Genomic DNA, 231,278 nt, shown 5'->3' on the forward strand with positions numbered 1-231,278 from the left:
GGCTCCGCGCCCCGACGGCGCCCGCACCGCGCACCCGCACCGGGAGGAGCGAGCAGCTCCTTCCCCGGAGATCCCTCCTCCCGTCCCCCCTCGGGTCCTAAAATGGTGGGTCGGCCGCCCTGCCTCCCCTTTCCTTCCCCCCTTGTCCCCCCCATCCTCCGCCCCGCGCTCCCCCGAGCCCGCCCGTCGCCCCCGCCCCGGCCCCGCGGGGCAGCCGCCCCTCCGTCCGTGCGCCCCGGCCCGGGCTCCGCGGGGATCCGGCGCCAGGCCCGCGCCTATCCCGGGAACACCGATCCCGGGAACACAGCAACCCCTCTCCCGGGAATACGGCAACGCCTCCCCCCCCCCTCCCCAGCTTTACCTGCGCCGGGCTCGCATCGCGGGGCCGGGGCCAGCGCTGCCCCCCTCGGCCGCCGCCCGCCCTCCCGCCGCCCTGCGCGGGGCCGCAGGTGTGTCATGAGCGCCGAGCGGGCCCAGGTGAGCCGGGCACACCTACAGGAAGGCAGGCGGGCCGCCCTGATTGGCGAGCGGGGCCGCGGCCGCGCTCCGACGGCACCGCGGCGGGGCAGGGCTGGGCCGGCCGGGCCGGGCAGGGCGGCCGAGGGGCCGCCGCGGGACACGGCGCGTCCTGTCCCCGCTCCTGTCCCCGCTCCTGCGCCCCGCCGGGAAAAGCCGCCCCCGACGCGTCCGAGCGCAAGGTATTTTCCTTCCTTTTTTTTTTTTTTTTTTTTTTAATTGAATAATATGAATGTGGGTGAAGGGCCTGGAGGGGAAGCCGTACGGGCGGCTGAGGGCACTTGGTGTGTTCAGCCCGGAGGAGAGAGCACTGTCCCTGAGGACAGACCTCACAGCATCTGCAGCTTCCTCACGAGGGGCCGTGGAGGGGCAGGCACTGACCTCTGCTCTGTGAGCAGGGACAGGACCCGAGGGAATGGCTGGAGCTGTATCAGGGGAGGGTTAGGATGGATATTCGGAAAAGTTTTTTCCCCCAGAGGGTGGCTGGGCACTGAACAGGCTCCCCAGGGCAGTGGGCACAGCACCAAGGCTGACAGAGCTCAAGGAGCGTTTGGACAATGCTCTCAGGCACATGGTGTGACTCTTGGGGATGGTCCTGTGCAGGGCTAAGAGCTGGACTCGGTGCTCCTTCCAACTCAGAATATTCTGTAATAACTGCATCCTCCCCCTGAGTTTGGGCAAGGGGAGAAAGCTTGGTTGCTTTGCCTCCAGGGTGCACCTGACCCACTTGATCCCGACTCAAGAAACAGAGGGGCTTTTTATTTTTTAAGTTTCCTTCATTAGCTGAGTCTCTTGTTTTCCCTCTCCTTAGCTGTACACGCGTGAAGACCTTGTGTTTCTTCCCAGCAGGCAGCCGGGGTTTTAAGGAAAAGTGCCAGGTTGTCCCAGACTTTACAGGATTACAGGATCCCAGGATTACATCTGAGATCGTCAGATAAATGTAAATGAATGAAACATCTCAATTTAGAAGACATTGAGTGGGACGTGGGTAAAAAAACACTGTAGGCTGCATTAAAAAGCTGAATCTGCAGCTCAAATTCTTGGGTATTCTCTCCTAGGTACACTGGTAAATATCTTGAGCAGCCCTGCCTGCATCAAAGCTTTGTTTGGCTGTGCTCAGCTGTGGACTGAAAGGAGACAGCACATCGGTTCCCAGTAAAGGTAATTCTGTCCCTGTCTGCGAGTTTGACTGTAGTGACAGGGGTTCACAGCCTGTAGGGAGATTTCCCCCACAGAGTAGAGTGGAACAGAGCCTGGCAGGGAAAAGGCACAAATAAAGGGAAAGAAGAAGAGAGGAGGACAACTAGATACAAGACAGTATGTGTTTGGGATGTCTGGGAGTAACAGGAAAAAGGGAAGCCCTAACACAGCTGATTATTGTGATCATGGAAAAAAAAGGGCAAATTCAGAAGTTTTGGGGTTGCTGGGAGTTTTCATTTTATGGCAAAATAAACAGAGTAGGTTGCTTTGTTCTTCACTGCCCTAGTTTTACTAATTGCAGTACAGATGCCTGGATTTACTTAAAGGGGTACAGGATTTATATAAGGATGCACTTTCCTTCAGCATAGATCTTTGCTGATCAAGAATGCAAGGTGTGCAAAGAATTATGCTCAACAGGTGACTGAGGATGGCTTTACCTGTATTTTCTGTCTCTTCAAATTGATATCCAGAGTCATCTCTTTGATAAGTCTCTCCTTTTTTTTTTCCCTAATCATTTCCTGAGGCTTGCACAGGTGTGTGTCCTCCAGGATGTGCTCTGAAGAGTTCAGCAAAAGAGAGGAGGGAGCTTGGCCTGACCCTGGACATTGTACTTGTGCTGCTGCCTTCTGATTCCATAACTCCTCTGTGTGGATGACTTTTTCCAGCAGAGTGGATCAGCTTCTGCCATTGAGATTCCTATTCCACATCACTGTGTTTACAGTCAACAGTGAGGAAAGGGATACTTCAAATTCCCAAAGGTCACAAAATACTGGGAAATCAACTCTGGATCATGTCTCTCTTAGGTTGGTGCTCAAACTTCTGGGACAATACATAAATAGGTGATGCTTCTTCCTACTGCATTTTAGAAGTTCCTAGCAGCTGGCAGTAGGCAGGAATTCCTCATCCTGACTGGAAAACAGCACCTCTGTCATTCAGAAAAGGGCAGCTCATTGTCTAAGAAGGGCTTAATCTTTACACCTGTCCTTGCACCTCCAGCATCTGCAGAGGCAATTTTCTGCTTGCTTTTGTGAATCGTATCCTGAGATACCTTGCTTTCTCTGGCCATTGCAAAGAGAGTTTGAGTGCCTGACTTTTCTTCATGCCTTACTTGGGTTGAAAAGTGCCTGAAGTTAAAATGTGGAGCTCTCAGTATCACTACGTGTATCCTTCTGTGGGCCAAGCTCTCATTCCCTAACTTCGTGGGAACTGGACTCCTAAATTCTGTGGGGGCCTGTGCAAAATTGCAGTGCCATTGAAGTGCTTCTGCCAGTGACAATGAAGAACAGGTGGGCTCCAGAATCCCTGAGGCTGGCTGGCACTTCTGGAGACCATCTAGCCCACCCCCTGGCTCAGAACAGAGTCAGCTGGAGCTGCTCAGCGCTGTGTCCAGTTGGGGTTTTAATATCTTGAGAGTCCACAGTCTCTCTGGGCAATCTGGCCCAGTTTAACGATCCTCGTGGTAAAAGAAACGGTTTTCTTATGTTTAAAACATCTGCATATCTGGAACCCTGCACAGGGTAAGCAGGTGAGGTCCTATTCCATGCTGGGACTATCCCCCCTTTAAGAAGGTGAGCTACAGTGAGTCAATGTTTTTTGGCCAGGGGATCCCTGGGGGTCCTCCCCTGGCAAGGTGAGAGCCAGCATTAGTGGGAGGTGGGACAGAGAGCAGCACAGAGGTGTCCCAGGTGGATTGGGCTGCACCGTGTCCTATCTCAGCCCACTGAACTCTGGGCTGCACCACCTGAGTACCTGGGATGCCCCTTTCCCTGCAAGGAAAGCCTCCTGCTGCAAAGAGGCCCAGCAGCAACAGGAGCAGGGCCCTGTACCTTGATGTGCTCCTGCTTCCTGCAGTGCCTTGTGCTATCAGCAGGCTGAGAGGCAGCTTGGACACTGCCCTCCCACTCAGACATCCTCCTCGTAAACATCCTGTCCCGCTGAAGCCCGGTGCTGTCACGTCCTCACTGCTCCACAGCAGACATTGTTCTGGGTTTCATTCTCCTACATGCAAAGCACACAGTTGTGCGTGTAGAAAGCCAGGCAGACAGCAGGACAGAACCTGGCAGTAACTCTTGGTTAAGCTGCTGACATGCCAGAAGTACTGCAGAGGAAGGGAGTTCTCTAAGGGTCTTAAAATTAACTAAAATCATCTGCTCGAGCCCTCCTTGGAAAACCAATTCCCTCTCCTAGGCATGTTTAGCAGCTATACCTTACTCCAAGCAGGTGCAAACCTGTGTGTATGACAAGAAGAACCTTTGTAATCATGGAAAGTAGCAGAACAGTGGACTGGAAGCTGAGCTGGAGTAAGTTTACACAAGCGGCAAGTAAAACACCCATCCCCAGTGAGTCAGGTCCGGCTGTTTCCTTCATTTCCTCCAAGGCTTGCTGGGAACATCCAGCGGTAACGGCCCTTCGTCTCCTTTCCTGCCCCTTGTTTACAGCTCTCCCTCGGGAGGGAGCAGAGTCCCAGCATCCAGCACTGCATTTTCACTGCAGCACACAGGGAAGTGCGGACTCCCCCAGGCCTCAGCTCAGCTTCGGTACCACAGTGCACTTGTTGCATTTGTAGGTGCCAGTGCCAGCACCTCCTCGAGCGACAGCAGCTGCTCGACCAAAAGAGGAAAAAAGGTCACATTTCCACAGTTTGCTCATGGGTTTTTTTTTTGTTTTTATCTTGAATACAGCCTTACGATTGATGGGGGTTCTCTGTTCTCCAAAGCCATTGCTTTGGATTCAGTCCGGTAGGGCAGAAGGGATACACTGGAATATTACGCTGTTGGAGTGTGCAGACCATCTCTCGGGGATATGGCTTTGAGCTTCCCTGGTTCAGATGAAGGTGTATCTCATGCTCTGATTTCCCCACATGACAGCAGCTGGGGAGGAGCAGTATTTTTAGCTTTTGTTTCTTGGTTTACTTACAGGAAGTCCCTCATTTGTGGAAGTGAGCTTGGGCCGGACTTAGTCTGGGAATCTGCTTCCGTGCCAGCTATAGGTGCAGTTTTAAGGGTGAATTCCTGCTGTTGTCTGGCAGAGCCCTCACTTATCCCACGTGTGCAAGAAACTGTGGACTTCACATAGACAAGTACTGATTTCTGGAATCTTCCCTGAAATTTGTTCAAGGATATGTCCAAGTGCCTGTGACAGAAAGGCTTAGGAAAATGCAGAACTGGGAAAAGTCCTTCAGGTGATATGACCAGAGATGCCTTCCTTTGTAAAACTGGTTATAAACCCACATAATCTGAGTTAATAATAGTAGCACTGAGGCAAAACCCATATTGTCAAAGAGCAAGTACATCCCAAGAGAAGCAGGCACAGACTGAAAAGGGTTCTCAAGTGCCTTCTCCCCTGGGAATCCCAAATAGCCTGCAGCCAACAAGTGACCTAGATACAACCTACAGAACAAAACCAGGAACAAAATAATCCTCTAAAATTATATATCTTTATAATCCTTATTCAACTTCATTTTTTTCATACAAAAAGGATTAAGGACTCCTTGTACAAATGGAAACACCTGCATAGTGTTTCCTGCTCATCAGTAATATTTGGCAACTTAGCAATTGAATTTTCAGTGAAATAGGAGCAAGCTTTTACATTTTTACAAAGACTTTCCTCAGCCAAATTTGCAGAAATTACATTTGATATACCTAATGCAGTTTAACACCACCCTCCTTCCTTCCTGTTGAATATATGGCTTTTTAAGCCCTATTCCCACGTGATTAATATAGAGAGATCTACATTGAAGTGTCCCTGCAGGTAAATAACACGAGTTTGAGATAGAGGGGGTTTTTTCCCCAAAACACAAAGCTTGAACTAGTACAGGGAAAAGATGGTTTATGACCAAGAACATAAATAAGGACATTTTTTGTAGTTTACATTGAATGCCAGCAATAGGTGTCTTTTACTGAGTAAAACTATTGCAGTGATTTCTGGCCTGTTGTCCACAAACATCAGGAGACCTAGGAAATACAAGGTAATATCTGTAAACAAGGATCCAAAAAATAAATACAGGTTAGAAAACTCAGTGCTTCGTACTATTAAGATGTACTCATTCCCCTAGTTGGAGAAGGAGAAAGACAGGAAAGCTTTTAAAGGGCTTTGCCGCTACTTCATCATAAAAAGGTTTAATTCCTGGTAATCCAGACTCAGAACATTGATCTTACTATCCAGAAGTACCACAAACAAATTTTGAGAAACCTTAATGCAAACTGGTTATGCAAACATTTCCAAGCAGCTGTTCTTGCACAGCAATCCACATAGGCAATTCCAAGCTCAGTTACAATTTTAAGGAAATCTTTGGGATTATCCTTTTTCCCCTGTGAGTTGATCCATGCAAAGGATACCCCAGTTGCTTGTTCCTGGCAGGTGTCTCTCACAGACTGAAATCCTCTTGCAGCTCCCAGGGAAGCTTTAGGAGGCAGCTCTTGGTTTCCTGTTGGCGCTTTCAATTGCTGTGTTTTGTGGCTCTGAATACTGCAACAAAGCTATTTTTTCCCCCAGTCCCTCTGTGGTCTCCTATACACGTGGCCTTCAAAGGTCTCTGAGAACAGCTGAGAGCTTTGTGGGCTGCAGCGCTGGGGAGCAGCAGCTTCCTGAGGATATTGCAGTCTGGTCCAGGCAGTGAGGCTGCTGTGGTGTCTCCAGCTGTCTGGGATCCAGTTCTTCAGATCCCTGTCTTGAATATTGCCTCCCCTGCACAGGAGACTAATTTGTTAACAGCTTTGCTCCTCTGTGCTCCTCTCCTGGGGCTCCATCCAGAGCTCAGGCTGTAATTCATAACCTCAGTTCTTTAAAGCTGTCATTTCCTCTCTTTATTCCTGCAATATTCCTGATCCTACAGGCATTTAAGAACCAGGTTCTCCTTGCAGATTGGTGGGGTGGATGGCCTGTGAATTTGGCCTCTTGGGATGGAGGAAGTTGGTGGAGATGAGCACACAGATAAAGGGGAATTTGCCAGTCTTGTGTCCAGCTGTCTTTCCTGCACAGTGGCTACAGAGGGACAGGGAGCTGTGCAGAAGATAATTGCTTGAATAAGATGCAGCTAAATCCTTGTGCAAACCTGAAGCAGAGCCCTAATGCTATGTCTAGGTGCAGTAAATTGTTTCCCAGCCCACTCCATACACACCTCTCCCTTTCACATCCACATGCAGGTAATTGCTGGATTTGAGTCTGGCAGACTTGCTGCTTGACTTTACCTGTAGCTCACTGACTGATGTTTCCCTTCCTTAGGAGTGAGAAAAGGCTTAAATAGAGAGGATCTATGATCCTTTTTCTTCTTTTCCTCTTTGAGAAGTCCAGGAAAAGGCTACCAAGATTCGTAAAATACTTACACTCCATTTGCTAAGGCAAGAACTTAAGCAGAGTCTTCCTCTGAACTTTTCTGGCATATATGGGTGTTCATGGCAATAACTTAACTTATGGGGGTGTATGACACTCACAGCCCTGTGTAGAAAGGATGCTGATAACAAATCAATTCACTACCAGAACAACCAGCACACTTCATTCTGCCTTTCTGTTCTGTTTAGGCTCAGGTAGGCCAGTTACCCTGTGGTCATTTCTTCAGGGTTTCTGCTCAGCTGTGAGCCCTAGAAGTAAATCATTGTAAGGAAAAGGTGGAATACAGACAAAATCACGTCACTGCAGATGTGATTTATTTAGATCTTACTCAAGTCCAGAGCTGCTGAAATGGTTAGGACCTCTGCAAAACTGAGCATGGAGAGCAAAAACAAAAGCAGCGTGCTGCCTTCCAGGGGCTTGCCAAATATTCCTCTGGTTCCAACAGAAAGGGAGGTGCCTGTGTGCAGGTTTTTGCCCATGCAGGCAGCTGCAGCACGTCAGTGTGAGCAGCACAGGTGAGAGGATGACACTCAGCTTTCCCCTGTGCTCACAACAGCAGCACTGCCTCTGCCCCAACCCCATCCAGTCATCCCATCTCTGCCCACTGGGAAACCACTGTGCTAGGAAGCTGCCTCTTCCTAGATGAGATCCTCATAGGATAATGTCCGTCCAAGTGGTGTTGCTTGTGGTGTAGGTCAGTAGTGATGACTCAGACCAGCCCTCTTGTTGGTTAGACACAAAATCCAGTCCACAAACAGATTAATTTGTCCCATTCACCAATAAAGAGGGTTCCATTAATTAAAAAATTGCACACAAAAGTTCCTAGTTTGTATTAAGATCCTCTTGAAAGGCTGTGAAATCAAGCACTTAAAAGCACAGAAGTCCCAAATTCTCCCTGTGACCTGGATGTAGCATTTGGGGTTTCGTTTTGGCTTTTATTGGTAGATAAAATTGCACATAACAGTGTAACTTTTAATGAGATAAGCACAGTAATTTCTCATCAGCTTAGTTTTTGCAGAGGAGCATAAACAGCTGAAATGTGCCTCCCTCCACATTCAGCATCTTTGCATGAGTCCTTGAGGTGGAGGTCTCCAAGCCTGGATGTGTAATAGTGCAGTGCCCCCTCATGGGAAGCTGTTCCAGATGCTGTTTCCTGCATCCAGGTGGGAGGACATGAACACAAACACCCTCCTGTTTGTTGTACATGCTCCTGTATGTTGGTGAGTTCAGTACAGCATCACACCAGCAGGTTTAAAGAACAACTTGGCTTTCCCTCTCAGTTTTTGTGAGGCTCAGGCAGGCAATTGCACTGGATTACTGTTAAGGCTTTTTGTGAGAGTGCTCAAGAAAGATCTACCATTCTATTGTAGTTTCAGCTTTTTCAAAATAAAATATCAGTGATTTTAGCCACAGGAGGAAATGAAAGCCCCTTGTTCAGCTCAAGGCACACAAGTGAGGCTGGCACACATAACAGGGAGGTGTGTGGGGCTGCAGACTGGCTGCTCACTCCATGTCTGTGCATGGTGGAGATCAGGTTTAGCCCAAAGAAACCACCCATAGTCTTTTCCTGGACAGAGAGGGGTTGTCAGGCACTGGAAGGAAATCCTACTGCCTGGAATACTCTCCCCTGTAGTGCAGATTATTTCTCCTATTTATGACGGCTACAGGAGAAACCCATCTCCTCTAGGCTTTGCCTGATCTCTCTTCATCCCCTACCCTGCAGAAGGTTGGTGGCCCTTGATCTCCTACCCCATCCTGACATCCTCAACATCCGGTACTAACCACACATCACTGAACCCTCAACCTGCTCCAGAAACTTGCAGGAGGTCCATGTTGTGGTTCTCCAAAACACCTGCAAGGTGCTGGTCCAGCATAACAACTCAGCAGGGTCTTCCTGGAGAGCATAGCCATGGTCACAGGCATCTTCTGTGGGACCAAGCCCTTCCTTTAACCAAACTTTCATGTAGTTTCTGATCCCTTGCTAGGCCTTGAAAATGCCTGTTCTCTACTGGACCATGGTAACACAAGACCAAACCCCAGCCAGGCCACCCATGGCAGCTTTTCTGAAGGCCCTAAACTTAACATGGATCCTGTAATGGCTGACAAATTTAATACCAGAAAAATGAGCACAGGTTCCTGAAGTCACCTCTGTGATGTTGGCTTATTTTACACCAAGAGGGGATTCCCTATGCCACTCACTCCACTCAGCTATGGAAAAAGAAACCTTTCTCATATGATGGATTGCAAAGATGGATGTGAGCTTGGAGAGAAACACACCCATGCACTTGGCCTGGGGAAGTATTGTTTGTTTGGAGCTCTGATGCCATTGTTGGAAGGGCAGACTGAAGCAGGATTGTTTCGTTTCAGCAAAAACACAAAGGCTTTTGTCCTCAGCACACAGAAAGGGCCTTTTTTGTGATTCATGCTGTGAGATATTTTTAGTTTTCTTTGCATTTAGTTAAGAAAGGCACAAGAATAATACTGCAAATAAAAGCAGAATGACCCTATAAAAAGAGTGGGTTTTCTACCTTAGAAAAAAACTCACTGCATTGCATGGGATGCTCAGCTTGTAGACTGGCTGAGGTAGGGACCACATCCTTGTCCTGTGCTCAGTGTGCTTTTGTCACAGAGAGATGACTCTTCTGACACCTCCTGGGACAGGTGAGTTGCAGCCCTCCCCAAAAAACTGAGAGAATAAAGAAACAAAGACCAAAAAGTTTAAAGGTTAGCTTGTCACAACTGCAGTTCAGTGGATATGAGATCTAGATATTTGATGTTCCATTTCTTGGACCTCCTTCTTGTTGGTGATTCTCAAAAAACCGACATGATCTCCCCAGGCCCATAGTACTTTTGTTATCTAAATGCTAAACTTTTTATTCTTATCATCTATGCCTTTAATGGTCTGTGTGATATGCATGGGTGCTTTTTACTTTATTTTTGAAAAGGATAGATGGATCTTTGCTTTCTAAAGGCTGAGGGATAGCATGGCAGTCCATCTACTGAGAGATGTCTGGTTAACTTCTCAAGCTTCTAGTGCAGGGGGTTTCATAACCTCCCACATAATCTATTCCAGTACTGGCTTATTCAGAGAACATTTTTGCAACATCCAGCCTTTTTCTTTTCTCCTGTCTTCTTTCCTTTCGTGGAAATTAAGTTGATTAGATCCTACTGTTGTCCTTCCTGCAGTGTAATCGCTGCCTCTCTTCACAAAAACCTCTCATGTGCTGCAACTGCACTATCATGTCCTGCCCTATTTCCAGCCTCCTGTAGACTCAACAAACCCACTTCCCCCACTTCTTCCCAGAGATTGTTTTCCAAACCTCTTATCCCTGCAGATGTTCTCCCGTGCCCCGTGCTCCTGCCTGGACCAGGTTTACTGTTCCCTGCCTGGTTTCAGTGGTGGTTTCTTGCTTCTCTCTGGCCACGTGCTGGTGCCGCCCAGCCTGGGCACCCCCTTCCCCATTCCCAGTGGCTTCCCACGGTGGGCCAGGATTCCTGCTGGGGCTGAGCAGGGATGCTGCGTGGGCGCAGGGGGGGAACCTCAGAACCAGGTGCTGGGAGCAGGATGCCAGGCCCCCAGGCCCTGTCGAGCACAGGAACCAGCATGTGCAGTTCACTCCTCGCACCTCCCAGCCCTGCCAGGAAACCAGTGTCCTTGCCTTGTGGGGTTTGTCCTGAATTCCCAGGTTCAGGAAAGTCACCAGCTCTCTCCTCAGGTGCTCTTGGATCATAAAATCACAGAATGGTTTGGGTCTGAAGGGACCTTAAAGATCATCCAGTTCCAACCCCCTGCCATGGGCAGGAATACTTCCCACTAGACCGGGTTGCTCAGAGCCCCACCCAACCTGGCCTTGGATACTGCCAGGGATGGGGCAGCCTCAGCTTCTCTGGGCAATCTGTGCCAAGGCCTCACCATCCTCACAGGAAAGAATTTCTTCCCAATATCCAATCTAAACCTCCTCTCTGTCAGTTTAAATCCATTACCCTTTGTCCTGTCACTCCAGGCCCTCGGAAATAGCCTCTCTCCATCTTTCATGTATGACCCCTCTAATATTGAATGGCCACAAAAGGTCTCCCTGGAGACTTCTCTTCTTCAGGCTGAACAACCCCAACTCTCTCAGCCTTTCCTCATAGGAGAAGACAATTTCTGATTCATTTCTGGCAATCTGTTTTGGAGATTCTCTTAGGAGGCAGAGGTCCCCATCTTCTAAGGGATGTGAGCATTTCAGAATCTCCTAGAGAGGAAGGGCTACCAAAAAACCAGATCCTTCATTTTAGGAGCACCAGCTTCCAGGCTCAGCTGGAGTGAACCAGCCCCACATTTGGCTCTTGACAGTCCTTGTATCAGCTGTTTCAGTGGACAGCAGTGGAAGTCCTGGTCACATGCAGTGTTACAGAATCAAATCCTTACAGTCTAAAGACCCCAGACAGTATATAGAGAGCTCATTATTACCAGTATTCCAATTAATACTTTATTATAAAATTGACACATTCTGCAGTTGTTTATTTTACTTTCTTCCCAACACCCCTTTCCCCGTAAATCATCCTTTTGTCCTTCCCATGTTCCCAACAGATTCAGTGACCCAAAACCAAGTATTTTGACCTTCTGCCTGGACAAGATATTACATAAACTGCCAAACAACATGGATAAGGGCAGTCTCTCCCTGCTGATCCTCCCATGGGGATGCCAGTGAGAGCTCTCTGCTGTACCTGGCCACTGATCCCTGCCTATAGGAGCCTGCACATCTCCGATTCCTCTAAGAGCTTGTTAAATTTGATTGAAATGAGCCAGTTGGTTACTCTGTGACAAATGGGGGGCTGACAGTGGGATAAAAAAGCCTAATTTCCTCAAGCAACTAGAGAAAAAAAAAACCTTTATGAGCCTGTCAAAAGTAGATCATGAAATAATTCCCCAAATCTTAAAATACATATTTTTTAAAAATCAAATAGAGTATCTAAACTGTCTTCTGATTTCGAAACTTCTGGGGAGAAGTGGACACTCTTAGGTGGTGAATCATCCAACCTATTTTAGTGTCGACCTTAGGAGTAGGTGAATCATGCTCTAGAAATGCTTCTTCAATATTTGAATAAGAGGCTCTTCTTATTTTGTTTGATGGCTTATTCTCAGTTTGTTATTACTTAAAATATTTTTAAATTATTTTTGGTTTTAATACAGAGTTAATCTTCGCTCAAGATGAGGATGGGCTGATAATACACCTTTCTCTGAAAGCTGTGGTTTCAAAAATTCAGCAGTTTCACTCCTGTGATTTTGCAGTTTGTCTTCTGGAAGGGATGTGTGGAATAGAAACAATGAAGAAGTAAGACCAAAGAAGACAGAAGCCCAGAGGCAAAAAAGGTGAGCAAGTCAGAATCTGAAACAACACAGTCAGGAAACACACATGATGTGGTTTCTGTAAAAAGCTTGTTTGTTCAGTTAGATGGAAAGGGAATTTGTATATGCATGGCTGCAGTTTTACTAGCTGCATGTAAAAAAATGGCAGATTAATTTATTGGATACACTATCCAATATCATATTGTTATAATAGATACTATAGGATATCAGGATATACTGTTACAGGTTTTATATGTGTGTGTCTGTGTGTGTTTGTACTGTTGTAGACTCCCAACCTGCGTGCAGAGGAGCTTGACAGAGAAGAGGCTGTGCATGGACAGTGGTAAGGGGTGGGATAAACAATTTTTTTCTTCCATCCAACAATCCAGCTTTTAAAAGTTGCATCTTTAACCCTTCAGTATAGCCGAGAAACACTTGCAGATGGCAGCTGGCTCCAGGGATGATCCCCTAATGTAAGGATCTCTGTCTACAAAAGTTGAGGATGATTTTTTTCAGTTGTCTGAGTTTTCCCTGGAGACCCTTTCTGTACCAGGGCAGCACGTGCAGCTGCTCTATTTTGAAACAAGTATGCAAGAGTGCTGTGCCATTGCTCCTGCAATATGTGCCAGGAGTTTGGTGTTGCTTTCTCTGTCTTCCTGCTTTTTCTTGCTTCTTGCTGATTCCATCAGCGTAGGATCATGGAAGGAGCAATGTGGGAAGTGGTTTAACTTGGCAGGACATAGACCTGAGCAATAATTCATGTCCCTGTGTGGTTGTCTCCCAGCCCTAGGCCAGGTTTAGAGGTTCTTCATCACAGACATTTTATCCTCTCTGTTCTATTTGCTTTTCCCTCCCATTGAGCCTTTGTTAAGAGCAACTACTGAGCTGCATTCAGTGTCCTTTTTTATATGTGTTCTTATGAAAGCTGTATTTTAAACCCTATGTTGTATAAAATATGTCTATAGACTTGACTTATGAAAAGGGTGATAGACTAAGGCATAAAACTAATTTAATTGGGCAGAAGACAGAACTTCATTTAAAATAAATGAACACACTGTTATTACCCAAGTAAGCAGCACCCAAGCTATTCATGGAATGGCATTTGCCTTTAATAAATATTTTCCACAATACATGCAAGTTATTCATGGAATGGAATTCATTTTTAATAAAAGTTTATGTAATGCTGACCACTTGGGACTCCTAGGAATTAAAGATTTAATAAGAACATGGTCTGTCATCTTATTTTTCTTGATTTTTGACCTCAGAGCTATAAAAGTGGTTGTAATGTGAGGTTTTTTTCAGTTCCAGACCCCTTGAACATTTCCATTACATGTAGGCCCTACTAATAAGTCTTTGTTTTTCTTTGTGATCTCTCATACATCCCTCAGTACTTGTTTGAATGCCCTCCCAAAAAAATCAGTGGCTTGTAGGTTGAAAGTTTGGGGTATATTTGTGATGACTTCTATTATGGGGGGGTGGGGTGCTATTTTAAAACAAAATATAATTGCGGGTGCTTTCATTATTGCAGGTACTGATGACAAATCCCCTTTGGTCCCTTTGGCTGTTCAGCCATTAATCTTTGGGAAAAGTGAGTGGCAGGAGCCTTTGCTGGAAGTGGCTGTGGGGCACAGCAAGCCTTGGCCAGGAGGAGCAGAAGATATTTTGCCGACTGAGTCATGGTATTAAATGTGCTTTTTACAGTGAAATTCATTGTAAGAGTGAAGCAGGTCATTGGTATTTAATCTGAACCAGAGTTGTGCAACTTCAAGTGACTCTGCAGGAGATGGGTTCCCATGATAGGTTCCTCATCCAGGGCTATGAAGCTCTTCCAGGCAAAACATGTCCTTGTGGTTACGCCTTTTCTTTCATTTCTTCTTGCTTACGTAGAAAACCTGTATGTGTAACAATTTGAAAGGCTTTTAAAATTTCTTAAATAAAATTATTCATTGATAAGTAAGTGCCTCAATGGAAATACACGTATTTTATTTTAATACATACTATGTAATTAGAAAACCATGTAATAATCTATTCTTTGAAAAAGAAAGGAGAATTCTGAACTAAGTTTCATGGTGGCTGATTTTGCAGTAGTATTGTGTGCAATATTTTTGGTTTATGCTGCAGGGCAGGGGTGACAACTCTTTCTATTTTTAATTTTGTGTCTTAATGATACAGATAATTCACAGTAGTTTCTTTTGTATTTTTCTCAGTTGGCTGTGCCTGGTGCAGTCAAACCATGAAATATGTATATTATTGTGGGATGAGACACTTACAGCATGAAATGGATCATCAGTATTTAAACTCTACCTCTAAGTTTGATAAAAAAACTTCTTAGATCAGGTGTTTAGGTGTTAATAATAATAATAATGACACAAATAATAATAATAAAGACACAAAGCTGAACTTTCATTTCACTCTTTCTACTATCAACTTTACAATGGATTTAAAATATTTGTTCTAAAGTGTTTCTTGCTTTCAGAAAAAGGCTATATGCAGTTTTTTTGCAAAGGAAAATGTGAGATTTACAGCTGAAATGGAAGTTTATATGCAAAGGCATTTTTTCCCCTGTTTTATTTATGTATTAGTTGGTTTAGGTAGCACTGATTTATCTAAATCTTGTACAATATTTATTAGTGAATGTTAACTACTCAACAATCCTAGGAGTGGAAGTAGTGGGAGAGGAATGGAGCCTCGGTTCTTCAGCTCAGAATATAATAGTATAAAGAGTTCACATTGGATCTCATTTAAATTAAATAGCTTATTTTCCTACAGAACTTCTAGCCAGTTTTCTTCCCTTTCTATTTAATTTTTCAGGGTTTATTTTGGAGGTTTTTTAACTGCTTGTCATTCCTGGATGCAATTCTGAGATACAAAAAGGCAGTATTTGCACAGCTTTTTGATTTCTTGGGACAAACCCTAAATATAGAAGGGGTGGCTTTGTCCACAGTTTCAGCTGCTGCAGTCGTCATTGTCATAAAGGCAGGAAAACAGACCCAAGTGCACCATGGAAGGTAAGATGGTTTGTGGTTGGACTTGATGATCTTAAAGGTCTTTTCCACCCTAACAGATTCTGTGATTCTATGGCTGGGTGGCTTTGTTTTCATTCTTGGCTTGGTTTTTCATTGCACCCTTCCAGTCCCTGAAGGGAGCCTACAAGAAGGATGGAGAGAGTGTATTTGAAAGGGCCTGGAGTGACAGGACAAGGGGCAATGGCTTCAAACTGACAGAGAGCAGGTTTAGATTGGGTATCAGGATGAAATTCTTCCCTGTGAGGGTGGTGAGGCCCTGGCACAGGTTGCCCAGAGAAGCTGTGGCTGCCCCATCCCTGGAAGTGTTCAAGGCCAGGTTGGATGGGGCTCTGAGCAACCTGGGCTAGTGGGAAGTATTCCTGCCCATGGCAGGGGGTTGGAACTGGATGATCTTTAAGGTCCCTTCCAATCCAAACCATTTTATGATTCCCTGTGAGAGCTTAGGTCACATGTAATTCCACAACACTCATGAAAAGCAAGAGAATGACTGTACGTAGTCTTTAGAAGCCACAAAATACCTGCGTGAGTCAAAAAACCCTGCCCAAGGAAGGGAAAACTCTTCACTCACAAGTAATTTCTAAATGACTTTACACAAATGTGGGAAGTCACGCATTTGTCCTTGGCGATCTCCAAGAAAAGTCCCGTGTCTCTGCAGTTTCTCTTAGGCTGAGAAAATAGGTGCTGCAGCTGATGGGAGAGTCTCTGCTAGAAGATGACAGGCTGTTGGAAAAGACAGTGAGCAGAACACTGAACTGCATGGCAAGGAACAAGGCTGGCAGCCACATATTTCTGGCATGAGCCAATTTTCTCTTTTCTTGGAAGAGCAGATAACACTGGCCAGTGAGGTATGTTTTAGGTGTGACTCCCAGTCACGATTCTGTTTAAATATACTTAATTTTAAGATTTTTCAAATTTTCAGATTTTCTTTTAAATTGATAGATAAATCAAGGGTTAAAACAAAACGGGACTTTTATTAGACTCGGTGCATTGTCTGGGAGAACCTGCAGGACTCACCCTGCCCGCCCTCTCCTGCAGGTAAACAAACCAATGGATCCTCCTCTGTGGCTTTAACAGCACCGAAAGGTTTAGAGCCCTCCACGGAGGGGAATGAATACGTTCAGTTTCTTTCCTCGGGCCTGAAAGTACTTCTGGGCTGGTTTACCTTTGTCAGTCAGCTTGGCTTCTTGGGGACCATTTTGCCCTCTTTCTTTTCATTATGTGTGGCAGGAGCTGCGGCTCCATGTTAAAAATTCTGCAGTTTAAGAGATTCTCTTTTCTCGTTTCACCCCTTTCCGCACACACCCCTCCCACGTGCCACAGCTGAATGCCCTCCCCATTACAGGCACTCGATGGCAGGTTTAATTGCCCTGTTCTAAGTAGTTCCCTGTTGAAAAGGGGACAAATGATGGATGTTAATGTGCTTTTGCCTGGCAGTCAGAAGGAGTGGGTTGGGGTTGGTAAGCATTGGCCTGCTGTCAGAGCGATTGCACCATAGAGTTCACCTTCAAAAACACCACCATTTGAAACAGAGATGCCTCATGCTTTCCCTCTTAAACCTATGTTATGCCTCCTAAATCCATAATAAATGACCTAAAGAACAGGCAGTTGCCTTAGATGCCTTTCATACTGGAGCCTGCAGTCAGTCCAGCCCTCAAACAATTGCCAGTTTTCTGGCTTGTCTTTGCTTTGGTTTCCACAAAATATCTGTGACTGATCTCTTAACATGACATTTCCCTGTTGGTTCTGCCCAGCCAGACCTCGCAGCAGCAAGTCCCCGGGGAAAGAGTAGCATTCTTGCACTCTCAGCTACTCCTGTGCTTAGTGCCAGACCACTCTCCCAAGGCTGCATTTCTAAAGGGATAACATGCCAGTATTCCTCATAATCTTCTCATGACCTTCCACTCCACTCTGGTGAGACCTCCCTGCAGTGCTGCCTCCAGCTGTGGGGGCCCAGCACAGCAAGGACATGGAGCTGTTGGAGTGAGTCCAGAGAAGGGACACCAAGGTGATCAGGGGGATGGAGCAGCTCTGCTGTGAGGAAAGGCTGAGAGAGTTGGGATTGTTCAGCCTGGAGAAGAGAAGCTTTGGGGTGACCTAATTGTGGCCTTCCAGGACCCGAAGGGAGCCCACAAGGAAGATGGAAAGAGACTATTTCCAAGGGCCTGGAGTGACAGGATAAGGGGGAATGGCTTCAAACTGACAGAGAGGAGGTTTAGATTGGATATTGGGAAGAAGTTCTTCCCTCTGAGGGTGGGGAGGCCCTGGCACAGGTTGCCCAGAGAAGCTGTGGCTGCTCCATCCTTGGAAGTGTCCAAGGCCAGGTTGGATGGGGCTCTGAGCAACCTGGGATAGTGGAAGGTGTCCCTGCCCATGGCAGGGGGTTGGAACTGGATGATCTTTAATGTCCCATCCAACTCAGACCATTCTATGATTCTATAAATATTTTCTGTACTTCTGCCTTTGGATGGAGCAATAATTGTCCCCACCATTCCTTGACTACAGCAGCACTTGCTTGGGCACCCTATGGAACGAGTGTGTCATATACCTCAGTAAGTGATTTTAATTGACCAAATGGATTGGCTGCTTCTGAATAAATCTGCAGATTGTTAGTTATACTTTCCATCTTTAAATTATGCATTAGAATTACTACCTGTCTTTTGTTAGTGATCAGTATTTAGCATGTGTCTCAGGCACAATAGTTCACCATTATATAATGTGTCAGCAGAGGGTGACTAACTGGAATTTAAGCTCTTTTTTTTTTTATGTGTATCATTAAGTAGCACAGAAGTAGCATCTTCCAGTCATTTCAGTTTATGCTTTGGATTGAGGCGTACCCACATTCTGAAATCTCTGCTGCCTGCTCTTTGTCTGGGGCAGGAGGCTGCAAGGGGCACACATCCAGACACAGGACCTTCCTGCTCATAATAAAGCCCCCACTTCTGGGTGCTGGAGGAGGCACCAGCTGGTTTTAACCTGCTACTCAATGCAAAGAGATACAACGCAAAGATACTTTTCCCACAGAGGGCAAAGACAAGTTCAGGGTAGGAGTCTCTGAGGGCACAGGAGGAAATCACTCCTGACTCCCCATCCCCTCCCTTGTGCTGCCTGTGGAACACACCACTGGGGACGGACAAGAGAAAGTAGGAGGGAGCATCCCAGCAGCAAAAGGCTCAAAAGGGAAGAAGACAATGAAAACCCAAGTCTATCCGTGTTAAATCAAACCATTTGTGCCAAGAAAACTTTCATGCCAGAGCAGCAGCCCATGAGACAAAGCCAAGCTGCTACAACTTGGTTTTGACTTTTCTTGGTTTACCCAACCTGCAAGTGTATACTAGAGGGATGAAAGGAGCAGGAAGAGAGGCTGAAGCAGTCAGGGCTACCCTGAATCCCAGGGTACAAATGTGACCACACCACTGTTTAGCAGAGCAGAGAAGGTGCCCCTTGGTTCTTCTGCCACAATTCTTAGCATTTCTAAGCAAGCCGTGTGTTGCTTTAAAAGGCCAGCACATCATCTCCAGAGCATTTTCTAAGCACATTTTGCACACTTCTGGCTGCTCCTGGCTGTTGTCCTGGCAAACTTTGATCTCTGCAGGACTTGACCTTTCAGTGTACAGGCTGGCAAAGCTGCAACAGGTCGGCAAGCTGAGAGAAACCCTTGCTGCTTTACCTGCCAGCAGACTTGTTCAGGCTCCCTGTGTTTGGCTTCCCCTGATTCCTGCAGAAAGGTGCAGCTAAACCAGACACAACAGCATTTCCTTTCTTGTGAAGTTTTCTAGGCCTTGTTTCTTGCATAAGTAGTAGGAGAGGTGGCTGCAGAGAAGTTTAAACAACAGCTGCCAGGCATTTAAAGCAATCCCTCATGATTGTGCTTTCCCATTTGGTACCAGTGATGATTAAACTCATCTAAGCCTCTCCTCCACTTCCCTCCTTTTCCTCCTGTCACACTGACACAGCTGTTGGTGTGTGTCTGCAGTGGATTGGATCAGGAACTGACCCAGCTAAAACCAGCCAAGGGTAGACTGGAGAACTGTTACTCTTCAGCCACTGAAACTTCCCCATCTGCCTCAGGCTGGAGTTGCGCCCACAGCAGGCAGAGCACAGGGGGGAAGTGAGCACTGGGACACGTGGAAGAGGGGATGAGGGACACTCATGCTGCTTCTGAAAGAAAAGCAGGTGGAAGCAGAGCTTCAGTGGGATGAGCACAGCAGTACACTCCTCAAAGGCACTTAAGAGATGGGCACTGATTCCACCTGTGTGACGTATGCTTGGAAAAGCTTCAAAAGCTGGATCTCCCCTGGAAATATGTGCAAAAAAAGGTAATTTCTGCTTAATGCCCTTGTTCTACTTTCTCTTAGCTTGCTGCTGCTCCCCTCAGCCTGCTGTTTGATGATGTGGTAGCAACACAACCCACCCCAGACTGCAGTTTTCCCACTCTTGTGCCAACCCTGCTGTTTGTGGAGCTGTGCTGAGCATTGGAACAGGGAAGCAATCCAACTTAAAAATAACCCAGCGGGTGGCTGGGGATGGCAGGAGCCTTACCCATCCCATGTAATCTGCTGTCACAAGTCAGTAAGGGCTGTTTGCAACTGCTGGATGTCATGAAAGCCCAGCCTCGGAGATACCTGTTCAAGACAGGGAATGGGAACTTTTTAGCCTTGGGACCCTTGGGAATGAGGAGGCAGGAATCCTTTGCCCATGTTCATGAGGGACAAGAGAGCAAACCTCACTGTGCACAGATGCCAGCACAAAACATCTTCACACAAGCTTTACTTAGCAGATCTTCTTCACCTGATGCCTTTGGAACAAAAGTTAACAGCAGTGTGCTCTGTTCAGCTGATGGATGTTCTTTATTCTCTGGATTAGGGAGAAAGCTACCATGATTTTCAAGTGCTGTCAGAGTACTGCAGATATGGGGGCTGTGCTAGCACCAAGAAAGGGAATAGAAGATCCTTCTTCACAGACATGAATCCAATAGCTCTGTGGTACAGAGTGAAGTAACAATTTGTGGATGTATTCCAGAAGAATTCCTTTTCTTCTCTGCTCTACAGAAGCACTGCCAGGGCTGTGATGCACCAGCACTGACCTACATGATCACAGCAGCAGTGACATCATTTTCACCCACTCACAGGCACGGAGGGAAGCATCTGTATTATTCATTCTCTCTTGCATTCCAAGCCATGTCTGGGTTTCTTCTGGCATCTCTCTTCAGTTCATGGTTCATGCCTCCTGGGCTGACTATTTTTAAATACCAGTCATTTCCTTTTTCTCCCCCTCCTACTTCTGACTTGGCACTTCACTGCTTCTCTCCCTAGGAATGCCCCTGCTGGGAAATGGCTGGCTTGAGCACTGATGGCAAAGAAGGTGAAGCATCAAGAGACTCAGAGCCTGAGGAATTTCAGGATCTTCTTGGGTTAAACTCACTGAGAAAGGAATTCACTTTTTCTCCACATGCATCAGTGGCTCTGTACACAGTGAGATGGAAGGTGCAGGTGAAACCCACAGTCACATTAACACGAGCAGCTACATCCCATGTTTGCCAAATGAAAGCAAGGGCCTGAAGCTCAGGCAGGATGTGGCTGCCCTAAGGCAAACCCTGAATGCTTTCACACCAAGCCTTGTGCTCCGAACAGGCCTGACCATGCCAGGTAATTCCTTAGATTTAAGGGTCCAGAAAAAACACCATCATGTTTTTCCAACTTCTTTCACTTCTCTAAGAATATGAGGACTTGTGTTCAGTGATTTTAATTCTCTATCTAGACACAGAGGGAATTGTTCTGTTCTACCCCCTGCCCCCTGCATTCCCATTTCTGCTTCCCTTCTTGTAATAATTGTTAAAATTATTTTCAATAAAGCATCTTGTGGTTCCCTTTTGACCCTAGGTTCACATAAAGGTTTGATCATCTGTCCAGTGAACTAGGAAGATGCCTGCAATCTCTCTAATGCACACTAAACATAAATTCTGTTTTTCCTGTTTCACTTGGTATTTCTGCCTGCCTGAAGGTGGAGAGAAATCAAAAGTCATCTGTTAAAGAAATCAGGCAAGAAAAGAAAGCAGTTGACCAGCAAAGAGGCATCTTCTTAAGCACAACAGCCATGTGCAGAGCTGTGGGAAGAAACTTCTCAGTCCCTGTACTAGGAAAGATCTGCTAAGGCTGGGAAAAGGAGAGTCCAAGGACATAACATAGGCCTGTCCAAAGCTCTGCCATCTGTAAAGGCAGAGTTCTGCATCCTTTGAGGTGATTTGGGGTAAGCAAGGTGAGGCTGCTCTTTTGTGAGGGGAAACTCTGACAGAACAGGGAGCGACACAGAGAAGCCTCCTCTGTGGTTCTGTGCTTAAAGATGGGAGGGCACAAACACCTGAACCAGGGCCAGGCAGAGCTCAACAGGCTGTGGGAAAGGTCAGCTTGAGGGAAAGACACAGCAGGCAATGCCCAAAGCAGCACATGACCAGCAGCAGAGCAATTGCAAGAACTCTGGAAAGCAAAACAAAGTAAGTCCAGCTAAGTCCACCACAGGGTTTGCTGTGGTGGCAGAGTTATTTTGAACAGCCTGTCCCTATGGCTGTTTGGACAAGTCCCTTGGAAACAAGGAAACACATGAGTTTGCACATCTTTGCATCCATGAGGATGTTTGGACCTGGTATGTCCTGCTTTAATCAACAGATACTTTCATCAGGGTTGGCATGGAAAGGGTAAAGGCCCTGCAGAGCCTGGGACACAAAATTGTAAGCAGCAAAGCAAAGTACTCCAGCAATGCCTCTTCTAGCCTCCCTTTGCTCTGTTTCCTGAAATTTCCTGTATTTCCTCTTTTTTTCAGAGATGGAGGCTCCTCCTGTTGTGTGTCTGGCTAGTCAGACCAGTGTTGTTGGGGTAAAGGGAAAGCACAGCCAGAAAAAAGAGTCTCCTGTGCATGCAGGGACACTTTTGTTTGTTTGATGTATCTCAAAAAATGTGTTAGAGATAACACATAAAATACTTATTAAAATTTATTAAACACAGAAAAAACACACCTCTTTTCCAAGATCAAAAGAAATCTGTTTTCCCAGCCACAAACAATGAAGCAAAGAAGAATTCAAGAGTAAAAGCAGCTGTATTTCAGTGATCACTGTTACATGTATTTTTTTCAGCAGGGGACTGGAAAACTGGATCCCGTATAACTCAGGTGGAAGAACTGGGAAAATAATCTCCTCAGAACAGCTGCAGCTCTGCTAGAACCAGGCTCAGGTACCACTAGGATGGTTTGTCACTGCAGAGTAAAAAAGACAAACCACTTTCTCTCATAAAGGAACGGTGAGCAAGGAGTGCCCTCCTCTGGCTTTTCAGATTCTTGCAGAAATGTTAGAAAATAAAGACTAATTCTAAGAATATCCCTCAAACTCCACATTCTTGGGACAAGAAATTAATGCCCAGGAGGTCACTCTAGGGAGACAGAGAGAAAGGAAAGGAGGGGAAGGAAGGGAAGGGAAAGACAAAAGGGAGGGAAGGAAAGGAGAGAGGGAGAGAGATGAGGTAACAAAGAACACCAAGGTGATTTTATTTCAGAGACGTCATTCATTCATTTGTCTACCTTAGGTATTTCCGAAGTGCCACAGTCTCACTGCAGTTTTTAAGCACACCAGGAATTTACAGTATTCTACACAGCTCCCACAGCTGGTGGGAGCATCTGGGCACCAGTTGGTGCCCACAAGTGTGGGATGGGGTGTGCTAGGGATGGTCTGCTGGAATTACAGCAGCTAATTTGCATTTTCCAGTAGCTTCCCACTATGACCCTGGGGGAGCAGAGGGCTGGTAGAGAAGTCAGCAAGCTGGCTGCTGTGAGAGGGAGCCTTCTGGTTCTTGCCTTTTTGCACATTCCCAGTACCTTCTGAATTTGGCTCGTCAGTGCCCGCAAAGTGATTAAATCCCTGGAAGAAGAGGAACATACCCTGTAGCTTCTGCAGCAGCAAAAGCAGAGTTGGTACCCAGATTCTCCTCTCAAGCTACATGAGCACAAACAGTAAAGGGCAGCCAGGCCAGGGGAAATGAATTATTTCAGCCAAGTGACACTGAACAGGGAAAACCAACAATGGATGTGGAAAGGAACTCTAGTAATGTGCTTACACTGGTGAGCAGTCCAATCCTAGCTGCTAGTGAACAGCTGGGAACCCTAAGGCCACTGTGATTTGGCATAGTTTAGAATAAGTTAATAAAGACCTCAGAAATAAATGCATGTCAACCCTTTTAATTTATAGAGCACTGCTAAGTACACACAGCACTTCACAAAGCACGTAGGAAGGAAAATAAATGCTCTGAGAGCTGTTGTGAAGGGGCAGACACCCAGAGGTGTGACAAAACATCTGCACCTTGGCCACGTGGCAGGTGGCATCTGATTCTAGTACCAGGGAAAGAGGAGGATGCAGCCTTGGGATGCAGAACTACCCACTGCAACCTCTGCACTCTTTCTGTCCATGCCTAGGGTGCGCTGGGAGGAGGTGACTGAAAAGGGCAACGTGGGCCAAAGGCATCACTTTGTCCATCTGTATCTGGTGTAGTGACACCCTTGTCCACCCCCTTGTACCTCAGGCACATTTTGGACAGGCCTGGACCGGGATGACCTTGGATGACACCCAGAGCACACCTAGGGATGCTGCCTACCACGCGTGCCCCTGCTGGTGGGACAGTAGGTAGTAGTGGCGAGTGAAGCTCTTGTCACAGTCGGAGCACTGGAAGGGTTTCTCCCCACTGTGGGTCCGACGATGACGGATGAGGGTGGAGTTGTCACCGAAGCTGGTCCCACACTCGGCACACTTGTAGGGCTTCTCCCCAGTGTGGGTGCAATGGTGCTGGACAAGGTGCAAGCGCTGGCTGAAACCCTTCCCGCAGTCCGGGCACAGGTAGGGCTTCTCCCCGGTGGGGACACGCCAGTGGATGAGCAGCTTGGAGCTCTTCCTGAAGCACTTGCTGCAGTCGTCACACCTGTAGGGCTTCTCTCCGGTGTGGAGCCGCTGGTGGGCGGTGAGGTTGGAGCTGTCGCCGAAGCCCTTCCCGCACTGGGGGCAGCTCTGGGGCTTCTCTCCGGAGTGGGAGCTGGCGTGGCGGAGCAGCCCCGAGCTCTGGTAGAAGTTCCTGCCGCACATGGCACAGACGTGAGGCCTCTCGCCGGTGTGGCTGCGCTGGTGCTGGGCCAGCTGGGCGCTCTGCCTGAAGCTCTTCCCGCAGTGCCGGCACGGGTACGGCCGCTCGCCCGTGTGGACGCGCCGGTGCTGGATGAGGTGGGAGCGGCGGCCGAAGCTCCTGCCGCAGTCGGGACACACGTGCGGCCTCTCCCCGCTGTGGATGAGCTGGTGGCGGGTCAGGTCGGAGCTGCGGCCGAAGCTCTTTCCGCACTCGATGCAGATATAGGGCTTCTCCCCCAGGAGCGCCCGATGCTGCACCACACCATCTTTGCGCCTCTGGAAACCGCGGCGAGAAGCCTTCTCCCTCCCGGTGTCTGGGAGAAGGGACACGTCCCCGTCACAGCCCGGAGGAGAAGCTGCCCTCTTGAAAAAGTCCCCACAGGGCTGGGCTGCCTCCAGCCCATCCCGCCGGAGATCCCCCTCACTGTCACTCATGCTCCCATCACCTGCCGGGACACAAGGATGCTCCAGACACACTGACACGTTCACTCAGGGGCCGCTCCCGCTCCTCTCCCCGGCCCCGCCAGGTGCTGCGTCCTCCCACCCGGCCCATCCCGGCTCCAGGGCACCGGAGGCGGCGTCGGGACCGGCTCCATCCTCCCTCAGTGTCACCCACACGCTCCCGAGGGGCCGGGCCGAGCCGGGCAGAAGGAGACGGGGCGGGAAAGCCGCGGATCAGCGGCGCACGCCCGGCCGGCCCTCCCGACCCGCCCCCTCCATCGGGAATCCCGCCCCCTCCATCAGGAAACCCGCTACGTAGCCCAGCCCCGGCCCGACGGGACAGCACAGCCCGGGAAAGCTGGGCTGGGCCGGGTTGGGACCCAGCTGGGCCGGGCTGGGCTAAGCCCGACGGGGGGGCTCCGGGAGCGGGGAGTGGGAGGTGGCCCCGCAGGGTCCCGCCCCGCCGGCGCTTCCAGCGGCTCCCGGTGTAACCCTTCCGACCCCGGACCCCGTCCCGGCCCCGCCCGGGGCGCTGTCACTGAGTTACGGTCATGGAATCACGGAATCAGTCAGGTTGGAAAAGACCTCTGAGATCAGCGAGTGCAACCTGTAACCGGTCACCACCTTGTCAGCCAGTGACTCCACCACCTCCCGGGGCAGCCCCTTCCAATGCCTGGTCACCCTTTCTATGAAGAAATTCTTCCTGATGTCCAACCTGAACCTCCCCTGGTGCAGCTTGAAGCCCTTTCCTGTCGTCCTGTCTGTGGCTGCCTGGGAGAAGTGCCCGACCCCGAACCTGGCTACAACCTCCTTTCAGGTAGTTTTAGAGGGTGATAAAGTCCGTCCCGAGCCTCCTCTCCAGTCTAAATACCCCCAGCTCTCTGATCAGCTCCTCCTCAGACATGTGCTCCAGACCCTTCCCCAGCTCTGTTCCCTTCTCTGGACACTTCCAGCCCCTCAATGTCATTCCAGCAGTAAGGGGCCCAGAACTGGACATGGGATTTGAGGTGTGGCCTCACCAGTGCCCAGTACAGGGGGACGATCCCTGCCCTGGTCCTGCTGTCACACTATTGCTGATCCAAGCCAGGTGCCAATGGCCTCTTGCCCCCCTGGGCACACCTGGGCTCATGTCCAGCTGCTGTCACCAGCACCCCCAGGGCCTTTTCTGATGGGCACTTTCCAGACCCTCTGTCTCAGCCTGGAGCTGCAGGGGGTTGTTGTGGCTGAAGTGCAGGACCCAACACTTGGCCTTGTTGAACCTCATACCACTGGCCTCAGCCCATCAATCCAGCCTGTTCAGATCCCTCTGTCCCTACTGCCCCACGGTGTGGGCCCTGCCCTGTGCCATGCCCCATTCAGGACTGGGAAGGAACAAGGAGAGGCTGGAGCAGGTGGCTGACCAGGTGCCATTCCAACACTGGTCACATAGTAGTGGAAGGTGTCACTGTCTCTGGCAGGACTAGATGATCTTTGAAGGTCCCCTCCAACCCAAACCATTCTGCAATCCCTAAACTTCAACAACTGACATGTTCCCAAGCTGCTCTATAAATGAGGAATGGTGGCTGTTTTGATGAAACTCAGAGCACATGGCAAAAAAAAAGATACTAAAAATTTGGACTTACCAAAAGGTAAGAAAGAAACATAAACTTTCATGAGACTTTCATACAGCTGAGTCACATCATTTGAGAGTACTGAGTCAACCAAGAGAATGGGACACACCTATTTTTAGCTTGGGATACAAAGGTTTGCTGAACGTGAACTGGCACTTGTGTCTGTATGCTTAAATCCTGGCCTGAATATTCATTAAAAAATTACTATAATTTTTAAATAATCAAAGTTGAATGCTTATGTTTTTCACAGTTATTCAAAGCCGAAGAAACAAAGTCTTTTTTGTGCTTTGGGGTCCCTGAACAAACTTAAAACTTTTCTGTCTGGCCTGATATGGTGGGAAAACAGTTCTGTTGTCCCCACCATCCATGCAGAATTGTCTTCTGACAGAGCCCTTTTTAAATGGCTCTGTCAGAATTTTTACCCAAATGCTGCTTCATTGAGGTAATCAGAGAATTAGCCACTGCAGGAGAGAAATTAAGTTCTGCAAATTAGGAAGATGTGTCCCACAAGATGGAAAAACAAGAGGAAGGACCAGTGAACTCCATACCCACAGCATTCCCGGTATAGTAAGCTGGAGGAGGAGAAAGCCTTTGCTGAAGTCCTTCATAGGGGCTGTGAGAAAGCTCAGCTTAAACTCTTCAAAAATCAATCTTAAGGAGCAACTGGTAAATGGGGAAAATGTGGTAGCAATTGTGTTCAGCCTGTTCTCTGCCATCTGGAGACCTGGGAAATAATCACAGGTAGGGAAGATGGAACCTGGGATAAAATTGTCAGTAAGGCAGCTGTAAGGAGTACAGAGAAAGAAAGATTAGGTTAATATTTACATGTGAATGCAAAAGAAGATGCTGATCCTAGGACAGGACAACCTTGACCTCACAGAGGGTGGAGGCACAAAAGGAATGCATATGAAAAACAAAAAAGGACCTGTAGCTCTTTGGGAATTTGTTATTTCTGTTGCTCAGAATACATACTTCCAAGGACTGGCACGGCTGAAGGAAATGGAAATGAATCCAGTCACTCCCTGGGTAAGGAAAAGCTGGGAAGATGGCCAGGGACACATCACTAAATCTTTGAAATATAATACTCACAGAGGTGAGCGTCATCAGGATAACAGCAATAAAAGGCTGGGGGATGGCTTGCTGTGAATAATTTACAGTAGTTTAATTAACACCAAAATAATTTATAAGAATTTTAATCATAGTCTAAATCACCAAGTGAGCAAATTTGAATTAAGTAAGCAATGTTAATCATATTTTGTAGGCATACCTTTAAAGGGCTTTCCTCTCTGAAGGAGAGATTGATTCTCATTGTTTGCTGAAGATTCAGAAAGCTTAAAATAAGAATAATCTTTTCATGAAATAACCTTTTTTTTTTGTTAGCAAGGATACACTACATATACACACAAGGAGTTCTGTAAATTAACATGAGTTTAATTATTTATCTAACCCACATAATTTGCAGTGTCATGATTTTGTAAACTGTTGAATCGCACCCACAGCTCCTGCAGCCGCCCAGGGAGCCCAGTGGCTTGGGAGAGGCACTGCTGGGTGGTAGTTCCTGAAACTCCATGTGGAAGAATGACCACCATGTCCAAGGGCCTCTCAGTCCTTTCTGAGCTCTTGAACTTCAGGTCCTGTCACTGCAGCAGTGGCTGCTGCATGTTCTCTCTCTGTTGCCACAAGGCAGGTCTTCCTCTTTGCTGTCCTTCCTTTCTTACACATGGAGACATGGAGCTCCTGGAGCAGGTCCAGTGGAGGCTGCGGAGATGATTCAGGTACTGGAGCATCTCCCTGGGGAGGAAAGGCTGAGGGAGCTGGGGCTGTTCAGCCTGGAGAAGGACCTCATCCATGTGTGTCAGTGTCTGCAGGGAGGGGGCACAGGATGGACCAAGCTCTGCTCAGGGGTGCCCAGCAATGGGACAAGAGGCCACGGGCAGGAACTGATGCCCAGGAAGTTCCACCTGAGGAAGAACTTTGCTGTGCAGTGATTGAGCACTGAACAGATTGCCCAGAGAGGGTGTGGAGTCTCCCTCCCTGGAGATATTCCAGAACCATCCAGACACAACCCTGTGCCATGTGCTCCAGGATGACCCTGCTGGAGCAGGGAGGTGGGACCAGATGACCCACTGTGGTCCCTTCCAACCTGACCCACTCTGTGATTCCACTTGCCAAGCTGCACCCAGCAGGCACGAAAGCCCATGGAGACAATCCAGCACTTCTGCAGGAGAACACTGTCCGTCCCCAGCAGGGACACGGAGCTCTGTATTCGCTCCGTGCGGGAGAACCCAGGGAGGAACGTGGACAGAGCCGCGGGGATGGAACCACGAAGTCACGGGAGGGCACCACGCAGGGCAGCCAAGGAAAAGCTCCCACCGTATTCCCAGGCGGTGTCGGTGCCGAAGGGCGATCCCGAGGAGCGCCCGGTGCTCCCGTTCCCCGCGGGCCGGGGGGGACCCACAGGCCGGGCGGGAGCGCTGGGATTGGCGGGAAGAGCCGCCGGCACTGGGCACAACCAGCAGCAGGCCAAGGCCCTGGAACAGCCCCGGTGGGAGGGCAGGGATGGGCCGGCACCGTCGGGAGCGGGTCCTGGAGCTCCCTGGGATGGGGAGGGGGCGGAGCGGCCCCGGCGGGAAGGAGCCGCTCCCGGCGGATAAAGGGTGCGGGGCGGTGTGGAGGCTGAGAGGTGAGTGGGAGTTTCCGAGGGACACTGAACGTGGAAGAGGGTGCTTTTTATCATACTGGTCTCTGGATTAAGTTTGCAGCTCACCAAACTCCAGGTCTTTCCCGAGAGCTCCCTTCCCTCTCTGCCCAGAGGTGTTCGTTCCCATGTTCTGGTTTGCCCCTTTGAGGCTGGGCACTGCCAAAATGTGTTGAAAGGGTGTCTGCCCCCTCTCTCTTCTCCCATCAGCCTGGAAAAGGTTTCACACTCCGCGTCTCCTCTCCTCTTCCAGATGGAGCCAACAATGGAGTCCATCTTTTCTATTTTCCAGAGCCCTGAAAGCAATGATTCTGCAGGATATCCAGGTGAGATGTAAACTTTTGCTCCTTCAATCCTAGAGGAAGGCGTGGGGCTCCACCACGTGGTGCCAGAGACATTGCATTCCTTCTTCCCAGCTGGCTGCTCTGCCTTGGAATGCTGGGATGGGATGCTGTGCCAGGCTGTGGCAAGGCTGCCAGTGGTATTCCTTGTTTCTTTCTCCTGAGGGTTTCTAGTGCCCCTTTTAAAACAAGGCAAGACAGTTCATTTGGAGTGAAGGGAAGCATCACACATCTCTTTTCCAGGCTTTTCCACGGGTGAGGAGAGTCTGAGGGAGTTGCATGTCCACCTCCTGAGTGCATGACTCCCCAGCACTGGTTGTGGATGGGAATGGAGGGTTGTTTGGTTCCCATTTCACTATTGGAGACCTGGGGTCTCTGCAGGTCTCTTAGGGAATAACCAGCCTCGTGGTTGTAGTGTAAGGAACGACTGGTCCTGTCTTCATTCCTCTGGGAGAAAGCTGCCTCTTGGGTGTAATTCCTTAATGTAAGGGATAGGCCTCTCTCCCTCAGTAGGTTGGTTTGTTTGTTTTATGGCTACTATTTACATCTGGGGAGTTGTGGCCGTGTAGATAGAGAGCGTTTTGCCCCTTCAAGTCTGCATTAGTTAAGAATTTTATTCCTTGGTGTTGTAGAGGTAGGACTGAAACTGCACTGCAGAGTTTCATCTTCAGTGTAGAAACCCTGGTTTGGTTTGTTGTTTTGTTTTGGTTTGGTTTTTTTTTAGTGGAGTAACAAACCTTCTGTGTTAAATGTTTGAGTAATATTTTAAATGCCAGATCAGAGTGGGAATTACTACGTTTTCTATTTGAATTAATTGTAAACATCTGAAGATGTTAGCAAAAATCAAGCTTGGCTAAGTTGCATCAGGTGATCCTTATAATTTAGTTAATGGTGAACTGATGTAAATGTAAGATCTAGTCAGCAGAGTAAGATAACCAGAAGTCACTGCAGGGTGTGTGATCCTTCCCACTCATTTGTGAAATAAATGGGTTGGATTCTTTAGGAAAGAAAGGCTCTGTTTGAATGTTTCTGGTGAGCTTCTTTGGAATGTAGTTTATTTAGCTTGTCATTGCAAGGAAAGTAGGTGTGCTCTAGCAGAGATGAAAACAGATAGTAAGTTAATTGGGAATTAGTTAATTTTTTTGTCAATAAAGAGTCCTTTGATTTGTGATGCATGAATGAACAGTAACTTTATAGTAATTACAACTGTTCTTGTGCTAATTAGGGCAATACCCTGGTGTGCCAACCTTTAAAGAGCTGATTTAATTTTTTTCAGTAAGTAGGAACTAACACAAGTGAGAAACAACCTAAAGCTCCCTGTTGGTTTTGACTACTGAGGTTCAGTGGACTCTTTGGTGCTGAATGATCCCCACCTAAATGCCCACCTTTAAAACAGTGTTCATACTAATTTAGCAGGCTGGAAAGCTTTTGAGCAAAGTCTGCAGGAACAAATAGCTAAAAGTAGATATTTGTGATAGGTGAGATGTTTCAGCATATTCCTTTTGGAATTCCCTGAGGGGCAGAACAACAAGGACATGGGGAGGGGAAGGGAGAGAAAGGGTAGGTTTCTTACCTCTGTGTTCTTCCCTTTGCCACCTTCCCACCTCCCTTTTTCTTCATGTGTTCAAACTTTCCCTTTCTCTTTGGGAAAGAGTAGTCCTAGGCCAAGATGAAACCAGGCCTAAGAAATTCAGTTATTTCACAAGGAGCAGCTTATCTGCCTTAGGGAAACAGGAGTGTTGAATTGTTCTCTTCCTCCATCAGAGGGCTTTGTTTTGAGGGACACTGAGGAAGAGGAAGGCATCCCTGAAGACCTTCAGCAAGAGGAACTGCCTCAGGTACCTGCAGCCCACAGTCCAGAGAGGGGGGCAGCCTGTAATGAGCCCCCTCCCCAAAAAAGAGACTCCATGACACTCGTCCTCAGCACTGATGGTCAGAAACTGCCCTCAGAAGAGAACCCTTCCTTCAAGTGTCCAGAATGTGGGAAGGGCTTCAAGGGGCACAGCAGACTCCTGAACCATCTGCAAATGCACAGTAGAGACAAAAGGTTTGTGTGTGCAGAATGTGGGAAGAGCTTTAGCAGGAAGGCCAACCTGGTGGTTCACCAGAGAGTCCATACAGGAGAAAGGCCCTACAAGTGCAAGGAATGTGAGAAAGCCTTCAGCTGTGCCTCCAACCTCGTTACTCACCACAAGACCCATCTGAAAAAGAAAGCCTTCTCTTGCACCGTGTGCAGAAAAAGCTTCAGTGGCAACAAAGGTCTCCTGCAGCATCAGAGAGTCCATACGGGTGAGAAGCCCTACAGGCGTCCCAAGGGTGGGAACAACTTCTCTGTGAGCCCAAACTCCATCAAACATCAACATTTGAGAGAGGGTCCCAGTGCCCACACAGCAGGTAACTGAACTGAGGGCTGTCGTGTTGCCTTTTATTTCGAGTGGTAAGGAATCCCAGGGGATATATCAGATATTCTTGGTCTCCACTTACGCCTTATGCACGTCTCCCTCCTTGCTGTGGATGGGAGGGTTGGGATTGGTTTTGTTGGCTCTGGTGGTGGTACTTTTTTCCTCCTTTCTTTTATATTTATCTCTGTCAATTGGAGAAGTGCCTTGAAAATGCCGAAGTTGAAATTTAGGTTTTGCCAGGGGGGCTGCCTGGGACCTTGGACTCTTAAAACCCTCAGGTCCCACTACTTCCCATCCATAGTGTTGCCTGGTGTCTCATCCAAGATCTTCAGAAGTGCTTAGCCAACAAAATGCTAAGATTAGGGATGTGGAAGGGATTTGGACTGTGAAACAGGACCTTAATCTCTAGCAGCTAATTTTTGTTATCTGTGGATGTTAAATGAGTAGGTTTTTTTGTCTGCAGTGGGAAGTGTCTGCTGACTGTCCCTCCAGAATGTTCCTGGCACAGATGAGGGCATTGTCTCAAGTAGGGGGTTTTCTGGACTTTGCAGAATTTCATGTTCTTGTAATGACCAGAAACTCTGGGATAAAAACTAACATTGTGATTTTTTTTTCCTGTTGTTGTACTTTTCTGTGGGCAGTCCCGTTATACTTGGTCAAAAATGTTTGAAGTTTTCATCTTGGATCTTGCCTAGAGACCCCTGGAATTGTTCTGGGTGTTAGGATCTTGACCACCAGATTATCAAACTCAGGGAAATTAAGACATGAGGCCACATGAGAAGCAGGTGTTTTGTTTGTGAGGCTTTTCTCTTGTTTCCTTTTTGCATTTGTTTTTGGTTTTTTGTTTTTCTTTCTTTGGGGGTTTTTGTTTGGGTTTTTTGTTTGTTTTGGTTTGGTTTATTTTTATTATTTGCTTTTGTTTGTCTTATGGAGAAGGTTTTGAGCAGAAGAGCTGAAATAATGATGACATTATACTGAATACTAACAAAGTTTATAGTGAAATGGCAGAATTCCTAAGGTAGAGTTTGAGGCCTCTCACTCCATAGATACAGAGAGTTAGCCTAGTAACTTCTAGTAGTGAGCCATAAAGGTGAAACCTTACACTCTCAATGCTTTTTTTTCCATGATGGCTTTTAACAGATTTTTAGATGTAAGACTTTATAATGAATAAGAAAAAAAGTCTCATTTTTGCCCTGGCAGTTGGACAGTAGTTAGTATCAGATCAGTCTAACACTATATCTGCTTCTAAAGAAAGTGTGCAAACACAATCTTACTAAATCTCAACTGTCCTGTTCCTTGACAGATCCCTTGCTCCAGCTTTGCTTCCTCCTCTCCCTACATCCCCCCCCCCCAAAAAAAAAAGGTATGGGGCAATCAAGAGCATCTTGATTGTGATAAAATCCAAGTCTGTAATGTTTCAGGGGACTGTATCTGCATAATCTTTGGTCTGGTTTGGCTTAGTTTGAACCAACATGTGACTTGAATGAAGCTTTAAGTTTCAGATGTGGGTCAGAGGAGGGGTTGTTACTGAGCTGCCATGCTTAAAATGCTGACCTGGCAACTCTTGACTTCCACTGTCTCCCTTTTAGATGCAAACCAACCTGAATTTACATCTCTGCATCATAAAGAAGAGCAAAGATGTAGTGCAGAGAGAGATCACTCCAAGCTTGTTTTTGAAGAATGTAAGTATGAAGAGGTTTCTAAATGGCCATGGCAGTGTATATTGACATAGCAAGCATTAACATTCTCTTCTCTTTGTACAGTGAAGAAAGTGAGGGAAAATATGGATATGCTTCTTCTAAATCAGCAGAGTCAGCTGCAGGTCCTGAAGGAAATTCAGAAACAACTGAATATTCTCATCCCCGGCAATGCCCTGGTGAATTCCAACGTTTACAGCTTGGGAGTTCTGCTGGGACAGCAGGCGGCTGCGGCAGCTGCTGTTTCTTGCCCCCTTCTCAATCCCAGCAGTCTCCTTTGTGAAAATGCCACTGCCTTATCCCCTTCATCTGCCCGTGGAATTCTGCCTACCACTCAGCTCCCAAGCTCTCAGGATCTTGCAGCTTCCAGAACTTGCTCAGTGTTGTGCTGTGAACGAGTCCAGTGCAAACACACATGACTGTTCTGAGCCCTTTTGTCACTGGAACACGTGATCTCTGTGGTGTTGGAATTGTTATACCTGTGCAGGTGCTGACTGTGCACTCAGACTTGCTCCAGATGCTGCAGTTGATCAAATCCTGCCCATTCATCCACTGTAGCCTGCAGAGGTTTTGGCCAGTGATGCCTTTTGTCAAGGCAGCTCCCGAGATTGTTATCACTGGGGTGCAGTGAAGTACAGCGTCCTTTTACAGGGTGATGCATAAAACTTAAGCATGTTTTTTACATCTTTAGCCTGTGCTTGGGCAATTGTACCTCTCCTAATGAGCTGAAACTAATGATAAAGTCCTAAGGGGTTCTTGAAGCATCTCCTACTAAGTCTGATTTATATAGAGTTGAAAGCAACATGCTGATGTAAAGATGTTCAACATTTTGCCAAAGCTTTCTTCCTTCAGGAGGTCTTGAAATTAGGTGACCTTGAAGTAGCAGACTCTTAGCCCAGCATCACTGCTAGAACTACAGATAAAACCTTTTTTTTTTTTTTTTTTTACATACAGACAACTCCTCCCACCTCCCCAACAAACCAAACTAAAGAAACTTCACCAAAATACCACCTTTCAGATCTACCTTTGTTACTAAGAGTTCATGAGGAAAAACCAAATTGGTTTATAGGGCACTTGTTCTCTGTGCAAAGGTGAACTCAGTTGAGTTGAGTTTGGTTTTAGATACTCTGCTGTATCCTGTTTGGATTATTACGTGTTCTTGACTGTTATGTGTTGGTGCATTGGGGGCAGGACTGGAGTAAATAATTACTGGTTGAGGAGGAACACTAAGAGGAACACTCAGGAGCACCATCTTGTGAAGTCTGCAGAGGAAATAATCATATTTTCTTTTCCATTTCTGCAGGACTCAGACATTGGGCCTGTCAGGGTGGGAAAGTGCATTTTTAAGACGTTAGTTCATTATGCCTCGGTTTCTGTCAGTAACTCAGGGTTGTGGCAGTGTCAGAGCCTTTGAGCCTCTAAAATGCAATGACTTACCTTTGAACAGCTGCTGGGATAAAGAAACTTTGGGCCTTGCACCTGTGTGAAACAGTCTTTCTCTTGAACTGATGCTGTGTTGTGGGTTGTTGGTTTTGTGGTTTGTTGTTTGGATTTTTATGTTCCCTTGTTAAAAGGATGCACTGTTAGTAATTAATAAAATGTTTCAGCTTTTAAGAATGCAAAACACTTTTTTTCTTAATAAGTCATCTTCTTATTGACAGAAGTCTGTGGGACCAGGTATGACACTGTCTATCTGTGTGACTGCAGCTCTGGGGTACAGTTGTACTGTTCATACTTTCTTGGATGTTTAATGTAATTTTGCTTAGGAGCTGAATCCCCTCTTCAAATCAATGGTTAAAGTTTGTATTTTAGTTGTTTTTAAGACATTCATTATTAAAGTGTTGCAATTCTGTTAGAAATGACCCTCTGGTGAGTTTTTGTCCTTTGTAAATGAGCACCAGTGCTTAGACTTTGACACCTGAACAGGAGGTCAGTTACTCTAAGTCTGCACCTGCTGTGATTCCTTCTGCTTTTCTTCTTCCATCTTCCCCTTTCCCTGCATCAAGGCATGTCCTTCCATTTCTGTCTTTGGAAATTCCAAAGAAGAAAACATTGCAGAAGTGGAAGACTTCACAACATGGACTATGTGGGAGGACTCTCTTACTTGAGGGCTTAGGTAGGATTTTTTTCCTGTTGGGAGGGAGTTTGAGTATGATATTTCAGTTCACAGCTTTTGTATTGGGGTTCCCTAATGTGGTGTTTGGGTCTCAAATGAACTTAAGGATCAAGTCCCAAAATACCTCTGGGGACTGGAGGAAGTGCTGATACTGTGGAGCACAAGGAACCATCATATTTGCTATTTTTGGGTTACCTCTCCTATGTAAGTTTGAGTTGATGCTGGAGTCTTTCCCCTGCTTTCCTCCCAAGCACTTAGGTGGTTCTGAAAAGTGCTGCTGAAAAGCTCCTATTTCTACTTGGGGTGGGGCTTGGGGGCTCCTTTTTCATCTTGGAAGGGACCTAGACTGCTTCTTCCTTGCAGTGCTCTGGCACTGATCTAAAAGTTGATAAAATATTAATTGTTTTCAGTAATAGCCACTCCTTGGTGCTGCTGTAAACTAAGGTTATTGTTTTGACTGACTTCTGGTTTTCAAGGTATATTCCTTTACTTGTCAGGATTAAGTTTGATTTGTGGAGCAGCTGCACTCCATGATCCTCGTGGGTCCCGTCCAACTCAGGATATTCTGTGATTCCATGATGTAACTTGTTTTATGGCAGTCTCAGGTGCTGCTCATTGTTTAAGGCTTTCCAGGTCCCATTCTGCTGTTGCTAATTCTCTGTGGTTTGGAGGATCAAGGTATTCCATTCATGGTAATAGGTAGTGTTTTCCAGTAAAACAGGATTATTTTCCCTGGACTTCATCATAATCTGTGGTATAGATATTAATGAGCTTGTTGCATTAGATGCTGTTGGTTGCAGCATCCTAATATAGATTTCTAGAGCAGCTCAAACAAATCACATTCTAAAAAGGTCTGTTCTTCCTTGCAGGGGAAAAAGGGAAGCCTAGATTAACTGGCTTCAACATGTTGGAAGTTGGTGAAAGGGTTAATATTCCTGGTATCTAAATCAATCTGACCTATAGGTATTGAAGTGATGTCATAGAAAAATTAATAAAGAAATGAATGATTTTCTTGGCTTGGCAGAATTTGAGCTCTGTGGCATTGTAGCTGGTAAGACCACACGTAGGTAATAGAGGTGCAAAAAAGATCTTGAAGAGTTTTCTCATTCATCCATCAAGTTCACTGAAGAAACCTGTGGCTCTTCATGCAAATATAGTAATAAAAGAGCCTGTCAATACAGTGGGATAGAAAACTTTGCTATGGCATTTTATGATTTTAAATTCTCAAGTTCGGGAAATTAATAATGTTCATTTATATAAAAATTAGGCTAGTAAATCCATATTAGGTATCTGTGCAAGCATTTTTGATTTGAAATACATAATTTTCACTAACTTAAGTAGGAACCCTGTGTTTCAATTTACCAAGACTATTCCAAGTTCTAACTAGCCCTACATTGCTTGCAGCCTTCCCACCTTAAGGTCAGCTGCAATTTTAAAGACCATACTGTGTCCCATCACTCAAATCCTTAATGAATCTGTTGAATCCTCTCATCTGGGGTAACATAATATAATTTCCCAGGTCAGCATTGAATTGCAAATAAGTATTGTGATTTTCTGGCAAGTTTTGCATTAATTTTATCATATTCATCCCTCATCTTATTTGTGAGAATAATCTTGTGAGGTAATCTCAAAGCCTTTTGAAGCACAGACTGTATGCCATCTTCAGCTTCTCTGTTTTTAACAGTGCTTCTCACTTTAAGAGAAAATTTGACATGACATAATTTGGCTTTGGAAATCTATACTGTGTATTATTCTTTTCCCTTTTAAGTGCTGTATGACTGCTAAGTATTGTTCTTGTATGGAAATCAGGCTCACTAAAAATAGTTCCCAGGCTCTTCCTTGTCCTGTCGTATTTCCTCTATCTTTTAAAATCACGTCCATCTTTCCTGAGTTCTCCATGATATCTACCAACCTACCTCAGCTTGCTCTGGCCCACAGGTGACATTAAAAAAATCTAACCTTTGTGTTACATTGTGTTAATGATGTAATTTCTACTGACCTTTCTAGCAAAGACACAGATTTTGTTTCTTTTCCTGTTGGTTTACCCCATCTCACTGAACAGAGCGTCAGCTCTTCCTAATCTTTTTCTTCCAATCAGTAATATTATGGAATGCTTTTGGATTGTTCTGTGTTCCAGTTATATTACCTTTTGTTGCTTGGCTGTACTTTCTCTTTTTTTAATTTTAAATACATTATTTTATGTAACCTGACCTACTTGTCACCTCCTGTGTGGTTCCTGGTCATGATTTCAGACCAGTAGGGAAATCTGTGGCTTGTCAAGTTTATTCTCTTCAAGTTTTTTTTGCTTTCTCTAGTTTGGGTTGCTGCATACTTAAGCAGTTTCTCAAATGACATTAAGTGCACATCTTCCCACTATCTGTTCTCCAAGGATCTACTTGCCTTGGGATCTTATTGCTGGTCTCTGAGACTGCAGGTATCTAATTTCTGGAAATACAGCCCTTTCTTTATTGGTGCAGGCACATTTCCAAGTATTACCCAAAAGGTCTGTAGCAGTTATAATGTGGGCTCGAGAGAGACAAATCCTAGAATCTTGTGGCAACTGATTTCATATGCCCTGGAAAGTGGCCACAAAAAACCCAAATCCGGGTAATTTTGTGGTACAACACTTAAAGGTATCATACAGCTGTCTAGCAAATACAGCCTCTAGTAGCCAACTTCAGAGACTTCACATGAAGACAGAAAATCTCTAGTGGTTAGAAAGATGCAAATGAAATAACGTGCATTGGATTCTTTCTTTAAATAATATTTGCCTTTAAAATATTTACTGAAAATATTCCTTGTGTTACTTCTCTGTATGAAAATACTCGTGTGTGCTACACCTGCTTTATTTTCCTATATCCTTCTTTGTGTTTATGTTACCATGCAGCCAAGTATTCAAATGGCAGCATATTTAAATATATTCCTCAGGTGTTTACACCACGTAATTCTGTTTGGAGTCTTTCCACAGAGCTTTTATAACAACATGTGCAAAATACTTCCCTTGTATCTGTTTTGTAGGGACATTTTCAAAAATAATACACGGACTTTTCAGTGGCAGTTTTTCCTTCTCCAGATGTTATTTTCAGTTTGTTTTCTGTATGACCTGCAAGTATAAATAAAAAGAAAATGTTAGAAAATAAGGAAGAGAGATGGCAAAATAACTGTTTCTACTTAAATTCTTTTCCATCTTTCCTTGCATTTTAAAGCCACCAAAGCAAGTCAGCATAATCATCTCTGGTTACTTTTAGGGGAAAATAGGCTGTTTATAGAATAATGCCAATACTAGCATTGTCTGGTATGCTCACAAATGTATGCAAAGGCTGTCTTAGGCAAAATATAACCAGAACTGTCAAATCTAACATTTTGAATACATATTGCCACAGATGGACAGAGTGAACACTAACTTACTAGTAATTTTGCTGCTTCTGCAGCTGCTGGGCACTGAGCTGTCAACCCTGGGATGTTCTTGCATGCTCTTTGGAAAATAGATCCTTCTCTTACCATTCCAGACTGGACAGACTCACTTCTCCTTCCCTTCCCTTCACCATCCCACCTCACTTTTTTAGTCAAACACTTTTAAGTCCTTAAAGATGTCAAATGGTGTTTCTCCTTCTTTAAAAAATGCTGACTTTTTGGGTTTGTTTTACACACAGTGACACAAAGCTTCTGACCTCTAAAAACAGCAGTGCTAATACTTCTGCAGCAGAAAAATGAATTCTTATTTTACTCAAAAAGAAAAGCTCTTAGGACTAGGGAGTTTAGTGTGTAATCAAAGAATCACAGAATGGTTTGGGTTGGAATGGACCTTAAAGACCATCTCATTCCAACCCCCTGCCATGGGCAGGGACACCTTCCACTATCCCAGGTTGCTCAGAGCCCCATCCAACTTGTCCTTGAACACTTCCAGGGATGGGGCAGCCACAGCTTCTCTGGGCAACCTGTGCCAGGGCCTCCCCACCCTCACAGTAAATCACTGCTTTACAGGGCAGCATTATCTTTACATGAGGAATTACATCAAAATCAAACAAAATGTGAAGTATTTTTAGTACATTTCCATAATTCTACAAGCTAAGTAACTCATTAATTTTCCTAATAATAAAACAAAATTTTATTCTTTTTAAATCGGCTAAGCCTTTTAAATGGTGGTCACTGACCATTCTGTTGGCATTGTCCACATTTTTGTGGCAATGGCAATTTAGATTTTGTTCACAGAAAACGTTTTTTAAAAGCTCCCTCCCACCTACTGTACACAGCTCTTCAAAAGAAGGTAAAGGGAAGAAGGAAAAAACCCCTCCACAATCATCAAATCAACCTCGTCATAGACCAAGTAAGTCATACCAAATTTTAATATTCTGGAAGTCATAAATGACTGTCACATCAAGGACTTGATTCAGTTCACTCAAGAGAAGGGCAGTGAGCAGCCTTTGCTTTGGTAGATGTGCATTTTATGTAGAAACATAATCCATTCACTGCTGGAGTTGGTGGGAATTCTGTCATTAAAGTGTAACTGCATTAAGTGTACATGGACTTCTGATTACTTAGCTGCAATCTGGAGAAAAACCAGCTTAAAAAACCCAATCTGACTACGTTTCACTGTTTGTGCTCTTTTTAAGAGTCCTTTCATTATAGTTTGGAAGAACATGTGAAAGATCATATGTTTGCTATTTATAGTAATCCTGTTTTCTGTGGAGCAAGAGAATGAATATTACTTGAAGAGGGCTCTTGCTTAATTCATTTGGTAAGAATGATATCCTCTATTCCCTATACCTCAGTAGTTCTCTGCATCACTAATATTCATCAGTCATCTTCTGTGTCAGCTGCTACCCCTTATCTATGTTATCACAGGAAAAGACAGCATGGCATTTTCCTATTCCATGACTTTCCTTGGCACTCATTCAGCCATGTTGTCCATTTGCTGCGTAGAGGAGAGCACACTCTGAGTGCCAGTCATTCCTTGAACACCTCCAGGGATGGGGACTCCACCACCTCCCTGGGCAGCCCCTTCCAATGCCTGACCACCCTTTCAGTGAAGAAATTCTTCCTTATGTCCAACCTGAACCTCCTGTGGCACAGCTTGAGGCCATTTCCTCTCATCCTGTCACTTGTTACCTGGGAGAAGAGACCAACCCCACCTGGATACAACCTCCTTTCACGTCTCCCCTGAGCCTCTTCCTCCAGGCTCAACACCCCCAGCTCCCTGTTCTTTGTGTGGGTGTTTGATGGATCCATTCCTGATCTCTGTTTTCTTCTTATCTGTATGTGAATTTGTTCTTTTTGCTGTCATTTGCATGAAAGCACAGAGAATATAAAAGCACATTGAATATAAAAGAAAAGGTGGTTTTGGGACTGCAAATTAAACACAGTTTTTAAAGTGATTTTTTTCTAGAAGAGGCACCATGGCTTGTTGCTATACATATTTATTTCTTTTCAAAGTACGATGACTAGACAAAAATATCATTATACCAAAGCAGGTGGATTTTTTTTCTCAACACCATTAAATGGCTGGGTGCTGGAGGCAGAGTTGGGATGAGTCCTAAACCATATATGATCCTCTTTAAGGCACAAGATCTGTTAAAATCCTAAAGGGGATGGACTAAATAAATATCTGCTGTTCTAATTTCTCCAGTAATCAAGAAGCTGAGAAAAACTATGATGTCCTGGCGTGTAGGAAGAGTCTTCTTTGTGAGGGACTTCTTAGACTAATGATCATAACAAGCCTGGAAAAGAGATGTGTGATGCTTCCCTTCACTCCAAATGAACTGTCTTGCCTTGTTTTAAAAGGGGCACTAGAAACCCCCAGGAGAAAGAAACAAGGAATACCACTGGCAGCCTTGCCACAGCCTGGCACAGCATCCCATCCCAGCATTCCAAGGCAGAGCAGCCAGCTCTGGCACCACATGGTGGAGCCCCACGCCTTCCTCTAGGATTGAAGGAGCAAAAGTTTACATCTCACCTGGAGACCTGGATATCCTGCAGAATCATTGCTTTCAGGGCTCTGGAAAATAGAAAAGATGGATATTTATTTAGGCTTTTCCACAGGTGAGGAGAGTCTAAGGGAGTTGTCTGCTGTCCAGAAACCCAACTTGCTTGTTATGATCGTTGGTCTAAGAGTTGTCAGCATCCTGGCAACATTCTCAGTGCAGGGCCATGTTCACAATCTGGGCTGTTTTTCTTCCAGGTCTTTTCCATGCCCTAAAGTGTTTGCCAGTGAATAAACTAGACTGACCCCTTTCTACTTCCCTGGGAAAGTCAAGAGTCATTCAGACAACTGGAACAGGGCAGAGCGTGGAAATGCTCCCACTGCCCTCCCTCATCTCCCATCCATCATGGTAAGCATTTCTGGAGGAGGATAAGAAGATGCAGGTGTCCTGTCTCTGCTACACAGCAATGGCACAAGCTGGGGAAAGCAGCTGCTTAATTCAGGACAGCTTATCTAAGAGATTTGATCTGACCAGCATTTACTGTCTGGTGGAGGAAGCCGGGTACCAAGATCATCTTTGAGACAAAACCTGCAGAGAACTCCACATGAAACCCCTTTGCTGACCTCTGGCAGCAGAAAATGACAGCAGCAGCCACTGTCTTGTCAGAAGAGCCAGAAGAGATGGTTGTGGAGGGTTTACCCTCCACACGAGTTGCTGTGGGGGTTAAGTAGCCTCTGGGGCATGGATTCTTGAAGAGGAGACCTGGAAATTCATGCTTTGCACTTCCTCTGCTTCCCTTCAAGTCTGGTGTCTTGGATGTCACTACAGGGTGGTTTGCAGATGTGCTGCAATTTAGACCTGGAGCTGCCAGTCTGACATCCCTGCTCAGCCAGGGCCCATCTGGAAAATGCTAAAGCTCTCTAGAAAAATTTTGTAGTTACTGAAAAGAGTGAACAAGTAGTAGCACAATCTCCTCACTGTGGTGTCTGAAGCACTGAACCACTGTGTTTGGAACACCTCCATGCCTCCTGCTTTTCTTCCTTGCTTTTCCTGTGAATCCCTGCTGGTGGCACAGTGGCACAGCCTTTCCTTGGGAGTGAAATCCTATCCCATCCTTCACTGAGATCTGATGGCAGAAGGTTGTGTACAGCGAGTTCATTCCTGAAATGACATTTACAGCATCTTCCTTTGTGCTTAATTCAGTCTCTAAAATAAATAATGATGTTGGGTGGTCCCCAGGATTGCTGAACTCTGTCCTTTACTTCTGATGTGCTTCATCAGCCCAGCAGACGCGGGGCAGCAGCAGAGCAAGAGACCTCAGCATGTTCTGAGAAGTAAAACATTGCAAATTTTCTGCCCAGGGGAGGATGATAAATTAGGTACATCCATTTACCCTATTTGCCACCATTCAATTTGTAATAATTCAGCTTTTTGTTAGTAATTAGAGAATAGGGGGTGGGCTTTGCCCTGGAGCAGTGTTCTTCTGCAAGTGACCTCACGTTCTTATTTACGTGCAGGTGACAAAGGACTGTGTTTTCCTTGCACCTTCACATCACTGATATATGGGCAAGGCTCAATCCTGGGTTCACCACCCACTGCTGTTTATTGTCATCTTAAAAGAATTTCTATGTTCAGGCTGATTTCCCCCCCCCTCCCCGATTTCTTTATAGCATTAAATTATTGCTTTGTTTTTCTGCAATATTTTTATTGCATCATTCTTATTTTTCTAGGCAAAAATTAATATTTCTAAATTATACTGTTTAAAAAACTTAGTTCTTTGGAATACTTTTTGTGGGGATTTATTACTTTGCTCGTTTGTTTTTCTTCTATAACTTACCTCTATGATTCTGAATTTGTGTCAGTGAATGTGTGGAATAAGTGTCCAGGTAAGGAACATCTGCTTCCAGTTTTGCTATGACCAGGGCTTTAATGATTGTTCCCTCTTGTTCATCTGAAGGAGAAACTATGGACTTCATGGATGAATCATCTAACCTGTTCTCTTTGCCGGGAGGAACAGGTAAATATTATTTATGTTGTAACAAAGTTAATTTTTTTTCTGTGTGAGGGAAGTGATTCTTTTATATATGAGATGAATTAAATGTAATTTCTACAGTACTAGGCACACGAATTAAATTAATGGAAAAATAATAGTGCAACTGTATATACATGGACACTTAAGGCAGGAAAAGCATCCATTATACAGAAAATTCCTTATGTAAAAGAAGGATCCAAGGCACATGACTTTGATGTTATTTTTATAGTGGTGACTGAAGTAAGAGTGATCTTACAGTTTCCATAAGTTTTACCAGAGGAATATGGGGTTAGAAGGGTAATTTCTGCCAAGGAAATGTGATTTTTAATTTGGAATGCTGCAGGCTAAATGATATTATAGAAAGTAATTAATGTATAAAGTTCTTTCAGTTGTGCCATATATAAAACCAGAAAAGGTTTAGGTTGCCAAAATTGGTGTGCTGAAGGGAATTCCACTGTTACTTAGGGATAAAGGTGTAATTAATTGTCTAATGTTATAATGGCACACATGCACACATAAAGTAATAAGAAAGAAATAAGTAAAGATGATATATATGTTTAGTTTTGTAAAACTTTTAATGCTTCAGATCCTTATTTGTCACATAACGTAGCACTTCCAAATAAAATGCCAAATGCTGTAATAGAACGAGCTGTAACAAATGACTTACCAGCAGATAATTCTTGTTTTGCATACCAAAACATATTTGCTGTTTCCTGTTGCTCATTGACTGATTTTGTACTGCTTTCTGGGGCTAAATAATATCTTGCTTAGAAGAAATGCTAATAGAAGCTAGTTTGAAGGTAATACATATTAGATCAAGTTAATTATTTTTCTTCCTTTCACGTTATTTGAGTCAGAACTCATGCTAATGAAGCCTAGGAAAAATATAAAAAAAAATATTCTTTCTAGAAATATTAATCTCACCTTAATGCTGAAGTTCTCATTTGAATAAATTAAAACAATGAAAAGCTGTACTAAATTTGGACAAAACATGTGGAGTTATTTCTCATAAAATGTTGTGTTTTACTAGTGGTATTTTACCTACTAAATGTATGGCTGATAATTCTACAGTTCTTTTCATTTACCTGGTGGACCTGAACCTCCACTATTTATTCTTTCATATGTGTTGCAGCATTAGGCTGCCAACCTACAGCTAATCTTGTTGTCACTTGGATGCGTTTTACCCCCTTTTCTTTGTTAATTTGTTTGTCTGCATCCTTCTTCCCTTGATGTTAAGCCACAAACTGGATAAATCGACTTGGATCAAAGAGACTGAAGGCAAATACAGAGTGACAATCCACTTCCTTATCAATAAGTGTTCTCCCAGAGCCTTTAGTCTTTGACAGTTTGGAAATCCTGCCTTGGGGTTCGGTTTTGCTGTGTCCATCTCCACCTCTGCCAGCAGAATTCCAGAGCAGTTAAGACTGCAGCCAGTGTTCCATCTGGGAAGTTCTGGGCTCCATGCACTATGGAACCAAGCACAGTGGGATATATTGATTTTCAGGCTCTCTGATGAGAAGGCATTTTGATCACTCAAACATGGTACTAACATATTACTTTATTTCAATAATGACGCTGCTGAGGGAGGTACTGGATCACCATAAGACAAGCAACAACACAGAAGAAGGTGATAGATAGAGTAAAAGGACTACATCTAAAGGGTTTTGCTCTCTTTTATTTACCAAAATAATACAAACAGGAGGCCAGAAATGCTTACAATATAAATGTAAATTACTGGAAATGCAGTATTTTGATTTGATGTGGGAGGGTTAGTTAACCCCTGGTTATGCATTATGAATTTATTTTAGAAAATGGGAAGCCTGCAATAAAACCTGAATGTTGGAAATAATTTTTGACGAAAGTTTTTTTTCCTGCTAAAATTTGAAGTTAAAAGCTTCTGAAGGATAAATTGTCAATTACTGAAATAAAAAAATAATCCTCTAATGTTTGAGTCCTACCATGTTTTGTACGAGTTCCTTAACTCAAATGTACATATATTTTAGGAAACTGAAGGACAAAAAAAAGTACATTTTAGACATGATTCAAAACACATAGTTGGGAAAGGTTTTGACCTTATTTCTGATGCCACTTAAGCACATTTTTTGACTCTTACCTTCCATGGACATGGAACAACCTAGGTTTTTTCCCTGGGATGGCTATAAGTGACTGTATAGAGCTCCACAAACGGAGGGCCCGTGCCTGGTGGGTACAGCAGACTCTCCCTGAGGGGATGTTTCCTAGGGAAGTGAGCGCTGTGCTCCTGGTTCTCTGCATGAAGAAGATGTGCCACATGCTTCCCAAGTAGATCTGCCAGGCAGGGATCACCAGGTGGAGCAGGGCGAGCAGAGCAGAGGTCTGGCACGGGCTGGGGTTGACTGGGGAGGGAGAAGCCCTTCTGTGGGTTTTTAGGGGTCATTCTTGGGGTCAGGTCCTTATAAAGGTGGGAGAAATCCTCAGATGCTGTGTAGCTGTTGGTTGTGCACCTTCATTTTCTGTGCCTTCCCGTTTCTCCTCTCTGCTGGCTTTTCCCTCTGGTGACCTGAACCTGGCAGTGAGTGTATGTCCCTTTGTGTTGTGGCTGCAGATGGATCTGGTAGGGCTTCCTCAACCTCCCCCTTTCCTCGGAAGAAAAAAGTTTCCCCACCTCCTCCGGTACTGCCCACAGTATCCTCTTCCACCACTGCACCTGCTCATCTCCAGCACCACCCACAGCTGGATCATGAGCCTCAGAGAGCCCCACGGTGGAGGGGCCAAAGCCGAATGTCACATCTCCTGGGTTCAGAGTGATCTCTACCCCATAACATGACTGTCCTGGTGTCACTCCAGCCAGCAGCCAAGCCCCTCACAGCCACTCCCTCACTCCCCCACCAGTGGGTTGGGGAGAGAATTGGAAGGTTTAAAGCCAGAAAACTCCTGGGTTGAGATAAAAGCAGTTTAATAGGGAAAGGAAAACCCACGCACACAAGGAAAGCAAAACAAGGAGCTGATTCACTGCTTCCCATGGGCAGGCAGGTGCTCAGCTATCTCTGGGAGAGCAGAGCTCCATCATGCCTAACAGTGAGATAGGAAGATGAACACCATCACTCCAAACTCCTCCCTTTCCTTCTTCTTACCCCCACTTTATATACATGGTGCCATGTGGTCTGGAATATCCCTTTGGTCAGGTGGGGTCACCTGTCCCAGCTGTGTCTCCTTCCAGCCTCCCATGCACCCCCAACTTCCTTGCCAGTGTGGCAGTACAAAAAGCATCCTGGCTCTGGGTAAGCCCTGCTCAGCAAAAACAAAAACATCCCTATATGATCACCCCTGTGTTCAGCACAAACCCAAAACACAGCCCCGTAGTATCCACTGTGAAGGAAATGAACTGCACCCCAGCCAAAACCAGCACAGTGACTCAGGCCACTCTCACAGTTCTCTGCTGCATCCCACTTTATTTCCCCAGAGACAGACCCAACCTCCCTTACCACCATTTTGCTCCCTTGGTTTGACCTCCTTCTCCTTCCCATTGTGTGGTTAAAAGTTAGGAAGGCTGGGAGGGATCCATCAGCAGAAGTGTGGAGGCTGCTTGCACCCACAAGTGGCTTTGGAGGGCACCATCCTCTCCTGTGGAAGAGCAAGGGTTTGTGTTGGCTGTCAGGAGCAGCTTCCCCATGATGGACGTGAGGGTAAGATGGGGAGGATGAGGGAAAAAAGGAGTGATATGGGGAAGGGAGAGGATCTGGCACTCCCTGGGAGTTTAATTCATGATCCAAATGTTGAGTACGGTGTGTTCTTTTCAGCGCTGTAGATGACATCAGGCTGGCAGCGAGAGCCGAAACGTCAGAGGGTATCATTAGCATTTGGAATGACCTTGATGAATTGGGAAGAATGCCCTGAAGACCTTGGAGATGAGGTGGAAGGCTCAGTGCTGAGGTGGAAGTAATGAGCTGCACAGCCCCAGAAGGGGAGCCGAGGTAAGGAGACCTTGCAGTGGCTCACTGAGAGTGTGTGACCAAGCTGGAAAGTGAGTGTGGTGGAAGGTGGGGAAAAAAAGCCAGGAAAGGTGATTACAGTGTTTGGTAAGTCAGGATAACCTGAAGGTAACTGCTGTGCTTAGCTTTCATCTTATTTTCAACATACTGTCACAAGCTTTGCTATGAAGATCAGTGGAGTGGTAGATAATGGGACACAAAATCCTTTTGCAGGTGGCATTGCATCATGGATCAGCTTGTATCACAAAACTCAGTTTCATCAGTGTTTGTTAATTCTCACAGTGTAAAAATATGACTAGATTTACAAAACACAAACAAATTTTTCCCTCACAGCAAAGGAACAGTTTTAAGCCTCTGATGTCTTTTTCCATGGCAATGTAATTAAAATTCTAAATCAAAAACCCAACAAATACAAAACCAATGCAAGATTACAATGTATTTTTCAGGGCAGAATACTGTGAATGTGTGGCTCAGGTGACCCAGAAGCAGATATTTGACCAACTTGTCGAACTAGATACAAATAGATGTAATTTTCTGTAGTGCTGCTGCTGCCTATCTGGTTACTTCTCGATGTGGATGTCTGCTAGGCACTCAAACTGGCTTGTGAGGCTTGTCTGAGGAGCTCCCCCTCAGAGGATGCAGCCACATCTATGGAAAGTCACTCTTGCAATGTGATGAGTAGCTTTGAGTGCTTTTGTACCCCTGAACTGTGGTATTTGGGACATGGCACCTTGGCTACTTCCCAGACCACAGTTCGCTGATGGGGAGTAGGGGCACAAATAAAACATGTTGCACATCGTGCACAGCTCCCTGGAGGTTCCGCATTCCTGCTGCTGAGGTGGGCAGCTGGCTTTCTAAGACCCTAGGAAGTCAAAGAGAGTGAGGGCTGGAAGGGCTCCAGGGGTAGAGCCAGGGGTCTGGAGGATGCCCCTTTTTCTGCTCCCTCTTGGTGGCACTGCCAGTTATAAAGGAATCTGGGCCTGAAGGAGAATCACAAGTTTTCTGTCTCCCTTTCCTTCCCTCAGTCAGCTTGGATGGAGTAACACATCCAAGTTCCCCAGCAGTTCTGGGAGGAGTTGTTCATATGTGTTTGCGACACAATTATGCACAAAAGTACAAATTGTCTTGTCCTCTGGCTTGCTTATAAATTGTCTTTCATTTGAAAGCATTATATTTGGGTTAGTGCTGTGCCAAGCCAAGACTAGGATGTCCTGCCAGGGGGTTGAGGGCTCTTTTAGCACTAGGTGATACATCCAGAATCACACAGTGGGGTGGCCCTGTCTGCCACAGGGACTGTGCTTTCCTGATTAACCTGTGTGGGAGCAGAGCTTTGCTTACCCATCTGCCAGACTTGGGGTGGCTCATGTGAAGCATCAGCAGATAAACTGTGTGTGGAGGTGCTGTGGGTGGGTGGCTTCCCACACTAGTCATTACTTATCACTGCAAACCCCAGACCTTCAAGGGTTTTGTTTAGGACACCTTCTCACAAGAGTCACAGATCTGGCTGGGGTCATAAACTGGCATGAAGTCAATTTGTGTTACTTGACTTTAATGATAAAAGGAACTGTGAGTCACAAGTATTATGGCTGTGTATATCTGCCATAATGAAAAATTGGTTGATTTCTCTTTACTTTCTAATTTATCATATTTGGTCCAGCTTCAGTGTAATTGTTCTCCTGACCTGCAGAGTGTCAAATCCCTGACTTGAGCCTCACTTGAGCCTTACTAGTCTGTTCACTGCTGAATTTGCCCTTGCTAACTTAGTAGTTTCTTTTTTTTTTTTTTTTTTTTTTTTTGCATATCACATGTGGCAGCCCTTTATTTATCAACAAGGTTTCCCCAGAGGTGTTAAGAGGTAGCAGACTTTCTAGAGACCTCCACAGACAACTGACATTTTTTCTTTCCCAGACCAATTGTCACATCAGCCTCTGCTGGGAGGGGAGTAACAAAATGTGCTAAAAATGATCGATAATCATGGATTGTGAAGACAGGACTAACTCAATTTCCCCTTGAGCTCGGTGTTGCAGAAACATAGTTATTGTTGGATAAGTTACTGCTGTTCACACTTCCAAGTAGCCAGATTTTATGTATTACTCTACAATTACAAACTCTAGTTTTTACTGTCTATAATTGTAAATTTTTCTTTAGGTCCTCAAGTTCCAAGATGCCTCCACTTTTAAAAGCCTGAGGCAAAGAGGAAGGTACATTTAAATCCACCTTCCTTTCTCTACAAGATTGTGTCATACTATTACTTTTGTCAAAATATAAGTTGCAGAGGCACTGGGGTACTTGCCTGTTCTTTTGGGGGCTTTTCAGTACAGCAAATACTGGCAGAAACAGTGATGAAGGACCTGCATATAATTAGCAATTTCTGTGCCTCAAATCTTGCCTGTTTACTGATCTAAATACAGGTACAACCTCTTTCTACAAACATTTTTGCTATTTTTGCTGGCATTTTCATCAGCACTGGTTTCTCTAGTCAGTTTATACACACATTCAGTCCAATTAATTATATTTCACTCCTGCAGCAGATGTGGCTTTTGCATCTGGGTCGGGTGAAGCTCACGTGATTGGCAGTGTAGTGTGTGCTCTTTCCCTGGAGGAGCAAGTCCCCTCTGAGACTGCAGTGCAGGGAGCTGCAGGAATTGTATCATCAGGGCACTTCTGGCAAGAGAAGTGGATGAATGTGTGCCTGTCTCAGCTCTGGATGGGATATGGGTTAATTCAGCTTCCTTTGCTGTGGTATCCCATTCCATAGGTGGGCTGTGAGTTCTGGAGTCCAGAAATTTATCACTGTGCCACAGCACAGTTCAGAGTCAAATAATCCTGATCCAGGCAGTTATGAAGTGGGACCTGTTGGGTCAGTTCTTAAGGAACACCATTAACTTCTGGTTGTCCTTAGCTGAGAGAGATGGGGAAAACTGAGGATCAGCTGGGATCCCTTCCCTTGAGACCTGGTGCTTATTCTATCACCTAACCTGTGATGTATCAACTAAAGATTGCTTGTCCTACATTACATCATTTTCGTCCTCCCTGTTTTTGCTTCCCTTAAAAAATGAATAGTACTGCAATTTCCCTAGTTTATTTAATTGATTATTTGGCTTGATAATACTGTACAATCAGAATGTCAGAAGAAAAGGTTTAAAGTCTGCAGGTTGACCTTTAAGTCTGTTCTTCAGAAAGAATTTGAACTTTCTTGCTGATGGCTTTAATTCATTGATGCATCTTAATGGAAAATTGATTTTTTTTTCCTCCCTGAAGATCACATTTACATATAAAAACGGAAAATGGTATTTTAAGAAAAGATTTGCTAACAAAATGAAAATTATGTCTTTATTGTATGCCCTGGGTTTCAGGATTTGAAATAATTTTTATTAAGGAAAGGCTCATGATAATGCTGTGTCTCTTCCTCTCATTAAAGTCTGCTATATTGCAAGGAAGTGAGAGATGATTACTAGACATTATCTACTCCTGCTTTACAGAAAACCAACATCACGAGGTGTGATCTCTATCCTTAATTTTTGAAACTAGTAGGGCTGAAAGGGCTTATCCTGTGTCTGTTCTCCAAAAACAACCAACAAACAAAAGCCCTCAACATCCTTCTCTTTTCTTATTGCACTAGGACACGTAGTGTAAATATTACACAGCCTAGAGCAAGCCTGGCAAAATGCTGTTCTGACGGAAGAGCATCAGTACAAAGTCAATACCAAATGCCACAAAGGGTGCTGTGAACTTGGAAAAAAAGAATGAAAAAATATTTCTGTCTAATCTGGACAGCATGGGCCAGATTTTGTTTGCTATCCTCAGTTCTGTCAGGCAAGGCTGGAATGAGGTTGTGGTGGCCGTAGCAGTTGCAGGAAGCTCATGCAGAGGTTGAGACAGTCACTCCTTTTAGCTGCAGTCCTTTGGTGCAAACTGAGGCAGCTCCCCTCTTCTTTCTCTCCTTATCCCTACTTTTATATCAGTTGTGGCTGCCCCATCCCTGGAAGTGTTGAAGGCCAGGTTGGATGGGGCTTGGAGCAACCTGGTCTAGTGGGAGGTGTCCCTGCCCATGGCAGAGGGTTAGAACTGGATGATCTTTAAGGTCCCTTCCAACCCAAACCATTCCATGATTTTATGATTCTGTAAACAGCCGTGGACCGTCAAGTGGCAATTGTGGAGACTGAGAAACACCAGGCTCAGCCCTCTTTCTTCTCTGCTCACAGTGAAGCTGTGACGAGCCAGTTTCCTGCTAATCTTGGCCCACAAACACCCCAGGGCCTCTCTGAACCCTCCTCCCTTCCCCCCTCATCTCTGATACAGAAGATGTTCTTACCATAGAGGAATCCCAATCAAAACATTCTGAGAGATGTGTGTGGGGTGGGGAAAAAACAGATTATGAGGAGAGAGGAAATTTGGGAGCTGCATGACTTCCAGAAGTAGGCAAAACCCATGAAGTTGGAGTAGCAGCAGTATTGTTGGGGTTGGGGACAACAGAACAAGTACAAACTGGGTGTTTTGGCAAAGAGGTGCCTTTGAGGAATTAATGGTGTAGATTTGACCCTTGTGGTGGTGTGAGTGAAGTTCCCTTGCCTGCAGCAATGGAGTATAAACGCATAGGTGTGTGTATGTATGTTTATGTATAAACACAGAGGCAAACACAGGTTGAAAAGAGGTTGCTATCTGTATTTTCCAGAATTCTTTGTGCTGTACCTTCCACAAGACCACTTCTGCCCCAGTGTTTAGGAGAAACTGGCCAACTGACGATGAGTAACAGGCTACTTGCAGGATTGTTTACATGGCAGGAAGGACTTCCCCCCAGAATTAGTCATATTTGCTAAACACCACCTCAATCTTCAGGCCTTTTTTTTCAGGGTTGGTCCAGTTGTTCCTTGTTTTGCTTTTATCAAGATCTTAGTTTTTCAATTAAACCAAAATTACTTTGGAGGAATTTAAAGGAAAATGTATTTGTGATTTGGTGAGATTAGTCAAAGATGAAAAACTTGCTACAACAAATATGATTTCTGGAAAGCAGTTGGTAAAATGTTTTCTGACTCTTGACAAAAACATATTTATCAGTAATACAAGATGAAAATATTTCATAGTTTGCTTTTTGATAAACAATTGTTTCAAAAAGTAACAAATTCATGTTTAAAAAATTTTAATTTAAAAAAAAATTATGATAATAAAATGCTTTTCCTCTTAAATAGTGCTAGACAGAAACTGAAAAATACTAGTCCATCCACACCTGTTACCTCTTGCTCCCCCCTCAGATTGTAACAACAGACATTTTTGAAAGGCATTTGAACCTGTCTTCCAAAATTTTGTGTATGTATGTCTGTGTGCACTCATATGTTCATCCATAGATCTGTAAATGCCAAAGATTTTGACCAACCAGACTTCCGAGTGATGTGCCTTTATCTCTGCCAGCAGATACACTGACAGTGCCTGAACTCAGAGCTTGAGATGGCTTTGGACGGCCAGTGATTTTTGGCTATTGAACTTATCAACTGTGAAGATTTTATTTCAGCAACTTGGATTTATTTTTTCGTACCTGGAAAAGGCACAAACTGTTCTAACTGTAAAACAACCCAGCAAACAACTTTCTCATTAGTCTCATTAGTCAAGGTGATTCCATTAACTTACTGTGCCACTGCTTCTGAACGGCCTCGGAGGCATGATCTGAAGTACCTGGAAGTGTTTGCCAGAGAGTCAGGATGTTCTAGGCAATCCTGAGAATTGCTAGATTAAGAGTTTACCCAACAGCCTGAAGTATTATCGTCTACACTTCTTGGAAACACATATAAACCAGGGTTATTCCCCCCTCCCCCCACTTGCCTCTGCAAAAACTTCAGTGGAGTCCTGATTTTTACAAGATTTATTTCCAAAGGCCTAGAGTGAAAGGACAAGGGGTAATGGCTTCCAACTGGCTTAGAGTAGGTTTAGACTGGATATTGGGAAGAAATTCTTTCCTGTGAGGGCGGTGAGGCCCTGGCACAGGTTGCCCAGAGAAGCTGTGGCTGCCCCATCCCTGGAAGTGTTCAAGGCCAAGTTGGAAGGGGCTCTGAGCAACCTGGGATAGTGGAAGGTGTCCCTGCCCATGGCAGGGGGTTGGAATGAGATGATCTTAAGGGTCCCTTCCAATTCAGCCCATTCTATGAGTCTATGAAATAAAATCAGACCATATTTCTCTGGACTTAAAAAGCTCTTTATGCCAAAAGACTCTACACCAAGTGTAGAGTCCTTACCTTCTAAAACTAACAATTTGGGGTGTAGACTCAGGTAACAAATGGTGTGTTGTTCAAGGACGTTGGTTGGGTTACTCTCAGTTTGTCATTGTTGCAGACATGTCCTAATCACTCTCGCAGGACACTCATCAGGGATGGGCCTTTCCAGGTCACACCAGGTTAAAGTCTCCCTGTCACAGCTTTTAAAATCTGGGGTTTCCCCTCTCCTTGCTTGTGGTGCAGCTGCCTCTAGGTGGGGCTGCTGTTCTACCGACAGATGTGAACAGATGTGCTGCAGATGCAGCCTCTGCTCAACTGCAAAGACCTTTAGCGACTTAAGCAACTTGAAGTGACCATAGTTTTAAAATATTTTGTTTTATTAAATGTTTCAAATAACATAAACATCATATTAACAATTTTATGGCTGAGGTTCACATAATTTGTGATTTCATCATTTTATCTGATTTGAGAGCTCAAAAGATTACGGCTTAACATTAGAAACTTTGTAATTAAGATTTCTAACAGTAAGTTGTCTCATAGCTAACAAGAGAACAGAAATAGCAGATAGAACCGTAGAAACTTTGGACAGTGGGAGAGTACATATTTTACTATAAACTGGGGTCTGCCAAGATTTTGTAAGGACAAGAAACCTGTTCAAAGTGGTTTCTTGCTAATCTGAAAAAACCAACTCATTTCATAGTTGGCTTTTAAGCAATAGAGAAAAGTGGGATAGTTCATCTTTAATTATTCCCCAAATATGCTTTATTTTTTGGATTTAAATTCTATTAAGCAAGTCTGTACCACTTTTATACTGATATTTAGCACCATGTAATGGGATATTCACCACTTGGCTTCTGGGGAATGTACAGTATGTTGTTTACTCTGTGCTAGAATAAAGGATCCAATTGTACTAAAAGTTCATCCTTGCTTTCAGCGGTAGGACGTCAATGCTGGAAGAGCAACAGCATGCTTTTGACCATGAAGCTGTAGCTTATTTACAACCAAAAGGATGCCCCCCCCTCCCTCTTTTCCCAGTTGCTTATTCATGGCAATGAATTGGTTAAAAGTACTACAGGTTGGGTTTCGTTTACACTGGAAACTGGATTATGTTTTCATCACTTTGTCTGCAATTGAAGTGGAACAGTGCACACCAAACAAGCACAGCCTGGCATTTCAGTATGAGCTCCACGAGTTTTTCCATCTCTGTATGTTGTCTGGTGCTGAAAGATGCAGCTATACACACAGGAATATATAATGATGTTATCTTAGAAAATATAAAAGAACAAATTTCTTGAGGAGGTGGGAAATGGGCCAACAATCTGTAATATACCAGTATGTCTGTTACCCCACATCTCTACCAAGAAAGAACTGTATTTTCTTAACAAAGTTATTGGAAAAAAGGAGTGTAGAGGGGTGAGGAATTTTATTATTTGGTAAGAGACATGCTGGAATTTTGGTTGTCAGTCAAAAGGCAGTTTAAGCGTGGATTAATTTTAGGGATTTGTTGTGGGGGGTTTTTTGTGATCGCAATGTAATTAAAAAGATACTTGTTAATTGCAAGGTTCTGCCCGTTGCTGTTTGACAGTGAAATGATATTCAGTGTTTCATTGCTCTGGTACAGCAGTTCCCAGCTGTAGCCCACAGACCAGTGTGTGTGCAGAGCATTAACAAAACATGAGCACATCAGGTTCTGCAGTGCTCTGCGTTATTTGCGCAGGCTTCTCCCACTGTGAGAGGTTGAAATCACTGCAAGTTCAGGGGGTACAAGCAAATCATCCCATCCTACTGCCTTGTGGCTGGTATTTTCTTTTGTGACTGCCAGCATTGTTCTTTATGCTGCCAGTAGGCAGCTGGGCAAAGGACAGAGGAGCCTTTTAGTTTGGATGTTCGATCACAAGAAACTGAACTGGTGTCAAAATGCTGATAGATCTCTTTCTTCCCCACTCCTTGCGGGGGAGTCTTCTGAGTTTGGCAGCTCACAGTTCTCTGATCTCTCGAGTGCCCCTTGCCTTGTTGAGCTGGATGCTCTGTGCCTAGCAACGCTCCTCCTAGTTTCTCTCTCCTCCCCATAGCACTGACCATGCTACCAGTGGAAAAACAAACAAGGCTTGAGACCCACTCACAGGTATCAGGTATTAAAAGCTCCAGCCTTCAGCCATGAGCAATATCCACTCCTAAGTTTTTTGCAATAATTTGTCACCACAGATTTAACTCAGTAGCAGCTGCATTTGGCTTTTCTTTTGTCAAAAGCTTGTGAGTGTACATGAAAGAGCAAGAGAACAGAGAAGGAAAGAAGTGTCTGTCATTTGGTGTTTTCTTTTAGGTATTTCCCCAAGACTTGGGTTTTGGGTTTCCTCAGAGCACACACACAAATCCACTGAGGAGCACAAAGTAAACCATCAAAGGTAAGTCACTGCTCAGGGTGAGAACAAGTTCTTGTGCCAGGCCCAGCTCTCTGTGATGACAGTCATGACTGGCACCCGGAGGCCATCGCCGCACGTCAGCCCCTCCACTGAGGTTTTCTGAAATACTTCTGTGGTTCAAATCACCTGAAAACATCTCAAGCCACAAGAAAGTGGATTAGAGATTCAAGTTTCCCTGCGTGTTATGTCTGTGTTAGACAAGCTAACAGCTTGATCCGCCCCAGGCAAGGCCAGAGCTCTGGAGCCAGCTGCTGGCAGTGCTGTGTGGGCTGTGAAAGGTCTCCAGAAGAGCAAACACCATCTGCAACAGCTATGTTTTTCCAACGGTCCAAGCAGCTCCTGCTGTTTTTTCAGGGCTGAGCAGTAGTTTTGCTGTCACCCTCAGTAAAATGCTGAAGAGCCCTAAAATATCACACCACCGCTGTTCTGAGTGAAACGTGAAGCATCTTTTTGCATGTTCAGAAAACAGGTCCAGATATGCTCAGGTGAGCAAAGATACACCTGAGACTTGCTGGGACAATACAGCAAACAGCTGTGAATGCCTACAGGCATATTGTGAGGAATGCATGGAATGACCAGGGAAGGGGAAGGAAAGGTGGGACACTTTACTCTTAACAGAGCTGACTGATGTCAGTGTAGCAAGGTTTGCACCTTTGACTTTTCTCTGACACTCAAGTTTTTGTCTGTCATAAGACTTGCTTCTCTTTATACATAAGGCAGGCACTCTTAAAAAGACACTTAGGATACAAGTTAAAATTTATTTCCTAATTTTTGAATGGAAGTTTGTTTCAAAGTCATCTACAGTTTCGGTTTGGTTTTTTTTTTTTTTTTTTTACCCTTTCAGATAAGGAGACTGCAAGATGCCTGATGACTCGATTATGTACTTGAGGGAATTCAGCCTTTCTGGAGGAATCCCTACAGCAACCTGCCTTAGCCCCACCAGGGTAGCAAAGTATAATGCCACTAACCTTCACTGATACTTTTATGGCAGCACTGGACAGGAAATGTCTGGTCCCCAGCACCTGAACCCACAGCTCCAGGTTTCCCAGGCAGTGACACCTTGCACAGTATGTCCTGCCAGCTTTTTGAAGCTAGAAAACACACAGCTAAAAACCAGCACCAGTTTCCTTTTGGAAATACGTTTTCAAGGCAAGAGCTTAAGAAATCTGCACCTTTGTAAACTGGGTGCTTGATCTAATTAATCATGGATCAGAAGTAATGTGTGAAAAACACAAAGGTCTGTGGTAGGCAATGCCAGAGCCCTGCCATTCTGGACACCATGTTTCTGCTGCAGACATCCTTTGGGAATTGCTGGAAACTAGACCTCTGGGGAAGATAAATCCCTTGCGTCTTTAGAAAGGCTTCTGAACTAGCTTGAAGGCCTAAGATATAAATATACTGTCATCATAACTTGCTCTTGCCTTTACTGCCAAAAACAAGTATAATTTTTGAAGAATGCCAACTTTGTAAATACTCTGCTATTCCCAGCTAGCAAAAGAGCAACTGTGTCACTTTGTTGTGATGTGACATTACTTTTTCAGACAGACAGCACGACACAAGACTCAAGTTTCAAAAACTAGCTGCTTTGAAGTCTGATCTTAGAGTGCTTATTCAAAATATCTCAGTATTAGATTTGGCTCTGAAAATCTGACAGCACGATAGATTTGTTGCTATTGCACTAAGGCTGTTGTTGCACCGGGTACTTTGAAGAAAGCTCTCTCTCTGCCCTCACAGGAATTCCTACTTCACTGTGTGAAACAAGTATCTCCAATAGCCATGAGTGTAAGGAAGGTTCTTGGGTTCAACTTCACAGGGCAGGGCTGCTTTTACAGAGAAGCCATAGAATAACAGGGTTTCTTTAGGCTGGACCTTTAAGATCACTGAGTCCAACAGTGGACTTACTCTCAACAAAACCAAGTTTCAGACTTTTTAATGCCTACTGACAACAGTGGCAGCAGAACTGGCCCGATGGTGTTTCCTCCATGTGTGTCTTTCCACTTTTTTTGCCAGTGGAAGTGACCAAAGTGATTTAGCTGTAATGAAAGCATGAAGCACACTGTCAGGCTGGTTTTGAGTTACAGGGAGAGGTTTTCTGCAGACAAATCCAGGGGGAAGAAAGACCTATTCCTCAAAAACAATAAAGAGTTTCTGAATTCTTCTTCAGCCTTTTAAGAAGTCTTCTCTTTGTCCTCAGAGTTAATACAGCGTTTTTCAAGACTCCAAAACTGTTCTGAGCAAATGTGATAAATGCAAGACCAGGATTTTTTAATAGACTGAAACCTTAACCAGAGAGAAAGAAAGACCTCTCTGTAAGAAAGCAGCTTGTGAGTGAGTAGAGTTAACACAGGTGCATGAATTCTATGTGTGTCTTCAGTTATGGCTTGAAAGCATCAGTCCTCAGTAGCAATATAAGACAAGATCTGAAAACTGTTCTGTGTGTTCACTGGCCCAGTGTAACTCATCTTCTTCCCCCTCCAAGTTTTGAAAAACTGAAAAGTGAAATCTTGTTTTTTCAATAAGGTACCATTTCACTGAATGAGAATGAAGGAACGGCATCTTTAGGAAGACCTCTTACAGGATAATTTCCTTGGCTGGGTCTTCTCTGATGGCATCCTTTTCTGCCAAGGTTCTATGCTTTAAATTTGCCTCTTTTGAGGAAGAAGATGGAATTAAGATAGCCTAGGTAGTAGTACATGGGAAGACAATGACTTTGGTTAATCCTTACTCTCGCACATCAGACTCTAGATGAAGGGTTCAGGCTTGACCTGTTCCTAAAGCTTCAGTTATGGCTTTAAAAATTGGCCTGGTCCTATGGAAGAAAGACCACCATGTAGTAAAGCATTAGTTAAATTAAAAAGGTGAACATATAACAGTGCACAACAAATGCCAGCTGCTGTTGGAGGGAGTGGAATTTTCTGCTACTGTCAGACCCCGATGCCCATAGTTGCTGATCAGAGGAGATGGAGGTCCTTCTGGAAGGGGCTGGTTGCTGATGGGTGGCTTCAGTGCCGGAGGGTGCTGGATGCCCTGAAGTAGGAGAGGAACTTGTAGCAGAGGCTCACCACAAAGTACCAGATGTTCCGAGCCATCTGTGACCTGGCGATGAAGATGCGCCAGATGATGACGAGGAGGGTGGTGTTGAAGGCGTACCGGATGTTCCTCAGCCTGGGGAAGAGAAAGAGGCACCTCAGGGAGAAAGAGAGAAGCAACAGGAAGCTTGCCAGCTTGCATCGTTTCCTACAGGTAACTTTGTAAGAAATCCTATTTACAACTTCTGATCATTCCTGTTTTAGTGAAGACACTGTGCCAAAGATGACCCTCCCATCTTGCCAAGGACTGTGCTGAAATTAGGGAATAGTTAATGGGATGGTGGAACCACCTGTACTGGAGTTCTCTCTTGTTCTGTGTTCTGTCACAGAACAAAGCCATATTGGGAGGTTTTTCTTTATGACAGTCTATGTCCAATACTTTCTGCTTTGGTTGTTATATTATCCGGTTTTTACTTTGCAGGATTGGTGTCAGGCTAGAGGACCTTCACAGGAGCTGGTGAATAAGGTTCTCTTATTTGGGGGAAATCTTGGCTTTAGTGTTATGAAATTACTCAATAATCATAAATGGTCTTTACTTTTGCATTACTGGGATTGTTTTTTGGGAGGGGGAGCAGTTTACAGCATCTATTTCAATGGAATCATTGAGTTTTTAAGATGCTAATAATTTTGTCCTCTTTCTGTCCAGTGCAAGAAGTTTCTGCAGTTCTCCAAGTCTCACTTTCCCAGTGCTTAACCAGGGGAAAAAAGCTTCATACCTAAAGACCTTGAGACTGGTTCAATTTCTGTAAGAGTCTTTTTTTTTTTAAGGTAAACTTTAGCACTGCTCTATACCACACTGCCTATTTGGGCTATGAGGCAGTTACTAGTCTGTTACTGAGGTTCTTATAAATCTTCTGAAAATGATCACTGAATTATGAACTTGTTTGTGATTCCTTGCTATGGCAAACTATTCTATTAATCCTATGTTTGGAAATACTGGCAAACTGCTGCCATAAGAAATAAGCTCTTTATCTCCATACTATTCATTAGTAATAATTATTGCAAAGTAACTAGAATCATTTTCCTCAAATGCCATTCGAGGCAGCCAGGAGGTCTTGTCCTTGTCACTGGGTAGGACTTACTTCCGTAAATGCTGCTTTGCTGCTGGAATTCCAGCCATGTCCTCATTTAGCAAGTACTTCTTAGCCCCTATGCAGTAGCTCTCAATGTATTCTGACCAGTGCAGCTGACGAACATCGAAGTTGTACAACTGGGATTTAAAGACAGAGCAAAAGTTAAACACCACAGTTCAAAACTAGTTCGCTTTAAGCATCAATTCTTCATTGACCTCTGCTCCTGACGAGGCCCTCTCCCTCAAATTCTCAAAGTCACCAAGTTTCCAAGAAGATGTGAGCACTGCATTCCACAGCTGTCGATCCATGTCTTACTCACGTGGGAATTTGGGCAAAGCAAACAGAAATGTGGTGTTAGCTGGCAGAAAATAAAGGTGGCAAATTTTTCTATAAATACATGTATCTGTACACACACATAACACACACGAAAATCATGGAAGAAAAATGGCATTCCACTCAATATGAAAACCTCCATGTAGTTTTTATGTATCACTAGAATTATGTGTAAATAAATTAAGTGGACACTGAATCAACAGGTGCCTCGGCATCAGTGTTACTTTCTGCTGTGCTGCATTCTCTTTTGGCAGCTAAATCAACAGAAGTCAAGGTAATGGGTCACTGGTGTTTGGCATAAAAAAAAATCTCACTGCAGAGCTCAATTTCAGATGCTTTTCCTGGACAAATTGTTAGCAAGCTCTCATGCAGTTGTTTTTTTATTAGAGCAAAGAAAGGCTTTGTAAAGAGGAAGAGGTTTTCATAGAATCACAGAATGGGATGGGTTGGAAGGGACCTTAAAGATCATCTAGTTCCAATGCTCCCAAGCACAACTAGCTCCTTTCCTACTATTTAGGTTCCCTCTACACCTGCTGCAGCCAGAGCAGTGCCACTGCCCTGAGAAATCAGAATTTGCTTCATGCACTCCCTCTGCAGACTAAGGAAGAAAACTCTGGATTCTACTGCTGGGAGTCTGTGCAAGAATTTCATAATGTGAGTGAGTGAGACCAGCTGATGTGAATACCTAAGTACCTCTTTGCAAGGAGATGCTGACCAAAGGTGCTTCAGTCTTATCACAAATCTACTCTTCCAGTTACAATCCCACTCGTAAGGAGTAGTATTTCAAACATGTAAAGACTACAAGAGAGCTTGACGTGCTGCAAATTAATTGCTCTTTGGGGACTTGAATAAAACAGGGACTTTTTTCATATTGTTCAAGGTAATACACTGTGTTAACTAAATTGCCCTATGCAGTGCTGTTTAAAACCAATATGGATGAAAATGTCAAAATCTTTCAAGTAATTTCCATCTAGATCACCCACCACAGCTGCTATGTTAACTGGAAAGACTGCAGTGATTAACCTGTCTCACAAGAAAGAGTAACACACTTCAGGAGAAAAAATTTTCCTGTAATAAATGAAAAGTTCTTGATAAGTTATTTAATAAAACAAGGAGGAAATAAATTATTTCAGGTTAAAGTAAATTCCAGTCATCTGGATGTCATTCAAAAGCTCAAAAATACACCAAAAATAATTGCTGCAGATGAACAGAACTGGAGATTAGCAATCCATATCCAGGACACACTTACCTTTTTGTCCTCTGTGTTAAGGTGACTCATTAACATATTCATATTATCTGAAGACCAGTTCCAGGACTGGGTGGAGAAATACTGCAGGAGTGTCATAGACTTGTGCAGTCGATTGATAATTTTCATCATTCTGAAACAGAGGAGGAGGTCAGAGGTGAACAGGATGTCTGACCTGATGCAGAGCTGTCAGTTTGTTCTGTTGGTGTTTTCACCAGTCCAGATGAATAACCACTGCAGTTCCTCAGGACCATTGCACTGCTGCTCACTATGCTGAGAATGGGCTCAGCAAGGCTGAACTGCTCCAGCTGAGGTCTAGAGCCAAATGCTGCCCAGCTTTTATTGATGGCTTGAACATAGGTGCAAACACGTGTTTTCCTAAACAGGGGTTGGAAGCCTCATCTACCTCCTGTACCACATGTGGAGTGAAGAGCCCATCTGGACCAGGATGAAGCCTACACAGCAGATTGCAAAACCACAAAGGTGTATTTCTTGCCTCCCAAGGTGGATGCTTCTCCACAAATTCTCTTCTGCTCCCAAGCCTGAGTTGTCTGCTGAAGCAAGGCTCTGATTTTTGGAGTTAGCTCCAGTACAGAGGTGACTACATCTGCAGTATAGACAAGCTCAGAAGTCTACTGCTCAACTGCAGTTTTCAGATACAATCAGAGAATCACAGAATGGTTTGGGTTGGAGGGGACCCTAAAGACCATCTCGTTCCAACCCCCTGCCATGGGCAGGGACACCGTCCACCAGACCAGGTTGCTCCAAGCCCCATCCAACCTGGCCTTGAACACGTCCAGGGATGGGGCAGCCCCAGCTTCTCTGGGCAATACATTCCAGTATCATACCTCCATCACAGTAAAAAACTTCCAAACAGTTATCTAAATCTACTTTCTTTCAGTTTAAAACCATTACCCCTCATCCTATGATTACACTCCGTGATAAAGAGTCCTTCCACATCTTTCCTGTCAGTCCTCTTTAAGTACTGAAAACGTGCTAGAAGGTCTCCCTGGAGCCTTCTCTTGTCCAGGCTGAAAAGTCCTGGTTCTCTCAACTTATCCTCATAGGAAAGGTGCTCCAGCCCTCTGATCATCTTTATGGCCCTGCTCTGGACCCACTCCAACAGGGCCATGTCTTTCTTGTCTTGCTTCAAGGACTCTGGAAATGTAGGTTCAAGTCTCTCATGTGTCTTGGCCTTTTCTTATTATACTAATGTTTTATATAGAAAGGGATGGCAGTAATGCTGTCCTCCCTTGCAGGATTATTTTACAGTTTTCCCAATGGTCACAAGTACAAAAGGCCTCTGGCAGTTGTTCTGAGGTGTGATGTACAGCGCTTGGTCAGTTTTGAGAGAACACCCTGTCCTCTCAGACTGGATAAGGGCGAGAGAAAGCGCTAAAAGGCTGATTTCTGAGGAAAACAGAGCTGTTTTCATGAAGAATTTTGAGCTGCCCAGAGGGTAGCACGGTTGCTGTGACAAATACAAGGCGGCAGCCTGGGAGCCGACGGTGCCAGGCCGGGCTGTCCCCACGCAGACGGCGCTGCCACGGCCATCAGCACCGAGCAGCAGAGACAGACACAGTGAGTCCATCAGTTCAGAGGAGAACTGTGCAGCCTTCCCAAAGCCATCTGAAAGAGCTCTACAACCTTACACAGGCACTCCTACTCAAAGTGGCTTTCACTTTAGAAGCAAAACACACCATCAGATTAAAGGAACCTTCACTCTCAACAACTATGTGCACATTGATTGAATGCAGTTTATCTAAACTACTCTAAAATTATTTCAGATGAATATTCCTGATTGTGCATATGTAGGCAAGTACTATGGGGCAAAGCTATGAGAATATTTCAGTACCTTTTAGGAACTTGGGAAGCATAATATATGGCTAGATTGCAAAGATCTGAAGTTGCCCCTCAAATTGGCATCACAAAAGCCATGAATAGCTTTAAAGATTTTAGGACTAGTGGAATATGCCAGAAAAACTGACAAGAGAATCAACAGTGTGTCCCCACCTATGTTTTGAAAATAGGCTGTCTCCATGGCCTGCTGTCCATGTGAGCAGAGTAAGCTCTGTCTGTAAATATAACCAGAGAAACATATCTGGGTGGCTAAAAGTAAGGGTCAAATAGAGAAAAGAAGTACCTAAGAAAGCCATGTTTCATTTTAACAGCCTGAGCTCAAATGTTGTGAATCAATATATGAACTGATCTCAATATTGAAAACATTGACTAATTTGGAGGAAGGAAACATCTACTGAAAAACATCAACTGAATAGAAACGTTTTTCTGCAGCCTCTGTGAGAGGCAAAGGTTTCTGACAGAAAGTCTCCACCATAGAGGAACTGAGAGGAATAAAGTAAATATTGGCTGTCACTATAGCCTTAAAAAGTTACAGTTCAGAAATGCATCTTGTCTTCTAGAAAACTGTTTACAGCAATGATTTCTTTATTTTCTCCCATACAGAGCCTTGCAAGAGCAGATTCTCAGGTGTGATGGATTTTCCCCGGAGACTAATAATGTTATAAACCACATTATGCTCTAAGTCATGGATGGATGTGCAGCACCCGCAGTAAGCTATTTAGGGCAGTTTTGCTCAACATCTGGCAATTTATGTGAAATAAGGTTACATCTAAAATAAACTTCTCAGGAGAAGCTGTATATAGAAGTCTAAAAATGGAGGAGATGACACTTTTAACTACCCTTTGGTAGACAGGGTACAATATGTGATAATTACAGGAGGAACTACAGCCCAGTTCCTCTGAACTACCCTGTAATTCAAATTAGTGAAGGTCATCAGCTGGTCCTGAATATACAGTAGACTTACAAACCCATAACCAGCTCCCAGATAACCTAATCCATATGATAACCCATCACCTTATGATGAGTTGAGTATGGACACAGTGGAGAACTGAAGCCTGAGTTCTGGTCCTGGCAAAGAAATCTCTCCTTTCTGCTTGCAAATCTGGAATAGGGTCGTGGGAAGGATTCCAGAAACTGCCATGAAGATGGCTTGTACTTCAACAGATGGGAGTGACAAGTGGGAAGAAAGTTAAGCCTAGGAGCTCTGTTTGAAGCAGAGGGAAAAACTAAAGGGAAACTTTAAAACAGGTTCAGTGACTCAGTCAACTGTTTTTATTTGATATGGTTTACTGCCCTTACACCATAAAGGTCTGATATTTAGTTAGCTGGGAAAAGGAGAAAGAATGAGCTGCTACTATGCTTTCTACCACACTCCAGCAATACCTGGATGACCTTAAGTAGAGCATAAAAAAGAAAAGGGGAATTGTATTAAAAAACCAGACTTGGTGAACTCCCACTTTCATTGCTGGGCTGTGTTTGCTCCAGTTGCAAACCTTAAAGTTTAGAAGATCATGTTGAGGTCTGTTTGACATTTAAGTACAGTGTTGTGGGCAATGTCCATTGGTTACTTATGCTAATCAGCTTTATGAAAAGAAATGTCAGATGTAATGGCAGTGCTTTTTTTCTTACTGCTGCCCATTTCAACAGAGTTTGGAGATTCCAGCCTATTCCTGCTCATTTTCAGTTTAGCTCTATTGCTAAGATAATGCCTACCTCCTGGATAACTGGAAGTCTTTTTATGGACCAGTTTCCCTCCACAGCAGGGAGAAATGAGAGCAATACACAAGCCAGGGAATTCCCTGCAAACAGCTGAATCCAGCTTCTTAACTAGCAGAGGAGCACAAGAGCAGCTGACATCCACACAGTGCTGGCATGCTGTTCTCACGTGGCACAATAAATTTTCCTCTGTGGTGGCAGGGAGTAAAGGAGGACAACTTCTGGAGTTATGTTACTTACACGAGGATTCCTCGCACGTGGGACAGGAATATCACTGTTCCTCCAAGCCATAACACTGCCAAGGCTCAAATACCACCTGTAATGGGAAGCTGCCCTCCTAAATACAACTCAGAATTTAATAATTTTCAGAAACAACTGCTTCCTAGATTTCAGAGGGCTGAGCCAGTGATGGAAATTGCTAATTATGCAGCTGATTTATGGGAAAAAAATTATTAGCTGGAATGTTGTAAATCTTGCCAGTCACAAGTCCTTATGCAAGGTCATGACAGAGAGAGGCAATCACATCAGGAAGTTGCAGTCATGGTGATCTGGCTATACAGAGGACAGTCTTCCTGCCTTGGGAACGTGTGAAACGTGTAAAACTGAGTTTCAAAGATGCGCTGTTCCCCAGGTGGTGGAAAGGGTGGGAACCCTAGGCTGTGTTTAGCTACGGCCATGCATTTTCTTTCTTCTCCTCAAGGCAAGGAGATGGGAAGACAATCAAGGACTCCAGGCTGAGGCAGCCAGTTCTCGTCACTGGTTGGAGATCTGCTCTCCACCACAGTGGCAGGTGTGCAGGAGGCTGAAGGCATCCTTTCTTACCTGGGCTTTCTCCCCGTGAGCCTCATGTACAGGTCATAGAGAATGGCCGGTGCCTTGTGGCTGACAGTGATCCAGTACTGGTTTATCAAGTAGCTGGACGTCATGTGAGTGTTGGGTGTGCGGAAGGCCTGCTCCAGAGGGTTCCTTTTGAACGTGGACATGACGTACTGCCCTGTAAGGGAACAGGCATTTCACTCAGAATCACTCCGCTCCAGCTGGGCACAACCGCGGCAGCACGAGGTACAGCCCAAGTTACTGGGCTGAACACCTTCAATCCACAGTTCTCTGAACCATGGAACCAGGGCTTGGACAAGATCATCTCATTGTCCCTTCTGGCATGAGGACTCCATCTACTGCCTACTTGAAACACAATCCTTATACTCCTCATACTCCAGACGTAACAGTGGCAGACAAAAACCTAATCAAAACACCAAAACATAAAGGAGGAAAAGCAGGCAGTTGTAGCCTGAATTACTTCAAGGAGCTGCAGTTCTGTTTTCACCTGCAGCAGATGTAAAACAAATTGGTAAGTGCTAACATTGCTTCAGATCACTGAAAGCACACTTTGATCTGCTAGGATAAAATAAAAATGACATTTAATTTCTAATCAGATTTTCAAAGGGGCTGATGCCTGTGTTCATCTGAGTCAGGGACAGGTCACTTACACACACAGGGTGCTGCATCTAAAAAGACTTCATTATATCCTTTCAAACCACATCTGAACCACAACAACAGATACCTCAGCCTGTTTTCAAAAAGAGCTCTGGATGCTCTAAGGCAGCAAATTGACTTACACTCTTAACTTGAAAACAAGGGATAGGGTGGCAATCTTCCACCCCCTTTGCGTGTTAAGGCGTAAAATATGCTGGGTCTGATTCTGAGCTCTTGCAATGGCACAGTGCCACAAAGTGGCATCTAGATGTGCATATCTGGGGCATTTGCATATTGCAGAGGCTTAATAGAACTGCAGTAGTTGAATATAAGACTATCATCCTAGGAACCGATAAACAGATGGTGCTCCTATTCCTGAGCACCAGTCAGCTCAAGGAAGAAGAATATGTGGGCTTTTTTCACTTCTTAAAAAATTGATTCGGGAGTTAACGACATCAATCTGTGCTCATATTATAGTTTAGTCTCTAAGCTCATGTTACAAATAGAAAATCAGATGAGAATTTGCAAGTCACAAGAAACATCCAGATCATCCTCAGATAAGCAGATTTCAATCATACCATTCAGACAAGACTCGTGTGTCTGTGGTCTGCTCATTACTGCATTTCAAGCAGTGACTTTTGCTGTACTTCTTCTAAGCAGTAGCAACTTGTTAGCCACTTAGATGCTATGCTGAGACACCAAAGACTTTTAAAATAAAGCAATTTAATTTTAGTGCAAGTTCACTGCTTTTGTATCTTGTGCACTGCAAGTTTAACAGCTGAAGACCGGTTGGTTCTCTTGCAAATCATCATGTATCTGAATAGCTAAAACTCACTGCCATCCCTTCTGTTCCCACACTGCAATGATGTGGTTATCTTGTGGTCATCTTGTGGGCTGTGGTACGGAAATCTTCCCCTTTGTAGCATGTTCTCCCAAAAAACCAAAGATTAGCAAAACCCCTCTATTTAAAGTTTCCCATGCAGTTGGCAGGGAGGGCTTGCTGAAGTGGTGTTACTGAAGGTTTGGAAAGGTGATTACTCCTGCCAGGCAGGTGGTGATAAGCAGTTTGGGATGGGCTGCTGGGAAGGAAGGCACTGTCCTGGCCCAGCTTTTGGCAGTTTTGTTTCTGTCCAAACACTGCATGAAGAGTTTCACTTCGATAAAGTCATAGCTGGCTTAAACACAAAGAGACCTGCTCCCAGGTTGGAGCAGGCTTTGTATCTCTGCCCATCCAAGCTGCTCATGGGTTAGGAGAGCAGTCCCATAAACTCTGCTGCTTCTCCCCTTTAGGAAGTTTCTCCAAGAGGCATTTTATATCCCAGGTTATTTACACACTCTCATTGGCTTATCAATATTTAAGTTCATTTAGTTTCATTTGGTCAGATCGTTTCCTAATGGAAACCTATCATCTTACCTGGGAACCACTGATATTTCTGAAATGGTGATAATTTTGATAGTGTCTGCAGAATATATTTATAGCTCTCTTTATTCAAATCCTGATGTTAATATACTGCAGATGTAGTTTTCAGCTGTAAACTGGTTGAAAAGGTTTCCCTTTGGAACCATGTTAAAGACATCACTTTTCTCTTTGCATTTTTTGCATCTTTGGCCAGGATAGCAAGAGCGAGCTAATCAGTACATGGAAAACACAGCCCCTGTCAGTTCAGATCATCGGCCATACACCAAATTCACACAAATCAGCAACACCCTTGTCATCTTGGTTACCTAAGGCTTGTAGCAGAAAATATAGCTGTAGTAAAGGAGCTACAGTACTATGCTGTGGTAGTACTTGGTGCAAGAAGAACATATGCTAAGAGCAGATGAGACACCTGCTGAAAACTCAGGAAAATTTTAGAAGTCAGGAATGAAAGCAGTTTTGTTCTGAAATGGACAGAAGTCATCAGTGAGACCAACGTGTAAGACTTACTGGGAGGAAGTTGGGAAAACACTGGTGTTGTGTTACTTGGAACAGCTAATGCTGTGGGAGTTTTCTTTGTGAACCTCTCTTGCCCTGGCTTGCACTGACTCAGCACAACTGCTCTGCCTCCTAATTGCTGTAAAGGTTTCAGCTTCGCAAGCTCAGCGAGTCTCTTGTGCTCCAACAGTTTGTTTTGGAGAGAAAGAATGAGACAGATAGCTGAGAAAACTCCAAACCAGAAACATGTCACCTCTAGGAGCTACTGAAACGACTTAGTGAGTGGGTGCTCTTTCCCCTTTGGACACAGCACAACAATGCAGCAACAAATTCTACAACTCAAACTCTACAAGGCAGATTTTGCTGGGGGAGAATCAGATGTTGGTCTTGCCTAGGTAGACTGTCAAGGATAAACTGAAAGTAAGTTTTCCCACTCTGAACACCATTTTACAGTCTGCTTGAAGGTTTAGTTTTGAGGAGGAATTGCAAAATGTACTTCAAAAATTCAGACTAGCAAAACTTGCACTGCAGCAAAGCAGAATATGCTTCTTCAGATTAATATTTAGTTGTTTGACTCCATTTTTGTAACAGCAGGGAAAATAACAAGAAAGTGAGGAAAAAATTGCAAGGCATAGCATTATTTGGAAAAGAAAGCAATCAGTTAAAGTTCCTTTTAGCACTAGAGCTTTTGTCTGTGTCTGGAGAGCTCTCGAATGAACTGGCTTGCAATGGATGTTTCAGCATGAGCTCTCTCCTCCCTTCCTCCCTCCAAGCTCATCAATTTGTACTCAAAATGTTTCTGTCTCAATCACCTCTGTTCCCTACCCTGGGTATCCTCAGCTTGATCCAGTTTCAATTTCTCTGATCCTTCTCTGTTTTCCTCCTCTCCCCTTGAAAAATCCCTACTCTGTTGGGTTCACCTGTCATTCCTACAGCTGACCTGGTCCAGGTTTCCCTAGCAACATACACCAGCTCCTCCCCTCTGCAAACCCCATGTCTGATGTGCACTAAAACACTCAGTCCTACACCAGGTGACTCCCATTCCCCACCCTGGTTTCTCAGCAGCTTCCAGACTCTCTCTCATGACCCTCCACTTGATGACCAGTCGCAGACCCTGTGCCAGTCCAGCTTCCTGAGGCTCCATGAACAGAGTCTCATTCCCTCTGCTGATCATGTGTCTCCTGGTGTGTTTGGATCAAACAGTTCTTCACACTGAGTTAAAAGAGAAACTCTGAAAAACCACTGGAGGTAGAGACCTGGCCTCAATTATTTCAACCTGACAGAGCTAAACGCAGTTGGAAACAGGCTTTCAAAAGAAGGTGACAACTCAAGTAGCACATGCTGCCCCACTGGGAAGGAGGGAACAGGTGGGTGAAGTTTGGTTCTTCTGGGACCAACTAGGGATTGGAATTAGGGGCTGGACTTCTCAGTGGTAAGCATATTTAAGAGAGATGATGGCTCTGAAAGGCTGTTGCAAGTGCATGCCACGAGACTGGCTGCCTAGAAGCCAAATAAGAGTGAGTAGGCAGAGAAAATGACAGGGATGGGTTGAGAAAGTCTGTCTCATATAAAGAAGATTTCAGAATTAAGTCTATTTATCAAAAAGAAATTGGTAAGAGATTGAATTGAGAATTCAGATTGGATGGCTGCAGTCATCCTGATGCAGTAAATCTTTCCCCAAGTCATTTCTTAAGCCATGCAACATCTTTAAAGGCAAAATTTTGCACTTTAATACTCCATCCTAATTCTCTGCATCACGCTGCTTCTCAGAAAAACTGTGGCTACAACATGTGATAGAGCTCCAAAGTGTCACCCAACGAGAAAATTTTGCCTTCAGTCCCATCACACAGCTCAACTCCTTATGGAAGCTTCTGCTGCACCCAGATGATTTAATTCCTAAAATCCATAGTTATAAGCAGAAAAACAGAATAAGATCAATTACAATGCATTAATACACTGCTGTTTTCACCAGTAAATTTACACTGAAAACGGGTTAAGAAATGCAAACCTCAGGTAGCAGTGCTATGGTGGCTGTTGCTGAAGCAGCAGCCTGTGAAGAGCTTTGCATTCACTCCCATGAAAAAGCCACAGAAGACCTGTGACTAACCACAGCATTTTATCTCTCATAAAAAAGGTAAAAATGCCAGGAACTTGGTGTGATGTTCTCAGCACTCGGGCAGTGGCTGAAACCTCTTCCCTGCTAGACCACTTGATCAAATACCACGGTTAAGACATTTATTCAGTCAATGCAATTATGGTCTGATTCTCTGCTGACTCAGTTTGCCACATAAATAACGCAGAGACAAAAGCAAAGCAAAGGCTGAGAGGTGGAACACCACAGTGGTGATTTGCCAGCCTCCTGTATTTAAAGCACAAAGATATGAATGAATGCATAACAGGAAGCGAATCAGGCCCTGTCCATGTGTACTGACTGTATGTAGTATTTCACAATATATATAGCTGACCAAATTCTGCTGCTTGGCTTCAGCATGAGTAAGGGTGTCAGGATTTGTCTCTACTTCTTTCCCCCCTACCTTGGAAGCACATCCGCTTGAAGAAAAGTCAGCCTTGAAAATAATTTGATCTTTTCTACTGACAAAATTCATGATTAAAAGGCAAACTGTGCTTGAAGCACACCTGTCACCTCAAAGTTTGCCTTCTCAAATGTATACCAGTTATTTCTGTTTAGAATTTTCTGCACAGAAAGAGGAAGAAAAACCGCTTCCATAACATCCTGGAATCCTAGAATGGTTTGGGTTGGAAGGGACCTTAAAGATCACCTCATTCCAACCCCCCTGCCACAGGTAGGGACACCTTTCACTAGCCCAGGTTGCTCCAAGCCCCATCCAACCTGGCCTTGAACACTTCCAGAGATGGAGCAGCCACAGCTTCTCTGGGCAACCTGTTCTAGTGCCAATAATATACTAATTTTCATTCATTATCAAGGTTCTAACAAGGTTGTTGATAGGACAAGGAGTAATGGGTACAAATTGAAAGAGGAGAAAATTAGGTTAGATATTAGGAAGAAATTCTTTGCTGTGAGGGTGGTGAGGCCCTGGCACAGGTTGCCCAGAGAAGCTGTGGCTGCCCCACCCCTGGTAGTGTCCAAGGCCAGGTTGGATGGGGCTCTGAGCAACCTGAGATAGTGGAAGGTGTCCCTGCTCATGGCAGGGGGGTTGATCTTTAAGGTCTCTTCCAACCCTCAACATCCTATGACGCTGTGATTCTCCAAGTGATTTCAAAGCACAAGAAGAACCCAAAACCCAGCAACCCCAGCAACCAGGGCTACACAGAGCAGCTTCTCACAGAATTAAGGGGCCAGTTCTCTGTTCCTTTTCTCAACCACTTTAAAACCTCAGAGCAGCCAAGCATGTTTTTTGCTGGGTTGTTCCATGATAACATCCACAATGAAAGCTGGACAGAGGTTTTCCTGAGCTGAATGCTCAGCACCAGGAGCTTTTCCTCGCTGGTCTCTCACTGACTGCAGCTGGGCCTCCCACATGCAGTCGAATGGAAGACACCAAATGCCACCTAAATACTGGAAACCACTTTCTCAAAGCCTGTCTGGGGAATCCTGTTGATGTTTGACACTGTGAGGAACATGATGTTCTCGATTTAAGTTAGACCTTACCCATTTCTCCCCAGAAGAAAGGGTTGATTCCACCTGTTGTGCAGTTGTACACCAACAAGTTTTTTGGTCTGGAAAAGAGAAAGAAGTATTATTTTAAGGCGTGAAGAAAAGCACCCAAAGGTTTATTAATAGAGCATGACATTTAAAAGCCCAAGAAACAGTAACACCAGCTCATGAAAAATGCAGAAGAGGGCATTTTTCATCATGGAATCATAGAATGGTTTGGTCAGAAGGGACTTTATAGACCATCTTATTCCAGTCCTCTGCTGTGGGCAGGGACAACTCCCACTAGACCAGGTTGCTCAGAGCCCCAAAAACCTCTGGCTGTGAGCAGGATTCAAATGCGCTTAGGGAATCCCTACTGGATTTTGAGTCCAACACCTTCACCCTTCAGCAACCACAGGTGAAAATACAGTGTAAAATATGAAGTTTTGATAAGATTCAGTCAGATTCTGGAAAGCATATGAAGTTAATAAAGACAGATGGGGTTTAAGAAATCCATCTATCATCAACAACTATAAAAATTATAAGGAAAGCATGCACACTGACAAATTTCTGATTTTTAAAAAAACTAGTTTCTCTGAGTATATAATAAATTGGCCCAAGCCAACCTGAAGGACCACTGTGTATTTTGCAATCATTTACTTAATGGATATGATTTGTGCAACTTTTAAACTCCATTTGTCAGGGTAGAGATTATGAAATCAATCAATTTCAAAAAAATTCTCATTTTCATACCAAGCAAAATTTGGCTTTTGAGGTGTGGAAATAAACATAGATCATACTGGTTTTATTTCTTCCTTCAACATAAGGCAAGAATTAGTCAAACAATTCTCTTGATCTAAGCCTGCCCTGCCAAGGGTGCAAGTGATGACACCAATACTTGAAAAATGCACTTGGATACTGCACAATTTTAATGGTGCTTTTCTTAATAATACTTCGAAATAATGATATTTGACTAATCCTTAGCAGAATGGTTAGGCCTGATGGACATGTCAAGCTCTGAGTCCATATCCTTAAATGTGGGAAACTGCATTATGGAAATCAATATGGCAACTCAGTAAGGACTAAATCTTTGATATGTGAGAAAACTCACCTCATACTGAGCTACACACAGAGCCTGATGGAAAGTGCACTGAAATGAGAGCACAGACTGCCACTTACTGCAGTGGGTCAGGCCCATTAAACAGCAATAACAAGGATTTCTCCATTTTCCCAGCTCCCAGTGAAGGGTGTCTCCCTGTTGATTTTTTTCCATTCTTCGCACTCCAGCTGAGTCAGTGACCTTGGTGCACTCTAGAGCTTTGTAGTGCTTCTATACTGTGCAGTGTAGATTGCAATTCTCTGCTAACTTTTAGCATCTAATTTCTGTTGGTAATGTCACCTGCCCTGAAGGATACCAACTTTCCAATTAGATGATTTTAAGAAAAAATAATTTAAACCACACATGCTATTCTTCAAGACAGCACCTAAACCCGAAACTCTTTCAGACAAATCAAATTTACACAATGTTCAGGCTCGATTTTTGTACAAAGATTGCTGACCTTGGGGTTGTGCCCACAGCTTTAAATCAAGTTCTGCAATTGCTCCTTTAGCCTGATAATTATTTGTGTGGGAACCAGATTAAAACCATGTATCTTTCACCAGTGAGAACTCAGAAAAACAACACTTCTCCAACCATAGCTACAGCCAGGAAGTCTCCCTGTGTGCTGAGGTACAGTCCACTGGCACATGATCATCTCCTCTTCCAGCTTTATGGACAGGCAGTTGCATTACTTTATCTGGAGCCTCTCTGGTGTGCCTGTCGGGAGGAGTTTGTTTATTTTTCCCAAGGGGAAGCTGTGTTTATTTTTCCCAGACCATGCTGCTTTGTCTGTTGCTGGTGGAGAGGAACAAAATGATGACAAAAATAAATCTGAAGAGCTAGTGAGCTGCCCTTCAAGGTCCTTTTAGGATCCCTGTATTTAGCTTAATGTATGTAGCTCTTTTCTATTCTACCCTCAGCTCAGAGGGCTTACTGTGTCTTTCAAAGTAAAATACTTCTGCCTTTTATTTGCCTGGTCCTGATTTCTCAGAGTTGCATAAACCTTCAGAATAATTCATGTGGTAGCACTTCCTACCTAATGATTTAAGGTTAGGCCAGAATTTCCTTAAATCCTTAACGTCACTTATACATCCCCTCCTCAACGCAAAGAAGGGAGATTTTTTAGGTCACATAACCTATCATACAAGCCCAGAACATATATATATATAGTGCAGTGTTTTCCAAGGAAAACATGCACAGCATTTTTACCAAGGAGACTCTAGAAGACACTTGGAAAGCGACTCAGTGAGAAAGGAGTTTCAAAAACCAGCTGCTGCAAAGCTCTTAAGAAAAGAGACTTCTGAGAGACAGACTTGCCAGCTAAGCCTAGATTGTACCAAGAAACAGGTCTCACCTGTAGCTTTAGAGCTTCCCTAGCTCTAAAACCTGCCTTTACTGCTTCTTCTACACTCTTAGTCCTTGCCAACCCAGGGGAGAAAACGCGAACCAGAAAACGAATCAACCAGGCTCTTGCACAGGTTTGTAATAAGCTTTGGGTTCCCTTAAAAGTGCTGGTGCAGGTCGTAAGTGTCCATGTCTTGCCAAAACCAGGAGCCCCTTCCCACCTGTGCACAGCAGTGTACCACCCTGCTGCCAGGGTGAGATTGATGGCAACGTCCACCGGGATCATGTCGGCCACCGCTTCGTTGTTGGCGATGACAGTCCGCAGAATCCCTTTGCCTGCCTGTGGAATAGAGAGAAACAGTCACCAACTTTGGTCTGTGGTAAGATTTCACTGGCAAGATTTCATCAGTGTAGATTGAGGATGGACCGTCATGGTGGCGGTTTTCAAGCCAGGCACGTGCTGCAGAAGATTATTTGGTTTCTGTGACAACAAAGATGGATCTCACGTGGATCTCGTGGTTATGCATTTTCAGGGGAAGTTTGGAATATTATGACTCCTGTGCTATGTATCAAGGAAAGCTGTGACTCCTAATTTAACTTAATAGCAAAGAAATACATCTGAATTTACTGATGTAAAATTCCCAGTGATGCCTGAAGGTACTCTTCCTTAAATGACAGGCTGACAGAGGTTTGAGTTTCCTTTAAAGGAAGTAGTCACTTTGGAAATTACACCAATAGGCTTTTTCAAATGTTGGCTCCCTTTCCTTTGGATGTATTCCCACTTTCCTCTTTTCCAAAGCTGTGTCTGTTAAGCTGAAGGATACAGTCCCTGCCTTGAAGAGCTCACCACCCAACAAAACTCAAGAAAGGAATGAGCAAAAAAATACAAAGTACTGCCAACTAAAGAGAAGTAGGCAGGAACAGAAAATTTTCATTTTGCTTTGACTGGAAGTGCATTTTTCAGGGGATCAGGCTCCCCAAAATATATGTATTTAATCTGAACGCTTATCAAGGGGTTCCCGTGGGGACCTTCAGAATCTTTGGAGGTTCCACAGGAGAGACATGGCAACAGATGGCAACAGCATGGCAGGCTGAATCAGAGAGGACAATTCAGGAATACTGAAATGTGGAGGTGAAATGGGGTGAAGGAACTTCACCTGGTGCATGAGGGCTGAACAGAGCACATGAAAAAAGAAACCCCCTACGGCAGAGTCAAGGCTGCAATCATGTTATTGCTCATGTGGGAAATAATGCAGTGAAGCTGAGGACCCAGGGAAAAAGCTCAGAGGATAAAAGCACTAGTGAGGAAAGGAAGGAAAAAAGCTCTTATAATTTAGAACCATGCAAAAGCAGAGGGAAAGACTGAGTGAAGGGGCAAAGGAATATGCTTTTCAGATCCATCAATATTTAAGAGTTAGGGCAAAGGACATGTTACAGCTTTATTTTTTTTTCCCCTTTCAATCTGAAACTCCAATTTAATTATAAAATAGATCAAGATTTTCTACAGCAACTAGGCAGGAAGTGCCTAGTCATGCAAAAACCCTTGCCTAAAGTTTGAGGAGAAAAAAAGAAGTGATTAAAAAAAGCCTTTAAGACCTGCTATTAACTTGTAAAGCACATGCCATTGTCTACTGGTCATTGGTGGATTTTAATGGACACTGCATCCCCTCTTTGGGAGGTGTTCAATATATTGGGGTCTTTTTGGATGTTGTTCTCTCTCCTCCTCCTTTCCCCTTCTATAATCAGATGGGTTTGTTACATTTCATAGCTTGCAAGTAAGGGAATACCACTTATGACTGATTTAATTTTCAAGAGCTGAGACTCCTGAGCAGTCCTATCTCATCCTTGGTGCATCTGGCAGAGGGATCATGGGCTCTGACAGAGTAACAGTGGAAGCTTCCCCACAGGCCTCACTCCATCCTCCTCAACCCCTGTCATGCATTAACTTCTGCTGCCCCAAGCAGAATATCACAGTAAGGCTTAGCCAACATCTTGACTCGAAACTTCACTATGATTTTTTTTTTTGGTGTTCTTACTACTGTCTTTTTCAAGGGGAAAAACAAAAAGCAAAAAGAACCAAAGGGGGCAACTAAGGTCAGTTACGGATGTTTCACTGCTGCGAACACATGCCCACTAGAGACCACTGTGTGATCAACTATCACATTTTCACAGGTACACTGAAGTCCTTTCCTAGGCCTCCAAAATGAGGATGTTTGATGGATGTGTTCAGAGCAGCACATGATGGTCATGTACACATGAGTGAAGTGGGTTTGTTCAGCCTGGAGAAGAGAAGCTTTGGGGTAACCTAATCGTGGCCTTCCAGGACCTGAAGGGAGACTCCAAGAAAGATGGAGAGAGACTATTTCCAAGGGGCTGGAGTGACAGAACAAGAAGGAATGGCTTCAAACTGACAGACGGTAGGTTTAGATTGGATATTAGGAAGAAATTCTTTACTGTGAAGGTGGTGAGACATTGGAACAGGTTGCCCAGAGAAGCTGTGGCTTCCCCATCCCTTGGAAGTGTTCAAGGCCAGGTTGGATGGGGCTCTGAGCAACCTGGGATAGTGGAAGGTGCTCCTGCCCTTGGCAGAGGGTTGGAACTGGATGGTCCCTTCCAACCCAGGCCATTCCATGCTTCTATGATTTAGAGATTTCTTATGTTGTGTTTTTAAGAAAGACATCAGGGTTTAAGTGTTTTGAGTTACTTCTCACATTGAAAATTATTTGGTACTTCTTTATCAGATATGGCTTGATTTCTGTTTATAGTTGCTGACTTTTTTCTCTTTAGTGAAACAGAAGCTACTGTAAGCTGAAGCCTCCAAAATAATTTCCCAGTCAGAGCCTGATGTCTCTGGACAGCCTCCCAGGTGAGGTGCTTTGGGGCCAGTCACTGTCCAGAACACAAATTAAACCGGTTCTGCCCTACAGCTCCACTGCCTTGCAGGGAGAAAGGTCTTTACAAGTAATATGGAACAGTGAGACAAAATGCCTCAATTACAGTCCAGCAGAAATGTAATTGATTTCATTTTGTTCTTCAATCAACACAGCTCCCCACAGCAGCTGGAGAAACTGTAGGCAAAAGAAACATAATTAGATTATCAAGAACAACTTGGGCTCCCATATTTCATGAATATTTAAAAGAAATGTTCCTATTCATAGAATGAAGTGATCAGACTCAAATATTATGAGTGAGGGAAAAAAAGTCGTTTCAAAGTTTGGAGTTCAGATTCTGCCCAAGATCATCTGAACCAAATCTGAATCTGGGCGTTGTTCTCCCTACAGGATGAGCTTGGGTTAGAAGTTGAAAGTGAATATTTTGGTATGGGGTGACAATTCAAATACACAAAACCAAACCACTAAAACACTTCCCTTCTGCTTTTTCCATCCTTAATTAAGGCAAATAAAGCTACTTGTCTAACAACTGCAGTTTGAAATACAGTTGGCCAAGAGAGCTGGTTGTACTGACACAACTTTCAAGTAATCAAACTAACGCACAACTCAGATATTCAAGGGTTCATTTTTAAACTACCAAACAGGAATTAACCAAATCACCAGATCCAAGCACATTAACTTATGTATTTATTAATTAATCCTGCCCCCACTCCAAAGACCAAAAGTCTCTTGAGTCCCTAATAATAAATACCTTTCCCTTCCAGAAAACATTCCAAACAACCTGGTCTCTACACACTGCATCTATTGTCATTGTTCTTTGTCTTTTTCCTGGTTAAGCCTCAGTGTAGTTACACATCGTACTTCAGTACTGAAGAGCTTAGTGCAGATGACATGAATTTCATTGTCTCCTTATCTCCTATACTGAAAAACCTCAGAGCTTCAATCCTGAGACAAAAAATACCATCTCTATTTCAAATCTTTCAGTGCAGGTCGAAGCTTTTATATAAAAAGGAAGGGAAGCTATTTCCTACACTGACCCTAGAATCTCATAATCTTTACTTTCCGTGGAATTAATTTAGAGCTAAAGATACAGGCTGGCATCTGCATGCAGAACCTGGCCAACTGAAACCAACAGCAGGTTTGCTGTTGCATTTAGCAGGGCTAGAAAATGTTTTGGTTTTGAAGAACAGAAAATATTAGGTACTGGTATGAGTGACAAGTACTTAGGGATAACCATATAAATCTATCATAGAACTATGGAAAGATTTGGGTTGGAAGGGACCTTAAAGATCATCCAGTTCCCACCCCCTGCCATGAGCAGGGACACCTTCCACTAGACCAAGTTGCTCAGAGCCCCATCCAACCTGTCCTTGGACACTTCCAGGAATGGGGCAGCCACAGCTTCTCTGGGCAACCTGTGCCAGGGCCTCACCACCCTCACAGCAAAGAACTTCCTCCTAAGCTCTTGTGTAAGTTCCTAAAGTGGACAGTACTTAAAAAAGACTGATATATGAGCAAAATTTCCAAATCCTTAACCAATAGGTGTTTTTTACTCCTTGGTAGATTAAAGGTAAAAAAAAAAAGGGGGAAAAGAGGCTTTTTAAATGACGAAAGATTTTATCAGCTTGTTTTACAGCTGAAAGCATATGAATTTGGTCTGTGTTTCATAAATGTACTGGTATATGATACACTTATGACAGCCTGCAGCCAGCTGTTGTAATTTGTTTCTCAGCCAATTCACTTGTGGGGAATAAAGAAAATGCAATGGAATTTTTTTTGTATAACATCTTTCCTGCAAACCAGTTCTGGATCCATTATTTGACAGACATCTTTAATGCTCAAAAGTTATAATAATAATAAAAAAAAATCAAAATTCATGTCATTACAAAAGTTAGAACCTGTCACATGAAAATGTAGAGAGTGGATCTGCAAAATGAAGGAATTGCAAAACCATTCTTGATTGTGACGACAAAAGAACCCAGAGAACAGCACAAGATTCTGGGAGCAGAGCAGAGAGGCAGTGCAAGATCTATGAGTGATCAGCAAATAAATAAAAGGCTGTAATAATTTTTTTAAAGAAACTGTGACAAGAATAGAAGCCAATAACAATTGTGACCACAAGAGTTGTGTTTGGGGCTGTTGAATGCCTCTGGAATGTGTACTGGGGTTTCAGATAAAAGCATTAACTGGGCTATACACATTAATTTGTCCTGTGGATTCCAGCAGTAACTGTAACAGTTTTATTTATGCTCTACTTCAGGTATAAATGAGCTTTTTTAACAAAATGATATTTGGATTTTATTCTTCCCTCCTATGATTGCAGAGTACTAATCCTTTTATAGGCTGCACCGGGCTGATTACAATATAGTTCTGACAAAGTAATCAAGTTGGACAAATGAACAAAAATATCTGCCCATAGCTATGCAGCATCATGCATTGACAGGTAGACCTAAGGTAGTGATTTTATTTCAGAAAAAAATAATTATAGGGCAGGAGAAAAGGTATGCAACTTTACTATTATCATATATCAAATTGGAATGATTACCTTGATATTAGAGGGAATATTTTGTCAAGTTCTTATTTATCTTATGGTTTGTTCCTCACCATTTTGCACAGTAGTTATTTATACCAGTGTTAAGCAACAATATAGTGAATTATTCAAGTCAGTGGCAGAGTCTGAATCAATCACACACATTGTTTAAGTGTACTCTGCACAAGGAGAAATCCTGTACAAAGCAATGGCAAGTGGGACTCAGAATCTTTGGTACTGTGGAGGGGGAACAAACTATAGCAGTGGATTGGGAAACAATACATACAGAGAGAGATGAAAGGATAAATACTGCTGCCTTGTATTGATGGTATGGGATCTGGTTTGGAAATAAAGCTGTATTAAGAGATTCAAGCTCTGACACCTCTGAATTACCCTAGTTTCAAGAATGCATCTTTTGCCTTCTCTTTGGAAATTTGGTCAATGTGCCCAAACCTTTAGTTTCTTCATTTTTTAGAACTGCAATTCACATTTAGTGAAGTAGCAACATGTATTCTTTCAATGTTCTTTTCTGAGTTCAGCACAAACAGACCGTCCTCTGGATCCTACAGGCATGCAGATGTATGGCAAGTGTGTGACATCCTTCTACCAGACCCAGAAACCTGCTGTTACCCTTTTCTGCACACAGTTTCTAAGTGGTGCTGTTAAAGTTGCTCTTTTAGCACATCAAACTCTACTTTAGGAGGAGTTTAAGTAGTAACTAGACCTACCGCAATAAATATTCCACTTGTCCCGTTGAAGTTGTCAATCCAACCCTGCAAAAAAAAGAAGAATGATTAGTGTCTCTTTCAATGACATGTTGCTTACAGAGGCTTGGGACAGTGCTATAATGGTGTGGTGTAGACAAAGCAGCAAGGAGACACCAGTTTAGATGGATGCCAGCCCATCTGGGACAGCTGCCAGGACACCAACCAGTACCATGGGATGCACTGTCGGACACCTCGTTCTGTCTGCAATTTACCCACCAACAACAAGAATCTAAGGTCGTTTTTAGAAACCACTTCTTTCCTATTTCTTGGCTGCAGGAATAAAATCTGCCTGTAAACACCACAGTGTCTTGGTGCTGTCATACTTGCTGAAAACAGTTGGTGTGTTATTTACCCTCCACAGACAACAGGCCAATGTCACGGAGTGATTTGGTTACTCCAGCGAACTTCTAAGACAAGGAAGGAAAAAAAAAAACCCCATATCACTCCACTTCTGAAACCCATCCTACTTCAGGTCAGGGAAGCTGCCACTTGTGGGAGCTGGAGTTAGGAGCAGGTATCTGAAACACCCAGCAAAGCTCCCTCTCCCTTTCCAAGATGGGGAGCTTGGCCCAGAGCCTCGGCTCTATCTCAGCCATCTCTGGCACACTTCAGGCTGCACAGAAGCCAAAGGCGACTTTATGTTGCCTTTCCAATTTGGCTGCAGTGTGAGGGCACATTATTCTTACCAGTATATATTTAGCTTAATGAATGATTTCATTCCAAAAGTGTAGCTGCATTTAATTACTGTGTGTCTGACATCTGTATCTGCAACGAGCCCACTCAAGTGTGAATCCAGCAAACTCAACGACTACCAACATAAACCAGGGATATTAGTTAACTGCACGTAACATCATCCAATGCTTTCAAGGACCATGGAAGTCTAGGGTGCTGATAGGTTGAGTAGACCATGGAAAGACTCAAATCAGGATGTATCAGGACTACAACTGATCCTCAGAGTTCATGTTTCGAATACAGAAACTCCCCTGTGTGTCTGAACAATCAGTTGAAAGTCCAGCATTTTGCACCATAAGTATCCCAGCTCTTATTACTGCTTAAATGTGTTCTTTTCACTTGGAGACAAGAGTCCTTCCTGAAGATGCTGAAGCAGGTTTGCTGTTCTACTCCAGCACAGGTTCTCCACCTCCTCCACGTTTTCCTATGAAGTGGAGTAGCTGTTTCTCAAGCGGACTGTCAGGGAGATTCCTGACAGTACCACAGCCCCAGCTGCATCAAAAGGCTCTCGGTAGGGAATGGTGTATCCATACTTACTGGGAAAGGCTCATGCCAGCTGGCTCCCACGATGGATGGCCTGATGATAGCAATGTTCAAGTTTCCTTTCTCTTGCTGAATCAGGTATTCTGACAAGGCTTTGGTGTAGGTGTAAGTGTTGGGCCATTCCCCAAGCAACTTGGGTGTGATGTCTTGAATGATGGATTCATCCAACCACCTATACGAAACAAGGAGAATGTCATTATCCACCATGCAGGGAGAGAAAAGACTTGGGCAAAAAAGACTGGTGAGACAGGAATCCTGACCTGAAACAGAGGTCAAAGCCACTTAAGGTTTGGAGTTAGAACAGCTCTGTGGGAGAAAGGCTATTTTTGTGTTCAAGGTGCAAAATAAACCTGGTGAGCTTCACACTGCAACATCCAGCTCAAATCCAGGTACCTGTACAATCTCAATTTAGAGCAATCTCTTGCATGCTTTATGCTTCACTGCAATCTGTAACATAAATACAGCCTGATGGAGCTCTCCAGCCAAGCAATCCCACTAGGTAGTGCTCATTCTTAGCAAACACAATGTATGCTCCCAAGTACATTTCAGGAGATTCTGGGTAGCCTTGAGTTACCTGGTCATGTAGCATTTACAAAGGTCTCAAAAGCTGGAACAACGTAATACAGGGATATTATTCCAGCAGCACAATTTACAGTGTTAATGTTCCTTCTTACAGGTTTTCCAGGGGTTTGTTCACACAGAGCAAACACTGAAACTGATGGTGCTTTAAAAAAAACAAACAAAGCAAAAGAACCCCACCAAATATTTTATATTTTGTTTAAGGTATGCAAGTACATAATCCATCAGAAGTAGTTACGCATATACCTTTTAAAAAGCAGCTCTCACCACCCCGGCGCTGCAGCAGGGGCCTAAATCCCTAAGGCTCTTCCCTGGCACACCATCAGGACTTCACAGGTCCTGCCAGCATCTGGGTCTAAAGGACAGGAACTGGCTGTGCTTCCAGAGCCCTCACACCGCTGCCAATCCCCGACAGGCTTCCAGCAGTCTGGTGTTACACCACAGAATCAAAGATTAGCTCCTCTAATCCAATTTGTAATTAAGTCAACGGACGTACAGTTCAGTCTGAATGGGTGCCCTCTTCCCAGGGGCATTGCAAGGATACTGCTTCCTGCAGATCCTCACTTCACCCCTCCTTGTCTTGAATTTCAGGAACAGGCAGAGGTCAGTGGGAGAGAAATATGGTGCAGATCATCACACCTGAAGAATTACTGGATCACGTCAATTTAACCCTGCAAACACCTGGTGGCTCAGGTGGCACAGCACTTTTCAGATGGCTCTCATTAGGCACAGATGGAAATATTACGGGAAAACTGTTGCATGAGAAAACACTGATTCACTGAAACTGCTGAACAGTCTGCAGGGGAGGGTTGGACTCAGTGAATCTCTCAGTTTTGTAATGAGTTAACAAGAATATGACAGCTTTTTAGTATATAGAATTTTATTTTTTTTTAGATAAAAAGCAGTATAGAGGCACAAATACTTTCCTTTGCAAGTCTGGTCCCATGCTTAAGAAACAAGGCAGAAAAAGTGTTTAACCATAAATATGAAGTTTTACTTGAAGTTTACGAAGAGGTTATAAAGCAGCACATAATATTGACTTAATCTGGAAAGCCTGTTCAGGCAGCCACTGAACCTCAGGGTCTCAGCTAAATTGCCATTGTTTGAATCTGCTGAGTAACTAATTACCAGCCTACCAAAAGGAGGTGACTGTTTCTGCAGAGCCTCGAGGAAGACTTGTTTCATTTGGGAACTTAGATTAAGCTGCATGCAAGTCTTTTTTTCCTTTCTCTTTTTTTTCCCTGTTGTTTTGTGTTTGGGGTTTTGTTTGTTTGCTTGCTTACTTTTTAAATTTAATAATACGGTCTTACAGGTTTTCATTCTCACAAAGCAAGGACAGGTGTAGAAACACAAGGAGAAGCGATTTCCTCCTGCCTCCATCCTTCCCTCAGGTCTCTGCATTATTTTAAGTGGTCATCAAGAGGACTTGTCTCAAGGGTACCATCCTGTCAGGTGAGCTGATCCACCATCACAGGAGCTGAGCTGACAGTTCAGCCAGGCGAATGCTCCTACCCTTCTGTGACCTACTTTGAAGATTCTGAAATGCCAACTCACAAAGCCACCACTTTTGCTCACTGCTACAACTGCCCCCAAGAAACAAAAGATGCAAATCAAACAATTACTAACTTCTCCACGCACCAAATTACTCTGCTGTAGGAAAACATAACTTTCTGTGTTAATCACTTCGCATTAATAAGACTGTTTCTTGTAAGCGATGACTGATCTGTAATTTCTGCAATAACAAAACCAGTTCTGCTTCAGCCTACAGTTCTCTGTGTGCCGTGTTCCTTACCTCAGCACACCCTTCAAAGCTGATTTCCTTCAGCTTTAGATTAAGGCAAACCATGCTTGATGCAGCAGATTATATGTTTCCCCTATTGGCCTGGCAGCACTTTAGAAGTGTGACTTTTGGTTTACACAGCTTAAGCCTAAGGCTTTACTTGCAGGTTAAATATTGAAATACAGAAAACCCAAGATATAATAGGAGGATAAAAACAGAAAAAGAAACAGCTGGGAGTCCTACTTGGGATTTCAGCTGAATAAATAATCATAAGTATATATCAAGTGCACGGCCAAAAGTGTCGTTAAATGGATCTGTTATTGCACCCAGTTCTATGATTATCCCTCTTAATGCACTTGAAGAAGAACACTTTAAGACAAGGGTTGTTTGTGAAGGGAATCTTCCACAGCTGGTTGATGCAAAACATGATCTGCATTTCTCCCCTGCTTTTTGAAGCAGTTTTGTAAGTCCTTGTCTGCTCCCCCTCCCTCCACTTGGAAGGTAACATTCTGGTATCTCTTAATCTCCTCTCTCTAAAACTTTCTGTGCCCAGACATCCACACACTATTTCTTTCACTTACATGATGAGTAATAAAAGGTGCATCTCTCCCATCTTCTTGCAGCCCTGCTTCACCTTCCTTTGCTTCCTCCAAGCAATCCTCTGCCCTTTAGGACCTCATAGTTTTCTCTATCCCGTTCTGCCTATGGTATGACACTCCAGAACCTTTCCCTGCTCCTTCTCATACTCTGTAGCCCCATGCATTTCTTTCATCCACTGCCTTTGATTTGCAGAACACCTGCCAAGCCAGTGACCCTGGAGAGAGTGATTTCCAACAAGGCCCACCTGGTGTCTTTGCTGTGAGCAATTATAATGCTCCCTGTAAACACTGTAAGGAAACAGATGCCATCCTAGCTGAGGGCATGCTGAGATTTCTGTCCCACTGAAAGTACCAGAAGTTGGTCAGCTTCTGGAGTAGGGGATGTAGGAAAAACAGTAAAAAAAATTAATAATCTAGTAAAAAAAAAAAAACCTAAGAAAATTCATCTGTAATTATGTGGCTAAGAAAAGAGAACTATCAAAGAACACATCTGAAAGCCCATCCTCTGTCATTTCAAATATCATCCTCTCTGCTGCACATGCAAGCTATGATAAGTAAATTCTTAGGATCTCATATGAAGCAACTGAAGTAGCAACCTCTGAGGTAGCCAGGTCCTTCTGCACATTTGTGATTAGCAATCAGACCTGTGCTGGAGTCTTTTTTTATCTGAGACATCAACTCCAACTGTTTTCAAAGTTCCAAGTGATGGTAATTCTTGGGGCAGTGAAATGTAACATTGACAGTGATGAACTCCAAAGGGACACTGTAAAACTGAGGCAGTGGGCAAAAAGGTGACAGATTAGCTTCACTGTAAATAAAGGTTAAGTAGTGCATTTAGGGAAAAGCAGTCTATCAAAACTGGTCTTAGAGGTTGCTGAGCTCAGAACCGGCACTTGTAGCTCTGCAAGAGCTCTGGAATCACAGCTGACAGCTCCATGAAACCTCCATGGCAATATCCAGGCTGGTGTAGTTACCCTAAATATAAAATACCGAGTGCCACTGTTGAGGGCAAGATATTGGGCCAAGCAGTCCATTCTCTAATGCATTAGGGCATTTCTTATGTTTTTATCGCGCTCCACTTACTCATTAAATGATAAATGACAGATGACTACTAGCTGGAAGTAAGTATATCCAAGAATATGGGCCACTAGAGAAATTCAAATAGAAAATACTGGTTTGTACTAAATTTTCTGGAGTAGCTCTTAGGTAGTGAAATAATTTCTTTAGACAAACATTTATCTTTTTTTTTTTTTTAATAAGGAATCAGTGGTTCTCCTGGTGGACATTAATTAATCTCATCTCCTATTACCTTAAATCAAGAAGAAAGATTTTATGCCAGCTCTTGGTGTTAACTAGTTCACAGATCAGTTGCTTATAGCACCCAAGTGGAATACCACCAGAAAATTCATGAAAACACATTAACAGCTGTAGGAAAATTCCTGAAAGGGGAATGTTTCCTGGGGCCTTTATCAGCTGATTTTGTTATTCTTTCTAATTATTCTTCATTTTGGTAAATTCAGCTAAACAAGAGTTTTTGTTGTTCCCTCAAAGTCCTGGATTCCAAGTGCCTCAAGCTGCACTAGGGGAGGTTCAGGAAGAATTTCTTCATGGAAAGGGTTGTTAAGAATTGGAAGGGGCTGCCCAGGGAGGTGGTGGAGTCACCATCCCTGGAAGTGGCATGCAGTGCTATAATTTCGTTGACAAGGTGGTGATCAGTCACAGGTTGGACTCAATGATCTCAGTGGAGGTCTTTTCCAACCTTGATGATTCTCTGGTTCTCATACTGAATTCTCTAAAAAAGCCTGTTTCTGACTCATCCCTATGTAACTCCAATTTAATACCACAGGATTTTTGAAATGGGTGAAAACAACGTTGTGAAGCTGAAGAGTAAAAAAAAAATTATATAAGGCATATACAAAAATTCAGTTCTTATTCAGGCAGCAACAGGGCTGCATGTTACAGAAAGCAGCAACTCCATTCCTGGCAGCAAATACACTCCTTTGTGTGCAGAACTTAATGCTGGACTCTCATGAAATCAGTCTTTAAAAAACCACAAAGAAACAGCAGTAACAGCAACTACAAACAGAAATCCCACCCGACAGGTCATGTGAACATTCACAGGTCTGCAAAGTGGGGTGATGCAGTTCCTACTTACTCTACTAAGTCAAAGAGCTTCTTGGGCTCGGCTGGGGGCGGGTAGATGATCTCCTCGATGCATTTCCGGACACAGTTTGCATAGGCAGTGGAGATGTGGATGAAGGCCTCGAGGTTCTGCATCTGCCGGGCCAGCTCCAGGAGCCGCTGCGTGCCCATCACATTCAGCTGCAGGGCGTGTCTGAGGAGGGCAGGGGAAGCAAACAAAATGCGTTTCACTGGAAAGAATATGCTAAGACTGAGCCTTATCCAAACCTCATGAAGGAAAGGGAAGTCTCTGAGAGAAGGGGGCATAGCAGAGCAGAAAGCACCGGTGAAATGCAAGGGCTAAACCAGCTTTCACAGCAATGCTGCTGGCTCTGCTGTTCTGGACATGGAATATCTCTCATTTAATTTTACTCAGTTTGAAGGGTCAGAATTAACACTTCACTAACATCTCTAAATCCGACATATTTGCCACCCCTTCCTGGAACAACTATTTCTAACCACTGAGGCATTGTGGTTCCTCTGGTACCCATTCCACATTCTCCTTAAGGGACTAGATAAACACATGGTTTCAGTAAGCAGCAAAATATCCTTGGGCCCAGAAAAACATATTCACAGGTTGCCTGGCTTGAAAGCGACCTTAAAGATCATCCAGTTCCAACCCCTCTGCCATGGGTAGGGACACCTTCACTATCCCAGGTTGCTCAGAGCCCCATCCAACCTGACCTTGAACACTTCCAATGACTGGGCAGCCACAGCTTCTCTGGGCAACCTGTGCCAGCCTCACCACCTCACAGCCAAGAATTTCATCCTAATATCCACTCTAAACCTACTCTTTCAGTTAGAAGCCATTCTTAATCAAAGAAGACACAGTTAAAGATAACAGCTTAAATTCCCCAGGAGTGGAGAAGAGAACTGATAAACACATGAGAGTGTCCTAATTAGCAAGATTGACCTTCAAGCACCCAGCATAGCTAGAAGTTGCCCTAGAGACTATCTGCAATGGATCTCAGCAAACAGATGTACAACTCTGCTGCACACTTTGTACTGGAAGAGAGACACTTTCCTGCACAGAAGGGACAAGGTTAAGGAATATGCAATCTGTTCAGCCCTGGAGTAGAAGCTTTCAACAACATGTACAATATTATGAATAAAGCTATCAAGTACAGTGTATACTAACAAAGTTAATTACCTTGAAGATAAATTGTAAATAGTCCAGAGAAATGAAAACAGAAGCTAAGAGAATGATTAATATTTAGATCACAGTATCTAAAGCCAGAGATACTTTTCTTTTTACATGCATTTGTTAAAGAATAGCGTTTTCTATACACTTCTATTTCCTTCTGCCCTTCTGGTAGGACAGATATTCATACTTTAGCTACCCTTCATATGAAAGCTACTTTTCTGTGTACATTTCTGTTTGATTGCATCCCTTCTGAGAGGGGGTGAACAGAACTGTGCTCATAATACAGGCCCAGCATGGATTTCTGCTGAGATGTTCAGAGTTCCTTTAGCCTTCTAAGGGAGTATCATCTAACCCTCTAACTATTTATTCTATATATATCTTAAACCAGCATCTACTAAGATTTCAGCATAACAAAATTTCTGAGGTTTCTGCCCTCAAGAGTTTTATCTAGATAATTCTCTAAATGTTGATGCCAGTAATTCACTTACTTTCTTGATTGCTGATTTTCTCATATCTTGATAACACTGCTTTTTCACCTCCCTTATTTATTGGCTTTACATATTACGTGGTAATCTCCGGACTTCAGCCATGTTTAAAAAATAGGTTTTTTTTTTTGGTTACTGTCAAGTTGCTGCTTGAAATCCATTTTTGAGCAGCAATATTGTGCTTTCACATTTCACTTGCTAGAAATTTACCCATCGATGTATTTTGTTGTTTAGACAGGAATAGTTTGATTTGAACAACTTCTCATATTTTGCCATTTAATTACACTGGATTTTCCTTGTTCTGTTGGAGAGATTTTAACAGATCACATGCAGTCAGTCTTTAAATAGCTTCTACACTTCCTCTGAGCTGATGACCATTTAAACTTTTAACTTCTTTCTAGCTATCCTCTTATTAAAACATAGTTTCCCTTTGATGTTTCATGCCATTAAGACATATTTTTAAAGCATGTTTATTGTGTATTGATTTAAGAACATTTATGGCTATTAATGCAATGCTTTGGTACTTACATCTTTAGTCATGTTGTACACATGGCTCAAGATTACATCAAGGGATGCTTCCTTTCTGGTGTTTCTCTAATTATTTGGTCTAAAAAGCAAATACTTGTGGTGGATAGTGGATATCTATTATCCTATGTACGAGCAAATGAACGATTGATATTAATAACTGTGTTTTCTACTCCACAGCGTTAGTGTTGTCAAAAAACTGTGAAGATCTAATAATTCAGATCAACCACCACAGTTTGTTGAACTGCAAGAAGGCACTTACACATCTAATCTTGGTTTAGTGGCTGATTTCTGCTGTTTTTTCTTAATGGAAAAGCCTGCCTGGACAAGCACTCCCTGGGGAAATCCTTCAGAAACCCAGCACTTATTGTAAACAGTTAATTACACTGAGCGTTGGCTATTTTAGAGGCTATTTTCTCAAACCACATTTCATTTCCCTCTCCAGTTAGTCAGTGACAAGAAAGGCCATTAACACTCGCTTTAGAGACAGAGGCAACATAGTTTCATCTCAAGCTGTCTCCAGCTCTGCCAAAACATCTCCCTCTTGACCTCCAACACGCTTTTTCCCACCCCAGTTTTAGGTCATACTTAACTCCCTTACTGTATTACAACCCAAGCTTGTAGCACTTCCTTCTGCTCCCATGGAAATCTGCCAAGATACTTCACTTTTGACGTGCACATGCACATGACATTTTCAGAGCATTTACGTTCAGCCCAGAAGGACGTGTAGCACGAACACCTGAGAGGAGAATCACCACTGCAGATACGAAGAGATGCTCTGAACAGTGTGTCATGGGCTGTTGTGCATTCTGAATCATGCTTAGCAAACACAGAAAGCAGGACATACTTCAGGGGTTCATCAAAGCGAACAGTTGCTGCACAGTGGAAGACAATATTGACCCGGGTCAGAAGCTCCTCCTCGTCTTCAGCACTGATGGCCAGCTTGGGCTGAGTGAGTTCAGCATTAATAGGCTTAATCTTCTCGTGGAAATTAGGGCAATCTTCTCGGACCCTGTCAAAGACCTTGAAGCACAAACAGAGAGAGATCAGGTACAGAATTAGGCTACTGAGATCGCTTTGATTAGTTGCCAGTCTGATTACATCAATCAATGAAACTGGCACAAAAGAGAATGCCTGTCTAGGAGGACACAGGTGAGGTGATAAAATAGTTAATTCACTTGTTCCCTCCCATGGGAAAACCTCATACGGAAGACAGAACAAAGTAGAGCAGGTAGTGCATTGCCCTGAAAAGATTATTGAATCTTCTCTGGACCACTCATTTCCTTGGACAGCCACTGACATTCCTCTATCTCCATGTCTCCTGCAACCACCTGCTATTTGACCTCACGGGCTGCCTGTAGGACCCTTACAGGAGCTAAAGAGCAGGAGGGCATTGTATGGAGTGGGAAAGCCTGTGTAACATTTGACTCAAGCAATTTTCTGGATGGTTCTGGAAATGACTTGTGGAGAGGAGGGGAACACGGCACATTCTCGCTCCTCCTCTTCCTTTGCTGTCACTCTTTGTTCATGTCAGAAGAGTCCTGTGGGGAACTGCCTTTGGGATAACAGTCCAGCAGGTTTGGGTGCCCTGTTGCTCACACCATGAAAGCAGATGGCTACAGCAATGTCCACCTGGAGACCTTTTACTCTGTAAATATCACAGGAAAAGAAGATGAAGCCTGAATTTCAAACCACTGTGAGTTTGCTGGAGTAGGATTTCAAAAAATCACCTGAAGTTTTAGAAGCACCTGTTCCAAGGGTTTTCTATTGCTGCCCAGCATATTTTAACAATTTCAACCAAAAGAAAAGTAGCCAGTAAGTCCAAAAAGCTTCCCTTTTTTTTTTTTTTTTTTTTTTGGGTTAGGGGACAAAAGAATGACAACACAAAAGGTAGAATGAATAAATAAAATAGAAAGGCTGCAGGATCTGAAGAGGTACAATCTAGATTTAAAAGGATAATCACACTTCCAAGGTAACCACTGTACTAACAGGAACAACTGGGAGAGATTACTGGGGGATGATGCAAAGGGTGCACCATGCCTTTGGGCACATTTTAGAACTGTCTAGATAAGCATTGCCAGGAAAGGGAGGGAATAGCTGAGCTTGCCTTGGGGCAGGAGGGTGGACCAGCTGACTTCACAGTAGCTCTGTGGTTTTGGGGTGTTTCCTTTACTCTGTAATTTGCTCACCAGTAACACTGAACTTGGAAATCTCTTTACTACCATTGCCTCTTGTTTTCCTAGAGATTGTTCTGTCTTCGATTTGCCCAGTGCTTATGTAAGAGTAGAAATTGTTTGACATAAATTAAACATACTAAAAGACACATGGAAGATTAAATTGATACTAATAGCAGTACTTTCCTGCTTGACTAAGGGATTACCATCTTTCCACTTATCTGACAACCAAGTCTAAATAAACCTTGAGGTTCTTAAGGATAAAGAGATGATAATAAAATCACTAGCCTTCCCCACTAGGCGCCACAGTCTGTACTTGACTTCATGGATTTTAAATTGACACACAGCTGCACATCCTTCATCAACCAGAAACTTGAGCAAGTTAGAAGTCAGGACACAATAATGTCATTTTACTGCTCGCAGCTGCACCTGACCACACACACACCCTTCATCAGCATGGGGCCAGAAAATAGATTTCTAGACACATAAAGCTATTTGGGCAGAACTGTTGGTGAGAGCTGGCTGGACTGTAGGAACTGAATTCCCAGACACTAGCAGCCTCAACGTCTGTAAAAAGCTTGTTTTCTGACAAGATGTTGCACTGGCTCTCCAAATACGCATCATCCCATGAGAGATGCACGTGAGCAAGCCTGATGGGACACAAAATGGAAAGGCTCCTCAGAGAACCCATGTGAGACCAAAGCTATCTTGTGGGAGTTTTAGAAGCATTTGTTTGTATTTGTTTGTTGTATTGCAAAGAGAGTGTAGAACTCCACCAAATGAGAGTGATTTTCTACTTGTTTTACTTTGGCATAAATAATGCAGAGAAAGAATGAATCAGCCCTCTCACCATTTCAGTCACAGCATATAAAAAGAAGAGTAGTATTTCTGCAGTGCTTTGCTCGAGTTTGGACAGTTATATTCTGCCTAGATGCCATCTCCTCCTGACATTCCTACTGCAGATAATATCCCCTTCAGTTTCTGTGCCTACTGTTACCACGTGCCACTCAACAGCTGCAGTTTTTCACCCCCTCCAATGATTCAGTGCATATCTCTGAAGGATGAAGGCAATTTCTGAATACAAGCTCACCAGTCAGCACACTGCTTTGGAAACCTTCTGGGCCACAAGAACACTCAGTTCACCAGCACCATTAAATCAGATAACAGGAGCAGCTGTTTAATCAAAGCCTGCTGCCTCTTCTACGGAATCTGAAGATTTCAGACTTGGCAGTGCTTTACAGGGAAGTGCAAAAGGATTTAAAGACAAAGCAAATTCAGCTTATTCTATACTGTTTCCTACAGTTCAAGAAGTACTTAACATAAAGTGTATGCTTAGTCTGCAGGTAAATTGTAATTGCATTCTAATTTCTACAGTTCAAGTCTTACATAAGTGTAGCTATCTGCAGGTAATTGTAATTGCATCCTAAATTCTGCTCATCCAGCATAAATAAGAAATCCCTAATAACTGCATGAGACCTAAGGATTGTTCTGTCTTTTCTTTTTAGAAGCCCTCTGCCAGTATAAAATATATCAATGGGCAGAAGTGTACTGGTGTGCTGTACTGCTGGAACTCCATGAAAACACTGGCCAAGTCAGCAGTACTTCCAAAGGGATACAGGAATTGTCACAGAATTATAGTGAAGAGAAAGGCAAGGTGTTTGCTTTCAAGTTGTCCAATATTAATTACACTGAGGGAAATCAGTAATAACGATGCCCTGATTTCAGTGTCTTTTTGAGCAAGTTAATTCATGCCAGGGGCAACGCTGCTGCCTTGCTCAAACCAATAAATGAATCTAATAGCTGCTATTTTTATTTTAAACCTCCCAATAGGATGCAAGTTCAGCATAGGCTGTGCTGCCCCTCAACCGAGACGAGAACTTCTTGTTTCTTATTTTATAATTAGGTAATTCTCATCTGTAATAATAATCTAATCTCTGTATCTTCACTTTATATTGTCAAGCCTTTATTGTGAAAACAGGACATCTAGAATTTCTCCCAACATTCTATTTGAGTGTGTTTGATGGACATCTCTTTCCTTATTCCTGCCCACTTAAGCTGTGACCTCCCTTTCCAAAGGACATCTGCAGCTCTCGGTGTTCTCTGCTCCTGCCTTACAGCATGTAACAATTCAGAGAGATTTCTGTTTACCAATCCTTCAATCAGAAATTTTTCCATACCACAAAGACAGAAAAACCTCAAAGAAAGGGCAAATTGCACATCTATGGAACGGCACAGATGAAAAATAAAGGAACCACTGAACGCTGCAAAATACCAAAGGATTCGCATCTTCCTCAGGACACAATTTCAGTGAAGCAAAAGCAAACTAATGAAAGTAGAGTGCCTAAGCCATGGTCTACTTTAAAAAGCAACTTGTAGGAGTTTGGTCTTATAACTGCCTTTCAAAGGCATGGATAGTCTTTTTTTTTTTGCACCTATCAGTCCTCACCCCTAAAAAAACAACTTACTGTAAGAGGCACCATATGCAGGAGCAGGTAACCTTTTGTCCTCAGGTGTGTTTAATGGGATATTGGGCTTCTCTAGGAGGATTAATATGCACATTTCAAAGTACTACTGAACATTTCAAATGGAGAAAAATCAGAGAATTCCCATGAAATGGATCTCATGTATGAAGAACTACTGAAAAGATTAAGATTGAGAGAGTTCAATTAAAAAAAAAAAGGTAAAAAGCTTCCATACTTTCAGATAAAGAAATGAAGAAATGGAAGGGCTTAGCATACTCAGGAGAATATAGGTATGAATTGCTATATTCATGAATTTATCCTAAGAAAGACATAGGCCAAGGGGTAAATATTGTGGCAACAATTTCTTTAAAGAATAAAGAACAAGCTGTTCACTGGCTGTGTGGAATAATTCTAAACCCAAAGTGGTTCATCCCTCTTCTGAACAGAGAAGGGTGTATAAATGCAGGGGAACAGCTGGTATATAAATACACAGAGTAACACCCTGAAGTGTATATCCATCCCTCTGTGATTTCACTGGCAGCCTCACGAGTGACCATCACAAATTTAAACTACTGAAGGTACCAAAGTTGTGAAAATAACTCTTAAAAAAACACTGATCTCTGCAGTTTTCTTCTGATGAAAGGGCTTATCCCAGTTGTGTTTGCCATCGATAAAATCCTCTAGTACATTCTGAAGGAAGGAAGGTACATAACTACTGCTAGAATTGTCATTGTAGCAAATTTGAGATATAGCTGGGCAACTTCTTGACATAAAGTAATTAGCCTGCAATTAATTTTTAGCCTGGTAGATTTCCAGCAATAAACACCAGGATTGTTCAGTCAAGAAATGTGTGAAAATGCAGGTCAGAGAGCTTTAATTGGGATAGAGCCTTTTTTTCACCCCCTTTTGCACTCTCTGCCTCATTTCCTCTTCAGAAAATTGCTTTTAAGTACGGTTCTTCTCAAGGCAAATAAAGCATAATTCATCTAATCAGTTAGAAAGCATGCAGCAGAGCGTTCCTCATTATAGGAAAACAAATGGCTTATGCTTCAATCCAGAGCTATTACTTTCCCCTGAGTAGAGCTAATACAGTGGAAATACAGTACCCACGCCCTGATATCAAGTAAACAAAACAGCTGATTATTTAAAGACTACAGAAACGAAGAGATGACAGAGAGAAAGTTTCCACATAGGTCAGCTGAGGCTAGTATGTATAGCCAGCTACTCAGGATATGGTTTTAAATAGCCAATTTCCTTGAAAACTGGCTGCTGACAAAGCCTGCTGTTTTCTAGCAAGGGTACTTGAATTACATGTCAGTGAATCCGGAACAGTAAAAGGAGCTCTTCAGGAGTCACGACGTTGCAGGGACTTGACAGACATGGAAAGTTTTGAGTGGGTGGACAAGTCTCAGATAGAATATGGAGCTTTTTTACATTTGTCACAGACATTTCTTGTGCCCCTGTGTGGTACCTGAGTATCACCACAGCGTCTGATGGTACGCTTGACATTTAAAACATTTAAAACAGGGGAAGGAGGATTGGGAACACTTGAAGCTTTTTCTACATGAACCAATTTAACTTGTTTCTTCCATGCATTTCCCAGAAACGTTTTCCTTCTCGTCCTTCTTCCATAACTGTGCCCCAGTTCCATGGGGCACTGGGAGTCAATTGCCAAAGGATGTCAGGAGCCATCCTGACAACCACAGTCACGTCCATCTCCCCTTCCTCAATTCCTGTCATGCAGAATTCATTCTCAATTACTTAGAGAATCACTGGAAATACTTGGAAATGTTAGTAAGTACAGAGTATCCAGACACAGCATCTGAATCTGCTTTTCCATATCCATTGCCTTAATTACAGATATTCAAAGTTTCACTGCCAGATTTGCTGGGCACCAGGGAACTTCAAGAGTGTTTTCTGAGTCCCTGAGGTAACCAGCCAGGAGTGAAGGCTGTGTCAAACACAGACACCTCCTTCTTGGAGATGTTTTGAGAAATGACCAAGAAAGGCTTTGAAAGACATTAAAGAAATTACCAAAAACTACTTTGCCATTTGAAAATGGTACCTAAGAAAAAATCAGGTTGAGTTTTAGGAGTCTATGGAGACTGGCATAGCAGCTACATACGGTGGATCTCTAATGCACTGTCATGTATAACCACAGTAAAACATATTGTTTTACCTCAGAATTCTGAGGTTCTTCCCCCTCTGAAAAGACAAGTTTCAGGCACACTGGCTGTCACACAGCTACAAATGAGGAAACCAGCACATAACCTGTATAAACACAGGGCTGGTATGCAATTCAGAGTTTTGTTTCAAGGACAACTCCACAGATGCATCTCGGCCATACAACTCCTGTAAGTACATCTGGGAAGTCTTGAGTCACTCTACTCTGAACTTGGGTCCCTCAAAATGCTCTTCCAAAGGAATGGCAGCCTTGAGTGGGGTGTCCTCCATTCTATACTCACGTATTTAAGATCCCTGTCCTTTTCTTGAGGGCAGAAGGAGAGAATGTCATCATAAAGAGGATCATGGGTAATGTGGACACCAAAGTGCACCTTAATTAAAAGGGTAAGGGAGATAAAATCCTTTGATGTCAAACACAACAGAAGTTGAATAAATCAAGACAAATGCAGCAAATACTTAAAGCTACTAAAATAAAAGAAAGGATTTTTAAAACATTGTAGTGAGAGGGGTACTCAAGTGTAGAGAGCTGAACCATCTGGAATGAGTGCAGCCAAAGAGTAATTCACTGTTATAGCATGAACAATGCTAGAAAATTACCAGAAAGAAGAACAAGTCAGAAGGAGCTGGTCACAAGTGAAGAGTTAGCCTGGAACAGGGGCTTTACCCAACAAATATCCCACACGTGGCCATGATGTTTTGGAAGGTAAGAAAGCTTAATGCCATGAGTGCAAGCCATTTCCTGCCAGCTGATCTCGGTGACTGAAATTCATCCCAAGAATATTCAATTTATGGATTTGTCAAACAGTACAATCATTTAACACAGAAGTTTTGCAGCAGGTTCCTGAAATGACTGATGAGAACTTCCTTCTCCAAGCGATAGAGGAGCCAACAGGGAGAGGTGCTGTGCTGAACCTTTTTCTCACCAACCTGTTGTTCTCATCAACAAGTTTAGATTGGATATTAGGAAGAAATTCTTCCCTGTGAGGGAGGTGAAGCACTGGCATAGGTTACCCAGAGAAGCTGTGGATGTCCCATTCCTGGAAGGGTTCCAGGCCAAGCTGGATGGAGCTGCAACCTGGTCTGGTGGAAGGTGTCCCTGCCCATGGCAGGGGAGTTGGAACTGGATGGTCTTTGAGGTCCCTTGCAATCCAAACCATTCTGTGATTCTATGATTCATTAGGATGAGTTATCATTTCATCACTTTTCTTTTGTGCTCATGTCTGTTACAAATAGTTTGGCCTTCTTATGCCATTCCACATACATTTTTCCTATGACAATGTAATTTTTTGGTTGGTGCTTAAGAGAAAAGCACTAAGCCGGGGTACCTCAGCCTATTAAATATCTGCTTCCTTTCTTGCTGTCACTTAACCCTGGTCATATTTTCACAGTAAGGCTACATGCTGCACACACAGAGAGTGAACACACTGGAAAATTACTGGGAGATTATCAGAAGGTAATGTAATTTAGAAGACTGACAGAAAGAGCAAGAATATTGCTAAACAAATGAAGGCACTTGTGAACAAGAGACCAATCCAGAGAAGAAGCAAACAGTTGAGATTCTAAGAAAACACCTAAGAGGGGATTGACTTAACCATGTAAACCGATTTTCTCTAGTGTCACTCTTCCAAGAAAGCAAGGAAGTTACAGTAATCCTTGATTTCCATCCAGGAGTCTTCAGCTTAGGGAAATTAAACTTCTTTAAGAAGATAGAAACCATCTGTCCAAATAGTGTCAGCTACTTACAATGCAGTCTTGGCTTGCAGGCACTGGACAAACTGTAATTAATGCCTCTGACTATGGCCAGTTCTCAGAAGAATACCATGGAAACCCCCTGGATACGGTTGCAGAAACCCACAAACAAGCCTGTCATCTGGAATCACCAGCTCAGACCTTCTCTCTGAATCAATTCTTTGCAAGTTATACAAATATGGACTGCCACCTGTATTGGAGAACTCTTTTTTAACAAAGCTTGGAATCCATTGGGTGTGCCCATGATTAACGTTCTTAAAATTCAACCTCTGCCTGGTATGGGTATAAAAAACTAATACTTAAACAAAATAATTTTCACTGAACTTTGTCAGATTATCTGAATGTAAGGAAAAGGCAAATCTGGCCCATGAAGTTCGTACCAGCCTCTTGGCATGAGTCCTCCCTTTTCCACTAGCTTGGGTCTTGTCAAGCAGGAGGTGTTGTCTTGTTTCACAACAAAGATACCTGTTGTTAGGAGGGCCATTTTAACGTCAGCCTTGATAGTAACACGTCTGCCAGGAGCAGATGTCGCTCACTTCCCGGTACAAAGAGCAGAGTGTTGCCACAGATGGCTCAGTTACACCATGTGAAATCCTTCTCTCTATCCTGTCGTTGCAGTTGTACCTGACTAGAATGTTCTGACAGGCCTGATGGCAAGAGGCAAGCCAGATGATGTTTCATGCACCCTGCAAGACTCTTTCTCTTTAAGGCACAAAAATAATGAGTTTTGTTTGCAGTCAGATAGGAGCTTATCTGTCTTTTTTTTTCTCTTTTCTTTCCTTTCTTTTTTTAAGTGGCAGAGAAATTCAAGTATTTTTAGTATGTAAGGAAAACCACACATTTTAAAGAGGATCAAGAAAGCCATACCAAGTGCCCTGTAAGCCAGACTCAGGTTTTAGCTTGCTCTGGCATCTCAGAGACTGTTGAAGGGTAATCAACAAGCCTGACTTACCATCTCTGGTACTCTATTAATTGTTCCAGCTAAAGCCATAAAGTTAAAACTTTCTGACCACAGGATTTGTGGTTCAAGACATCTTTCACATTGACAAGCTGTTTCATGTACTGAACATCGATCAATAGAAATGTGCTTTCCTCTGCAAGTGTACTCCAAGGGAGACCAAAGAGGAGAATTCCCATAAGCTGAAATGGAATTATATTTGCCCATGTCCTCCTTTACCTTCCAGATCTAAATTGCACCAATTAATTCTATGCTACCCAGTCCATACCAGGCAGAAAAGTGAGCACTTGTGCATAATTTTGCTTCGAGTGTATCAAATCCCTTTGTCCATGTGTCACCAGAATGAGCAGCAATTTCCCACTGGTTGAATTGTGCAGGGCCAGGAGTTGGGACTTGGATGGTCTTTGTGGGTCCCTGTCCAACTCAGGGTGGATTCTATGAACATTGATTCTGTGAACAACAAAAAGTTGTTGTACACAAAAGCCTCCCCATCTGTCTGAGCGGGGATACCGGTAATGAGTCCCGTGTCCTTGGCCCAAGTCCCAAGAGGTTATAAATCCCTTAATGCTTTAATCTACCGTTGAAAAAACCCTGGCAGAAGGAGCAGAGAAGAAACAAAACAGAACATACCCCAACCAACCCCCTGCACTGAATGCACCTCTCATCCCACACAGTGGTTTCACAAACAGGAAAGTCACAATGTTCTGCAGATACTACTTGCATGAGGCTATACATCCTAACTTCATATTTAACTGAGGGAAGTACAACTAATTTCTCCACCTGTTCTGCTATAGTCAGTAGAGGCAGTCCATCAATTTCCCAGATTATCTGGGGGTGAAAAAACCCCAAAATATTTAAAGATCTACCCAAACTACTTGAAAGTTCAGATCTCTAGGGCATACAGCTTTCTGTACACCTACCACAATGTGATGAGGTGTGTGCAGGAGGTCCTGATGGGCACCCAGCAATACCTCTGCCCAGGAATGAGGAAAGTGATTAAAACAGTTCAAGGACAACACAACCGCATGAGCACAAAACCAGAGCGTGAAAAGTGTGTTACTCTGGTGCTGTGGTATGCAGACTGCACACAAGAGAAAAAACTGCTTGTGCTCAATTGGAACTAGGTAAAAGAGTCAAAGCTAAAATAAAATTATCTTAGTGAGTGGATATGGTAAACAATGTGATGTCAGTATGAACTGGATGCTGGTAGGGCAGTTCTGGGGTGCAAAGTCTTCAGAAGTCACCTGTAACCAGGCTACTATACAAGTCATACCATACAAACTCAAGATTCCCTTAGTAATAGCACTGAAAAAATCCACCAAACTTGAGTATGGATGCAGCAGAGAATGGGACCAACCAGGAAAAAGGTAACTGGGGATAGACTGTTTATTTGGGAGCAGTTAGGATAGAGAAAGTGAGGTGCAAGGGTGGTGAAAAGACAAATCCAGAAACAGAAAACACGGAGATAAGCTATAAAATCGGGAACACAATAAAGGAGGACAGGAGGTTTTTCGTCAGCAGGAGTGTGGACATCTACAGATGGTAATGAATCCAAGACCACAGTGACACTGAAGGGACTCTTACTGGATAACCTGCTGGAGCCTCCATCACATCTTTATCTGAAAGTCCAAGAGTGGAAAAAAGAGGGACAGACTTACAGTGGCAAGGGGAGATAAAATTATAATTCAACAGTAGTTGGGTGTGATCATAATGAATGATGATTAGTAGCTTTATAGTTGTGTGTGCTTTTAGATTAAGTATCTTTTAATTGCTCTGTTAGCCTCTTAGTAGTATATTGCTTAATTTAAAAACATCATAATATCTTAATTCAGTTATGCCTCAAGCCTGGAACCTGAAGGGGAGAGTCAGGCTCGTAAAGTAACATATGGCCCCCTTTGCTCACCATCCTGAAAAACCAGCCCTATCCATCAATCACAGAGACAGCCTTCACCCCACCTCCAGATGGATGCTCAGACTCATAGCAAACCAGTCTGTCTCCATCCTCTTATCAAATGACACCTGTAATTCACAGGCTCCAAAGCACTTGTAACAGAATAAGAAAACACTGATCTTTGCATTCTCTGATTTTCTGTGCTCAGCTCACCACATTTCTGTTTCTTACACTTACATAGGAAAATGGGAAGCCCACCAGTGTATTATGATCTAAAGAGATTCTGGAATAGTTTCATGGTGTCACTCCTGTCAACCTGAGGGAACCATGACAGCATGAGTGGATCTTCCCCACTGAAGCCACACTGTTATGGAGGGACTCTCATACTCCACTGGTCCTCCACCTTCCCCTGTGTTTTTCTTTTGCAGGACCCTCTTCTGGTACTGCAATATCACTTAATTTCCATGTCTTTGGGACCCCACTACCACCCACAATGTGTGATCCCCTGAGCAGCTATGTGGGGTGCCCAAGCAGGAAAGTAGAAATACTGCTGTGCTACAGCTGCAGAAAATGATCTCTGAGGTGGCACGTGCCCCAGTGGTGAACTTGAGTTGTCTTGTATTCTCCAGCACTACCCGAGCTAATGGCCAAGTATCCCACATATGGATTCCTCTAACTTCAGACAGATGCTGCTTTCAGACTTATTTTTTATAGCAAAAAGGGTTTTAACTCACCAGGTTAGTGGGGCTCTGAGGAAAGAAAGATGAAAATCCTAGTCCATGCAGTTTTCCTTACATTGAACATTTTATGGCAGCTCACCCCAGCATTCAGTTTTGGCATCTTCTCTCCAGGGATAATAGCACAGCTATTATCTTCCCATCATTACTCAATTCATCACTCAGAGCATTTCAATTTTGTCTAATTCAGAGAGAGTAAAAACATACTAAACCAAGAATATCTTCTTCCCTTTTACACTGGAAGAGATGACTCTCCAAACCACTGTGTTTCCTTCCCTCCTACAGGCCTAAAAGCATCTCCTGAAAATTTATATAATAATATCTGATCATCACTCTCTGAACCAAGAGAAATAACAACTAATATGCAACACTGACAATGCTGAAGCCCTCTGTGGTTCATCACATCCTGTGAGGTGTGGAGATCAGCAAAGTGCCATTATAGAAACAGAACCTCAGGAGATCAGCTCCAAGATTAAAGCCCACTTCCAAAGGGAGGATGATCTACATCTGGGGTTGCAGCTGTGGAGATGTGCATTTCCTTGCCTGCTGCTCAAAAGAACCTTGCCAGTTTAGATGTTTAGATATGATTTTACCAGGCCAGATGCCAATTCTGAAACATTACTGTAGGATGTTTTGTATGGATAGCCTTTAGCCCTGCAGTTTAGTGTTATTATGTTGCTAAAGATGGTTCAGACACATATAGTCATTTACTTAAAAAATGGACATTTTTACTGTAATGCCAAAGGGAAGGAGAATTAAGTCTCAGACTGCTTAGCACTGCTTCTGTTAAACCCATGTGAAACTCTGCCTTGTCTGCTACATATTTAGTATTTGAGAATTTCCCACTATATTGCAGTCAGCTCTAAACTGAAAAGTTCACTGTGGATATGGACTTTAAAATAATCTCCCCTGAGCTGTGCTGGGTCTGCAGGCCTAATAGACCTAAAATTGCATTTCAGTCAATATGGCAATCAAATGAGTCTTGAAAAAATACTGCCACATAAGAAAGGAACACTTAATTTAACCGCTTTCTGTTCTCGCACCGGTAAAATTGAGATGCTGCTTATCTAATTCCCAGCTGGTGGGATTGCTAAATGCCCTGAAAATGCAACACCAACGTATCAAATGGCTGGCAAGGAGCTCTTAAGAGATTACTCATGACTGAGCAATAGCCCACAGTCCTGGGTACTTCTTTTGCAGGGGAAAACGTCTTTCACCAGGGAGAGACTTTAATCCATCCACTCAGCAACCTGGCGTCAGAAATTGCTCTGTACTGGTCATGGAAGTCATTATCAGCGCCGATAATTAAACCATGACCTTTAAGGGATAAGTGTGAGGGGACTGAAATGAGCTTAACTGAAGAATCTGCCCATTCTAACTGTACATATTGGTGGGTCTACAGGGTGAAGTTTTCTATACTCTTTCTGTGCACAAACTACCACCTCCCCGGGGAGCTGCAGAGAGGGGCTCACAGGCAGGCAATTACTTTTGCAGGTGTGGGTTACCACTGCGTTTTTTCTCTCAAGACCTCTGTAGATACTGAGTAGATACAAGACTTAGGTTCACCTCCATCAGAAAATTCCCAATGGTTTCCCACACACCTTCAAGCGACAGGCATGAATCTGTAGATGCAAAATTTCTCCTACCCGCAGAATTCTTTTTTTTCCGCTGGGAGTTTTGAGTGCCTGGTTTTGTGCCCTCTTGTGCTCAATGATAAAGCATCAGCATTTTAAAAAAGAAACAGCTTAGAGAATCCCCTCCCAAAAGAGAGCTATTAAAAAGCAATTTCCTTACCAGGGAGAAACACCACTGTCAAGCATACACAGGCAGCCTCGCTTCATGGTTCGTTTTTGTGTTTATATTATGGTTATTTTTCCTATTTCTGTTCATCAGCAAATCAGCTTGATAGATTAATTCTTTTTTGAGAGTCGGTCTTAGTCACTGGAGTCTGTTCACCAAGAACCATCTGTTCCCCAAGATTTCCCTCCCACACACCATGGCAGAATTACGCCTACAACCAGTTTCTTCTATTAGGAAAGAAACGACTATAACAAGCTGTGTGACATGAGTCCCTTGGGAGGCAACACAAGAATTCATATCTTTCTTCTTATTATTATGAAGCATTTACATGCAATACCATTACTCAAGGACTGGCTGGAGGGTAAATGAACCTGTCTACCCTTCCCTCCCAGTCAAAGTTTCATCCTAGAAATGATGCTCTAAGCCACAGTGGTATAATTATAAGCAACAAATGAGGAAACCTGTCCAACTTTCTGTTTGTCAGTCACCTGAGAAACATTTAGGAGAGATAATACAATGTTTTGATTGTTTTCCCCCTTCATGAACAATGAAGACAGTCTGATCACCCAGCCCTTGTCAATGCTTGGTCAGAGCAAACTGGGATGGCTCTGCTCACACCACATATTCCAGCTGAGGACATGGCTCTTATTTTTTCTAATGTGGAAGTTCATATCGGAGGTTTCCCTGTAGCGAACTTAAATTAGGGAGGGTAGCTGGCCCAGAGTTTAACACACTGACCTGGGATTTAGATACGGATTTATCAGCTTCAGCTCCCTGCTCCACATTGATTGCTGATTCCCACTCTCTTGCTACAGTTCTAAAAGGTGTGCAAGAAGTGGAAATAGGGAGCACCCAAATGATGTTGCGCCAGCCCTTCTTCCCCTCCCACAGCCTGGGCCCTGATTTCACTGACTGTGTTTATGTGCCCATTGTTATGTTTATGGTGCCCCTCAAATCCTACCTCTGCCTCTAACCTTTTCCTGATAGTGCAAGAGTCACCTAATCTTTCTGACTCAGACTCATCCTGTCTACCTTCCCTAAGTAGGTGTCTGGGAGAGTTTAATCAGATTAAACTGAAAGAGCTAACAGATCTATTGTGAAGGTATCACCTCACATCAAACCCATTACACCTGCCAAATAACAGCAATGAAGTGTGGGCCTTATCTTGGGGGGCTCATTCCAAGTGCAGGACGCTGGCAGATGAGAAGCTGCCTGTGTTCAAAGACCAGGATCAAGGGCACCCTGGGTAGCTGTCACCTTCAGTTCTGTCACTGAAGCAAGAAGACAAACTGCCAAACTGGTGTGAGAGAGAGTGAGTAAATACAGGCCATGCCTTAAACAGAAAAACTGGGAAGGAGTGAGAAAGTGAATTGCTGTTTTCAGATTAAAGAGGATCCTACTGAAGAGACAGCACTTCTCTTCCACTTTACCTACACAGCCTTCTCATTCAGTCTCCAAAGTGACCTGCTGAACCAACTCCCTGGAGGTGTGCTGCTGGCATTAGAGAAAATCTAATAACTTTTAACAAAATGTTAAAGCTTTCAGAATAGAAATGGCATGTCTTGGCACTCCCTCTTTTCAGTGCTGCAGCTCAGAAGCCCTGGCACCTTCCCAGTGCACGGGCTCAGCTGTGCCTTTGGAGCCAAAATGCATCTAGCCTTGCTGTTAGAATGAAAATTAAAGAAAAGCAGGGAAAAGGACTGCTAAGTAAATGAAAGACAGCACAAAGCAAGGTGTAGGAAGAGAAATTATCCAGGGGCACAAGAACTACTGTGCAGCAGCAGACCTGCAATGTTTTTGTTCTTGCCCACTATCTGACAAGAGCTACAAGAGGTGTTTCAAAGAAAGACAAACCTGCATCAGGCAGCTGGGAAATCACATCTTCGCGGTCAGGTCTCATCATGGTTTTATAGAAGGAAGGGATTGGTTTAAGTGTTTCATTTACAACATTATCTTTCTTACATAATTTACTTGCAATAAATATTTTTATCCATACAAATGTTTAGTGCAGCTCGAAGCCTCATTTAATTGACTAAATATCATACATAATTAACTTTACAATCTAGTTACTCTTTAGTAACATACCCTTTCCTTCTTCAGTGCTGAACTTGCTTTTACTTTCCCTGCGTGTTCCCTTTCCTGGGCACTGAGCTTATCTTATTTTGGGTTTATTTATTTTTAGCATAGATGTCTTTTGCCACTCTGGTTTCATGTTCTGCTGATTCCCCTGATGCCAGGGATTTGAACATCTATTAGTGCCTGAACAATCTGTAGCAAGGCACACAAAGCTGACTGCTTTCCTAGAGAGCATCTGCATTCCAAGGAACTCACTGCTTCCATAGGTGCACAGTCCATGGAAAGCAAACTGAAAGAGGATGGTCTCAAAGTTGTATGAGCGGCCAGGGAATGACACTGATTAAACGTCCCTCAACCTTCCAGATTAGATCTGAGGCAGAAGGGTAACTAAAGCTCTCCAGACATATATTTCGGATTGCAAATAGGTTTTTTGATTAAGTATTTCATTAATACCTAACTATTACATAGCCTTTTTCTTGAGTCAGTTCTTTATAAAGAAGAGCCATGTAATTTTTCAGAGCAGGAAACAGATACATAGATTTAAAGCAACCTACCCAAGGTCACATAATGAAGGAACAGAAGAACTGGAAGGGGAACCTGGATATTTTAAAGTCCTTTAAGAGGTCATATGCCTTCTTTAACTAGGTGTGTCTTTCCCGAGAGCTTCCATTTGAGAGACAAACTAATATTAAAATTATGGGACTGACTCAGAGTCAAATTTACGTTTAAAAGAAAATACAGCACACATTTAGGATTAGGAATATTACTTGTAACTGGAGCATAAGAAATTGTTACTAAACGCAAGATACATTGGGGAGAATAATAAAACACTTGGGTAACAAGCTTGTGGAAGAATCTATTCTTTTTTTTTAGGTACCATGTGTTCTCCTCTGACACTGTTCAGTCCTGTGCTGGGACAGCACAGGCCCCCAGGGAGAAGGGAGTAATGCCAGAGTAATGCCAGCCCTAGAGAGTACCAGCCTTTGGGAAGAGATTTAAAGATGATGTTCACTGGAGAGTGCCTTTGCTTGCCTCCAAGCAGGCTGGGGAGATCACTCTTTTCAGCTCCAAGCTTACAAAGAGAGAGGGTACAAATAACTGCTTTGCTCTTCATACCCTTCCCCCCAGCAGAAACTGCTTTTGACCTGTTCTAATCAGGAGTTAACATTTATCTGGAGGAAAACTGCCCAGAGACAGCATTCCTAATGCGTCCACAGAGTTAACACAGATAGGAAATGTGGAAACTGCCTCTCGGTGATCTAGGGGTTTCATCTAAATAAAAGGAAAGTGGTGAAAAACTGTCCTCAGAGGACACATCTGAGAGGGACCAAGGAGTGACTGACGTGTGACTGAAGCGGACACTGGCAATGAAATAAACAGATGTACAGCAACTAAGGAAGACAATGAAAAGAATCTTCTCTGCAATTCACAGATGAACTCAGAGGGAGCTGTGTCAATTCTGATGCAGCACAGATCGCAAATCAGCACTGTAACAGTACACGAAAAACATTTCCAGAAACAATCTCAGATCTCAAAAGCACCTCTTCAAGAGCTTTTCATATTGTCCATTTGTTTAAATGGATGGACAACATGCAACTGGATTAGGTTAATGTATATCAGTGTTCAGCAGCAGAGAACCAATGCCTTGGGATTGCTAGAGCTTGTCTTTCATGTCCATTCCAGCAGAAGGTAATCTTTATTGCAGACATAAGCAACATTTTGGTTTAGCCACACCTTTGGGCCTCTAATACCAAAAATGTTTTTCTGGCTCTTGCAATAGTTGCTCAGTTGTCCCCCAGTCAGGGTAAGTAATGAATTAACCACATTCTCTAAAACACCTTTCTGGAACCTCCAAAGGAAACCAACATTACATTTTATTTTGACAAATTACAAACCAATGCATTTCTTCTGCAACTGATTCTGTCCAGCACAAAGGGTAATTTCACAGCATGTATTTCTGTGTGAAAGTTGTGACTTCTACCTAAATTATTTGCTTTCTCCTACTGTCAGTGAGGAAATGTTCACCTTTGAATCAAAACCAATGTACAGATTCACAGGAACACAGAAACATGCCCCCGTTAATGTGCACCTACTTCAGGTTGTTCCCTGCTATTTAAAATACTGAATGGCACACATGGAGAGTTAATATCACATACAATTGGCCTCTCAGTTAAATTGAAAATTTAATATGAGAGAATTTGGTTTTCAGCCTGGTTTCCAAGGAAACATTTCCAGCTATTATTGGTGGAGGTTACAGGTTGACTGTCAAGCCCATGATTTCCTTTGTTCCTGGGTCCATCAATTTGATTCTTTTATCATCTGGTCTTCCCTACTGAAATATGTGCTAATATAGGGGGAAGGGTTTCTTAATCCATGCAAAATAATCACTGTTTCCCAAATAACCTCACCAAAAGAGAGACAAAGCAGTAGCAGTGATTAAAGGAGAATAAATGACATGAACTTATTTGAATTAATTTAAAACATGACAGGCAGGTTTGTATATGTACACATCTGCGCAGTGTTGACAAATATCTGCTGGAGATAATCTACAATTTTATTATTTATCCCTAACAAGCAGATGGGTTCCCACATTGCCTTTTACAAGAATACAAACGCATTCTGAAAACAAAAATGAAACAAGGAAGAATTTCAGAACACATGCACAGGTTTTTAACCGAATGCACCATTATTAAGGTGAGATTTCATAACCCTTTAGAATACCTGCATTTCTAAAATCAAAGCACTAGAGATGACAAGGACTGCAGAAAATCAACTGCTAATGTCATTGCTCTTTGAGGATGAGGCAATACACGCTGGAGTGCAGATACAGAAGAGAAAATAGGTCCCAGCCCCACAGGCACAGTGCCTTGGTCTGGAACCTTCCTGGCTTTGTTCCTTATCAAGAAAGTGATTGCTACAGAGGAAGAGAAGGCAGCTGGATATTTTCATGTGCACAGAAATGAAGCCTTGCTCATAGTGCTTAATGAAATTATACAGACTCAAAGATAACATCACTGCTTCTGTTTCTGCTTCTGTCCTTACTTGTGTTTCTGCTCTCTCTTTCTTCGTGCTCTGGCAAGGAAAAGGCTCTTCTTCCCAGCTGGAAGGAGATTGGACCCCGCTCTTCCTCCCAGGACATTCCCATGAGCTCAGACTGCAATATTTTTCACCTCTGTTTTACCTGTTCCAAAACTGCTGTAGTGGCAGAAGGCTGGTATGGCTCTTTTTAAAGACTATTAATAATGTCCTCAGATATTAGAGAAGATTTCTAGGACCCACCTATGCCCATGGAACACCCAGCCTCCCTTTTTAGCCATTTCAGTCATAAAGTATGGACATACAAGGGGGTATTGTTTTTGTGGTTTTTGTTTAACAGCTACTGGACTGCAATATGCTCTTTTCCATGAGTGCCTTGCACTGCAATTGCCCCAGCAACTTCTTTCTCTACTCCTCTCATTCCATCTAAACTGCATACCAGTAAACACCTTCCTCTGCTCTGTATAGTACATGTGTGACTAAAAAAGCTCAAATTTCTCTTCTTGGCCATACACAACATCTCCAGTGTTCTTCCATCCTATTTTCAGGACTCCTTCAGCATGTGCACCCAGTAAATATTATGGCAATCGGCGATTAAGGACTGTGCTTTATGTTAATAACTGGGTGATGACCCAGGCCTAATAGCCTCAAAACTGCAGCCAGACATGCTCTGTTTGTGTAAAAAGCACAAACACTGATGCTGCTGCAAGCTAAACCTGGCCTTGATTCCTACAGTTACACTTACTCTGCAAATTTTTCCTTTAGACATCCATAATTTTGGATTACCTGGGATAAAGATGAAACTTTTACAACTGTGTCATCAAAACAGGAATGCCAGAACATCACAAGGGCTCACCTTTGTCTCCTGAACTAAACTAGGTGGAGATATCATGAAAAAACTGTGAGTAGCATAAGAGCTGTATAATAGTTTGATACTGATCAACACTGAAATTGCTACAGAAATAAAAAGCTGTCATTTTGCTTAAAGCCTGCAGCAAAATTCGCTCAGTTCATAGTGAAGTGAACATTACACAGGTTCATTTATTTTATGCATTTCAGTTCTCAGTGTGGCATGCTGAGATATGAGTGTATTTGCAGTGTCCCTCAGGAGATGGAGCATGTCCATCAAGAAACCCCGCTGTTTATTTATGGTTAATATTTTACAGCAATAAAGATTAAATACATTCCTCTTTGATAAGATAACAATCTGAGGGCAACACCTTCCCAGTCAAGGCTCCCAGTAAAATGATAACCTTTGAAACACATCAGCTGCCTGATGTAAAAAACCGAGAACTGTCTCCATCAAGCAACTCAATAACTGATCTGTATCTTTATGACTACAACCTCTCATTATGGAGACACACACCACCTGCCAGGAAGACACAAGCAAACATGGGGTAAGCTCAGCACATCAAGATACTGATGGGATGAAGTTCTGCTGGAAAGTTTTCCCAACCGGACTAATCCCAAACCACACAGCATTATTCTGGTTGGTATCCATGGGCTGCATAGCTACTACACCTGCAGTGCATTTCAGCTATGCACTTAACTTGCTGGTTTGTTGCTTTCTGTTCTATAAGGCCGTAGATTTTACAAGTTTAGTTCTCTTTTCTCCCAGGACTGATAAGGTCTCTCAGATTAATATTACGGCATTCAGGTGAATGATACAGCATCTTGCACAGGTAGACTGTGGCCTCAGTGTTCTTCTGAAAAAAACCACATTGTTTATCATTCTCAGTCGAAATTAGTAAATAGTGCTGGAAGAGAACTCATAAGATCATCCTCTGTCTCAGTGAGATCCCAAACTCTGATACTGCTCAGTATGGAGTTCAGGTTGCAGCTGCAGTTGGAAAATACAACTGTACCTAAGCTGGTTGATTTGTTGAGATTACAATGCTTGTTGAAATCTTACTCGACTCTGAAACATCAACTTGGGTGCTGGTACTCTGGAGTGAAATACACAAACACAGGAGATAACTAGTTCATACAGGTTGGGCAAATCCAAACCACTGCAATTAAAACAGAAACTAGAAGAGAAGGATGAAAAGGAAGGCAAGAAATAGGTTTCTAGCGCAGTTGCCCAGGTACCAGAAAGAGAGTGACACAGAAAACTCTTTATTTGAGAAAAGAAGAGCAAACAGTTTAGGAAAAGGGGAAGCATTTGGGAGTAATGGATGTGTATTATGCTGAGAGGAAGAAAAGATGTACACAACCATATGGAATAAAGGACTTTGCTTCCTAAAGGGAAGGGATTTCCTGTTAGGGTGGTGAGGCACTGCAACAGGTTGCCCAGGGAGGTTATGGCTGCCCCACCCCCAGAAGTGTTCAAGGCCATGTTGATAGAGCTCTGAGCAACCTGGGATAGTGGAAGGTGTCCCTGCCCATGGCAGGGGGGTTGGAACAAGCTTTAAAGTCCATTCCAGCTGAAACCATTCTATGATTTTCCTCTAATTTTCCCTGTTTCTGCATCTGTGATGATGTGCTAAAATGGCTACGAATTTTACTTACTGCTGACTGCAGTTGCTGAGGTACAGGTCATGGGAGGGACAGGTGACCTTGCAATTCTGGGAGGTAAAGGAGATATATGGAGATGGAACCAAGCAGGTCATGGCTGTAATGATCTACAGATCATTATCAGAAAATGGCAGTAGAGCTGGACACAAGATTTGCATCAGAGCTGACTAGGAAACGGTGTGGTTGGAATCACTGATGTGAGAGTGATGTTGAGATCAAAACCTTCCCTGGAGACATCTGGGCTTAGTGAAAAGTGGGGAAATGGGTTGCTGGGCCCCAAAGCAGCAAATCCTGCCTGTCAGAAAGAAATGGAAAAAGTAATAGAGGAAGGGCAGAAAGAATGATAATCTTCCAAGCTTCAAAAGGAAGGATCGAAAGGCAGAATTTTGGAAGGATGACAAAATGATTTACTGCTTCCATGCCCTACTGAAGCTCAAGGTCTCTATGCTGCTAAGAATGGTTACTGTCCTCTCACTCAATGTACTGTGCACATGGAAAAATCTGACAGGGAAGAATCTAATTACCATTCCCTAAAGGCTCAGAGACTCTCCATTGATAAAACTCCATCAAAATCATACAAGCACTACATTAACAATTCTGAACTGCAGTAACTTGATTTATTCTGTATTTCTTTGCTATTCAGACTACAGTGTACAGAGTCCCGATGCCCTTTGTACATTGCTACCAAAACTAGTCCATTGACTTTGATCACAAAGTGAATGATGAAACAAAACCAAGAAAAATCAGCACTCAGGACTTGCAGCAGACACCAAGCTTTCACAGGATTAGGTATACTAGGTTAAAAAATATTAGAATGAGACTAATATCTACTGAGAACACGCCACAATGTATTTTTAGCACATATAAGCCTTCACATATGAGAAATTTTTTCCCCCTCTGAACTTCCATGCCTTGATCTTTTGTGCAACCTTCCTGTAAAACCTTTAAAGGTATTATATTTAAAGAACCACTTATTTGATGCTTGTAAGAGATTCTAAAGCAGTATTTTGGCCGATATTTACAAAGTGATTAAAATCTTCTATTTAATCTATACAGCGTAAGAAAAGCATGATCATCTGTTTTGACAATGGATATGACACGGTAAGGATTAGTGCTTTAAACTGAAGGAAAGATAGGAATCCAACCTGACTGTCCTTTCTTTAATGGACACAGCAAGAGCCCTGTGCAGAGAAAATCCCTTCCTTGAAGAACATATATGATGACAACATGCAGGAGATGGATGAAAGAAAAAGGATGGAGATGAAGGAGTCTTGTCTCTCATTCTTTTGAGCAAGTCTGTATTTTCCCTGCTTATCTTTCTGGATGTGCCTAGCCATGTTACACATCCCTCTCCAAATTCTTATCTACAATATGGATTATCTCCACAGGCTATTTCTGTATTTCACCACACTCTTTATGACATTAATAGTTACATGTACACATATTTATGGTTCTTTGCCCTTTCTGCAAAAAAACCCCATATACCAAAAAGCCAAAAAACCCAACTCGAACCCATCTCAGCTTTTCTACTGTTTCAAAAATAATAAAATGTTAAGCCCTATTTTCACAGAGGAATCTCTTGGGTATCTCAGAGAAGACATGTTGTGGGTTAGGACTCAGCTCTCCAAAAGATGCAGCATTCTCCTAATACCACCTATGAAGAAGTAGTTACGAGCCACACCTCTTAGAATCATTGGGTAACCTGTACAGTGTACCTGGAAAGCTGAACTGCACCTTGGGCATGGAGCTTGACAGAAAAACCAGCTGGCAAGACCATGTTTGAACAAGCAAACACACAAATGACCCCTAAAACATATTCCGGTTATCTCTGACTGTGCAATGTGGAATTCTGTGGCTGGGTAAAAGCTTCTACCCACGGCACTGGAAAAGATGTCAAGGCTTAGTAGTCTTTCACTGGCATATTGTTCTCCTTGTCCCACACTCTTTCCTAGCTTCAGGCACCCAAAAGTTAGGAATTCAGTTGAAAATGCTGCCTAGATTAGGCTAAAGACTTAAGAGTAAACACATATGTGCACTTGAGCCACCCTCATTCCTTATGATAGCCTAAGTCTAATTCCATGTTTCCACTGACAGCCAAGGCTCTTCCCTGCCTTCCTGTCTGTCACGTGGCCACACCAGGAGCTGAACTGGCAGAGGCAGGAGTTACGTTTTCAGCCAGAGGGTGGAGGTTTTTTTGTTAGTGCTGCCAAATTTTGGGGCTGGGTTTTGTGCAGGGGATGAAGGTTGTCTGTGGGTTTTCAGTCAGACCAATTCTTCTGTTATAACTATGTATAAGGCCTAATAGGAGCATGTGGGAAGCAGCCAGTTCATGTGGCACCTGGAGAATCCATCCCTTTCGGTGGCATCAGCAGGGACTTTGAGTGGCTCAGGTCATTCATGAAACTGCACCCTTTAGGTAAACGCCTCTTTTAGAAGCTAAAACTAGGGAAGATTAACCCTGCTCTTACAGGTCTTTGGGTTAAAAAAGTCAGAACTCATGAGTCACAAGCTCCCTTGCTTGCTTTCTGCTGACACAGGTCAAATAAACCTTGCTCCAGGAAAATGCCTAAGCAGGTATTTTATTTACAGCACGTTTGTTGAAATGGGAACTCACTGCAAGTTCCATATTAGGTCAGCTTTTGACACACTGCATCTGGAAGCGGTACATCTGCTCTGTCCCTCATTGAAACGGGGAAAACAATTTTCATTTACTTGACAGAAGGAATAGACTGAAGCTATGATTCATCTAGATATTTAAATAGTTGTCCTGGAGCAAGAATGTGAAGTTCTGATATGTATCTCACATCTTCACAAGTCCCTCTTCAGCTGTCCTGTAGGCCCCCTTTAGGCACTGGAAGTCTGCTCTAAGCTCTCTCCAGAGCCTTGCCTTCTCCAGGCTGAATAACCCCAACTCCTTTACTCTTCCCTTTATCAATGATGCACCTATAGAAGCTTTTCTTGTTGCCCTTGATACTTCTGGCCAGGTTTAATTCTGTCTGGGCTTTGGCTTTCCTAACCTGATCCCTGACTGCTCCAACAGTTTCTCTGTATTTGTCCCAGGCTACCTGTCCCTGATTCCCCTTTCTGTAGGCTTCCTTTTTGTGTTTGAGTTTGTCCAGGACCTCCTTGCTCACCCATGCAAACACCTCCTTGCATTTTTGCCCAACTCTTCATTGGGACACACACATTGCTCAGAGGAGATGATCCTTGAATATCAACCAGCCTTTCAGGGCCCCTCTTCTCCCCAGGGCTCTATCCCATGGCACTCTACCAAGCAGATTCCTGGAGAGGTCAAAGTCTGTCTCCTGAAGTCCAAGGTAATAAGCTTGCTGTGCGCTCTCCTCGCTGTCCTGAGGATCTTGAACTCCACCATTTCATGGTCAATGCAGCTGAGGCTGCCTTTGAGATTTCCCACCAGCTCCTCTTTGTTGGTGTTTCCTCTATCACTCGGAGAAGGAAGTTGTCACCAACAAATTCCAGGAATCTCTTGCACTGCTTATGCCCTGCTCTGTTCCCTCCAACAGATACTGGGGTGGTTGAAACCCAGCCAGCTGCTCATTTGCTTCACTATCACCAAGTGCAGTAATTCCTGTGACTTAAAACAACCCCACCAGGATGTTCATGAGGCAGCTGGAAGAGCTTATCTCACAAAGATTTGTTCAGGGAGTGACCTCTCCCACACAGAAACTTCCTCACATTGAACACAGCCCGGCAGCAGCAAGAAAGTAAAAGCCAAGGGATGTATAAAAAGATTAGGGAAAGCTACTGGTCCTCAGGAGCTCAGAGATGCAGAATAGGATTATTCCTCTGTTTCCCTTCTCCAGCTTAGATAGACAGATATTAGTTAGATATTACTTATGACAGCACTGCCAGTTATCAGTAGTCTGGAATAGAGAATGCACTGTAGCCTGGGGATTTTTTTAAAGATACTAAATAGGGCAAGTTCCCAGAGAAACTCCTGGGAGTTCTTCTTATAAGTGGCCTCCAGACAAAGCATGAACCATTAAATTCTTGCAGTCTGACTGTCCAGCCAGGTTTCTTCTCCCCATCCTGACTGTAACATCATTATCTGCATGTTGACATTCTGATAAGAGACAGTGCTGAAAGCTTTGCTTATGTCAAGGTCAATTATATCCATGGCTTTCCCCTCATCCACAGATTCAGTCATTTTATCACAGAGCACAATCAGACTGGTCAAGCTAAGGTCAATCACAGAATCATGGAATGGTTTGGGTTGGAAGGGACCTTAAAGATCACCCAGTTCCAACCCCCTGCCATGGACAGGGACACCTTCCACTATCCCAGCTTGTTCCAAGCCCTGTACAACCTGGTCTTCAACACTTCCAGGTATGGGTCATCCACAACTTCTCCGGGTATCCCGTGCCAGGGCCTCACCACCCTCACAGGAGAGAATTCCTTCCTAATATCCAATCTAAACCTACTCTGTCAGTTTGAAGCCATTTCCCCTTGTCCTGGCCCTTGTCACTCCAGGCCCTTGTCACTCCAGACCCTTGGAAATATTCTCTCTCCATCTTTCTTGTGGGCTCCCTTCAGGTACTGGAAGGTGATTAGGCCTTCTCTTTTCCAAACCTATTCCAACCATTCTAAAGCGACCTTCATGTTCCCAGAAATATGTCAAAAAACTCCCTCCATGGTTTTTTCAGGGACAGAAGTGAAACTCCCTGGTCTGCAGCTGCCTGAATTGTCCCTCTTGCCCTTTCTGACAACATTTGCCTTTCTCCAGCCATAAAGTGTCCTCTAGAATCTAGCAAGCCTGGAGGCTTTTGAAATAAACAGAATACATAGCTTTTCATGCCCTCTTTGCCCCTGTGGCAAAGAAATTTGCTGCAACACACACACACACACATATACTGTTCTAACAAAGTCAACTCCCTGGAGATTAAAGCAAGGGCAGCAGCTTGGGAACTGCCCACATCCAACGAGGAGTCAACCACCAGAGAGACAGTGTGCCTCCAAGCATGGATACAACACAGTAAGGAACACATCAGATTTTTTAACAGGTTATTTCCTTTATGCAAACAACCTCCCCAAACAGAAATCTACACATAAAAATGTTTTTCCCTGATCCACCATGGAAAATTTTGTCCTGTTTTGTATTGGAATGCCCTTTCCAGTGCTGAAATTATTTGTATTTGTTTTATAGTCTCACAGTCTATTTTACACTTGATTCCTCCTGAATAGTAAGAGAGGTACTTCTAAAAGGGTTTAAAGAGGTCAGACTGAGACGTATTCTAGAAAAGATCATGAGAGTTTTGAGTGAGGAATCTAACCACACATGCTTACAGTGTATGTATGTTAGCAGATTTTTCTACATCTTTAATAAATAAAACATTAGTATAAACTTGAGACCAGTAAAGAGCCCTCTGGACACAAAATTTTTCAAGATGAATTCACTAGCAAAAAGAGAACCTATATAATTTAATTCTTGCTTGATCTAAAGGGGAAATTTTCCATGTAATGGAAAAAATTGCCAATTGACCAGAAATTTTTTGCTGCAATTTTGAATTATAATTCTGTAATTTTAAAAATAAAAATCTGAAGGAGTTTAAAAAAACCCGGAAAACAACACCCCCCCCCCAAAATGAGAATTGTTAATTTAGAAGAGGTCATACCAAAATATTGGGATTGAGGGATTTTTTTCCCTCTTTTCAAGGTCCTGGTGTTGGAGCTTCACCAAATCAATCCAGGTAACTAAAAAAAAGTGCATTTTGCTTGTCCTTGCCCATGTTCCTTTTCCAAAAAACATTTTGGGGGGCTTTTTTTTAACTTCCTACCAGGAAGATACTATTCACCATAAAAATTTGATTGTATAGATAAAATACTCATAGTGTAACACATAATTGTAATGCTCAATAATGGCCAGCTTGGAGCCCAGTTTTGCTGAGCTTAGCAGTAGAATGAAGGCTTGAAAACAGATTTTAGTGTTTTGAAGACACAAAACCAAAATATGAGACCTCATCCCTAAACTAAGCTCTGAAACCCCACATTTTAGATGGCAACAAAAAGAGATAACTAGAAGAGTAGACAAGAAAGATGAGAAGGAAACATACAATAATACAGATTAAATGTACATGCAGTTAGTATCAAAGGCTTGCTTGGCTTTTAAACATGTCAGTGTTTGTATTTGTTATTAATATTTGCTATTTATACTGCGGCAGTGCCCAGAAGTCCCATCTGAACACACCAAGCTCAGTCCCTGCTTTTAAATCTTGGTGCAATCAGACACTGACTGTGAATGGTAGAGCTGTTTCTCCCCAGCAGTTTTTCTTTCAAGAAGCAAAATTAATTTCCAACAGGCTAACACTAATAATATTCCCGCCCTCGGCTCCATTAAAAGAAAACAAAAGGCATAATACAAGACCCCAGAAAATTACCAAAACCCAATTTTCACACTTGGGTTCCTTGGCACAATTCAGACATTTTGATTTGTGAATGCAATGATGTGAGTCAGAACTTCACAGTTTTTAAAGCATTCTCCCTAATATCCTTGGTGGTCCTCATGGCTTTGGTAAATGTAATAAAAGCAGAGTAAACTGCATTTGAAGGTGACCTTCAGCCAACTTTTATACAGTGATCAGGTCTGAGGGTTTTGACTGGGAAGCCAAAACAGAAGATTAAACACTCTCCTCCCTGTGTTTAGGATTTCTTCCTAAACTGTCATATTTTGTTCATAACAGACTTTATCTGTGAGGTTTTCTCACACAAAATTGGTCTTAGCATCCATCATTCAGTCATAGTCAGATGCCAGATAAGGAAAAACACAGGTAAGGAAGGCCAGGGTTAAATTCAGGAAAATAGAAAAGCTTCCTTTAAGAAAACAATGGCAAGAGTAGCTGGGGATAGAATGTAATAAAATCAGACATGAAGGATAAAACACGAGTTAACTTTCTATTTTGTTGAATGATGGAGTAGAAATTCTGCTCTCTGGGTGTTGACTGACAGATCCATTGCTGGCCCATTTCAGAGAAAGATAAGCCTTCATTCTTGACTGTGATTTACAGGCCCTCAGAGGTTATCTGAGGTCAGCTGTCCTTACTCAGCCCCAATTCCAAGCAAAGAACCCAAGTCTGCAGATGAGCTCTGGTACTTGAGCAGCTCCGTTGGTGTCCAGAGCGGTTCTGAAGTGCAACAGCCCAAAAAGGAATCATGCCAACTCGCACACATCAAGAGCCAACTCCCAGGCTCCAGCAAAATGACAAACATTGTTTAAAAACATGTTTGCTGAAGGCCTTGTTGGTGAACGGGTCACTTGGCAAAACTGTGAACACAAAGCATGCTGTGCAGCTGCCTAAAAGCTCAGCTCTCCTGTGTGCCTGAGTAAAACCAGGATACAGGAGAAATTGGAGGGTTTCAAAGGATGCCTAACAGGACTTCTCTAATGATGTTGCTCCGTGGCCTTGCTGCCAGCAAAAGCTGCTGGGAAATGGCTCTGATTTCTGCTACTGATGTAAACTCTCGAGCCTGTGGGGTAGAGCTTCCTCTTCAGTGCTCTTTGTACTTTCCCTGTGCTCTTTGAAAATGCCACTCTGAGCTCCACCATCCCTCTCCCTTGTGACACGTTTCCTTTATCCCCCTCTCACTTCCTTGACTTTTACCTCTCAGGATACACAGACAGCAGTGGTGATGATGCTGAAAGCTTTCTCCTGCAAGGAGCCCCACATCCAAAAAGGGATGACTTTCTGGATGGAGAGATCTGACTAGCATAAAAGTGATCTTTGTGGATTAGATAATCGAAAATCGAAAATCTGACTTCAGGATCCTATTTCCATTTCCAGCTTGACACACAAGGTCAAGTTTAGGTGGAATCACATGGGCAATGAAAGGAGGATGAAGTCAGCAGTACCAGTAAAACAATTACTTACTGGGTTTGGTAGCTTCCAAACCCCAAACTGTCTAGCTTTCTTATCCTCCAAGGCTACAGTCAGACAGTGTTGGTTTCCCAGGTACAGGAAAGTGATTAACTGCATTTGCATACCTGTATCAAATACTTGTTACTATGTTTAAATTGGTATCATCTGAAGTCGAAATACTGACAGTGAAATCAAACTCATATATGCATTTTTAATATAAGAAACAAAATTATCCAGAACAAAAAGAAAATCCAAAACAGTGCCATGTAATTGAAAGGTCAACTATAAACTACTTATTTAGGTCCATCATCTCTTTGAAATCCACCCTTCATGAGATATCCAACCAAAGCTAATTGAAAATACCACAGAATTCTACTGATTCCAGGAACTGGGCTTTGGCTGCAAACCAGAAAACATGTCGGCACAAATGCAAATTCGAGCAATGTTATGAAGATCCTTTAAAGCTGTGACTCAACTGCAATCTTAGTTTGCTAACTCCCTGGTGAGATTCCCTGTATGACACCCTTGCACATTAAAGAAAAAATATTGTGAAGTTACAGGCTATAAGTGTCCCAAAATATCACTGCACTAAAACAGCATATAATTTTACAGACAGTAGCAAATGCAGCCTAACTGCAACTCTAAGTTGTTAGTGACAAGAGAAAATCTTACTTTTGAGGTTTTTTTCTTAAATTGCATCATTCTCAAGGTACTACCTGCTCATTTGCTTCAAGGGCTGAACCTTTATTTTTGTCATTTACCAGTTGCCAGAATCTTCACTGCAGACATTGTCACTAACATGCAAATCCCTTGGGATACCTACCATTAAATAAAACAAAAATGGCTTGAAAGAGAGATCCTCTATGCATGTGTTCCTTTCGTGTGGACAGATGTGTATGTATTAACTGGGCTGCTCCAAAGGGCCACAGCAGACCTCGATGATCAGGACGGCATCTACATTCGATACCGTACTGATGAAGTCTATTCAATCTAAGGCGACTGAAGGCCCACACCAAGACCTTAAACTACCTTGTCCGGGAGCTGCTCTATGCTGATGACGCCGCCCTTGTTGCCCACACAGAAGCAGCCCTGCAGCGTTTAACATCCTGCTTTGCAGATGCTGCTGAGCTCTTTGGGCTGGAAGTCAGCTTAAAGAAGACAGAGGTCCTCCATCAACCTGCACCTCAGGAAGTCCCCCATCATCCCCACATCACCATTGGCCAATCAGAGCTCAGATCAGTCCAACAGTTTAATTACCTAGGCAGCCTCATCTCCTCAGATGGTAAGATCGATGGAGAGATAGACAACAGGTTAGCTAAGGCATATAGTGCTTTTGGAAAACTCCACAAGAGAGTATGGCGTAATAAACACTTAAAGAAAAGCACCAAGATCAGTGTTTACAGAGCCATAGTGTTGTCTACTCTCCTATACGGCTCCGAATCATGGGTCATCTACCGCCACCACCTGCGTCTCCAACGCTGCCTCTGTACAATCCTTAACATCCGCTGGTCAGATTATGTGACCAATACATCTGTACTAGAGCAAGCAGCAGTCACAAGTATTGAGGCCATGTTACTGAGAACGCAGCTGCGATGGGCAGGGCACGTCTCAAGGATGAAGGACCACCACCTCCCTAAGATCCTGCTCTATGGTGAACTTGCCACTGGCTGCCGCATGAAAGGAGCCTCGAAGAAAAGATACAAGGACTCCCTGAAACAACATCTCAGCCTTGGCCATATTGATCACCATAACTGGTCTACTCTGGCCTCAAATCGGGAGGCCTGGAGACACAGCATCTATAACGCTGCTGTCTCCTTCGAGAACACACGCAGGATCACTCTCGAGGAAAAAAAGCAACGCAGAAAGAACCGTGTCTTGCAGAATACACCATCTAAGGAGTCTTTCTGCTGCGCCTTTTGCAATCGGATATGTCTGTCATGTATTGGCCTCATAAGCCACCAGCGTGCCTGCAGCAAATGTGGATAGTGCCTTCCCAAATCTTCGTTTGCGAAGCCTAGCCATGAAAATGAAAAACTGGGCTGCAGAGAACAGTTTTGTATTGACTCCATGAAAAGTTTGTCCGTAGAGTTCCTTGGATAAAATAAAGTCTCTGACCCTCAAGAGTTCTCAAAGAACTGCACAAAATTAGGAATGGTATCTTTACAAATTTAGCAGAATAATCAAATATTTATGTTTAAACATGTGCATAAGTCTCTTGTTACACATCTAATGTGAAACTGTGAAATTTCTCCTTTTCGGTTTTTTTTTAACTTTGAGGCATTAGCAACACATCCATCAGCATATAATTGGCTAGAGGGATTTTTCTGGAATGCTTATATTTGAAGCTCTGTATTCGCCTCTGGAACTGTTGCTGTTTCAATCATGATCTACTTGACATCACAAAGTGATTTTAAGGAAAAAAAAACAAGTGAAAAAACCCCCCAACTTTTGAAATCTGATGGTTTATTGTGATTCCAGTCGTGGCCAAGGAAAAGTTGCATGAAATGAAGAAGTAAAGATAAAAATAAAGGGCAGTTTTTATATATCATTCTGCATGAAGTGGGTATGTGTGTAGAAAGACATGAAGACAGGAAACATTAACCCCCTACAGTTTCATATAGCACTGTGTTCTTGTTTTTCATTTACAATTCTAGGTCAATTAAACATTCCTAATTTCGTTGTGTTTTACTATTGTGCCTATGTGTAACCGGAAAAAATTGAAAACTGCAGTTCTATTTCAAAAAAGAAACACAAGTTGACTTTCCTGCTGTGAACACCCCCAGGAGCTGAAGTGTGGAAGGCAGTTTGCAAAGACAGAGCATTACGCCATGACCTCTCCTTGACAGTGATAAAGCTGAGGTTTGAACTCTGTACCACCTGGCAGAGCTTGTGACCTGCACACAAATGGCATCCCCAAGGCCTGTCTGGGTTTCAGCAGCATTTCTTGTTGTAATAAAAGACAAGGTGTCACAGGATCAGGTCATAATCCTTCCTAGAGCTCCCAGTACTGTGAGTTCTGCTTTTAAGGGACAAGATCAGCAGGAACCGTGCTGGTAACACCACAGAATTCATCTGTAAGTGATCAGAGGCTGATGTTTCAGGGAGAGATTCAAGCAAGAGTACAAGGAGAAGCCATGTAATAAGAGACTCAGCTTCTCCCAGTGGTAAATGCCTTTGTGAAGGGCCTGGGGCACAGGTCTGATGAGGAGGGGCTAAGAGCTGGGTGTCTTTAACCTGGAGAAAAGGAGGCTCAGGGACGACCTCACTGCTCTTTAAAACTACATGAAAGGAGGCTGTAACACAGTGTGGGTCACTCTCTTCTCCCAGGTAACAAGTGACAGAATGGAAAGAAAACAGTCTCAAGTTGCACCAAAGGAAGGTTTAAACTGGATACTAAAAAGACTTTCTTCACCAAAAGGGGTATCAAGCACTGGAACGGGCTGCTCCGGGAAGCAGTCGAGTCACCACCCCTGAAGGTATTTAAAAGACTTGTAGATGTGATGCTCAGGGACAGGGAGGACTTGGCAGTGTCAGGTTAATAGCTGGACTCCACGATCTTAAGAGTCCTTTCCAACATAACTGATCCTATGGCTCTATAATTCTATAACTTACTTGTGCTTCAAACACATACAGACAGAAAAAAATATAATTTCAATCTTGGCCTATGGCCTATATGATGGTCTGAAACTCCTTTTTCTGCCTCTGTTAAAGACAGTCTATAGAGTGCTCTTCAGAACTGATCAGCCCAACACTTAGCTGCCAGCAGCACTGCCAAAATGATTAACCCTCCCTGGTGAGGGAAGCAGTGTCCAGTTGTGGGATCCTCAGCACAAGAGATAGACATACTGGTGCAAGCCCAGTGAGGGCTGAAGATGATAAAGAGACTGGGATACCTCTCCTATGAGGACTGTTGATTTAAGATGCTCCATTCTGAACACTTACACATCAGTCTGCAAACGGGCACCGAGATGAATCAGAATCACCAGACACACTGGAAATATATATAAATATATACATTATATACAGGAAAGTAGAGTTGTTATTTCCAATACTGTCATTGGTCACATATCAGTGTAACAAAACAGACACAGCTATGAAGATTTAGGGTTGTTCTAAATCCATAACTCTGAATGCATCCCTGATCAACTCAGGGAGTCTGTGAAGAAATTCTAAATCACTGTGTGGCATCCATGTATATTAAGGAGTGATGGAAATTCCATCATGACTGTGAAACTCTGCAATGAGCCCATTTTCTCTGGGAATCACCTCAGTCACATATCCCTTCTTCCCCAGCAGATTCTGGCCTGAATTTTTTCTGTAATGGTGGACACGATTTCCACCACCACCTTTCCCCCCTTTCTCTTATCATGGTTTATCATCTAAGTATGTACTAGAAGAAAATAAAAAAACCCAACTGTTATTTTCACCCAGCTGCTCTTCCAGCCCTTCTGCAGAATGCAGTCTGTGCTGACAGCTGGCAGGCAACAGCAGAAAGAGACACCAGGGACGCGTGAGTGAGGCTTGAGCTCAGGACTAGTGGTGGCTTCTTTCTTGTCCAGCGTGACAAGTTATCTCGCTGGAAGCACCTGCCTTGTTGGCCCTCCCTTGTGCTGCAGGATGCAGGATGAAAGCTGCTAACACAGAAAGCAAACCCATACCAGTCTTGGAACAGAAACACAAATTGGAGAAGAGAAAGAACTGAAATGGAACAAGGTAGCTCAGGAAAGAGGAACAGACTGCTTAAGAACCTTGCCCACATTCGTGTCAGATACCACCCTTGAGATGTAACTCCCCTCTACAACAAGGTTTACAAATCACAGGGTCAAGTAAGAAACTAGTTTTTGTTAAAATGACAGATTTGTTCCTTTGGTACACAAATACCAGAGTTATTTCTGATCATTTACTCACAAAAGCGAGGTAAATCTAAACAAGCAATAAAGCAGAAAAGATCTTCAGCTCTGTTTCACTCCAATTAGCAGTTTCCAGACCTCTTACTGAGCAAGCAGGATCCTGTTCCATCAGCCTAAAAACCTCATTACTCTGATCCAGGTGCATGCGCCACTGCAGTGGTCAGTTCAGGGGATTCACATGGAGTGATGCTGCACTGGTTTGGCACTGGTTTAGTGATGAGCAAGATCCATGAGTGAGGGAGCAGAGATATGGAGAGTCAAAGGAGGTGGAAAAAGATAAATCTAGCATGATTTGGTGAAATTTATAGGGCTAACAGAGGGTCTTGCTGTATGTCTACTGATAAACATAGCACACTTGACAAGGAAATATCGAAGAGGCAGAGGTGTCCGATAGCACTAAGCATCTGCTGTTTCCAGTGGTCAGTCCTATCCTATTGTGCAGTTCCAGACAAAGCTCTGCAGGGAAGAGAAGGTCTGTCTGTACCACTCACTGTAACTATAAGGGTTACTGTGGTTGGACAATAAGAAAAAGCAGCAGCACTTTGAAGCATTTCTGGTCACACCCAGCTCCCCATTTTCAACGGCCTCACAGCCTCCCCATTTTCTCTCTGAATTATCAGAAACATTAATAAGAGCCTTTTCCACTCCCCACTTTGATTCATCTTTCTAATTAGGAGCACTGAACAAACAGATCTGAGAAACAGCCTGGCAGCAGCAGCAGCCTTGGTTCACTGCATGCAGGGCATGGAAAATGCTCTGCTCTCCCAGGGACAACAGGAAAGCTACAATCAGTGACTCAGCATTAGCCCAGTAACTGTTCTCCAGGGAATTTGAGACAACCTTTCCAAGCATTCCTGTCTGTTTCTGTGCACAGAGGGATCAGACAACAAAAAATACTCCTTGAAACAATTCCCTACCTCTGATAAACACACACCCTCCCATCAACTAACGATTAAACAGGACTGTCAAGCTTTGCCTCGTGATCCACATCTACAGGCTGCAGCCACTCCTGAAATTTGGGGTGATTTTTTGTGTAACATCTGTGCTCTGTGCAATGCAGACATGGCATTTCATTAAGCACAGGGTAATAGCTTGATTCCCTTAGGGACTTGCTGCTGGAAAATAGAACATCTCCTTTCATAAATAGGCAAGGTCACCACACATTCCTCAATGCACATGCTCATTTTGGATTTGATGCTGCGATAATTGAGTATCTGTTCATTACACGTTTTGTATTAATGCAATAATGCACCCACATGTAAAACTAATTTAACAAGATCTGAGCAAACCAGCATTATATTACGTTTCCAAGTTATCTGTTCAGCTGCAGAACACAGACAAAGACTTCTGATTTATGACCAAACTATTTTTTGTATTTTACTCTTCATGTTGGATTCAGAAGTTGAAATGTAAAAAACACTGAAAAGCACAAACTAAGCTATTTTGCTCCTTCACACCACATTACCCTTTTGTTGCTTTTCTATTTAACAGGAGTCATCTTCCAGCATAGTCACATACACACACAGTGAACAAGACAGCTCACAAATGTGACACCTCAGAGTTTAAACCCCTGTAGATATAATGACAAAAGCCACAAAAATTTCACAGAGATACATGAAGAGAGATCAAAAGTTCTAGGCAAGTTCTTTCAAAAATCAGGAGTCCCCAAAGGACCTTACCTGAAGCACCCAAACATTATGCACTGTAATTAATTCTGGCCAATCTATCTGTCTGCTTTCATCTTACTTCATCCCAAATACTCATTTTATCTCTTTGTTTAGAATATTCAAAAGTTGGAAACCTGTTTTTCTCTATTTCTCTGGTTCCTAGAATACTGTCTTTCTGGGTGTGAAAACAAGAATTTCAGAGGATAACACTAGATCAAAGCTAAATGTAAAATGAATCACAGAATCTAGCTGACAAGGTGGTGTTGGGTCAAGGGTTGGACTCAATGACCTCAGAGGTCTTTTCCAACCCAGTTGATTCTGTGATTTCCCAAACTGGAGAATGCAAACCACAACTGTAAATGAAAGGGTAATCTCTAGATTGAGAATGACCCATTATGTGGGTTAAAGACATACAGCAAACTCAACTGGAAACAATCTGCAAAAATGTTAAGAATGATATTTTTTGCCCTCTTCATCAGCCATGAAATTAACAGTTAGTAGAATTAACAGTTTCATTTATAGAAAAAAAATCTCAAAGGCTGTCAACATTTTCACGAGGAAGACACCTTTGAAGAGTAGGGTTTATGCCTTAGGCAAGAATTTTTGAGTTACTTTAAAAAGATCAGGATCACAAGAACAGCTTCTTCCTTGAGAGGATCTGGAGCACTTGTGAGTGTACCCCTGGAGTTTTATTTTCCAACACTGCAGCTACCTAACTTAGAGACCTGCCTCCTCCTTTTGCTCCTCTGAAACACGCTGAAGCTGTCAAAGGTTCAAGGAGAGGTTATCAACTCCTGTTTGCTGCTGGCATGTCTAAAACTGCTGACACATGCTAGGAAGGAAAATGGGTACATCTAGTACAGCTGCAACAATAAAACAGCTACTAGGGAGCCTCACCTAGAGCTAACACCAGCACCAAACTGTGCTGGCCAAGTGAGGAGATAAGCCAATAGTATTTATACATAAGATGCAAACAAAGCTTATAGAAGTCTTGAAAAATAGCTAAGCTTGTCATTTCCAGGGCACTTATTGTCCCTCTGGGCTTGGCACTGTTGAGGCCACATCTTGAGTCCTGTGTCCAGTTTTGGGCCCCTCACTACCAGAAAGACATTGAGGGGCTGGAGCATGTCCAGGGAAGGGACACGGAGCTGGGGAAGCGTCTGGAGCACAAGTCCTGTGAGGAGCAGCTGAGGGAGCTGGGGGGGGCTCAGCCTGGAGAAAAGCAGGCTCAGGGGGGACCTTCTTGCTCTCTGCAGCTCCCTGACAGGAGGGTGGAGCCAGGTGAGGGTCGGGCTCTGCTCCCAGCGAACAAGGGACAGGACGAGAGGCCACAAGTTGAACCAGGGAAGGTTTAGATTGGATATTAGGGAAAAAATCTTCTCCAAAAGGGTTTTCAAGCACTGGCACAGGCTGTCAAGAGAAGTGGTTGAATCACCCTCCCTGGAAGGATCTAAAGCCGTGTGGATGTGGCACTTAGGGACAGGGTTTAGTGGTGGACTCAGCAGTACTGGGTTAATAGCTGGATTTAAAGATCATAAGGGTCTTTTTCAAAACTAAATCATTCTATGAGACACTTGCACAAAACAACCAATGTGATCGCTTCCTTTTATATCACTCACAAATTTTCCTGAACATGAAAACAACCTACCCTCTGTTAAAAACACACCAAAAATAATTGAACTCTGTTCTTGGACAGACACAAGATCTTTTCTAGCTTGCTGCCTCAAAACATTAAGAGGAAAAATGCATTTTTTTCTCCCAGTCATTCTTGTTTCAAAGTTATCTGTAGATCTATTTTACCTCTAACTTCTGTAGAAGGAGGAGGACTATTCTGCCAGTCAAGTCTCATTCAAACTTATAGGCCAATACTCTAAAGATATGTTGACATTTCTCAGATTAATTCCAAGTAATTCCTTGCCTGCTAGGGCCAGATCTGTCCCTTCCTCTCATTTCACTTCAGCTCTGTACAAATTCACACTAGCATTAAGCATTAACTTGAACTCTGGCACTTACCAAAGCTGGAGGAGTCTGAGCAAGTCCATGACCTCACCACTGGCCTAAAAGCCTGAGGATCCAAGAGCCTTGAGGTTCTCAGGCCAAGTCCACTCTAGATAACTGGTCTAGCAGTATCTCCTTATAAATTTCTACATTAAATATAGCAAAGGGCTTTGACATTGTTCTTGCCACTAGAAATCTGGATTTCCCCACCAGGATGGCAAAAAAAGCCTCTGCAGAATCAAGGGACATGGGTGGAGGTCATACAGGTCTGTTGTTCAGCCCATAGCCTTTGTATTCTACTGCAAGCATCTTTGGAAAACACCCTTTTCAAATGCAGCAGCATTTTATCCCTTGCTAAATGACGTTAAGCTGGAGCTGACATAGAAGATGGCAGATGCCCTCCTGTACTGCAGCAATGTAGCCACTAGGCTTTCTCCTGTGAAACTATTTTAATTCTCCAATAAGGGCGAGGAGCAGGGTGTGATGGGCTCACACTCCGTTTTATTTCTGAATGCTAATGTTCACACATTAAGTTTTAAAGGAGGGGGAAGGAAAAGAGTTTATGAATGCAAAACGCTGCTCTTCTTGCGAAAATGAAATTTGCTACGGTAACACACTTTTGACAAAAAATATTCTCACCAAACAGCAATGCAAAAAGGAAGTACAAAGATTACATCATTACAGCGTAAGATGCTGCATCCCCTTTCAAAATCAGACCCAGGTTCACAATAATGTAAGATTTTTTTTGGTTGTTTTAAACATACCAAATATATGCAACAGCTACAGGAGAAGTTGGTTCTTCATGAATTGAGTAAAACAGGAGTCCTTTGCTTCACCCAAATGGATTTCAGATCAGATTCTAGAATAAACCATAGAAACTTACCTTGCATTTCAACATGTTGGCCACTCTCTCTTGCATTGATTGTCCTGCTTTTGGCCTGACAAGAATATAAATTGCTTTCACCTCAGGGCTGGAGCGCAGGAGTTTTTCCAGCAGTACTTTGCCCACGAAACCTGTCGCTCCTGTGATAAGTACAGTCTTTCCATTGTAATAAGCTGAGACTGCAGACATGGTGCTTTCTTGTTCTGTCCTTTCCTGCAGCAGGTACCTGAGAAGAAGAAGAAAGAAAGGCTTTTATAGGGCTTTTGGGAGAACCTTTCTAGTCACCTATGGCAGCTCACGTTTGTCAATGGCAATTTAGAAGAGGATTTTTTTTAAAAAGTCTTTACTGTGAAAATATACCACAAAAATCTGAGAAGCTTAAAAAAACTCAAGCTCAGCCTTATCCTCCATGTGACACCATAGCTGCACACAGCAGTCCAACACAGCTCGTGCTGTCCAAGACTCCCAGCAGTAGATGCTCCACACAGTGTTGAACAGTATTTATCTCCTACACTGTGAAGTGGCAGTCATGAAGCTTTCTCTGGAGTTTAGGTTGCCTGAACTCCCTCTTGGAGATCCACTGACTAAATAACGGGGCTGACATGACCAGGCTCCCACATGAAGTGTCCCAGTTAAGTATTTTAATTAGATGCAATGGTTTCAGGCCTGTATGACCCCAGCCATCCTGATTCGAACTCTTAAGTTGATTAAATGACAAACAAGGCTGGACTGAATCCTCTTAGAAAAGCCCCTCTCCCTATTAGTCCAATGGAAGCAAAACAACTCCTGTCTTTGAAGTGCTGCAGATCACAGCAAGCATAAAACATTTATACTGCAAGAGAAAGGCTCATAAAAAGTACCACTAAATGTTTTTATTTTGAAAAAAGCCTACAGAATTCGAAACAACAAGAAATGAGAATAGTAGAACACAGTCAATCAAGTATTCAAGAACCAGAACAATGATCTTCAGGTACCCCAGAAAAACTTCTCTTCCTCCTGCAGAAAGCTTCAGGAACACTGTTGGCCATTTCAAGTTTCTCAGCATGAGTGAACTGCACGCTAATAAAATGCAAATACATCAAGACTTAAATACTGCATTTGTTGCGTTTTTGCAGTCTTCTAAGAGTCCCTGTTTTCACCAAACCTTTTGCATTTCTGAAGCCTAGTAAACCACTGAGGCACAGTGAAGTGCCTGACTTAGAGAAAAAACCACAAGCCTTCATACATTGTTCTTGTTCCTCTTTCCCAGTGCTGCCTGGGACCACAGTACTTCACATCAAACAAATGAAAATCCCCGAATTTCTTTATCCAAAACGAATCATCAGGTGTAGAATCTGGTTTAGAAAGTGGGTCAAGCAGAATAAGTTCTGAGGGACACAATTTTACGAACTAAGAGCTGTGAGTATTCTGGCTCAGTGGATTTGGGTATTAGCCTACTTTCAGATATGGTCTAGATTATAATTTAAATGAACACAGAAGGTCCATCTAGGCCTATTAAAAACCTGGTCTTATTAAAGAGCTGGCCACTTGGGAAGTTAAACAAACAGGTTAAACTCTTAGATAATGAACTTATTTATAACGAAATGTCACATCTCATTCAGGTTCGGAAAAACTGAGTGATACTGGATGACAGAAACTTGCAGAACCTGGGAGTGTGTGAAAGGGTGTGTAGGGCCAGAAGGAGCTGGTAGTTTAGCCAGATAAAATGGAGATGACAAAAGACTTAAGAAATTTGTCACGACACATGCCCTGCAACACAGAAAAATTAAGAAGTCCTTAGTCAGTAGAGACCATACAAAATCTACTGACCATCAGGAAACAAAAAGATAAAATATAAGACTTCCAGCCACTGGATCCTTACTTCAAATTCATATTCAGAAGATCATATCTTCCTAACCTCACCTAATATGCTGCTAGAAAAAAAGGTACATTTAGAAAGTACTTTGCACCACAAACTTGGAGATTACCACAGTGTTTAATAGGAGTTCCTCTCCTTCCCCCACTTGAGGAGTAGAGAGCAACTTCCCACCTGCATCACTAAACATTTCTGTTTTGCCTTATAGTTGTAGATCACTGCACAAATAACTGTTAAAGGTTTCCACATGTGGACATCAATTTATTACGTTGTTTCATTGGGGTTATCTGTTTCAAAGTTATCCAAAAGAGGCTTCATCTGTTTTGGCCAGATGTCCAATGCCTGCTAGAATAGCAAAATAAATAAATCACACTACTTTGAAGTGTCCCTAAAATTAACCGTGCAGCCAAACTTCATTCAGTGTTTCTGGCAAGGACTACACACACATAACTGACAGTTCTTCCCCATCTAGTCTGAGACCATTTTGAAGGTTTGATTCCATAAATTTGGGAAATCAACTGCATCTCCCAAGCTATTCTGGTATGACGAAAATGGAAGCGCACAGCCACTGAAAAAAGGAACTTCTAAGGCAATCTCCTGTTCCTCTTGATTCTTGGCTTAACTCTACAGGGTTTAAAGACAAAGGAAGAAAAATCACATCCTTTCTATTTTCTACAGCAAAGCAGTCCAAGTGAGGCAGCACACAGTTAGTAGGGCCAGTATCAGAGCTGGATCCCATTGCTCAGGGCCTCATCCACAATAAAAAGCCACAAAGAATGAGATGATGTTTGCCTATTAAGGGATCAGATTTGTGTCTGCATGCAGTACATTTATTTTTCCCTTTCCTAAAGGAGCTTTAGAAGAACATACAAAAATCTTGTACCCATTTGATGCCATGATCACTATCAGGAAAGAATATCTGTGTATTTGTTTAATATGCACAAACAAATTGATGTTTTGAGATCATGACACAAGAGCCAGAATGCTTCAATTTGATATGTTCAGACAGATCCCTCAATCTCCGCTGTCTGAGCAAATTTAAAGAGGTTTTTACTAGGTTCCAAAATAAAAGGCAGATTTCAGTTTATATTCAGGATTGCTAAAATTTTCCTTTCAACTTAGTTTTGGCTTTTTTATCTTTTAGAACTATCTTTGGGTTCTTTTGTATTTTTAAGAGTGTGATTTATTCTTCTCTGTTTTAAATAATTTTGCTTGGTCTTTGTAAAGAAAGTACTGAAGAAGGTATGGAGACTTCAAGGAACCAGAAGATTTCTGAGGTTAAAGGGTGTGATCCAAGAAATGCCTGCTGACCTAACCCTTTGGATGTCTACTTCAAAACACAGAGAACTTTATGCACGCCTTTTTGGCTTTTTGTATTCAGTCAATGGAACAAAAATTGTTTGCTGCAGAAGGTCATACTTTACTTTTGATTTTAATGAAAGAACAGTCAATACTGAGCATTAACTATTTCCCAGTCAATTAAACTGCAGGAGATTAAGTGTCTGGTAGAACTATCTGAAGTTTGAAACATGGTCAGCAATTGCTGTGAGCTGACCCTTACTGAGGTAAAGAAGGATAAAGACAATTTCTTAGCCTAAGGTTCCTCTCTGTTCCAAAACTGACTGAAGGTGAGAAAGCCACTGAATTGTGGAGAAAAGCCCACACAAGGGCTTCTTGTAGCCCAATTCAAGTGAGTCATTACAGGCAACTGAGGTTTTAGGCACTAACTGGAGCAGGGCAGTGATCACTGATGCCTCCTGAATTACTGAGTGCAGCAACTCTGCAGCAGCACAGATCTCTCTGATGCTCAATGATCTTCACCTGGAGTGGGGAAAAAAACCCTAGCTTTTTCCCAGAGAGCCAGAAATCCCACTGAGCATCTCTGCAGACACAAGTGTGTACAAGCTGCTCTGAGGGTGAAGCTCTGGTACTGGTGCCTGTAAGAGTCTGCTCTGGATCAGCCATAAAGGGCAACCTACAGGGCTGTGGTACAAACAAAGCCATGATCCTGTGCCCAGGGCATGTGCCAAAGGGCAAGCAAAGGGAAAGGTGGGAATCCTGCCAACCTAATGCTTTCCTCCTGCAAAAGAAAACCCTCATATCCTCAGTAGAATAGTACAGGAGAGCCTTCCCCCACCAAGAGCAGATACAATTGAGCTGGTATTTAACAGAATAACTACACTGTCCTCATCTTCCACATATTTCAGTGATGCCAAATCCACATCTGGATTGTAGTGGTGTAATGAAGAGTCTGACTGCTACCAAAGCCAAAGTGATGGGAAGGGAAATGTGTATGTGAACCCTGCCACTGCCAACAGCAGGTCAGAGCCTGCAGGGGGTTAACAAGAGATGGCAAAAGGGAGCAATGAAGGACAGGTAGACTGGAACAGGCGACTATTTCAGTATGGCTTAGATCACTGCTGGGATTTCCATGCCCTACTGAACTAGGGCAGTAACCATTTCAGAAGCTTTTTTGTTGGGATATTTGTCTTTTCAACTCAAAACCAAAATTACAGTTAATGACAAATAATATTTTTTGAAACAAAGCTACAAGACAGTGAGAGTCCTTTAAGACTAAATAACTTCTGGCCTAACTTTAAGACTAAATAACTTCTCTGAAAATAAATTTTTAATCTTGGGCGCAAATATCCAATCATACATAAGACAGGTTTTTTTAATAAGGATTCTGGCAGAGTCATAATTAAACTGGGACATGCACAGAAAGAAAAATTCCTCTGTTGCTTCAGAGAACTTGCATAGCTGAGATCAGAAAAAGCAATATAAAGTGGTCACAGACTATTTCAGTCTCATCAATTTGCTTCTTCAGTCTATTAATTATTTTATGAGTTTAAAATGGACTGAACACTGGGGATGCCTGAACAATGTATCTTCATATAATTATTTTCTCTTTTACATTTTGCTCCAGGAAGTGTGACAGAGACTCCATAAACTAGGCATGTAATTATAATACATAAAAGCAATTCTTTTCGTTGCCTGAAAGCACTTGTTGTTAGTTTAATCATCAGCAAATAAATAATCCCACAAATGGGACTGTAACAGGAACAACCTGATCTTTTCACTTTTGTGGACAGTAGAGGTGGATACATGAACAATGAGCAATTTTCCTCCAGTGCCAATGCATATACAGCAATTGTACGGCTTGAAGTAAATCATTATAATCCAAGGAGAGCATGCACGTGGATGCAGATGTAGGGATAGTGTTACCACCACCTCCTATGGAGCAAAATCCTCTCTGAAACAAAGCATCTTTCCAACCTGCTGACTCCTAGAGCAACAAAAAGCTCCATTCCATGCTTAAAGAACAAAAATTAAAAATACAAAGAAAAATGCAATAAGTATCTATATGTTTCATCTGTGTGCTGGCACTAGAAACAAGGGCTCTAACAGCATCCATCAATTCACAGTGAGATCTCAGGTGTATGCAGATACATTAGTTGTGCAGGCTCTGTCATTTGAGATGCTTTATATGGATGTCAAGGTTTTGTTGAGCACCAGGATCTGCTGCAGAGATTTCACAGCTTATTTTTAGCCCCAGGACATCTGGAAGTAATAGAGCGTGCTGTGGCCTTAGAGTCCCAGAGCAGAGTCTCACACCATGCTCTGTAGCAATAGCTGAAGCAGTGACTTGTTTTTCATCACAGTGACTTAACTCTTGGCTTCTCAGTAACACCAAGAGGAGCCTTATGTCACTCAGTTCCACTGATTTCATTTACTGGGCCAAACTCACAACCAGGGAAGTTCCACTGCCATGACCAACATTTCAGCTGGGATCAACATGAATTAGCTCAGATTAGAGCCTTTATATTTAAAATATTTTCTGCATTTTCAGTAATAAATAACAGTGACTCAGAATGGAAAATGGCCGTAGTTCAGCACTGCACAACATTTGTGCTGCTAACAAGAACAAGCAGAAAGTACCAGCAATGATGCACTCGAGTTACATAATGTATTTCCAAAGGTTTTTAGCCACAGGAAGATTTGTGTAGCACATGATGTTTGGGAAGAGGTGGGGGAGAATTTTACTGATGGCAAAAAATGAAGCAAAGAGGATGTTAAAATGGCTGTTCTAGGGACAAATTAAAAGATCCTTATGGTTTGTTAAACTTCCATGGTTATTTAACAGCACTAACAACCTACCAGCAATAACAAACTGGCAAAGATAAACCTTCTCTCACTTAGCTACAGAATTAAAAGGAAGGTCATAATCCACCCTTTGTACAGGCACTATAGATGCTAATGCAGCATAAAGAAATAAAATCCTGTGATTCAAAGATGGGCACATTTACAGCCAGACTGAACTCCTGATGATAATCCTCTTTGCGAGAGATTTTGCTCCCAGCAATTTACACCAAATATAAATGTTGTTGCTAGAAGCCTGAAGGTTAAACCACTTTTCTCCAGCTAATATATTTCAAATCATTTTTTGTTTGCCAACAGTACCGACTCAACTCCATAACAGCATATCCAAGGAGCAACATGCAAGGAGAAACTCTCATTGCTCCCGGAAACCCTTCACGATTTGAAGAATCACACCAGTTTTGCAATTCGTGTTAATTTACAACAGTTAAATCTAAAGAGACAGTGCAGTGTGACAGCACAATTAAGAGTTGGAGGCAATGAGCAGCGTGCACAGCCTGATCCTGCAAACGCTGAATGCTGCATCACATAAGGACAGCATCTCTTGATCCTCTGGAAATCACTGGGAGTTGTGGCTGCTGGGCTAGAGACCTGCCCACAGAACAAGATGAAGATGTAGGGCAAAAGTTTGAATTTCGAGACGTGGTCATTGTGTAAGCACTACCTGTACAGCTTCAGAGACCATCTGACTCTTTTCAGCAGCCCAAACTGTTTGACCCTGTTCAGAATTGGAGAAGAACAAGTGAAGCACAAGGGCCACTGATGCAACACAACACAGGAGAATCCCCTTGAGTTTTTAGTGGAAACTGTTAGTCTCTCTCAGTCTATGTTCTCTCTAAAACTGATGAAAACAAGGTTATAAACATTTCAGAGCTGGAACGAGGCAACAGTGCTGAGGACATACCTACGTGTGTGATACAGGATTTTCAAGAACAAATATTTCTCAATAGCTCAAGTATGGACGTATTCTGCCTCTCCCCTATTTAATCAGCCACCTTATAAGAACTGCAGCTACCAGAGCCATGAAAGGAGCTGTTTCTGCAGGCTCCTTTCTGCATCACATGTCATCTGTACCCACTCTCCCTTTTTTTTTTAGAGGGAGCTCTCTCTTTTTGAGAGATAGTTGTTGGAAAGCCACTGAGTAAATCACAGGATCTAAGCTTAGGTGCTATGCAGAGATCAGGACTAGAAGGGACTTTTTGCTCTGCCTCAGCATAATTAAATGCAGACATCCTATGTCAGAGCATTTTTGCAGGCAATCCATTCCCTTCTCTTTCCCCCACTTCACTCTTCACAGCCATTTTCACCTTGCTTTTTCTCCTAGGATCTCTACAACCAGCAGTCCTCTCCCAAGACCCTAAATCAGAACCCTTGCCCTACCCACTGCACACCAATCACACTGCACCCTACCACTGCAGGAGGGAGGTCTCTCAGTGATTAAATCAGGAGTCTGTAACTCTCTCTGTGATAACAGTCTGGTCTGGCATATTTATTTTATTTTAGTGATCTCAGTTGATAACTTAATTAGCATCCAAGAGCTAATGTATTAGCATTCGAAGGTTTTCTGTCCTTTTCCACTGCTTGGTCTTGTCCCTTGTCAAAAATATTGGCACCAGCATATATGGCATTTGTGGGAAAAGCTGGATTTACAGACAGCAGGTTGGGTGGGCGTGTTGATCTGCTGGAGGGCAGGAAGGCATTGCAGAGGGAACTGGACAACCCGGATTGATGGACTGAGGACAACTGTATGAGGTTCAACAAGGCCAAGTGCCTTGAATTGATCTTGATCTTGAAGGTATTTTTCAATCTAAATTATTTTATGACTGGGCCAGTTCAAGCATATTCACATACAATTTGAGGGTAAAAGGAGGATGAAGTGTTTCGGTGTTTTTTTCAAGCCTCACTTTTGGAGCAGTCCATTTAGCACAGCTGCTCTGAAGGGACAGCAGCTTCAGGGTAGTTACCTTCCCACCTATTTTCCCATTCCAGCACTCACAGAAAACCATCCTACAACAGCCCAAACCACACAGGGTAACTAAAAACTGCCTACATTTCTGAAACAAATGAAAAAAGAAGTGGTGATTGATAGCAGCAACGGGGGTATTTATGTGACTACAGCAACCATGTTCTTCACAAAGGCACTGTCATGACATAAAAAAGAATGGTCTTCACTCAAGATTCTGAGTCAACAGCAATATTGATCCAAGTAGATCAATATAGTAAGTAAATCTATGTCATGCAATGATGGAGAGACTGCCTTCCTGGAGAGACTGCCTTCCCTTTCCTACTGTCACTCCATCCAGCTCTCCTGCCAGGTAAATACATAAGCACAGTGCTTAGGAGTCTTAACAAAATCAAATGAAACTGCATTTATATGTTTTCATAACAAAACATAAAAAAGAAATTACAGAAAACTGAGGACAATGTACAGGAATATGGTGAAGTGATGACCCCTTAATGACCATGCTTTTAAAAGACACTTATTTACCTTCCTACTGTTACAACTCTTTTTCACAGCTATGTCCAGTGGAAGATGTAAACAGAAAACATGAGTAGCTCTGTACCCCTGTGCATTTTTATGAGTATATGTGCATATTTTTGTTTGTATTAAGCTTCAAAACAAATGCAAAATAATTAATAATTGGCTGAATAACACCAGCTGAAAGAAAGCAAGGCAGTTGTAGGGATTCAAATATACACAGTTTCTGACGACCAGAGTTCCACACTCGGTCTGTCTGGATCTCCCAGAGTATAAGGGATTTTACTGAAGTCTTTTCTTTAATAATATGCATGTACTTGTATAGTACATGCACAGAAAACCATTTTTAGGTTGTAGACACAAAATCTGTCAACTGCTTTTTCCCTTGAGCCTCAACCATTTTTGAGTCATCAAGACCCTGATGACAGTTGGCTATAGAACACCTCATACTGCAAACCTTTATAAGATGCAACAGGGCAAATATTCCTTTTCCTTCATCCCTTCATACTGCCTGAATTTGCTAATACCTTCCTTGTAAGACAGAGGAAACTACTTGGCTGAGAAGCTCTTGACATGTTGTGAGGGAAATGTCTTGATGAGCTCAGATAATGGAGTAGCATGGTTTGTGCTGCTTAACAGAAAAATGTAGTGACTGCACTAAGAAGTTTAGCAGTCCTGTGACAGCAAGCTAAAATGAAATTTCACACTTTGGATCTCAGATCTAACAGAGTGGAAAAAATTACCTGCTGTGTTCGGACACAGATTTAAGGTTAATTAAATAACTGTAATTATTTTTCTTTCCAATAGAGAGCTCAGCAGTCTGAGCAGTTTTATACTGAGGTTTTATTAAGAAGCTTAGTCTAGAACCTGGTTACTCTTGCCTTGGTTGGGATTGAAAGATAAAAATATTGGAATATATCTCACTAAGAGGAGTCTTCTTATAAGGATGACCAGAGTGATAGTTTATACTATTAATTTCATAGCAAAGCATATATAATTACAGACACATGTTTTCAAGCCCAAAGATTTAAGATATCTTTAAGTGGGTTTTTTAAATTGAAACCTGACAGAGAACATTATCAATTGAAATACCACAGGTTTGCCTTTTACCTTTGACTCAAAACTCAGATAGGCTAAATACAAACAAAAAGCATTTATTTTCTTCATTTCTACCACTTTTGTCTGTTGTTCATACTTAGAGCATTTGATGTAAACCTGGCAATCCATCAGACAACAACTGCAGCCTGGATTGTTGGTTTGTCCAGCTACTGAAATAAGACAGAAGATATCCAGGCTTCTGCTATGCAACATTCTCCTATCAGTGAATTCTCAGCAGAGAGGAAGGATCAAGCCCTTCAGGAACAGGGAGGAAGCTCAGCCAAAGCATATTTCACTCCAGGAAGTCCACAGGGGATTTTAGTGCATGCTGCTGGCTGGCTCATTCTGCAGCAAGCCAGCATCTGTGATCAGCTCTCCAGTATTTCCCTGCATCCCCTGCTTGTTGAAGACAATTCTGGCACTACCTGAACTAGAACCACAACACACTGACAGCTCTGCTGTCAGAGTCCTGGGCACTGAAATAAGGACCTTGCACAGGCAGCACAAGGGTGCACGGACCGAGGCAGCTACAGCAGCAAAGCTGCAGCAGTTCCAGCTGGGAAGGTTCCTGCCCTGTCGTGGCTGTCATTGTGCAAATGTGATGAACTGACAAACATCCCCTTCTCCCTTTGGAAATGCACAGAAACCACGGCAAGGAGAGTCCAGGAGGCCGCTTCCTCCTGCAAAGACCCATGTGTGGAGCATTGGGAAGGGGCAATGGAGTTCTTAAGAGAGAAGCCAGTGAGACAGAAGGCACTGCACAGGTTCAGGGTGTTTCTGCCTCCCATTACACCTCACCATTCTGGGAAGGCTTTTCACTGCTTTGACTCCCTGTCTGGATGCACTCCCCACCTCTTTAATCCCTGATCTATAGCAAGACAAACACGGAGTTACATGCACAGCCGATTCCTGCTGCTGCTCCCGAGGCTGTAGGATATCTCAGGACCAGGGAATTAGAGTTTCAGATGCACCAGCGAGACTACTGGTTTTGTCCCTGCCCCTTCCAACAGCAAATGTCATCCTAAGAGCTTGCAAATTTTCTTTTTATTTGGGATCACAAACACAACATGCAGGCAGCAGGAGTGAGAAGGCTTTCTGCTCTGGAAATTTCAGCGGGGAATACAGAAGCAGCCCAGCTAAGCCAGAAGCATCATTAGCCATGTGAAAACAAGCCATGTATTAATAGGTAGCTCCAAGGTAGCTGCTAGGATTTTCAGAGGAGTAAACCTGCGTTTGATCAAAGCAGAAAACTGAAGAAAACCTATTAAATATGGGTAGGATGAGGGTGACCATGTCATGGATGCTAAGTGTGACTACAAAACATAGCTTCTATTAAAAAAAAAAAAAAAAAAAGAGAATGTAAGAGAGCAGCAAAGAAGAGAGTTTGTAGAACTCCCTGTGATCAGTATCTGAGTTAGTGTGTTTATGCAGGACTTTCCATTCAGCTTCTACCACAATGAACTGAGTGTGCAAATCCAGGAGTTCTCACCGTGCTGCACCCAGAATTACTCACAGCAGCTTAAAACAAAGTAGTTCTGTGATCTCTAAACACATGGAGCCAAATCACTCCTGGGAGACAACCCAGCGATCTGCATCACTGATGAAGTGGAAACTGAACTATTCCAGAAAATAATTTCCTTAACACTGAGAACAAAAACTGAAAGAAATGAAAAACAACTTATAAGGGCCTCCTCACATGCAGGACATAGCTCAGTAAGAAATGGGAAATGGACAGAGAACCTCTCATTTCTTGATATCTGACAGCCACCACCATAATATTTTGGGATAGATTTTAAAGACGCAGTTTGTAAGATGGTATCAACAAAACACAGAAATTATGGCCTTACTTGCACTTAAGTTTTAAAACTTCTTTTTCTACTCCCATCAGCTCTTCCCTTATTCGAAACCGGGCTACATAATAAGTAAGCAGAACTCATTCTACTAACGGTAAGAACACTTTCACAAGATCTTTCATAATTCAACTGATTGCACTCTTGATACTAAATATTATCTCCATTTCTGAGAGTTTTGTTATTCTCAAGAGGTAGTTTTGCTAGCTCTTGATCCTCATCAGATGGCTTTAAGGATTTTTGACTCTTCTGACTTGTACACCTCTGTCTCTTCTACCAGGATAAACAGCCTGAGAAAACAGAAATAAAACTAAAAAGCAAATGTAAGGCGAGTCCGAAGATGCTGTTTTAAAATACAGAGAGAGATGCAAAATCCTGAAACACATATCCCTCCAGCAGGCTCCAGATTTGCTGCATCCCAAGCCCTTTGGGATGGGAAGTATGCAAGTGCTGTCGTACCACTCACAACAGGTCTCTGATCACAGCTGAGTCACACAGAAATTACCAGAGTGGAAATACTTTTTGATATATATTTATATATGTGAATCACTATTACAGCAAACACAGCACAGCAGTGTTTATCCCTCCCTTATGCTGTTAAAAATGCTTTCTTTTAATGAAGTAATGTGTTTGTTCAACCCCGGCTTTATACACATTAACTAATGGTCTCTGAAATACCCAGTGAAACAAAGAAGATGTGTATTTTATTATTCCCAGTATTAGAAGCAATGCAATTCACAGGGGTTGCTAATGAATTAGAGTTAATGATGCAGTGCTAAGCAGCCACTTTTTCTGGAGATTTGTTTAGGTCATACTATAACAGGGATCAGAAGTAGCTTCCATTTCAGAAACCAATGAGCGCAACAGCAAGAAAGACCATATATGCTGTAAGACACATTGATTTTATCAAAATAGTTGCTGTAGTATTACAATTTCATCATTCTCAGGTGCCTATGGACATTTTAAAAAGTCCTGTGTTTTTGTTGGTTTTTTTTTTCGTTCTTGGTAGGTTTTTTTTCTTGATTTTTTTTTTGCCATGCAGTTATTACTCTCACTCAAGAGCAAAAAAAGACAAAACCGTGGATTCAGGAGGGAAATAATAATCAAATGTGGAAGAAGCCAACCAGAAGATCAAAAATATATCCTTCCCAATTAGATTTTCTCACAAACTGCAAGGAAAATACACTCCTCAAATCTCCTCACTCAGTTTCTGTGAAAGACAGGCAGCACAGCCTGCAGATTTCTCTCCCCAAAGTTCTCCAAGAAACACAAACATTTACTCTTCAGATAAAGGGAAAAGAGCAGGAAGAGGAAACTAGAGACAATTCCCTGGAGTTACTGAAAGCTACATTAAGGAACTTTCCTCTTCACATCAGCAGCTCTGAATAATGAGGCAGCAGAGAGCTTTGCAGCACTGGGAGCCTTTGAAATACACTTGTCCAGAAGGCAGAGACAATAAAATGTCAATAGAAAATGCCTCTTGGCTGGCACAGAGAAAACTTTTCCTCCTTTTCCAAATACAGGGACCAATTTTTTTTCTTCCCCTCTTCTCCAATATTTAGAAGACAAGCTGATGAGAGATGACAAGGCTCACTCATAGAAGTTCAAAAAAATCCAGCACTGAATAAAACATAAGTGCAGAATCAGAAAAAGGATGGTCAGACTGTACCAATGTCACCTAATATATCCTCTGTGCACTGAAATGCAAGAAGGGAATGGAAAGAAGTAATTCAATGATGATTTAGTTCTAAAAGTTCAAGAAAAGTTTGAATTAAGTTTAAAGTATTTGAATAATCCTGTTGTAATCAGTGCCAAGTTCAAGTTAGTGCGCATATGTTCTCCTTAATTACAAATTTCCTTCTCGTCGTTAAGAAGCTCTGCATTCAAAATTTACATGCTCCTATACTGAATAAATTTTTTAAATTACTTTTTAATTTTACTTTTTATTGGCCAACAATTAAGATATTAATTATCTGATAAATAAAAATATCCACAAATTTCGCAATCTTGGTTCCCCCCCATCTTATCCTAGCATGATCTATAAAATAAAGAAATTCCTTGGAATGGATTAGGGTGTGCCTGCCCTGAAAATGCACAAGACCACACAGAGTTGGTATATTAGCATAGTTTCAAGTAGCACAGTGAAATACAAAAATAAATACGCCTCCTATGATCGTTCTTTTTTTAAAGCCTTTTCTATTCTTGTAGGGACAGGAGATTGCTATGTTCCAAGGTAGAAGTATTTAGGACCCCTCTAAAATGGAAGTATTTACCCATATCATTTAAGAAAAAACAACTTATGACTCAATTCCTGTTAATGATTTTTTTATTACATTTTTCCAAGAAATGATGCTCTCTTTAACTTTTGTATGACCTCATGACCTTCGAAACAAAGCTCACAGTCTGAAGATATAAATATCAAGCAAATGTTACTAGTTCTCAAGCAGTATCAAGTTGCTTTGGTGCTTTTAGCTCCATCGTCCTAAGACACAGAAAGCAGCCTCATTCTGTCTTACACCTTTGTAATTTTGTGTATTTTAAATTTTGATATTCAGAATAAGCCTGATCTCCTCCTCTTAGTTCATTTGTGCCAAGCAGAACACAAAAGATTTGCCTTTTTAACCAGGTCTCTCATATCCTGGATCCTTGCAATCCATTAAGAGTCCCACACAAGTCCAGAGTCTGTCCTCACACCAGATCCTGGAGATGCTGTGAAAATAAACATCAACATGTGTTGTAGCAACCTGTGTGTGTGGAACTACCTCTCAGGAAACAAACTGTTACCAATCCCTTCTTCTCAAAACAGCAGCCAAAAGGCACGAGGTCCTCTTGCCAGTGCCAGTGCCATTGCATTCATTGTCCTTGTTCTTCAGACACAAATTATTCACCTCCAAGCCTTGCAGCATGTGTTGGACATCCCCCACCTTGGATTTCTTACTGCTAATCTTGGGCCCAGATAAGAGTCCTATTAAGAAGGGCTGACATAAAGTACACAGAGATTGCCAGGCTGGAAATCCTTTGCCAAAATACACAGCTCAGCTGGGCAGGGACACAGTAAGTAGCATGTATCCACACTAGGCTTCCACAAGAAAGAAAAAAAATTTTGTTACTAACAGCCAAAATATACACTGACCTCGCCAAAAAGTAATCTTTGAGGCAGGATACTTCCTGCGATACAGAGATATTTACTAAAATAAGCACACAGAGATTAGGGCTCCCACTCAACTACACCTCTCAGGGAAAAGAGAGTAGTAAAGTAATACGTGGCAGTAACAACCATTTTTTCTCTCCAGTTTAATGGCATAAAAGCAGGACCTCCCTGTTGTTGAGAGCAAAAGCAAAATGAAATGGGAGAGGTGTTTCTCTCTACTCAAAATTTTATTTTTTGAAGTCTCTGTAGCACAAAATGCTATTTTAGGAAAAACATTTTTTTTTCCCCTGGCAGTGCAAATCAGCCCAAAACTCAGCATATTTGGCTTCCTGAAAATTTTTCCTGGCTGAGTACTCACAACCTACAGAGACTCCCTGTTATAACTGTTGCCAATTCTCTTTGTTGACCCCTTTCCAAAAGAGGATGAAGAGAGAAAAAAGGTGGCAGTCAGAGAAACAGTGCAACCCAAGCATCCCTGTTTTATCAGAAAGGTATTTGAAGGCAGAGTAAACAATGCTCCAAGGTGGCCTTAATTTGCACTGGAAGCCAATGTTGGTTTTGGGAAGTTGCCACCACATTCACTGTAGGCTTTGCCACCACATCCCTCCTCTTTGATTTTGTACTGAACACATGCCAAGAAACTTGGATTTTAACAACTGAATGGCAGAGATGTCCTGCAAGAGACACAGTCCTAAATAACTGGAAGGGAAAGAAATCATGCCTGTGAATACAGTGTGAGCCTTTTGACAGAGGGAAGCTTAAGCACAGATACAGGAAGGACAATGGTAGGTGATTTGTCCTGGGAAAAAAATATTAATTTGATATTAATGATACTTACTTGGAAATTATTTGATCTATTTGAAATCTGCTAGTAACTCTGAGGATAAAATGGTTGCTGTTAAGACATACATATTGAGGGGCTGAAGAATAAATGCAATTAGAGTGATCCTGTGTACCCAAAATTCCAAGAGGATAAAGAGGTTGTCTAAAGAGACTGGATGACCTGTTTCTTACAAATAAGAGTCAGGTATTCTTGTAGATTTTTCCAGACCTACAGAAAACTTCAGCATTCCAATTCAGGTTAGAAAGTCGTGGAGTTTAGCAGGACAGAAAGAACTTATATTGAGTATTTCACAGAACAAGCAGATCATCCTTAGAAACAATAACAGAAAATAAAAACTATTATCTGCCATCTAAAAGCCAAGGGAAAGCAGAAGAAAGGCACCTTTGCACTGCCAGGTTCCCCAGCTGGCTGTGAGGTGTCAGGTTTGCCAGGTGCCAAACGCTCCATACAAGCAATTAGCAGCACTAATGAGTGTAAAGCACGGCGATGCCTGTAGGTGATACAGAGGTTCTTAAATCATCTTTACACTACAGGAAAATCTTCTGATAGCAGATTGATCCTTCCAAATTTACAGTACCTGAAGTTTAACTGAGACAGAGCCTGAGCCAATTAGTTTGCTGTACGTGTAGATTCATAAGCCTTAATTACAACACTCTTCAGTTCTGACAGTAAGACTGAGACAATCAGTGCAGTGTATTTCAGAAGGGAGAAGCACCACTGACCCTCAACTGCTCTCTTTTATGAGTTGCACTCTGGCTAAACACAGAGGTTCTGGCAGCAGCTTTAAGGTTTTCTAGAAATTTCTACCTTTAGCAACTCAGGCCATATTTTCTTGCCCCTTCACTTGTGCAGGAAGAAATCTTGTGTGGTCAAGTTGTGAATTAAACAAATACACTGCACTGGTTTAGGATGTGGCTTGAGAAAGACTTGTGTCAGCACTGCAGAGGGTGTTGTGAGACAGTGGTCTCACAACAGATGAGGCAGAGGCAGGAAAAAGCAAGACTTTGTTAGTCCTGTATCATTGCCAAGGCCTTCAAACTGTGAAACACTGGCCTGTCAGCAAGAACATTAATTCTACCTTTTTTCAGCAAGTACTCCAATTTTAATATTTAACAATCATTACGGTTATAGTAACTTTCCCCAGGATTTGCATGATGGCTCACTCAATTTCAGTCTACCTCTCCAACTCCTTGTGGGTGTTTTGCCAATACTCTGCTACTTCCCTTCAAAGACTTTCTTTTCTTTCCCCTCATTTATAGAATCATAGCGATGTTTAGAAGACAACATGCAGGGTTGTCTTCTGAACTGGGAAGCTTGAAAGAGGCCACGTTGGCCAGCAAGCAAGGAGGCATAAAACAAAACCACGGTAGCCACCATCAGCCTTAAACCACCACTTGTATGAAAGAGTCACAGCTGGTAATGGAGAAGTGAGGACTGAGGGGGATCCCTTAAAAGGGAAAATCCTAGCCCAGCATTGAAGAGAAGCTTTAGCATCCCTTACAGGGCAAGGATTTAGGAACATGGCTTACCTGGAAAAAAATCAGCCCTTACAGAAGCTTATCAGCATGCAGTTAGCTTAGTCAGGAAAGCCAGCCCAACTCCCTAGTAATATGGGAAAATTTTTGCATAGCACAGGGATCATCCAGTCCCTCCTTTCTCTTTGCTGTGAGGGAGGTGCTGTAAGGTTTGCAGGAAGTAGAGAAGCCATTAGTTATTAGGAAATAAAACAGCTCTAGGACACACTGGGCACACGCAGTCATGGCATACCATGAAACATGGGAGAAGAATTGCAACACCTACAGGCAAGTTGACACTGTAGCCCAGGTGAGTTTTTTATTTGACAGATATTTCTAGAAGATATACCCTGCTCTTTGCACAATGGGTTTAGCATTTTTAATTTGCAGTTGAATTGAAGGATGAGTCACTTTATCACAAAACAACTCCAGCATAAATCAGGTTTCAGCCTGTGACAGCAGAACTATTCTTCACACACTACAATCTGTTAAGACAATTTAGCACTCCTTTCCTAATGACTAGGAAAAAGAGCCCCTTTATTCTAGAGTGTATTATATCTTCATTTTCACTGAAATAGTGTAATATGATGCTTTCATGTTCTTCTCCACACATCAAAGCAAACAGATTTCAGGCTGTAGATCTTCCTTGTGCCCTATCCTAGAGTAAAACCAGTCAGTCCAGCAAGAAACCAGTAGACACTCAGAATAAAAATAAGAATTACTTTCTCTCCTCACAGAGAATATACCTATTTCAGCTGTATCCAACAGATTTTCTTGAAAAGTTTGGTAAAGTACAAGTGAAAATATGTATGCTTCACTCATACAACTTGTCCCCCCACTTAACAAAGGACAATATTGACACAGTTAAGACATACAAAAAAGAGCTTGTCCCTTTTACTGTAAGGACCTTAAACCACAATCCTAAGCAAACAGACTGAGTAGCTGTGACTGAAACAAGCCTCCCTTGACTCGCAGGGCATGGTAGGGAGGAAGGTGGGAGGAGAATGGCATGAAACACCTCGAAAAGAAAGGAGCTCAGTGATCTCCTGGTGTCCCTTGGGTGTCCTGTCTGTGCCACCCATCAGCAAGGGGAACCTCCACTCACAGAGACATGGGAAAGGCCCTTGTTACATTGGGATCTGGTTAAATGCTGGACCACACAAGCAAAGCTGTGAAACAAGGGACCAGCTGTGACCTGCCTGCACTTCAGAATTCCTTGTCCACTGTAACTTCCATTTTCCGTGAAGGAGTCGCTTTAGCCCACAGGCTAAAAACTAATCAAGTAGCAGTTTGATCTTTGCAGTATGGCACCTGAAATGAGCTAATTGGGGTTTTTCCTGTTATTATGACTCCTAGGGCAGGTGTTTTACAGCCTCTTAATGAAGAGAAAAACTTGCACGAGCTACTAGAGAGGCCTTTTCTCCCTCAAAATTACATAGAGACCATCTCAATTAAATACCATTCCACAGGAATAAATATCCCTTTCACAGAAGTATTCATTGCAGGAAAAGAGCTGATGGCTGCTGCACACCTGCTGATCTGGAGATCTTTGTGGTAGAGCTGAATTAAACATGAACTTTATGAAGCGTTGCATAAATGTCCCACTTCTCTCGCTATAAAACCTACTTTTCATCTCAGTAAGGTTCAATAAACTGTGCATTTTACTTTATTTTTTCTACACAGCACACTACATGTGCCATGGTTTTCCTCTGAGAGCACACACAACTTCCTCAACTTCTTATTGAAAATGTTCCGCCATGTCACAACCTACAATATATTATCACTGTCAGCTGTGCCTCCTGAGGGACTGTATCTCCCCACAAACACACACTCATGAAAATCCTGGCCTATGCTGGGACCTTCATTCTGACAGAGCTCTCCACATGCAAAGCAGGAGATGAATAAATGTCATTCACGAGGATAAAAGTGCTTGGTCAGTGACCACAGCTCGTAGTGGTCAATGAAGAGATCTCTGAATTGCCATTCCCAGGACTCATCCAAAGTGGTGGAGGAGGACATAGTGTTAATTAGGTCTTTCAAAAAAGCTCCACACCATCTTTTCTCCTTCTGAAAACCAAAATTTTTTGTAACCCTACATTCTAGCACAGAAATTAGATTTTAGGTTTTTGTATTCCTATACAGCATAAACATAAATGCTGAAGTTAGTAGAATTCCCTGAGGGAAGGAAATACCAAGTTTTAAATCAAGTCTAGTTATTCCTCCTCCTCCTTTCATCTCAATCAGTGCTTGTTATGTATTCTACTATTAAATTTTTCCTCGTGTATCTTTTCCAGTCAAATCTTTTGCTCAGACTGTTCTTTAAAACCTCTCCCTGGTTTGCCGACTGTCATCAGAGAGGGATGAGACAGAGCATCACAAAAAAGCATCACAATGTCTTTGCCTAAACATGATGAAACTACCTTGGGTTCATCTCCATTTCACATTTCAATGCCAGTAGCCTGGGGACTTCTGCCCATTTATCACTGAGTAGCATCTGCCTTTTTCTCATTCCTCCTCCCTCTCTCTCAACACCATGCCACAAAGATGAACTTCATTTTATTACCTGCTGTCACCCTTAACTTCTTTGGAGTGCCTGCATGGGAAGTAAAATTGGTTTAGGTTGCTCATAAAATCCACTGCTCATGCTCTCAGAGCGGCATCTCCTCTCTCGTGGTAGATAATACACCAGCTACAGACTGGAGAATCCCAGGGCAGGAGATGCTCCAAAGCACTGCACTCTCCTGGCATAGCACAAAAGGAAAATCAGCCAGAACTGCAAAGAGAAATTAAGCTAAAAGTCTTCACCTTGCAGGTAAAACAAAATTTAAAAAAGAGCTTCACAAGCCTTTTGAAACCACTTCAGATTTAAAACCACTTCAGATTTCCTGCAACTTAAAGGTCAAATAAAACTCTCCACTTTTCAAGCTGCTTTAGATTAACTCCACATGGAAGTGTCTATATTTAAAATACAGTATTTTAAATTACATATTTTTATACAGTATGTGAAGGTACATGTAAGAGGTATTTTTCTAATTACTGTTCTTTTTTGTTCCCCCAGTTTACCTTCTCTTTCCCTTTGCTTATGTAGCATGGCAAATCACATTCCAGTATAATGGCACCCTTTGAAAAAATCTGATCAAGTAACAGCTAGTTTTGTCCAATTTGAGAGGAATAATTAATTGTTTGCAAAAATTGCCAATCCCTAAAGCATGGGATCTGAGAAACAAGGGTTCCATCACTTTATTCTTTTGTTTCTTGCTTAATTACTAACGTCTTGATGTCCATTCACAGATACTTGGATAGCAAACCTTAACTTCAGCAGAGGAAATATTCTGAATTCCTGCTAAGCCTGTATAGAAAATATAAATTCACAGTATTTACTTGCAAGTTCTGCTCTCAGACCTCCCAGGTGTCAGTGTCTCGTAGCGAGTTTGGGGGAGCAAAGTGTTACCCTGGCTAAGGAAGATGGAATGTGGGAGTGGATAGATGGGATGCATCCAAGGGGCCTGAACGGGAGTAAACAATTAGTATTCTGGGAAGGTCATGGAGACTGAGAACAGACCCATGGACACTAAAAGGCGAATGTTGAGACCATCTTCAGGATGGGCAAGAAGAAGGAAACTCCTAGAAGTGGAAGATGGACCATTCTGTGTTCCTATAATTATTGATTACTCTGATTATAACAACATTTTGTACCATTTTTCCTTCAAAAAATACAAGGAAGGAGGAAACAAACACATAAGAGGGGGAAGGGGAGCTGAAGGTTTGTTTGCTGGGCTGGCACTCAGTTTGGCTTGCTGTAAATGGTACACTGACCTCTGGCAAACATCCCTGAAAACAGACCTTAAAACTAGCCTTCATTAACACTCATGAAGATGATGGAAAAAGAAATAATTAAAACTCAGTATAAATTATCCTGTAGCTTAGGCAAAAACAACTTAGACATTATAAACAGGCATAAATGCAGCTAATTTTTCCAAACTACGTAAGGTACTCTCTCCAGAAAGAAATAAATACTTTCAAAACCACTTAGTTTCATGGGGTTATGCAACTTCTCCATAGTTTTTTTCAGTGTACTAATCAAACTTCTTGGTGTGACAATTCCTGGGTTTGAACAACAGATTACCATAAAGCCCAATAATTATTTTGGCCAGTTTTCCTGAGATGTCTCAGCCTCCTGCTTCAACCTGCTCCCCAGAAAAAAAACTTCTTTTCACCCAGGGAACACTGCCTGCTTAATGACAGGCTTATGAAAACCCAAATGAAATATTTTTATCTTTCCAGCATTGGGAAAGCCTCCAAATAGCTACTGAATGACTAAAATCAGGGAGTGTCCGAGCAGGGAGACTGATTCAGAAGAAAAAGGCTTTGTCTGCTCTCTGGAAGGCACAGCCTGTGAGCTGGCTTCTTCTATTCCTTTCAGCCTGGGAGTAGATTTTTACATCTTTCTGAAGTGCTGTTTTATCAGAACGAAAGCCCAAAACGTACCCTTACTACGCCAGTGATATTTCCATGAAGGTTTCTAAGGGAAGCTGGGATGAGCAGTGGCTCCTTTGCAGGCACAGGCAGCGCTTATTCCTCTCCTGGTTGCTGCTGTCAAGAGTTCTGCTTCCACACTCAAGGTCTCAAATGGGGACAGGCCCAAATTAAAAATGAAAAATAAAAATGAAAAAAAAAAAGACAGCAAAAAATAATGCAAGGAGACTGATACTCCTTGTTGGATATTTCTCTCCCTCCCCACTGAAAATATGAGGAGCAAGAACTATTTGGTCCTTAGCTCTCATGTGCAAGAGCAGAGTAACTACATTATCCTACTTTACTATTACTGACACTAGCCCAAAAAGGGCCAAAATGTGAGAAAAGTACACAAAGTAAAAAATAAATCGCTTTTGTCTCACCTTGAGCAGAAAGATGATTAGATGAATGAGAATTTAAGATAGATACTATATAAATAAAAGAAGAGGTTTAAATGAAGATTTTCTAATGTGTCAAAATACAAGAGCAAAAAGGTATTGGTCAGCAAGCTGGTTTTTCCAGCAAGTGTTTTGAGAAGTTTTTTAAGGGAAAATATTTTCCTGAGCAGTAAAAGATATATAAAAACATATTTTGTCTTTGTTTTGTGAAATATTTACTAGTTGTCTTGATTGTTCTCTCTCTACCAGCCATCATACTTGTGCTGCTCTGGGCTTTTCGCTCCTTTCCTGCACATCTCTTTCCTTTTCCCCTGAGTGCTTTTTCCTTTAGCCCTGTAATATTCCACTTTTAAAATAAATATAGTGAAACTGCTGCTTCCCTAGAGCATTCCCAGAGGCAGCTGTAAAGAACTTTCAATGAAATGCTGCTTCCTGGGTCATCAGCCTGACCTGGCCTTTTTTTCTTCTCTTCATAAAGTCAAACCAGAAAAGATATAACATTTGAAAGCCCTGTAAAGTGGGAAGCCTGCTAAATGGCTGAAATTCACAACTCTTGGGTTCTCATTAAAAATAAAGACTGCCGAGAAATGGTACCATAATAAATTATGACAGCTGTGTTTCCAAGCAGTCTGAATAGCTACGGTAGACTTTAATTAATTAGTTTACTTTAAAATGCACAAAATGCATCTTTGCTGCTAAGAAGTGCAACAGTATAAAGATGGAATGAGATGACATGAAAATTATTTCATATCACCCCACAACTTCATATTTTCACACTCTGACTTTCCCACATATTCTGAGGAATTTCACAATTAAGGAATAAGGGATGGTATGTCCATCTACTTTCAGAACTGTCAAAGGTGCAAGATAGACGGCTGTATTTATTGCAATATGCATTGTAATAATTAGTTTAACTTCGTGGGCTTTGAGTTCAAGAAATGGTCTCTGCTACACTAGACGCTGCAACAACTGGATTCTAATTCTAGTCACTGCACACTCTGTGGACAATTTTACACAAAGTCAAATTCACAAAAGCTTGTGACTTTTACTAACTTTCCCCCTATTTTATCCTTTTCTAATCCAAGCAATATGTAGCAGTTTCCAGCTCACTGCATCATTGCAAAGTAGAGAAACAGTGTTATACTTAATTTGGATTTATTAATTTAATAGAAGAATAAAGAATCTGATCAAAAGAGACAGAAACCCAACGGGAGGAAAAGGAGCAGAAAAGACCTGCTATGGTGAATTTCATCATTCTGCAGGATTAATTCAGTAATTCAGGCTGGAATGTGGTGCAACCTGGTTTGGGGTGTGTTGACATATTAGGAACACTGTAAAGCAAGAAATTGCTACAAAACATATGCAAAACAATTTTAGTGGCCGCTCAACTGAGGAAATCCTTATTCTTAGCTGCTCAGAGAAAAGAGAGAAACTGAAAACAGCTGTTGGAGTTGCTGAAGATGCTGAGGAATTGCTGAGTAAAATTCTGATGGCAATTAATAAAATCAGGCTGCATCCTGTATATGCATGGGAAGAAAGCCAAGAGAAAAACCGCAGAAAGAACCCACAAAAAATAGTAGAAAAAGTGAACTTTCTCCTCTACATCTTCATTTCCAAAACCGTAAATAGGGCCCATGAAAGACATCTGAGAAAAGATGAAAGTTTTCCAAATTGTAGAATCAACTCCACACTGAGCCCTCATAGTGACCCCACATACATCTGAATTTAGGCAGTGGATTTTGTTATTATTTGCGATATTAATAAAAGAAGTTGCTTATTATTTCTTCCAACACATGGCCCAAATGCACACCTTTTTTCTTCTTCTATATATGATTGAAGGAGGCCACCTTTGGTTAAAAGGTCAAATGGTCTTTGATTCCCTTACAGTTTTTACAAGAGGATGGAACCTGCTGTATTAAGAGAAATCTTAACATACATTTTTCAGTTATTGTAAATCCAGGCTTGCCCAGACAGAAGACAGTGAGAGGATCTGTGAGTGTGCAGCAGTAAGGAACCATACAGTACAAAAGAAAGATTTATGGACAAAGGCTGAGGATAATATCCTAATGGAGGGATGTGGTGTGAAACTGGGAGCCTTTAGGCAAAGAAAGAACCCAGTGTTCAAGAAGTATGGGAAGGGGAGGGGTAGGCAATGATCCCTGCTCTCTGTGACCAGTGACAGGACCCCAGGGAATGGCTGGAGCTGTGTCAGAGGAGGGTTAGGCTGAATATTAGGAAAAGGTCCTTCCCCCAGAGGGTGGCTGGGCACTGAACAGGCTCCCCAGGGCAGTGGACACAGCCCCAAGGCTGCCAGAGCTCAAGGAGCGTTTGGATGATCTTCTCAGGCACATGATGGGATTGTAGGTGATGGTCCTGCGGAGAGGCAGGATTGGACTGGATGATCCCTGTGGGTCCCTTCCAACTCAGCATACTCCATGATTCTACGATTTTAATGAGGGATTCCAGAGTAAGATGGAGGAGGAATAAATACGGAGCGAGAAGGAAAGGACAAGGAAGTGTTAACAGGGCAGGCAGTTTAACACACCAGCTGTGTCCTCCAGGGAGCTGCGGACAGAGAGTGCAGAAGTGAGAGAAGAGGAAAAGTGACTATGAGTGGAGGCAGAGCTTGCTGGGGACTGAAAGCAGCTCATGGGTTAAGAGAGGGTAAGTAAAGACACTGACCTCTGAGGAGTCTTCAGAAAAAAAAGCATTTTTCTGTGCACTTGAAATATTGATTCCCTAATTGTACCAGAAAGACCAGTTAAGGAGCCTGTCCTGCAAAGTTAATCAGCTCAAAAGGCGTCATTAAGCACTCAGCTTCTTATTCATGTCAGATCTCTTTGGAGGCAGGAAAATGGGAACAGGATGATAACACGACTTGAGACTTTGCAGTATTAGGTATGGCCACTCTGTAGTTGTAGAGGCTGAGAGCTGCACACCCTCCTTCTTCTAACTCTGAAACAGCCAAAATGCCAATGCAGCTGGCACGGTACAAATTGATTTGTCCATTCTTTCCCCAATGCCAAAGTTAGTTTAGAAAGGCACCAACAGAGATCCCCGTTCAGCTGCAACTACACAGCATAATTATGATCTGAAACAGGATTTCCTCACCTGTCCTTCTGGTTAACATGCCACAGACATTACACACACTTAAAGCCATCTAAAAAAACATATCTGCAGCTCTTCCTACTCAAGAGGCTGTTGGTACTCCCAGACAGCTGGTACACAAGCAGATTTCATCAAATTTAACAGTGGTAAAAGAAAAATCTGTAGGTCTTAAAAATAACATTAAGGCACAGTGACATCAGAGTGATGTTTCCTTGTAGCATCGAACCTGTTCTCAGGCTGCCTCTCTCTTCAGTGAGGAACAAGATGAATTTAGCTGAGTGTTGGGAAGGGAAGGCTGTTGTGCCACACACTGATACTACATTAAGGCTATAGGGAGAGGGAAGGGAGCATGGAAGGATAAGTGATGCAGAATGCAAGGTGGGGACATATGTAGGAGACAGAAAATAAGAGTGATTCAACAGCATTCACCTGGAAACTTGAGAAGGTTGGAAATGTTTGCTGCCAGCAGAGCTACTCTGGAGGCACATATCTCAAACTCCCTCACATGATGTGTCCTCCATCCAGAGCTCAGCTACAGGCAGGCCTAGAAGGGCTTCTGAGTCAATGAGTCCAACTAATCCAAGCCTAGACTTACAGCTGTTCTAATTCACAAGTCAGAAAGGCATCTATTTAGAAACAGAATTTGTTGGATAACCACATCAGGCAGAATCTGTGCAAAGCCTCAGACTGCCTTCAGATGTACTGAAGGTGGACTGGAGAAACCAAGCTCTTCCTCTGTCACCAAGTATATACTAAAACCACTTCTAATCTTTTGGTAGTCTTAAGGGTACCTTTTTCCTTTAAGGTCAGATTCATCTAATGTTTTATACAGAAACAGTTTAGGTAGGGAGCTCTTTGAAAAACCTGATACAATATAAATATCTAATCCTGAAGTAAATCATTTGGACCTTGCTCCACTATTCTCAGGCTCAGCATCTACCAAAGGCAACAAAAGGAGTTATAAAGTTCTGCTCCCATTCCTAAGACAACAAAGGAACTCCTCCACAGGCCAGGTGTTTAGCAAGCACATTCAAAGACAGCAGTACACTCACACATCAGCAGAGGCTACACCCACACATGGACATCCATGGGATGCAGAGGTGAGATCTGGAGTCAGAACTCAATGCACGTTTCAGCCAGTGAGGGATTGCCTTTACTAGTACTTTCAGGGACAGCATATGACTGCTTTTAAAGAAATACTTCAAATGATGGAAAGGTTAAAAATTGGCTTATTTTGTAAGGGTGCAATATTTATCACATCATCCGAGCATCTATTCTCAATCTTTCCTTGAACTTTTGATTCCAAATACTACTATGAAAGAAAATACTCTTTACTTCATTAAAACACTGTTCTTGCTGTGCTTAGAAAGGCATAGAAATAGGATAAAATCCTATGACAGGCCTGTCGCTTTTTCTTATTTCGCATGTGCTTATTGCATTTCTCATCAATTAAATTAGAATAACAGTAAAGATAACTTTTAGAAGCTTTCCATTCTCAAAATCGTTGATTTCTCTGACATGAACATTAAAGCCAGTAAACACTGTGATCTTGTTGTACTCTCCGTTCACAGGAGCTTTCCAAACTTGTTTGTGCAAAGGAACATCTGTTCAGGCAGGGCAGCTTTCCAAGTTTGCTCATCTATCTGGCTGTCCTAAAAGCTACATTGTCATCCGTCACCTGCCACCAAAGCGCAAATGACCAGAAAGTTCATGAGGGAAAAACGTCCTTATCTTCCAGCTGCCCATGGACAATACTCAACCGGAACAGCAAAAATGAGCAATGCTTTCTCTGCCAGTGCCTTCCTGAGATTATGACATGGCAAAATACACAAGGACCCAAAAACCCTGGGTCCCATGCAGACAGTGGTGAAGGACTCCTCCTTTCAACAGAACAGAGGACTCACACTATATCTCCAAGCCACCCGACCATCCTGTCACCATCAGGGACGCCTCTTCATTTTTTCGCAACAGTCTGGAAAAAAAAAGGTGTGGATTTGCCTGTTTTCAGTTGCAACAGTCATTTAATTGGGAGGTGACTTAAAATCGCTGTTGCCCAAGACAGCTCATGTGGCACTGAAGGTGTTACCTCCTTCTCTTCCTCATGGCCCTCCCTGATCCACGGGGAAGTGGACTGCTACCCGTGCACGTCCCTAGTCTTCTCGTGCAGGGGATCTACTTGTTTTGCTGAGCGCCAGCTGTGCTCTTCAGAAATCTGATGTCACCAAAAGCAGCTGAATTGCTGCAATTCTCTGCAGTGAATCCACTGTGGTCCCTCAGAGCGTGTGGGAAGGCAAGTGCTGTGTAACTGCACGTGAGCGACCATCGTGTTGACCATTCAGTCACTGGCCAGTTTTAAAATCTTTCACACAAATACAAATGAGACCATTCAATGTGTCCCCTTGCTGCTAGCAACCTTGCCTCCTCTGATTGCATCCCTGTAACTCTCCTGCTCCTTTCCTTACCTGCCGCAGCTCAAAACATGGAGCAAAAGCAGCAGGAAGCACCCAGGAGTCCTGGGTGACTGCAGAGCCAAGAAGGAAAGAACAAAGCTCTCTGGCGGTGAAAAATGAATATTCTAAAATATTTCTAGATTATAGTAAGAAAGGAACAAAGAGGGATGAAAGGTGACCTTGCTTCCTTCAACTAAATCAGCACATTGCAGCTAGAGAGGAGGGGCATGTTTGTTTTCAAAACAATAAAATGCAACCAGCACACATCATTCCACATCTACCATCCTTAACAGCACTCTTCACACAATGCTCTTCTGTCACACACAAAAAATGGGTCCTTTGTTTTTTTAATAAAGACCCAAAACATCAGTGTAAGAAAACAACAAACTAACCTCAAATGCAATCCCTTCTCCCCACAAAACAACAAAAATGCCCCAAGGCAATCCCAACATTGTCAGTGCTCCAAAGACAAGATACACTCACCAAAGCAGAACAGTTGGCTTTCTGTAGAGATGTGTTAAGAAAATCCTTTCCCCTGTAGTATCCAAGCCACCAGCCAAGGCAAGAACAATGGCTACATCCTGCTGAAATGGCCACGGAGCAGCAGAGGACTGCACTGATACCGTGGTCTAGCTGTGACCAAGCTGCTTCCAGCACTGGGAGTGCTAAAATCCGCTCCAGGTAGTCCTGCTCCTCGCTTAATTAACTTAATTAACATTGCTCCTTTAACCCACTTGCATGCTGCCAGCTGACACTTTGGATGTCCCTTTGAAGCTCTCAGCTCACACCATCCCAGGTGCTGCCAGCCCACGGTGCAGCACAGACGTGCCTTAGTTAACACAACCTCTTAAGCCCTCTTTTTTTTTTTCACCTCCATCTACCAGCAATCTCCTTGCACAAGGAAAGGGCAGCACCTCACCCAGCAACTGCCACAAAAGTAACAGACTTGGAGCAAACTCATCTCCTGCCTGCCTGAAGTCAAGTAGAGCAATGGATTTGGACACAGTCATTTTGGATTCTTGTGAAGAAAAACCACAGGTGGAAGACAAACAGATGTGATTTGAGAGAGAAAACACAAATGGGCACATGTACAACTTTTAGGGCTGCAAAAGACTTGGAGCTGTGGGCAGCACTTTACTATTTTGACCATTCTACATTCAAGCAAATGGGTCTTTGCAACAGGGAGACAATTTCTCTTCCTGACCAGGAGCATCCTTGATTTTTAATTCTTATTTTAGTCAAACCATACTTTGATGAGATAAAGCTGTTATCAGATGAAGGTATCAAAATGGACTCAATCCCTCTGGCATTTCTTGGGCCTGCCTGTTAATTGTCAGCACACCCTATTCACCAGCAACACCAAGGAGCAAGGTTTTGTAAAGACAGTAAAATAAAACACTAACACACACCAAAACCCACCCCAAATTTTGTCAGATTCTGCCAGGAGTTTGCCAAACCAATAAGGGGTGGTGGTGAGTGTTTCCTCCTCTTGGCATTGTTAGGACAGATTTTGTCAGCAATTCAGAGAAAGTTTAAATAACAAAACTTCTTGCTTAGTCACATCTTTTCTCTGAGTCTGATATATGCTCTGATGAGGAAAAGAGTGTGACTACAGGAGTAAATTCTGCCTACTAGAAGTCTTTCCACATGGGTACCAGTGTTTGCAGGGGCAATGGAACAGGAATAAAGATTCTCCCCCGAGGAAAACAATTGCAGCTTGGTTAGGAGAAATGCAGCTGGGATAAAAGTTAACACTAATACTGTAAGAGATTTCCAAACAACTGAGTTTTACTCAGTGCTGGTATTTAAAAGATTTTGGAAAACCTGTGTATTTCCTTTTTCAAAGTTTATGATATTTTTAAATGAAACTATTCAAATTCTGGTGATTTTCTCCTAACAAAATGAAAGGTAGAAGTTTTATTTCATTTCTGGAATATATATTTAGGGGCAGTTTTCCCATCCTAGAGGCTGCATTCCAGCTGGCAGCAGTGTGAGCAGTGTTAGGGCATTAAGCCTAAGATAATGTCTGTTTACTGTCTTATCAAGGGCATGGTGAAAAGGGACATTAAAGCTTGTCATTAAAGCTCCCCAACTTGATTCACCTGGAAACTGGTATCTCAGCTATTGAGTCAATCCTAGAGGGATACAATATGATTTTGGCTACAGAGATTAAAGTGCTTTGGCCACTTCAAACTAACACTTCACCAAAACTGACTTAGGACCTTCCTCCTAGATTGGTCCATCCTGAACTTTAACAGACTGCTCTCGGGAATCAGTGCTTTCCCGAAAATAGAGCAGGAGGGATCCCAGGCAAAAGTGAGGGTGAGATGAAATTTTGCAAGAACAAGGGTGTAGGAGCAGGAAGACTGTAATACACTCTGTAATGAAACATCACTGAGGAGCGGGGAGTGAGATGTATGCTTCGATTCCCCCTTGGCTGACAAACGTGTTTCCAGCCCAGAGGGTTAGGACTGTGTTTCAAAAACAGCTGGATGGCTACATAAGAAGTTCTCCTAAGGTGAGAATTTTCCTGGGATTGACCAAAGAATAGAACTGGTGCTCCTCATTATCTGCTCAGATGAATCAGGTCCACAGGCTTGATTCAATATAAAACCCGGATGAACCATTTACTAGAGTAACTATGGCATTGTCCTGGTGTGGAAGGAAGACAGACCAACACCTGCTCCTCAAGCAGAAACTGGGAAGCAAATTAGAATAGACGAATGAGTAGATTTTAGAAAGTCACAACTCACTGGCAAAGCCAAGCCAAGCCAAGCATCTAAATTACACTCCGTAAAATAAACAGGTATTTCAAAAATACCTTAATTATGTGCTGTAGGTTGACTACTCCAGAGTGATGAAAAGACTCTCAAAGGGATAAGGAGAGTCAATAAGCAGATGACCCTAAAATGTAGTGTTGGAAGAGGGCCCTGTTGGAATACTAGGGACAGGTGGATGTGGCAGATGAAGAGCTGCACCACGGAGCTGCATCCACAGTCTTCATCCTTTACACCCCTGCCATGCTCATCGGAGCACACTTTGATTTTGTGGAAGAGGCTGCTCACGCAGTGTTAATTCTGTATTGCATATTAGCTAAGTGCCAGACAAAACACGTTGCAGACAGCCCAACGTACACCTTGAAACAGCATCATTGGCACTGAGCTCAGGCATCTTACATTTAAGAGTAATCTCATGCATCCACTAACTTCTACCCATAGTTTGTTATGGAAGTTGATAGGGAACTGCTATTAGCAGCAAGGAAGAACTTTTGACTGGAATTTTCTTGGTGAAAAACTAAGATCGTGTTGATGTCAATGTTTTTATAGAGTTATGTCACTTCCGGTGTCAGTTCCATATAATTATTTGGGGGGCAGGGAGAGAGAGAAAAAAAAATCTTCAAACCCTAAATATTTTATTTCAAATATTTTTGAAAAATTTATTTATTTATTTATTTTATTTATTGTAAAATTTTAAAAAGGAAACAGCTTTGCTTTAATATGTATCACTTCACCTTATCCCTTGGGGGGAGGTGGGCTGACAGCCTGGACAGTTTAACCAGAACAGTTTTCCTCCTCACATTCATAGGCCAGTTATTTTTCAGAGCTAGCACTGCTCTAAACACTGCATAGCCTGAATTCTATTAGCAAATAGTCCTTATCCACCAAATACACACCTTTGCCTGTGTAATATGCCCAGAGATGAGCTGTTTTCTTTCATGTTTCAAAATACTGTAGAAAACCACCCTGTCTAATGTTAGGAAATGTCTAATGTTAATGCTTAGGAAAGGAAAAGAGCAAGGAGACTTGCAGAAGAAGCTTCTTTTTGTTCTGCCCAGCTCCCACCTGCACACAGAGACATAATTTGGGAGCAGAACTGGGGGTGCTGGCCCAGAATGAGGGACAGAACTGCTTTCAGCCTGCACCATCAGCATCCGAATTGCAACGTGTTCCCTCCTCCTTCCCAGATGGGTATGAAAATCAAAACATGGAATGAATGCTCAGTCTCTAGCTTCTCCCTGCCAATCCACACAGGAATGTAGCCTCTTCACTTATCTTCAGGCTTTTCTTATCTGCCAGTGCACGTGCTGTGGTGTAGCAAGGTGGAGACACTTAATAGATGTGCTATAATCTGCAATCTTTGCAAAATGCTGTCAAGAGCAGGGACTCTCCCTTTCTGTATCTCCTGTGTTAATTAAACATTCATTTAACCAATGGAAAACTTACAAACTGTACACTATTGCTTCTGCTATTTTAGCTTCTTGGAATAACTAGCTTATGTTACATATGTGCCTTTAACTGTAGTTAAAGATCATGGAGACTCCAAAGATGCAACAATTTTAATAATAAAAAAAGAACTCAGCTAATCTTGATTCCAAGAATATTATCCTCAGGCATTATTAACAGAGTCTCAATGCCATCTCCTGTGGGACAGGTGGCTGTGGGCATTGTTCTGCTCATGCACACCTGGCTGCATGCTCTGTTGGTCTGATGTGAAAGCAGTGATGGCACAACTCACCTGAACCTTCCCAGCCTGTCATGCTTTGTGCTCAATCATCTGAAATCATTCCTAGCATTCCCAGCATTCCCAGCTGTGCTGATCACCTCTGAAACAACTGATCTATAATGAGAACACTTGCCACACACACAGAGTTTTAGGATTCTGCACCCTGTACAGGCATTTACATGGTGACTAAGTTGCCACCAGTAGCATCAACTTTGCTGGCATCATTTTTACACCCCACCCATCCCTCAACCAACAACATGCCAAGAATGACTGGTAACATGACTTCACTGAGTATTGTTGCTCAGCCTGGATGGTCAGGGGGTAAAGTGAGCTCCATTCATGCAGCACAGGGATACTCCCAGTATGGGATGCAGCAGACTCACATCCAGATGGATCTCTGCTATCTTATGCAAACACCTCTGTGCTGCATTCCCAAAAGCAGGGAGGCAAGGAAGCCCAGGGCACAGCCACCTGAGAGGTTCCAGGTAGTCCTGGCCATGTTTTCAGGCTTTATGAGCCAAGGCAGCAGTTTCAAGGCCTTCAAGCAAAAAACTGGCAGTGATGGCAGTCATGCCTGCGAGATGCAAAAGGAAAACGTGGAAGAAAAACACAGAGGGACAGAAACTGAATCAGTTAGTTCCAAAACAGAAACAGCTTTCTCAAGCAATAAATAACCAGGGAAAGGAAGGGCTTGCCTCCACTGGAACAACATAAAGTGGTACCAGTGCCTATCCAAAGACACTCATTTTGACTTGTGCGCTGCCACCCATGGCTGTGCACACCAGAGAACAAACACATTTTTGGTGTATCTTTCACTGACAGAGCTGTTGAAAAATGAAACATCTGCTCCAAATTGTTAGATTATATCACCCCAATTCTCTTAGCCTCCTATGTGGAAAGGCTGAGAAAACTGGGATTGTTCAGCCTGGAGAAGAGAAGGCTTTGGGGTGACCTAATTGGGGCCTTCCAGTACCTGAAGGGAGCCCACAAGAGAGATGGAGAAACTATTTCCAAGGGCCTGGAGTGACAGGACAAGGGCTTCACACTGACAGAGAGTAGTGCTAGATTGAATATTGGAAAAAAATTCTTCCCTGTGAGGGTGGTGAGGCACTGGAACAGGTTGCCCAGAGAAGCTGTGGCTGCCCCATCCCTGGAAGTGTTGAAGGCCAGGTTGGATGGGGCTCTGAGCAACCTGGGATAGTGGAAGGTGTCCCTGCCCACAGCAGGGGATTGGAATGAGATGATCTTTAAGGTCTCTTCCAACCCAAACAATTCCATGACTCCATGATTCTATATCCAACATCTGGGAAGCATTTGCTGAGCAAAGTGGTTGGCTGGCCAGAGACCACCAGAATAACACAGGCCTCCCTGTATTCCTCACGTGGCACACAGGACTCCTCAGCCCAGATATGGCAACAACAGGAGCATTTCCACAGGAGGCTGCAGGAAGAAGGGAATGCTGGAAGTAGGTTCCCTAGTTGTTTTGCTCCCCCCATGTCCTCACACCTGCGACACAGACCAGGTCAAACCCTTCACATTACGTGAGCAAGGGAACCATTGAGACACTGCCCTCAAAAGTCCCAGTGAGGCACAGAGGGTATTCCAGAGCTCACCTGCAGTATATGTGCCTTGTTTGGTCTGTAAGTCTCTCAGTATTTGTTACATCCTCCAGTGTTTCACAAGAGCCCCAAATTATGATAGGAACTTTGCCTTATCATGGGTGTGTGTGGCTGCACCCACACAAAGCAGATAGACAGAAAGGCAATTTTCTTTTCCAAGCAATCCGAAGGTGGACTGAATCCATGCATCAGCATCTCTGTAGTGCAATTTAGAGTGCACTGCCCAGTTGATTGTCTTGCTGGTGTGCAAGGATGAGCAGTTTCTTCCTGACAGTTCCATCTGGATCACTTTTCTCCCTTCATGGAAAAGCAGGATAACAAACCACTGCATCATCCCAGGATTGTGGTTGCTGTTGAAGAGCTGCCTTGAGGCTCGTGCCTCAAGGAACAGCAATTACCTTCACCTATTCTAGCAAGGCTCTATGCTGCAGGATGATCCCGTGTCCTGCACTTGGCAAAAGGAAAGCACTGTGCCATGGAAAGATGCAAGCAACCAGTAAGACAGCATGAAACCTGGAGATCAACATTTTGAGGCTGATATAGTGGGTGGGATGATTCCAAGGGGATGAGGTTCAACAAGGCCAAGTGCCGGGTCCTCCACTTCGGCCACAACAACCCCCTGCATTGCTACAGGCTGGGGACAGAGTGGCTGGAGAGCAGCCAGGCAGAAAGGGATCTGGGAGTTTGGATTGACAGGAAGCTGAACATGAGCCAGCAGTGTGCCCAAGGTGGCCAAGGTCAATGGCATCCTGGCCTGGATCAGGAACAGTGTGGCAGCAGGAACAGGGAAGTGATTCTTCCCCTGGACTCAGCACTGGTGAGGCCACACCTGGAGTGCTGTGTCCAGTTCTGGGCCCCTCAGTTCAGGAAGGACACGGAGGGGCTGGAGCAGGGGTGCAGAGAAGAGCTATGAGGCTGGGGAAGGGACTTGAACACAAGTCCTATGAGGAGGATTCTATGATTCTATGATTACAGATATCTAATACAAGATGCATAGTCTTTCCCACTTTACAACCTTTTCCCCTACAACCTTAATTCTTAATTACAGTCTTACCACTCAATTGATCAGGTGGGAAAGGAAGATGGAAAATAGGTGGCAGGCAGAGGTTTTATACTAACAGGTATCTACCAGTATTTTAAGAAAAAAGGACAAAGAAAGCAGCAGAAAGATGTCAGCTAAGTGCACACAGTGTTTGCTAAGCATAAATATGCTTTTTCCCAGTGAAGACCCTTAACCTTTAGCCTCTCTTGGAAGAAACAATTCACAGCCAAAACTTTAGCGCTAATAATTTTGTCGGTGATTTAAGAAGCTTCCCTTGGAATTCCTACAGTTTGGTATTCTGTACGCATTTGGGCTTCAGTGCCTAACAAATGGAGATAACTGTGAGTCAGGGAATTTCCTTTGTGTGATTTAAGACTTCGATTTCTTTAGAACCACATTTACAGGAGTGAAACTATCCCTTCCAGGGTTTAAAAGGTGCAATTCTCAGCCCAGCTAAGAATCCACACAAAAAAATTCAAAAACCAAGGAGGTGACATTATAGCTGGCAGGAAATAACAACCCGTTTTTCTTCAGAGAAACGGTGCTTTTCGTTCTGTTAATCTATTTCAGAAACTTCACTTGCTTGGTGCAGAAAGCTACAGAAAACCCTATTTTCCAATGTGCATCACTAAATTGCTCCATGGGCCCAGGACCCATCATTTAAGTCTGCCCCAACACAAAGCAAGGACACAGTTCTTGATCAGAAAAGCCCAACTGTTCAAAGAGTACCTGGAAAGAAGGACATTTTGACAGTGAAAGTATGCAAATCTGGAAGAAAATACATTCCAATTAGCTCTACTTAATACCTTTTAACAGGAACAATGATTTATGTATGGCAGTTTTGTAACTAATTGTATGTACATATTTGACACACCCAGTGTGACACAATATCACATGAGCTTTTATAACAGCTACCTAGGGGAAAAAAAAAGCATACCTGTAAATATCATGAATTTGTAATCTTCTTTTACTAGTAGGGATACATGCATAGAAATGAAAAAATTATTCATCATCTTCTATTAAAAAAAAAAAGAAAGAAGAGGCGCAAGCCAACAATCTATAATACAATTCTGCTTATTTTAGGACATTGTGGGGAAGGGGGGAGCAAAGGAAAAACTTCCTGCAAATCTCATTTATGGAAAATATGGCATTATATAAAAAGCCAATCACAACAGGATTTCTTCCATTTCTCAGATACCTTGAAATGCTTCCAATGCTTATACCTGGACAGGCAGAATTAGGAAGTCACATTAAGAGTTATTTTTAAGGAAGATTTATAACTTTTTAACAACTTCTAGTTAAGCTTCCCACTCTTCTATGGTATTGCTGTGAAACATCTTAAAGGAGCATTCAGTGACTGCCTCCAGTTCTCCCTGTCTTTCTAGTTTTCGTCTTTCACAAAGGTACTGCAGCTACTAAGAAAAACAAACTTAGTTTAGCTCTCCAGTTTAAAAGAGCCATAGGTGCCTGAAACAGTTAATTCTTACCATCTCCAGCAACTGTATTTGCTATGTGCACATCCTGCATGTTAAGGACAATAAAACTCCAGGTAGCCTTTGACCTGTGAAATCAGTGGCTCTGAAGGACAAGCCAGGAAAAGGAGCAGCTGCTCAGTTTTCTCTGCTTGAAATCACTCTGCATAGCTTACAATAAAGATTGTAAGATCTCAGCCTGACCCTATCAAATTAGCAGAAAACAAACACTCTCCTGACATCTCTTTCCTGCTTTTCTGCCACTGATCCAGGTGCCCCAGACTGTGGCCAAAGACCACTCCTGGGGGGGTCTATGAATCACTGCCAAAATCTAGAAAGAATACATGAAGATGAATGTATTTTAATTTCCACAAATCAAACAAAGAAAAAAGTTCATAAATGTTGCTTATGCCAATTTGATCAATTTACTGCTTGGGAAAGGAACAGATTCATACTGTGCACCACACCAGGTGTTCAGACTGGAAGGCAGGGAGAGTAAGAATTTATAGATGCTGGTACCTTCTGCTCTCTTCCATGTCAATCTAGCTTGGGGCAATACGAAACACATAAAACAGCCAGTAAATTGAGTAGATGACAAGTTCTTGGTACTTGTTTGAATTTCCCATGTCTTTGCCCTTGGGTTTGATGTTGTAATTCAGGAGTGCTCTCATGTTATCACTGCTACATACTCTTATCTAAACTGAGCCTCACCCCTTGAAGCTTTCATGCGCTACCTTTTTTTTTATTTTGGTAGATGCACAGTTTAGAGAAAAATATAAAATAAAATCAGACCTGAAGATGAAAGAACCTCCCACCCCAAAAAAAACCCAAAAAAACCAGCTACCCTTAAACACAGTTATCTTTTCAGGCTGAGAGAGAGGTCACAACAACCTTGATGTATTACCACCACTGAGACACAGGATAAAGTTCCTGTGGTGTTGCTGTTGTCACATGTGGTCTGTTTCTATTAAGTCTGTCATGCGGGGATGCTGTATACACATTAAGAATTACTGCTTTGCACCGCTTTTTTCAGAAGGTAAAATACCATGTCTGGCAGAAGCTGTGAGACAGTTCTTACTGCATGATGTCTAGGACCAAAAGAAAAGATATTCCTTCTTTCTTTCTCCTTTCTATGGTAAAAAATTTTTCAAAAGATGGTAAAAGAGGGCATTCCTGTTGATCATTTCTTATGCTTACCAGTGCAAACAAAATAATCCCTTAATAAATAAGTAAATAAAATACTTTAGGAAACACAAGACAAATATGAAACAAATCCAAACGAAAAAATGTGCATAAACCTTTTCTAGTTTATTCACCTTTGATTTTGCAGCAAGTACATTTCCATCCCTAAGACCTGCTAGAGGGCAAAACATGGGAGGATAATGGGACAATTAAAAGTGTTATCAGGCTTTTAAAAAAGTGAGACAAAGCAGTATGGGCCAAATTGCATGATCAGAAAAGTTGTAAAGAAGACAAAAGTTGTAAGTCAGCCTGAACATGATTACACTGTGGTTAAGTGGTACATTTATCCCTAATTCCAATGACCATTAATTCTAACAATTGTTCAACTGAGCTAAACCCCTTCAGAGTTAAAAACAAGGGTTAGCAGCCTGGTAGGGCTGTAAAAAAACCCACCTTCTATCCTCTTACAGATGTTAAGACAAATTAGGAAAGAGTTGTTTAACTTACAAGCAGGGGCACATATACATTATATGGTCATAGAACCATGGAATGGTTTGGGTTGGAAAGGGACCTTAAAAATCATCTCATTCCAACCCCCCTGTTGTGGGCAGGAATACCTTCCACTAGATCAAGTTGCTCCAAGCCCTGTCCAGCCTGGCCTTGAACACTTCCAGGGATGAGGCAGCACCAGCTTCTCTGGGTAACCTGTGCCAGGGCCTCCCCACCCTCACAGGGAAGAATTTCTCCCTAATATCCAATCTAAACCTACTCTGATTCAGTGTGAAGCCACATCCTTGTCCTGTCACTCCAGGCCCTTGGAAACAGTCTCTCCATGTCTCTTGTGGGCTCCCTTCAGGTGCTGCAAGGTCCCAATTAGGTCACCCCAAAGCCTTCTCTTCTCCATGCTGAACAATCCCAATTCTCTCAGCCTTTCCCAGCAGCAGAGCTGCTCCATCCCCCTGATCACCTTGGTGGCCTCCTCTGGACTTGCTCCAAAAGATCAATGTTGTTTCTGTGCTGGGGACCCCAGATGCTCTGTTCAGTGCTAGTTTGCAGCATTACTGTGCTCCTGTAGGTCGACGGTCAGTAATTCTTAGGGGAAGACTCTTCTGATTATTTGTAATTACTATTTTTATCAGTATTTGTATTCAAAAATGCTCCTGTATATTCACAGCAAGATGTAGGAATCACCCTGCAGCTCTCGGCTGCAGTGCCCTTCCAGGAAGACTGACGCATGGATCCAGGATTAAAACAACCTCCACGACCCTTTCAAAGAAAATTTTTTTTAAAATGGACAACAATAACACACAAAAAAACCCCTTCCTAAATTATGCAAAATACCTGCAATTTCAGTTTTTGACTCAGTCTGGTCCTCCCAAGAAAAACCCACAAATGTCTCAATACGCCAGACAAGGATCCTCAGGAAGGACCCTCCCAGCTGTCTGTTCCATTGCCCCTGGTGAGGGGAATGTTTGCAGCCTTGAGGGCTGAGGTCACAGCCTCCCAAGGTTTTGTCCCTTCCCCTCTCCATGACAAACTGCCCAGTGTCCAGGGGCAGGCGATGCCAGTGCTGCCCACAGAGCGACAGTGTTCAGGGGTTGTGGATCCTTCGGAGACAGGCCAAAATGTGCCAGAGCTGAACACTTGCAAGACTTGTTTTAGTGGAATTTTTCCAACCAGATCTGATTATCAGATCTCCGTTTGCCGTATATGTAAATGTAACTGGCCTGGGCTGTAAAACACAGTGCCTGGGTGCCTGGCCAAGTGTCAAAACAGTTTCAAAGGCCCCATTTTGAGTAACAGTGACTTTGAAGTCGAGGTGGTTGTTTTGATTCTCCCTGGCACTTATGGGGGGCGGGTCTTGGACAAATGAAATGTAAGACAAGAAATCATCTGATGTTTATAAATTCAGAAACAGTTCAGAGTTAAAAATCAGGCAGACAGAATGACAAACCAAGTTATTGTATGCTCTTCAAGCCAGCCTGCAAACTGACTTTTCTAAGTTTCCTATTTCCTTCTGCACAGTTCCATTTAGAATTAGTAAAATACAAGTTCCTAACTTTTCTATCTCTATCCAAAGCCTGACTTGTGAAATGAATTTTTAACAGTAGCTGTAAAAAAGTGTTCAGTTGTCTGAAAGGGAGCCCGTGAGAGATATGACTATGTTCCATAATGTTATTAGGTTTTAGCTGTTCTCATGAATCACAGAAATGATACAGTAGTGCTCAGCTTCAAACCCAGTTAGGAATTATGGAGAGGATGCTGCCCTTTCCAATTTCCAAATGCACATTTACCAGGTCATGTGGGCCTTTTACAGTCTAGTGAAGTTTTAATTCTGAAAGATACATATAGCTTAGTGGAAGTGGCATCTTCAGTCTTTCTCTGTTTTCTTATCTTCTCCAAAACAGCTTTGAGAGCTAAGCACGTGGATTCTGCAAAGTACTGCACTCTCATCTCTCATTTATATCAACTGTTCAGCTCTGAGTAGCAGTTTGGTATTCGCCATGTCAGCAGCACTGCCCTCCAGGAGCTGCATCCCTACCCAAACCTCAAAAGAAAGAATCACTTCTTGGCACAGGCACTCCTCACAAGCTGCTCTGCTTCCTGCCAACCACTCTGGGTTGAGCCTCAGCTTCCAGCACTCAGCGACAGACGATGCTGCTGACAGGAGCACAACTGATGCTCTCGACCCTCCCAGTTCCTCTCTTGTCTCAGAGCCACATCCAGAAATAGCTGCAAAGATCTGCAGTGGCTTAGGAGAAGAGCAACTCGGGCTCTGGTAGGATTTTTAGGGCACGACTGGAAGGTATCTTCTCACAATGCCTTAACTTTTGCCTTGGAGGGAACTGCTCAGTGGAAGCTGTTTGCTTTTAACACCCATTCCACAACATCATCTGTGGCACCCAAAGTTTACCATCTCCGCAGGCACAGAGCTGTGGAGCTCCTCTTGGCTGTCAAGCATCTATTTGACTCGGATCACACTGAAGCATGTTTTGCACAACTGGGCCAAAAAGCAGTTTTGCTTTAATCTGCTGTTTGGCAAGGGAAGAAAAACCAACCACCAAAAAACCCCAAAGCAAACCACATCCGAAACTAGGTTTAACTGCAAATTAGCAAGGACAGCTGAGTGGCAATTTGTGTAGCCACAATTCAACAGAGGAGAGTCAATAGTTCACCAGAGACTCACTCAAGATACATAATTTTGTAATTAATTACACTGTTTTCAGTACTTTAGGGTACAGTGTGTGTCACTCCTCCAGGAGTGAAACACAGGTTTTCCGGTTTTATTTAGGCACGCTGCTGACCACAATTACAGGAAAAGAAATTATGCATATGTATCTCCTGTACATTAATGTTCTTTGAAAAGTCTCCCAAACTTCCCAAACACCAGGTTACCAAATTCAAACATGCTATAGACCATACCCTATGTAACAGTATACCACTTTATTAGAGTAAACCCAAACCAACCAGAAAAACCTCATCACCAGGGTAACTCTGCTGCCACTGGAAAATCACAGCAGAAATAAAGGGATGAGCAGCAGCAAGCTCATCTCAGGAATGCTGGTGATAACCTTGGGGCATGAAGTGGAGGGATTTTTCCAAGTTCATGATGCAGTTGTAAGCTTAGCACTCATAAAAGCTCACATAAGCAAAAGATGAGGAAATAAGGCAATTCTTATGGGGATACAGCCCTAAGTCTGCTGAAATGGGTGCTTGTGGTCTATAGTTTGAGTAGTACTAGCCAGCATGGAAGTGCATGTTCTTTAATTATTTCTGGGCAGACTGCAAACATCTTTAAGACAAGTGACATTATGCACAGCTGGTGTAAATACTCCTCAACTGTCAGGGTGCCTTTCCACTTCAAGTACTATTTCCTGAACTCATTTCTTTTAAAAGAAACAATGCATCTGAATTTCTTACATCTAGAATTCATGCTAGAGCATAATTTTTAAAGCTTTCTATGAGCATGAAGAGTTTAAAAGACCATTACAGAAATGACTGTGTTGTTAGGAAACCTCTTCAAAACAATTATAGAGAAATTTCATAACACTCGTTTTTGGCACATACTTTCTCTTTGCTCAACTACACTTCATAAACTACAAATTGGTCTAATTTTATTGGCCTCATCTGAAAAATCATTGCTAGAGTTTCATAATGAATGAGCTAGTAAGAGAATTACAAGGACATACTGCATGCCATAACATAGCAAAGAATAAGACAGGACGACCTCATTAAATCCATGAATTTAGAGAGTGTTCCTGTTCAGGGCAGCATCTGAAGCATTTCTTTCAAATGGAAACAAATTATAAAGTTCTAAAAGGCTACAGTTCAGAGAGATTTAGAATTATATGTACCTGTTTAGACAACAGTTTCTTCATCTTGGCTGGGCTTCGCGAACAAAGATTTGGGAAGGGCTCTACCCACGTTTGTTGCAAGTGCGTTGGTGGCTAAAAAGGCCAATACGAGACAGGCATGTCCAATTGCAAAAGGCACAGCAGAAAGACTCCTTAGGTGGTAAATTCTGCAAGGCACGATTCTTTCTGCGTTGTCTTTTCTCCTCAAGGGTGATCCTGCGTGCGTTCTCAAAAGCATCCGCAGCGTTAAACATAGTGTGTCTCCAGGCCTCCCGATTGGAGGCCAGAGTTTAGACAACAGTACTTTACCTGAATATGAATCACAGGTGTAAACAGAAGACACGGAATAATCAAAAGCCCAAGATGCTTAAATGTAAAATATTAATATGTAAAATACCTATGATAATTCACACTTGGAGTGAGCTTCAGCACCTTTGCACTTCACAATCAGGTATAGACTGTAAGTACCTGCACAAGTCTGCATGAAAAGAACATCGCTGACACTCATTTTGAGTGTCACTCGCAGGGTTGTTGTTGTGCATTCCACACTTTCATCCTTTCTTTTCCTGTTGATGAACACCCATCTGCTTTCTCTTAGAGGAAACTTGTCAGACAGCAAAGTCAAGATGTTCCAAAACATTTCACTTCACTTGGGTTGTGGCAAATAGTCAAAACAAAGATTGCAGCACTACACGCTGGTACAAATTTGCAACTAAAAACCATTACACTCCATGATGCTTTTAATGAAAAAGAAAATGCAAATAAATTGGTCTATAAATCAAAACACTACACACTAGATATGGAAGTCCTTGGAACAGAGACAATAAACATTCCCTTCTCAAGAGGAAAAAAACCCAAACAACAAAACGAACCCCTCAGGAGATGCTTACCTATAGGATTGCTAGATCTTAACTTCAATGTTCAGCGTGACTGTGTTGAAATGCATTATTCTAGCAGCTGTGAGATTAACTAAGATTAAATCACCAGCAGCTAAATAGTGTTTTTTAGAAAATAAAACTGCACAATGCCTACAGTCTCGCACTAGAAGCCACATAAAGTTAATTCACTTTGAAACCGAATTTGCTAAAAGGTGTTTAGACATACACTAATTAAACCTGAAGTTTATAGGTGATTGTTACATGAGGCTGACTAAAACTTGTTATATTTCCCTTTCCATCTCTTGCAACATTCAAGAGATAAGCTCAAAATGAAAACTGAGGAAAACAAGGGGTTGTAAGAAGACTGATAAATCAAGATTCTTACTCACGCATGAACTAGCTGGTTCTCTTCTCATCCCTTTCTACTTCTAAGATACAAGAAACCAAAGTCTGGGGAGCATACCACCAAAAAATCAGTGTTATGGTAAAAGCTTTGAGTTCAAACCAGCAAGGCAAAGTACACTGTGCTTCAAGGAGAAAAGGGGCTCGTTTTCCCAAATCAACCAAACCAGAAAGATCAAAACGAAAACCATACAGAGTTCAGCTGAACCTCGTTCTGACCTTTTTGGGTCAGCTCTGATTGTATTTCACATCAAGAGTAACCCAAAAGATCAAAAGCATTACATTTTCTGGCAAATTTTGTACCCATAGCATAACAATTTTTGCAGTAAATTAATCATTATGTGACTTCAGTGGCTTCTTCCCTCAACTAAGTAAGAGAAAGAAACATTGCCCTGCTTATAAGCAAAATGAACTGACAGCTTAGGTACCAAGAAAGTTGCACAATACTGAAGAACCAGTAGACATCATCCAACACAACATACTTATAACATATTTAACATATAACATATTATAACATATTTAGCTATAGCTAAAATCTGTTATAGAATATGTCCATATTATAATATCCCTGTCCTTAGTAATAACAGACCAGTCCTGTGTGGAACAGCCACTTCCTGGACTTCCTGATTACACGGGAATTCTGCTCTTATAACCTCAGTTACTGCAGTGAGAAGACTGAAGCTTATGAATTCAAACAGATTTGCTCATTTGTCCTATTGTTTTCTTATTCAGTAATTTCTCCTTATTTTTGAGGATGTGATTTATGTTTCCTGAACAGCCAAGCCTGGCAAAACTAGTGTCACTTGAGGATAACAGAATCCAAGGAGAATCATTCCTGAAGCTAAATCAAAATGTCTATGAGTCAGGCTCAGAGGAAGGGTTCCAAGGTCCAACTCATCTGCTCAGTTTATAGGATTCATTAAACAAAGCTAAATTTACAGTTAACAAATTTAAAAAGTGACAGTTAACTGCCCAGTTGTATTTACACAGCACTTGATACACTTATTTAAGCAAGAAAATGAAGTATTTTCAACAACTTAAAATACCTCCAAACTACTACAGTTGACAAGTTTAACACCTGAATGAAAACCAATCACTTAAGTCTTTAATAAACTTATATCCAGAATTTTCCTTCCAGTTTGTAGCATCCAGGAACTATTTTCCTCAGGCACTTGGAGGAAATGCAAGGTACTTTTGAGTCATTGGATCTATCCATGTAACTACGAGGTAGGAAAGCATGCTACCTTTACTGAGCTTTTGAATTAGTCTGGCTCATAAAAACACCCTGACTGCCTTCACAATTAGGAGATTTAGTAAGATGGTATAAAATGGAAAACCAAAGAAAGTTTTGCCTTCAAACTTCGCCAAGTTGTGTTTCTGCAGCTTGTTGAGCTTGCAGCGTGTGCAGCCTGACTCTGTCTCATGGTGGGAGGCCACAGAAACACAGATTGCTGCTCTAATAATGGTTTGTGGTTTCGGTTTTTGCTGTTGCTTAGCAGTTATGAAAACAATCCACTTGACAAAGTCAGAACTCATGACCGAGAAAGGTGGCGAGCAGAGTAGAAGTTACATATACAGCCCCATCTTCTGAAGTACCAGTTAAGGGCTTAGAAAGAATGTTGCTGTGGTCATGATTTCCAAGTTATAAATGCTGTATGCTCTACTAGGAAACCAGAACAAACCCTGACACTTTTTTGATCCCCTAAGTTACCCCACACTGATGCACAAGATATTTCTGCAGTCTGGTTATCAAGTTCTCTGCAACTGTAGTTTACTTGAACACCTTTTTTTTAACCGTGAAAAAACTAAACCAAAAATCTTCTGTTACCATAAACCAATGCAGATCATTCATTCTGCTGAACTTCCATTGCAGCTCTAATCTGTTACTCCTAAAAATAATAACAAAATATTAAATGACACGATCCAGGTTATCCCACACCAACGGGAAAGACAGACTCTGCACTAGCATAGGGGAATCTGTGATATGTCAGGGTCCTGTGGGGCACACATTAAGTTTTCAGGTCCAGAGAAAAGCGAACATTCCATACCCATCATCTCACAGGTAGGCTCTGCAGGGAGGCAAAACCTGGCTTGCAGCACAGTCCCATGGAATGATGCCTCTCCAGCTCTACCAGCTCACCATGAGCAGCAGCCTGGAGCTGGTGAGAAGCCATCCACAAACACAGAATTTTAGGAAAGAGAGGCCAATGGACCGAGTCTTACACATGAAGCACGAGATTCAACAGACCTGCGTGATAGGTGGCTCACTGTCTTTGGGACGCACTTTTAGGTATGTTTTTGCACATATAAATTTTTGCCTACCAACGCTGTGTTATACTTTGTAATCTCATGCTGGTATTCATATAAAATTTCCATTAAGAACAGTGTATACAAACACATATATAAAGTTCCTGCTGACTCTGGGAATAACCAGCTTGTAACCAGCTTAACTACAAGATTTAGAGATATTGGTGTGTTTCTGACAACTCTGAGATGTCCACACAGTGTTGCTGCTGTCATACAGCAACGAGATTAATTTTAAACATGTTCAGGTCCAAAAAACTCATCTGTGCAACATGATGCTCCCTGATGATAAAGCATTAGCCATATGCTGCACTCCCTCTCCTCTCCAGTGACACAAGTGATTTTACTTCTACCCTACATGTCTTCATGGCATAACAACAATCTCTTTTTAATTTATGGTCTCGAATGTCAAGCATGCAAAGATAGAGGTATTAAGGGTTCTTCCGCAGGGGCAATTTTAGGAGAGGGACAACTAAGTTACAGCCTGAGGTTTAGACGAGTCTGTTCTCAGAACTCACTGAAAATAGAGACCAGGGGTGGGATCATATTAGCAGCATCACTATGGTACAAGGGGCCCAGAAACACTTCTCATCTACTCTGTGGAGGCAAAGGTCCTTCACTAAACTGTATTTACATTATGGCTTAAGAGCCTTGAATCTCTCAAATAAAACCCAGTCCAAAGTCTAAGCACAAGGGGGAATTTAAAATGAACAAGCCCTATATTACAAGACAAACAGAACCAAGATATCCTGGTAAAGTTACAATTTATTTCAAAACTACGTGCCTATCACTCATGACTGCAAACCCAGCTGGGATTTGCCGGCTGGGCTGCTCAGAGAAGAAACAGCAGATCATATCCAAGGAATTCAAACTGATTTATATTTTTGTTTTCGTAACAACGACCCCTCAGCTTCTAGATCAAAACGTGATTACACGTGATTGATTATACTCTTACCTTGGCTGCTGTCACTCTGTAGTTTTTAAGTTTATTTCATAAATGCTCTTGCATAATCCACAAGGTTTAATCAGAATTACTTTTATACATTCTAATTCCTAGGGGTTTGTGGGTTTATGCATTTTTAACAATGAGATTGGCTGGCTCCAGTCAAATACAGTTCACTTTCAGGCAGCATATCCAAGAGAAAGGTAAAAAGCATATTAGGGACAGCAGCACAGGGTCTCCCAAACAGCAGGAGAGGCAGCATGAATGAACAGGCAAACCCTGCCAGATACAGGCTGCCACCTCAAGTGACTGATCTGCCCTAGCTCTGACCTACTGAAAGACACCTCCCTGAATGCAGTGCCAGACCAGACACAGCCCCAAGTTACTGCAGCCCCCAGGACCCAGACCAACCACGCTGCACTTCGCCCTCTCGGGCCTCGTAGTGTGGAAATTCCCCAGTTGGCAGAAAGCTCTTGGCTCAGACAGCAGGGACAAGCTGCAAAGTTGCTTTTGGGGTATCACTGGCCCTGGGGGGCTGAGGAGACGCCTCAGCAGGGCTCTGCAGGGAGGGAGCCCACAGGAACCAGCGCACTCTGTGTGAAACAGAGAGTTGAGCAAAGCCCTCGGTGCTGCAGAGGCTGTTCCACGGCACCATTCGTGTCGCCAGGGTTGCTCCATTCCACACACTCAGTTTGTATCGACACTGCAGTACTGAAATCTCTGAGAAAACAGACATTTCTCAGCAAAGTTAGCACTGCCCAGGCCCTAAATAAGAACATCTGGAAGGCCCAGTGAAGATCATCAGAAAAAAATGTGATCTTTTGGTGGTGATTTGCTTCCTACACTCTCTACTTCGAGAGCTTTTGTGCACACACTTACTCCCTGGCTGCTGCTCCTACTTCTGGATTGAAAACAAATACGAACATACACATATTCTCGTTACATAAATAGTAAGATTTACACAAGAAATGTTTGTCAGGAACATATTCTTTCTGAAATATATGTAAATAATTTCCTTTTTTCATATTTGTCTCCTCTGAGATCTAGACTAGGTCCTAATTATTCCCTTGTGAAAATTTATCCAGCAGAGGCAGAGATGTTCCTACCAAGAACCTTTCCAGTAATGCTGCCACAGTGAATGCTGATGCTTAAACTAAGCTCCAATAGACATTTTAAATCCAGAGAGTGAAAAATTGTGTTCACATCTAGCAACAAATTACTGAAAAACCGATAATTTCCTAAAAATAAAATTATTTTGCTGAAATGAAGATCAAAGTTTGGAGGGGAATAACTAGGAAAAAAAAGCAAGTATTTATTTCATTTGACATTAGGAGTTCCATTGCTAAATACAGGTATAATTACCACATATAAGATCAATGGCAACTTTCGCAATTACAGTCATGGTTCGGAGGGAAGTGTTGTTATGGCAATACCAACCACAGGAAGGAAATCCACATCTACTCAGAGCAGGATTTCTACATGGCATTATTTTTATGGCATAGCACTCCACCAAAAAAGAGTGCAGTAAATCAACAGTAATGCCTATTTTAATCACACAGGCGTGGTCTGGAAAAGCATTTCACAGAAATATACTGAATGAGGAAATGCAAGGCCATGACCACATGTTAATTAAGCTTTAGTTTGGTGTAGTACCTTGACTCAGCTTACATCAGCTAAAGTCAAGAGTTTAAACTCAAGCTTTTCCAGGCCCACTTCTCCTGGATTAAGAACATAAAATGTTTAGAGGGTTGGCATTTTTTTTCCTGTTCTCTATATAATCCCAAGGAACCTAAATTAGATCAGATCCCCCTTAAACTGGCTTGACTCAACTCCACAGGGTTTCTTGGCTCAGGCATTAAGTGAAAGAAATAAAACTGGTTTGGGACTGGAATCAGCCCTGAAGTGATATAGGCACATCTGCATGTTCCTACCCTGATGTAGCTGACATCAGTGTTTATCTGGGAGCCAGATAAACCACAAAGGATGACCAACATATGATTGCAACACCTTTTCCTGGCCAGCCTCAAGGGAGGGCTGGTGCCCAGGGTACACCAAAATTCCCACCCACAGGCTTCTGGCAATGGGACTTGGGCTGTGGGTTTGGGGAACCAGGATTTTGGGTGTTTCTTTCTGTCTTGTCAAAGGTTGACCCCATTCTGTCTGCACTCCTACCTTGGATTACTGATAAAATCATACTCCCAATTATCCTGGCTTTTAGTGGACTACTTTTTCCCCTTTCCATGAGTTGGCTTCTTCAATTAAATCTTGCAGCACTCACACTCAATCACAAATCTAAACCAATTATCAATTCAGTTGAAAACAGGCAATCATCAACACTGATCTGAGAAAATAGATCTATTATGATTTTGACAGCTGATTTTTTCACCTCTCTCTTTTATTTTTGACAAATTAATTTGCAAAACAGATTTCTATACATTTCTGCAGCTCCCAGAACATCTACGAAGAGAGACATAATGGCTACAATAGATGTAATGCTCAATAAATAATTCAAGCAAAACACAAATTAGTTGGGTTCCTATGGTCATGTGAACATTGTATTTATTCCCAAGGCATGCCAAAAGAGCAGAGAATTTGAAAATGGCTAAGCAAGACAATGATTACTTTCTCATTCTCTTCACATTTGGAAACAAATATGATACATAATATTTCCAGGGATTGTGGAAGATTGACTGGCCTAAAGTTTCCTGAACTACTCTTCTTTCTCTTCATAAAGATGATTACAATGATAGCCCTTCCCTAGTCACCAGAGACCTCTCTACTATTCTTTTTTAACAGAGAATTGCAACTGCAGAATTGCAGTTGCATGATCTGTGTCTTCCAGCATCCCAGCATAAATCCTACCCAGCCTAATGGATTTGAACTTAACCACCTTTTCTAAGTAGTCCTGAATAGTAAAATATTCTGTGTTTCCTGTGCAGCACTGCTTAATTATGCTCTCCTAGGCAATCTTTGCTTTTGTACAAAGCCATATTTGGAACAGGAACGTACCATGCCCCTTGCTCGGTGGGCCACATTGCAAGACTCAATTCCACACTGCTTCAGCTCTGAAAACACAGTATTTATCCTCACATCACCCCTATAAAATAGGAAAGGGCTCTACTCCCCATCCTAATGAGTAGCCATCTAGCACAAAGTACTTGCCTCAAGTAACCAGTGATATTGGAAAGCAGAGAACCCAAATATTCAGAGCACTAGGCCTCTAAATACTGATTAAGGGAGAACAGAGAGCTGAGAAATCCCCACAGCACAAAGACCCTACCCTTAACAGTATCTCCAAAGTACCTGAAGGAATGAAGACTAACTTACCTTTCTGACACATGACCTTATACTTATTTAACAGGACTAAAATGACTAGGTTCCGTGTGGATTCTGCTAGGATGTGGTTCCTTCAGGGGAAGGAGGGAGACCCAGAAAGAGTCCCCTTCACTGACATTAGAGATCTCATCGCTGTCTTGACAAACCTGCCAGGTTACCTTCCAGAATGCTCAGTGCAAGACTGTCACCCCATTCTTCTGACTTCACCAGGGACCTACAATCTGCTGCAGACTTGTCACTACTTGCTTCTGAGTTGAGAAAACAAGAAGACCCAAATGCTGTCTTATGGCAGTGCTTCCAGAGGTCTTCAGACAAACCCCACCGTGCTGTTGGCAACTTTCAGTGTTCAATCAGAACAAAAGAAGGGAAGCCATCTTCACCATATGCAGTTTTTAAACACCAATCACTACTGTATGTGTTAATTCAACACATACACTCTGTTACAGAATCACAGGATGGATCAGGTTGGAAGGGACAAAAGTGGATCATCTGGTCCCACCTCCCTGCTCCAGCAGGGTCATCCCAGAGCACATGGCACAGGATTATGTCCAGATGGTTCTGGAATATCTCCAGTCAGGGAGGTTCCACACCCTCTCTGGGCAATCTGTTCCAGTGCTTGGTTCATAGCAAAGAAGTTCTTCCTCATGTCCAGGTGGAACTTCCTGGGCATTAGTTCCTGCCTGTGGCCTCTTGTCCCATTGCTGGGTACCCCCGAGCAGAGCCTGGTCCATCCTCTGTCCCCTCCCTGCAGACACTGACACATATGGATGAGGTCCCCTCTCAGTGTCTCCTCTGGAGGCTGAACAGCCCCAGCTCCCTCAGCCTTTCCTCCCTAGGGAGATGCTCCAGTTCCTGAATCATCTCTGCAGCCTCTGCTGGACCCACTCCAGGAGCTCCATGTCTCTCCTGTCCTGAGGAGCCCAGGACTGGACACAGCACTCCAGATGTGCCTCACCAGGGCTGAGGAAAGTTAATTTCATGTTTTTTGTTAACAGTGAAGTGGGAAACACAAGTGCAAAACACTGTCCTGCTCCTCTTCATTCAGCGTTTGGCACACTGGCAGACCTCCATATCTGATTTTAAATCTACCACATTTACCTAATTTCCACATACTTTGTGTACCCTGGATTATCACTCACATGCTTTGCTTTGCTCCCTTTGCTTTCAGGTACTAATGCCACACTCTTACAAGGAAAATGCACATCACCAATAACCATATGAGTAAACACAAAGTACAGATACAAAAGACTTTCTATATCAATAAAATCAACCTGCTCTGGCAGAAAACATTCTCAAGAGGATAGAAACCACTTAACCTGTGGCCCAGAATATCTTGGTTTTGTATCATGCAGTTCTGATGGAGAAATACTATTATAATTCTCGTGTTTATCCTGAGATATCAGAACATCTGTTCCCTTGATAACACTATAAATTATATTTATTTGCAATGTAATAAAGAAATTACTTAATGAAGAAATGCTCAACACAAAAACGTGAGTTCTACAATTGTATGTTTACAACTTATGAATAGGAGGACAATGAAAACAGAAAGCTGACATTTTAATCTTGCAGTCAGATTCCTTCAGAATTTGCTTTTTAAAGGAAAGAAGGTCAACTTCCATAAAGCATGGGAAATGCAGCATTTAAAAAAGCTAAGGCAATGAAGTAAGACCTTTTCATCACAGAATTAGTTATCCTTAATGTATTTCCCTGGCCTTAATCTTCCTGAATCTTCAAAACAAGAGTCAAATAGATGCAATACCTCTATTAGTGCAAGTGGAAATTTTTTGTTTGCTAAGATTTTTGCACAGCACTGTACAGAATAAAAACCCAATCACCTATGGGACACTCGAGTGAAAAGTCTGTAAATAATTTAAAGGAAGCTACTGCTGGCAATTATGAGCACTTTAGATTAAAAGTATGACAACACAGGATATTTTGGGCACTGTGTTTTGCATGGAAAGGACACAAGGTTGCACATAGGAGATAAGAATTTCAAAGTCAGAAAGACAGACAAAAAGAGAAAAAATAAGTGCAAGGAGGTCCCCATTTTATTTTATAAATGAGTCAGCAATACTGGGTGATATTTTTACAAAGCTACATGGAGCAAAGCATCAAATGCTGCCAATGCTACTCCAAAGTGAAAATATAGACAACACACCGAAAATGGTATGTGTTTAAAGTAAAAATCCACATAAGGAGTTGCATGCATCACATGAAAGAGAATCCTACTGTCTTGATTACTTCCAACTACCACATGTAATAAATTTAGCGTACTCTTCTCACCCACGGGACAAGGTACAAGTTTCCTGCTATGTATCTAGGAGTGCCATGAGACCGACTTCTATAATTCCACTTCTTATTTAAGGGCTCACAGTCACAATGACATTAGTCACACTCGGTGTAGGTGTATGAGGAAAATAAGAGAATTACTCTCTTTGAAGGAGCCCTGTCATTTAATTAAAGATTTACTTTTACAGTATTGTGACTGTTTTACCATTTTGAACGCATGAATCTCAGAGGAGAGATGAGTTCTCAGGAAGGGCTCCAGATCACCTTACTTCATCTCCCAGAACAAGAATTACCTAGGCTGCCATGGAAATTAAATGTTAGTGACAAGCAGAGGACTTGGTTTTTGACAAATGCAGATTATGTCACTTCAGAACACAAGAACTTCCTCATCTTCAAGGACACAATCTATGGTGAGCAAAGGAAACTCTGGCATTCCATACTATTTTTTCATTTTTCAACATGACTATCTGACTTTTAAGGTGAAATACCAATAGCTAGACGTGCCAGCCCATAACCTTTAAGACTGGAAGTTGAAAAATCATATTTAACTTCAAGAGCAATGCAGAGGCAATCACAAAGTAACCAACCTGTCCTCCTATGTATATCACCATCCTGGTGTGGGGGCAATCTGGCCTTCCAGAAAAAAATGACAAAAATATGTTCACTATTAATGCAACTTCAGCCTGTTGATGATTCACCAGTAGAAAGGTGGCTGTTGAAACTCAACCACTTATGACTTGAAAATCAACGCTGCAGTAAATGCAGCATTAACAGGCAAATGTTTCTAGGAGGAACCTGAAAATTAAGACCCACACACCCCCCCCAGTGGTGTAGTGTGAACAGCTAATGCACTTGTATGCTGTGATTGACCTGCTGTCAGATCACAGTTTAGTTTTGTTTACGTGGTTGGTTCAACAGTACCACTCTGCTGGCACAGTCCAGAGACCTCATCTTTAAATACGAGTTTTCATCACACCATTTTGGAAGCACACAGTTCCACCTCCTCCCTAATATGCTTGCTGGAAATTCTTTGTGGGCAAGTTTGTCAGTGGTGAGCAATACCTAGTCAGTCTTTGGAAAACCCTTAGTTAGTCAAAGCAATAAATAGGCTTTCCAAGGGTGGAAAACTCAGAAAAACTCATTGCAGAAAAACAACCGCCAGCATCTCAGCTGTGGATGGTCCAATACAACATCCAGCAGAAAAAAAAAGCTGGACCACACCACCTGATGCCCCACGCATGGAGCATTCCAGTACCAGGAACCGAACATTGCCTCTCCACAAATCATCCGAGCTGGACCCTGTGGCAAACAGCAGTGTGCAGGATGTAAGACAGGTGCCTGTAAAACTCTCATTTTAGCGTAAATACAGACAGCTTTAGAACATGGTGGAGATGGGCTGAATTCTTTTCTGAGCCACAGGGATTAATACACAGCCAGCAGTTTGCCTGATGCTACACAGGCAATGAAGGGTCAGGGATCGGCCGAATCGAAGGTGATACATATCAGGCACAAAATGAGTCTTTGTGGACACAGCCTGAGCTCTCTCAGCTTAGCAACAGCAGAACTAGGCAAAAGAACAACACAAAATGCCTGAGAGAGGACAAATAGGGTAAATGAAAAAAAATATTAACTGAGAAACGCATCAAGACCCAGCACTTCCCATCAAATCAATATATTGCTTAGGATGTCCTGAAACCTTGAATTCAAGTATAGCAGAAACCCAGCGGCTGCTTTGAGGACGCACAGGGCAAAGCAGCAGTCACGGAACATAAATCCAAGAATGAAGAAAAATTAAAACTACTATGACAAAAGTTACTGGTTATTTGCAGAACCACCAAGGTTTTCCACTGAGTTGGCAGGTTTGACTACTGTATCTAGGCGCAAGATTTGATGGTTGTTTTGCTCTATGCAACAAAGCATGGCATAAACACCCTGGTACTGCTGGGCTCCTTGCCCTCTCCTCTCTGCAAGTGTCATCAATTTTATTTCAGATGCAAAGAAAGACACAAAAAAGTGCAGAGAGATCACTGACAATCTGTTCCATACTAAGAGTGTATTAGCTTAGTTTGCTTTGGAGTATGTAGTGAAGAGAGCAGCAATGAGTGCTTGAAGGAGGTCACTGCTAGAGGAAGACAGTGTCATTCAACGTCTGTAACATCTTGACCTGGGATTTCATTTCTTCCTGCAGAAAGGCTCCATGGGGAAGTACAAGCAGAACCACATCAAAGCAATAATGTACATTACTGGGGAAAGGATCACAGGGCAAGTAAAGAGCTAGGCTGAGAAGTTCCAGCTGCAGCAACAGGAATAAAGTGGAATCTACTGCACGCAGTGTTGGACTACACAGCTATCAGAGCTCTGAGTTTGCATAAACAGATCGTCTGTCAGAAAAGCAAGCAGATTGTTTCTTTGCAGTCTGCAGGATCAGAAGTAAAGCAGGGAGGTTGGATCGAGGGTTAACTAAGGGTATAATTCTGTCTGTCACGTTCAATTTAGAAATGTGAATACATGAGAGTTTGGGTGTCTCATTAATGGCCTGAGGACCAACACTCTCAGTCTCTTCAAAAATTTTTTTGCCCAACAAAGCAGTTGGGTCCTTTACAGCCATGACATTTAATTCAATAGCTAAAGGAAATCTAGAAGTAGTCCTGGACTGTGACATTCCCCTTGAGTTAAAGCTAGAAGCAATGAATAAACTGATGTCAGTGTATGCAGTAGTTTTGCTAAGGGTTCATTCTGTAACAAAATTTCACCCTCAAAATCATCCTTAAAATTAGGTTTAAACAGAATCATGCCATCCAGTTGATAACAAAAATAAGAGAGCACTGTGAGCAGGGACTACATCAGAAAGTGTTGGGCAGCCAAGTCCTTTTATTTCTCTCTCCCCACCTCTCCCTCACAACAGAGCACTTCTGAAATCCCCCCATTATATGCCCCTAACTCAAGTAGAGACCTATTCATTTTCATGCTTACAGAGCAAGATTTTTAATACTAATGCCCAATAAGACCGTGTGTTTGTGAATAAGCAATGACAGGTGGTAAAAGCAGATGGTTTTAAAAAGATTTGTGGCAGTCCCTGGCTCCACCATCCTGCCAGCTCTGCAGGATACTGGCAGAAGGAGTGGTTCCCTTCCTCTTCCTTCCTTGCCTCACTCCAGAAAATCAGCAGTCTATCTTGCTGGTTGCCACAAAGGCAGGAAAGGATGGGCAAAGCTCACTTGCTCATGTTCTCCATCCCACGTCCAAACTGCTTTTGCCTCTCTGCAGAAGCCCAGCTGAAGGTAACCCATTAATCCAGGACAACCAGCCAGGTAGAGCCACGAACCCACCTCTGTGTTTACTGGTCCCAGCCAGGACCACAGTGGGCAGAGCTCCTGGTTTTGGCAGTCATTCACCACAGATCACAACTCCTTTGCTTCTGGGAGTTGCTTCTGACCACGCCAAAGGACAGGACCTAAGTGAGCACCACTGAACACTCTGGTGCTGAACCACAGCACAAACACCTGCCCTCCAGCACAGACCTCACTGAAAGCACCAGCTCAGGTTTCTGAAGGCCTTAGTGATGAAGGAGGCATCTCAGATGCTCCAACCCTGCATAGCCAAACTTTGACAAATGGTGAATAACCTTACATATCATTATTCATACCGCACTGGGGAGCAAAGCTCAGAGAAACACAATTATTCCCATTACATCTCAAAACACAGAAAGCAGGCCAAAAAAAAATAAATAATTCATATGTCAGCAAGAGCAGCCACAGAAAAATATATTTCCAAATGAGTGTTGTGTGTTTGGCCAAAGCAGTGGTGATTGCTACAGCTACAACTCCTCCAAGTTATTGCTACTTTGCTTAGGGAGCAAGGACCCCCTACTAATGAGAAAACAGCATTAGCTCCAGTCAGCTGTAACTCTCCTCTGAGCTATCACAGCACACCTATAAAGATGACTCAGGCCCTTTCACTTACCACCAATGAAGCATTACATGGTGCCACCTCTGGCTGCTAAATCACCTGTAACACCTTAACCATTGTTAACTCCACAGTACACCCATTTCAAAGAACCTTTTGGAACCCTGCCGTGCTCTGTTAATACCCACACATTTTGTGCATAAATTAAGACTCTCTTTTAGGATTTACTAGGGTGTAGTGTAGGAATTACACTCCTCAAAGGGGCTGGTACTTTTTTTATATAGCATCTCTGCTTTCCAGATTTCCCTCTAAAACAGGTGTGGTTGACTCAGTGTCAACGTAACACTTACTCTTGTTTTCCATTTCTTTAAACTGCATAGCTTTGTAAGAACCTTTTCCTTATTGTTCATCCATAGCCTTGTTGACAAAATTGAAGTCAATTTAGATTTTCATCATTCCCCTCACAGCATTAAAGTAGTTTCTGAAAAAATATTCTAGAGAGCGTTGTGACACTACAGTGTAATTATATTCAGCATTCCCTGAACAAGAAAGGGCCCTCCTGAACCATCTACAACAAAATAAACTGCCATTCTTTACATGAAATCAGCGAACCCTCCTTTCCTTTAAACAATGAGGTTTAGGGTTGCTCTCAGAAAAGGAAAACCAAAACCAACCAACCAAACAAAAAGGCATTGTCAGTCCAGCTGGCTCCAATTTTATACAGCATTGCAGAAACATCAGTAAAAAACGAGTCTGCTGCAAAGATAAGTACAGCCATTAAAACCTAGAATAAAAAACTTACAGTTATTTCCAGAGAACACCTGTTGGTAAAATTGCTTTTCACCTTTGGACACAATAAAACATGGATCTGGGCTTGGATAAGGGCAGGGTAAAAGATAGCTAACAATTAAATTGTTAGCATACAGGTTTGTGACCAGTCCTGCCATTCTCGAATTCATTAACCAGTCATTAAGTTTTATACTTGTGTTGTTCCCACGGGACAATCACCTGCTTTTCAGAGCAGATATGGATGATGGATACTGGTATAAGGGGTTAAAAGTTAAATAAAGTATGAGGAAAACCTATTATATGAATCTCTTATGGCCACAGCTGCTCCACAATTACTTTCAGGAAGGAGAAAACTTTGAGATCAAACACAACAGTATATTTTTGGGGAACGAGGTATCTTTTTCTGAGAGTATGGGTGGAAGAACTGAGCCCCTTGTAATTTCCTGTCACTTGAAACTGCCCAAGCCCAGGTACAAAGAGAAACACACAGACAAGCAACTCTTACAATACACAGCTAATATAAGCTTAGAACTGAACATAATTACAGTGAATTACAGGTATATTTTCCAAACCTTCAATATGCCTTATGCTTGAACAAAAATTAGTGTAGCCAGAGATTTGAGGGAGAAAGGCTTTCCAATTTTCAATAATTACCAACAGAACATTAATCACATGCCTACACATAAGATCCTACTAGTGACTGTTTCACTGTGTAAAGACCTAGTTAGCTGTAATTTTAACACTGTATATCACCCAAAGACAACTCCATTTTCTAAAGTAAGCCTGAAAGCACTTTGAAAAAAAAAGAACTAAAAAACCCCCCAAAAACAAACAAACAAACAAACAAACAAAACTACAAAAAACACCAGAGACAAAATATCTACTTCAGATGGTGTTAGAAAAAATGGGAATTATAGGTTTACCATTCAAAAAATCAAATAGAAAAAAAAAAAATGCAATAAAAGACAAAACATCCTCTGCAGCATACTCTTTATGTCCTTCAAGTTTCCTCTTTGGCTCAGTCCACCAGACCCTTGAAGTGTATGTCTGCACAGGTGACTGGACACAGGCAGGCACCGCTCCTCACACTCCAAACTGCCCAAATAGAAGCCAAACTAAATCTAGGAGCTGTGCAGAAGTGCTAGCACAGCACCAAGCGAGCTCCTTAGGCTGCAGGTCCGTCGCTGGTTTAATCTGGTCCCAGCGGGGCTCCCACCGAGCGCGAGGAGGATCCCCCCGCTCTTCCCCCAGCACAGGTCTCTGTTGACTCCTCGGCGCGTTTTAGTCATGCGTTGAGTCAGACCCAGGAACTCATCCAACTGAAAACCAGGCCAACAGCAACAACAAGAGCAGATTTGCATTTGGCCAGGAGTGACAGTACCAGCACAAGCGGGAGATCGGGAATGTGTAGCCAGAGGTGAGGCAGGAAGGCAGGATGACCCTTTGGCAGGAGCCCACGTTTGTGGCAAATTAAAACCACCGCTGGGCCTCACCCCTTGCCCTGCAGACAGGCAAGATCTGGCTGTCTCCAGCCCAGCTTCACATGGACGCAGGTGAAGAGCTCACCAACAGGGAATACTTTTGTGTAATAGTTGCTTGAGCCAGGGAAGCGAACATCCTTCAGATTATCCTTATTTCTAGGTACATCTGGTGATGCCTAACTCTTTCTATGACCTACAGCTGATAGTTTAGATAATCTCATTGGACAGCATTGCAATATTGAAACTTTCATTTTTTAAGTGTCCTTTGTGGACCAAGGACCGTTAGAGACTAAGAATGCTATAATTTTTCACAGTAACAACAGGGTAGTAATGCAACAATAGGACAATGCTAACTTACCCCCTGCAGCTATTGTTCCCAAAATTTTCCTACAAACGCAGAAAAACAAAGCAACATAATAAGATAAACAATAGCATCCAGATGAGTCAAGCACTTGTCAGTAGAGTGTCCTCAACTCCCCTCAGTTACTCTTCACTGCCCTTTGGCTTCTAAGAACTACTCAGATTGTGGTATCATACACACACACAAATAATTAAAAAAAGAGGACCTTTCTTCCCTTGTCAATTTCAAAACATTTATTTTTTTCTCCTTCCCTATGCCCTTGTTCACATGATCTGTCCCTTGTATAGGTCAAAATTATTTTCTATTGGGGAAAAAAAAAATTGCAAACTGATTAGAATTAGGAGCTTCCTATGTGAAATGTGAAAAAAAAAATTTTTTTTTTCCAATGACACTAACAATACAGTTTGCTCCTTTGGAGCAAGGATCTACACTCTGCCATGGGATTTAAAATCATCAGTATCCGAGGATTTCTGAATACCCTGGCCACTCATTTGTGTTCCTCTACTGTACCATGCAGACCACACGACAGTTTCTGTGCTCTTGGACATATTACCAATAGTCCCTGTCACAGTCCTTCTGTCCTGTCAGTATCCACGTTCTCCCTGCCAGTACCCCCACACCTTCCCAACCTCCCCCACCCACCCATCCACCCCCTCCCAAAATCCAGGTCTGTCAAATCTGAACCGACTTTGGGGAAGGCACAGGAAAATTATCAGTCAAATCTGCCTCCCATAACAGAGCCACAAACTTCGTGCCTCTGCTAACAGGCCACTTCCTATTACTTTTCTAGCATTTGATCTCTAGATTCTTTTTTTTCCCTCCAGCTGACACGCTAGGAGCTTTATTTATTCAGGCTTTTCTTACATGGTCTTCAAGGTATTTTAAAACTGTACTTCCCCACCACTAATTTAAACAAGCTTTAATAGGGATTAGACTTGAAACCTGAATTGGCAGAACTGAGGAATTTGCAGCTTTGTGACAGTCTCAGATGCATCCTCGAACATCCTCTAAATATAGTATAAGGCTGGCCTAAATCTGCTATTGCTTCATGTTTAATTCAGATACCTTTGAGTGAATGCATCTCTACCCCCCACAATTTTTATTCTCATCACCTATATATTGAAATTTACCGTTACTTTAACTTAGACAAACACCCCAAAGCATGGAGAAAATGTTTTAAAACACTATACTTATGTAAAAACAAGTTATCAGGAGAACACAATAGATCTGCAGATTAAAGCACTACATTGCAACAGGGATTTCACAACTTCACCAAGGCAACTATCAGTGCAATATTTAAACTATGTAGTTTCTTTAAAAAGAAGATGAGTACATCAGTAATGAACAGAACTTCCACTTTTCTAGTCAAGAACATTACAGGTAAGCAGGAAATGATGCTTTTGATACAGCAGTGCAAATCAATACAAACTCCAGTAGCAGATCTCTGAACTGCCACCAGCTTCTTATCAAGTGGAGAGGAAGGTTCCCAGAAAACAAGCACATGTAGAAAGTTACACTCTAAACTAACTGCCAAAGCAATGTCAGCTTTGGTATTGAAAGCTTCTGAAAGGCCATGCATTTTGTTTCATTCTTGGGACCATCTAATATTTCAACTTCACACTTATTCTAATACAAACTCAAGAGAAAGAGGATTAGAGCTGATATGGATTTTAGAACACATTTTTCTAGCCTAATAATGACCTTCAGAGATACCAGAATCTCAGTCTAAATAAAGATGCAAAACTAGTCCTTTCACTGAATTTATAGTGCAAACTGTGTACTTCTGGGTGAATCAACTCCCATTTAGTTTTAGTGCTTCCTGCTGCAAGATAATGGCCTGTCACTAGTTATTTCTCTACTTAGTTATGCCCTTACAAGGCTCTGAGGCAAACACCTAAAAGCGAATTGTTCCAAATAACAACATTACTGCAAAGGGCTGTATAAGACAAGACAAGGTCACGTGTCTCTAATTTCCAGAGAACCCAGGATATCCTCAAAGGATCCTGTAACAAAATTCGGGATGGATCTCAGTGATGGACAGCAGGGGCCATCCAGTCATTTCCCAACCAAGAGACATAAAACAGCACCAAGGCTCAGAGCAAGGAGCCCTCCTCATACCATTAAAACTATTACTGTCTGATACTACACTTCTTAAAAAAAAAAAAAAAAAGAAAAAGAAAACACGTATGGGCCTAATAGCAGGAAAACAAAAAGGCAAGACTCCCCTAAAAATACATCTTCCTTTGATTTATTTTTTTAAACAGCACAGCACTGAAGATTTACCCCCTCCCCGGAGCAAACCCTGCTGCGGGCAGGGCGGGAGCCGCTCACCACATCCTGCCCTCACTCACACGGTCGCGCCCCGGCTCCAACCCTCCCGAATGAAAACTGAAGCTGTCCCTGGGGGCACCGCCCGGAGCCCACCCTGGTCCTTCCCGGCTTCCCGGGCCGCGGTACCTGCCCAGCCCAGCCAAGCCTAGCCCAGAAAAGCCCAGCCCAGCCCGGCCATCCTCTATGCCGTCGCCTCTTCCTCTCCCCAACACCACCTTTTTAGGTGCTTTTTGGATGGTGGTTTTTATTTCATTTTATTTTCGCTTCCCTCCAGTGTGCCCCAGCGGGTGGCTGTTACCTTCAGTGACCGCTTTTCCGAACCAATTCCCGTTTCCAAACCACTGCCCCTCGCCTCGCCCTCCCCAGCCCCCCTCCAGCCCCAGCACGCAAGCAACTCCCGGCAAAGAAGAGGAAGAGGAGGAGGAGAAAAAGAGAAAGAGAACGAGCGAAAAAAAAAAAAAATTACCAAACCTCTCTCCTCGTTCTCCGGGTCTGGCACTGTGTATCCGGCCGGGGGAGGGAGGCGGGGAGCCGCAGCGCCTGCCCCGCTGCTCCGAGCCCGCACCCGGGGGAGGGTGAGCCGGGACCCGGGGGAGGATGCGCTCCCGCCCGCCCGGCGGTTCGGACCGGGTCTGGCCGGCTCAGCGCCGCGGGCTCTGCGGCGGGAGCCGCCGGGCACAACGAGCACCCCCGGGGCGAGGGAGAGGGGCCATCCCCGGCAGGATTCGGTCCCGTGTGTCTCCGTCCCCTCTCCCCCGCCTCAGGTCGCCCCTTCCTCCCCGGCCCCCGCCGGTACCGCCCGTCAGCCGCGGGCGCAGCGCCGCTCGGCCACCCCGGCCGCTCCCCGCGGTAGCGGTGCCGCAGGGCGTGCGGGCGCGCCGCGGCAGCCCCCGCAGGAGCCAGCAGGCGAGAGAAGGCTCCCTCTGTCTCCCTTTTCCCCTTCCTCCCTCCCGGAGTGACTCCCCTCCTTACCGGGCTGCCGGGGCTCCCGTGCCGTCTCCGGGCTGCCCGGGGCGCTGGGGCCGGAGCGAGCGGCGGCGGTTCCTCAGCGCCTCCCCGAGCCCCTTCCCTGCCCTCGTCCGCCCCCGCTCCGCCTGCGCCGGCGTGAGCCGCCGGCCGGGAATGCGGGAAGCGCGGCCGGGCTGGGCTGGAGCCCCCGCACGCGCCCAGGAGAAGGCCAGGGGAGGCGTGGGAGGGGGGGACCGAAAGCTCCCAAATCCATGACGGAGGGGCAGGGCGAGTGGTCTCTCGGGTGTCCTCCAAGGTTGTTGCACCTCCTTGTCTCCTCAGCTTAAAGCAGAATTTAACCGCTGTGATTAAAATGTTCAGGGAGAATGCTGTACCCAGAAACGGAGTTACAGGATCGGCATATTAAGTTAATTACGCAATTTGTCTTAGGAGCATTAGGAAGAACCCGAGATATGCAGCATACCTACCTTTTCCAAAAATATTAATTTTCCCACTCCAGCGATAGAAGATAGGCCCTTTAGAAATATCTTTTCAACCGGAAAATCAGCAAGATGTGACCCTTTTATATCCCCTTATTACAGTATGTACTGTATGTACACGCATTAATTAATTTTACAAGGTTGTGTTTATTTCGTTACTGCATTATTGTCTTCAGTTTAATCGGGCTGGAAAAAAGCCAGCCCCAGAGAGGTTGGGTAAGATGCCCACTGATGACTGAATCGGTATCATAGCTGTCAGCAGAACACCCCACACCAAGGGATTAGGTACTACACCCACAACTGCAGTTCTCCCACCTCTAGCTCCTTTCTTATAGGCTACATGTGCCTGCCACTCCCACACAAGACCTCCCTGCCCCTGTTTGCACACCTGGGCACGAACAGTTAAAGGCTAAGTCTAGACGGAGTCTCTAAAGCCTTCCCATTTTGACCTCATTCTGCCTGGTGTCCTTTCAGTACATGTGCCACTACCCTTGATGTGACACAGGGCATAGGGCTCTAAGACCAAGGTGGACCATAAGAGTCCAAATTGCCCAGGACACAAGATTTATGTTGACCACTCGCTACGTTACACCTACGTAGTTGGAGGAGGGTTGTGCAGAGGCGTTCAGGGAATTCATCCCACTCAAAGGGGTGGGATGTAGCACCTTGATGTCATAATTTGTATAGATGGAAGAAAAGCTGCTGCCTTCTCAAATAACCAGGTGCTGTTGCAATGGATTGGAGCCCTCAACAGGAGAGTGGAAGCTCTGGTTTCAATTTCATTTTTGATTTTATGAGGAAAAACAACCTAAAACTTGTTTTGTGGTTGGACTTGATGATCTTAAGGTCCTTTCCAACCTAAATGATTCTATGATTTTAGCAAAAGAGTTTTAGATTTATTTGCAGGGAAAGAAATCACAGGAAGTGGTTCTGTGCAAGGAGGTCCCAACTGTTTGCAGAGAGTGACTGATGCTTGTGGGGGTAATTCAGAGTAAACAGCATTTTGGTTGCCTTTTTCTCAGGCATATTCTTTAATATAAGGCCTTGACTGGCCAGGCCTCTGTCTAAGCTGAAAAGTCGTATCTGAAATGCCAGCTGAATGCTTGACACCAAAATGAGAAACAAGTAGACAAAGAAGTGAATTAATAGAATAGTCAGTGAGGGGTCGCTTTGTTCAAAGACCATGATCTTGCAGGTTGAGAAACAACCTGAGGGAAAGTTTTTGGGAAGCACAGAATGAGAGAGAACTATTGCTAGCATTATCTTTCAGGACACTGAATAGAGAGCTTGATAAGCATGAGTTCTTGCAGAAACTCTTTCATGAGACATTGTATGGGAGACAAAATATATTCGAATCTGCAAATTTATAGGAAATCCATTGTGAAGTTTCAAAAAAGCAGACAAGCTTGAAGGACAGTTCCCAACTAAGAATCAATTAGGACACAGGTAGCATGTCAGAGACAGTTTATGACAGCTTCCCAGAAGTCCCTAGAAAAAAATGTTGAGGTGATAATTTGATTAAGGAGATGAAGAAATAAGAAGGAATTATTATAACAGTGCCAACCTGAGAAGGGTGCCCTTTGAACTCAGGAGGAGATGGTAGCAGTGCAGTTCTCACATGTGTCAAGGGATGGGGCAAACCTAGAGGCTTCAGCTCGAGAAGCAGTGATAATCTATCCAAAGTCTTGTGGGAGCGTATAGGACACAAGTGTTACATGCTTTTTTTGGAGTAAGATGGACAAGGATGAACTGCATGAGAAGAGTACAGAGTCAAAACCTGCAGTTTCCTCTGAAGAGGACTGCAAGTACTATTATACACTGAGAAACATGCTATAGGTTCTCAAAACTTACTCTTGAGCATCTTTTTTTGGTGTTGTTTTTATTTCATTTAATTAAAAGATAAGCTTTCTTTGGCTCCTTTCCAGGTGTCAGTGTTCCTCTGAATTCTTGCCAATGTGAGCGATTCAATATTTGTGAGGTACCCAAGCAAAGCAATCATTTTTCCATTAAGCATCCAGAGGGGAAACAAAATATAACAGAAGGCATGCAAAAGTAATTAACCTTGGGGTTTCCCCCAGAAATTTCTACCTATAGCTTTAAAAAGTAGCAGCTTGACCTATGATATTTGTGTTGCTTCGAGGCTGATGTTGCTCTGTTACTGCTGCGACACAGAAAGGAAACTTGTGAGAGGAGCTGATTTTAGGTAATATAAAATTCTACACTTACCTTTCACTTGTGTTTTGATAATATACTGCTTGTTCAGATTAAGGTTCTGGACCACAGGTAGCAGGATCCCCTGCTATAAAGCAGAGTGCAGAGCAGCACAGAGATATTCTAGCTGTCATGAACAACCTAACTGTGGGTGGAGTCCTATGGGAATAAAGAAAAAATAATAAAAATCAAATGCCATAGCTATTAAATTTATTCTAAGCCCTGTGTGATGATGCCAGAAAGTCATGTCTCTTTTAAAATATTTTTTACCAGCCAATCACTCCTACTTATGGCTGCCCAGCTTCAATGATCTGAGGGATTGAGTCAAAATTTCTTTTAATTAAGGCTTATTTAGCAACAAAATCTTAAATGAACACCTGTTATCTCTATGACTCCCAGTACACATTTCTTATATATCTGATTTAGCAAGTCAGCTTGCCCTCCAACCTTTTCACCAATATAGTTGTTACTCTGGATTTGGAAAGGGTTTATCTTCTGCAATTATTATGAGCCCCACAGTTAGTGCATGGCCAGTATGCACATCCCATCAGTTCTTAGAGTGCTGTTAATACCATTTTATTAGGTCAGACTAAAATTCTGGTTAATGTAGTAACAGACATTTGAAAAATCATAAAGCAGTCAAACTCCAAACAATATTAATTGCCAGATATTGCAGTCATATTTAAAAAAATAATTTTGCTACTGATATTTATCTGTCTTTTTTTTTTCCTTTATGAGAGGGAGGGAACTAATTAAGTATTGTTGCATTTATTTTCATAATACAAGGAACCCACATTTTGCAGTTCCACTTTTTTCCAATAATTTGTTAGCCTTCAGCCAAGGTACCGGTGAAAATTAGGGACTCTGAGAAGAAAATTAAAAGTAAGCCTGTGTCCAGTTTTGGGCCCCTCACTACCAGAAAGACATTAAGGGTCTGGAGCAAGTCCAGGGAACGGCAAAGGAGCTGGGGAGGGGTCTGGAACACAAGTCCTGTGAGGAGCAGCTGAGGGAGCTGGGGATGTTTAGCCTGGAGAAAAGGAGGCTCAGGGGGGACCTTCTTGCTCTCTACAACTATCTGGAAGGAGGTTGTAGCCAGGTGGGGGTCGGGCTCTGCTCTCAGGTAACAAGTGGCAGGACAAGAAGAAATGGCCTCAAGCTGTGCCAGGGAAGGTTCAGGTTGGACATCAGGAGCAATTTCTTCACTGAAAGGGTGGTCAGGCATTGGAGGGGGCTGCCCAGGGAGGTGGTGGAGTCACCATCCCTGGAAGTGGTAAAAAACATGTAGTCATGGTACTTGGAGATGTGGTTTAGTGGTGGACTTGGCAGTGCTGGGTTAAGGGTTGGACTTGCTGATCTTAAAGGTCCTTTCCAACGAAAATGATTCCATAATTCTGTGATTTGAAATCAGCTGCTGCTTTTTGCCAATTGGGTGTGAGCACTGAATACTGAAAAACCAGCAGTGAATTGTCACAGTGCTGCAAATAATGAATTAAATACCTCATGTTTTCAGGTCAAATTAGGCCAAAAAAAATAATGCTCTTTGCATGTCTGAAGTGCCTCACATCTCAAAATGCCAAGCCACTTTGAATTAAGTGATTGATGCCAGACAGAAATAGGCTCCTTGTCACATGAGCCTTAATCCTGCTTTTTTAACCATAGACCTTACAATGTTTGATCTGTAGTCTTTCAACTTTTTAATATGAATTCAAAGGTGGAATTTGGTTATTTCCTGACTGGCTGATCTCTGAACCTGTAAATCTACAGGTGACAGACATATGTGAGCAGTTTTCTGCTAAGACATATTTTTTATTATTTCCCCAAATTGTTTTGATCTGTATCCAAAACATTATGATCTGGAAATCAGGTTGATATTGTACAGAAATGTGAGCTGACAACATCCCATTATTTCCTGTGTTTCCAAGATGAACTGAGCTTCCAAAACCTTAAAGAAGTCAGGCCAAACCCCAGTGCTGGGGTATGCATTTACAAGGCTTTTTAATTTTATTGGATTTTCCCATCCCTGGATATAATTAGATACATATTACAGGAATAAAGTTAGTGTGAGAGAACACCTAGTGGTGTATTGCAGAAAGTCAGAAATGTACATTATAGTTTCTGAAGGCACTCAATTCTTTCTGAGATCATGCTATCCATTATTCCCTACTGATGTCTAGGTTATGATATTCTATGTAGAATACTAGAATACTAGAGAAAGTGCAGATACCTTGGCAACTACTCTACAGAAAGCACAAACTCAGTTTATTCATAAAATTACTACAGAATATTGTATCATTATAATACCAGATACAATATTCTGGTTCTCATTTCTAGGTCTCATTTGTTAGCATTAATTTCTTACAATGCAGATGTTTTGTCTTTGTGCCATTTGATATCACAGGCTCTTCTTTAAGATATTTTCTATTTATTACCTGCATTTCTTCCTGATACAATCCTTGCTGTAAACTGTCTTTGCATGAGTAAGGAGTTCCAGCATTTCAGCAGGAGATTGACAGCGTGTCACACTCTTAGTAAACCCTGGGAAGCAAGGTTAAATAACCAGTAAATATTATTAATTACTGGGCTCAAAACACCTGTAAAGTTCCAGAACAAATAACTATTGAATGGTCTACACCACATGGCCTCACCTATCCTGACTATTGGCCCCCCTGAAGAATCACAGGCTCCATGATCTTGGCAAGCTTTTAGAAAAGAATTTTTTGTTGAGCTTTTGTTGCATCCCGTGCAAGATAAGAAAAGACTGAAGTGAAACTGAGACCTTGACAATGACTGAAGAGCCAAGATAACAACATGGAAAATAACCTCAGGATAAAATACTGTAGAGTCACAAGTCAACTGAGCAAGGATAAGGATGGTACTGTTATAGCACAGGCCAACAGTTTCCCAATGGATTTTCGGCTGCTCAGCCAGCAGGCTCAAGAACTGCCTGCATGGGAGTGGTAGCATTTTAGGACAGGCAGGACTTTTGGGGTAGCCTTCTCAAAAAGATTTATAGGATTCCTTTGCCCCTGGAGATGTATATTGCTAGCATTTGCCCAATGTAATTCTTCAGTAAGAAGAAACAGAGACAGGAACATGTTTGAGCAAATCATCGTCCTATTGTTATTGACAAAAAAGTGTAATCTAAATGAGTGAAAGGGTGTGTGTATTTTATGGAAGCTTCACTTCCCAACAGCCAAATCCTTGGGCTGCCTGAAGAACTTGACAAAATACAACCCTTTAATAGCAAATGATTCAGCCTAAGGAATCAAATTTTCAAGCAGCTTAAATTGCCCTGAAGAGCTTCCTTCATGCATTGTTTTCACTGCAGTAATATATGCAGTCCTTATGTAGATCACAGTAAACACAGCTGAACTAAGATAGCCACAGTTTAACAAAAATGAACCTTAAATTACTAATTATGCAGGATACCAAAAATGAATTGTCAGAAAAAATTTGAGATCAAAGGTTTTTCAGTTTTCAATTTTTCAGAATTCATTAGGCCTCTAGCTATTTTAGCTATTCTCTTTCCAAGAGCTCTGTTTGTGAGCTGGCAAAAATAAAAACGAGGACTAGAATAAGAGGAGGACACCATATTCAATCAACAGTGCAACTGAGACAAAGGTCAGAAAGCTCAAGTACCTGTGGTAATGTGGCCACTTGGACTAAGATGCTTAAAGAGACTGGGTGGTTTTGTTTTGGCCTTTTAACTACCACATAACAGCAACACCATGAGAGAAAGAATATACAAGTAAAAACACTTAGACACAACCTTCTGGGTACAATGGGCTAATAGCTACAGTTATCAATATTTATTTCTCATGTTCGACCCAGGATCTATTTTTTTTTTTTTGGTCTGGTATTCATGTTGTGTATCATATCAACAAATTGTTATTTTGACTTTAGAAAACCTCATTGACAGTATACAGTAACAGCTCCATTCCAAACCAGCTACTTCATTTTCTTCTATACTGCTGTATTTAGTTACTACAACATGAAAATACCTGGGGTAGTCAATGCTCCATTAGGAATAAAGAATAACTATTTGTTGAAGCATGAGGTGATTTTACCATCTCAGGCCACCACATGAAGTAACAGAGCACTGAGCTCAAAATATCTCAGAAAGTCATGAGTGTGTGGACTTTCTGAGCACATAAGTCTGGATTGAGTTTTAGCACTTAGAAACGTAAAAATTCAAAGCAAAATAAGACAGAAAACAACTCCAAATTGCATATGTGGTTTCACAGTCAGTTACTGAGAATGCCCACCTCATCTTTCTCACATAAAAAGTTATTTGTACCTGTGAAAAAGAAAGAGAGCTTGAGAGGATGGTAAATTGGCTTGCCTATCATACAGAAAGACAGAGAGGGGAAATTAACTTTCAGAAATTAGAAATATTAAGAAGAGAAAGCAATGAAGCCAACAAAGCCATAAGCTTGTACTGATTTCACTATTCATGTGGTTATAAAAAAATACAAGGAAAAATTATATTTGAAATAAAGCTTTAAGAAGATTTGTTGTTTACAGCTCTTTTTAGTTTGGAAGTCCTTACATAATGCATTCTGGTAATTTCAGCAATCCAGACTTTTTGAAGGATTACTTGTCCTACTTCTGAATTGTCTGGGAAAAAGATCAGATTTCGTAGCAAAGATGAATGTATATACTAATTTGGGGAGGAGAGACAGTATTTGAGCTGAATTATTCCATCATGTCCAAGAGGATGCTTGGAGAAAAAAAAAACACACCAAAAACTACAGGAAATGCTTTTTGTGTGTAAAGTAGGAAAGGCAATGGTTTAAGATATACTGATATACTTTGGTAAAACAATTGTATTACTGATTTTTGCTGCAGAGACCTCAGTGATGGGTCAAGGTTTTACTGGGTGAAGAACTGGACAAAGCAAGAGAAGAGTCTTTGCCCCACCAAGCTCACAGTCCACTGGAAAACCAGACTCTCTGCAATGGTAAAATGCTGCAGTGGATTGCAAAACTGGAGTTTAACGCTATGAATGCACAGAGTTTATATCATTAAAGCTCTATGACATCTTTTTGTGTGTAGGTGGCAAGGTTTGGTTGTGGGGGGGCTGCAGGGGTGGCCTCTGTGAGAGGAGACCAGGGGCTCCCAGGTGTCTCCAATGGACTGTGGCTGTAGATGGACACAGCATGAAGGAGTCTTCATCACAGCTATGCTTAGGTCTCTTTTCTGCTGTCATCTACCTACCCCCACTTTGAGCTCTTGGAAGACCTTGCTCTTCCCCAGGGAATGGAGGGATGGGGGAATCCTTCCTCTTTACCAGGGAAACTGCCTGTCCTCCAGTGGGGATGGTAGTAAGAGTTTAATTTTCTCTTCCATCAACTTGATTTCCATCTCCATCCACTCTTTGCTCTAGGTGAGAGCATGGTCTGTGCTCCACACTGACCTTTCCCACCCGGATAAGGGTACATCTCTTTGGGACCTCTTCTAGAAAGCATATTTAAAGCTACTCTTCACAGTGCTCCCCCATATGAAACCATGTCAGACACACAGGTCTCCGCGGTGTGTTTTAGACCCAAGCTGGGTTCTTGTGTACATCTCCCCATGCCTAAACATCCAGATCCTGTTGGACAGCCCTGCTTTGCTGCTATTGAGAGAGGGGAGACAAGCTTACCCTCTTTTGTGGGAAAGCCCTTTCTACAGAAGAAGTCTGACTGAGGAAGAACCTCTCCCTTTTGGCTGTTTTGAAAACAGAAGTAAACCCCACCTGCAGTGCTGCAGCCAGCTGCGGGGTCCTCACAAGAAAAACATCGACCTGCTGGAGCAAGCCCAAAGAGGCCACCGAGGTGATTAGAGGAATGGAGCACCTCCCCTTTGAAGAAAGGCTGAATTGGGTTTGTTCATCCTGGAGAAGAGAAGGCTTTGCAGGCTAAACACCCCTGCCTCATGAAAGGACAGGTTCACTGTGCTGTGATGCTGGACCATTTTATCATATAGAATGATATCATAGAATTGTTTGGGTTGTAAAGGACCTTAAAGATTACCCAGTTCCAACCCACCTGCCGTGACCAGGGACACCTTCCACTAGACCAGGTTGCTCAGAGCCCCATCCAACCTGGCTTTGAACACTTCCAGGGATGGAGCATCCACAACTTTTCTGGGCAACCTGTGTGTGATGTCCCACCCTTAAGGGGAAGGAAGCACCTCATCACCCTTGCAGTAAAAATTTCTTCCTAATATCCAATCTAAACCTACTCTCTTTCAGTTTGAATCTGTTCCCTCTTGTCCTATCCCAGATACCAGTACAGATTCAGTTTGGGTGAAGAGGGAGGCTGAAGAGACATAGAAGCTGTTAGACCCCAGCAGGGATGGTTGGTGGACTTCTGGGTTATCTGACATCAACAGAACATTCCATCTCTATCCAATCCTTCTTGTTCAGACAACAACTAGGTTGAGCTGTGTGATATATGGCTTAGGAATCACCCCCGTGGAAATCTGCAATGCAGAAGGCCAAGTACTCTCCTTCCTGAAGGTGTGAGCTCTGATGCAAAAAGGAGAGTTATTCATCATCCAGCTTTGAAAGACATTTGAGAAAACAATTGCCTACCCTTCAGATGGAAAATGCATTGCATGACTTGGCTTTCCTGTTTAGTTGCTGAGACTGGTTTGGATCTGAAGGCACTGACACCGAAGTCACGAGAAAAAGGAAAACGTGGAACTGAGCGGCCTCACACGCTGATGGCAAGGGATCATTTAAATCTCTCTTCTAACAGTGGGATGAAGAACAGGGAGTTATGAGTCTTCAGGACATATGCAAATGTCCTACATTTATTGGACCTTCAAAGTATCACAAAAGCATTGTTTGAATGCTCATCATCATTAGGGATGAGGAAGGGAAGTCTGACAGAGGCAGGATGACAGCTTTCCCCTCTGAGGGAGAGTTTTACTTGGCAACAGCAGCCTCTCTTTTCCTGGACTCCTCACAATCCTCATCCATACCAGTCATCTGGCTTTGAAACATCAAGCCGTCATTATTCACTGTATTCCTAGCATGACATTTTCTTCAGCAGAAATTAATATGGCTTCTGTGGCATTTTGTTATTGTTTCTTTTATGAATGTTAATAAGATTTTCTTAAAGGGAACTGGGAAAAAAACCAAATCGAGCTTCTGAGGAAAACAGAAAGGAATAAAGCAACAAGCAAAAATCAATCAATAAAAATAACTCCAGATTTTATATAAAAATTTCTATCATCATCTACTTTACTAAAATTTTATACTAGCATCTTACACTTGAAATATTCATATGGAAGAGCAGACAATTAGTATCATGTTGACCACGTAAGAAATGTGAGTAACTAAAAGAAAGCTTGTTTAAATTCTTAAAATGAAATTTGTCTTTCTTCATTCGTACTACTTTCAAGATCGAATTCACATGCAAGAATTGATCCCACTGCTAAACAGTTATCATTACCATTGCTTCAGTTATAATGTGAGAGTTCAGAGAACATATGTGGAATGGTGCAGTCCAAGGAGGAAAGGAAGGAAAAACTAACATAATGCTCCTGGGACTGCTGAAGGAAGAAAAAAAAGCAGTCCTGCCATGACTTCAAACTACAGTGAAAATATATGCTGTCTCTATTCATCACTACAAAGTTCCAAGACATATGAAAAAGAAATCTAAAACCTTTTGCATATAAACCAGCATTATTCATCATACTACAGGAAAGCAAAAATCCATATACATAAGAGTGGTTTGGAATTATACATCAGGTAAGCACATGATGCAGCATTAGCTATGTTTATGTCAGTTCACTGGGGGAGATGTACTTCTCAAGCTTTCTGCTGGTTCCAAAGGAGCATTTCTTACAGGTGATAGAGCATTTCTTTCTCAGGTGATGTACTGTCAGTGTTTGGGGCTGCAAAGTGACGCTGTCTTTGTGCTCTGATGAAAATAAGCCCTTGGGGTTAGTGTGTTCACATAGTGAATTGTTCCTAATATACCTTGTCTGACCATTAGCCAAAGCTTTGATCATTCCTGAGCACAGAAGAACCTTTTACATGATGAATGACGAGGCCAATTTTCCAGTTGGGTTTTTTGACTGTTGCACATTTACTATGATCTCTTCTCTTTGTTTTATTCAAACCTCAGTTTCTTCCAATGGAAAACTAATATATAAAAATATGTCAGCCTTACAAATGTGATAGGAGGAGTAATCAATCTGCTTTTACAAGAATCCTGAAATGGAACATGAGAGAATAGGAATTTTTGAAACTGTTTATTTCCAGAAACTTTTTCTCTTCTTCAGCTGCCTACCATTTTTCAAATATGTTGCTCCACGTTTTAAAAACCATTTTTCTCAAGCTGTAGATCATTTAAAGCAGAGGAAAATTCTAAAAATCCTCTCAATGTGTGAGTATAGTCCCTCAAAGTTTATTTTCTTAACTGTATTTATTAAAGCCATAGCACTTTGGGAATAATGTAAAAATATACATGAAGACTTGCAGACATTTTTCTGACATGCACTCTTCCTGTCAAACAAAATCTGTGAACCTTTACCAGTGTATTAGCTAAAACTGTACCCTTAGGTACAAGTTCATGTGGATTTAAAGATTTGTTGGATCAAGGTCTGCATTCTTTTTGAAAAGAGATGTTGCTATAAATAAGCAAGACCACCTCTGTTTTTTAAGAATAAAATCTGTGCATACTCCTAAACAAGCAGATTTTCAGCATTTTGCAAAAAGGGTGAAATATCTTGCTTACACCATTATTTATGAAATTCAAAGCAATTTCCACAGGAGAAACAGTACACATATGTGGACATACACATCCCAGCAGGGCTCTAAGGAAAGCTAGGTAAAAATTGTCTTATGATTTCAGTGGTAATGTTAACAAAAGCTAAACCTTGGACATGATTTTTATAACTGAGACTTTAAAATTATTCCTTATGGTAGCTTTGGAAGTTTGAAAAAGGAGACAGCTCATAAAAACTGCTCCAAACGCATTATTAAATGGATTAAGGGAAAAAAAAAAAGTACATCAATTTAAAAAAAAAAGAAAAAAAAAAGAAAAAAAAAGAGGTTTGAAAAAGCATAATTGGGCACAGGATGCCCAAATGTCTCAATAACAGGCCCCAAAAGGAAACATCAAACGAAGGTGCTGTTTCAGTTCTTGCTGGGAGTTCAAGGGAATGGTTAGCAGAGCAAATTAAACATGCCACTATCAGAGGTGATGTTTAGCCATATGTTTTGGCAGCCTCCAACTACCACAAACTGTATCACATTCTCAGAGTCAAATTTAATATCTTGGGCTGGGGCATCTCCTGCCCTTGGAGGGCCATTCTTGTGGATTCTGTAAGGAGGGCACTTTTCTTCTCTACATTAATATTTTAATGGATTTTTTTTTCATTGTTCTGCTTGTTGCAGAGTTTGATTGCCTGGAAGCAGAGCTTGCGTGACTCAATCGTTTGTATATTCTAAACAGAGATGAGCAGAGGGGAAGGAAGTAGCATGAATAAAATATAAAAATGAAATGCATTGCTTTGTCTGACCTGCTTTAAATGCCAGATTAATGTCTGCTTGATTTAGTTCTTTTTTCCCCCTTGTTCATCTAACAAATAGTTTCATAGCACTGTGTTGAACACAGTTTATTTTTACCACTAAAGCCTTGGATCCCAGTAGGGGTTATTAGTACTATGACATGAGTTTTAAAAGCTCAACACCATGAACACAAATCTTTTTAAAGAGCAAAGATTTCATGTGCATCACTCCTGAATCAATTTAACTCTAAAGCACCTTCTCTAAATTGGAATATGTTTCCTATTAATTTCTGGAGCTATTGTGTTTAAATAAAAGCTTCCTCATGGTCCATTTAGCTTTACTACCTGCAGTCTAACCACTAGGCCAAGAAATACAAAGACCTGGAAGTCATGATGCCTGCTTTTTTTACCAAGCTCTGGCACATTCTCCTACCAATCCCTGCTGTTCCAATTTCCTCAGCAGAAAGGGAAGAGGAAGTTGTAACTACAATGAGGTCTCCCCTCAGTCTCCTCTTCTCCAGCTGAACAGACCAAGTGCCCTCAGCTGCTTCTCACATGGCTTCCCCTCAGGGCCCTTCACTGTCTTCATTGCCCTCCTTTGGACACTCTCTAATGACTTAGTGCCTCTCCTATATTGTGGTGCCCAAAACTGCCCCAATATTCCAGGTGAGGCTGCCCCAGGTCAGAGCAGAGCAGGACAATCCCCTCCCTGGCCTGGCCGGTGATGCTTTGCCTGATGCCCCCCAGGACACAGCTGGCCCTCCTGGCTGCCAGGGCACTGCTGACTCATATTCAACTTTCCCTAAATCAGGATCCCCATGTCCCTTTCCTGGCATCGCTTTCCAGCATCTCATTCCCCGGTCTACCCGTACATCTGGGGTTGCCCCATTCCAGGTGCAGAATCCAGCACTTCCCCTTGTTGAACTTCACATGGTTGGTGATTGCCCAGCACTCTTATTTGTCATGGTCTCTCTACAGGGCCTCCCTGCCTTCCAATGAGTCAACAGTTTCTCCCAGTTTTGTGTCATCTGCACACTATGGAGCACTGAGGAAACAGTAAGGTCACCTTTAACTACACATAGTTCAGGAAGAGTTCACAGGTGCTTAATGTATGTTGTAAAACATGCCAAGAGAGCATCTCATCCAAGTGATTGTGTCGTCCTGTGTCTGATCTGAGTCAGGTCAAATGAAAGATAGAATAAACAAATGAGAAAAACAGAGTAGGATAACCCTCTTCTTCCCCAGTATTATTCATTAGATAACTAAGACTTTGCATTTAGATAATCTGTGAGCAAGTTGCTCATTTTCAGGGAAGGAGAGGGATGGGGGGGTAGTGGTGTGTGCACATTCAATTTCTGTGAAGTGCACATCGTGATTAGAGTGAATGATTAGGATGGTGAGTAATACAGTGAGTCTTTCCCCTCCTCCTCCCGTGGGCAGCTTCAGGCAGAGCAGACCTGTCTTTACAGAGCCCTTCTACAGTCAATGAAAAGAGGGAGGCTCCTTCAGAGGCTGACACAGCCCACCCCCTCAGTCCTGAAAGGCACACTGAGGCAACTTCTCTTTTTTTCCTCAACCGTGAAGCAATAATCTCATCCTGTAACTCATGGATACTTCTAAGGGTGCTGCAAGGTGTATCTAAGAGCAGCAAACCTTTTAACAGGATATTTGAATTCAGTTTACAGGATTTTCCACCTGCAGTGAAAAGTTGTTAAGGACTGCAACTGAAAGAAATTGAAAACCACCGCTCTAGATGCAGCCTAATAAGATTGTCCTTATGGATCTAAAGTTAGCTACTGTGAAAAAGCCTTATAAACAGTTTTCCATTTTCAAAGCTGTGCAAACAGAAGATTTAGTCCACTGAATTAACTCTGTTAGGGGAAACCTTAGATCATCCTGCAGCATTGCACTGCACAGCCTGACGCACTTACATAGCAGTTCTAGGATTCTCTCATAGTTACCAGCTCCTTACTTTATGCTCTGATTTCTGCTTATTACCCTGCCCTGCTTTGGAACATTGCCTCCCTCCTTTTATCTTTCCTCTCAAAAGGATTCTTTGCTGCCATCTACTTGGGACAGTCAATTACAGCAGCACCAAACAGAATAGCAGCATCTAACTTTTGCTTGAATAAGGTGCAAAGCAACGTTATTTCCCTCAGTTATTTTTCTTTTCTTGAACCCTTTTTAATTACACTCAAATTCACTCAGCAGAACACTGCTGCTAAATGGTTCATCAAAAGCAGTTTTGGATAGTGCTGGAGCAGGGCACACCTCCACTGAAATGATCTTTAGTTGCTTCATGTATTTTGGTTTGGGGAGATTTATTTTCCATTTTGCTGTGTTGTGTTTTCAAATTTAATTTATTGATAATGCAGGAGAGCATCTGTGCGTGTCCACAGCTCTATTTCTCCTTAAAGCTAAGGAGGATTTATCAGAGGGGTTAATTCACCATATTCACCAGCACAGGGGAGTGCAGCCACAGTGTATGCAAGGGATTCACCAATGAACTACTTTCTCCATCATAGGGCCCTAAGGGTGCACCCAGGAAATGCTAATGAGGGATGAGAAGGGTGGAACAACTCCCTTAATCTATCTGGTTACCTCAGTCCAGCCCAGACAGATCACCTTTCCAGTTCACTCATCCATCAACAGCACAGCTGGCTCTGCCAGATCTTTTAGTGAGGTCCAATTAAACAAAATACATTATTCGAGGAAACAAAAGCACCTTTCCCCTGCTGAGTCTGCTTGCAACACCCCAAGCATGTCACAACAGCCCTGTGTGGTGGCTGTGGCTTGTTCTGTGGACACAAGAGGATGAATGAAATGTAGTGTTTCAGAGGGACCATCTGTCCATCCGACTAACCAATGAAAACCAACCCGAAATTAAAAAAGGAACTGATCATGCTAAAAATGTCTTATTAGCTAACTCATGTTGTTTTACCCAGGATGAAAAGCTTGGGCAGTGACAGTTAATCTGATGTGGTTGATGGGCAGGGGTGATGAGAGAAGAGGTTGTGCATCCCCCAGGTTATACCAGTAGAACAGAGAGAGCTGACATACCTTTTCAACATACATATTTTATAACTACCTTTCCCAGTCAGACTGGAAGTTTAAGCACAGGGCAGCGAAAAGCTAGGAACAGGCATTTCCCTCAGAAAAGAAAGCCTGGAACCTTTGGCTGTTATGTGAAGATTTTGGGCCAACCTAGGCACTCCATGGGCAGCAAGAGCTTTCTGTCCTGGTGCCTTTGGTGTGGGAGGAAACTAGGTCCATATCAAATTTTGGGATTGGGATTGGCAGTGTCAGCGCAGGGCTGAAAAAAGCAAACAACAGCCCTTCTCCCCAGGAAAGAAAGCCTAGAACCTTTGGCTTTCTGGTGCAGTTGGTAGGCCAGCCTGGGCACTGCATGGGCAGGAAGAGCTTTCTGGTGTGGCACCTTTTGTCTGGCAGGAATCATAAACAGGAGCCAGGACTAAAAGAGTTAACTGAGATATCTTGGCCTGCTGAGAAAGCTCAATACCTGTTTTGCTAGAAGAATATTTTAGCAGCACTGGTTAATATCACGTTCTGTTCTGCTCACTGGACCAAAGACCTTATAATAGAAAGAATAGGAGTAGTACACACACAGTAATAAATTAGATAAACTAGACTTTTGAATAAGATATAGAAAGCCCAGAGCCAGGATTTTACAAGCTTGAAGAATTCAGGTCACCTAATGAAAGAAGTCAAATTGAGGAAGACATCCACGGAGACCACCAGAGGGATGAAGGCTTGAGGAGAATACGCCTACAATAGAAGAATGCATGTCTGGAAACACTCTGCCCAGAGACTAGTCTACATATTAATATGTATAATAAATGATGTAACCATGTATCTAAAGTGTATAAAATGGCTTAGTTTTCAACGTGCAAGTCCAGCAAGTTTGTCCAGCGCAAGCAAGATTGCTCCCAACATTGAATAAACAAATACCTTGCAGCTTATTGATAAAAACTCTCTAAGCCCTCACCTACAGCTCCCTCAGCACAGCGACCCTCTCTCTTCAGGGATGCACTCCGGGCTCTCCGCAGGGCGTTCTGCTGGCCCTGCCTGGCGGGAGGGGATGGCGGCTCCCAGGCTGTGGCGGCGACCGGACGGACATCCACCTGCCGTGCGGGAGCTGTTGGCTGGGGCCGGCTGGAGCGCCTGTGAGGGGAAAGCGGGGGAGCCTTGTGCCGGGCACAGCCGGTTGCAAGTAGTTGCAGCCAGCTGCAGCCAGTTGTGTGCCCCCTGCGCTGCCGTCCTCGGGGTGCCGGGAAATGGCCCATTGTGACAGCGGTGGCGCATTGCCGGGCCCTTTGTGATGCGGGGCCTCCTTGGGCCGGCAGGCCACTGTGACAGTGCGGGGCCCCGCCCTGCCCAGGAGGCTATTTAAGGAGGGCAGAGCCCTGCAGTACCCTCTTTCTCCCAGGAGAGCATCTGTCTCTGGAGGCAGCATCTCTCTCGGGGGCCTCAGCGGCGGAGGAAGTAGCCGACGCGGAAGATGTGGACGACGAAGAAGTTCACCAACTTGCAGCCACGCAAGTGGCTGTCGAGCTGGCAGAGGAAGCACAAGGTGAAGGATGGGGGAGCAGAGAGCTACCTTGGTGCCGGGGCTGGGCTTGTGGGCACGGAGAGGCCTGCCGTGCCATGGCAACCGCCTCCATCTCACAGCACCTTCTCCTCCTCCTCCTCGCCGCAGGTAGACAACTGGCAGACGCAGGCAGCAGCGCAGGAAGAGGAGAAGAGCGCCTCTTGTGCTGCTGCCGTGGCTGAGCAGGTGAGAGCAGCAGGGGCAGAGAGCCAGGCAGCTGCCCCACGCAGCCCCAGAGGCCGCGGCGGCGCTGTGCTGGGCACCCTGCAGCGCGTGGCACGCGCCGGCCGCAGCAGGCTCGCGGCTGGGATGCGGCCACGTGGCCAAAAGCCGGAGCCACAGAGGGAGGTGGAACAAGGTAGGGAGGCAGCCCGAGCAGGAACATCCGCAGCAGCAGGGTCAGAGAGGCAGGACTCTGCCCTGCAAAGCCCCTGCTGTCCCCCCAGCCCCTTCCCAAGCCTTCGGGAAGCCCTCAGTGGGCAGTGGGCTGGGGCAGCAGCGGGGGCAGTGCTGCCAGAGGTAGAGGGGGAGGACGAGGCCTGCTCCGAGGACGAGAGCCTCTGGGATATCTCCAGCCTCTTAGAGCCCGGGAGCTCTCAAGCAGGCACAAGCACAGTCCAGGGCTCAGGGGTCAGTCTCACAAGGCCTTACACCAGGCCAAAGACCCCCACCCCGGACCGCTGCGCCCTCAACCCCTTACCAAGTGACCTGGAAGCTCTCAGTGGGCAGTGGGCAGGGACAGCAGCCGAGGCCGTCCTGGCAGTGGCACCAACCGAGGATGGGGCCTGCTCCGAGGAGCTCTCGGACATCTGCAGCCTCCTAGAGCTGCCCCAAGAAGAACGCAGCGGAGACCAAAGGGGGAGGAGTAGAGAAAAGAGGTTCCCCGTGCCCATGCCACGGGAGGCATGGTCAGAGCCCTGGGGCCTTCAAGCGCCCACAGCGACAGCCCGTGCCCCAGTTCGCCCGTGCCTCAGCAGCCCTTCCATCAGGCCACAGGCCCCGAGCCCGGACGCCTGCCCCCCCAGCCCCTCGCCAAGCCAGCTGTCAGCTCCCAGTGGGCAGCGGGCAGGGCTCCCGGACGTCTCCAGGGAGTCCCGAGGGCAAGAAAAGGCAGACCCACCGCTGTCCCAGGAAGAAGACAGCCACGACGAGGAGCTGTCAGGGAACAAAGGGCAAGGCGTCAAAATATACACCATCTGGGTCAAGCCCTCCCTCATCCCGGTGCTGCTGGAGCCTCAGCCTGCTGGCCAGGAAGGGCCCAAATGTCCCTGCGTCATCTGCGCAGAGGCGGCCCAAGAGGCAGTCGGGGCCACGCGCGGCACATCTCCTGCCCCGGCGGGTCCCAGGCACAGCCGGTCAACGGCTGCCGCCCCGCAGCGCCCCACAGGCTGCTGCCCCGCCTTGCTGGACGCGCTGCAGTGCATGGCACGTGCCACCCTGGGCAGGATTGCAGCTGCGATCCGGCGACGGGGCCGGCGGCCGGGAGAACAGCGGTACCCGGCTCAAGGCATGGACGCAGCCATGCTGGCAGCAGCCCCAGCAGCAGGACCAGAGAGCCAGGCAGCTGCCCTGCACAGCCCCTGCCTCCCCCCCAGCCTCTGGCCCAGCCAGCTGGAAGCTCGCAGGGGGCAGGGGGCAGGGGCAGCAGCAGAGACGGTCCTGCCCCTGCCACAGAGCCAGGAGGGGGCCTGCTCGGAGGATGAGAGTCTCTGGGACATCTCCAGCCTCTTAGAGCGCTGCCAAAGCCCAGAGAACACACCCCCCAGCTGGAGCACTGGTGGAGCAAGTAGCTCTGGCTCCCTCCCGTCAGAGGCATGGGCAGAGCCCTGGGACTCTTCATCGGCCACCTCCACCTCCACCTCCACAGACTGAGCTGCTGGGGGCAGTCTGACACGTGGCCTTACCACCTGCAGCTGCACTTGAAGGAAGAAGGCCTTTTTCCAACGAGACAAAGCCCAAAGAAGAACTTTGGGCGACTGCAGGCCATCAGAGGGGCCACTTGCTGGGAGGACGACTTGCTGGCGTGGGACAGACAGTCTTTGGAGCGTTGGCAAGTCAAACCCTCACCTCCAGCTCTCTCAGCACGGCGGCCCTCTCTCTTCAGGGAGGCACTCCGGGCTCTGCGCAGGGCGTTCCGCTGGCCCTGCCTGGCGGGAGGGGATGGCGGCTCCCAGGCTGTGGCGGCGACCGGACGGACATCCACCTGATGGCCGGTCACCAGTGGTGTCGCCCAGGGCTCCGTGGTGGGGCCAGTCCTGCTGGTCTCTTGCCTTGGATTGCCCTTTGCCCAGTCATCCAGGACTTCACCTGACTGCCACCATTTTTCCAAAACCATGGGCAGTGGACTAGCCACTTCGTCTGCCAGCTCCCTCAGGACCTGGGGATGGACCTCAGCGGGTCCCTTGTGCGCGGTCAGGTGCCTTAGACGCTTTCCAACCTGATCCTCTGCTGCAGGGGACTTAGGCTCTTCTTCTGCCAGTCCCTGCCTTTGCCTTTCTCCACTTGGGCGGCGTGGCTGGAGCGCTTGCTGTCGAAGACTGAAGCACAGAAGTCATCGAGAGCCTCAGCCTTCTCTTTGTGCCGGACAGCCACGGCTGCCAGTTCCTTCTGGAGAGGGCCCACCTTATCCCTAGCCCGTCTTTAGCAAGATAGCTGTAGAGGCCCTTCCCACCCTTGTCCCCAGCTTCCCTACCCTTGTCCCCATCCTCCCAGACCACCTGTCCTTGTTTCCATTCCCTGAAATAGGAGAAGAAGTCCCCTTAAGTTCTTTAGGTTAAAGTAGGGGTAGGGAAGAATTAGTCGAGTTAAGTTGCGTAGGATAAAGTAGGGTTAGGTGTTAGCAGTGCTCTCCACTTGAATTTCAAAGGCCAAGCGAAAGGCCGCCTCATGCTTTCTAGTCCCGTTTCAGGACCAAAATGACAAAGGGGGCTTTAGCATGGGCGCTGACCGAGGAGAGCCTAGTATTTAAGATAGACTTGTGGTAGTTTAAAATAAAGATTGGTTTGGAAAGAAAAGGGTCAGGAAGCTTGTGTTTTGAATTGAAGCTTTGTATTTCGGGGTTGGGCTAGGACTTGTTCCTTGGGCAGCTGAGCGGTGTCCCTTGGCGCGGGTGTGTGCAATAGAGCTGTCCTGGAGGCTGAAGGCAGCAGAGGAACGTGTGTAAGCAGAGCTGGGGAACAGGCAGCCAGTGGGTCTTCCCTGCTCGGAAGTAGAAGTTAGTTTTTCAGGATCTCCCGATGTTCGTGTGTTGCTGCCCTCCATTTGAGAAGGAGGAGTTCTTGGAAGACGTGTCTTGCGGGGCTGGGCCGCTGCTAAAGGACAAGAGAATATCTCGATGCCTTTCTTGAAATCAAACTAGTGGTTTGATCCAAAAGCAGCGCTGGTGGTCCTTGATCTGGGGACAAAAAAGCCTTTGGGAGACCCAAGCCTTTTAGCTGCTGGGGCCAGCGTGCGTTGGGTGGGGCGAAGGAGAAGGGCGCTGCCTGGGGCAGGAGGGATGCGTGGCCGAGAGGGGGAAGTCCTGCCGCGGGCTGGGGCAGGGTGACCATGCGGGGCTGGGCCTGTGAGCGGGGGGATCCCGGCCGGCGGTGCCGGAGGGGGCTGACTGGAAGGGGCGGCAGGCTGTTGGGCCACCTCCCTGCTCTGAAGCCGCTGGGCAAGCCCCCGTTGCCTGTTGCGTCGTCCTCAGATGGGAGGCAGCGTGTGCTGGAGAGAGGGCGAGGAGGAAGGCAGAGGAGAGGGCCGGGCGCCTGCTGCTTTGAAAGTCAGGAGAAAGCTGATTGGAGTTCTTCTCGCAACAAACCGAAGAGATGCCCTTTCCCTCAAGTTCTCGTCTCTCCTTTTGGCTCTTCTTACCTTCTCTTCTTTCTTACCTTTTGCTCTTTCTTACTCTTTTCTAAGTCACACCCAGACGGAGGAGTTACCTTTCAAAACACTGACGAGCAATTGGCTGTTTCATGACCCTTTTTGGTTTGATCCTAAAACAAGCTGATGACTTTTTTGCTTTCTACCCTACCCTCTTTGCCCTAGTAGAGCACGTTCTGTGAGGATGGACCTTTCTTCTCTACAAAGCAATAGGAAAGCGACAACCAGCATCATGCAGGAACAGAAGCCGCTGTGCAAGAGCAGTCAGCTGTTTGACCTAAAAGGCTGTTGCTGTGGCTGACAGCTCCTAACTTGCTGCTTCAGGGGCGGCCTTGATCTGCTTCTGGTGGCATCCCAGATCCCCTCTCTGATCTGCAGTCCGATTTGCTGCTTTGGTTGGCTGAAGCAATTGCAGCAAGCTGTTTCTCACCTGGGCTGCCATTCTGCTCACTGGAGAGACACGTGTCCTTGCACTGGCTCTGATCTACACTTGCTGGCCGCCAGTGCTAATTGCCGAAGGTCTGCTGCAAGCTCTTTTCTTCTCTGTGTCAAGAGCGGGCGATTGAGGCCTTGGACTGGGGAGGATGGCTTTAACCTGCCCCTGCTTTAGGTCTTTTTCATCTCCCTCTCGCCTGCTGATGCGAAAGCCAGCTTGGTTTGCCTGGCACCTGAAGACCAAATTCACGGTGCCGTTTCCACAGTTGACTGAAGGGCCTGCAAAGCCTGAGGTGCTTTGGAGCTGCTTCCTAATCTTTCTGAAATGCCAAGTCCTCTTCCGGTTTCTCTTGGAGGGTTCTGGCAAGGGAAGAGGAACAGGAGGATCTGCCGGGGGGCTTGCCAGAGGCCAAGATTGCCATCTCCGTCAGGGAGAGTTGCCGGTGCTGTGTGCAAATGCAGTCCAAGCGTCTGATGGGTCCCTTCAGAGCGGGGTCCCACGCGTGCCAGTGGTGGAGGATAAATGCAGAGGTGATGTGCTATGTTCTCTTGGCTTTGTTAGCAATGAGATGGACGCCTCTAAGACCATTTCAAAGCTCTTTGGATTAGTTGCCACCACTGCTGTAGCCCTGTGTCAGAAAGTCAGCAAAATTGTCAGCTGTGATTTCCCCTTTGGTCCTGGTTTTAGCTAGGGTAGAGTGAATTTCTTCTCAGGAGCTGTTCGAGGGCTATCTTTTGGATTTGGAATGAGAATGGTGTCGCCAACACACTGATGTGTGGGTGTTTTGCTCAGTCGTGTTTCTGCTAAGGAAGTCAAGGAGCTCCAGAGGCAGAGGAGCAGCGCGCGCCTCTGGCTGCCGAGGCACCAGAGGGGCGAAGACGGAAGAGTCTCTTGCCTTGTGCCCGCAGGCGAGAGCAGCAGGGGCAGGGAGCCAGGCAGCTGCCCCGCAGCGCCCCAGAGGCTGCGGCCACGCTGGGCTGGGCACCCTGCAGCGCGTGGCAGGGGTGAGCCTGAGCAGGGTTGCAGCTGGGAGAGGCTGCATTCTTCTCTTGGTATTGGCTCAGAGCAAGTCAAGCGTGTCGGTGTGGGGAATGGAGAGGTGGAATGTCAGGAGGGTGAAAGGATGCCCTGCCCCAATGCAGCCCCTTGGAGCCTCCTTGGGAGGCTCCTGGAGCTGCTGCCTGGAGCAGCTGGAAGTCTGAAGCAGCCCGGGAGCACTGCCCCACAGCACGGCCCCCGCAGCCCCTAAGCCAGTCTGAGAATGGCTGGCACCCTGGAAGCGCTGCCTGAGGGGCGGCGGTGGCCACAGGAGGCCAGAGCAAAGAAAAGCAGCACCAGGCGGCCCTTTGGTGCTGGTGGCTCTGCCCTCTGGGGCTTCTTGGTAGGTGGATCTCCCCTGGATCTAGGAGTGCTAGCTAGGATGTTCTACCCTGTCATGGTTTGAGAGCCCCAAAATCCAATTCCCTCATCCAAACCCCCCTCCCACATCTCAACCCAGCGTGAGATGGGTTTTCCAGACACCACACAAGACTCAAAATGGGGGGAAGGGAATCTATTACAATAAGTGTACAACATAAATATTACAATACATTACACACACAATCTCAACTATCTCTGCCATGACAAAACAGTATTTACAAGGGATCAAATCTCTTCTCCCTTCCAAAGAAAAGTTCAGGAGGGAAGAAGGAAGAGATCCTTTCTCCTCTCAGAGCAGCATTCTCTCTAGGGCAGCAGGCTTCTTTTCTTTCATGCAGCAGCAGCTGTAGCTGGATCTCTGCCAGTACCCACGAGGGGTTATCCAAGCCCCTCTCGGCCCTTCGTCTCCAAGCGAGGGTCTTCTCTTCCGTGGGCTGTGTTCACCCGGACAAAGGTCACTTCACCACGTCATATCAACCAAGTACAGGAGCCTTTGTCACGGTCCGTATCTTCAGGGGATTCAAGCCCCCTTGCAGAGCTCCTGTGCTCTGACTCAAAACTGCCAGCTTGGCAGTAGCAGCGGCGGGGCCAAGGTCACCCCCTCTGCATTCCTTCTGGCCGTCCCGGTCCAGTTCCAGGACGTCTCTGAGCTTCTTAGCTCCTCTCTCTGGTGCTGCAGCACTCTAAGACTCTTCTCAGGTAAGAGTCCATCCTCCTCCTCCTCGCAGGTCTCAGAGGGGTTTGGGGACTTTGTTTCAGTTCTTACCCAAACACTCTCTCTCTCTGTAGAGCTTAGTTCTCTCTCTGCTGCTGACTCTCATCTCTCAGACAACTCTGTATCATCCTGCTGGGCTGCATGCTTGTTTGCTGCTTCTCTCTTCTCTCTTCTGGCTCTCGGCCACCTTTCCTCGGTCAGCGCTGTTCTGCCACTGCTGCTGCTGCTGCTCAGGGTGGAGAAACTTTTACCTTCTCAGCTACAGCTACTTAGCCCCGTCTTACACTATTCCAAGTCCCCGTAGCCCCCCAGCCGGGGCTGGGGGCCCCTTCTCCTCGTGGCCTCAGAACACGGCCACCTCACCTCTTCAACAACAACTGCCACAGCTACTTTCTTTTCCAGCCTAAGTGTGATATGTTTATATTTTGCAGAAGCGCTCATTGGCTCAAACCTCAAGGGTCACCACCCCTGGGGGTTTACCATTTTAGAACTTCAGGGGGAAAACTGTTTCTCCCCCACCACAACCCTCTGGTTACTTTGTTGCCATCTGCACCCTGCTAGAGCTGTCCCAAAGGGGAAGAAAACCCACAGCCGAGCTGGAGCCCTGGGCAGGAGGGCAGCTGAGTTTCCTTCCAGCGCCAGGCACGGGCAGAGCCCTGGCCCCTTCAACGATGCAGCCCCACAGAAGAATGGCCCAGCTCTCCCCATCAGAAGCCCTCCTATCTGGGCAAAGGCTCCGACTCCACCCAACTTTTCCTGCTGGACCTCCAGTCTGAGGCCAAGGCCATTGGAAGCTGGCAGTGGGCAGTGGGCAGGGGCAGCAGTGGAGGCAGTGCTGCCAGTGGCCCAGAGGCAGGATGGGACCTGATCCCAGTGGCTCTGGGACATCTCCAGCCTCCTAGAGCTGTGCCAAGGGCAAGAAATCTCAGAGCAAGCGGTGTGCCATGGGGAAGAAAGAAGGAGAAAGAGCTGTCTCAGGAAAGCAGGGAAGCCAGCCAAGGGCACGCTGTCTGGGTTGGGCCCTTGTAGCCGGTCGGCGGTGTTGCTGAAGCCCCGCACTGGTTGCCAGGAGGGGCCCAGTTCCCCCAGCAGTGTGGGCAGAGACGCTGAGCTGCACAGCACATGTGCTGCCCCAGCAAGTCCCCAGGACCCCCCTGTTGTCCCAAAGCGGGTTGTTTCCCGCTGGGTGCAAGAGGCCGATCTAGACACACGCGGTCGAGGGGTTGGATTTCTTGCCAGTTGTGCCCAGAAGGGCGTGCTGGTTGTCAAGGCCGAAAGCTTAGCAAGGCAATTCTAGCCCCAAGTGACTTCTCTCTCTGAGCCTGGGACATCCCGCGGCCACGGCTGGGTGCCCAGGGTGGTGGCACCGCCAGCTGCGGGATGCAGACAGGGCTGAACTCTGGGGAGGCCGCGGGCAGCGGGGCCGTGCGGGAGCTGTTGGCTGGGGCCGGCTGGAGCGCCTGTGAGGGGAAAGCGGGGGAGCCTTGCGCCGGGCACAGCCGGTTGCAAGTAGTTGCAGCCAGCTGCAGCCAGTTGTGTGCCCCCTGCGCTGCCGTCCTCGGGGTGCCGGGAAATGGCCCATTGTGACAGCGGTGGCGCATTGCCGGGCCCTTTGTGATGCGGGGCCTCCTTGGGCCGGCAGGCCATTGTGACAGTGCGGGGCCCCGCCCTGCCCAGGAGGCTATTTAAGGAGGGCAGAGCCCTGCAGTACCCTCTTTCTCCCAGGAGAGCATCTGTCTCTGGAGGCAGCATCTCTCTCGGGGGCCTCAGCGGCGGAGGAAGTAGCCGACGCGGAAGATGTGGACGATGAAGAAGTTCACCAACTTGCAGCCACGCAAGTGGCTGTCGAGCTGGCAGAGGAAGCACAAGGTGAAGGATGGGGGAGCAGAGAGCTGCCTTGGTGCCGGGGCTGGGCTTGTGGGCACGGAGAGGCCTGCCGTGCCATGGCAACCGCCTCCATCTCACAGCACCTTCTCCTCCTCCTCCTCGCCGCAGGTAGACAACTGGCAGACGCAGGCAGCAGCGCAGGAAGAGGAGAAGAGCGCCTCTTGTGCTGCTGCCATGGCTGAGCAGGTGAGAGCAGCAGGGGCAGAGAGCCAGGCAGCTGCCCCACGCAGCCCCAGAGGCCGCGGCGGCGCTGTGCTGGGCACCCTGCAGCGCGTGGCACGCGCCGGCCGCAGCAGGCTCGCGGCTGGGATGCGGCCACGTGGCCAAAAGCCGGAGCCACAGAGGGAGGTGGAACAAGGTAGGGAGGCAGCCCGAGCAGGAACATCCGCAGCAGCAGGGTCAGAGAGGCAGGACTCTGCCCTGCAAAGCCCCTGCTGTCCCCCCAGCCCCTTCCCAAGCCATCGGGAAGCCCTCAGTGGGCAGTGGGCTGGGGCAGCAGCGGGGGCAGTGCTGCCAGAGGTAGAGGGGGAGGACGAGGCCTGCTCCGAGGACGAGAGCCTCTGGGATATCTCCAGCCTCTTAGAGCCCGGGAGCTCTCAAGCAGGCACAAGCACAGTCCAGGGCCCAGGGGTCAGTCTCACAAGGTCTTACACCAGGCCAAAGACCCCCACCCCGGACCGCTGCGCCCTCAACCCCTTACCAAGTGACCTGGAAGCTCTCAGTGGGCAGTGGGCAGGGACAGCAGCCGAGGCCGTCCTGGCAGTGGCACCGACCGAGGATGGGGCCTGCTCCGAGGAGCTCTCGGACATCTGCAGCCTCCTAGAGCTGCCCCAAGAAGAACGCAGCGGAGACCAAAGGGGGAGGAGTAGAGAAAAGAGGTTCCCCGTGCCCATGCCACGGGAGGCATGGTCAGAGCCCTGGGGCCTTCAAGCGCCCACAGCGACAGCCCGTGCCCCAGTTCGCCCGTGCCTCAGCAGCCCTTCCATCAGGCCACAGGCCCCGAGCCCGGACGCCTGCCCCCCCAGCCCCTCGCCAAGCCAGCTGTCAGCTCCCAGTGGGCAGCGGGCAGGGCTCCCGGACGTCTCCAGGGAGTCCCGAGGGCAAGAAAAGGCAGACCCACCGCTGTCCCAGGAAGAAGACAGCCACGACGAGGAGCTGTCAGGGAACAAAGGGCAAGGCGTCAAAATATACACCATCTGGGTCAAGCCCTCCCTCATCCCGGTGCTGCTGGAGCCTCAGCCTGCTGGCCAGGAAGGGCCCAAATGTCCCTGCGTCATCTGCGCAGAGGCGGCCCAAGAGGCAGTCGGGGCCACGCGCGGCACATCTCCTGCCCCGGCGGGTCCCAGGCACAGCCGGTCAACGGCTGCCGCCCCGCAGCGCCCCACAGGCTGCTGCCCCGCCTTGCTGGACACGCTGCAGCGCATGGCACGTGCCACCCTGGGCAGGATTGCAGCTGCGATCCGGCGACGGGGCCGGCGGCCGGGAGAACAGCGGTACCCGGCTCAAGGCATGGACGCAGCCATGCTGGCAGCAGCCCCAGCAGCAGGACCAGAGAGCCAGGCAGCTGCCCTGCACAGCCCCTGCCTCCCCCCCAGCCTCTGGCCCAGCCAGCTGGAAGCTCGCAGGGGGCAGGGGGCAGGGGCAGCAGCAGAGACGGTCCTGCCCCTGCCACAGAGCCAGGAGGGGGCCTGCTCAGAGGATGAGAGTCTCTGGGACATCTCCAGCCTCTTAGAGCGCTGCCAAAGCCCAGAGAACACACCCCCCAGCTGGAGCACTGGTGGAGCAAGTAGCTCTGGCTCCCTCCCGTCAGAGGCATGGGCAGAGCCCTGGGACTCTTCATCGGCCACCTCCACCTCCACCTCCACAGACTGAGCTGCTGGGGGCAGTCTGACACGTGGCCTTACCACCTGCAGCTGCACTTGAAGGAAGAAGGCCTTTTTCCAACAAGACAAAGCCCAAAGAAGAACTTTGGGCGACTGCAGGCCATCAGAGGGGCCACTTGCTGGGAGGACGACTTGCTGGCGTGGGACAGACAGTCTTTGGAGCGTTGGCAAGTCAAGCCCTCACCTCCAGCTCTCTCAGCACGGCGGCCCTCTCTCTTCAGGGAGGCACTCCGGGCTCTGCGCAGGGCGTTCCGCTGGCCCTGCCTGGCGGGAGGGGATGGCGGCTCCCAGGCTGTGGCGGCGACCGGACGGACATCCACCTGATGGCCGGTCACCAGTGGTGTCGCCCAGGGCTCCGTGGTGGGGCCAGTCCTGCTGGTCTCTTGCCTTGGATTGCCCTTTGCCCAGTCATCCAGGACTTCACCTGACTGCCACCATTTTTCCAAAACCATGGGCAGTGGACTAGCCACTTCGTCTGCCAGCTCCCTCAGGACCTGGGGATAGACCTCAGCGGGTCCCTTGTGCGCGGTCAGGTGCCTTAGACGCTTTCCAACCTGATCCTCTGCTGCAGGGGACTTAGGCTCTTCTTCTGCCAGTCCCTGCCTTTGCCTTTCTCCACTTGGGCGGCGTGGCTGGAGCGCTTGCTGTCGAAGACTGAAGCACAGAAGTCATCGAGAGCCTCAGCCTTCTCTTTGTGCCGGACAGCCACGGCTGCCAGTTCCTTCTGGAGAGGGCCCACCTTATCCCTAGCCCGTCTTTAGCAAGATAGCTGTAGAGGCCCTTCCCACCCTTGTCCCCAGCTTCCCTACCCTTGTCCCCATCCTCCCAGACCACCTGTCCTTGTTTCCATTCCCTGAAATAGGAGAAGAAGTCCCCTTAAGTTCTTTAGGTTAAAGTAGGGGTAGGGAAGAATTAGTCGAGTTAAGTTGCGTAGGATAAAGTAGGGTTAGGTGTTAGCAGTGCTCTCCACTTGAATTTCAAAGGCCAAGCGAAAGGCCGCCTCATGCTTTCTAGTCCCGTTTCAGGACCAAAATGACAAAGGGGGCTTTAGCATGGGCGCTGACCGAGGAGAGCCTAGTATTTAAGATAGACTTGTGGTAGTTTAAAATAAAGATTGGTTTGGAAAGAAAAGGGTCAGGAAGCTTGTGTTTTGAATTGAAGCTTTGTATTTCGGGGTTAGGCTAGGACTTGTTCCTTGGGCAGCTGAGCGGTGTCCCTTGGCGCGGGTGTGTGCAATAGAGCTGTCCTGGAGGCTGAAGGCAGCAGAGGAACGTGTGTAAGCAGAGCTGGGGAACAGGCAGCCAGTGGGTCTTCCCTGCTTGGAAGTAGAAGTTAGTTTTTCAGGATCTCCCGATGTTCGTGTGTTGCTGCCCTCCATTTGAGAAGGAGGAGTTCTTGGAAGACGTGTCTTGCGGGGCTGGGCCGCTGCTAAAGGACAAGAGAATATCTCGATGCCTTTCTTGAAATCAAACTAGTGGTTTGATCCAAAAGCAGCGCTGGTGGTCTTTGATCTGGGGACAAAAAAGCCTTTGGGAGACCCAAGCCTTTTAGCTGCTGGGGCCAGCGTGCGTTGGGTGGGGCGAAGGAGAAGGGCGCTGCCTGGGGCAGGAGGGATGCGTGGACGAGAGGGGGAAGTCCTGTCGCGGGCTGGGGCAGGGTGACCATGCGGGGCTGGGCCTGTGAGCGGGGGGATCCCGGCCGGCGGTGCCGGAGGGGGCTGACTGGAAGGGGCGGCAGGCTGTTGGGCCATCTCCCTGCTCTGAAGCCGCTGGGCAAGCCCCCGTTGCCTGTTGCGTCGTCCTCAGATGGGAGGCAGCGTGTGCTGGAGAGAGGGCGAGGAGGAAGGCAGAGGAGAGGGCCGGGCGCCTGCTGCTTCGAAAGTCAGGAGAAAGCTGATTGGAGTTCTTCTCGCAACAAACCGAAGAGATGCCCTTTCCCTCAAGTTCTCGTCTCTCCTTTTGGCTCTTCTTACCTTCTCTTCTTTCTTACCTTTTGCTCTTTCTTACTCTTTTCTAAGTCACACCCAGACGGAGGAGTTACCTTTCAAAACACTGACGAGCAATTGGCTGTTTCATGACCCTTTTTGGTTTGATCCTAAAACAAGCTGATGACTTTTTTGCTTTCTACCCTACCCTCTTTGCCCTAGTAGAGCACGTTCTGTGAGGATGGACCTTTCTTCTCTACAAAGCAATAGGAAAGCGACAACCAGCATCATGCAGGAACAGAAGCCGCTGTGCAAGAGCAGTCAGCTGTTTGACCTAAAAGGCTGTTGCTGTGGCTGACAGCTCCTAACTTGCTGCTTCAGGGGCGGCCTTGATCTGCTTCTGGTGGCATCCCAGATCCCCTCTCTGATCTGCAGTCCGATTTGCTGCTTTGGTTGGCTGAAGCAATTGCAGCAAGCTGTTTCTCACCTGGGCTGCCATTCTGCTCACTGGAGAGACACGTGTCCTTGCACTGGCTCTGATCTACACTTGCTGGCCGCCAGTGCTAATTTCCAAAGGTCTGCTGCAAGCTCTTTTCTTCTCTGTGTCAAGAGCGGGCGATTGAGGCCTTGGACTGGGGAGGATGGCTTGAACCTGCCCCTGCTTTAGGTCTTTTTCATCTCCCTCTCGCCTGCTGATGCGAAAGCCAGCTTGGTTTGCCTGGCACCTGGAGACCAAATTCATGGTGCCGTTTCCACAGTTGACTGAAGGGCCTGCAAAGCCTGAGGTGCTTTGGAGCTGCTTCCTAATCTTTCTGAAATGCCAAGTCCTCTTCCGGTTTCTCTTGGAGGGTTCTGGCAAGGGAAGAGGAACAGGAGGATCTGCCGGGGGGCTTGCCAGAGGCCAAGATTGCCATCTCCGTCAGGGAGAGTTGCCGGTGCTGTGTGCAAATGCAGTCCAAGCGTCTGACGGGTCCCTTCAGAGCGGGGTCCCACGCGTGCCAGTGGTGGAGGATAAATGCAGAGGTGATGTGCTATGTTCTCTTGGCTTTGTTAGCAATGAGATGGACGCCTCTAAGACCATTTCAAAGCTCTTTGGATTAGTTGCCACCACTGCTGTAGCCCTGTGTCAGAAAGTCAGCAAAATTGTCAGCTGTGATTTCCCCTTTGGTCCTGGTTTTAGCTAGGGTAGAGTGAATTTCTTCTCAGGAGCTGTTCGAGGGCTATCTTTTGGATTTGGAATGAGAATGGTGTCGCCAACACACTGATGTGTGGGTGTTTTGCTCAGTCGTGTTTCTGCTAAGGAAGTCAAGGAGCTCCAGAGGCAGAGGAGCAGCGCGCGCCTCTGGCTGCCGAGGCACCAGAGGGGCGAAGACGGAAGAGTCTCTTGCCTTGTGCCCGCAGGCGAGAGCAGCAGGGGCAGGGAGCCAGGCAGCTGCCCCGCAGCGCCCCAGAGGCTGCGGCCACGCTGGGCTGGGCACCCTGCAGCGCGTGGCAGGGGTGAGCCTGAGCAGGGTTGCAGCTGGGAGAGGCTGCATTCTTCTCTTGGTATTGGCTCAGAGCAAGTCAAGCGTGTCGGTGTGGGGAATGGAGAGGTGGAATGTCAGGAGGGTGAAAGGATGCCCTGCCCCAATGCAGCCCCTTGGAGCCTCCTTGGGAGGCTCCTGGAGCTGCTGCCTGGAGCAGCTGGAAGTCTGAAGCAGCCCGGGAGCACTGCCCCACAGCACGGCCCCCGCAGCCCCTAAGCCAGTCTGAGAATGGCTTGGCACCCTGGAAGCGCTGCCTGAGGGGCGGCGGTGGCCACAGGAGGCCAGAGCAAAGAAAAGCAGCACCAGGCGGCCCTTTGGTGCTGGTGGCTCTGCCCTCTGGGGCTTCTTGGTAGGTGGATCTCCCCTGGATCTAGGAGTGCTAGCTGGGATGTTCTACCCTGTCATGGTTTGAGAGCCCCAAAATCCAATTCCCTCATCCAAACCCCCCTCCCACATCTCAACCCAGTGTGAGATGGGTTTTCCAGACACCACACAAGACTCAAAATGGGGGGAAGGGAATCTATTACAATAAGTGTACAACATAAATATTACAATACATTACACACACAATCTCAACTATCTCTGCCATGACAAAACAGTATTTACAAGGGATCAAATCTCTTCTCCCTTCCAAAGAAAAGTTCAGGAGGGAAGAAGGAAGAGATCCTTTCTCCTCTCAGAGCAGCATTCTCTCTAGGGCAGCAGGCTTCTTTTCTTTCATGCAGCAGCAGCTGTAGCTGGATCTCTGCCAGTACCCACGAGGGGCTATCCAAGCCCCTCTCGGCCCTTCGTCTCCAAGCGAGGGTCTTCTCTTCCGTGGGCTGTGTTCACCCGGACAAAGGTCACTTCACCACGTCATATCAACCAAGTACAGGAGCCTTTGTCACGGTCCGTATCTTCAGGGGATTCAAGCCCCCTTGCAGAGCTCCTGTGCTCTGACTCAAAACTGCCAGCTTGGCAGTAGCAGCGGCGGGGCCAAGGTCACCCCCTCTGCATTCCTTCTGGCCGTCCCGGTCCAGCTCCAGGACGTCTCCGAGCTTCTTAGCTCCTCTCTCTGGTGCTGCAGCACTCTAAGACTCTTCTCCAGCAAGAGTCCATCCTCCTCCTCCTCGCAGGTCTCAGAGGGGTTTGGGGACTTTGTTTCAGTTCTTACCCAAACACTCTCTCTCTCTGTAGAGCTTAGTTCTCTCTCTGCTGCTGACTCTCATCTCTCAGACAACTCTGTATCATCCTGCTGGGCTGCATGCTTGTTTGCTGCTTCTCTCTTCTCTCTTCTGGCTCTCGGCCACCTTTCCTCGGTCAGCGCTGTTCTGCCACTGCTGCTGCTGCTGCTCAGGGTGGAGAAACTTTTACCTTCTCAGCTACAGCTACTTAGCCCCGTCTTACACTGTTCCAAGTCCCCGTAGCCCCCCAGCCGGGGCTGGGGGCCCCTTCTCCTCGTGGCCTCAGAACACGGCCACCTCACCTCTTCAACAACAACTGCCACAGCTACTTTCTTTTCCAGCCTAAGTGTGATATGTTTATATTTTGCAGAAGCGCTCATTGGCTCAAACCTCAAGGGTCACCACCCCTGGGGGTTTACCATTTTAGAACTTCAGGGGGAAAACTGTTTCTCCCCCACCACAACCCTCTGGTTACTTTGTTGCCATCTGCACCCTGCTAGAGCTGTCCCAAAGGGGAAGAAAACCCACAGCCGAGCTGGAGCCCTGGGCAGGAGGGCAGCTGAGTTTCCTTCCAGCGCCAGGCACGGGCAGAGCCCTGGCCCCTTCAGCGGTGCAGCCCCACAGAAGAATGGCCCAGCTCTCCCCATCAGAAGCCCTCCTATCTGGGCAAAGGCTCTGACTCCACCCAACTTTTCCTGCTGGACCTCCAGTCTGAGGCCAAGGCCATTGGAAGCTGGCAGTGGGCAGTGGGCAGGGGCAGCAGTGGAGGCAGTGCTGCCAGTGGCCCAGAGGCAGGATGGGGCCTGATCCCAGTGGCTCTGGGACATCTCCAGCCTCCTAGAGCTGTGCCAAGGGCAAGAAATCTCAGAGCAAGCGGTGTGCCATGGGGAAGAAAGAAGGAGAAAGAGCTGTCTCAGGAAAGCAGGGAAGCCAGCCAAGGGCACGCTGTCTGGGTTGGGCCCTTGTAGCCGGTCGGCGGTGTTGCTGAAGCCCCGCACTGGTTGCCAGGAGGGGCCCAGTTCCCCCAGCAGTGTGGGCAGAGACGCTGAGCTGCACAGCACATGTGCTGCCCCAGCAAGTCCCCAGGACCCCCCTGTTGTCCCAAAGCGGGTTGTTTCCCGCTGGGTGCAAGAGGCCGATCTAGACACACGCGGTCGAGGGGTTTGATTTCTTGCCAGTTGTGCCCAGAAGGGCGTGCTGGTTGTCAAGGCCGAAAGCTTAGCAAGGCAATTCTAGCCCCAAGTGACTTCTCTCTCTGAGCCTGGGACATCCCGCGGCCACGGCTGGGTGCCCAGGGTGGTGGCACCGCCAGCTGCGGGATGCAGACAGGGCTGAACTCTGGGGAGGCCGCGGGCAGCGGGGCCGTGCGGGAGCTGTTGGCTGGGGCCGGCTGGAGCGCCTGTGAGGGGAAAGCGGGGGAGCCTTGCGCCGGGCACAGCCGGTTGCAAGTAGTTGCAGCCAGCTGCAGCCAGTTGTGTGCCCCCTGCGCTGCCGTCCTCGGGGTGCCGGGAAATGGCCCATTGTGACAGCGGTGGCGCATTGCCGGGCCCTTTGTGATGCGGGGCCTCCTTGGGCCCGGCAGGCCATTGTGACAGTGCGGGGCCCCGCCCTGCCCAGGAGGCTATTTAAGGAGGGCAGAGCCCTGCAGTACCCTCTTTCTCCCAGGAGAGCATCTGTCTCTGGAGGCAGCATCTCTCTCGGGGGCCTCAGCGGCGGAGGAAGTAGCCGACGCGGAAGATGTGGACGACGAAGAAGTTCACCAACTTGCAGCCACGCAAGTGGCTGTCGAGCTGGCAGAGGAAGCACAAGGTGAAGGATGGGGGAGCAGAGAGCTGCCTTGGTGCCGGGGCTGGGCTTGTGGGCACGGAGAGGCCTGCCGTGCCATGGCAACCGCCTCCATCTCACAGCACCTTCTCCTCCCCCTCCTCGCCGCAGGTAGACAACTGGCAGACGCAGGCAGCAGCGCAGGAAGAGGAGAAGAGCGCCTCTTGTGCTGCTGCCGTGGCTGAGCAGGTGAGAGCAGCAGGGGCAGAGAGCCAGGCAGCTGCCCCACGCAGCCCCAGAGGCCGCGGCGGCGCTGTGCTGGGCACCCTGCAGCGCGTGGCACGCGCCGGCCGCAGCAGGCTCGCGGCTGGGATGCGGCCACGTGGCCAAAAGCCGGAGCCACAGAGGGAGGTGGAACAAGGTAGGGAGGCAGCCCGAGCAGGAACATCCGCAGCAGCAGGGTCAGAGAGGCAGGACTCTGCCCTGCAAAGCCCCTGCTGTCCCCCCAGCCCCTTCCCAAGCCATCGGGAAGCCCTCAGTGGGCAGTGGGCTGGGGCAGCAGCGGGGGCAGTGCTGCCAGAGGTAGAGGGGGAGGACGAGGCCTGCTCCGAGGACGAGAGCCTCTGGGATATCTCCAGCCTCTTAGAGCCCGGGAGCTCTCAAGCAGGCACAAGCACAGTCCAGGGCCCAGGGGTCAGTCTCACAAGGCCTTACACCAGGCCAAAGACCCCCACCCCGGACCGCTGCGCCCTCAACCCCTTACCAAGTGACCTGGAAGCTCTCAGTGGGCAGTGGGCAGGGACAGCAGCCGAGGCCGTCCTGGCAGTGGCACCGACCGAGGATGGGGCCTGCTCCGAGGAGCTCTCGGACATCTGCAGCCTCCTAGAGCTGCCCCAAGAAGAACGCAGCGGAGACCAAAGGGGGAGGAGTAGAGAAAAGAGGTTCCCCGTGCCCATGCCACGGGAGGCATGGTCAGAGCCCTGGGGCCTTCAAGCGCCCACAGCGACAGCCCGTGCCCCAGTTCGCCCGTGCCTCAGCAGCCCTTCCATCAGGCCACAGGCCCCGAGCCCGGACGCCTGCCCCCCCAGCCCCTCGCCAAGCCAGCTGTCAGCTCCCAGTGGGCAGCGGGCAGGGCTCCCGGACGTCTCCAGGGAGTCCCGAGGGCAAGAAAAGGCAGACCCACCGCTGTCCCAGGAAGAAGACAGCCACGACGAGGAGCTGTCAGGGAACAAAGGGCAAGGCGTCAAAATATACACCATCTGGGTCAAGCCCTCCCTCATCCCGGTGCTGCTGGAGCCTCAGCCTGCTGGCCAGGAAGGGCCCAAATGTCCCTGCGTCATCTGCGCAGAGGCGGCCCAAGAGGCAGTCGGGGCCACGCGCGGCACATCTCCTGCCCCGGCGGGTCCCAGGCACAGCCGGTCAACGGCTGCCGCCCCGCAGCGCCCCACAGGCTGCTGCCCCGCCTTGCTGGACACGCTGCAGCGCATGGCACGTGCCACCCTGGGCAGGATTGCAGCTGCGATCCGGCGACGGGGCCGGCGGCCGGGAGAACAGCGGTACCCGGCTCAAGGCATGGACGCAGCCATGCTGGCAGCAGCCCCAGCAGCAGGACCAGAGAGCCAGGCAGCTGCCCTGCACAGCCCCTGCCTCCCCCCCAGCCTCTGGCCCAGCCAGCTGGAAGCTCGCAGGGGGCAGGGGGCAGGGGCAGCAGCAGAGACGGTCCTGCCCCTGCCACAGAGCCAGGAGGGGGCCTGCTCAGAGGATGAGAGTCTCTGGGACATCTCCAGCCTCTTAGAGCGCTGCCAAAGCCCAGAGAACACACCCCCCAGCTGGAGCACTGGTGGAGCAAGTAGCTCTGGCTCCCTCCCGTCAGAGGCATGGGCAGAGCCCTGGGACTCTTCATCGGCCACCTCCACCTCCACCTCCACAGACTGAGCTGCTGGGGGCAGTCTGACACGTGGCCTTACCACCTGCAGCTGCACTTGAAGGAAGAAGGCCTTTTTCCAACAAGACAAAGCCCAAAGAAGAACTTTGGGCGACTGCAGGCCATCAGAGGGGCCACTTGCTGGGAGGACGACTTGCTGGCGTGGGACAGACAGTCTTTGGAGCGTTGGCAAGTCAAGCCCTCACCTCCAGCTCTCTCAGCACGGCGGCCCTCTCTCTTCAGGGAGGCACTCCGGGCTCTGCGCAGGGCGTTCCGCTGGCCCTGCCTGGCGGGAGGGGATGGCGGCTCCCAGGCTGTGGCGGCGACCGGACGGACATCCACCTGATGGCCGGTCACCAGTGGTGTCGCCCAGGGCTCCGTGGTGGGGCCAGTCCTGCTGGTCTCTTGCCTTGGATTGCCCTTTGCCCAGTCATCCAGGACTTCACCTGACTGCCACCATTTTTCCAAAACCATGGGCAGTGGACTAGCCACTTCGTCTGCCAGCTCCCTCAGGACCTGGGGATAGACCTCAGCGGGTCCCTTGTGCGCGGTCAGGTGCCTTAGACGCTTTCCAACCTGATCCTCTGCTGCAGGGGACTTAGGCTCTTCTTCTGCCAGTCCCTGCCTTTGCCTTTCTCCACTTGGGCGGCGTGGCTGGAGCGCTTGCTGTCGAAGACTGAAGCACAGAAGTCATCGAGAGCCTCAGCCTTCTCTTTGTGCCGGACAGCCACGGCTGCCAGTTCCTTCTGGAGAGGGCCCACCTTATCCCTAGCCCGTCTTTAGCAAGATAGCTGTAGAGGCCCTTCCCACCCTTGTCCCCAGCTTCCCTACCCTTGTCCCCATCCTCCCAGACCACCTGTCCTTGTTTCCATTCCCTGAAATAGGAGAAGAAGTCCCCTTAAGTTCTTTAGGTTAAAGTAGGGGTAGGGAAGAATTAGTCGAGTTAAGTTGCGTAGGATAAAGTAGGGTTAGGTGTTAGCAGTGCTCTCCACTTGAATTTCAAAGGCCAAGCGAAAGGCCGCCTCATGCTTTCTAGTCCCGTTTCAGGACCAAAATGACAAAGGGGGCTTTAGCATGGGCGCTGACCGAGGAGAGCCTAGTATTTAAGATAGACTTGTGGTAGTTTAAAATAAAGATTGGTTTGGAAAGAAAAGGGTCAGGAAGCTTGTGTTTTGAATTGAAGCTTTGTATTTCGGGGTTGGGCTAGGACTTGTTCCTTGGGCAGCTGAGCGGTGTCCCTTGGCGCGGGTGTGTGCAATAGAGCTGTCCTGGAGGCTGAAGGCAGCAGAGGAACGTGTGTAAGCAGAGCTGGGGAACAGGCAGCCAGTGGGTCTTCCCTGCTTGGAAGTAGAAGTTAGTTTTTCAGGATCTCCCGATGTTCGTGTGTTGCTGCCCTCCATTTGAGAAGGAGGAGTTCTTGGAAGACGTGTCTTGCGGGGCTGGGCCGCTGCTAAAGGACAAGAGAATATCTCGATGCCTTTCTTGAAATCAAACTAGTGGTTTGATCCAAAAGCAGCGCTGGTGGTCCTTGATCTGGGGACAAAAAAGCCTTTGGGAGACCCAAGCCTTTTAGCTGCTGGGGCCAGCGTGCGTTGGGTGGGGCGAAGGAGAAGGGCGCTGCCTGGGGCAGGAGGGATGCGTGGACGAGAGGGGGAAGTCCTGCCGCGGGCTGGGGCAGGGTGACCATGCGGGGCTGGGCCTGTGAGCGGGGGGATCCCGGCCGGCGGTGCCGGAGGGGGCTGACTGGAAGGGGCGGCAGGCTGTTGGGCCATCTCCCTGCTCTGAAGCCGCTGGGCAAGCCCCCGTTGCCTGTTGCGTCGTCCTCAGATGGGAGGCAGCGTGTGCTGGAGAGAGGGCGAGGAGGAAGGCAGAGGAGAGGGCCGGGCGCCTGCTGCTTTGAAAGTCAGGAGAAAGCTGATTGGAGTTCTTCTCGCAACAAACCGAAGAGATGCCCTTTCCCTCAAGTTCTCGTCTCTCCTTTTGGCTCTTCTTACCTTCTCTTCTTTCTTACCTTTTGCTCTTTCTTACTCTTTTCTAAGTCACACCCAGACGGAGGAGTTACCTTTCAAAACACTGACGAGCAATTGGCTGTTTCATGACCCTTTTTGGTTTGATCCTAAAACAAGCTGATGACTTTTTTGCTTTCTACCCTACCCTCTTTGCCCTAGTAGAGCACGTTCTGTGAGGATGGACCTTTCTTCTCTACAAAGCAATAGGAAAGCGACAACCAGCATCATGCAGGAACAGAAGCCGCTGTGCAAGAGCAGTCAGCTGTTTGACCTAAAAGGCTGTTGCTGTGGCTGACAGCTCCTAACTTGCTGCTTCAGGGGCGGCCTTGATCTGCTTCTGGTGGCATCCCAGATCCCCTCTCTGATCTGCAGTCCGATTTGCTGCTTTGGTTGGCTGAAGCAATTGCAGCAAGCTGTTTCTCACCTGGGCTGCCATTCTGCTCACTGGAGAGACACGTGTCCTTGCACTGGCTCTGATCTACACTTGCTGGCCGCCAGTGCTAATTGCCGAAGGTCTGCTGCAAGCTCTTTTCTTCTCTGTGTCAAGAGCGGGCGATTGAGGCCTTGGACTGGGGAGGATGGCTTTAACCTGCCCCTGCTTTAGGTCTTTTTCATCTCCCTCTCGCCTGCTGATGCGAAAGCCAGCTTGGTTTGCCTGGCACCTGGAGACCAAATTCACGGTGCCGTTTCCACAGTTGACTGAAGGGCCTGCAAAGCCTGAGGTGCTTTGGAGCTGCTTCCTAATCTTTCTGAAATGCCAAGTCCTCTTCCGGTTTCTCTTGGAGGGTTCTGGCAAGGGAAGAGGAACAGGAGGATCTGCCGGGGGGCTTGCCAGAGGCCAAGATTGCCATCTCCGTCAGGGAGAGTTGCCGGTGCTGTGTGCAAATGCAGTCCAAGCGTCTGACGGGTCCCTTCAGAGCGGGGTCCCACGCGTGCCAGTGGTGGAGGATAAATGCAGAGGTGATGTGCTATGTTCTCTTGGCTTTGTTAGCAATGAGATGGACGCCTCTAAGACCATTTCAAAGCTCTTTGGATTAGTTGCCACCACTGCTGTAGCCCTGTGTCAGAAAGTCAGCAAAATTGTCAGCTGTGATTTCCCCTTTGGTCCTGGTTTTAGCTAGGGTAGAGTGAATTTCTTCTCAGGAGCTGTTCGAGGGCTATCTTTTGGATTTGGAATGAGAATGGTGTCGCCAACACACTGATGTGTGGGTGTTTTGCTCAGTCGTGTTTCTGCTAAGGAAGTCAAGGAGCTCCAGAGGCAGAGGAGCAGCGCGCGCCTCTGGCTGCCGAGGCACCAGAGGGGCGAAGACGGAAGAGTCTCTTGCCTTGTGCCCGCAGGCGAGAGCAGCAGGGGCAGGGAGCCAGGCAGCTGCCCCGCAGCGCCCCAGAGGCTGCGGCCACGCTGGGCTGGGCACCCTGCAGCGCGTGGCAGGGGTGAGCCTGAGCAGGGTTGCAGCTGGGAGAGGCTGCATTCTTCTCTTGGTATTGGCTCAGAGCAAGTCAAGCGTGTCGGTGTGGGGAATGGAGAGGTGGAATGTCAGGAGGGTGAAAGGATGCCCTGCCCCAATGCAGCCCCTTGGAGCCTCCTTGGGAGGCTCCTGGAGCTGCTGCCTGGAGCAGCTGGAAGTCTGAAGCAGCCCGGGAGCACTGCCCCACAGCACGGCCCCCGCAGCCCCTAAGCCAGTCTGAGAATGGCTTGGCACCCTGGAAGCGCTGCCTGAGGGGCGGCGGTGGCCACAGGAGGCCAGAGCAAAGAAAAGCAGCACCAGGCGGCCCTTTGGTGCTGGTGGCTCTGCCCTCTGGGGCTTCTTGGTAGGTGGATCTCCCCTGGATCTAGGAGTGCTAGCTGGGATGTTCTACCCTGTCATGGTTTGAGAGCCCCAAAATCCAATTCCCTCATCCAAACCCCCCTCCCACATCTCAACCCAGTGTGAGATGGGTTTTCCAGACACCACACAAGACTCAAAATGGGGGGAAGGGAATCTATTACAATAAGTGTACAACATAAATATTACAATACATTACACACACAATCTCAACTATCTCTGCCATGACAAAACAGTATTTACAAGGGATCAAATCTCTTCTCCCTTCCAAAGAAAAGTTCAGGAGGGAAGAAGGAAGAGATCCTTTCTCCTCTCAGAGCAGCATTCTCTCTAGGGCAGCAGGCTTCTTTTCTTTCATGCAGCAGCAGCTGTAGCTGGATCTCTGCCAGTACCCACGAGGGGCTATCCAAGCCCCTCTCGGCCCTTCGTCTCCAAGCGAGGGTCTTCTCTTCCGTGGGCTGTGTTCACCCGGACAAAGGTCACTTCACCACGTCATATCAACCAAGTACAGGAGCCTTTGTCACGGTCCGTATCTTCAGGGGATTCAAGCCCCCTTGCAGAGCTCCTGTGCTCTGACTCAAAACTGCCAGCTTGGCAGTAGCAGCGGCGGGGCCAAGGTCACCCCCTCTGCATTCCTTCTGGCCGTCCCGGTCCAGCTCCAGGACGTCTCCGAGCTTCTTAGCTCCTCTCTCTGGTGCTGCAGCACTCTAAGACTCTTCTCAGGTAAGAGTCCATCCTCCTCCTCCTCGCAGGTCTCAGAGGGGTTTGGGGACTTTGTTTCAGTTCTTACCCAAACACTCTCTCTCTCTGTAGAGCTTAGTTCTCTCTCTGCTGCTGACTCTCATCTCTCAGACAACTCTGTATCATCCTGCTGGGCTGCATGCTTGTTTGCTGCTTCTCTCTTCTCTCTTCTGGCTCTCGGCCACCTTTCCTCGGTCAGCGCTGTTCTGCCACTGCTGCTGCTGCTGCTCAGGGTGGAGAAACTTTTACCTTCTCAGCTACAGCTACTTAGCCCCGTCTTACACTGTTCCAAGTCCCCGTAGCCCCCCAGCCGGGGCTGGGGGCCCCTTCTCCTCGTGGCCTCAGAACACGGCCACCTCACCTCTTCAACAACAACTGCCACAGCTACTTTCTTTTCCAGCCTAAGTGTGATATGTTTATATTTTGCAGAAGCGCTCATTGGCTCAAACCTCAAGGGTCACCACCCCTGGGGGTTTACCATTTTAGAACTTCAGGGGGAAAACTGTTTCTCCCCCACCACAACCCTCTGGTTACTTTGTTGCCATCTGCACCCTGCTAGAGCTGTCCCCAAAGGGGAAGAAAACCCACAGCCGATCTGGAGCCTGGGCAGGAGGGGAGTTGAGTTCCTTCCAGCGCCAGGCACGGGCAGAGCCCTGGCCCCTTCAACGATGCAGCCCCACAGTCAATGGCCCAGCTCTCCCCATCAGAAGCCCTCCTATCTGGGCAAAGGCTCCGACTCCACCCAACTTTTCCTGCTGGACCTCCAGTCTGAGGCCAAGGCCATTGGAAGCTGGCAGTGGGCAGTGGGCAGGGGCAGCAGTGGAAGCAGTGCTGCCAGTGGCCCAGAGGCAGGATGGGACCTGATCCCAGTGGCTCTGGGACATCTCCAACCTCCTAGAGCTGTGCCAAGGGCAAGAAATCTCAGAGCAAGCGGTGTGCCATGGGGAAGAAAGAAGGAG

At 44.6% G+C, this 231,278-nt stretch overlaps 3 protein-coding genes and 1 long non-coding RNA gene across 17 annotated transcripts; 2 read left to right on the forward strand and 2 right to left on the reverse strand.

The window, feature by feature from the left end:
• The first annotated feature begins 579 nt into the window (after positions 1–579).
• Positions 580–16,279, forward strand: LOC116787066. 12 transcript variants are annotated; one of them, XR_004357158.1, is made up of 9 exons: positions 580–698; positions 1,366–1,456; positions 1,575–1,677; positions 2,240–2,519; positions 12,224–12,403; positions 12,667–12,722; positions 13,908–14,058; positions 15,191–15,387; positions 16,061–16,279. It is a non-coding gene; the product is annotated as an uncharacterized LOC116787066 (long non-coding RNA). The 12 variants fall into 12 exon arrangements; XR_004357154.1 differs by lacking the exons at positions 15,191–15,387; positions 16,061–16,279 and adding an exon at positions 4,635–4,762 and having other exon boundaries at positions 13,908–14,313; XR_004357152.1 differs by lacking the exons at positions 15,191–15,387; positions 16,061–16,279 and having other exon boundaries at positions 13,908–14,313.
• A 6,643-nt stretch (positions 16,280–22,922) lies between these two features.
• Positions 22,923–25,185, reverse strand: LOC116787065 (zinc finger protein 239-like). The gene has a single exon (XM_032688315.1). The coding sequence runs from the start codon at positions 24,992–24,994 to the stop codon at positions 24,035–24,037; it is 960 nt and encodes a 319-aa protein (XP_032544206.1). The 5' UTR covers positions 24,995–25,185; the 3' UTR covers positions 22,923–24,034.
• Positions 25,186–25,480: 295 nt separating this feature from the next.
• Positions 25,481–34,694, forward strand: LOC116787742 (zinc finger protein 664-like). Its single transcript, XM_032689593.1, has 5 exons — positions 25,481–25,573; positions 29,562–29,634; positions 31,414–32,043; positions 33,641–33,733; positions 33,815–34,694. Exons 2-5 carry the CDS (start codon positions 29,562–29,564, stop codon positions 34,165–34,167), a joined length of 1,149 nt encoding a protein of 382 aa, XP_032545484.1. The 5' UTR covers positions 25,481–25,573; the 3' UTR covers positions 34,168–34,694.
• Positions 34,695–54,348: 19,654 nt separating this feature from the next.
• Positions 54,349–190,553, reverse strand: FAR2 (fatty acyl-CoA reductase 2). Of its 3 annotated transcripts, none has more exons than XM_032688323.1 (12): positions 190,436–190,553; positions 128,848–129,073; positions 90,785–90,960; positions 87,758–87,937; positions 82,639–82,816; positions 81,331–81,375; positions 75,403–75,521; positions 72,754–72,821; positions 66,557–66,728; positions 62,162–62,291; positions 60,589–60,716; positions 54,349–59,582 (listed from the first exon to the last, which is right to left on the reverse strand). In XM_032688323.1, exons 2-12 carry the CDS (start codon positions 129,034–129,036, stop codon positions 59,420–59,422), a joined length of 1,548 nt encoding a protein of 515 aa, XP_032544214.1. In that variant the 5' UTR covers positions 129,037–129,073; positions 190,436–190,553; the 3' UTR covers positions 54,349–59,419. The 3 variants fall into 3 exon arrangements, with proteins under 3 accessions (XP_032544214.1, XP_032544216.1, XP_032544215.1); XM_032688325.1 differs by lacking the exon at positions 190,436–190,553 and adding an exon at positions 189,935–190,062; XM_032688324.1 differs by lacking the exon at positions 190,436–190,553 and adding an exon at positions 189,930–190,062.
• Positions 190,554–231,278: the final 40,725 nt, after the last annotated feature.

This window comes from Chiroxiphia lanceolata, chromosome 5, assembly GCF_009829145.1.
Source record: "Chiroxiphia lanceolata isolate bChiLan1 chromosome 5, bChiLan1.pri, whole genome shotgun sequence".
NCBI classification, from domain to species: domain Eukaryota; kingdom Metazoa; phylum Chordata; class Aves; order Passeriformes; family Pipridae; genus Chiroxiphia; species Chiroxiphia lanceolata.

Coding starts and splice junctions, on each gene's coding strand:
- FAR2 (XM_032688323.1), bottom strand. CDS start 129,036: ATGTCTGCAGTCTCAGCTTATTACAATGGAAAGACTGTACTTATCACA. Junction 82,817..87,757: donor AAGCTCTTTGACTTAGTAGA/GTAAGTAGGAAC, acceptor TGTTTCGTATAG/GTGGTTGGATGAATCCATCA. Junction 72,822..75,402: donor TGGTACACTGCTGTGCACAG/GTGGGAAGGGGC, acceptor TCTCTTTTCCAG/ACCAAAAAACTTGTTGGTGT.
- LOC116787742 (XM_032689593.1), top strand. CDS start 29,562: ATGGAGCCAACAATGGAGTCCATCTTTTCTATTTTCCAGAGCCCTGAA. Junction 29,635..31,413: donor TGATTCTGCAGGATATCCAG/GTGAGATGTAAA, acceptor TTCCTCCATCAG/AGGGCTTTGTTTTGAGGGAC. Junction 33,734..33,814: donor CAAGCTTGTTTTTGAAGAAT/GTAAGTATGAAG, acceptor CTCTTTGTACAG/TGAAGAAAGTGAGGGAAAAT.
- LOC116787065 (XM_032688315.1), bottom strand. CDS start 24,994: ATGAGTGACAGTGAGGGGGATCTCCGGCGGGATGGGCTGGAGGCAGCC.